General features: G+C 44.9%; 2 protein-coding genes across 2 annotated transcripts; one reads left to right on the top strand and one right to left on the bottom strand.

Moving 5' to 3' along the window:
• Nucleotides 1-42,264: 42,264 nt before the first annotated feature.
• Nucleotides 42,265-231,702, bottom strand: LOC144807657 (zinc finger CCCH-type antiviral protein 1-like). The gene is made up of 14 exons (XM_078673287.1): nt 231,553-231,702; nt 226,978-227,369; nt 165,621-165,756; nt 136,823-137,099; nt 121,467-122,753; nt 114,186-114,284; nt 111,951-112,077; nt 104,880-105,048; nt 104,419-104,536; nt 82,202-82,298; nt 65,934-66,030; nt 65,033-65,163; nt 63,045-63,193; nt 42,265-47,356 (listed from the first exon to the last, which is right to left on the bottom strand). Exons 2-14 carry the CDS (start codon nt 227,319-227,321, stop codon nt 47,076-47,078), a joined length of 3,312 nt encoding a protein of 1,103 aa, XP_078529413.1. The 5' UTR covers nt 227,322-227,369; nt 231,553-231,702; the 3' UTR covers nt 42,265-47,075.
• LOC144826602 (E3 SUMO-protein ligase KIAA1586-like) lies at nt 156,704-159,100 on the top strand. Its single transcript, XM_078685378.1, has one exon. It carries the CDS (start codon nt 156,704-156,706, stop codon nt 159,098-159,100), a length of 2,397 nt encoding a protein of 798 aa, XP_078541504.1.
• Nucleotides 231,703-258,135: the final 26,433 nt, after the last annotated feature.

Here is a 258,135-nt window from a genome sequence, read left to right as displayed (position 1 = left end):
CCATGTTGTAATCACAGGCCCAGAGACATGTTTCATAGCGCAGCCTTAGAGGGTGGCACAATTAGTGCTGCAAACCCACTAGTATCATTTAATTTTCCTGCCCTGGGTACATGTAGTACCATATACTAGGAATGTATAAATAAATTAAATGTGCTAATTAAGTATTTGACAACTTTACCAGGTTTAAAAGGGAGAGCACAAGCACTATACCACTGGTTAGTAGGAGTAAAGTGTGAAGAGTCCTATGGCCAACAAAATGCGGATTCAGCAAAAATCTGGCGTGACCCTGCTGGAAGGGCGAATTTCCAATACAATCCAATATGTTGGAATATTACTTCTTTGTGCTCCAGTCGTCATTTGAATCTTTTATCATTTAATTTTCGTTTGCCTATTAGAGAAGGACAGGGGTCTCCTTTTTTCACATTGTCACAGCACAGCTAGAGTATTTTTCGTCAGGTTCTACACTCACTTAGCATCTATTCATGCCCCTAATGTTTGTCCATTAGCGTCTTTGTGTAGATACAGCCTGTAGTCCAGTTCTGATCCTCTTCTGAAGTTCTTTCAGAACTGTCTTCTTGAGGACTCCTCCTTCTCCTGGACTCTGAGACTTTTTCATTGTCCTCGAGGTTTTTGTGCTGCTAGCTTGCCTCCACAGACTGCGAACCTTCCTGTGGACACCTGTCTCTTACACATTTAACAAAAGTGGAAAGGCATAGTGAGTTCACAGTGGAATCGTCCTTACCTCAGACAGTTAAAAAATCTGACAAAGAAGACACAGCCATGTCCATCCCTTGATAATCCAGGAAATACAATTCAGTGACAGGTGTAGGCTTCTATGCACGTCCCAGATTTCAGTGACATAAGGGCCAAAAATAAACATTTAGGATACCAGATACACACAGATAGATATTTAGAGCAGGGGAACACGCCTGTTTACCATGCAGTGGTCATTCCCATTCCCAGCGTATATTGGCAATTATTCAAGCAGATGTACACACGCAATTACAAGAGAAACAATAGCAGGAAGTCACTGCTAGCAACTTGGCCAAGGATGCAGCAAAACCATTTCAATGGTAGAGGAGGCATACACATTTGAAACCTGCACTGACAACATCGGAGCAGATATGTTTTAAGGCATGGGCAAAGTGGGAAATTCTCCAAGGCCCTCATTTTTCAACGGGCTTGTGGAAGAGAACTTTTTCTCTATCTTACTTCTTTCTATTTCCGTATCACAACCATTGTTTTATAAGACAATATTGTCTGACATAATGGGCTTGAATTAGTAGAAAATGAGTAAAGAATTTCAAAATTATTGTGATCAGGTGCACCAAAACATTTCTTGTTCGGGACCCTCAAAATTCCTAAAATTACACTGCATGGAAGGAGGAGAATGGAGACTATAAGGCATCCCCTTCAATGCACCACCAATGCCATCTAAAGACTGGACACCCAAGCATAGGTACATAATTTTCACTTACCAGTTAGCTTTATTAAACCTTGGTTCAAGTGATTTTCCATACAACATGACTCAAGCACCAAAAGTTTTCTCTTGGTTCGCTGGTCTTGGGATTTTTCAGCACTTCTAATGTGGAATTGTACCCGATGTAAATTATGTTGTGTAACTAAAATATGTCCACTGAATTCATTTTTTCGTAGTTATATAACCCTTCTACTCTACCCATCTGATTTTTTTCTTCATGTGAAGTTTTTCTTAGACAATGAAGTCCACAAGCAGATTTTATTGAATTAAAACACCAACCCCCAGATGATTCAAGCACCCACTCTGCGAATCCTAAATAGCGAAAGATACCGAATCGCTATTTAGAAATCGCAGAATGTGATGCATCACCAAAATCGGTAAATATCTGCTAATCGCAACCGCCCGCAATGGCCAAATACGAATCCGCAAAAATCGCTACAAATACACAGATTCGGCTGTTTCCAACCCCCAAATTGCGATTTCGCAATTACCGAAATCGCAATTAGCGATCTTGCAGATTGCGAGATCGCAAAAACGTGAAGTCGCATCTTGAGCACAATAATGACATCACTACCAGGAAGTAGCCTGCTCTATGCATCATTTGGATCACCCAGCTGGATACAGGAGGAGGCAGAGCACTGAGCTCCAAGAGACACACCCTGCAGTTCCAATACAGGACAGAAATAAATACCACAATGTCCCAGGAAGCTGCAGGACAAAGTGAAAAACCCAGGCAGCGCAAAATAAAATTCTGTGAAAAAGAACTGGAGTACCTGATAGAAGGAGTCAGCAGGGACCATGACCAACTGTTTGGGAAGCTGTCCCAGAAGGTGCCCAAGGCTACCAAGAGGCGCATCTGGGTGCGCATCAAGGCTAAGGTGAACGCAGTGGGAGTCGCGCACCGGTCCATCGATAACCTAAAAAAGAGGTGGTACGACCTCAGAGGCCGTGCTAAGGAGCGCATTGTGGAGAGACTGGGGGAGAGACTGGCTACGGGAGGAGGACACTCCACAGTCCCTGAGAACACACCCATGGAGGACGTAGTGGAGGACACCATCACTCCTGCAGCCTGCGTGGGCGTCACTCAACTGGACACCTCCCACACCACACACCAATCTCAAGGTAAGAGCCATGCTACTGCGACCCCGTACCCTAACAATGCCCATGCCCCCAGTGCAAGCCATATTTGTAACCCCAGTAATCCAATCCCTGCTCCTCCCAAACGCCCAAATGCATTGTGGGACCTTTAGTGTGTCAATGTGCCCTGATAGCCACCCACAGTCAGAATAGTCAAGTAAAACAGACCCCTAAAGCCAGTCAGGGAATGCAGACATCAAGGAATAGCGAGCCTGCATGCATGTTGCTACATCCCAGGTGCCTGAATCATATAATTATTCATGCACTCATCCACATCACAGGTGCTGCAGATGCTGACACGTCTGACAGTGAGATTCTCCACATTGCGGAGACACCTGATGAGACGGAGGGAGAGAGGCAGCCAGCACCAGCACCAGCACCTGGACCAGCATCTGGACCTGCACCTGCAGCAAGACACAGGGACACCCCTGCAGCTACAGGTGGAGCACGACCTCACCACTCGGCACACATGGCAGTGGAGCCGATCCCACCCCCACCCAGGAGGCAGACACGACGCCCAGCAAGTGTGCGGGCCCACGCCAGCAGCAGGTTGAGGCAGCAGCGCTCTGTGCCCACCACGGCAGATATGGAGCAACAGGCACACAACTTGGGCCTGGGCATTGAGTCTCGGATGCTTGCTGTGCACCGTAAACAGGCGCAGCACATGGCAGCAATGCAGCTGCAGCTATATAAAACTGCACGCAACATTAGTCTCCTCACTGAGAGTGTGCAGGAACTGACCAAAGCAGTGAAGGAGAGCAACCAGCTGACGGTGGCGCAGCAGGACATCAGACGCCACAGGCAGCTGCTCACACGGCTATCAGCCTACACACGTTCAAACCACCTGATTGGGAACGCCACTTCCCAGCTCTCGCGCAGATCATTGGCCTTGCAGATCCAGATGGTCCAATGCTGTGCTGACGTTGCAAGGGCCCTGGAGCAGATCACCACCGCTGTGGAGAACTAACAGGGAGCCGACCATGGCAATGCAAGGGGGGGGGGGATGATGCCAGCAAAGGGCCATCTAGCCTCAGAAGCCTGTCTGTGCCGGTGCAATCAGAAAGGCGGCGCTGTACCCGGGCCAACACTGCATCACGACAAAACCAACCCAACGTGGAGGGTGAGAGGCGACAGGGTGCGTCCGGTAGGATGCGCTAGTTACTCAACATTTCCGGCAGTGCCGTGGTGAGGTAACCATGCACGCCTGCTCAGGTTACATGATGTCTGAATACAGTTGCACTATTGTTTGCTGATTAAAGCACATCGAGAGCTTGTGAATTAAACAAAAGCTTTATTTTGAAAACAAATCTTTCTCATGTCAATCATTCATGTGGCTTGCATGAGTGCAGTGTTGTGTGAGGGGTATGGGTGCATTAGAAATAGTTCTGTGTGATGTTGGCACGGCGCTTGTGACCTTCAACAGTATTCTACCTGTGTGCATGATGCACATGTGCAGGTGGCAGGTTGTCCCCCTCCGACTCACTACCAGACACCTCCACAGGTATCCTCCGCTTGGTTGCAATATTGTGAAGTATGGCGCACACGGCCACGATGCGGCAGCAGATCTCAAGCCAGTATTTGAGGGTGCCGCCAGTCTTGTGGAGGATGCGGAATCGACTCTTTAACATGCCAAATGTCCGTTCTATCACATATCTGGTGTGTATATGCGCAGCATTGTACTGCCGTTCCTGTGGTGTTGCAGGGTTGAGGTATGGGGTTAGGAGGAATTCACGGAGCCCGTAGGTGCTGTCACCTGAATGGAGGAGCAGAGGGTCAGTGCATGTTATGCGCAACATGCTCTTAACATACTGTATGTGGGCATGTGTACTTACCTAGGAGATATCCCTCGCCAAATTCACCCCTGGCCAAGCGGGTGTGTATGCCGCTGTGCCGGAAGATAAACAAATCATGCGTGCTCCCCGGGTATTGTGCCACAATGTCTGTAATGATGGTCTTCACATTGCAGACCATCTGAATGTTGAGGGAGTGGTAGGACTTGTGGTTCCGGTACATGTATTCGGTCTCTGCGGGTGGACAGATGTGAATGTGGGTGCAGGCGATGCTGCCAATTACATGGGGGAAATGGGCGGTGTTGTAGAAGTCCAGATTTGTTTGCATTAAGTCTTGTTGGATTGTTGGGAAGGTGATGTAGTGATGTATCCGGCTCAGCATGGCGTCGAGGAAACTCTGTAGGCGGCGTGACAGTGTACTCTGGGATATGCCCCCTGCATATGCGACTATCCCCTGGAAGTTGCCGGAGGCCAGGAGGTGCAGGCAGCACAGGACAGAACCTGGACCTGGCATTGGTCCTCCATGTTGGGTGCTGCATCAGGGGGTCAAGGTCTCTGATGAGCTTCTTAATCATTGCCCCATTGAGCCTGTATTTGGAGTAGATCTCCTCTTCAGTCTATCCCAGGAGTGTAATCCACAGCCGGAAGATGCGCTCCTGGATCCTGCGTTGGTTCTGGACTGCAGCCTGGAGCCTCAGCCACCTTGCCACGATGTAGAGACCTGCCATTGTGACTTTCCTCATGCTCCTACTGAGTCTCCTTAAGTGTGTTTGATTTACCCAGCACCTGTTTCTTGTTTGCCAATTTTTATTTCCCCCCAATTGGACTTCATGGTTACCACCTGGTTTGGCTTCTCCTTAAATTGCGACTCGTAATTAGCGATTTATGGTATTTTAGCTATTTGCGAATGTTGATGAATGGGAATAGCGATTTATTAGCGAATTCGCAATTTGGTTGCGAATTCGCTATTGATTTAGCTAATTGTGTGGATAATCACTGTTAAGGAATCGCAATAGGGGTTTCCAAATGGTTTTGCGATTCTTTGTTTTGCGATTTCGCTATTTTCTGCTTTTGTACTTGATGCATTGCGGAAGTGGGAATTGCATTCGCAATCGCTGTTTCGCAGCAATTGCGAATCGCAATATCGCTTCATGCATCTATGCCCAAGATCCTAAATGGGGCCAACTCCATTTTGCACCTGATACAGGATTCAAAATCAGGCATCATTAAACACCACTCTACCATTTGCCCAACATGCTTATTTATTCCAGGTAAAACATGGCCTAGACCTTGTTGAAAAATAGAATAAAATTTACTTTTGCACAACCTGCAATGCATTTGATGAGGTACCAATAGGAAATATAAAAGGTGTGCAATCAAGATTTCAATTTTCGACTTTTCTTGATAGGGAAATATAAATCCTTCAATAAATATATTCTCAACTCACCATTCATATCAATCAAAACTAATGTTTGAAAGATTTTTCAAATAAATTCTTCTACTTAGGGGCCGACTCCCATTCGGTAAAATCCAGTCCGAATCGCCGTACGGAGAGCTGTTCCCGTACAAATCGGACCAGAGACCGTACGAATCAATATTCCGTACAGATCGCACTCGGAACAGGCAGTACGCGATGTTCGTACGGATCACAGCAGCTTTTTACGACCCAGCAAGTACGATTTGTGTGGACACCACTCCTTACGACACTTTTTTTTTGGGAGCTGAAAACGTCCGGAAAAGCAGATTTCACCTCGTAATGCGTACGGAATGGACCCCCTGGGTACGGTGCGTACACCTCATGATTACAGGGGTACGGTGCATCGGTGTACTGTGCATACACCCCTGGATTTCAGGGGTATGGTGCGTATGTCCCCGTGCGTTCACCCCATGAATGTCGTCGTACGGTGCTTAGGGTGCATATGTGATTGTGTAGCTCTCCGTACGAATTGCCTATACGCGACGTTTACCATACGAATCGCGTACACAGTCCCCGGTCGTACTTGTCCGGTCGTACGGCATGTTTACTAATCATACAGTTCTCTGTAAGGGTGTATGTCGTACGGATTTAACCTTGTTTTTCGTACGGTTCGCAAGGATTCTGACAGATTTTTGACCTACGGATCATACTACTAGATTTGGTCGGATTAGTATGATTCGTACGGAAACGGCTATGAATACGAATCGTCGTACGGATTAGTTTCCCGAATCGGAATCGACCCCTTGATGTTGATAATTAAGATATTTCAATTGAGATTTCATAGTTTTTTCTTTCATTATCAATAGTATCTTGGCAAGTTTTATGAAACTGCTTTATGGCCTCTGATAATATTATTTTCTGATACCCTTAATTTTCAAACCAGGTAAGTTGACTTTTCTCTTTTTCCAATAGTCTAGTTGCTTCCTTTGCATTTTGTTTGAGGACAGGAAAGTACTGTGGAAATGTACTTGTGTGGAGAAAACAAACTTTCAACTATGTTTGATTTTTTTACTTTTAACATTAAGGACTGAATAAATTGTTGTATTTAAACTTGAAGTTTGAGCCTGAGAAGGGCAGGAATAATATCTCATGACAAAAATGTTCTAACTGGTTTATATCATTCATGTGTAAATTATTAAGAGTTCTTAGTAAGGAATTTATGGCATGATAAGATAGGAAACAGAACATTAATACCTTAACTTTTCCAGAGGCAAAAAGAGTCAAGTAGGAACTAAATTAATCTTCAGTAGAGAGAGCATAGTTACGAAGGTTGAAGTAGTTATCTTACTAATAGGGAGAAGTGCTGGTTAACATCTATCTAAGATACTATTCTCTGGTAAGTTTTAGTTTGAAGAAGAAGAATTTTCATGTCAGAACACAGATAGTTGGTTAAACAGGACTATACCTCGTTATCACGCAGTCTTTTTCCCCGCAGGGAATTCCAATGCGGTCATTGCAACGACTGCATTGTAATTCTGCATACCATTACCCTGCATGTCGTAACAACAACGTGCGGAGGGGGAGCGCTGGATGTTGGAATAGTATAATTTACTATTCCAACTCCAGTCTGTGCTGAAAGTAGAGGTGCTGGATTTGAAATCAAACACCTCCTCCCCCCTCCGCAAGTCATTGTTCAGACTTGCGGAGTAATGGTATGTGGAATTAAAACGCGGTTGTTGTAACAACCGCGTTGTAATTCCCTGCGGGGAAAAAGTTTTGTGGTAAACGTGGTTTACTGTTAAACAGAGATACAGCTAATGTATATCCTTACACTGCTACAGTTCGGTTGTGCACAGTGGGTTATTGAGATATCGCTTCTTGCCTTTAGATGCTCACTTCAACCTGCAATCATCAGTGCCAAGCATAAGTGATGAGTCATAGGCAGGGCCACTGCAATTATGCGGCAGGAGAGGGCCAAATTATGCAATAGGGTTGAGGAATTATGGGGCAAGAAAAGGCAAATTATGAGGCATAATGTAGCACATTTTTTTATAGTGTACTTCATTATTTTGGACTTTTTACACTTGTTAACACTGTTTGAGCTTTGGATACACCTTATTAGTAGCAGTTTAATACCCAAATATAGCAACTAGCAACAGAAAGGTGACCAGTCAACCTTTGCAAAAGGCCTTTCACTGAGCGGTAACACATGCCTTCTGCAGAATTTTTTTTTTTAAACTGCAAATTATGCAGCAGGTGATGGATTATGTAGCAAATGCTGCACATCTAGTTATGCGAAAATCGCCTCAGACGAATAATTCCAGTGGCCTTGGTCATATGGGTGCGTCCTGTCACGGTATTTATTCCCTTATTACTGTTTCTACTACGGACTCAAATATTATTGTAATATAAAGTGATGGTGGAGACAGTGAAGGACAGAAGAGTTCATCAATCAATTGGATCCAGAGAACAAGGTAACTTCTTTCTGACACAATGGATAGCCCTTATTATCATCCAACCTGAGCAATGGATTCAAACGCTTATCTATCTCATACATGGATTGTAAATTACGAACAATTAATTGTAACTTAAGTATAGCAGGAAGTCCGAGAAATCATCTGTAGCAATATGTCTCTGTGTTTTAATGTGGAATTGTTCGATAGTAAATCACACGGTCTTCCTTTAAACAATGAGGTATTAATAGTGAAACAGGGCCATCAAGAACTGGTAAGTTACTAAGTTATATTACCAGAATTCATTGATTGGTAGTTGAGACTGGTTAACTAGAGGAGAAAAGGCTGTCCAAGGGCTGCAATTAAAGGAAGTCTTGGCACAAGTAGTAAATACTACCACTAATTGCGCTGAACTCATGGATTTAGTGGTTTAGTTGGATCATCGCTAATCTGAACGTCGTTCATAAAAGACTAAAGTATTAATAGTCGGGTGCAAGTACCATGGATGGAAGGGGGAGGGAAGGAGAGGGTATCTGACCCTGATTATTGTTACTTATAGAACGTACAAAAATGCAGCCTTTAGAGATATACCTCTAGGCCCGTGGTTCCCAAAGTGTGCGCCGCGGCGCCCTGGTGCGCCGTGATTAGAAGCCAGGGGCGCCACGACGCCGTGCAGGATGTGGGTCGTGAAAACTGCTGCCAGGTCAATTGATCCCAGCCCTCGACCTCAGCAACTGAATGGCTCCAGGGCTGCGCTCATTAGCCCCAGCGCCTTACCTGCTCCTGCTGCCCCAGTAACGAGCTGCTAATTACTGGACTCCCATTGTCTGTGCAGATAAGGCGGGCCAGGGCGGGGGCTCTGTGATTACAGCTAATGTCAGGTGTCAGGTGTGCATCTCACCACTGCAATTGCCGTTGAATGAACTTTCTGTCCAAAACCGGAGATTGCACCCAGGAGAAGTGAAATGATGAAATATTGGTTTACATGTTGGAACATTAATATGAACACATTGTTCAAGATATTGCAGACGCAGTAGTGATGTTGCTTTGTCATGAAAGACTTTAAAAAACATTTCTTTTGATCATGTAACAGAATTAATTCAGCAACTGACTTTTTTTAATGCTCATTGGTAATCATCATGTACTCGTGAAATGTTATATGCACAGCACTAACTTTGTCAGTTCAAGTGCTGATTTATGCTTGAAATACTGCTTTGTATAGAATATTAGCATTTCAGTTCACCAGGACGGGGAGCATAAGTTCGAGTGTAACTTTATCTTTTGTTTGGGGCATTCTGGGTAATGGAGTTTGGTGAATTAACTGCATTGGAAAAGCCAAATCGCAATCTTAGAAATCTAGTGCTGAGTTTAGCGTGTACTGGTTGGCACGTGACAATTCACCTGGGGCGAGTTGGTGGAATAAAGGAAAGATGACATTTGATGTAGTTAAGCTGTTTCTATGCACAAGAGGAGCGGGAGCATTTTGCGGGACTTCATTATAAAATGGACGGCAATAGAGTGAAACGCGAGAAGATACATTTTCTTTTAAATATGGTCTCGCTTAGAGACAGATCAGCATGTTACGGTAAGCAGTCTTGCAGTGAAAATGAATATTGTAAATTAATGCCAGATTAGAGGGGTCACAAACTTGTCAGTAAGAAAGCTTGAATTCTAGTAAAGCGAGGTGGTTGGACAGCAAGAGAATTGAAATACAGGCTTATGTTTAAAGTGCTGACAGCATAATTGGTGACGTAGTAGGAACTGTGAATAGTAGCACTTTTTGGGTTAAATAGCGCTATAGAATACAAGTGTATTTAGTACGGTTTTTGTAATATGTATAACACAAATAAATTAATGAAGGTGAATCTTTTTGTACGGTTTTTGTAATATGTATAACACAAATAAATTAATGAAGGTGAATCTTTTTGTATTATAGATACCCCTGAATGTTTTTTACCGAAATGCATTGGGTGACTTTTTAATAAAGCGTAACATATAGAAACATCGTCAAAGCTACATCTGCCTTGGAGTCATGTCTTTTCATAATACACATATAACCCCCCTTTATCTGCAATTGCCATTCAGTTACCTCTTTCTTAATATGTTTCCCAGATTCAGGATGCCTTGTGTTTGGAGACCCTGTGAGTAAACCGAGTTATGCTGATAACAATTTCTCCTTTTCCACGTACGTCTCTGACAAAATTAGGTTAGATGTGTTGACGGAGAAAAAAAAAGTGGAATTTCTGCCTGTAAATGAGACAGGTGATCTATGTGACCGTGTAGTACAGTGCACAGATTATCAATATGATGGGCATTCTCCAAGATGGTTTTGGCATCTTAAAAGGGAATACTTGTGATTTTGAGAGCTTTGGGGACCCCAATCTGTTGATTGTTCTAAAATCGCACACAAATGTTTCCACATTGGCATTGCTAATTAAGGCCACCAGTATTCCCCTGCGCATGACCTGGAAGGAAGGTACCCTTGGGAAATTCCAACTTGTCATTTTGCTGTGCCCACAGCAGTCTTTGAGATGATGCGGCAGTCGGTGATGGAGGGGCTTAGACTTTGCGAGTTCGTTTCATGTGCTGTGTGATCACTGTTGGCCTGGGAGAGCTGCCTCGCCCCGATCAGGTTGGGCTCCAGCTGCAGATCTGAAGCAGCGTCTCGACTTGCCCAGTGCATGCAACTCAAGTACACCCAAGAGCATGAATGTTGTATTTGGCACGCCCAAGAAATGCTATCTTCCTTCCGTACATGACGACTTGCTACTCTATGATGGTGTTGTATGCATTGCGATGTACTTTATAAGATCTTTGTGATTGCAAATAAAGTTTTAAATGGTGATGGCTACTCTGAATCCTTCATCACGTCTAGGCTTGATTCTTCATGTAGACCAGTGGTTCCCAAAGTGTGCGCCGCGGTGCGCCGGTAAAAAAATGGTGGGGAGCCACGGCCAACTGCCAATTAGGTCAAGGGAGCCACGGGTCAAAAAAGTTTGGGAACCACTGCTCTAGGCAGATACTGAATTACCCTAGTACTAATAGGCCATCCAGTTAGGGAACAACTGTTCGGTTTTGTGAGTTTGCATCTCCATCCTCGAACTGATGCTCTGAAATTAACCCATGGAACTTTGTGTGGAAGCAGACGGTATTAAATGTACTATATCTCTACAAAATGAAAGACAAATATTTTAAAAATAAAATATAGAGTAGTCTGGCATAGCTCAGATGTGAACTGAGTCACAAAAACCTTTGAACATTTGCAATTAGGCAGTAAAAGAGGACCTATATGTAAAGAAGAAAGAGGAAGAAGACTTACATAGGGGTCGATTCCGATTCGGGAAAAAAAACATTCGTCCGAATCGTATCCGGAGCCCTCTCTGTACGAATCGTACACGTCCGTCCGTATCGCGTAGCACGATCCGTATCCCGTCAATCCGTCCGAATCGTCGCGAACCGTACAAATTGCAAGGCTGAAACCGTACGACATGGACCCTCACAGTGAACCGTACGATTCGTAAACACACCGTACGTCCCCAAGGAGTACAATCCGGACCGGGGTATGAGGACATGTTTTTTACGGTCCACGTCAGGTAAGGGTGATTCATACGAACAACCACACAATCACATACACACCGTACGGTGCATACACCCCATGATCGCAGGGGTACGCACCCCTGCAATCATGGGGTGTACGCACCGTACCCCTGCAATCATGGGGTGTACCCACTGTACCCCATGATTGCAGGGTGTATGCCCCATATACCCTGCGATCATGGGGTATGGTGCGTACACCCCATGTTCGTGGGGTACGGTGCGTACACCCCATGATTGCAGGGGTACGCACTGTACCACTGCGATCATGGGGTGAACGCACCGTACCCGGGAGGGCCGTTCCGTACCTGTTTTGAGGCGTAATCTACTTCTCCGATTGTTTTGGGCTCCCGTAAATAAAGCATTGTACGGTGTGTACCCGACACGAATCGTACTTGCTGGGTCGGAAAAACCTGCTTTGAACCGTACGGATGTCGCGTACAGCGGGTTCCGAGGGAAAATCGTACGGAGATTGGAGTCGTACGGTCTTTGTACGATTCGTATGGAGTCCTGCTCCTGGTACGAATCGTACTTCATCGTACGTACGGGGGAGGCTGCAGGTTACGATTCGTAGGTGAAAAACGCTCCGTACGGCTATTCGGAGTGGTTTTTCCCAAATAGGAATCGACCCCTTAGTGTATGTTTATACTGGTTAAGGTCAGGTCATTTTGTTAAAGACTGAATATTTTTTATTTAATTTAATAATCAAGCAATGGCAATGTTGTCTATTTTGGGGAGATAGTTAATGGACTACCAGATCCCTTGACAACATGAAGAAATTAAGTCATTTTCCAGCTGTGGTTCCAATTATAGTTCCCATTAAAGTGATTTGTCAGACGGTGAAGAGAAACTGGTTTCTGCGAGTTGGATATGTGACTTTTCTGCGTAGGCACCCCAGATTTCCACCTTTTGCCCGCCTCTACATTTTTGGTGGCCTTAGAACTCTGTGAGTTGGACCTCTGCCTACCAGTGGTAAAGTACCTGTGCTCCAACTTTAAACATGGTTACATTTTCAAACTCCTGATTGGTATATTTAACTTGCCTATAAGTCCTTATGGTACAAAATGTACTCAATGGCCTGGAAGTTAAATAAATGGCAGTAATGGATTGCAGTACTTATTGTGCCATCCATTATAGTGACAGTGCAAACATGGCTTCAGGGCTACCACTGTAGCCTGACTGTGACAGTGCAAAACATATACTGCAACCTGCCAACATAAACCTTTTTGAATAGGTAAAAATCTCCCTTTTCAAATATTAGTTAGTCACTCCTAAGTAAGCCTTGTAGCCCACGAGGTAGGGTGCATGGTATTTAAAAGTTGGGGGATGTAGAAAGTTCATGTTACAATGTCCCTACAGTGCCAAGGCACCAAAAGCTATTTCCATTGTTCAGGCCTAGCTGTCCTATGCAGAAAACCAGAGTACTGATTAAAATACTAATACTAGTTAGTACTGGATCTTGTTATGTTATGTTATGTTATGTTATGTTAAATTAAATTTATTAAGCGCACGTACGCCCATAGGCTTCATGGCGCTGTGGAAAACTGGCACAACATAACATGTAACAGAAAAAAAGGAGACGGGATTAACTAAGGGTAGGCTTGCTTGAAGAGCCAAGTTTTAAAAGCCTGTCTGAAGGCTAACAGATCTTCATGGAGCCTTAACGGCAATGGCAAAGAGTTCCACAGGGAGGGGGCCAAAAAATGGAAAGATCCACCTCCTTGGCGTTGTTTCCTGATTCGCGGCACCACTAACAGGTTCTTTTGACCTGAACGGAGAGCGCGAGAGGGAGTGTAACTAACAAGCAGGCTGCTGATAAATCCGGGACCCTTACCTTGTAGAGCCCTGAAGATAATGCATCCTGCTTTAAAAGCTGCTCTCTGCGCTACTGGCAACCAGTGGAGACTGGCCAGTCCTGGTCTAATGGACTGCCACTTAGGGATCTTGCAGATCAACCTGGCCGCTTGGTTTTGGACCAGTTGAAGTCTCTTGAGCTGCCCCGCTGGAAGACCCAAGTACAGACTGTTGGAATAGTCCAGACGGGACAACACAAGAGCGATAATGACCTGAATCAGAGCAGGGTGGGTTAAAAGGTGGGCGATCTTCTTAATCTTGCGAAGTTGAAAGAAACTTGCAGATACCACAGTCCCTACCTGATTTTTGAGCGATAGATCTTCATTAAAAGAAATTCCAAGGCTCTTAACTGTTTGGGACTTAGCCGGGGGGTCACCCATTTCTGGAGGCCAGAAATGTGGTCCCCAGTACAGTGCACTCTTCCCAGGCAAAATCAATTCAGTTTTGCCTGGGTTGAGTTTTAAGTGATTTAGGCCCATCCATCTCTGAATGTGAACCATGGTCTCCCGAAATTCGGTGACCGCGCCAGGTGTGTCTAAACAGAAGATCAATTGCAGATCATCTGCGTAGTTAAAAATTAAGGCTCTGAACTTTTTTAATGAGAATAGCAAGGGTCGTAAATACAAATTAAATAAAAGTGGGGACAGAGACGAGCCCTGAGGGACTCCACATTCATTTTTGATTTTAGGGGCTGTAAAGGTTCCTAATCTCACTGCCTGGGTGCGTTCCGAGATAAATGACTTCAGCCATCTAAGTGCCGAGCCTCTCAGGCCAGCCTGTTCGACACGGTCGACCAAGATAGTATGGTCGACCGTGTCGAATGCGGCCGACAGGTCAAGAAGTACCAGTGCTTGGGGAATGTCCTTGTCTGCATTGCATCTTAGTACATTCTGGACCGCCAGTGTCACCATCTCGGTTGAGTGCCCCGGTCGAAACCCAGCTTGATTAAGCTCCAGGTATCCAGTAGATTCAATGAAGTGAGAGAGACAACTAGCAACATGTGCCTCCAGGATTTTGGAAAGGAATGGCAACAAGGATATCGGACGATAGTTAGAAGGATCAAGAGGATCAAGACCGGGTTTTTTGATCTTGGGAATGGGACTAGCTAGAAAAATAATTACACTACTAGTTTCATAGTTATTAAAAACCAAATGCAATGGTGAAGTCGAATTTTCAATAAATGTTAAGGAAAGGTAACTTTAAGAAAGCAATCCTAAATGCCTGAACTGTCAGAAGGCTAATTAGCATAAGTCTCTGCTAGCTCTCAGCCTGTGCTCAGCTTTGAATTGGTGTGAAAAAGCTATGAAATGCCTCCCAGGAGGCTAACCTGACTAGGCAGAGATGGATCCAATGAACTTCACAGAATAAACAAGGTGGGGCTGTGGGCATCCTTTTTGACACTGCAGCATCAAATCCTGCTCGACAGCTCTTTTGAGTCACTTTTACCACCTGAGGCACACTTGAAAATGAGAGAACAGGATGGCAATGGAATTTTTGTGTATCCACTAGCTGGTTGCTTTTGTCCTACCAGATGTCTGAGTCTGGGTTTTTGTGGGTACAGGGGCTGCCTCAAACTGGATTTTAGTGTTGGATGTGAGAAGACACTAAAAGTACCATTGTACACTTCACACAAACATATAGCCCTCAGAGCTCAGGTTTAGTGTGGCTGAAGACTTTCCCCGTATTGAAAATACGCTGACACATGGCCTTTTCTGGCATCTTCAGCACCAAAACAGTTTCTGGACCTGCAGAAGATCAGACGTCTGTGAGCCTTGAAGAACTTGATCTGCTCCCTTGTGTACCCAGGACAAATGTGGGGCCAAAGGGTCCATTGACAGCCTGTGTGGCTACAGAGAGACAACAAGTTGCAAGAGACCTTTTACTAGAAGTCCCCAGCTAGTGGCAACTGGACCTGTAGTAGACCCTGCTGTTGACCTCTGTCTGACAGCCTGTGAGCCTCTAAGTGCCTCCCGAGAGGTGCTGGGGGGCTTTAGAAGTGTACGCTGTCGTGGATTTAGAATTAAAAGACTCATTTGTCCATTTATATCTCGGTAGTAAGCATACTTCGTCATAATGGCAACGTAATATGCTCACCTCCAATATAGTTGTACGCCTGTACAATTTAGATGCCTGCGGACCATAGGTTTAACCATAGCAGAGACTACTCCATCTCTGCTTTGACTAAACCCCTCCAGCAGCAATGTGGAGTAAGCGCAGTTGGAGCTAGTTCTGTGATTCCGCCCACTTGATTTAGATGAGGAGCATTAGAGGTCAGTTTTTACTGCCCGTCACCACCAGAAAAACCATGGCAGTTAGGGGCAGTGAGAACTGCTAAATGCTCCTGTTGCCATGTGGTGTGTCCCATGACAAGGGGAGCATTTTTCTTATGTATTGGGATTTTTTGGGGGGAGAATAAAAAAACTATATGGTGCAGGGTTCCGTCCTGCTGGAGGAGCCCTGTACCAAAGAGCAAAATGGATTGACAGGAACCACTGATGCGGTGGTTCCTGCTAATGCTTTATAAATGACAGTCAGATTGGTGGTCATTTATAAATCTGGTGGGCGATGGAGCTGGGATGGAGTAATTTACTCAGTCACCCTGGTGGCCGCCAGGAAATAAATATGGCCATGACCAGAAAGAACCTGGGTGGTGTATCTGACCAGCGCTCCAGCACGGTCAGCCTCAAACTGAGCCTAGATCCTGCTTTACCATGACCATTGTCTAACATTGGTGCTTTGTGGCGTTTTTTCTACTTAAAAACTTTACAAATTCATATTTACGGTTTCCCTTATTGGAAGCTTGCCATTTTTGGTGTTTTGTTTACGAAATTCTTTTTAATTTTTCTAGTTTCATTTTTGAATTTTTTATTTTGTATGAACTTTTTTGAGTGTTTTGGTACTTCATAAATATTTCCGCATTACCCTAAGTTACGTCTGTCTGTTCTGTGCCATAACTACTAAGGGGTTGAGCTTACGATAACTTAGTGACTTTGAGGGTTCACCCCGACAAGGGTTGTGAGTATTCCTTGCGGTGGGTAGGCACCCATCTCAAATAATAACCAAGTTTCTTACACACAGCTTTTATAATTAGAAGAATGAGGGAACTTTATGAACATTTAATTTGCACAATCTTTCCAAATTATGGTAAGTAAGGAAGAGATTCCTCGAATGGTTAAGGAGTGGATGGTTGTATTCTTTCCTGAGGGCCCAGTACATTTCATGCACAATTTCTGTAGTCTGATTTTGAAACCATTGTGAAAACAAATCACTTCAATTTGATAGCTACTCTTACATAACCCTAACAATGATTGGGCCTCCAGGACAGCACACCAGTTTCAGATGTTTGTTGTTGTACTACTGCATTTAAATCATTCAAATCATCAACTAATGTGCTTGCAGAAATTGGTATACCACCTGTTTTAGCAGATGTGTTACCCTGTCGAAGGAGCTATGACTGTGAAATTGATTTGGAAACAGGTACACACATATACACTCAATATGCTTAGAGTCAGAAACAGAATATTTTAAACTACTTAATTGCTTAGAGGAAAACCTGGCTAGAAGTTTATTAGAACCCCACAGTACTATGCTTCTTCTCATTATTTTGTTTTTAAAAAAGGGGTCAACTGAGAATGTGCATAGATCATGCAGCCCTCAGTATAATGATGGAGAAGAACCTTTCTACTTTTGCCATTAATATCTGGTCTTTTAGATCAGATCCATAACACAAACATATTCATAAAGTTGGTTCTCTAATGAGGTTTTGATCTAGTCAGATTACCAAAGGATGATGAGTGGGAAAGGTATTTTGTACTGAGTGTGGGTTGTTCGAATACCATTTAATACATTTTAGAATCTGTAAAGCTCCTGCAATGTTTCAATATTTTATTGATGAAGAATTGAGATGAATCTTAGATGTGCTCTGTTTTGTCTAGTTAGATAATATAGTAATTTATTAAGACTCTTTAGAAACGCGTGTCCTGCATGTTAAGAAAGTTGTACAAAGACTTTGCGGTCATCACCTTTTCCCTAAAATGGAAAAGTGCATTTTTCACATTACTGTAGAATTGTTAGGATACATAATTACACCGGAGAAAAATAAATTGCGAGCAAATGTTCAGTGACCGACACAACCTTCAGTTAGGATATTCAGAGTTTTTTTGTGTTTTCCAATTTGTATAAGAGTTTTATTGATCAGTTTACTGAAACCAACAGACTCGTAAATAAGTTATTGCAAAAGGGTACACCTTTTTTGTGTGGTGAAAGGTTGAGTAAGCCTTCTGTTTATTGAATGGGTGTTTTCTAGTGTAGTTATTTTAATGTGGAATGTCCTTTTATTGTTGAGATTGATGCAGAGATGATCTGTCTCAGAGATATCCAAAAACTAGATAGGTTTACCCAGTAAATTATTTTTCTTGAATATTTTTGGCAGCAGAGTTAAGTTGCAGGATCACTGATATGGAACTACTGACCATTTCAATACTTTTTGTGATAAATTACAGACCAGGTCCCAATAAATGTAAATGTGACTTTCTGTCATAACCAAATCAATGGGGAATTGAAAGTCAGTTGACAAAGGATCTACCATTGATTTTGACCTCTAAGATGATGAATGATCACTATATTGCTCTAGTTAATGTGGAATGTTTCTGACAAAAGGGTCAGCAGAAAGGAAACCTGTAGCTAAAGAGACATGGTTAAAACAAGAAGAATATCGGCATGCAAGAGATGAATTGTATCAAGAAAAATCTTTAAATTTCCCATCACTTTATAAAAACAACAGACTATGAATTGCCTTCATGACGCAACTGTTGCTGGGCATCCTGGTTACTAGTTATGCTATTTTCTTGCTCTCTTGTAATACGTTATTGATGTATTTGATAAGAAAATAATGTAGTATTTCTGGCCTTGCTGTTGTGCTATAATTTCCCTCATCCTCACACAACTGGCCATATTTTAGAGATGGTGAGAACATTTTTTTATGACTGCTCGAAATGCGTTTCAGCGTTCGCTGGCTGGTTTAGTATAATGAGGAGTTCGAAAGTATCTGCTCAGGCCTGAATCCATGCTGGTGCTGTTCATGCCCTTCTGCAGCCTGAGACCCACAAGAAAGTAAAATGCTACTTACCAATATGCATCTGTTCTTGGCATGTAGAGCTGCATAGTTACACACTGTGCATAGATCGCCACCTAGTGTTGGGCCCGGATGTTTGAAGTTTGTTTTTGTCCTGAAAAGTCTTTGGAAGTCACAGGATAGGTGACTCCTCCTTTGGATCATATTGCGCATGGGCATCAGCTCCATCCTTAGATTGTTTTTCGCCATTAGGGAAATGATGGAGCTTTGCAAGAAAAGGAAAGATGTCCATGTAAGCTGTATCTAATAAAGATAATACTGGAACAGATAAAGGTAGCTGGGGAGGCGAGTGGGCGTGTGTAACTCTGCAGCTCTACATGCCAAGAACAGATGCATACTGGTAAGTAGCATTTTCCATTCGAGGCATATGAGCTGCAGATTACACACTGTGCATAGATTGTATAGCAGTACCCATACTTAGCAGCGACCTCCCGTATCTGTCGCAGTGGTTTGAAACAGTGTTTTGAGTACTGCCTGGCCCACAGTAGCTTGTTGTTTAGTTTGCACATCAACGCAATAGTGTTTTGTGAATGTGTGCGGTGTAGACCATGTAGCTGCTTTGCAGATGTCATCTAAGGGAATTTTCCCTAAAAATGCCATTGAAGCCCCTATCTTTCTTGTAGAATGGGCTTTAGGAGCAACAGATAACGTACGTTTAGCCATACGGTAGCAACTTTGTATGCATTTGACAATCCACCTAGCTATCCCAGATTTTGATATGGGGTTACCTTTGTGTGGTGGTGAAAACGACACAAAAAGTTGTTTAGTTTTGCGAGAGGTGTGTGTCCTTTCAATGTAGTAAAGCAATGCTTTTTTGACATCTAAGCTATGAAGAGCTCTTACTGCGAATGTTTGTGGTTGCGAGAAGAATACCGTCAGCTCTACAGATTGATAGAGATGGAAGTGTGAAATGACTTTTGGAAGGAATTTAGGATTCGTTCTGAGAACAACTTTATTATGGTGCATTTGCGGAAAAGGTTCTTGAATGGTGAATGCTTGTAGCTCACTAACTCTTCTGAGAGAAGTAATAGCTACTAGGAAAGCAACTTTCCAAGTTAAGAATTGCAGTTCACATTTATGTAAAGGTTCGAAGGGAGGTCCCATTAACCGCGTGAGCACAATGTTTAAATTCCACAAGAGTGAAGGTGGTGTTCTGGGAGGAATTATTCTTTTGAGTCCTTCAATAAAAGCCTTTATGGCAGGTACTTTAAAAAGTGATAGCTGTTGTCTATTTTGTAGTTATGCTGCAATGGCAGCAAGATGCAGTCTAATAGACGTGTATGCTAAGTTACATCTTTGAACGTGTAGCACGTATCCTACGATGTGTTGAATAGACACATCTAAAGGATTGATGTGGTTGTTATGACAGTATATTACGAAACGTTTCAACTTGGCTGCATAACATGCTCTAGTGGTGGGACGTCCAGCTTCTTTAATAATATTTCTACAGTCAGGGGGAAGGTTAAGATAACCGAACTCAATGACTTCAGTAGCCAGATCGCTAGGTTGAGCTGAGCTGGGTGCGGGTGTCTGATCTCTCCATGGTTCTGGGTTAGTAAGCGTGGAGACAGGTATAGCTTTTGGTGTGGTACCACAGAAAGTTGCAGCAGTGTGGTGTACCACGGTTGTCTGGCCCAAGTTGGAGCTACTAGAATGAGTGTCAGGGAATGTTGCTGTAGTTTGCGTACCACTAATGGAAGTAGTGGGAGAGGTGGAAAGGCGTATGCAAATTTGCCGGACCAGTTCATCCATATCGCATTGCCTTTGGACAGCGGGTGTGGATATCTGGTGGCGAAGCTTGGGCATTTGGCGTTTTAGTGGGTGGGGAAAAGGTCTATTTGAGGTTGTCCCCACAGTTGATAGAACGGTTGAAGAACTTGTGGGTGAAGTTCCCACTCGTGGATCTGTTGTGTCTGCCGACTTAACAGATCTGCTATGGTGTTTTGTACTCCTGGAACATGTTGGGCTAAGAGGAGGATCTTTAGTGGTATCGCCCATCTCCATATCTGCTGCATTAACTGAGAGAGTTGCGGAGAGTGTGTTCCTCCTTGTTTGTTTATGTAGTACATGGCTGTCATGTTGTCTGTGCGGATTAAGACAGCTTTGCCCGATATTTGCTTTTGGTATGCGTTTAGGGCTAGAAATACGGCTAATAACTCCAGGTGGTTGATGTGGATTAACTTTTGTTGCGGTGTCCACCTGCCTTGCATGGTGTGGTGCAGTAGGTGAGCTCTCCAGCCGGAGAGCGAAGCGTCCGTTGTCATGACTATTTGAGGAACTGGCTCTAGGAACGGTCGGCCCTTGGAAAGGTTTTTGGTGCTCCACCATTGCAGAGAGCGGTGAGTCCGACTGTCTACCAACACAAGGTCTGTTAATTGACCTTGAGCCTGGTTCCATTGGCATGCTAAGCACTCTTGAAGCGGACGCATTTGTAGCCTTGCATGAGGCACTATGAATATGCAAGAAGCCATCGTTCCTATGAGTTGCATGAACACTCGAGCTGGAAGAGAGTGTTGCAGGTGGAATTTTGCCAGAAGAGCTTGTATACTTGTTATTCTGGCAGGAGACGAATAAGCTAGCGCTAATGCGGTGTTTATTGTGGCACCGAGATATAGCTGGACGTGGGACGGTTGCAGATGGGACTTGGTGTGGTTTACTGTGAACCCCAAGTCGTGGAGTAATTTTATAGTGGTGTGAGTGTGTTGTACACACTGGCTGTATGAGCTGGCTTTTATGAGCCAGTCGTCCAGATATGGGAAGACGTGAATGTGCTGCTACTACTGCTAGGCATTTGGTAAACACTCTTGGTGCTGTTGTGACTCCGAATGGGAGTACCTTGAATTGATAGTGCTGACCGTCTAGTACAAATCTGAGATACTTTCTGTGCGCTGTGTGAATGGGAATGTGAAAATAGGCGTCCTTGAGATCTATAGTGGCAAGGAAGTTCTTTTGTTAAATCAGAGGAAGGACCTGTTGTAGTGTGACCATATGGAAGTGGTCTGATTGTATATACAAGGTTTAGTGGTCTGAGGTCTAAAATAGGCCTTAGAGATCCGTCCTTCTTTGGAATTAGAAAGTACAGGGAGTAAACTCCTTTGTTTTGCTTGTGCAGTGGAACTAGTTCTATTTTGCTTTTTTGTAAGAGGGATGTTACCTCCTGCCTGAGCAGTATCAAATGTTCTTGTGACATTGGACACTGTTTGGGTGGTATGTTTGGGGGGGTAGATGTTAGTTCGAACCAGTAACCTGATTGAATTATTTGTTGCACCCACCTGTCTGATGTGATGTTGGTCCAAGCAGGCAGGAATTGTTGTAGTCTTCCCCTAACTGGAGTGGAATGTGGTGGGGGAAGTGGAGGGAAGTCATTGGGCAGGGGTGGAGGCAGAGCGGGAGTTGTTGGTTTTGCTTCTGCCCTTATTGTTGTTACCCCTGTAACCTCCTCTTTGGTAGCCCCTTCTATAGGTGGATTGAGTAGGGGCTTTGTAAGAAGTAGAGGGACTATCTGAGGAGTATCCCCAAGCTTTGCCTCTGTAAGATAAGCTGTGAAAGGAGCGTCTGCGAGCTTGCGAATGCAAGGCTCCCATAGTGTCATATAGCTACTGTATATCTTTATAATGTGTTAAGTTAGAATAGGCTCATTAAATGTTTAAACGCCATTTTTCCTTTTGCTGCTTCTGCACACGACACTTAATTGTTGATTTAGCTTGCAACCTAGTAGTTCGCTGTGGTTTACAGGAGAATAATATGTTATTACTCTGATATCAGCTTTGCTTAATCAACTATGTCTGTACAGAGAGTGCTGAAGCTTCAGGAATAACACGATACAGAATTGTTATGAGGTCTGATCTTCGCGCCTTTATAGACATAACATATGTGCAGCTTCTGCCAACTTTTGGCTTTAGGCGGGTTTTATATTGCTTTGCTTAAAGCACACAAACACACTTGATGCTGTTCGCATGCAGAGAGAGCTGGTGTATGCTGATGTGATCTCTTCATTCTAGGAACTTGAGGTATGGGCCCGCCCTGCTAAAACCCAAAGAGACCTTCTTAACTATTAATATAATATATGAGTTAGGGAGGGTGAGAAATAAGTGTTATTAACCCTTATTCATTACAGCATGTTAACATGCTGTCACCATTCGCTTTCTATGGACTAGTAACTATGCTGATAACTTTGCTTCTGATAATATGTTTCCTTGTATTATCTAAGATACTGCGTCTGAGAAAACGGCATTAGTAAATAAATATTTCAAATGTGCACGTGTCCTCATTTACTCCACGTTCTGGTTTGAAATGATTGTATAACGAAAGAGTGCTCATGTGTTCCACGTAACCTGAGGTATTGTAAGTTCATGTTCTGGTTTGTCTAAACATTGGGAGTTTGTTATGACCAATGAGACACTGTAGCTAGCTCGGTAAGGGGTTTGTTGGGTACTGAGGTGAGTTTTGGGTCACCCTAATTCGTCGAGGTTCCAATCCTCTGTGCACAGTTCTGTGGGAGAACAGAAACCTTGCTACATGGCGCCCAACTTGGGTGGTCTTATATCATGACACTCAAGTAGTATATCATTCAAACCTTAACCCCTTCACTGTCGTTTCCGGAAAACGGTGGTGTCGGTGAAACCTACCTATTTTTTGAAATAGGTATTTTCAAGCTTGAATCTATCTAAAACGGTTTCTTTGAATTACTACCCAGTTGTGCTACAAAGTTTCCTTTGTTTTTCAGTAGTTCCGGTGTGATCATGGCGCAGGCTGTGAACATCCCACAGCATTGTCGCATTGCGGTGCGCAACCATTTACAGGCTTTCCAAGTCCCATTGGATGGCTTGGCTGTGATTTTAGTGGTGTGTGCAGATCCGGCGTACCCATTCGAGCAGTTTTATTCGTGGGTTACGTTTCCGGGAGTGGACGCAAATTCTAACGTGTTCCACACCTACACACCCTCACCTGTACCGGCTGAATATACACCGTACAGGGCACTGGAAATACCTATTGATCATTGGCAACATCGCGTTTGGTTTGATGGCGCCCTACCCCACTCTTTGTCCTCTGCGAGGTTAGGTCCTTTGTCCGTAGTTTGGTCTGCCCTGTTCCCATGATGCACTGGGCCAGGGACAGACTAATTTGCATATAGCCAGGTTCTGAACTGGGATGGTGCAGTGAGCTAAAAAACGGTGATGGATCAAGCCCTGATCTGTTGACTGGGTAGGAGTGTTCTGATTAACTCAGATACTCTGCCCATCACCACCCCCTTTTTGAAATATTTTGGCCACCACAAGTGTGGAAGGGTTTGCTCAGACATGAGTCCCTTGCTCACTGCACCATCAGGATTCAAGCAAGCCGGGCCGAAGACGGCTGTAATGCCAGAAACCGGTCCCCGGAAGCTTGTTTCCTTTCCAGTGAAGAATTGGCTTGGTAGTTTGGTCTGCCCTGTTCCCATGATGCACTGGGCCAGGGACAGACTAATTTGCATATAGCCAGGTTCTGAACTGGGATGGTGCAGTGAGCTAAAAAACGGTGATGGATCAAGCCCTGATCTGTTGACTGGGTAGGAGTGTTCTGATTAACTCAGATACTCTGTCCATCACCACCCCCTTTTTGAAATATTTTGGCCACCACAAGTGTGGAAGGGTATGCTCAGACATGAGTCCCTTGCTCACTGCACCATCAGGATTCAAGCAAGCCGGGCCGAAGACGGCTGTAATGCCAGAAACCGGTCCCCGGAAGCTAGTTTCCTTTCCAGTGAAGAATTGGCTTGGTTGTTTGGTCTGCCCTGTTCCCATGATGCACTGGGCCAGGGACAGACTAATTTGCATATAGCCAGGTTCTGAACTGGGATGGTGCAGTGAGCTAAAAAACGGTGATGGATCAAGCCCTGATCTGTTGACTGGGTAGGAGTGTTCTGATTAACTCAGATACTCTGTCCATCACCACCCCCTTTTTGAAATATTTTGGCCACCACAAGTGTGGAAGGGTATGCTCAGACATGAGTCCCTTGCTCACTGCACCATCAGGATTCAAACAAGCCGGGCCGAAGACGGCTGTAATGCCAGAAACCGGTCCCCGGAAGCTTGTTTCCTTTCCAGTGAAGAATTGGCTTGGTAGTTTGGTCTGCCCTGTTCCCATGATGCACTGGGCCAGGGACAGACTAATTTGCATATAGCCAGGTTCTGAACTGGGATGGTGCAGTGAGCTAAAAAACGGTGATGGATCAAGCCCTAATCTGTTGACTGGGTAGGAGTGTTCTGATTAACTCAGATACTCTGTCCATCACCACGCCCTTTTTGAAATATTTTGGCCACCACAAGTGTGGAAGGGTATGCTCAGACATGAGTCCCTTGCTCACTGCACCATCAGGATTCAAGCAAGCCGGGCCGAAGACGGCTGTAATGCCAGAAACCGGTCCCCGGAAGCTTGTTTCCTTTCCAGTGAAGAATTGGCTTGGTAGTTTGGTCTGCCCTGTTCCCATGATGCACTGGGCCAGGGACAGACTAATTTGCATATAGCCAGGTTCTGAACTGGGATGGTGCAGTGAGCTAAAAAACAGTGATGGATCAAGCCCTGATCTGTTGACTGGGTAGGAGTGTTCTGATTAACTCAGATACTCTGTCCATCACCACCCCCTTTTTGAAATATTTTGGCCACCACAAGTGTGGAAGGGTATGCTCAGACATGAGTCCCTTGCTCACTGCACCATCAGGATTCAAGCAAGCCGGGCCGAAGACGGCTGTAATGCCAGAAACCGGTCCCCGGAAGCTTGTTTCCTTTCCAGTGAAGAATTGGCTTGGTAGTTTGGTCTGCCCTGTTCCCATGATGCACTGGGCCAGGGACAGACTAATTTGCATATAGCCAGGTTCTGAACTGGGATGGTGCAGTGAGCTAAAAAACGGTGATGGATCAAGCCCTGATCTGTTGACTGGGTAGGAGTGTTCTGATTAACTCAGATACTCTGTCCATCACCACCCCCTTTTTGAAATATTTTGGCCACCACAAGTGTGGAAGGGTATGCTCAGACATGAGTCCCTTGCTCACTGCACCATCAGGATTCAAGCAAGCCGGGCCGAAGACGGCTGTAATGCCAGAAACCGGTCCCCGGAAGCTTGTTTCCTTTCCAGTGAAGAATTGGCTTGGTAGTTTGGTCTGCCCTGTTCCCATGATGCACTGGGCCAGGGACAGACTAATTTGCATATAGCCAGGTTCTGAACTGGGATGGTGCAGTGAGCTAAAAAACGGTGATGGATCAAGCCCTGATCTGTTGACTGGGTAGGAGTGTTCTGATTAACTCAGATACTCTGTCCATCACCACCCCCTTTTTGAAATATTTTGGCCACCACAAGTGTGGAAGGGTTTGCTCAGACATGAGTCCCTTGCTCACTGCACCATCAGGATTCAAGCAAGCCAGGCCGAAGACGGCTGTAATGCCAGAAACCGGTCCCCGGAAGCTTGTTTCCTTTCCAGTGAAGAATTGGCTTGGTAGTTTGGTCTGCCCTGTTCCCATGATGCACTGGGCCAGGGACAGACTAATTTGCATATAGCCAGGTTCTGAACTGGGTTGGTGCAGTGAGCTAAAAAACGGTGATGGATCAAGCCCTGATCTGTTGACTGGGTAGGAGTGTTCTGATTAACTCAGATACTCTGTCCATCACCACCCCCTTTTTGAAATATTTTGGCCACCACAAGTGTGGAAGGGTATGCTCAGACATGAGTCCCTTGCTCACTGCACCATCAGGATTCAAGCAAGCCGGGCCGAAGACAGCTGTAATGCCAGAAACCGGTCCCCGGAAGCTTGTTTCCTTTCCAGTGAAGAATTGGCTTGGTAGTTTGGTCTGCCCTGTTCCCATGATGCACTGGGCCAGGGACAGACTAATTTGCATATAGCCAGGTTCTGAACTGGGATGGTGCAGTGAGCTAAAAAACGGTGATGGATCAAGCCCTGATCTGTTGACTGGGTAGGAGTGTTCTGATTAACTCAGATACTCTGTCCATCACCACCCCCTTTTTGAAATATTTTGGCCACCACAGGTGTGGAAGGGTTTGCTCAGACATGAGTCCCTTGCTCACTGCACCATCAGGATTCAGGCAAGCCAGGCCGAAGACGGCTGTAATGCCAGAAACCGGTCCCCGGAAGCTTGTTTCCTTTCCAGTGAAGAATTGGCTTGGTAGTTTGGTCTGCCCTGTTCCCATGATGCACTGGGCCAGGGACAGACTAATTTGCATATAGCCAGGTTCTGAACTGGGATGGTGCAGTGAGCTAAAAAACGGTGATGGATCAAGCCCTGATCTGTTGACTGGGTAGGAGTGTTCTGATTAACTCAGATACTCTGTCCATCACCACCCCCTTTTTGAAATATTTTGGCCACCACAAGTGTGGAAGGGTATGCTCAGACATGAGTCCCTTGCTCACTGCACCATCAGGATTCAAGCAAGCCGGGCCGAAGACGGCTGTAATGCCAGAAACCGGTCCCCGGAAGCTTGTTTCCTTTCCAGTGAAGAATTGGCTTGGTAGTTTGGTCTGCCCTGTTCCCATGATGCACTGGGCCAGGGACAGACTAATTTGCATATAGCCAGGTTCTGAACTGGGATGGTGCAGTGAGCTAAAAAACAGTGATGGATAAAGCCCTGATCTGTTGACTGGGTAGGAGTGTTCTGATTAACTCAGATACTCTGTCCATCACCACCCCCTTTTTGAAATATTTTGGCCACCACAAGTGTGGAAGGGTATGCTCAGACATGAGTCCCTTGCTCACTGCACCATCAGGATTCAAGCAAGCCGGGCCGAAGACGGCTGTAATGCCAGAAACCGGTCCCCGGAAGCTTGTTTCCTTTCCAGTGAAGAATTGGCTTGGTAGTTTGGTCTGCCCTGTTCCCATGATGCACTGGGCCAGGGACAGACTAATTTGCATATAGCCAGGTTCTGAACTGGGATGGTGCAGTGAGCTAAAAAACGGTGATGGATCAAGCCCTGATCTGTTGACTGGGTAGGAGTGTTCTGATTAACTCAGATACTCTGTCCATCACCACCCCCTTTTTGAAATATTTTGGCCACCACAAGTGTGGAAGGGTATGCTCAGACATGAGTCCCTTGCTCACTGCACCATCAGGATTCAAGCAAGCCAGGCCGAAGACGGCTGTAATGCCAGAAACCGGTCCCCGGAAGCTTGTTTCCTTTCCAGTGAAGAATTGGCTTGGTAGTTTGGTCTGCCCTGTTCCCATGATGCACTGGGCCAGGGACAGACTAATTTGCATATAGCCAGGTTCTGAACTGGGTTGGTGCAGTGAGCTAAAAAACGGTGATGGATCAAGCCCTGATCTGTTGACTGGGTAGGAGTGTTCAGATTAACTCAGATACTCTGTCCATCACCACCCCCTTTTTGAAATATTTTGGCCACCACAAGTGTGGAAGGGTATGCTCAGACATGAGTCCCTTGCTCACTGCACCATCAGGATTCAAGCAAGCCGGGCCGAAGACGGCTGTAATGCCAGAAACCGGTCCCCGGAAGCTTGTTTCCTTTCCAGTGAAGAATTGGCTTGGTAGTTTGGTCTGCCCTGTTCCCATGATGCACTGGGCCAGGGACAGACTAATTTGCATATAGCCAGGTTCTGAACTGGGATGGTGCAGTGAGCTAAAAAACGGTGATGGATCAAGCCCTGATCTGTTGACTGGGTAGGAGTGTTCAGATTAACTCAGATACTCTGTCCATCACCACCCCCTTTTTGAAATATTTTGGCCACCACAAGTGTGGAAGGGTATGCTCAGACATGAGTCCCTTGCTCACTGCACCATCAGGATTCAAGCAAGCCGGGCCGAAGACGGCTGTAATGCCAGAAACCGGTCCCCGGAAGCTTGTTTCCTTTCCAGTGAAGAATTGGCTTGGTAGTTTGGTCTGCCCTGTTCCCATAATGCACTGGGCCAGGGACAGACTAATTTGCATATAGCCAGGTTCTGAACTGGGGTGGTGCAGTGAGCTAAAAAACGGTGATGGATCAATCCCTGATCTGTTGACTGGGTAGGAGTGTTCTGATTAACTCAGATACTCTGTCCATCACCACCCCCTTTTTGAAATATTTTGGCCACCACAAGTGTGGAAGGGTATGCTCAGACATGAGTCCCTTGCTCACTGCACCATCAGGATTCAAGCAAGCCGGGCCGAAGACGGCTGTAATGCCAGAAACCGGTCCCCGGAAGCTTGTTTCCTTTCCAGTGAAGAATTGGCTTGGTAGTTTGGTCTGCCCTGTTCCCATGATGCACTGGGCCAGGGACAGACTAATTTGCATCTAGCCAGGTTCTGAACTGGGATGGTGCAGTGAGCTAAAAAACGGTGATGGATCAAGCCCTGATCTGTTGACTGGGTAGGAGTGTTCTGATTAACTCAGATACTCTGTCCATCACCACCCCCTTTTTGAAATCCTTTGTCCATTCCAGGCACAAATTGGCCTGCATTGGGTGGATTCACCCCGCACCCGAATCACGGTGCATGTCCCCTAGCGGATATTCGCAGACTACATGTTGTCTTGATTGCCGTGATTCGTGCATTAGTGCAATACATAGGTCGTCATCTCCCGGGTGGTCCCCCAGGGGGTCCGGCTGTTCAGACGGAACATGGCGGTTTAAAGATCAATCCGGTTATGGTCAATTCGGTTTTTTGTAAGCGCCCCGATGATAAAGATGAGCTCCCTTTCTGGCTTGCCGAGAAATTTGACCAACTGGAAGCTGTGTTTCCGAATTCGACTCCTGCTGATAAACATAGAATGTTGACGATTACTTTGCCTAAGGATTTAACTCCTGAGCTCGTTGACTGTGAAAGTTGGGGGAAAACTTTTGCGGCTGTTTATACGAGGTGTTTCGGCACCGCGTCTATGTCAGTACTGCCTACGATCGTTAAGCGTGTTCAGGATGATCACGGACCGGAAGCAGCGGTTGAATTGGGTATGCGCCTGTGTGGTTCTTTTGAGATTGTTAGCGATCTCATCCTCTCCAATATAAAGGGAGATGCGGTGAACTTTCAGATGTCGACTGCTTTGGCTGCTCTGCCCGATACCCCGACAGTTAGCGAAGATTGTTGTGGCCGCATATAAAACTATAGGTCGCACGAGTAAAGGTCTAAAATATTTTGCTGTCAAGGAGAAGAAACAACCGCAAGGACAGTCTGCTGAGGCAGATTTCCAGCCCAAGTCCAAAAAACAAAATTGGCCTAAAAAACAGAAACAGGGGAAGCAACAACAGCAGACTCAGGATTCTTATCCTGCGCCACAAGTTTCTGCGCCGACAGAGAGAGTTTATGACTTGCGCGATCGCGCGATGATTAAATCACCTGATCGATTTCAGGTTTCTGATCAACGCTCTCCTCGTTCCTTTCAGGACTCATCGGCCCCAAAGACCGGTGGAGGAGGAGGCGGGAGGGTGGCCAACAAGGACGTGGCCAGCCCCGCCAGACAGAAGGCGCAGGGAAGCAGGAGGATTCTACGCCAAAGAGACCGCAGTTTGCGAAAAAGAAAGTCGCAGCCTTAACAGCGCATCGATATGCCACAGATAGTGAGAACGCGGCTTCGGAATCTGACGTGGGCTCTGACCTTGCTGGACAGCGCGGCGGAGATTACCATAGTGAGAGAGGCGCTGCGTCCACTACTGAGGGTGACAGCGACTGATATCTACGTTGTAATAGAAACATCCGATACAAGACTTGCTCCCCCTGAAAGACTTGAAGGTGACATACAACGTACCATCAAAGGGGTATTTTGGGAAAATCTTTCGTCTACGTATGACATTTTGCTTTCGGAGGCTGACTGGCCCCCACCTTTTGTGCTCGTGGTGCCGCGAGGGGAGGAGGTGATCCTCCCCAGTTTCGCGAACACTGTCTCGAAAGAGCATGCGCAGCATTTTGCAGAAGAGTGGGCTCGGGCTCTCGCACCGGCTCTGTACCGTAACCAATGTGGTTGGGATAAATTGTCCCCGAGCCACGAAATTCCCTTGCGGTCTCAGCCGCAGCCTCAACCTCAATATCCCATCCGGCGTGAAGCCAAAGCATCCGTAGCGGAAATCCTTGAACAATTGGAATATCAGGGAGTTATTGAAACGTGTGTGTCACCGATGAATAATCCTCTTTTTACTGTGACCAAGCCTGACGGATCGTATCGTTTGGTATTGGATTACCGGCATTTAAACTCGCATTGCCGTAACTGTGCAGTACAGAATACTCACGGCTCTGCCCTGGTGGATAGTCTTGTGCGTAAGCGTTTTAAAACGACGCTTGACATTTCCAACGGTTTTTATGCCCACAGATTGGATAGCTTAAGCTCCCAATGGACCAGTTTTACGTGCGCTGGGGTCCAAAAACAATTCCGGCGTCTCCCAATGGGCTATAAGAATAGTCCTGGTATATTTACCGCTCGCATAGTCTCTCTTTTGGAGAGAATCGACCCAGATGCTTGCTCGTACGTGGATGACATATATCTCACAGACGACGAAATTTGGGAGCATCTGTGTCGTGTAAATTCGATAATTTGTACCTTTGCAGACATGGGTTACAAATTTAACTTTGCAAAATCGCACATTGCTGAGTACACAGTGTTGTTCCTGGGCTATGAGCTCAACAATGAAGGTAGAGGTTTGGCTCCTCACTTCTTGGAGAAATGCGCCCAGTTGCGCGCTCCAACAACACTGAAAAAATTACTGTCATTACTGGGTTTTTTTAATTTCGGGAGGACATACATTCCGGAATATGCCCAGCGTATCAAGCCTTTGTATGCTTTGATACAACCAACTTTTTCTAAATCATGCTGGCTGCCTGAGCACTCGGCCATCTTGCAATCTTTGCAGGCTGATCTGCTCGCTTCTAAATTTTTATTGACTCGTGATAACCACACCAACCTGGTGATAAGAATTATTCCTGGGACGGTGGGTTTCACGTACTTGACTTTTAATGAAGGAGACACAGTACCTATTGCTTACAAGTCACACTTGTACACTTCGGCTGAGATGCGATTTCCCACTGTGGAAAAGGTTTTAACAGCTGTGCAGATGCCGATTCTTAAGGAACGAGCTCTGTCACAGGGGAAACGCATGTTGGTTGTTACACCCTGTCCTCATTTGGAGGCAGTCACGAAAGCGAGTGTACCAAATTCAAAAGCTTTGCACCCTCGCTGGATTCAATGGGCTGCGTCCTTGACGTCCACGGATGTCACGTTTATTTTAGACGCCTCGTTACGGTCGCAAGAGTACTTGCAGTATGAGTTCGTTCATCCTGCTCCTCTAGCTATGCGTTCTTTGGAGGACTTCCATTGCATCATTTACACTGATGGTTCGGCGCAGGTTGCGCATGGCTCAAAACACGCCTACGTTTCCGCGTGCGCCATTGTGGTCGGTGCCATGGTGAACGATGAGTTCCAATCCCAGGCAGTTCACACGCAGCCTTTAGGGGACTGCACCGCACAATTGGCAGAGCTTCGTGCTCTCTTACTAGCGTTGGAGTACGCTGATCCTAGTGTTACTACTCTTATTGTGAGTGATTCTTACTACTGTGTCCAGTCTTACAATGAAAACTTGTTCTTTTGGATTCAAAATGATTTTCGTGATTCCAAGGGTAGCACTATAAAACACAAGATGATCTGGGTTCGAGTGGCGGAGCTTAAGGCTAAGTTGCCACTCGTTTTTGTGATTCATACTCTCGGCCACCAGCGTGTTGGAGTCCACACTGTCGGTAACTCGCTTGCTGATGAAGCAGCGAAGTCAGCGGTGTCTACATACTTAGTTGCAGCAGTTACTCTGTCCCAAAGTAAGATTGATAGTGAAATCTTGGCGGCTGTTGCTGCCACTGAGAAGGGAGGTAAACATCCTACGGGGTTCCCTTCGAAGTACACATACCACTTAAGTCCCGAAAAGGTTCCTTTTGTGAAAATTCCTGATGGTGGAGAACGTTTAATTCCCAACGCGGATCGCAGGGCTGACTTGATTACAGCGACACATGAAGGTGTGGCGTCTGCGCATGCGGGCGTCTCGGCCACTGTAACTCAAATACAACAGCGTTTCTGGTGGCGGGGACTGTACAAACGGACGCATGATTATGTCCTTCTTTGTGACATTTGCCAGCAGATTAAACCTTCGACTGCTGTGCGTCCGCCTCAGACACAGTTGTACATTTCCAATAAACCGCTAGGTTGTGTTTATTTGGATCACTGCGGTCCTTTTTCCTCTGATACTGCGTATAAGTACATCTTAGTAGCAGTTGATTCATGCACACGCTTTGTGTGGGTATGGCCCCATCGCAGCGCTGATTCACGGACTGTCATTAGAGATTTGTGTGTCTTTGTAGGGATTTTTGCCTGTGGTACCTTCCATTCGGATCAGGGTCCGGCTTTCGCCTCTAAGGCATATAAGGATGCCATGACTTCGATGGGGGTCCAAGTCAAGTTTTCGTCTCCCTACAGACCTGAGGGTAATGGTGTAGTGGAGCGAATGAACCGTGATTTAAAGCAATCTTTGACAGCTCGAGTTATAGGCACTGGCAGAAACTGGCTGGCCCACCTCAATGGCGTGCAGCGTGCTCTTAATAATCTCCCTAGAAGGTCTCTGGGTGGGCGGACCCCATACGAAATGCTCTTTGGCATCAAGATGTTCGTCCCTGACCTTGACGGTCTAGACTGCGTGGCTCGCGCCACAAGCTTTGACGTAGATGAACATTGTAATGTTTTACAGGATCTACAAAAGACCAGAGACAGTCTTGCGAAGGAACATTTGCCCTCCACATTGGATGTTGCGTTGCAGATCCCGGTAGTCGGCTGGCTACCCCAAGTTGGAGAACTGGTTCGAGAGAAGATCGATAACAAGAAAGAATTTGGTCCTTCCTATCGAGCTCCGGTTCCAGTCCTTGGAGTGAAGGGCACAAGAACAGTCATTTTACCACCACTTCCTGGTCGTAAGAAAAACAGGTTTATCTCAATTGACAATGTCAAGCTACACAGAGTGGCCGATTCTTCTTAGCATGACACCGGCGGTCTCTTGTCCTTCCATTGTGAGAAATTCAGTTTTGCCCACTGCTTCTAATCAGGAAACTGAAGAGGCCATCGAATTACCTGCAATTTCCAGTCCTTTATTAAGTACTTTGCACGGTGCTGACCAAGATGACATAGACTACACATACCCCACTGACTTATCCATGCCTGACCTGCGAGCACGTTTGGCCACAGAATCCAGATTTTCATTTGACACTGTTTCCAATGCCTCGAAGAAACCCTCACGCTTTGCAGTTTATGCCAGCTTATTTAAAAAATATTTTTTAATTCCCCCTTGGACATATATTTGGCTGGTGCTTTTTTCAATTTACCTTTTTATGTCAATTGGGTTTGTGTTTTATTTTTTCCGCTTGGTAAATGGACACTATGTCGAGGAAAGAACATGCATTCGACATCTCAATGGAACTTTGGCCCCCCTTTCCTCATCGCATTCTGCACACAGACTGAAAAGAGACTTGACATTTGTTAACATCACTGCTTGGCCTATCCTTGATGGGATAGTGTGGGATGCCGTTAGATTTCAAATTCATGGCCCTACGGAGGTTGTTAATGTCCCTAATGTGCTTAGAGTTAATATGGGGGATGTGGTGAAACAAAACATACGTTCTGATGATTGGGATGTTCAGGCCGTAGAGTCTTTGTTTTCTGATTTGAAATACTATGCTGCCTTTTATGCTGAAGATTTGTACTTAGAATCTGCTAATTATGGTGATTTGTTTTGCTTTCAACATTTTGGCAATCACTTCTTGCATAAAACAACATCCAGAAGGAATACTGTAAATTATACACAATGGGAGCATTGCCCAGCTCCTAAACAAGGCAGTTCAAGTACTTTTTTGGAAAAGTACACTTATTTTACTGACTTCAATCAGTCTAATCCCGAGTCCTTTTATTTCAAAATGACACAGAAGCCTATGTCCAAGGTTAGACTTACCGATACCAAATTATTGTACTCAAAGTCCTTTCTTGATCAGCTGGCTATTGGCGGCTATGAATTGTGGAAGGAAACTATTGACCTAAAATCAGTTTGGGGTTCTAAAAGCGGGCAGGTACAAGGCACTGAGGCTTTGCACCGTGCATGTCTCATCCCGAATCAAATGTTGTTTTTGAATTCCTCTATTTCACAGACGACGTGCTTTGGATTGGCTACTTCTAAAAAATTAAATTTTCCAACCATCCCAGAGTTAGAAGAATATTCTGGCTGGAGTAATTATACTCAGTTTTCAATTAGGGACTTGCAGACCCTATTGCTGAATTCATCCTTTAACATATCCAGTATGGACCCTAAAGGTTGGCTGGTGTGGCACAGAAGTGCTGATTCATGCCAGCACCGTTTTCTGGGTTTGTCTGATGGCTTTACACAGGTCAGACCTGATCCACATTTTGAAACTGAACATTCTGTCACAACTTACTCTGTGGGCAAATTATGTCAAAGTTGGCTGAAACATTCTAAATTGTCTGCAGTTTAATTACATCTTGCAAAACTGAATAATGATGTCGATTTAAATGATTTCATAAAAGGCCCGGCTAGTGGTAGATCAAAAAGATGGATATATGCTGTTTACAATTAAATCTGGAAGACATCACAGATTGAAGCAGCGACAGGCCTTAGAGCTATAGATCAGGCCAATCTAGAAAAAGTGCTTGCAGTGGTAGATAATAGTATTAACATGCTTTCTTCCCGCATTTACACTTTGGATAATATTGTGTCTTCTGTAGTGGATATTGTGCATGATGAAGTGTCTATATTGTATCATGGTCAAAATCAATTGCGTTCTATCATGCAATTTGCATGGACCCTTCAGACGCTTAAATCTGGCAAGGTGCCATGGACCTACATGAATGTTTCTTCTCTCTTTGCCCCCTTTAATTTAACTGACAAGCAGCGCTTGCTTTCCATGCGAGATGCTTCTTTTTCTATGTTACATATTGAGAGATTAGAGTCCCTACCTTTTTCTGTGGCAGAGGCCTCCGCTGCAACGTGGCTTATCCACGGTTTGATAACATTACCTTTTGCTTTGTATAAGTTTACAAATTGTATGAGATATGTTGCCATAGGTCGCTATGAGCCCTTAGGTAGTGCGTTTCTTCATGAAGTCTGGTCCCTTCCTTTCACTTATAGATGTTTGAAAGACGGGCAGGAAGTTTATCTGAATGGGGAGGAGTGTACAGAAACACCAGATCACTCGTTAATGTGTAGGCACATACAATTGCACAGTTCTTGCAACCAGAACCGACCAAATTTAGCCTGTGTTTTAAAAGGGACTCCGGTTCCAGCGATCATCCCGACTTTTACCTTACTGGGGAACGGAAGTTATTTACTTTTAAATAATGAAGATTGTTGCGGGTTAATTAAAGGTGTAGCTTATGTGGTAACCATAACTGAGCGTGTAGTTTGCTGCAGAAATGTCCTGTACCCACCCACACATGAAAATAGGGATGTTTCCATCTGGCCACGCATCCCAACTTTGAAAGCGGAGTTCAACGGCATGAGCAGACTAAGGGCTCTATTGTCCCAGAAAGAAGTGGCCTTGAGTTCGGCTCGGGAAACTTTCGTGCTTCACATAGCTAACACCCGGACTGAGGTTCAGGCCCTTTTAAATACTGATTTACCGTTGCATTTTGGCGAAATGATACATTTTATCTTTAACGCGTCCTCCACAGCTGGGCTGGCGCATTTTTTTAAAACAGTTAGCAGCGGCCTTGTAACTTCATTTGAAAAAATATTTGGAGTGATCCCTGCTTTCTTCCATTCCATTTTTTCGAGTTTGTTTGGTGGATTCCCGGTTTTACTGGCACTGGCGGCAGGCGTTCTAGTGGTCCTTTGCTTCCTTAAATATGGATGCCCCACATGTGGAAGGAGCCGCCCAGCCCCTTCTGGCGCTGTTTCGCAACCGGATGCTTGAATATTATGGCACGCTGCCGCTTGCGATTTTAAGCACGGCATATGGATTATCGTTTCGATTTTCCTACTTCACCTGTGTCCAGCCTGTGTTTCATTGCCTAAGCTGTGATTTTGACTGGGCCATTGATTTGTGTCTCTGCGGACCGGTTTCTCCTGACGTCGACTTTAATCAGCTGATGAGTCCCATCGTTACTCACGAGTTGGTTTGTACTGGCGAAAGGATTATGGCCTTAGCAGCGATGCATAGACTAATGGGTCCTTGGAACATACTCGCAGCAGCGCAAGATTTCTTGGCACTGAGCTTTCTTGAAAACCCACCGAGTTGTCCTCTGATGGTGATAGCGGCTCCGGTACTAGGAGAACATGTATGTTCTTTCCCGCTTTTAAATTGGATGGCTGACCTGTTTTCAGATGAAGACGGTGATTTCATGTTGGAGGCTGTAGCTGCATATTTTTCGTATTCAGTCTTGCCTTAACATCCTTTATTGATTTATGATGATGCCACCTTTTTCATTTCATTTTTTTTCACCTCCCAGTCCTATTGACTTGAGTGCTATTGACCACTACAATTGACATTTTTGAATTTTTGGTTTTGTAGTCTTTTCCATCACTTTATATGATTGTAACGTTGTTCATCGTTCGTGAACTCTGCTTTCATGAAGTTGCCCTTATCTTATCTTATCTTATCCGTGCTCGGATCATGGGGGGGTGTCATATAGCTACTGTATATCTTTATAATGTGTTAAGTTAGCATAGGCTCATTAAATGTTTAAACACCATTTTTCCTTTTGCTGCTTCTGCACACGACACTTAATTGTTGATTTAGCTTTCAACCTAGTAGTTCGCTGTGGTTTACAGGAGAATAATATGTTATTACTCTGATATCAGCTTTGCTTAATAAACTATGTCTGTACAGAGAGTGCTGAAGCTTCAGGAATAACACGATACAGAATTGTTATGAGGTCTGATCTTCGCGCCTTTATAGACATAAAATAAGTGCAGCTTCTGCCAACTTTTGGCTTTAGGCGGGTTTTATATTGCTTTGCTTAAAGCACACAAACACACTTGATGCTGTTCGCATGCAGAGAGAGCTGGTGTATGCTGATGTGATCTCTTCATTCTAGGAACTTGAGGTATGGGCCCGCCCTGCTAAAACCCAAAGAGACCTTCTTAGCTATTAATATAATATATGAGTTAGGGAGGGTGAGAAATAAGTGTTATTACCCCTTATTCATTACAGCATGTTAACATACTGTCACCATTCGCTTTCTATGGACTAGTAACTATGCTGATAACTTTGCTTCTGATAATATGTTTCCTTGTATTATTTAAGATAATGCGTCTGAGAAAACGGCATTAGTAAATAAATATTTCAAATGTGCACATGTCCTCATTTACTCCACGTTCTGGTTTGAAATGATTGTATAACGAAAGAGTGCTCATGTGTTCCACGTAACCTGAGGTATTGTAAGTTCATGTTCTGGTTTGTCTAAACATTGGGAGTTTGTTATGACCAATGAGACACTGTAGCTAGCTCGGTAAGGGGTTTGTTGGGTAATGAGGTGAGTTTTGGGTCACCCTAATTCGCCGAGGTTCCAATTCTCTGTGCACAGTTCTGTGGGAGAACAGAAACCCTGCTACAATAGATTGCGCTGCGTCCGTATCCTTTTTCAGTTTCTCAAGGGATACGTCCACATTAGGCCCAAATAAATGTTGCTCATCAAAGGGTTGGTTAAGGATGGCACTTTGTACTTCAGGTTTGAAGCTTGAAATGCACAACCAAGCATGTCTACGCAACAGGACACTGGTATTAACTGCCCTTGAAGCAGTCTCTGCTGCATCCAGGGCACAATGAATAGAGGTATTGGTGATGTTTTTACCCTCTTGTATAAGCTCATTTGCTCAATTTGTGTATTTATCTGGAAGGTGCTGGATTATTGAATCTAATTCATCATAATGTGCCCTGTCATATCTTGCAAGTACTGCTTGAGTATTGGCAATACGCCAAATGTTTGCTGCCTGTGACGCTGGGCCCGATTCACAGAATGAACTAGACTCAATCCTAAACTTACTACTTTTTTGGTATTCACAGAATGCACTTACTACTTTTGGCATTCACAGAATGAACTTACTACTTTTGGTATTCACAGAAGTTAGGATTTTGTCTTAAGTCTGTCTTAAGTCTGTCTTAAGTTTGTCTTAAGACAAACTTAAGACAAAATCCTAACTTCTGTGAATACCAAAAGTAGTAAGTTCATTCTGTGGATGCCAAAAGTAGTAAGTGCATTCTGTGAATACCAAAATAGTAGTAAGTTTAGGATTGAGTCTTAAGTTCATTCTGTGAATCGGGCCCGCTGTTCTTTTACCTGATGCGTCAAGGAGCTTAGACTCTTTATCTGGTGGGGGAGCCTCGCCTGATGTTTGTGAATTTGCTCTTTTGCGTGCGTTGTAGACCACAAGGGAGTCTAATGGTGTAGGCCCTTTAATGTGGGCTGGATCTGAAGGGGCAGCCTTATACTTTTTTTCAACTCGGGGGTTGATGATTCGAGCCCTAACTGGGTCTTGGCAGACTTCTGGAGCGTGCTTAATAACCCCGTTAAGCATCGGTAAAATTGATGTGGACCTTTGTGCAGTGTCAAAGGTATCCATACAGAAGTCTTCGTCTACTTGGTCAGTATGTAGGTCAACCCCATGGTAATGGGCAGCCCTATGTACCAGTTGGTTAAATCCCATAGTGTCTTCTGGTGGAGAAGGCCTGGAGGGATATATGTCATCTTGTGGGATGTTAGGGACATCTGGGGTGCTATGATCATCCCAAGGATCAGGTGAGCCAGGAGGACTAGAATGATCTGGTGGCTCACTATCTGCGCCACCCCCTGTGCCATTAGAGGGGTCATCCCTGTTACCATCGTCTGCTAACGGAGTAGGAGAGGGAGTAGGGGAGTGATGTGGTAGGGGAGGAGGTGGTGAAGCAATATGAGGTAGAGGAGAAGGAGGAGGAGGAGAAGGTATCATTTTTTAGAACTAAGAGTTAGTAGACCAGTTTTTGGTTCTTTAACCAGAGTTTTTTGTGTAGGGTTTGGATGGAATAAGTCAACTGTGGAAGGTAGCTCCTTAGGTGACGAAGGCTTTTTGGGCACCGAGCTATGAGCATCTTTAGGTTTTGAAATATGTTCTTTGGAAGTGTCTTTGGCCGGTGGAACATTTGTCTTTTACGGCTCCAAGGGTTTTTCGGCTCCGGGGATTTCTTCGGCTCCGAAGCTTTGACTGGCAATTATTTGCTCAGCTCCGAGTGTGGTTTTGGAGCCGAGGAGCTAGTGCTAGTCTTCAGCGCCGAGTGCTTGGATGCTGGTGTGGAGGAAGACAATGTTTTCTTTTTCGGTGCCGGTATATGTGCGCCGGCACCGGGGGCAGGCTGACTCAAGCCCGAGTCGCCTAAAGGCTTATTAGGCTTCTTTGCCGAGCTCGAAGGCGGGGCATGGGAAGCAGTGTCTCGGTGTGCACCCGAGCCCAAGGGTGAGGGTGTGAGCGACGCCTTTTTTGAGGGTGTCAAGGAAGGGTCGGGTCAACGTTTGTGCTCCCGACCCGCTGAGCTGGAGTGATGTCCTCGACGTCTGAATCTTCGGCCTCTGAGTTGCTGTCGACGCCATGTTGTTGCTCCTGTTCTGGGATGTCGACACCCTCTTCGAAGATGTCGTCTGGGATGGAAGCTGACGAGCGAGCCATTGTTCTTCGAGCTCGTCGGTCCCGGATCGTCTTTTTGGAGTGGAAGGAGGCACAAGCGGAACAGTCTCTGGCCTCGTGCTCCGGTGAGAGGCAAAGGTTGCACACCTCATGTAGATCTGTGTGGGGAAACTTCGACCCACATTGAGGACACTTCTTGAATGGCGTCCTTTCCATGAGCCAGAGAGTAAGGCCCTCGTAGGCCCGAAGGCCTTCGTCGACGACCGCAATTGAAGACTTCGAAGTGGTGAAGAATCATGTCGATGGAGAGCGCGATCGAAACCATACCGTCGAGCTGGGTGAGGATTGCGCGCCAAAGGAAATTCGGTTCCAAACCGGCACGGAGGAAACACATCCGAGCCTGATGGCGGAAAAAAACAATCTACGGATGGAGCCGATGCCCATGCGCAAAGTGGTCCAAAGGAGGAGTCACCTATCTCGTGACTTCCAAAGAACTTTTCAGGACAAAAAAAAACTGCAAACAACCGGGCCCAACACTAGGTGCCGATCTATGCACAGTGTGTAATCTGCAGCTCATGTGCCTCAAACACAAGCGTTGTGTATTCTCATCGCTATCGGGCATGTTCTGTGCCTATGATGAATATGCGCCCCGTATTCTCATCGCTCTCAGCCATGTTTTGTACCTATGATAAATAAGCACCTGGTATTCTCATATGGAGTACGAGGCGCTGACATAAATACTCCAAACAGTACAACACATATTTTGCTCAGGTTTCCTCCAGTCCTAGACAGCGACCCTAGATGCCAGGTAGCTTTTATGAATGCACTTTCAATAGAGCTAGAGTCTTGTGCTGACCGCGCTCCATCCATGCGATCAAGACATAAAGCCCATCTGTCCCAGCAGATGGGACTGCTGATGGCTCTTGTGTTGTGTAGATCTCAGGATGGGATTGGATAGTAATAAAGAGAGCCGGAAAGGAGGCCCCTTAGAAACATAGAGTCATGAGATTTGGTTAAATTGGGTCCAGAACCTACATGTCCTGAAGAATTGCCTGCTCATACATTCACATGTATAGTACTGAAACTTTCGTTTGTGTACTGCATGCATAATAAAAAAGAGGATAACCTAATACAGAACAGTTTCAAATGGACAAAATCTGTTGTGATGTGAAAGACCAGCAGTCAGACAAACAAAGGACACTTCAAAAGGAATTTACAACAGCATGATCTGGAGGCGGGCACTGATAAAGCGTGGAATGTAGCCTGTGATCACATCTGGTATAAAGCCCCCTGCTCTCACTTTGGGCTCTAAACACAAAGGCAACACTAATTATAAACTAAAAACTAAAACATTGTCATTGAAGTGAAATACCTTGTGTGCTGGTGTGTTCATTGTGAGAGAGCAAAATGAAGTCACTCAGAGTGAAGTTAATCAGTGGCTTGAGTAGGCTAAAGCCATATATGCTGTATGCTGTAGTGGGCGGAAGGAAAATGTGAATGACACAGCAAGAAACCAATGTATGAAGACAGCTAGCTGTAAGCCCCTGTAAGTAAGTATATTAAAAATATAATTGTATTAAAATCTAAAAGTCTTGACTAATGCCAGACCTAAAAACATTGCTCATAAAATCAAATCATGTACAACAACACCAGTCCCCTATAAAAGACAAACATACTGGCTTTGTCACACTTTTTCCTCATGGTTGTGCTGGTCCAATGCACACCAGGATCCACATGAACTGCTTGTAATTGTTCGGTTATCAGCAACAACATAATTTTATTAAATAAGCGAACAGAGAAATATATATATTTTTTATTTCTTAATTTAAGAGATCATAGGCACACTGCAATTTACATTGTCCTGCAGCACAAAAAATAGCATTACAGGAGACGAGCAAGTGAAATCATCAATGAATGTAATCATTTCAATTTATTTGATTTCACATTCAAAATTATAGCATATAATAAAATTAATTAATCATCAATTTCCATTCATGCATTTTCAGACATCCAAGCCCGAACGTTTCCTGCCAATAATGCTTTACCATTCTTACCTAGGGATCAGTCCGGCTGTAGTAAGCACCAGTCCCATCTCTGGTCTGCTGTGTTAGAATGGGCAATACGTTTGGTAGACCAGATAAGGGCTGGTGGTCCGTAATCTGCTGCCAAAAGGTTTAGGTGCAGATGTACAAAATCATTTATGGGTACAGGAAGTAGTAGTAGGACTACTCTTTTACATAATCCTACAAACCTCTGAATCAGCGTGAAAAGCTCAATTTACTATTAGTAAAAGTGCACAAATTGCACCTTTCCTTCTATCTGTATTAATTATTGTGCAAATATTCCCTGATAAATCCCATGTTATTCTAATCCTATTAGCTTCCAACTGTTTCACATGTAAAAGGAAGCACATATTACTAACACACTACCTATTTACATCTAACCTCAGGTTCCGTAACAGCTTTCTTCTTTGCTCAAATTGCTTCAACGCATCATCAGGTGTACTAAGTGCATATATAAATATAAATTAAACTTACAATCACAATTGTAAGAGCAAAGAGTACATAAAATAGTACTATAGGAGAACTACTTTGCGAAATCCAAAATTCCTTGGTAGAATTTGACTTTATCTGGAACCTCTACCATTTAGTTAGAGGATCTGCTCCTTTATGATTTATTTCTAAAATTCTATGACAGGAACCTAAAGGTATATTATGTTTTACCTGTGCTCCAGCATTTGAAAAGTGAGGAGTTGAGACAGCTAAAGTGCAGAAGAAAGAGTGCCTGAAAAGCTATTCAAGGAGATTTTCATAGAAAAGAATGGCTCATATTGGCATATGTTCCAACCCTCATACTCTCACCACCCACTCCATTTGGGGTGGTCACAATTAGGGTCCCGCTTTATAGCCCTTAATTTTATCAGCATGTACATGTACTCAGCATTCCCCACCAGGAACATGTATTCACCATCCCAGCTAGGAACCAGACGAACTGAGAGAGGAAGATACGGTCACATGCGGGTCGAAGGTGAGAATCTCCTAGGTGTGCAGGTCTCCTAGGTGTCCAGCCACAAACATCACTATTGAATTCCTGAGTGCGCATATTTTTTGGTAAAGTGTTAGAGTAGGACAATGTCTGCGGCTTGACATGGAAATGCAGCTGACTTAAGATAGAGCATAGGAGACCTGGGAATAGTAAAGAGCTGAAAAGTTGTGAACCTGCCTGAAGTCACTCTGTTTCCTTTCTACTCTATCAAGTGCATCTAAACCTGGACTGCAAAATGCTGTGAAAAGTGTTTCCTTAAAAGGTGGAGATAGCCCCCCAAGAAACCTCAGAAGGCAGTCATGTGCATGGCTCCAGACCCATCTGCCTGGTGTACTGTGCCTGTGCCTTACATCTGATCAATTTATAAGATGAGCTGATAGGGATCTAGTTCCCTACAGAATGTTTCCCAAAATGTTTATGATGACGTACTATTAACGACATCACCTATAGCCACAACCCTAAAATGAGACTATGTGCATTATAATTAATGTAATACATGATGTACAATTTAATAGTGGAATTAGCAGCAGTGTCAATTTTATACTCAAAGTGAGATATAAAATCAAATGCCAAAGTGACATAACTTATGGCACCTGTGTACATATACCTACTCGTTGAGTGAAATGTATGGTGCGGTATCTGAAGAAAGCAATTTAATTTGCTTGATTAGTGATGAATGCAGGCACTGTTTTAAGTTTTTATTTTCTGCCATATTGGGCTACAGTTACTAAAGATTTACAAATGTCAGGTTGCAAGGGCGAATACATGCTTTTTTTAGCCATTTGAAATAGCCATATATGCTAACAAGGAGTCTCCTTGTTAGCCAGGGTTTGAGCAATCATTGGTACATGAGGAAATCACACATGACCTGTGCCTCTCAAAGACAGTTAGAGGGCAACATACATAATTCATGGGGGTAAGTCCTACTATGTATTTGACCTTTTTTTGTGAACTTAAGAGGTAATGTTTTTACTGTGTTTCAAGTGGACTATTAATCTAGTATTTCTTTATTTCTTTAGGTATTTTATAAAGTGACAAAACGTTTTCTTGCACTAACTACAGAATGCCATGGAAAACAACAGAAAATATAAAATGCACAATGGAAGATTGCAACCAGTTGTAAATCCAAAATCCCTTTATTGCACACGTTGATTATCACGTGTTTAGCGGAAGACCGATTTGAAAAGTTCTATCTTAAGGAGTTTTTTGAGGTGGAGGAGATTTAGTTCTGCTCTCAGTTTGTCATTCAACGAGTTCAGAGTCTGGAACCCTGAATGCTCAGATAGCAGCTTATAAGTTAATCTTCAAGCTGTTTGATTTAATTTTTTTCTGGTTGCCTCTCCATGTTTGGACCAGGTTAAACTCTTCTGATTAGCTCAAATGAGAGCGAAAGATGTATCAAAAGTTGTTTCTACTTTATTTCAGGTAGGATTGGGTGTCCGGGTTTACAAATTCAAAATCTGTTAATACGATGACTGACAGACAATGGAGAATAAAGCACGAAAGTTAGCATGGCACTAATGGCTTGATGTGATGCACTAGATAATTTGTTATGTTCTCCCCTAAAAGAGGAGTTTAGCTACAGTTCCTCTTTCTGTTTTCCAAACTGTAAGTGTCCATTTCTGAGCATGTTTGTAACACTGTGCAGCTTCTGAAAGCGATTTCACAGTCACTACGGTTTATATGCTGATGTGCAAACGTTTTAGCAAATGAGGCAAAATGCCTGTCGCTCCAGTTGGGAGACAATGCTCCCTGCCATAAGGGACACCCCTTACAGTGTACGCCTACCTGCTTCCAATGAGCAATGATTTCATTTATAAGAAATTAGACAAATCACAGCAGGAATCAACCAGTTAACAGCATCTGTGCATATTAGCTCAGTAGATGCTTCATACGTCGATTAATTGTGTTATTCACACAGATATGGAGAAATAAGTTCCCCAGCTCTTGTAAAATGGAGGATGGGAAGCCATTCCTCAATACGAGAGCTTACGATGATTACAGATTAAAGAGTCTTGAATGACGTGATGTAACAAAAACATCAGCCAGAGCCCCTCAATAGTTATCAGATATCCCAAACGAGAGTGTATCATTACAAACAAAAGACAACTCCTTGGGGCCATAAAATTTGACAATAAAATTAAGAAAATCCCTTTTCGGAAATGCTTCATTAGATGGAATTGTATTTGACAATTTTGGTTAAGAAATTCCTCAGACAAGTGTAGAACCCTGGATCTGAATGATAAATAAAACAAAATACAAATCAAATTATTGTACATTAACAAAATTACAAATAGAGAACAATGAATAAATAGGAAGATAGAGGACTATGATGTGCAAATGCTCAAGACAGATAAGAGAAGGAAAACACATTGAAGTGGGAGAGGGGAAAAGAGAGAAATGATTCAGATGGTATAGCCTAAAAGAAAACATTGCAAATGAAATAGGAAGGAAGAAGCACATCTAAGTGATGAAAAGGAACATTTTACTGGAACTTTTCAAAATGTAGGTCATTTAGCAGGTCCTGTTTGTTTATCCAGTGAATTTCTTTTTAAACTATTTGAGTAGCTGGATTCACCAGATCCAAATTCCTCTAATGATATTCTTCATGCTATCATAAGGATATAAACTATCATGTTCCTGGACCTGCATTATAAACGTCTACGGTACTAGAATCATAAACTCTTCTGATGTCCCTCAACAGCATACCACGACATATCATATAATCCAAATTTGTCATGATACCTCAAGCCTTACTTTGAGGGTCAGCCAATGTATGTGTGTCTGTACTGAGCAAATATTAACCACTTCTTTACTCATATGGCTAAGTGAGCTTGATTTACTATTAAATGCCCAGCCCACAATTCGAATCTGCTGAAAACCTAAACTAAGAAGTGTTAGAAAGGAATACTGATGACCTTTATTAACTATAAGTTAAAATCGTACTCCGAAATATTTGCACAGTGGAACCATTAACTATCATAGCCAAGTATGCAATGGTTTAAAAACATCAATATTGGTAATAAGAGGTAGACTTTATGATTAAAGGTCTGATAAAGTAAGGCCATAGCTGAATCCCTCAAGTAAAAAACTGGGAACAATTGTATATATTAAGGTTGAGTCATTAAGTGTTGTCTGTTTGTCTCAATAAAACAACTCAGATCAAAGACACCCAGGATCACCAGCATAAAAATCAGAAACAATTAAAAAAAAGTAGAGAGTGTTAAAAAATATGCAGAATTAAAAATGTTCTATTGCTATATTACAACGCTTGCATTTTGTTTTATGTAGACTTTTTGAAAAAGGTCCAAACAGATTTTTAGGATTTAAGAAAGAAGTGCCTCTATCAAAGAAGATTTTGGGAAACTGAATTTCTGAAAAACAAAGTAAACTTTGTCTCAGTGTCATTTAATGAGCTGGACTACTAGAAAAATCTAGCATTTTATTACACTATTTCATTAAAATATTAGAATTTTGTAAAAACAGTTTGATATCCATTAAGAAAGCAGCAATGTTTTGAAATCCAGCACTTCAAAAATCCTGTTACTCAACTAAGATAGACCCACTCCACATTTAGCAGATGCAACATGATTTGCTCTCAGCATATTCAATAATGTATTCAGGGTAGATTTGAGGCTTATCAAAAATGACAAAAATTGACGGATCCTGACATTTATCTACACAGCTGTCATAGAAAGTGTTCTTGGTGCAAGGTCTTGAAGGGGGGCGTGTATAGCTGGCGTCTCCATTGACAAAGTCCCCCACCAGTATGCGTGCCAGAAACATTGTCCTACTGGTCGAGTTAGAATTACAATAATTGTGGGAATAGGATGCATCCCTGGCAAAGTAACTCCCTGAAAAAAAGTAGAAAATTAAGTATTAGCCACAATCAGCATACAATTACCCTTTTGTGAACACAACAGAATAGTGACCCAAACATTGACGATCCATTCCTTGTCCAACCAGTTTTTACAATAAAGCAAAGAGTTGACCTTTATTATTTTCAGATCCATAGACAAGATCACATTCTGGGCAAGTTGGAGTGGTATAAAACTACAACAGAGGCCAGAGACTAAAGCAATATTTCAGCATATATTAAAAAAAGAACTCTCATTTTTTTTAAAGTGTATCTTCCTAAGATAGACTATCTGTAACAACCAAACTGATATGTCCCTTGTGTTATTTTTGGCTGTATAGATAAAATACAATACCAGATTGTATTGGGGCTGTTTGGGTGTAGGGGCAAGATCTAATAACAGGTTGCAATGGGGCTGTTTGGGATCTGTTGACAAATTCTAATAACTGGTTGCACCAGTGTTGTTTGGAGTACATAGATCCAGTAAAATAATAGAAATAACTGGTTTCCCATTGGCTGTTTGGGGTGAAACAAAAATCTAATAACCTGATCCATTGAGGCTAGTTAGTGTCCAATCCAATGACAACATAAACTGGGAGGGCACGAAGAAGGGAACTAGATCAGTAAACTCCATGGCTAACTGCCCACAAGTCATCACAATTAGTGCATTTTTAGTGCTTCTTCTATAGAAATTTGTGGAGCAGGTAACAGGAAGGATCAGCAGTAAAAACTGTTGCATTAAAGGAGAAAAGAGACTGATCAGGGCGCAACTACCAAATGAGGCTACAGACGTCATCTTCTGCCCAGGTATATGGAAGCTGCCTTACAAAATTGAGCCAGCTATGTCTGAATGCCAAAGGCAAGCTTGTCCATGCCCAGTGGTATCCACTGGTGAAGGATGTTAACTCAGCTGTCTCTGCCGCCAATATTAATCTAATAATATAACCCATTCTGCATCTCAGCTACTGTCACTGAGAGATAGGGCTCCTGAATTGGACCTGAAAATTACTCCTAATTTATATTAACTGCTTGATGTAAATGCATATTATGTTCCTTTAGCTTGTCCTGTGTCTAATTAAAAACTATTCTTCAAGGGGATTTTAGTTAATATGAGGGCAGCGATTGCACATCAACAATCATATCAGAGATTTGTGAGAAGCGCAGTCTCGGCATACTCTGTTTATCAGAGACATGATTTTTAGAACACCATAAACCAATATTTGATGACATGGTTCCACCAGACTTTAACATCTTTAGGGCAGACCATCCCAATAAACACGCTGGTGGGGTGGCTGTGAATGTGTATAATATCTCACAAACTATAGGATGGCCCATTCTTAAAACATATATTGTAAAACACTACTTTTAATGCTAATAATAATAATAATAATACAGAATTTTGTAAAGCGCGAACAGCTACCTCGCTAGGAGGTGTCCCGGCGCTAGGAGAACACAATTGACCTAGAAGCGAGAAGTAAGAAAGTTTAGCGCGGTTGAGTGAAGAGCCATGTCTTCAACATCTTCTTGAAGCAAGGTTTCAGAATGGGCCTGCTGGATTGCTTGTGGTAAAGTGTTCCATAGGGAGGTAACATTTGCCGAAAAAGTTCGACCACCTAGTCGAGCCTTTTTAGTTCGTGGGACAGCCAGTTGAACGCGGCAATTGGAACGCAGTGCGCGGGTTTGGGAATATCTCGGGAGCCGGCTTTTCAAGTACTCTGGGCAGGAACCATACAGAAATCTGAAGGCTAGCGTGAGTGCTTTAAATTTTATTCTGCTGGCAACTGGAAGCCAATGCAATGAACGTAAATGCGGAGAGACTGACTGCTTGAGAGGAATTCGCAGTAGCAGTCTCGCAGCCGCATTTTGAACTCCCTGAAGTTTTTGCGTCAGGTATTTTGGTAGGCCCAGGTAGAGTCCATTGGCGTAATCCAGCCTAGATGTAACAGTGGCATGGATTACCATTTTCCGGCAGCTCTCCGGGAGGAGTCTCAGGATCTTGCGGAGATTCCTCAGTTTACTCAAGCAGCAGCCGGCAACTTGTTGGATATGTGAGGTAAAGGACATGCTATCGTCCCATCTCACTCCAAGGTTTTTTGCCGTACGGCTGGGTGAGGGGGCTTGGCCCATCTCCGTGGGCCACCAAAGTTCTGAGGCGGGGGTAGGGCCTTTGCCAAAGAAGATAACTTCAGTCTTATTAGCATTTAATTTTAATTTGTTCGTATTCATCCAGTAGGCTATGTCTTGGAGACATCCTTTGAAGTTCGAGAAGGACTCCGGTGACACCTCTGAGTACGGAAATACCAACTGGGTGTCGTCGGCATAAGAAATTGCCTTGACACCCCAGTTGGCAATCAACGTAAAGAGAGGAGCGAGGTAGATGTTGAACAAAAGGGGGCTGAGAGCCGACCCTTGCGGGACTCCGCAACTGAGAACTTTGGGTGCTGAGGAGACCGTCCCAAGTGCCACCTTCTGAGTTCTCTGGGACAGATAAGAGTGTATCCATCCCAGTGCTTTGCCCTGTATACCTATCTCGGCCAGGCGTCTGAGTAGTGTGGCGTGGTCTACCGTGTCGAAGGCGGCCGACAGATCTAGGAGTACCAGCATCGCTGAGTTACCTGCATCCATCGACCACCTTACTGACTCGGCTACCTCAATAAGAGCTGTCTCTGTACTAAAGCCGGGACGAAAGCCTGACTGTGTCTCATGCAATATCTTATTTACTTCTATGAATTTGCTCAGTTGGCGCTGTATTACTTTCTCAAACATTTTTCCAGGGGCAGCTAACAGCGAGATCGGGCGAAGATTACGGAGGTCATCTGGATCCCCGTTAGGTTTTTTTTTCAGCGGGAGAAGAGTAGCATGTTTCCAGACGTTTGGGAATACTCCCGAAGCGGTGGATGGGTTCCAGATATGTTGTAATGTGGGGGCTACAAACTCAGCTTAGGGGCCCCATAATTTAGCTGGACACGGGTCATCTGGGGAGCCTGATTTGCATCATATCTAATCATAGATAGTAAAGTCATTACCTTTATTGTCTTGCAACCTCAACTTGCCTCCTAGTATATGATACTGGTACAACTAAGCTTTATAACCTTGGTAAATAAATATCTAATAGTTTTTGAAGATTTCAATGTATGGTTTTATCAAATAGGGGGCACAGCAGATCGTGTTTGAGATCACTTGAAGGTCTTTAACCAAGATCTGAACTAAATAAAACAAAATATAGCTTAGGTCATTTATTAAATCCGGTGTTTTCCTCTCTTAAGAAAGTCAAGGTCGATGACACTATTGAATTAACTTGGGCTAACATTTTGCTATTCCGTTTAGGATTCAGACTGACACTAGGTTTATACAGCATACTGATAACGCTCCTATTAAATAAGAAGAACGAAAATTATGCCCACCTGAGAGTTCAGCTCCTCAAATAAATGGTGTGCTGCGGGTATTTAATGATTGAGCTTTTGAATGCTCAACGACACAGAGGTCCACTTTATGATACTGGAACGCCTGTTGAATTACCTCGCGCATATGTATCGTCTAGTGTGGAGAGTTTGCAGTGATACAAATCTGGGTCAAGGTTCAAAGGAATGTCTGCAGAATAATCATCTAAAAGGTCTACCACCTCCTAGCCTGGATCCCCAGGTATGTCAAAGGGTGTGTCCTCATATTAGGGGCTATGTGATCCTGCTGAGGATTGTGGTGAAAATAAAGGTGCATATGCCTTTGGTTGTGTGTTTATAGGTGTTAAGGGAAGGGAGAAGATGAGGAGGAGGATGAGGAGGATGAGGAGGAAGAGGAGGTGGGGGAGGAGTGGCAGGGGCAAAGTGGATGGGGCTGGTGCTCTTGTCTCTGCACCTCTTTTTGTTCCTCAGAAGCCACACCTCCGAACCTGATGACCCTGCCACTGAGGCAAGTCTTGTTTTGGTGGCAAAGGTGGGCTCGGCTCCAAGAAGGCTTTGGGTCCTGATGGCGTCTTGGGGCGTATTGACTATTGATGCTGGCATAGGATATGGCATGGAAAAGACCAAAATCTTAGCCTTGGCAGTTGATTGGGAATGTTAACAGTCCATGGATGAGGGGATTGCCAGATCTGTGGGCTCTTCACAAGTTCAACCTGTGACGGATCCATGCGCTGTCCCAGAGGGCTGGCTCGACTTCAAGAGGCTAAAGGCCCAAACCCAACAGGAGTGATGCTCCGCCTCGAGGAATTTTAGTGGATTTGGTATGAGTGTCTGCCATACTCAGGGCTACTGGCATTGTCCGTCTACATTGTCCTGTTGCCTCAACACCATGGTGGGGTTCTCCCTGCTCTCCGTCTGGACCCTAGGAGAAAAAGGCCTACAGGGACAGCTGGTGCTCTGGAATACCTGAAGGCCAGGCTTCCTTAATGTCCTCGGTGCCGGGGTTTCTTGCCAAACATTGTTCTGAGTGTCCTCTGTGGAGTGTCTGTACATATTATGATGTTGCCATCATCTGTCCTTTTGATGACAAAGAGTTTTACTGGACCTAACCGCCAGGCAGGCCACACATTTAGAGCTTTTATGTTGAGGCCACAAACACACCTGATGGAGGGTCAGACCAAGGGTAATTTGCATTATAGCTGAGGCAGTGTTTAAATAGAGTCCACTCCATCACCACCTGTGCATTCTCGAAAGAGAAAACGTTGAGTAGGGGCTTCAGGGCTCAGCAGCCAAACGTGTAGTGATCCTCGTGTCGTGGAGCAAGTCAGCAGTAGTACGTCGTTTTCTTTTCTAAATGGTGTTGAAAGTAGACCGGGAATGGTGCAACAAAACGTTAAAGACATAGACATAAATCCTGGCACTCCGGTCCTCACATTTGAATCCAATGGCAGAAAAACAATCTTAAATGGAGCCGGTGCCCATGAGTAATGTACACATAAGGAAGAGTCACCATATAACTCGTGACATGAGAGAATTCTTTGAAAGAAAAACAAGTTGTAAATGCCCGAGCCCACCATAGATGGCAGGACAGAGTATGCAGAGTCTGCGTATCTACAGTGACAGACAGACACATACACATGCACACACACACACACGCGCACGCGCGAGATGCGGCGACCAGGAGAGGTCTTTTTACAAATCTAGTGGTCTTTTAGGTGTATACAACTATTCTGGAAAGAGACACAAGGCCATGTAAAAGACAAAATGGGCTACCCTGTTGCGCATGACCGTACAGTGATTATATTGGGCATAAACTGAATTATATGGAAGGAATTCCATTCCATGAACGGGCATTAATATCTCAAATGCTGGCGGCAGCACATCAATCTATAGGCATTTAGTTTATTTTTATTTTGAAAGTTTTATATAGCGCGAACATGATCTTTGCAGATATCAGAGCGCTTCACAAATACAGAAGGTAAGGAAACAAGAAACATGGAAGAGATTAACAGACTTTTGAGCATAGAATACTTGTAGGTAAAAAATGAAAAGCAAAAAAAGGGTGGGTACATGGGGTAGCATAATAATTGACTAAAACCAATGATACAAATCGACAATCAGACAAACAATAGTGCAGATAGGTGTAGATCCTCAAATAGATCCAGAGTACAAGATCAGGTGAATTTAGTCATGAGGATAGCTTTTACTTCTTTTTTAAAGAATGCAGAGGAGGAGATAAGTCTGGTTTCAGGAGGGAGTGAGTTCCAGATCCTGGGTGCCATTCCTGAAAAAGAGCGTTTATAAGTTTTTTCCTTCCGGAATCTACAAGGTTTCAGGAGAAGATTCTTTGTGCTTCTAGTGGTTCTTGAGCCACCAGATATTGTCAGTTTCTGAGTGAGGTAGCCGGGTGAGTTGTGGTGTACAGCTCTGTGCGTCATGCAGGCAATTTTCAGATGTATTCTGGCTTCAAAAGGCAGCCAGTTCAGGGATTTTAAGTCAGGGGAAATATGCGAGTGTTTTTTTGATCCAGTGATGAGTCTTGCTGCAGCGTGCAAAGAGGCTCTCAGTGGTGCAGTTGTAGATAGAGGGAGTCCGCAAAGGGCGACGCTACCGTAGTCTAAGCGAGGAATGACTAGGGTTTGTACTGCAGTTTGGAAGTCCTTGGCTGGAAGGAAGGGTTTAAGTTTCCTCAGGGTATTGATTTGGAAATTAGCTCCCTTAGTTGCTTTACTGATATGCTGCTGCATGTTGAGATTGGTGTCAAGTGTAATGCCTAAGGATTTCGCTGAGTCCACGATGATAGGTTGGACATTGAGTGCAGATAGGTGTTTAAGCCAAGTTTGGGTGGTGGAGATTTTCGCGGGAGGTGAGATCAGAAGGAACTCAGTTTTCAGAGCATTGAATTTGAGGTGATTATCGGCAAGCCATGATTGGGTGTTTCTGAGCGTTGAGTTCAGAAGTTTGATGTCTTTGTAGGATTGTAATTTGAGATATAGTTGGGTGTCGTCGGCGTACATGTGAAAGTGTACATTAGATGCTTGTAACAAGGTGGTGAGAGGTTCCATGACCAGATTGAACAATGTTGGGGATAAAGAAGATCCTTGTGGGACGCCTAAAGTTACAGGCACTGGTGGGGACATCAAGTTGTTGCTCTTGAATTTCTGAGCCCTGTTATGCAGAAAGGAGGTGAACCATTTGAGAACAGTACCAGATAGGCCCATTCTGGTGTTTAACAGCTCGAGTAAGTTCTCGTGTTTGACAGTGTCAAATGCTGAGGAGAGATCAAGAAGGATGAGAAGGCAGGTATCGTTTTGATCTAGGATTTGGAGTGCGTCATCAATTATGTGTGTCATAGCAGTTTCAGCACTGTGCCCTGCTCGGAACCCTGATTGATGAGGGTTGAGGAGGTCAAACTGATCAATGTGTTTTGTTAATTGGAGTTGTACGCATTTTTCCAAAGGTTTTGCAAGTGTGGGAATATTGGTAATAGGACGGTAATTGTTTAGGTCAGTAGGGTCCGCTGTTGGTTTCTTGAGTATAGGTGTAACTTGTCCAATTTTGAGTGAGTCGGGGATGAGTCCTTGTTGAAGTGAACTGTTAATAATTTTGGTCCGGAGTGGGAGTAGAAATGGGATGAAGTCTTTTACAGCGTTGGCAGGAAGAGGGTCTGTGAGGTGATTAGAGGGTTTCAATGTGCTGAGCAGTTTTGCAATTGTTTCTTCTGAGTAGGTGTCAAAGGATGACCAAGCAGCATTGTTTTTTGGTTCAGTGGGTGTTATGCTGTGGGGGTTGGAGTAAAGGATTACGTCATTGCGAAGATCGCTCCTTATGTTATCAGTCTTTAGTTTGAAGAAAGCAGAGAAGTCTTCACATGATGGTATATCGCCTATTGTGCTATGTGTACGTTGGGGATGTTCCTTGGATTGTGTTTTGATTAGTTCAAATAGTTTTCTTGGCCGTTTTTTTGCTTGATCGAGCTGAAGGCTGAAGAAATCTGATTTGGTGCGCTTGATTTTCCTGAAGTAGGCGTTTCTCTTTTTCTTCAGAGTTTTAAGGTGCAATGCCGAAGGGGCTGATCTCCAGGTGCGCTCTGCCATTCGCATGGCTCGTCTGTCTTCATTGAGTCTACCATCGTACCATGGGTTGGAATTCTTAGTGGACACTTTTTTCATTTGCAAGGGGGCGGCCTCATTGATTATTGAGGTCATAGAGTTGAGGTAGTGGTCGGTCAAAGATTGAACGTCAAGAGCGCCGGTAGGGGGAAGGAGGAGATTGCAGCTGTGGGGAGGTAAAGAACTTGGGTTGAGTTTCTTCAGGTCCCTTTTCCAGACCTTGGATTTAGTGGTTTGAACCGGGTTAAGTTTAACTTTTTCATTGATGAAGAATGTGATAATGTGGTGGTCTGACCAGTCACAGGGTTGGATTGACTCAAGCTGGGTAGAGTTCTCTTTGGAGATGATAAGGTCGAGGATAGAGCCTTTATCGTGGGTCGGGCTGTTGCAGATTTGGGTGAGGTCAAGAGCATTGAGGTAGTTTTTGAGACTATTTACCACTGCGTCATTGTGATCGTTCCAATGGAGATTGAAGTCACCGAGGAAAATTTTAGTGTTTTGCCGTCCGGAAAAGGTTGATATTGTGTCCATGAGTTGTTGGGTGAAGATGAGGTTGTCTCCAGGAAGGTGGTAGATGACATGTAGATCGGCGATATCGGAGGAGTGTCTAGGGGCCGATCTGCAGTTGAGAAGTATGCATTTGAGTCTGGGGGTGTAGAGGGTGGTGGAGGGTTCTAGAGTGAGGGGGACTTTTTTAAGGTTATTTGGGACGGAGCCTCTGTTGTTGTTTTGTGTGGAATGCCTAAGGGGATTAGAGTGAATCGTGGGGATGGAAAGGTGTGTGGTGGCTAAGTGGTTTTGGGGAACTGGGTCATATGAGCGGAGGAGGGTGCGTATGTCGTGGTCCGAGAGTGGATTGATGGTGTGTCGGGAGCGGTTGGTGGGATTGCGAGCGGGGATAGAGGTCCAGTGTGGGGAGTTTTGTGTGAGAGGGTGAGTGGGAAGGGTGGGGGTTTGTTAGGAGGGGGAGTGGTGATGGGTAAGGGGTGTCTGGATTGTGTGAGGAGTAACTCTTTGAGGGTGTGTAGATCTTCTTTGACTTGGAGGAGGGTGGACATAATTATGTCCAGCGTGGGATTGGGAAAGGGGTTGGGGATGGGCACTAAAGGTGAGTAAGAGATTAGTTTACTGTAGTGGAGGGGGAGGGGAGTGGTGTTATTGCAGGGGTTGATGGTATTAATGGGTGGGTTGTTATTCGGGAGTATAGGGATGTTGGGGGGAAAGGTGTCGTTGAGTTAGTGTTAGGGAGGAGGTTAGTGGTATAGGTGAGGGTGTTGGAGGTAGAAGGGGTAGGAAAGATGGAGGGGAGTGGTGTGAGAGGTTTAGTAAGGGGGTTGGTGTTATTGGGCCGGGAGTAAGTGGTAGGAGGGGGAGAGACTATGAGGGATGAGTGTAGGCTGGGTGTTGCGGGGGTGCAGGTGAGGTAGTGAGGGCTGAGAGTGGGGGGGGATAAGTTGAGGGATGAATGAGAGCTAAGGGTGTCCAGGATGCAGGTGGAGTGGTGGGGACTGAGAATGGGGGGGGGGGGGAGAAGTTGATGGATGATTTGAGGGCTAGGGGTGGCGGGGTGTAGGTGAGGTAGTGGGGACTGGGAATGGGGGGGGAGGTGGAATGAGAGAAGGACCTGTTGTGGGGAGGGGGATTGCAGATAAGGGAGGTGGGGTGTTCTGAGCGTCTAGTTGGAAGAGGGAGGGGAGGTGTGTGTTAGTTGTAGGCGGCGCTGTGAAGTCAAGGTTGTTAGGGTCGGATGCCAGATGGATTTGAGTCTGAGGGTTGGAGATATAGTCTTTGAAAGTGGGGAACAGGTTGTCAAATAGGTCAAGGTTCCTGTCTGTGGATTGGATTAAGATAGTGCCATTGTTGTAGATGGTGATGGTTGCTCTAGCTGGGAAGAGTTGGGATGGAGTGGTGGACAGTGTTAATCCATGGGCGGATTTCCTGGTGGTGGAGATAGTGAGGAAGGTGAGGAACGCTTTTCTCCATTGTGCTCTACGTGTAGTGTAAAAGATGATATCGGTGCTCTTGGCCCCATTGTTTAGAGAGAGGTAGGGGTCTACAAAGGGGGTTTCAGGGTGGGACTTCAGGAAGTTGTGTTTAAAACGTTTGGCGTTTTTTTAGAGAGCTCGGGGGGGGGGGGGTAGTTAATTTTATATGTGTGGTTGCCCGTGCGTCCCATGTTGGGAGTAGAGGTGTAGGTAGGTGTAGGAAGTTGTGTGGGTAGGTGTAAAAAAGGGCTATGGTACGTGCGAGTAAGGTGGTTAGTCTAAAAAGTGGGTATGCAAGAGTGGAGGATGTGACTAGGTTAAAATAGCCACTTCCTTAGGCATGGTAAAGTAGGGAGGATTGACTAGTCTAAGATGGCCGCCAAGTAGGGGAGATAGAGCCAAGTCTTGTAGTCCTTTTTTGATATTGATCTTTAAGACCAGTTTCACTTTCTATTCCAGGACTGAGGAAGTCCAGTTTCTAGCTTGCTGAGTGGGGAGAGGGGAGTCCTATGTCTATTTTGAGGATCACAGTGCCAGGCAAAGTTATAAGCTTTGTGAAGGTCTGGTAGAAATGGAGGCTGTTTGTTGTTTCAGTTTTATGACTCCAACCATTTTGGGCAACATGTCTCAGAGGGGTAAATTGTTGATAAACTGAGATTAAAAGCGCAACAGAAACAAATACCTTGCCATAGTGTTGTACAACAGATGTGCTGGTGTTCTCTGCAGTTTATTCCAATCGTCGTGGGAAACAGCGTTGTGTGCAGTGTCTTCTGGGACGATCTGCGAGTCTGCTCACGAGGATCGCGGGAGCAGCAGGGGGGGCTTCGTGAGCGTCGCGATGAGAAGAGGACGATCAGGAGCGGATGCATGAGTCAAGATCATCAATAAATAAAGGCGGTATGCAGCCGAGGTCCAAGACATCAATGTCGCCACTGGGAGCCAGTGCTGCCGTGTAGCAACCGGCGGGAACAAGGGCTGCCGTGTGATGGATAGGGGGGGCACGTCGGGTCAAGAGCCCAGCCCTCCTCGATGGCCGCCGTCGTGTGCCGCTCAGGGGCGCTCCGCGAGGCAATGCGGAGTGCCGTGCAGACAATCCGGGCAGCAGGTCGGGAGCTCAGGAAACGCCGCAAGCAGTCTGTGAACTGCCCAATCTGAGATAGACAGGGGGGGCACGGGGTTCAAGAGCCCAGCCCGCCTCGATGGCCGCCATCGTGTGTTGCTCAGAGACGCTCCCTGAGGTAATGCTGAGTGCCGTGCAACAATCCGGGAAGCAGGTCAGGAGCCCAGCAGACACCGCAAGTAATCTGCCCAGTCTGCCAGGACCGCAAATCATCTGCTCAGCTCGGGTAACGGCGTGATCAATCCAGTCGTAGGCACCGTCACCAGCAGACCGGTGGGGATGACCCCAAATGAGCCGGACAGCTCCGATGGCCAGAACAGCTCCCACGCGTGCACAGGCTTATCGATGTCCCGCAGGTCTCAGCAGGCTCCAGCCATCAATCGGTGTCTTCAATGGTGGGGATGCGGAATCATCCGTTGATCTCAGCTCCGGGACTCTCAGCAGACTCCAGATATCATTCAGTTAAGTAAGAATACACTCCAGTTACTTGTATTTGTAGAGTTCTCCAAAAGAGTCGGTGCTAACAGGGATAAAACCACATTGGGATCCCAAGCACTAGGAGCTCTTAACAGGAGCTCCTACCAGTCGGCCATCTTGTGCAAGTACTGGAAAACGAAAGAAGCACCACACATATCCCACTCTTCTTTCCCACCTTCCCTCATCTCCTCCCCCAGGCTGTGTTAGAGCTGCAGGATTGATGTTTTCATAATGGGAATGTTTAAATAGAAAACCAAGGCATAAGCAATAGTAGGAGATCTAGGTTGGTAGACTACAGTTGAGACCTGCCCTATTGGATTCTATGAAAATGAGACTTAATACATTTTACAGCTCTATGCCCTTTTTGATTTGTGGATTTCTGAGAAAAATTGTGTTACCTTAAAAAGAAAATGTGCATGTGAAGTAGGATACCAAATGAAACAGACCTTAACAGGTAAATCAATAAGCCCACAGGGTAACTTCACAAACTTGTGCAGGGAAGGAGCTATACATGGGGACAGATGGCAGTAGGGTGGATGGGGTTCCCCTATAGGATATCCTTATCTCCTTGCACTATTATATATTTCCACTGTTTCTCTTTAGGGTCTAGACAGCTAGGATAGTGGATAGTATAAATAGGTGTTTCTGTACAGTTTAAAAGTGTTGTAAGTTTTGAGGTCTCGGCCTGACATCAGCAGCTCATGCGCTGCTCTCGTCATACGAGACTTCTTGTAATCGATACGATTCCAGAAGCCTCGTCCCAGCTGTGCCTTCAGCTTTCATTCGTGCGCGTCGTTTGTCGTCACGAATTATGCCAAAGGCAGTGCAATGATTGCACTGAAGGCATGCCAATCATCGCTTGTTGCCACCCTGTCTCCTTTTAGGCACGCCCACCAGGATTGGATCGTTTATGGGTGGATTTACACTCCACTCTTTCCTTTAAAGGACTCGAAGCACTTTTTTTTTCTCATTTGCAGCGCCGTCCACATGCTTGTAATGGCCGCTGACAGCCTCTCCTGCTTCAACCTCCCACCCTCGCAAAATGTGGAATTCTGCTGCATCATCAACACACCTTAGCTCTCTGTTGTTTAGCTTTTTAAAGCAATCTATTCATGCATTCATTTGCGCATTATGATGAGCTGATGAGTATATTTCATGTGAGGGGGTTGGACTACCGAGGTATGTTTGAATGGTCCTAGTTAAGGATACAACATATATTTGTAATACATGTTCCGGTTTGCGGACATGAACCCAGTGGTCTGCAGGGTAGTTAGCCAGGCCTTGGAAGAAACGTGGTCTGCAGGGTAGTTAGCCAGGCCTTGGAAGAAACGTGGACTCTCGTCACACAGGGAGTGCAGCGTCATCTTAGATCTTGCACAGCAAAGATCCAATGCACCCCAGTGGGATACTCACCGCTTATAGAGGTGATGCAGACACACCACCAAATGAACACAAGTGCCTTTTGTGCACCCGGCATGAGCGTCTTTTGTGACTCTGCACTTGTGCCCTGTTGCTGTGCACACGGAAGCAGGGCCACGGGAAGCAGGGCTGCGGGAACAGAGGCCCCTGGAGGGTACTCAGCCTTTGTGGCCGAGAACCAGGTCAGCAGATCTGCTGTAGACCCAGAGAAACCTGGTCAGCGGAGCTGCTTTAGAGGGAGAGAACCAGGTCAGCAGAGCTGCTTTAGAGCCATAGAACCAGGTCAGCAGAGCTGCTTTAGAGCTAGAGAACCAGGTCCGCAGAGCTGCTCTAGAGCCAGAGAACCAGGTCAGCAGAGCTGCTTTAGAGCCGGAGAACCAGGACAGCAGAGCTGCTCTAGAGCCTAAGAACCAGGTCAGCAGAGCTGCTCTAGAGCCAGAGAACCAGGTCAGCAGAGCTGCTTTAGAGCCAGAGAACCAGGTCAGACGAGCTGCTTTAGAGCCAGAGAACCAGGTCAGCAGAGTTGCTTTAGAGGGAGAGAACCAGGTCAGCAGAGCTGCTCTAGAGGCAGAGAACCAGGTCAGCAGACCTGCTCTAGAGCCATAAAAACCAGGCCAGCAGAGCTGTTTTAGAGCCAGCGAACCAGGTCAGCAGAGCCATTGTAGAGCCAGAGAACCAGGTCAGCAGAGCTGCTTTAATGCCAGAGACCCAGGTCAGCAGAGCCGTTGTACAGCCAGAGAACCAGGTCAGCAGAGGTGCTTTAGAGGGAGAGAACCAGGTAAGCAGAGCTGCTCTAGCGCAAGAGAACCAGGTCAGCAGAGCTGTTCTAGAGCCAGAGAACCAGGTCAGCAGAGCTGCTCTAGAGCCAGAAAACCAGGTCAGCAGAGCTGCTCTAGAGCCAGAGAACCAGGTCAGCTGAGCTGCTATAGAGCCAGAGAACCAGGTCAGCCGAGCTGCTGTAGAGCCAGAGAAACCAGGTAAGCAGAGCTGATTTAGAGGGAGAGAACCAGGTCATCAGAGCTGTGTTAGAGCCAGAGAACCAGGTCAGCAGAGCTGCTTTAGAGCCAGAGGACCAGGTCAGCAGAGCTGCTTTAGAGCCTGAGAACCAGGTCAGCAGAGCCGTTGTACAGCCAGAGAACAAGGTCAGCAGAGCTGCTTTAGAGGGAGAGAACCAGGTCAGCCGAGCTGCTGTAGAGCCAGAGAAACCAGGTCAGCAGAGCTGCTTTAGAGGGAGAGAACCAGGTCATCAGAGCTGCATTAGAGCCAGAGAAACAGGCCAGCAGAGCTGCTCTAGAGCCAGAGAACCAGGTCAGCAGAGCCGTTGTAGAGCCAGAGAACCCAGTCAGCAGAGCTGCTCTAAAACCAGAGAACCAGATCAGCAGAGCTGCTGTAGAACCAGAGAAACCAGGTCAGCGGAACTGCTTTGGAGGGAGAGAACCAGGTCAACAGAGCTGCTTTAGAGGGAGAGAACCAGGTCAGCAGAGCTGCTTTCGAGCCAGAGAACCAGGTCAGCAGAGCTGCTTTCGAGCCAGAGAACCAGGTTAGCAGAGCTGCTCTAGCTGACACTGTCTGACTCACACTGACTGACACTGACTGACTGACTGACACTGACTGACAGACTGACTGACACTGACTGACACTGACTGACACTGAGTGACTGACACGGAGTGACTGACACTGACTGAAACAGACTGACTTACACTGACTGACATGACTGACACTGCTTGACTGACACTGACTAACACTGACTGACTGACAATGACACTGACCAACACTGACTGACTGACACTGAGTGACTGATACTGACTGAAACTGACTGACTGAAACTGACTGACATTGCTTGACTGACACTGACTATTACTGACTGACTGACTATGACTGACTGACACTGACTGACACTAACTGACACTGATTGGCACTGGCTGACACTGACTGACTCACACTGACAGATACTGATGGACTGACACTGACAGACTGACACTCACTGACTGACTGACACTGACTGACTAATACTGACTGACTGACACTGACTGACACTGACTGACTGACAATGACTGACAATGACTGACTGACAGACACTGACTGACACTGACCGATACTGATGGACTGACACTGACAGACTGACACTGACACTCACTGACTGACACTGACTGACTGACACTGACTGACTGACACTGACTGACTGACACTGACTGACAGACACTGACAGACAGACACTGACTGACTGACACTGACTGATACTGATGGACGCACACTGACAGACTGACACTCACTGACTGACAGATACTGACTGACACTGAATGACAAACACTGACTGACTGACACTGACTAACTGACACTGATTGGCACTGGCTGACAATGACTGACTCACACTGACTGATACTGATGGACTGACACTGACAGACTGACACTCACTGACTGACTGACACTGACTGGCACTGACTGACCCTGACTGACTGACACTTACTGACACTGACTGACTGACATAGACCAACGCACCAAGATAAAAGTGACCCCATTAGGGAATCTGGTAGCTAAAATGTGTCCCACATTTGTGATCAGGGTAGTTTTGAACTTGTAAAGACTAGCTGTATATGTTTTATAGATGGCTGCATGCATTTGTGCTTGCTGCAGGAAAGTTTGTTGCAATACCAGGGAATAAGGACACCCACCGGGCCATAAAACAGGCCCACAAACAGCAAAAACACCGGCCCACACACTGACCTGTGAGGCCAGCTCCGCGGGCACTCCCTGATTTAGACCAGTCCGACGCTTGTGGTCTCTTTGACCAGTGCACTCTTGATACCCTCCAAGTAAGAAAATCCAAACAACTAATTATGATCTAAGGTGCAAACCTTTCTGCTCAATTAAGTGCACATTGTGGATGTCTCTTAAGTAAGGCACTTACACAGTTGCGAACTGATACTTCTGCTACTGTGGGAATGGAACTCGCTTGACCTTCCTTAATTTCTAACATCTTAATGAAAGCGCAGCCTGTGGGTGAAGACCCATAGTAGCGCCGGATGCACAACAAGATGCTCAGCTATGGATCTGTCAGTAGAGCACAGTACAGTGCATCTAAAGCTTGGCAGCTGTTTTCTTTGTCATTCTAGACAGTACCCATTCCAGGTTACAGAAATTCACTGACACAAATTCAATCAATGGTACTCACCCTTTCCATACACAGTCCCATTCAATCCACAGACTCGCCAGTCAAAGTTATGGTGACAGATGCCATCCAAATAAATGGGTTTTGTACCATGGAACAATTGTTTCTCAAGCACTTCCTTGTTGTTCTGCTTCTTCATTGTATCCTTCTGCCTGTGATGAGAAACAAATCAATAGAAGGTGCAAAGGTTCCAGAGAATGAGATGTTTTATCAGTACTACATGATTCGCTTTAGGCCGTGTTTAGATGCACTGGCCCTCTGGTACAGCCACTGCTATCTGGTGCCCTTGAGATATTTTCCTAGCTGGGCCCAGTCTTCAGTGCCACTGGTGGCTGCGACTTTAAGCTGTGCCTATTCCAAAATTTTACTTCAGCATGGTGCCCCTTCTGGCTGCTCAGCTCCAGCCAGATATCTCCCACTCCTCTTTCTCCTCACATCTGTGTTAACACATCCAAGGTGCGCCTTCTCTTAAGCCAGCTCACTAGCCAACACACAAAAATTAGCAATCTCGGTAACTGGTGATAACAGGGGTCTCCTACATAAAGCCGAGCCTGACTAAAGCTTTTCAGTGGTCGACTACAGCTAGCAGCTAGACTAGGGGCATTTGGATCCCGCCTACCATTCCCTAGCAGTGACTTCCACAAGACAAGGCTTTGGCAGACAGCACAGAAGAAGGGGACCTACACCACAGCCTCTTGCTGCCTTGTTAACATTGTGCCACTATAAGAGCATGCCTAGAAAAACCAAAACATTTTTACTAGACCTGCAGGTCTAGTGACTTGAATAATCTACTCAATCTCCCTGTAATATACTAGACCCGTAAACTGGTCTCACATTGTTTGATCCTAAGCAAATATTTTATTTTACAGAGGTGCCTTATTCTTTTTTATCACATATGACAGCACCTTTAAATATGTGAATTCAACACGTCTGCTATACAAAAAACTATTTTGTTTAATAGACTAAACTTTTGTTCTGTATGTAATAAGAATCAAGCTCACATAGAGGGTACACATGACCTGTGCTTGCCTTTTAGTTCACCATAGTTCAGCATTGTCATCAGGGCAGTGGCGGTTAAGTTTCTCAGATCATGTTTAAAAATTCACATGCAATAAATATATTACTGAAGCATGATGTGATAGCGCATTGTCATTTACAAACGGCTCATATTCCATTCAATGGCCGCAAACATTCCAACTAACATGCCAGTTTTACTGATACAACTATATAGGGTATAGACAATAATCTGAGGAAATTACTTTTTAGCAAAAATATTTATCATTTGCACATCACCATGTAAAGTGTTATGATTTTTGTTTTCATCCTATTAAAATCTTTTTTTTCTATCATACAGTTACAGAAAATGTGCTTCCACAGCTATTGGAAATGTTCGCACAGTTCATTTACAAGCTATTTGCATGTTGTGTGTTAGAAAACACCTAACATCCTACTGCCTTTCATTTCACACTCTTTGTACAGCGTGATTGTTAGGCAGTTCACTTTGCAGTCAGAGAAAGAAAAGTAAACACCAACCTCGAAGATAAAATAAGCAGCAAATTGTAAGAAGACAATAGCTGATATTTGACCTCTGTTACAGATCAAATGTTATAAGATTAAAATTAGATTTAAAGGCATCTTTACTGCTCATTCACTTTCTGGGTGAACAGAACACCTGTTTGTCAGTTCGCCAGAACGGGCCAGTAGGTCCTAAAACAAGCTTGCCCTGATAAAATCTGACTTGCCATAGCAAGCGGGCTAGTAGATTTCTCAAGGCCTGAAGAGTGCCCTTTTGAGCCTTCATCATTGCTGGCCAGTGCTGTGCAAGCCTTGAGTATCTGCTCACTGCTCCCCTGTAAGATTAACACGACAGCCATAAGCTACCCTGACGCCTATGAAGATTTAATCGGAACAGCTCTGGTGATTTTCTCTGCCATCATTTCTGAAGCACATTATTCATCTAGGAGCTGTGAGAACTGTAATACGTTACCTACATTTGATAGAAATTCCAGAGAGTAATGTTCTGGATCCTCTCAACCTTCGAGATGGAGTGCTGCGGCATGGTCTTTTTAAAGGACTTCTCAATTTCCTTGAATTCCATGGAGTGCTTGCTGACCTCCACCAACTAAAACACACAAACATCTTCAGTCTGCAATCATTCACAATACAAATCTGCTGACTAGGACACATCATGGATGATCATCAGCTTATCTACAGCATAAACACCGTGACCACAATACTCAGAGCAACTTCTGTGCTAGGTGTAGCGGCCATTTTAGTGACTTGGTCAAACTCAGAAGAGTGCTGCATAGGTAAGTAGGGCAGAGTAGTAACAGAGATGTTGTAGAAGACCGCTACAACTGCGGAGTTCCAATTTATTTGAAATGCCAAGTGCCATGGTAAAAATTGTAATTCCTTTCCTACAGATGAAAGAAAGAAATACTGGTTCTCTGCCTCTGGCTGTGCAGCCGGCAACATCTGTTCACTATTCCAAAGCTAGTTGAGAAAAAGGGGTCTCAAAAGCACGGCACAATAATTGTAATTGCATTTAAGAAAATTTGTTTTTCAAAACCGTAACCAGTTCTTTTGTTGAGTGATTACTACATAGTTTGTCTCGCTTACATACATTCTAATTAGATGCAGATTCAAGACTGATTCTATAAGCCAATCTGCATCTATAAGACATGGATTGAACTGGCATTCACACAGACCACTAAACACAAAATATCAATTTTTTATGCAAATATCATTCTCGTGTTGATCATTCTGTGCAAATCATTCACCTGTCAGTGCAAACGGCAATGCAAAATTGCCCATTCACCAGTGCCATCCATGCAATCCAGCCTGTTTTACTACTGCAAAAATGTGAGTTTGGGGAAGAATACTAGATTATACCTTGTATCCCACGTCGGGTACTGCTGTGCTGTCCCAGTATCCTGGAATCCCTTTGGTTGAAGAAGCCGGCTGGTTTGCTGTACCCTTGGATCTGGTGCTTAATCAGAGAAATTAAAATGGTAATATCGCTGATGTATCCCCTGCTTTCTTCATTCCAATTCAAGGAACCACCATCTCCCGAGTGTCTCCCCTAATGCATGCTTCAAACATCTTGCTCCTTCATCCCACACATTCAAATTTACACCTGCCCCCATGCCTCTTTTTGCACCAGATGCTGTTCCACATTGATTAATTTGAGCCGAAGCTTTTCGGTGCTAAGCACCGGCACTTAATTGGTTTCCGGTGCTAAGCACCGGCACTTAATTGGTTTCCGGTGCTCGGCACCGGCACCTAATTGTCAACACCGCACTTAAGGCAGTCTGCCACAAGGTGGCGCTGCTCATGTAATTTAGAAATGAGCAGTATATCAGTTGTTTAGGAAAACAATATACATAAAAAAATTACTAATACCTGCCTCCCCAGCCATTCCTTTAGATTTGGGGACCTGGAATAATCTGAACTGTCACATTTACATGCAAGAGAGATGGTTAGTAGTTGTTTTGGCAGCGATGACAAAGGTGATGGGTGGTGCAAGCTGCAGAGGCTCCTGATTATTGCCCTGGAACTTATTATTTTATAAATTAAACACTGTTCCACAATGAACCAGGAACATCTTATGAAAATGTTTATCACAGCTGACACATTTTCATGCAAAGCACATCAGTTACATCCAATCCTCACCTGTTGGGCAATAGCACTTCACATGTAGGGAATTGTAGTTTGAATTCCTTATTACCAACGCACAACCTCTTCTCCCAACATGCAGACAGCTTTAAGTTAGAAAACCCGGGGCGACTATGGGTGGGATGAGACACACGACCATGTGGCAAGTATGGTGCATGGAGATATGCTTCCATCATTGGATAGGACGTTCACTCTACCTTCCTTTGCTCAAAGACAGTAAAACCTGTTCGGACCTTTCTTACTTTACACATGGAATCACCGCAATTTTAAAGAGCTGAGTGACAAGCCAGATCGTCCCAAAACAGACACTGCTCACAATTAACTGCACTAAGACATTTCACTTTTTTGCACTGAATACCAAACGGCCTTCAGGCACAATGAGAAGATCACTAGGCCAAATACAAAACATTTACATGGGGATAAATGAAAAGGCCATTACGTGCCTTTACAGGCGCATGTTGACTGAGGCTCTGGAGCCATTGCGCATGTTGCAGGGGAAGTGGGAACGGGACCTTGGCAGGGAAATCCCAGAAAACACGTGGGCCCAGATGATTAGAAGATCCTGGAAGAGTACGAGGAATGCTAGATTTCAATGGTACAGATCTATATACAAAGGGTTATAACTGGGCGCACAGCTGTTTGTGTAGTGTTTTTGATTTTGTAAGGTGCTCCAGAGTATCGCCTTTTGACTGGAGGCGTAAATAATATGAGGGGGTAGCACTCTCAATGATGAGAAGTGTCCTCCGGGCTCCTCAAATGTCCTTACATGAAGGTTTCTTACAGAATTAAGTATAAAGATAATAGTAAAGTTCACACGATAATGAAGTTCAAATATTTAATCAGATATTTTTTTCATACATCTCGTTGAAGTCACAAGTATGTATTGCATGTTGTCATCGTAATTCAGTAAGTGCACTCAAACATTCCAATGCATTTCGGCATTACAATCATGCCTTCGTCAGGGAACAAATTCTGTTGGCAAAAAGGAAACGAAAATGGTCTAAGTATTTAATAAAGGGGTGAGTTGCATGTGCTGACATGGTGAAATGTTCGGGTTAGGGCAGTGAACGTGTAATTCAGAACGAGAACGAGTGAAGTGCTCTTAACGTGCCTATTAAATGTCAAGGAGAAATGCGCGAGTGGCGGGTTGTGGCGGTTCGATTACCCAACTAAGATAAATGGCAGTCTCGGGGAAAGGACGTGTTGCGCGGCAAGTGTTCATAAAAGGGGTTCAAGGTGAAGGATGTTATTCGGCGTGATGCTTAAAATCAGCAGTTGCTTAAAGTAGCCAAACAGTAAACGCGTGGCTTACCGTTAACATGCAAACGGGTTCCGTATCGTGTGTGTCCGAGTTCTCATGCCGGGATTAGTGAAAGCTGGACTCCGGAAGTGATTAGAGGGGAGGTTACACAAAAGGGTAGGGCTCAATACTTAAAGGTGCAGAGTATGTTAGTCCCACGTGAGGATTTAGTACGAAAAACGCGATCGGCAGAAATAAAAGGTTATTCATGGTAGTGCCTAACGGAGTGAAGAGAACAATGTATATCTAGAAGTGAATAAGGGTTCCAAACAATAAATACATGATCGTGAATCTACGGATGAACATATATAATAACGACAAGTGCATATGATTCAAACCTAAAAATTAAAGATAAAAATCAAAAGGTAAACATGGTGCCACAAGGGCGTTGTTACTAATAAAGATTTCAATACTGGTGATGTGACCATAAAGATGACTGAGCTAGTCACTGGGCGCATTAAGGAAGCGTTAGTCTGAACAAACAGTCTATTATAGATAACATAAATATTCCACGCGATCATTAAGACCGTGTGGTTTCATGCTGCACAGGGTAAAAATCCAGAAATTCTCTCTTTTCAATAATTCGATGTGATTGTCTCTGCCTTCTTTTTTGGTAACTGTTTCCAGGGCGCAATATCTTAATTGGCTGATTCCATGTCCTGCTTCAAGGAAATGCTGTGCCACCGTGGATTTGAGTTGTTTGGTCCTAATGTTAGATTTATGTTCATTGAGACGTGTTTTCAGTTTTCTCTCCGTTTGTCCAACATAAATCTTCCCGCAGGGACATTTTAGCATGTAAATAGCATTAGTGGTATCGCATGTCGCTGTTGTTCTATCCTTGATTTTATGGCCTTTCATAGGATGGTTTATAGTGGTGCCTTGAATGACACTATTGCAGTGGTTGCAGTTTCTACATGGAATTGTTCCTTTGAAGTCAGAGATTGTGGGTTTGGAAGATTTAAGAACTTCTCCTAGATTTTTTGCTCTGGTGTAGGCAAAGATTGGTTGGTCATCAAAAATCTTGTTGAAGTCAGGTTCTATTCTAAGATTCTCCCAATGCTTTTTAATGATCTGCTTGAACTTATTGCTGGATGTCGAGTATTTAGACACAAGGGTGATGGAATCTCCCTTGGGTGTGGTTGTGCTGGATAGTAGGTCGTTTCTGGATTTTGTTTTGCATCGTTGTTTGGCCTGCTCGAGGACTTGGTCAGGGTACCCTCGAGATTTGAATCTCTGTATGGTGGTTTGAGCTTCCCTCTCAAACTGGTCAGTGTCAGAGGTAATCCTTTTTGCCCTGATGAGTTGACTATATGGTAAGTGATTTTTCAAAGGTTGAGGGTGGAAACTTGAGTAATGTAGGGTGTTGTTCCTGTCAGTAGTCTTACGAAATAAACTGGTTTTGAATTCTGTGGTGGTTTTAGTAACTTTGACGTCGAGAAATGTTATGGAATCAGTTTGGATTTCATGGGTAAATTGGATTCGTTGATCAATGTTGTTGAGTTCACATAATTGTTGCTGCAACTTGTCTTGTGGACCTTGCCAGATCAGGAAAATGTCATCGATAAACCTCACAAACATTTTGAGGTGATCTTTCCATTCTGTCTTGTTGAGGATGTTGTCTTCTTCAAATCTGTGCATAAAAATGTTAGCATATGCTGGTGCTGCTGAATTGCCCATGGACGTTCCAGTCATTTGTTGGTACCAACTGTCTTTCCAGATGAAGTAACTGTGGAACAATATGAATTGTAACAGTTCCATTAAAAACAGTTTTAGGTCATTTTTAAGTTGAGTTCTCAACAAGCAGTATTCAATGGCTTCTATGCCCATAGAGTGGGGGATGGAGGTGTATAAGGATGATACATCCACTGTGCATAGTAACAGTTGGCTGTGGTCCTCTATTGGCACTTGGTTAAGTTTTATTAGAAAGTCTGTGGTGTCTTTGATGAATGTTGGTAGAGTAATGACAATCGGCTGCAAGTATTTGTCTAAAAATTTTCCCACTGGATAGTGGATGCTGCCACATGTAGAGACTATAGGTCTGCATGGAGGTGCCCGGAGATTCTTATGTATTTTGGGTACCAAAAAGAACGTGGGGCTTTTCAGATGTTTCGTGACTAGATATTTGAATGTTTTATCAGAGATCACTCCGTTCTCCAGGGCTGAATTGAGTATGTTATCAAGTCTTTCCTTGAATTGGACAGTGGGGTTATTATGTAGCTTGAGATATGTATTGATGTCTGAGAGGTGAAGGGATGCCTGTTGATCATAATATGATGTGTTTAGAATCACGATGGCTCCACCTTTGTCTGCCTTGACACAGGTTATCTCGGTGTTGTTGGAAATAGATGTAAGGGTTTCGATCTCCTTAGTGGTGTAGTTTTTATTTTTAACCGAACGGTTGCAGTTGAGCTTAGATAAGTCGTTCCTGACTAAAGTCTCGTAGGTATCAAGAGTCTTGTGTGAGACTGGTGCTAGGAAGTTGCTTTTGGGTCGTAGACCTCTAAGTTGATCTGATGGTAAATCAGCAGGTGTTTGTACCACGTTTTGAAAAAAATGCTTGAGGCGTAGTTTTCTCATGAGTTTATACAGAGCTATTTCCAACTCGAGTTTGTTGGTTTGAGCCGTAGGGATGAATGACGTTCCTTTTTGTAAAATCCTTGTTTATGTTTTACTGAAGTTGTAATCAGAAATATTGATGACGAGATTATCGTCTACTTCACTTTGGGATAATCTCGTCATCAATATTTCTGATGACAACTCTGTATAAACTCATGAGAAAACTACGCCTCAAGCATTTTTTTCAAAACGTGGTACAAACACCTGCTGATTTACCATCAGATCAACTTAGAGGTCTACGACCCAAAAGCAACTTCCTAGCACCAGTCTCACACAAGACTCTTGATACCTACGAGACTGTAGTCAGGAACGACTTATCTAAGCTCAACTGCAACCGTTCGGTTAAAAATAAAAACTACACCACTAAGGAGATCGAAACCCTTAAATCTATTTCCAACAACACCGAGATAACCTGTGTCAAGGCAGACAAAGGTGGAGCCATCGTGATTCTAAACACATCATATTATGATCAACAGGCATCCCTTCACCTCTCAGACATCAATACATATCTCAAGCTACATAATAACCCCACTGTCCAATTCAAGGAAAGACTTGATAACATACTCAATTCAGCCCTGGAGAACGGAGTGATCTCTGATAAAACATTCAAATATCTAGTCACGAAACATCCGAAAAGCCCCACGTTCTTTTTGGTACCCACAATACATAAGAATCTCCGGGCACCTCCATGCAGACCTATAGTCTCTACATGTGGCAGCATCCACGATCCAGTGGGAACATTTTTAGACAAATACTTACAGCCGATTGTCATTACTCTACCAACATTCATCAAAGACACCACAGACTTTCTAATAAAACTTAACCAAGTGCCAATAGAGGACCACAGCCAACTGGTACTATGCACAGTGGATGTATCATCCTTATACACCTCCATCCCCCACTCTATGGGCATAGAAGCCATTGAATACTGCTTGTTGAGAACTCAACTTAAAAATGACCTAAAAATGTTTTTAATGGAACTGTTACAATTCACATTGTTCCACAGTTACTTCATCTGGAAAGACAGTTGGTACCAACAAATGACTGGAACGTCCATGGGCAATTCAGCAGCACCAGCATATGCTAACATTTTTATGCACAGATTTGAAGAAGACAACATCCTCAACAAGACAGAATGGAAAGATCACCTCAAAATGTTTGTGAGGTTTATCGATGACATTTTCCTGATATGGCAAGGTCCACAAGACATGTTGCAGCAACAATTATGTGAACTCAACAACATTGATCAACGAATCCAATTTACCCATGAAATCCAAACTGATTCCATAACATTTCTCGACGTCAAAGTTACTAAAACCACCACAGAATTCAAAACCAGTTTATTCCGTAAGACTACTGACAGGAACAACACCCTACATTACTCAAGTTTCCACCCTCAACCTTTGAAAAATCACTTACCATATAGTCAACTCATCAGGGCAAAAAGGATTACCTCTGACACTGACCAGTTTGAGAGGGAAGCTCAAACCACCATACAGAGATTCAAATCTCGAGGGTACCCTGACCAAGTCCTCGAGCAGGCCAAACAACGATGCGAAACAAAATCCAGAAACGACCTACTATCCAGCACAACCACACCCAAGGGAGATTCCATCACCGTCGTGTCTAAATACTCGAAATCCAGCAATAAGTTCAAGCAGATCATTAAAAAGCATTGGGAGATTCTTAGAATAGAACCTGACTTCAACAAGATTTTTGATGACCAACCAATCTTTGCCTACACCAGAGCAAAAAATCTAGGAGAAGTTCTTAAATCTTCCAAACCCACAATCTCTGACTTCAAAGGAACAATTCCATGTACAAACTGCAACCACTGCAATAGTGTTATTCAAGGCACCACTATAAACCATCCTATGAAAGGCAATAAAATCAAGGTTAGAGCAACAGCGACATGCGATACCACTAATGCTATTTACATGCTAAAATGTCCCTGCGGGAAGATTTATGTTGGACAAACGGAGAGAAAACTGAAAACACGTCTCAATGAACATAAATCTAACATTAGGACCAAACAACTCAAATCCACGGTGGCACAGCATTTCCTTGAAGCAGGACATGGAATCAGCCAATTAAGATATTGCGCTCTGGAAACAGTTACCAAAAAAGAAGGCAGAGACAATCACATCGAATTATTGAAAAGAGAGAATTTCTGGATTTTTACCCTGTGCAGCATGAAACCACACAGTCTTAATGATCGCGTGGAATATTTATGTTATCTATAAAAGACTGTTTGTTCAGAGTAACGCTTCCTTAATGTGCCCAGTGACTAGCTCAGTCATCTTTATGGTCACATCACCAGTATTGAAATCTTTATTAGTAACAACGCCCTTGTGGCACCATGTTTACCTTTTGATTTTTATCTTTAATTTTTAGGTTTGAATCATATGCACTTGTCGTTATTATATATGTTCATCCGTAGATTCACGATCATGTATTTATTGTTTGGAACCCTTATTCACTTCTAGATATACATTGTTCTCTTCACTCCGTTAGGCACTACCATGAATAACCTTTTATTTCTGCCGATCGCGTTTTTCGTACTAAATCCTCACGTGGGACTAACATACTCTGCACCTTTAAGTATTGAGCCCTACCCATTTGTGTAACCTCCCCTCTAATCACTTCCGGAGTCCAGCTTTCACTAATCCCGGCATGAGAACTCGGACACACACGATACGGAACCCGTTTGCATGTTAACGGTAAGCCACGCGTTTACTGTTTGGCTACTTTAAGCAACTGCTGGTTTTAAGCATCACGCCGAATAACATCCTTCACGCTGAACCCCTTTTATGAACACTTGCCGCGCAACGCGTCCTTTCCCCGAGACTGCCATTTATCTTAGTTGGGTAATCGAACCGCCACAACCCGCCACTCGCGCATTTCTCCTTGACATTTAATAGGCACGTTAAGAGCACTTCACTCGTTCTCGTTCTGAATTACACATTCACTGCCCTAACCCGAATATTTCACCATGTCAGCAAATGCAACTCACCCCTTTATTCAATACTTAGACCATTTTCGTTTCCTTTTTGCCAACAGAATTTGTTCCCTGACGAAGGCATGATTGTAATGCCGAAATGCATTGGAATGTTTGAGTGCACTTACTGAATTACGATGACAATATGCAATACATACTTGTGACTTCAACGAGATGTATGAAAAAAATATCTGATTAAATATTTGAAATTCATTATCGTGTGAACTTTACTATTATCTTTATACTTAATTCTGTAAGAAACCTTCATGTAAGGACATTTGAGGAGCCCGGAGGACACTTCTCATCATTGAGAGTGCTACCCCCTCACAGATCTATATACTGCACAGGGCGTATTTGACGCCGGCCAAGCTTAATCAATATTTCACTGCGGCAGCCGCTTAGTGCCCTAGATGTAACCTGGAGGAAGCCGACTTTCAGCACATGATGTGGCGGTGTACGAGTTTAGGAACGTATTGGAAGGAGGTGCTGGAACTGCTGTGTCATAACTGACCGGACATTAGAAATAGACATGGGCATTTATTTATTGCACTCGTTCCCACATACAGCTAAAAGGAAAGTGACAAGTACATTAATAGACCTGAGCCTTGTATTAGCCAAGAGGGAAGTCACAATGCATCGGAAATCAGCGAGGGGGCCAGGAGTGGGAAGATGGCAGACGGAATTGCTCAAATGGGCGCAGAGTGAAGGCACACTTAGGTTGCAGCAGGCCCTGCGAAATAATAATGACAAGGCACTGGAGGCGGCGAGGGTGTGATAGGCCTTAGTTGCGATATTGAAGGCCCCAGAATCAGAATCAGGGGAGGGTTTGGACTTGGAGTATTAGCGAGATCCAACTGGTGTTTTGACACGGGGGGACAAAACCGAGATATGATCGATGGACCAAACAACTCAAATCCACGGTGGCACAGCATTTCCTTGAAGCAGGACATGGAATCAGCCAATTAAGATATTGCGCCCTGGAAACAGTTACCAAAAAAGAAGGCAGAGACAATCACCTCGAATTATTGAAAAGAGAGAATTTCTGGATTTTTACCCTGTGCAGCATGAAACCACACGGTCTTAATGATCGCGTGGAATATTTATGTTATCTATAAAAGACTGTTTGGTCAGACTAACGCTTCCTTAATGTGCCCAGTGACTAGCTCAGTCATCTTTATGGTCACATCAGCAGTATTGAAATCTTTATTAGTAACAACGCCCTTGTGGCACCATGTTTACCTTTTGATTTTTATCTTTAATTTTTAGGTTTGAATCATATGCACTTGTCGTTATTATATATGTTCATCCGTAGATTCACGATCATGTATTTATTGTTTGGAACCCTTATTCACTTCTAGATATACATTGTTCTCTTCACTCCGTTAGGCACTACCATGAATAACCTTTTATTTCTGCCGATCGCGTTTTTCGTACTAAATCCTCACGTGGGACTAACATACTCTGCACCTTTAAGTATTGAGCCCTACCCATTTGTGTAACCTCCCCTCTAATCACTTCCGGAGTCCAGCTTTCACTAATCCCGGCATGAGAACTCGGACACACACGATACGGAACCCGTTTGCATGTTAACGGTAAGCCACGCGTTTACTGTTTGGCTACTTTAAGCAACTGCTGATTTTAAGCATCACGCCGAATAACATCCTTCACGCTGAACCCCTTTTATGAACACTTGCCGCGCAACGCGTCCTTTCCCCGAGACTGCCATTTATCTTAGTTGGGTAATCGAACCGCCACAACCCGCCACTCGCGCATTTCTCCTTGACATTTAATAGGCACGTTAAGAGCACTTCACTCGTTCTCGTTCTGAATTACACGTTCACTGCCCTAACCCGAACATTTCACCATGTCAGCACATGCAACTCACCCCTTTATTCAATACTTAGACCATTTTCGTTTCCTTTTTGCCAACAGAATTTGTTCCCTGACGTAGGCATGATTGTAATGCCGAAATGCATTGGAATGTTTGAGTGCACTTACTGAATTACGATGACAATATGCAATACATACTTGTGACTTCAACGAGATGTATGAAAAAAATATCTGATTAAATATTTGAAATTCATTATCGTGTGAACTTTACTATTATCTTTATACTTAATTCTGTAAGAAACCTTCATGTAAGGACATTTGAGGAGCCCGGAGGACACTGCTCATCATTGAGAGTGCTACCCCATCACAGATCTATATACTGCACAGGGCGTATTTGACGCCGGCCAAGCTTAATCAATATTTCACTGCGGCAGCCGCTTAGTGCCCTAGATGTAACCTGGAGGAAGCCGACTTTCAGCACATGATGTGGCGGTGTACGAGTTTAGGAACGTATTGGAAGGAGGTGCTGGAACTGCTGTGTCATAACTGACCGGACATTAGAAATAGACATGGGCATTTATTTATTGCACTCGTTCCCACATACAGCTAAAAGGAAAGTGACAAGTACATTTATAGACCTGAGCCTTGTATTAGCCAAGAGGGAAGTCACAATGCATTGGAAATCAGCGAGGGGGCCAGGAGTGGGAAGATGGCAGACGGAATTGCTCAAATGGGCGCAGAGTGAAGGCACACTTAGGTTGCAGCAGGCCCTGCGAAATAATAATGACAAGGCACTGGAGGCGGCGAGGGTGTGATAGGCCTTAGTTGCGATATTGAAGGCCCCAGAATCAGAATCAGGGGAGGGTTTGGACTTGGAGTATTAGCGAGATCCAACTGGTGTTTTGACACGGGGGGACAAAACCGAGATAGGATCGATGTACTCAATGATGATCTCCGAGCAGAAATGTTATGACCTGTACTGTATCACTGTTGATCACGTTCATTATCGAATTGGATTTGGATGCACCCGCGTAGCTAGGGGGGGGCGAGGGGGGCGGTCCGCCCCAGGCGGCACTGTTTTGGGGGCGGCCATGGCCGCGCGACTCTGCAGTCCTGCCAAGGATCACGCAACTGACTAACTAACGCATTTCAGTGTGGTACTCCGCATTACCGCACTGAAATGCATTGTCACGCATATGCTGTGTGGTGGTTGTCACAGAAAGCACTTAATAAAACTGAGAATCTGTGGCTTGCCCGTGACTTCGGCGCGCTGCTCCAACAGGCTTGAGTTTCTCAGCTGAGCTAAGTACAGTGTATCATAATGCTTCCAATCCCGCGGCGCGCTCTCACTGTCACTAGAACGTCATCGCGGTGGACGTCACGTCGCTTCCTCCTACTGGAGCGCAGGCGGCTCGCTAGTGTATCATGGCCGGAGGAGGGCTACCTATAATTATGGATGGAGGGACTGAGCACAGGACAATACCGTGGCCAGAGCACCACAAATAACTGTGGCCTGAGCGCTGCAAATAATCACGGCCGGAGCTCTAGATATATTCATGGCACCCGGCCGTGATGCTAGCAGCGCTCCCTGCATTAGCTCGCACAGGCCTGGGCTGCTGTGTGTGCACTATCCCCCCACCCCCCCCCTCCTGAGTTCAATATTTTACGGGGGCCGAAGACTGGATGGCCCCCCGGCCCGGGACTCACAGGATCGAGTCGGGACAGTACAGAGGCCTGGACCCGTCACCCGGCTAAGCTTAGTTCACTGGAGGCAGGCGTGGGGGCCGACTGGAATTGCCACGGACCGCGGTGGCTACAGCCTGCCTTCAGCCAGCTGTAGGCCAGAGTCTACCTGTAATTGAGCGCGCAGGGCCTGCATTAATTAAAGAAGTTATAGGAGCCCGGCGGAACCAATCTGCTGCATCTAAATGTGTCCAGGGGTCTCTCGAGCAGGCATTTGACAGGTATTACCAGGATGATGGTAAGATCACTTTCTTGATATTTTGACCTGGATGTGCTAACCTCCAGCTTTGCGAGGGAAAGGTTGATGTTTTTCCTAAATAGAGGTCCCAAGTACAGTGACTGTTTCTGAAATTCGTTTAATGCAAGATCTGTATTACGTTCAAAATCCTGAAGCACGGTAGCACTAAAAATCGTAACCTGCATTAGAGTCCTGTAGCAATATCATTTGAAAAGTAATTCTTGTTAAATACATGCACAAGAAGCTATTTACAACAGTGCCCATTATATTTAATCACCCAGCATCAGTCCACAGACCAGCTGCTCTCTTTGATTCTCTCTCTGTGAATGACTTTCTGGCAGACTGCTCTTACCTGTTTATTTGCTATAGTATATATGAGATGTTTCCCATCTCTTCAATGCTTGATTTTGCTCGTGAATAGGTGTCACTCATAGTCGTTGAAATGTCACTCATAATTACACTGAAATTATGAAAATGTCACACATGCCCATCTGGAACCTTGGCAGCTATGACTCTGGTGGCCCTACTGTTACAGAAGACGGAGTCAGCACAAGTTGCAGAAAGGATTTTGCAAAGGTAGATTCTTTACAAAAGACCCAGACGGAGTACAATCGCCCCCCCCCCCCTAGCTACGCGACTGGATGGCGGCCGCGGGAGTAAATAGAAGAGTGTCCCGGCATTGCTCGCGTTGGAAATATGACTAAAGGGGAATAGTGTGAGGCGGCAGCCTATCACCCTTAGTCATACTTCTCGCGCGCGCAACGTCAGGACGCAGTGAGTGACGCAATTCCTTTTACCCCCGTCCCGCGGCCGCCATCCAATAGACTGGGTTTATTTGACTTGGCATTCGAACGCAGTTGCAACCAGTTTTACTCTTTAAGCTTTCGCATCTGGCATTTAAATTTGACAAAGTCGGATGACTGCATTTTCACGCATATGCATGTTTCTGCTACTTTCAGAAGCCTTATTTTTTGTTACAAGAAGCTTCGCGTTTCATGTACGTCAGCAGTGTGTGTCAGGCTACCAGAACCAGAGTCTCATCATGCCCGGGCGGGGACAGCGCGCCGTCCGTTCATGTTTGCGGACGGAGTGCACTGAGACATTGAGGCCAGGAGTATGAGGAGGCGGTGGTGCCCATAAACAGAATGGCTCGCCTTGCAACTGTAAGTGTTACATTTGAGACCGTGTCAGCCAAGTGTCAATCATCTGCAAATTTTCATTTTTAGCGCCAGCGTGTTTTCAGCTGTCCGTTACTTACTGCTAGCGTAATTCTGCTCTGGCTCGAGGCTGCAGCCTGTGGGCTGTGACTTTTAGAGTGTACCGCAGTCTGAGGCTGTCTTGCCCAAATTCTATGCCCTGAGGTTGCGTGCTAGTGGTTTGCCGTGGTGGCGACTAGTGAGAATGCTGGCTCAGAGGTATGTGAGTGCACATTTAGATACCTGTGCGTGTGTATTGTGGTACAGTTGATATCAGAATTTCAGGTGCACGTTCATAGATAATGAGTGGGTGCACTGTAGGTGTCATGGTATTCTCTCATGCGGCGATGCCATGAACTCAGATGTGTAGAGGTCGATACACAGACTGTTGTCTGTGACTGCATATACATTGAAAAATGTAAATTCAGTGCGGTTCAAGTGAATGAATGTCACCACGAGCACTATGCACCTAGTGTTAACTGGCAATTCACTCCTCCACGAGTATACATTAGTTTTCAGCATATACTACTTCACCCCCTCGGTTAGACAGCTGTGAAATGCCCCTCCTTGTGTTAAGCCAGTTTGAGGGCTGTTCTCGTGGCGACCATTGGGAGAGCAGACAAGTTTTTATAGTCATCCCTGCTGATGCAAGATCTCAAAAGATCTGACTGCCTCCGGTGCTCTGTTGTAGTAAGAGGCCACATGTTGGCCGCTCAAGTCTGATAATTCATGACTTCTGGCATAATGGTAATTTACAACATTAATAGTAACAAAGGGACGATACCACCTTTTGATGAACAGCCTTAGTGATTAAGGGGGTATTTGAAATGCTAAACCCCTCATAACAGTTGCAGAGGAAACAAAAGCAAGCTATAGAAACGGGAAGTATTTTTTAATCATTAACTTCAGCTCCGACAATATTAAAAAAACATGCTTGCAGCAGTGCAATTCAAATAGATTGCTCTGCCTGTATTAACCGTTGATAAGATTCCAAATTAAATGTGTAGTGACAGCAAACTTTTCAGTGTTTTAAAATAGTCCCTCATGAATTTAAAAGGAGGTGGGAAGGGTGGAATTTCTGCTAATTGTCTTTCCTCATTGCTTGATTTTGCTTGCGAGAAAGTGTCACTCATAGTTTTTGAAATGTCACTCATAATTCCACCGAAATTATGAAAATGTCACACATAGCAATGTGAGACATTGGCAGCTATGGAAGCGCAGCCATGGCGTCACTTCCTGCTGGGCTAAGGCTGTAGAGATCTCGGCAAACGTAATAGGTACGGGGCAAGTTGGCCGATCGGATATATTTGGCACTGCGTGATTTGGGGTCAAGGGGGAGCAAGGAAGGATGTGTGGATTGGAACTGCAGGCATGAGAGTGAAGGGAAATGTAGGGGGGCATGTTGTGGCACTGCCGTACAGTAGGGTGAGGTGGACGCGCCAGGGAATGCGGCTTAGGGGGGACAAGGTTGATGTGTTCCGTACTGCTGCATGCCCTGGGTGTAGGGAGAGCAAGATGGATGTGTTCTGACACCCCCTAAAGTGAAGGGCGGGGAGATGTGTTCCTGTGCTGACACAGCAACGGCATGGATTGGTGTCAAGGGTGTTAAGGGAGATGTGCTCTGCCCGCATCGTGTCATGGGGGCGTGTTCTTATTTGGCATACACCACTATATTTCCCATTTCCGTGTTTGATTTCAGGTGCCTTTCCGCTACGGCTCTGCATCCTGATGGGTGCTGGTAAGGCAAGTTGGCGGGGCCTGGGATTCTCAAGGAATGAGAACACATCCGTTAAGAAGCCGGCACTGTTGATAGGCCTGGATGCTTTGGTGGATGGTGATGCTGTAACCCTGCAGGGTCGAACTTTGTTGTTGCTATAGTGGCTTGTTGCTGTGGAGGGCCACTAGTGCAACTCTCAATTAATGCAGGCTGATACTTGGTTGGTGACAAGATACTCAGAAATTAGAAATCTCCCTTGACTTGAATTGAACTTAGCTGTTGCACACACTCCAACTTAGATCGGCACCAAGCCGTAGGCACTAGGAGTTTGGCAGAAAGTCTCTGGCTGCAATGGCGTGGGTCTGACTGGTGTGAATCTGTTCTAAGGCCAGGCTATATGTGTACCACCCTGCCCCCACCTCCTCTCAGTAGTTCATGCTGTTCTGAGTTCGTCATTGCATTATTGTACCTCAAGTCAGGGCACATCACATTTGTGCATGTCCCCACTGCTTTAATGGGGGACCATGATGTTTGGTCATTTAATGTCAGCTGTAGATGATGGATCCCCGAACAGTGTCATGTATGTGTATGTTTGCATTGTGCTAAGGGGATTACCAGGTAATCGTTCATGCATCTCTCTGATGGATGTTACATGCGTTTTTTCTGAGTCCCCAGTCCGATTATGCAGTCTGTGTGTTCTCCTTTGTACTGCCGGTCACCAGTGTTTTCAACTGTGTAGCCTTGGACGGTGTCATGTATGTAACTTGCATGATCGATCGAGGTAACTATTAGCAGCAATCCTACATGTCTCTCGGACCTCTTTCAAGTGCTCACCGTACTTATTCCCCAGCACCCCTTCCCCCAACCCCCAGGGGCGGCAACCTGTGGGATAGCCCCGGGCGCCACAAGCTCTAGCTACGCCCCTGTTCGGATGTACTTTAATTGCTGATAGGTCACACTCTTGAGGCACACTTGTGGCGGAGGGAGGGATATGGGCAAGGGGGACAGTGTTAAGCGGTTGATGATATATTATATATTATATTGTCAGTTATCCAATTGATGTTGCATTGCTGCACACCAGCGTTGTTTGTTTGAAAATCAATAAAAAAAATGTTTTTAAAAAAATGGAGATAAATGAAATAAATATCTGTACCCAGAGATAAAATGGAGATAAATGAGATAAATGGAGTTAATTTAAAATGTGCACTTTTTATTGCTTGCCTACCAACAGCATATGCAGCAGCCAGGGTTTACTCCAAACTGAGCCTTGACCACATTCTGCAAGGAATTGTGGCAGAGAACAATGAAGCATACTGATTTTGCAAATATTGCAGCATATACATAAGGAATAGAGCAAACATATTTCTCCTCTTTTCAAACGTGGTAGACAGGACAAAGTGTGAAGCAAAAACAGTATGCACCATTTCTTATTACAAGAGCAACAAACATAGGGAAACCTCTGTTTAGATGATTTCCTAACAGGCAAGCAAAAATAAGGGGAGCTGTTTATCGGTTCCATTAATTTTTACAAAAGTAAAAAGCTTTCGCAATATGAGCCCATGAGTCTAGTGCAGTATAAAACCAGGCCATGAAGCTGGTTCACAGATAGACACTGGTTAGTCACCTGCCTCAGATATCCGAAGAAGGGGCCAGAAGAGAAGATGATAGCTCAATATTCTCCCTGTCTTCGTCTGCCTCCCTCTGGTGTCTACAGACCTGGGGGAAGGGGGCTGAGACTCTCATACCATCATCCACTGCCTTCCCTGCCACTAGCAGTGATACTATTAAGCATGAATTATTCATCCAATCACATAAACTATCGATCATAATAACAATATAATACGTACCTTGGCTTTAACTTATCTACATCCTCCTTAGACACAAATCTTGGTCTCCTGCGGACATCTTTCTCTGTTCCGAAAATCAAATTCTTCTGAATCATGTCTTTGAAACAGGAAAAAAAGGGTTTATGAAATAAGTCTGGTGCTAGAGAGGTGGAAATAAATGTTTACACTGAAATCCCAAAGTTTAGTAGGACACGTCTGTTAGGAGTAGTATTCCTATCTCAATTCTTATCTTTCCAAATTCTGTTCGCACACCACCACCCCCCATGGCACCTCCAATATTTGGTCCTTGCTGATAAAATAAGTATGGAAAACAAAACCAGCCCACAAGCACATTTTAATAAAAGTGCAAGCTCATCGTGGTATCCACCATCAAACACAAGACCAAGGGACCGATTACGATGTTGGACAGACCGCCAACAATGGCCTGTCAGTGGCGGTCCGTCCAACATCTGGTGCCGAGGTCTGACCACTGCATTATGATGAGAGTGGTTGGAGGCAGTGGGCTGAGGAACCGACCAGCCACTCAGACAGGCTCGAGGAGCCCGTTGGACCATCGTTCAGAGCATAATACCCTACAATTGGGGCAGTGCATGCTCAAACACCACCGTAGGGATTACGATGCCTCTTTCCGACGGCTTTTCCATGGCGATTCGACCGCCATTGAGAGGCTGTGGGAAAAGGACTTTGGGGGCCCCTTGCAGGACCTCTGTCCCCTCTGGCCCTCCGCTGGAGGTCTCCTGTGGGGCCACCTGAAACATTCACCCACCCTGTGCCAGGCATTACATGGTGCCTGGCACACTGTGCAGGGATGTTTTTAAACATGCCTTTTTGCATTAAGGATTCTGTTGTGGCCCTTTTCTGGTCTGCAGGTCAAGCCTTAAAGCAAAACAGCATGTTTCCTATTGCCTACACGGCGGTCGGATTCTAATCTGGAGGTTGGAATCGCCGCCTATTTGTCGGGGGTTCCGATCCCGAAAGGATGCCGATCGGACGCTTGTCTGACTGGCATTATAATTGAGGGCCCAAGTGTTAACAAGAAGTATAACTTTTAAACCAACTCCTTTTAAACTTTTTATTTAAACCTGCTTTTTGTGCTATTGCTGGTGTAGAGCTTCACTTATTCAATGCTTCCACTGCCGTTCCTAATGATTACAGTTGGGTCAAGGACAACTGACATACAAAAACATATCAACACTGATATACACCATAATATGAGAATTATACTATGATATATTGTGTACAACTCCTTGAGTGCAGCCTAACACAGAAGAAACTCATTAAGTGACTCACAAAAAATGAAAACACCTGCTCATAAAAGAAATCAACTTGTGACTCCAGTTGTCTTTAAAGTTTATATCTTTTTCCTATGGGAGATTTCCCTTCCACAAACCAGGGGCAGCAGGTGGTGCCATAAAACCCAATAAAAAGGAATATATGCCTGGTGCAAGATGAGAGGACGAATGAGAAGAAGCTGGACAGAGCGTCAGGTGCGAGGCATTTTGAAATGTGCTCTCTTCAATAAAGTTGTACAGCAATTCAAATAGGCCAGGAGTCTTCACGCTTTGAGAAGATTTATTGCAGGCAACAGGATACACAGGTATACAAGTGTAGAGGGCTGAAGGTGGTAGCTCCATCTGCCTGTGAAGCAATTCCAGTCCCTGGCCTTAACATTCTAAATAAGTAATACATGGAATACCTTGACGGTAGCTCTAACTGCCTGTGAAGCAATTCCAGTCCCTGGCCCTAACATTCTAAGTAATACATGGAATACCTGGACAAGTACAAAGTAAGATTCCAACAAATCTATGTAAAATAAGTGCACTGAGATATAATGCATAGACACCACACATTTCAATGCAGAAGAAGCATGACGGAGTCACTGAAAGCATCTTTGTGATCTCCAAGTTTCTCCTTCCGCTACATAGAGAGTCTGGCTGCAGAAGAGGGGTCATGGGGAGAAGCGCACAGAGGCAGAGGAGGAGACTGCCACAATGGTCTTCCTCTACCCTTGTAAAAAGCCCTGGAGGCTCTTAAAAATATTCTAAATAGAAAGTTAATATGGCTTCCAATGTTGAAACTAACTCTGCATTAAAAATTGTTGAGTCAATCTTTGAAAACACATACTCACCAGAATCGACACAACATTTGTTATAGGAAGATCAGAAGTGCTGCCCAAGTTGTGCTTCAGTAAATGGGATTTGTGCAAATGCCAGAAGTCTACAAACACGCAAGTACATTATTTTAACTCCTCCCATATCTTTGAAAATCCTGATGACCACCGAACCCTTAAGGCCAGTTTTAAGGACTTCTGCCAAGGAGAGCTGTAGGACTACTGTCTTCAGCAGAACCCAGAGCCAGGTCGGAGAACAAATACATATTTGTCCGTCTGTGGGTGCCTACCTTTAGTTCTCCCTCTTCCAGAAACACATAGCCACCTGCTCCTCACTGGTTTGCATCAGGATTCCCAAGTACCTACATAAACTTTCCATTGAGGTTCTTGTGAGTGGTAATACGGTCTAATATTCCTGTTATCTTACTTCCTTCACCCTCTCACTTATGTTACAATATATTTGATTTAGATAAGGCTCAGTCGCTGACCTTCCTGGGACCTTTTTAACACCCTCATGTTATTGATTCTTTGCATTGTGGTATTGAGGTTAAATTACATCTGTTTTGTGATTTAGCCTCTTCACAGATTCATTACGTTATTTCTCTTACATGAAAACAAGCCCAGAAGATCTTTACTACTTAAGAGCCTTGCAAATGAAAGATGCATGAAGAGCACAAGTGTAGAGGAACCAATTGTTGCTAGAAAGTGTTGCAGGAGTTTCTTGGCTCACTAACTCAGGTGAGCCCAGAACTCAGTAAGTCCTACAACAGCAAACCCAAAAGCACAGAATGTAGGAAGTGACTGACAAATGCAGAGAATAACTCTGATGCAAATAAACGGAACACTTTTATGTACTCCATTGCAGAAATCAAAAAATGACATAACGGTGGATGCCACATTACAGATCAGTTAAACTGAGAGACTATGTAGAGAGAAAAATATTAAAATGATCAATACGTGGTGCTTATCGTCAGCTGTGGGATCAGGTAAACATACAAAGGTTTCCAAGTAGAAACAATTTTTTTTAAAAAAGAGTCTTTCTCCAGACGGAAGGCACCATGTAATTTATGCATCAGTTTGCGGCTATTCTAGATTCACTCGCTGTGCATTATACCACTTTCTCATGGTTAGACTCAGAAAATCATCTGTTTACTGGCTAGCGACTACAGGGGTATACAACGGTTAGCACGCATTTTTTACAACGCGGTACTGTTACCACGCTACTTTTACCACGCAAGTCGTTACCACGACTTGCGCTGGGGGGCGCTCCAGGATAGTAAATAGTTTAATTTACTATCCAACTCCTTCCCTAGAGTCCACGGGGACTGGAGTTGGAATAGTAAATTAAAAAATTTACTATCCAGCACCCCTCCACGCAAGTCGTGGTAACGACTTGCGTGGTAAAAGTAGCGTTGTAACGGTACGCGTTTTAAAAGTACGCGTGGTACCGTCATACATCCGACTACAGGATCAGGTCAGAGTGACTCATGGTGATTTCAAGCCGAAAAACCCAAGCACCAAACCTTCTTCCCAATGGATTGAATGTGAATGTATAATAGTCAAGCTGCTCAACTAGTATTACCAATAAGTAACTTGCTACATGTGCTGCATGAATACATTATACAGTCATGTACTATGTGAAAAGAAGACAGCAGGTAGGTTTGCCAACAACGTTATTGCGTTTGATGTCCTTAAACTCCCGGCAGCAAAAGCCGCTAGTCCTCCACTCCGCATTCTAGCCAGGAACACCCACAAGCCCCCACGAGCTCCCAGCCTCAACAACATTCCAGATGCCAATACACCCCCTTCCTTCACAACACAGGAAAATGGAAGCAATAAATGACAATAATAAGAGTAGTGAGGAGTGGACCAAAATATGTACAGAAATAGCAAAACAAAAAATATACAGAAATAGCAATAACATAGGCACTTCTCATGGAATTGATACATAAAACCCATGAATAGACAAGATTCTACTGCATGATGTAATCTTGAAACCTAGAGGGGGGGAGCCCTCACTCTAGTACAGGGGTCTCCAACCGGTCGATCGCGAGATACCGGTAGCTCGCCGACTCTCTGAGAGTAGCTCGCGCTGCTTTCTAATTATGGAGACTTCATTTAAGCATTTAATTTTTTATCCCTTCATTGTCTTTGTCAGCTATCAGCCCTTGCCCGACCTCATACAAACCAGCTGCTCTGATTAGCTGAAGTGAGCTTAGCTGTGGCGGGGCGGGCCAAAGTATGTGACGTTCTTCCTGAAGTCATGCGCCATCTGCCTTTTCCACGCAGGGTCCGCACTTCGTAATTGCGGTCTCATCCTCCTGGGAAGCTGCGCAGGACTGGTAAGTGTGCCCCTGAATTAATTGCAGCACAGTTGTTCAAACCGGCTAAGTGTATTGTAAGGCCTTTGATTTTAACATCGGCTGCCACCCCGCTTTACATTTGTCTTCAGTAACAAAGCGCAGTGGCAGCTGATATTAAAATCGAAGGCCTTACAATACACTTAGCCGGTTTGAACAACTGTGCTGCAATTACAGGCAACGTTAAAGTCAAAGATTCTTGCCTGCACTGAACTGCTTTCACTGACTACAGCACGCTTTAAATGTGCCTTCGTGTTGCAATCAGTGAAAGCAGCTCAGTGCAGGCAAGGCCCTTTGATTTTAACATCAGCTGCCACTCTGCTTTACTATATCTTCTTTCACTTTTAAAGCGCAGTGGCAGCCGATGTTGAAATCAAACCCCTTTACATGTACAGACCCGATCCTCCAAAAACAGGCCCATCAGTTCTCTGTCCGTCTCACTCCCAGTCTGTCTGTCTCCCACACTCTTCATTTGTGCCAAGGCGGCACTGCTTGGTGACACGGAGCTGTGTTTTTCTGCACCACAGCTACGCAAAACACATTGATTTGTTAGGTACTTTTAATGGTATGTGTTTATTACAGGCAGTTTACAATTATAGTGGCTGAGATGATGCAATTTCGTCTTGCGTGAGATTTTTCTGAGCAAGGCTCATTAGTCCTTACCTGATTTTACCCATGCACTTTGATCCCATTGATGTTCTTTCTATATATAGCTTGGTTCTTGAGGTGTTACTTAGAAGAATGTTAAATGAAGGACTTGATTATTAGAAACTCATGGCCTATGGGGGGCGTGGCTTGCGCGCCGCTTCAGCATGGCGGTCCGTGCTTGAGCTCCGTGGCAAGAGGTGCCCGGCCGGCTATTTCTCCGCTCCCCAGCGGCCCTTGTGAGCGGAAACGGTAGTATTCAGCAGCGGAACATGCAGGGAACGGAATGACGGGGTTTTCTTGATGTTTCTGTCACCGGCTGCATGATTTCTGTCTCAGGCTTCAGAGACGCTCATTCTCCTCACGGACGGCCGCCATTTCCAGCTCCTGACGCACTTGGCTTTTCTCCTCAGGAATGCTGTCTTGGATACATTATTGCAGCTCGTGGGGGCTGTCCTGGAAGTTTCTGCTCTGATGCCTGCATTTGGTAACATTTTTTCCTTTTTTATGCTCTTTTCTTGCTACTTGGCTGGCAATTCACTTGGCCTCGCGCTGTTCTCTCTCAGTGCAGTTCTATTATACTAGTGTGGATATTTTTCGCAAGAACTCTTTGCTGAGCCCTCCTGCTCTACTTGTAGTTATCTAACTCAGTAGCTACCTATCTGCCTTGCATATAAGTCCGCCGCTATTCTCTCCTTTGCGCCTATTGAGCTCAGTGTGCTATATCTATAGTTTTTGGACATCAGTCTGCGCACTTTTTTCATTCAAGTGGTTATTTATTTTTTCTCAGCGGCTACTCCTTCATGGCTGCCAATATGGGTCGTTCCTCGAATACCAAAGACCCTAAAGATGTTGGCACGTCGCTGAAAAGGCTTAAGTCGGTGTCTCCTACGCCTGAGTCTACTCATTCAGATACTACTTCCACGCTGGACACCATACTGGCACGCCTTAATGAAGTGCATGATATTGCACAGTCAACAAAAACTAATACAGACTTACTGCAAGTGGAGGTGTCTGCTATCAGGAATGACTTTAAAGCCCTCTCTCTTCGTGTTTCGACTGCGGAATCACGGATTAGTTCTGCGGAGGATGGTATGCACAAACACTCCAGATCCCTCAACCACTTGGAGCGCTCAATGGCGGCATTGCGCAGAGATCTTACTGAGTAGGAGGATCGTAATCGTAGATCTAATCTACGCATTTTTGGCCTGCCGGAAGATTCAGAGAAGTCATCTTCATCTATGATAGAGTTCTTATCTCATTGGATTTCAGACACCTTACAAATCTCATTTCACAGAGAGTTTGAGATAGAAAGAGCACATCGTGTTCCAACGCTTCGGTCTAAAGCGGCAACCCAGCCAAGAGCAATCATCTTTAAGCCTTTGCGACATCAGCATACTGAACAGATTCTCTCTCATATGCGCAAAGCTAAACAAGTTCTTTGGGATGGACATCGTATCTCAATTTCTCAGGACTTTGCCAGAGATACTGTCATAAGAAGAAAGGGTTTCTCAATCTTCGTAAACGTCTCTCTGAAATGGGCATTCCTTTTTCGTTTTCTGGCCCATCGAAGTTCCGCATTACTTATAAAGGTCGTTCTAGAATTTTCGATGAACCGGCTGACTTATCTACATTCCTGGACAACCAGCTGGAGATAGAGATGGAGATTCAGAAGGCGACTTCGCAGTCTGCTGGTGCCTCGGGCACTTGATCTGTTTTCTTATTTTTTCTGGCTGTATTTTCTTGTTGATCTGGATCTCTTCTCTCTCATGTTGAGTTTATTTGTCGGTTTTAACTTCCAAGGCTGTTGATAGACTTTTTCTGACTTTTTCTGTTCTTCTGGTATCCGTAAGGGTTTTTGTTCTCTTCTTCTTATTTCTTTTCCTTTTCTCTGCTTCTATCTATTTCTCTTTTTTCTAGTTAGGTTTTCTCCCTTTCTGCCGCTCTTCTGGCCTTTACCTTCGGTCATTGTTTATCTCAAGTACTGTTTGCGCTCTCTTTTTCCTTTCTTTCCTATCTACTTCCACTTCAGATATCTATTGTTCTTATCTACAGTTAGTGTTTGTTCACGTACTGTGTCTCTATTTCTCGAATATGCATTTTGACCTTCATTAATTTCTCTACTATTCATGAGTTACCTCTTGCATTGATTGTTTTCAATCCAGTTTTTCGGATTGTATTCATTCCTATAACTGTGTATTTTGATATTAGACTGCTAACTACAAGTGTTTATGCAAGTTCTCTTAGTTAAGTTTTGCCTATTTACATTATCTAGTTGCTTTGGATTGCTACTTGTGTCAGTTCTCAATCCCTATTTTACTGTTATCTGCTTGGTATGGTTTCCTTTAGGTCACTGTTATTTCGAGTCACTTTTCTCTTTTCCTGACGTTTATATCTTCATATTTACTTTGTTTCTTCTCATATGTGTCGTTTTTCTCTATTTCTTTTATCTTTCTATTTCACTATCTTTCCTCCTTGTTACCTATATATCTCCTCTTCAGAGATATATTGTTTTATATACAGTTATAGTTGGTTTGTTCACTATATTGCTATTTTTAGAATATGCATATTGATCGTCACCCATTTATCTATTGTTCATGAATTACCCTATGCTTTTGTTGGTTCTCATCAGTTTTTCTGACAGTATTCAATACTATTGTTATGTCTATTGATTTTAAATTGCTACCTATCTGTGGTTATACAATTTTATTAGTTACATTAAGCTTATTTGTATTATCTTGAGGTCTTTGCGTTGCTACTTGTGTCTGTTCCCAAGTCCTCTATTACTGCTATCAGCTTAATATTTTTTTGGGGCTAGTGATATCACTCAATTTTCCTCCTGGTGCGGGTCCCTCATTTGCCCTCTTCCACGTTCTCCCTAGTATGATGTTGGTCTTTTTTTAGGCCTCCCCTTCTGCTTCCTCTCTCCTTCCTTCCTTTTTTCTTTTCTTCTTTTCTTCTTTCCTCTTTCTCTTGGATTCCTCACATGGCGTCTCCCTCAATGTTTCTTACGCTTAATGACTGGTTCCCTATTTGTATGCGGCTGCTTCTTTGTTTGTCATCCGTGTCGTCTTTTCTTTATCAATATGTATGGCCATGCCGGATTTAAATAGTTTTATCCCTTAATGTTAAGGGTTTGAATCATCAAGTCAAGAGGTCGAAAGTCTTAGATTACTGCAAATCTTTGTCTTCTGACCTGGTTCTTTTTCAGGAGACCAAGGTCACAAGTAGAGAGGCGCTGTTTTTGAAGAAGGAATGGGTTTCGGATGTCTGCTGTTCTGATGCCTCTGGCAAACGAAATGGGGTTATTACATTGGTTTCAAGGAATTCTGGTTTATCTATCCTTTCTTCTGAGCACGATTCTGAAGGTCGTTGGCTATTATCTAAATTGTCGGATGGTCATCATGATCTATACGTGATGAATCTCTATGCTCCCAACGTTGATGATCCGACCTTTTGGAAATCTGTTACCAAAAAATTGCATGACACCCCGCACTCGGGCAATCTTATTGTAGGCGGAGATTTTAATCTACCAATGGCCCCTCTTTTAGACAGGAACTCTGCATTTAAGTTTCGTCCTCCTAAATCTCACAAACACCTGCTTACTATGTGTTCCCTTACTCATCTTCAGGATGTATGGCGTCTTCATAATCCCACTGGTAGCGATTTTTCTTTCTTCTCTTCGCCTCATTCTTCCTTCTCTCGTATTGATTATCTCCTGGTTCATTCTTCTCTTGTTTCCTCTTCTTCTTCTCCGCTTATACATCCTATTTTGATTTCGGATCATGCTGCGGTCACTTTTACTTTGTCCTCCTTTGTCCCTCAAACGCGCGCTCGTTCGTGGAGAATGAATACCGAAATCTTGCAGGATGCCTCTCAGGTTGAGGAGTTTTCTAACGCTATAGATACCTTTTTTCATGAAAATGAAGGTTCTGTCTCCTCCCCAATCGTTCTATGGGATTCCTTTAAATGCACTTTTCGTGGTCAAGTGATTAGATGTATGTCCAAACGGAATTCGGATATTAAACAGGAGCTTCTAGATTTATCATCTCAAATTAAAACTCTGGAAGCCACTTTTCGACAATCTAAGGATTCCTCTTGTTTACAGCTAATAAAACAACTCAAATACAAATATAATACTATTGTTACTAAAAGAGCTCATATTGGTGTACAGGCACAAAAATCTAAGAAACTGTTGTTAAAAAATCGTGCTGGGAAGATTTTGGCTGCTACATTAAAATGTCAGGATTTCTCTTTTAAGTCCTCGCAAATCTCGTCTATCACTGATCACACGGGTTCTAAAAAGTTCCAAACAGGAGAAATACTTGAAGTTTTTCGGGATTTTTATAATAAACTGTATACTCCCTCTAATGTTTCCTCTTTTGACCAATGTCAGGCTTTTTTACATTCGGTCCCGATTCAGTCGGTCTGTGACCGCCCTGCTAGCACCAGAAACGGTCGCTCCCCCTCCTCCTCTCCTCTCCTGGCTGGTATCGTACCTATTGCTGCTGAATTCTGCTGCCTAGCATTTAATTTAATTTTGGACTGCCTCGCATTTCATTTAATTTAGGAATTGAAAGCTGCACCGCGCTCTGTGACACTGCTGTGCCTTGCTGCCTAATTGAATAACTTTTCGAGTGTGGTGATTAGTGATTAGCCCTGCACAGCGCTTTCTGGCTTCACCTGATATAGCGCTTTGAATTCTGCCTCGCATTTCATTTAATTTAGGAATTGAAAGCTGCGCCGCACTCTGTGACACTGCTGTGCCTTGCTGCCTAATTGAATAACTTTTCGAGTGTGGTGATTAGTGATTAGCCCTGCACAAGCGCTTACTGGCTTCACCTGATATAGCGCTTTCCTTCTGCTGGCCTGAGATAGTCTTGCCCTGCATAGCGCTCCATTCACATTGTGGCTTTTGTTGGTTGAGACGCTCGCAACCTTTGTTTACCTGATTGCCATTTTGTTGATTCTCTGACCGTCCCTGACCCTCCCTGAACCTCGCTCCCGCCTCCCTGCTGCCCCTCCCACACTCCGCCCCCTCCACTATCCATATATGACAAATGCATCAGCGCGCAGCGTTCACGCGCAGCGTCTCGCGCCCCTTGTGCGCCGAAGGTGCGCCAAAGGTAAGCCCGTCTACGCCCGTCCGCGCCTGGACCGCGCCCAGCGCCAGACCCCCTGCTCTATGCCGCTCCCAACCCCCCAGAATAACCTATGATGCCGCTACTCTCCTCGCCCTCAACGCCGGACGCACCCCACTTTGCTGCAAAGCTACCCCAGGACGTACCCACGGCCCATTCTCCTGCCTCTCCTGTAAGTTCAACTGCGTCAGGACCCTCACCAAACACACTTCCTCCACACACAGATCCGAACCCAACGACTTGAAATGCATCCTACTGAACACCCGCTCGGTCCACAGACATGCAACCGAACTCTGGGACCTAATCGACACTGCGTCACCTGACATCGCCTTCCTTACTGAAACTTGGATGAATGCATCTTCTGCCCCCGACATCGCCATAGCCATACCGGACACTTACAAGATCATTCGAAAAGACCGCACCAATAAAAAAACCGGAGGAGGCATCGCCATCGTCCATAGAAATACCATCAAAATTACAACCAGCTCTGACGTCAATCTTGCAACCGCCGAACACCTCCACTTTCAGATCCACACCGACCCCAGGACCACACTTAGAGGAACCCTCATTTACAGGCCCCCAGGCACCCGATCTCAATTCAGCGACGACATCACTGACTTCGTCAGCCCGCTCGCCCTCGCCTCCGAGAACTACATTCTTCTAGGAGACCTCAACTACCACCGTGACAACATTCTCGACATCAACACCACCACCCTTCTGGACAACCTGTCCAATCTCGGACTCAAACAACTTGTTGACACCCCCACTCACATAGCCAGACACACGCTCGACCCTATCTTCACCTCCAGCAAGCACATCTCCTTCGATCACACTACAGCTCTCCACTGGACGGATCACAGCTGTGTTCACTTCAGCTACAAAACAACCCTGACCCACAACCGTCCACAACCCATTCCCCGAAGAAAATGGAACAAAATCACCACCGAACAACTCCTCACATCACTCAGCCAAAACACTCCCACTCTGGCAACGGACCCAGACCTAGCGGCCACCAACCTCAGGCAATGGATTACCCACAGTGCGGACGAACTAGCACCCCTGAAAAAACACCAGTCGAAATTATCCAGCAAAAAAGCTCCCTGGTTCAATGATGACCTTAAAAAATCCAAGAAGACATGCCGCACCCTGGAGAAGAATTGGAGAAAAGAACCAACCTCAGACAACATGGCCTCCCTCAAGACAGCCACCCGCAAACACCACCAACTGATCCGACCCGCTAAGAAATCAGCACTTAAGGACCGTCTCGACAACATTTCTCATAACAGCAAGGAACTCTTCAATATCGTCAAAGAATTCACCAACCCTCCCGCAGCGTCCAACGACATCACTAACTCCCAAGACCTCTGCGATGCGCTATCCTCCTTCTTCCACAACAAAATTGCCGACATCCACAACAGCTTCAAGAACACTCCCAATGACCAACTCACCCCACCCCCTTCAGATCCCACCCCTCCAACTAACTACCTCAACTCCTGGAACCCAATCACCATTGAAGACACCATTCGCCTCATGAACTCAATCCACTCTGGCTCACCTTCTGACCCCTGCCCCCACTACATCTTCAACAAAGCTGACCCCATCATCGCTCCCCAACTCCGCGATGTCATCAACTGCTCCTTCGACTCCGCCACCTTTCCAGAAATATGGAAACACGCCGAACTCAGCGCCCTTCTGAAAAAACCAACAGCAGACCCCTCAGATCTGAAAAACTACCGACCCATTTCCCTCCTCCCTTTCCCGGCCAAAGTCATTGAGAAAGCCGTCAATAGCCAACTAGCAGCCTTCCTTGAATCCAACAACTCCCTGGATCCCTCACAGAACGGCTTTCGAGCCAAACACAGCACCGAAACCGCCCTCATTGCGGCGACCGACGACATCCGAGCACTCCTGGACAACGGTGAAACAGAGGCCCTCATTCTACTTGACCTGTCCGCCGCCTTCGACACTGTCTGTCACAACACCCTCATACAACGCCTCAACAACATCGGCATACAAGGAAAAGCCTGGGACTGGATCATCTCATTCCTAGCCGGGAGAACACAGAGAGTCCGACTCCCCCCATTCTACTCAGAGCCCACCGAAGTCATCTGCGGCGTACCTCAAGGCTCCTCACTCAGTCCCACCCTCTTCAACGTCTACATGAGTCCCCTCGCCTCCATCGCACGTCAACACAACCTCAACATCATCTCCTACGCCGACGACACCCAGCTAATCCTTTCCCTCACCAAAGACCCCAACACCACCAAAAACAACCTTCACGAAGGCATGAAAGAAGTAGCCGAATGGATGAAACAGAGCCGCTTAAAACTCAACTCAGACAAGACGGAGGTGCTCATCCTAGGATCCTCCCCCTCAGCTTGGGACGACTCCTGGTGGCCTTCCGCTCTGGGATCTGCGCCCACACCCACAGACCATGCACGTAACCTTGGCTTCCTTCTAGACTCCTCCCTCTCAATGTCCAGACAAGTCAACGCCGTATCGTCCTCCTGCTTCAACGTCCTTCGCATTCTCAAAAAGATCTTCCGCTGGATCCCCCTCGAAACAAGAAAGACTGTCACCCATGCACTGGTCACGAGTAGACTGGACTATGGCAACACACTCTACGCAGGAATTACAACAAAATTGCAGAAAAAGCTCCAGCGCATCCAAAACGCATCAGCGAGACTCATATTAGACATCTCGCGCCAAGAGCACATCACCGGTCACTTAAAAAACCTCCACTGGCTTCCCGTCAACAAAAGAATTACTTTCCGCCTTCTTACCCACGCACACAAGGCCCTTTATAATCTAGGACCCGAATGCCTCAACACCCGACTGTCCTTCTACTATCCCACCCGCCAACTTAGATCATCCAATCAAGCCCTCGCCGCAGTCCCGCGCATCCGAAAAACCACCATGGGTGGCAGATCCTAATCCTTCCTGGCTGCCAAGACCTGGAACTCACTCCCCACCCACCTCCGCCTTACTCAGAATCACATCTCCTTCAGAAAAGAACTGAAAACATGGCTATTCGATAAAAAGTAAACCCCTCCCACCAGCGCCTTGAGACCCTCTGGGTGAGTAGTGCGCTTTATAAATGCATGAACTTGAACTTGAACTTGATGATGATCGTACCTCTTTAAATAAGCCTATCTCTCCCGAAGAAATTGTTTCTGCAATCAAAGCTACTCGATCGGGTAAGGCTCCAGGCCCTGATGGTTATCCAATTTTATTTTATAAAACTTTTCTTCCTAAGATTGTTCCCAAATTACAATCTCTCTTTGATTCTTTTGTTAAGGATGGGTCCGTTTCGGGTACAGCTGCTGAAGCTACCATAGTAGTGATTCCGAAAGAAGGGAAGGATCATTCCGATCCCAAGAACTTCCGTCCTATTTCTCTACTTAACATGGAAGCTAAGATTTTTGCAAAAATTCTGGCACAAAGATTAGAATCCTTTATCCCTCATCTTGTTCATCCTTCTCAAACTGGTTTTGTGAAAGGTCGGCTTGCACGAGACAATGTACGCACTTTTTGTCATATTCTTGGTGCTGCCAAAAGATCTCAACTTCCTGCCGCGGCCCTAGCCCTTGATGCGGAAAAGGCCTTTGACAAGGTATCTTGGCCATTTCTTCGTGCTGTTTTATGCGCGCACAACCTTGGCGGCTCTTTTATTAATATGGTAATGTCCCTATATTCTCAACCTAAAGCTAACATTAGAGTTAATGGTGCTACGTCGTCATTTTTTAATCTTCGTCAGGGTACTAGGCAGGGATGCCCCTTATCCCCACTTTTATTTTTATTATCTATTGATCCTCTTCTTCGATTGATTGAGTTACACCCTGATATTAAGGGTTTTTCTTTTGGACCTCACTGTATCAAAACTGCTGCATATGCAGATGATGTTCTTATTTTTTCAGACGATATTGCCTTAGCAATTCCTGCTATTTCAAGTACCATTTCCCTTTTTTCATCGGTTTCCGGTTATACCTTAAATAAGGATAAGACGGAATTGTTTCCTTTGAATGCCTATTGTTTCCCTGCTCATATTGGTTCAGCGGGCTTTAAATGGCAGTCTACACACCTGAAATACTTAGGAATTTATTTCTGTTCTACTCTTTATGCCACCACTGCCTATAATGAATCTCAGACTCTCCTGAAAGTCCGACGTCTTTTGGATACATGGTCTCCGAAGCATATTTCATGGTGGGGTCGACTCCAGACTCTTAAAATGATGATCACGCCGATTGTTAATTTTCTCTCATCTATGCTTCCGGTTAAACTATCAGACTCCTTTTTTCGTGAAATTGATGTTCTGACTTCTAAATTTCTGTGGAATGACAGACGTGCTAGAATGGCATACAAATTTTTGCGTCGTCCTTGCGACATGGGGGGTTGCAATTTTCCTGATTGGGAACAATATCAAACTGCCTTTTTGGCCTCTCAAGGTGCTTTATGGTTCTGTCCTCCGTCTCTTCATGTCCCTTCTTGGTTGCTCATAGAACAGGAACTTGCATCCCCTTTCCCTACTGCTTCCTTTTGCACGGCATCTACTTTACATATCCTGTTTTCTCGCTCTATCATTCTTGATACAATAGCAGCGGTCAGGAAATTAGACAAGAAGATGGCAATCCCTTTACATAAAACTAAGTGGTCATCTATCTGGCGGAATTCCAAAATTAAACTCGCCATTACTCCTAACCTCATGTCTTATTGGGCAGGTAAAGGAATCTCTCTTGTTAAACATTTGTATGCTACTTCTGATGAGCCCTTACCTTTTTCCACCTTGGCTCAACAGCATTCTTTAACAAATCTTGACTTTTATACCTTTCTTAAAATCAAAGTGGCCCTTGCCAAGGTTCGTCTTCATCCTACCTCTACTACCATTTCACTTTTTCATATTTGGATTAAATCTGGTCATGTTGCCTCCAAAATTTATAAATTTCTGTCCTCTGCTTCTCTACCTGCACAGACGGTTACCCAACAAAAATGGTTACGTCATTTTGATCCTGCCATCATGGATCATATTTCATCTGAGACTTGGCAATTAATTGGTAAATTTTCTCTTCGTAATAAAATTGCACCTTTTGTAATGCAATCTAAGTTTTTCTATATGAATCTCCTCCATTGGACGCCTGTACGTCTTCACTCGCTAAGTCTTAAAGATGACAACCTTTGCTGGAGTTGTGGTCTGCTGCCAGGTGACTTCCATCATATGTTTTTTGGATGCTCTTTGCTTCAATCTTTTTGGAACCTAATTCATAAACATCTTTCTCTTATTTTTGGTATTGAGTTCCAACTCTCTTTTCCTTTAATTTTACTGGGCCCGCTGGCTGCCCCTACTCCTCTTCCATTAGATCCATTGGAATTACAGTTGTTGGATCTTCTTCTTTCTATTGCGGTGAAAATCATTCTTATGGAGTGGAAATCCTTTTCGCTGGTTTCCTATCATACATGGTGGGCTTGGGATTCCTTTTTACGCAGTGCTCACACGTCGGTTGCTCGTGCTCAGATTTCTCCATCTATATCTAGTGGGGTTTGGAAAGCTTTGGATGATTATATGGAGTTGTCCTCCAAAGGGTTGGTTCCTCAGTTTCCTTTTGGTCTGTCTGTCTGAATGTTGTCTTCCAAGTTTCTGGGTTGATTAGTCCTGTGAGTATCCTTTCTCTTTTTCTTCTTCTCTCTCTCTTTCTCTTTTCTCTTTCCTGTCCCCTACCCCCTTTCAGCTTTTCTCTGCTCTTTCTCTTCTTTCCTCTCTTCTTTTATTCTCTTTCCTCCCCTGCCCCCACTTACACATTTGATAGTGATACGGTTGTTTAGTGCATTGATAGTCACTTTATTTAATCGGACTCTATGCTCTATAACAGGCTACCTTTCATTCTTTATGCACTTACTTTGTTTATTTCTTGAATTTAGCCCCTGATTGTATAGTTCTCGTCCATGAATTGTATCACTTGCATTGTATTTTGTTTCCTTCTACTCTTTATCAATACTTTCTAAATAAAATTTTCTTGAACAAAAAAAAAAAAAAGAAACTCATGGCCTATGCTGGAGGAAAGCAGGCTGGTGAGTGCAGTAGTGATCTGGAGTGTGTGTGCGTGCACGAAGTGTGATCAGGTTTGACATTTTGTTTTTAAGGAAGAAATTCATGCTCACTTGTTTGGAGCGTTTTCAGTATTCCATGATGTGTAAGAGTTTTAATAAATTAGATCTGTATATTAGATTTGTTAATGTATACGTACGATTTATTTCTATTATTTCAATAATATGTCAGTTTAAACGAGGGGACTTCTGCATCAATAATGATATTTTCAATTAAAGCAAATAGGAGCTATGATGCAGCCCTCTTTATGCATAGTCACAGAAATGTCTGTGAAATATCAGTTTTCCCCATGGTCTGGCAGGGAGATGAGAGCCCCTTTGAAATATCATGAGAATAAAGTGTTCTACCGGTGTGCTATTTATTTTTCATGCTTATTTTCAGGAAGTTATGTTTTATATGAAAATAATCCATTTGTAAATTTGTAAGTGAGTTCTCCTTATCAGAAGTGTGACAAGGCTGGACTAGATGAATGTATTGTATTCCTTTTGTAATGGATTACAAAGGGTCGTTCCTGGCTAGAACCTGTTATTGATCTGACTATAGAGCTTTCTGTTTATTGAGGTATGAGGGACATTGCCATATGTTTCATGCTACTATATTATTACTGGAAGTAGAATAGGACTGTGCAGCGAGTGCAAGGCTTAGCAGCCAGTCTGTTGCTGAACATTGCAGAACCATGCATTTTCTGAAAATGGACTTTGCAGTGTTGCAGTGTTAAAGCATGTGTTATAAAAGTGAGTGAAGTGCTTTATAATGAAATTAAGGTTGCCACCTTTCCAAATATTGGCTATTTGTTAATCCAATAATGTGCAAAGGCCCGGACATGAAAGAAAGTCATATGTATTCATTTGTAACATAACTTTTCTCCCTTTGTTTTACTTTTTTTGCTAATGAAGAAAGGGGAAGCCATCTGTTGCAGCATTTTTATAGCGCTTACTAATGTGTGTCACTGAAGCACTTACCTACATGGTCAGCAAGCTATGGCATGTGTAGGGTGGGTAGTTCAAAGTGTTTTCTTTGGTTTTTGATCCTATGTGGGTATTGTTTCCTTGTCTTGCCTGATGAACTCCAAAGTGCTGTTATCTTTATCATGTTATGGGATGCAGAGTGTAGCAGTGTGGTGAATGAGGTTTGAGACAGAGAAACAGTTTCATTAAGTTACGATTTTCACTCTGCTAACAGCTTTGAACAACTCTATAGATCTATGTGTATTTTGTTCAAACCACAGTATGGGCCACAAATAAATTGAGACTAAAGACAATGAAGCAGGGCGTGGGAGGTGTCTCCGAAAAACGCACAAGTTGCTTTGCCTTTAGTAGCTCACAACGATTTTCAAGGATCAGCAGTAGCTCTCACTACAGAAAAGGTTGGAGACCCCTGCTCTAGTAGAAACACTCCTCCCTGGCGCACAACTAGAGTGAAAACCTAACTTACTATTTACACTACCAGTCTTGGTTACGGATAATAAGTGAAAACCTATTCTCTCATTGACGTAACCAGTCTTGGATTCAGACATCACAGAAATTGCACACTTGTTCTATGTTTTACCGTTTTCCAACCCTACGATGTGATCCTTCACATCACACACTCTCATTGGTGCCGAAAAGCATGACTCACCTTTACGGATAAAACCAACTTTCTTGACTCTTACCCAATCAGCCACATTAACAGTAAGGGTACCAGCAGTGCCAGTCCTAGTACCATACTTAGCTTGAACAGCAGCTCTAACATCCACCACACTCCTCACTTTCTCCTAATCAACACCTTTCCTGGACATCCAATCCTTATTCAACATGGAGGCAGCAACTCTACCCCTGAGCAGGGCGAACGGGGCCATGCGAGTGCTAATATGCGGGGTACTTCTCACCTCCCACAACATGTCGGTTATGTCCTCCTGCCACTGCAAACCATTAACCAAAGCCAGTAGCAAATGCTCCTTAATCACCTGGAAGCGTTTCACTAAGCCATTACTGCTAGGCTGATAAAGCGAAGTGAGAATATGTTTAACTCCAGTGTCCTTGAGAAAGTCTTGCATTTCCCTGGACACTAATTGAGTACCATTGTCTTTTCTAGTTCACACTTGAGTTCCTTCCGGAGACTTAGGGGTACTTTACACACTTTGTGAGCTACAGCTTTAGCTCCTTCCTTGAGCACAAATGCGATGCTGAAATCCCTTTAATTTCCCAAGATCTCCATTGAACACTTCAGGATAATTTTGTATCCACTGCTCATCCCACTCCAACAAATTTGCACTGTTCCAGTAGCCAAATCATCACCAAAAGCAAGGTTGACCATAAACTTCCCCAGAACTTCTACTCTCTTACCACCATAAGCGAAAATTCTGATATTGGACTACTGCAATTGGATGTTATCCAACCCCTCAAAATCATTTGCATTGGTGAGGGTGAAAGGGGAGCTGGAATCAGCTAGAAAGCCAATACACTTCCCATTGACACTGACCTTACATGCGGGAGATTTCCTCTTGAGAGACCCTGCCATGGAAGATATTTCAACAACGCCTTCAGCATATGAAGACGAAGACAATAACATCAATAACTCATAATTCTCATCATCAGAGTGGACAATATCTTCTGCAATGGTTTTTACCATCTGTGCAGGACTTTTCTTCAAGGCAACAGCTTTACACATTCGAGCAAAATCACCTTTTTTGGCACATTTGAAACATGTTTGGCTTAAGGCAAAACAAAACTTGGCAGTCCCGAAAAGTGATTTGCTCCCACAGGGAAGCATACAACTTCTCCTTGCTCCATTTTAACTTTGGGAGGATGTGTCATAGGACGCACAGAACTGGTGTTGGGCCCTCTCAAGGGTTTGAAATTGGGTTTCACATTCAACAATTTAACCTTTCCATGAGAAGCACTTCCAGTAATTTCTTTCACGCAAACGTTTGAGTGTTTGATACTCCTAGCTAAGGAAAGAGCAGTCTCTAAATCAGGATCTTCAGAAGACAATAGTTTCTCTTGAATTTTTCTGTTACACGTTCTTTCAAATAATTAATCTCGGATGATTTCCTCCCTAAAATCTCTGTAGTTGCATGTGACTGCTAGAGTCCTAAGAGCAGCCACAAAGTCATGAATCTCCAAGGCAATCCAGAGAGAACAGGGTGGCACAGCACCAAGCACTCCACAAAAGAGGAAGCTGAAGGCACCAGACAACTCGCCACCACTAAAAAGAAGACAGCAGGTAGGTTTGACAACAACTTTATTGTGTCTGATGTCCTTCAACTTCTGGCAGCAACTTCCGCTAGTCCACATTCTAGACAGGAACACCCACAAGCCCCCAAGAGCTCCCACCCTCAACTACATTCCAGATCCCAACACAATGTTGTTGTATTCTGCCCTTTCTTCCCCTGCATAAAAACGGTTATTGTTCGGGACTGCTGTCAAATTAGGGCAAAACTACAGCAACTGCTTCTATCCTGGCCTACCAATAACCGAGATCAACCAGCTGCAGAGAGCTCAGAATGCCTCAGTCAGGCGTATTTCAGTCTGAGTAGGAGAGAGCGGGAAGGTCACTCCCTTGGTCACCGATGTACAATATATTTGTTTAGGGTTCAGCTGGTGTAGGTTTGAAGATAGTAACAACCATGCCATGCAATATCCATCCTACAACAAATACCTGTAATCTGATGGATGGAAGGATTGAATTAACCTCAGTCACTGGTGAAAGCTAGGGCAGCATTCCAGTCCATCTTTTATCAGCCAGCATACCACTCTGGACTGAGGCCACCTTGTGTAAATCATTACTGACCCTGCTCCAAATGGGTACAGTCCATCCCAAATTACCACACAAGCCCCCTTCCACAAGTGGATATAAGCAACTCTAGACCGGTTTCGGCCTTTGAGCCTCTTCAGCTAGGCGCATCTAGAGACCTATGGCACAGTGGGCCTGGGACCCATGCCTTGGGTATACTGTTTGCACTTATGGCATCACTTACAACAAACAACAAGGTGAGAAGTGGAATTCTTAAATTAATCTGAACCACTGGTGATTGCTTGGGCCATATTACGCTCCATGGGTGTTCTCTCCCACAATTCCACTCTAGACAGAGGCCCACCTTTTGCAAATCGGTAATGACCCGGCTCCTCAAGAAACCATCACCCCCTGAACTACTAGGCAATGGACTGGGATTCGGCCCAAGCAATTACCAGTGGCTGAAATTAATTCAATCCTTTGACCCATCACCTTTTGTGCTCCTTTGTGCAATGTCCTAAGTGCGATGAGTATGCCCTGTGGGCCCTGTGCTCCCCATACCCCTGGAGCCAAGCTGCACGCTACTGAAGAAACACAGATAGGCCGATATTGGTTTGGGGTTGCCTGTGTTACAGTTCAGAGTGTACCTAGCCTGGCAGTTTGGCTGGATTGTTACTATTGGAGTAGGAACAAGGCTGATTCTGAGGTGGCCTATTACCAGCTTTCTGGTCCTAAGGCTTTCATCCAATCTCACCACCTTTAGAAAGGCAGTAAAAAAAACGTTCTTAAGACCTGATCCAACAAGCCATCGGGTGGAGTATGGGTTCCCATGCTCAGACAGATAGACTGATATCAAAGCAATATTTGAGGTCCAGTATGTGCAGAGGTCTGTGCCATTGTAGTGTTAACAGAAGCTTACTGAGGTCTCCTCCTCTTAACTGTATGTGCATAATGACACCAAAATCACATTTAAAATTGTAAAGTGGTTTCTTTTGCTACTCTGATTCTCTGTTGAATAGTGAGTCATACCTGCTAACGTTTTACATGAAAGATATCTAATTAGTCTAATCCTCTGCAACGTTCTACACTGTGTGTAAGAATAATACCACTTTAAGGTGACAAATTTAACCCCCTTGGGCGCGGGCGCGATTCTGCGCCTGTGTGGCCGTTTTAATGAGTGGGCGGGTTCATGACGGCCCCCAGCCTTCATCAGCACACGCCCACCGTGATGCATGACGGACGGGGGCCGTCATCAGCATGGAAGGGGTTAAGCCGAAATAGTTATGTGCTCTGAGTAGGCAGGTTCAAAGTTAGAGTAATTCTATTGGGTTTCTGGGCCCTATGTACCAATAGATATACCAATAGATATGATAATGACAAAAAGCAGCGAGTTGAGGTACCTTTCATCTCACAGCCCGGTGTGTGCTTGGATGAACTTCTTTAATGGAGTATTGTAAATAAAGCTATGTGACCAATGGAATGAATGAAGTGCACAGAGTCAAGCTTCTCATTTTATGGTGAAAGCAGTAGACCTTGGCCTACTGGATGTGAAACAGCTTGTGTTTGGCTTGAAGAGGTCTCTATAACCTTGGGTGAATTGGATGGGGTCCAAAATGAAGACAGAGCAGATAAAGACATCTTAGAGGCCACTACTGCCCTGTCCCACAGCAGTACTGACAAAAGACTGCAGTCTGGCTTCACAACCAGAGCAGCCACTGAAATGTTTCTCCTGCAAGGTAAGAAGGTGTGCGAAATAATAGCCTGATTTAGACTTTGGCGGATGGGATACTCCCTCACAAATGTGACAGATATGAAGTCTGCTGTATTACAAGTGCATTATATACGATGGCAATTGTATTAGGTGGATGGGATATTTGTGACCGAGTATCCATCCACCAAACTCTAAATCAGGCCCTATGTCTGGGGCTCTGAGCACATCTATGCACTGCTGCAGCCAAAGGCAACAAGTATATTTTCTGCATGAGAGGCGAGAGGGCAGAGCAATGTGGACCTCTAAGGTTCAGTAATGTGGGAAGTAGAGAGAAGACCCAAGCCCCTGTAGAATCAAAGCACAGAGAATACCTGCTGCATCAGACTACACGTGTCAGCATAAGACAAGTATTGATATGCAATGGATGCCACAGTACCTTTAAAGTTGATCTGGTACCGCTGAGATCCAGCCTGAAATGGGACTACTGCTTTCTTATCTGCGAGGTAGATTGTTTCGAGATCTGCTGGTGCTATTGTAGATTTTTCCTTTCCACCCTACAGAATCAAGAGGATAAATAAGTCAGTAAAACTTACATTTGGAGAATGCAAGTCTGCAGATGTATCAAAATTCACTGACAGACCCCTATTCCTTAAACATGATCATGAAGTGTGTGGTCCATTGTTTGGCTAAAAGACAACTTAACTCCATCCATCCAGAAATACAACATATTTCCTCCACTGCTTTCAAATTAGTCCTGTAACCTGATTTAGCTGAACGGAATGGTCTTCATTCCAACCCCTTTGTGCAGGAAAGGAGGAGCCTTTGTTTTCTACATCGTCTCCTTTTCACGCAGTACATCTTCCACTCCCATCCTTCTTCATCTAGTAGGACACTCACATGCTTTCCATACTCAATCCACTTCCCGTGTTCATTTTTCCAGTGCCAGACCCATTCTGTTGTCATCTGGTGGTCAGGAGGTTGGGTCACAGAAGACGCTGTGGAGAGCCGTCGAACTTGATGATAGGAAGAAATCATTTTCTCAAAATTGACATCATGACGTCCTGAACTATATGAGAAAGAAAAAAGAAGAACACGTGACATGCTATGTATATGGACTATGGGTCAAATTTGGAGATGTATTCACAGACATTTACATTACAGCTCTCCGATTGATTATTTTAACCATACTTTAGATTAGGCCAAAGGCTGTTTAAATAGCAGCTGGCTGGCAACTAACACCTCAGCAGTTCATCCAAGAAACCGATCACTTAACCTGAGCAGCAACAGCTCAATAGAGCAAGTTCATGATCAGTCCTGCTGCCACCCTGGAACAACATCTCAGCAAAGTGGGGCTAGATGACTCACAGGCTCCAATTAGGGGTACTTTCCTTGTCGTGTAGATCCTAAAAATATAAAGGATCTGCGGGTTTAGACAACATAAACTAAGGGATTGGTGTCTAGATTGATTCCAGACAGCCCTGAAGGATATGTTAGCCTTTAGACCAGTTACCTCACAGTGCCACTATAAGCTCCGTAACTTTGCTGGGGAGCAAATACTTTCTGGCAACTATCGAACATGATAACTCACACAAGAGGGGAGAGGGTAAAAAAGATTCTCCACTACTCCGAACCCCCTAAAGTAACATGCAAACACATAGAGGGGTAGGGAGAAAGAAACCAACGACGCAGACAAGAGCATAAATGTATAGTGACAAAATTAATATATTTTGAAAACTGCCCTCACTCACACACAAATGTGTGTGACATGCTTCATCATCGGGTCTGCTTACAAAACTCACTGGCGTAGCCACGCATAGGACGGATCATAGGGGAGGGGAAACAAAAACATACACATACGTGACGGAACAGTGATAACCGAGTGACTGGGTATCGTGATAGAACAAAGTGCAGCATAAGAAAGTGCTTTAAAACTGGCTCATGGATACCTTCAGGACCTTTATTCATAGGTTCCACGACCAGGATTAAAATAGTGAAGGATGGTCAGTGTTCAAAAAGAATGTAAAGTTCCCAAAACACCCCTCCTTAGACTGCTAGTGCCAAAATGTTTCGACCGCCTTACTGTGCTCCTAATAAGCAGGTCACCCCGGTCTTTATCAGGACATCTATCCGCCCCAGTTCTATTGTCCACCTTACCTTAATCAGGCAAATAGATGGAGTGAAGGGAAAAAAATCGATCAAACACGTGTGGAGGAAAATCCCGCCATCACGGGATACAACTACTGAAAAAAACATATAAAATCATATGCTTTAATATAGTGTGCATGTTATTACAAACCTCCAATCAGGTACGCATATATCTTAATGTCTCCCCAACTATTTCTAGGTATCTAGGACTGTTACATTAAACAGACCATTATTGCGGCTCGTAAATACACTAACCGCCCTTCATGCCAATAATGCGCTATCATCAATTCGAGATCAAAAAGTTAAAATGTATTGCTGCTGAAACACCACCACACTCTCCTACAGCAAGAACAGCTGTTGTTGTCATTAAAAGCGATGTTTATACGAGGGAGTATAAACCGTCTGCACCCATGTATTGCAGCGAACTTACCGAGTTTAATAATGAATTAAACACGAATAGGTGCCCGGCAGGGAGGACTCCAAAGAACACAACCTGTGTTCAGGAAGAAAAGAGAGGACACCCATTAGTTATGTGGACGAAGGAAGCCATGGAATTCATTTCCAGCATCCAACCGAAGGTACTCTCCCTCTACATGTAGTATCCTTAAAACGTTTGCTCAATGCGTTACCACACAGCCTAAGCTGTGCCACCCCAACTCCTTACTGTTCCGATGGACGTCCACACCGGTAGTGCCTGCTCCTGGAACGCCGCGTAGGGTAACAAACACACGCCAGCTCCGTCAACATATGAGCTTCTTCCGCATACGCCCCCGCGTTCTCGCTCGCGAGCGTGTGCATGCTAGTGCGTTTTCGCGAAAGGGGCTGCTGGGAGGTGTAGTGCCTCCAGAATGTTACCATAGCAACCCCGCCCATCCAGGCAATTGTGCATGATTTGGAGAATTTAAAACAATCACAACCCCGCCCTTTTTCTAATCTGTCTAATGTTGAAAAAATGGCATTGAAGGAGCTTACGGAAAACAGGGAAATTATCCTGAAGCCAGCTGATAAGGGTGGGGCCACGGTGATTCTGGACAGAGACATGTATAATGAGGAATGTGCCCGCCTTTTATCAGATGAAAGGAACTATCACAGACTTACGAAGGATCCCACAGAGGAAATCACCAAGGAGATTGCGACAGTGGTGGAAGAGGCACGATCCAATGATTGGATTTCAGGACTGAGGCGAAATTCTTCATAAATAAACAACCTAAACGCCTTATTTTTATATTCTAATCCATAAAGCAGGAAGATCCCCTCCCGGTAGACCTATTGTCTCCGGGATGGGGTCTCTGCTGGAACCCCTGTCGCAATTTTGTGACTTCTAAAACCTTTTTGAATTCAAGGGCACCATATACTTGCAGACCCATGGTACCTCCAAGGGTAGTGTCTTTGTGCCAAGTCTGGTGGGATTGTATATGGGGGCTTTCAAGCAGTCAGTTATCAACGACATCTCCTGTCCTTGGAGACCGAACTTGAAATTGTGGCATCGTTACATCGATGACGTCTTGGTGGTTTGGAAGGGCGATGAACCATCAGTCATTCTCTTTTTGGAGGGGCTCAATCAAAGAAATCCCTTACTCTATTTTACCTCAACCATTACTAAAAGAAGTCTACCCTTCTTGGATTTAGTGATCGAATCAAGAGGAGGATCATTACACACAAACGTTTTCCACAAACCTACCAACAAAAACGCATTATTGGCATTTGACAGTTTCCATCCTAAGTCTCTACGGGACAATTTGCCGGTAGGACAGTTCTTCCGAACACGTCGGAACTCTTCAGAATGGGTGGACTTCACTGCAGAGGCAGACCTTTTGTCTAACAAATTACAAAAGAGGGGGTACGCAACCAGGGTAATCAAACGAGCTAGAAAGAGGGCCATGAATGTTCATTGTGAAGCATTAATGTCTACGACCATCAGACCAGCAATGAACAAACTAGTGTTTGTATCAACATTTAACACTGCCTCACAACAGATTAGGCAAACTTTACTACGGAATTGGAAGATTTTGAACTCTGGTGGTTTGAACATGGACAAACCACTTTTTTCTTTCAAGCGTAGCCAAAATCTCAAAGCTCTACTGGTTCACACCAGACCACAGGCACCATCTAAGACCAGGAGCACCACCAACATTACAGGTTTACCTCGGTTGATGGGCCACACTCGTTGTGGCTCATGCAGTGTATGCCATCTAACCTCTAATACCAAGCACATTGACTTGGGTCTTCCTACAACTTGGTAACAGAGATCCCATACTATTTGTAATTCACAGGGGGTCATTTATCTGATCACGTGCCCATGTCACAAACAGTATGTAGGCATGACCAGTAGGAAGGTGAAGACTCGAATCACGGAACATCGCAGCACTATTAGATGTGGCAGGTCTAATACAAGGCTGACTACACACTTCCTAGAGGTAGGGCATAACTTTGAAGATTTGAAGTGGACTGTCATCGAGAAACTACAGCGGGGAGTGCATGCAGCGGATGATAACAGAGCATTACTGCTACGTGAACAGAAATGGGTCTACCGGCTGAAGAGCCATATTGTGGGGCTGAATGATGACATACAGTGGCAAGCCCTCAGCAGGTGAACTGTAATCATTTTCATTTTATGATTATAGAGATTAGGTGTTCATATGTCTCTCGGCCATCAACAATGCTGTTGTTGACAGGACGGTCCACCTCTTATCCCTTCGTCTGCATGGGTGTGGAGTCATAAATATGGCAATATTGGAGAGTGAGATATTTACAATGAGAATTGCTCTTGTCTGCTTAAATGTATTGGCAATACATTCTGATACAACTTGATAACCAGCTACTAATATACCCCCTCCTCTTTGGCTCCTGATGATTTGCTCAATTTAGTAACCTTAAGGGCCATGAGGTCTAGATATCCACTTAGTACATGGTCTTTTTTCAAAGATTTTTGAGTCTGCTGGTTATGGATCATTTTAAAGTTCCCGTGTAGTACGTGGCGTAGCAGTATGATGTTTCAGGCTCGGGGGTGGAACAGAGTCCCTAATAACATTACTAATACTGGCCATTTTAAATACAGCGCTTCTGTGACTATAGCGTGCTCATTCCTGAAATACCGCACCACTATATAACTAATAAACGACTTGGTTCGAGTGAAAAACATTTAGAAACGCTGGATGGGCGAGGTTGCTATGGTAACATTCTGGAGGCACCACACCTCCCAGCAGCCCCTTTCGCGAATACGCACTAGCACGCACACGCTCCCGAGCGAGAACGCATGGGCATATGCGGAAGAGGCTCATATATTGACGGAGCCGGCGTGTGTTTGTTACCCTATGCAGGAGCAGGCACTACTGGTGTGGACGTCCATCGGAACAGTAAGGAGTTGGGGTGGCACCGCTTAGGCTGTGTGGTAACGCGTTGAGCAAACATTTTAAGGATGCTACATGTAGAGTGAGAGAACCTTCGGTTGGATGCTGGAAATGAATTCCATGGCTTCCTTCGGCCCCATAACTAATGGGTTTCCTCTCTTTTGTTCCTGAACACAGGTTGTGGTCTTTTGAGTCCTCCCTGTCGGGCGCCTATTCGAGTTTAATTCATTAATAAACTCAGTAAGTTTGCTGCAATACATGGGTGCAAATGGTTTATACTTCCTCGAATAAACGTCGCTTTTAATAACAACAACAGCTGTTCTTGCTGTAGGAGAGTGTGGTGGTGTTTCAGCAGCAATACATTTTAACTTTTTGTTCTCGAATTGATGATACCACATTATGGCATGAAGGGCGGTGAGTGTATTTACGAGCCGCAATGATGGTCTGTTTAATGTAACAGTCCTAGTTACCTAGAAGTAGTTGGGGAGACATTAAGATATATGGGTACCTGATTGGAGGTTTGTAATAACATGCACACTATATTAAAGCATATGATTTTATATGTTTTTTTCAGTAGTTGTATCCCGTGATGGCGGGATTTTCCTCCACACGTGTTTGATCGATTTTTATCGCTTCACTCCATCTATTTGCCTGATTAAGGTAAGGTGGACAACAGGACTGGGGCGGATAGATGTCCTGATGAAGACCGGGGTGGCCTGCTTATTAGGGGCACAGTAAGACGGTCAAAACATGCTGGCACTAGCAGACTAAGGAGGGGTGTTTTGGGAACTTTACATTCTCTTTGAACACTGACCATCCTTCACTATTTTAATCCTGGTCGTGGAACCTATGAATAAAGGTCCTGAATGTATCCATGAGCTAGTTTTAAAGCACTTTCTTATGCTGCACTTTGTTCTATCACGATACCTAGTCACAGGATGATACTCACTGTGTTATCACTGTTCCGTCACGTTTGTGTTGTCTTGTGTATGTTTTTGTTTCCCCTCCCCCATGCTCCGTCCTGTGCATGGCTACACCAGGGCATTTTGTAAGCAGACCCGATGATGAAGCATATCACACACATTTGTGTGTGAGTGAGGGCAGTTTTCAAAACATATTTGCTTTGTCACTATTCACTTATGCTCTTGTCTGTGTCAGTTGGTTTCTTTCTCCCTACCCCTCTATGTGTTTAACTATCGAACATGACCACACTTGATCCTTCAGGGATTGTGAAAATAGTACTGCACTTTTTGCTCAGTCAATCGTGCTCACTTAAGACTCAGAGAGATACACAGAATAAATGATGGGGACGCTTTCAATAAGCATTCTAGTATACACTCTGTTTGCTGCGAAAAATCATTAAACAGAAGCAAATATATAAGGATACGAGTACCAACAGCGTAAATAGCAGTTAGAATTCAACCATGGTGCTAAACCAGTGAATATATGCAGACATATAAACATGACAGTAATCCAGCATACTCCTACGAGGCAAACCCTACCTAAGTGTACCTAGCATGTATGTGGGTGTAAAGCCAACAATTCCCTAGGAAAGAGCCAATCCCATTACCTGATGAGAGAGAATGGAGGACTCCATCTTGGTCTCAAGATGGACACCCCGCAAGGGATGTTAGACCACTGCCTGCTGAAGCTTCTGAAGGCCGGCAACTCAGTGTCTGTGTCAGTGTGGAAGTGTCTCCTCTGTCTATCTAGTGAAAGTAGTGTTCTTTCATACCATAAAGATAGCCTCAGTGTTCCTACCACAATCGATATGTTGTGCATACGACTATGTAAATGAACCCAAAATCAATACCTGCACTTATGCAAAGTAGTTCTATCGCCCTAGGATGAAAATGACCATGACTTTTGTACAGAGTATGTTAGTCCTGTTATGTACGTCATGTGCAGGAGACTTTTCTAAGAATCCTCATGCATAATGAATGAGCCTAGTTTTCAAGGAAAACAATCGTCATTTATTCAGCACATAACTGGGTAAAAGGTCTGTGTTAGAACCGCTATATAGAGCAAGTTAGGACAAATGTAGGTGAAAGGTCGTTTCCTGCTTAGGCCTAGGTTGGGGTACAAAACACCTACTCCTCATCTGATAAGGTCAACTAATGCTAAAATATGCCTGTTCAAGGTAGGACAAATATAGGTGAAAGGTCGTTTTATTACTTAGGCCTACGTTTGGGTACATAACATCCCATCATGGAATAACAGCCCGTTGACTACTCTGGTGCACCAACTGAGCCACTACTCATATCACACTGCAGCTACCACTTGTTTACAAGCCCTTAAAAGTAACGCCATCCACAATGTTTACTTTCCCAAAGGTCTTATACACTCATACTGTAAAAAATGTCTGTGTGATGTAAAACATACCACATCTTGCAAGACACATTGGAAAAGTAATACATACTACAGTTATGCTGTTGTCTATTAACATCACATCAATACACAAGCCCAACTGTACCTGGCATTGTCGGGATCACTGTATGCTTTCTCGATGTCTTCCATCCAGGGGAGGTCCTCCCAGACTCCTGGTGCCTTTTCTATCTGCCACCGATAAGGCAAGTGGTAATGCATCTGTGGACATTCACCTAGAGGACAAAAGTCATGAGGAGTGCATGCGGCGCTATCTTTGTATCCCTAAAACAATGCCCATAGGTTTCACGTTTTTAATAATGAAATGCTCGTGTGGTGAAAATTAGTGTTTAAATTAAGACTGTGTCCTACCAAATTGTGCTTGCACTTGTTAAGTCTCTGCAAGCAGCACAAGGATAGAATGGCTTTGAGTCTGGACTCTTACTGAGGAGGAATGACGTTCACTGGGGGAAATCTGATTAGCTACAGATGTTTCTGGGTGCTACAAATGATACAATAACAGAAGGTTCAGTTTTTTTAATGAGCACATGGAGACACTAGTGAACACTTTAAAAGTGATATTTCAAGCACTTTGCAGGGCTACCACACTTTTACTGTGAAGTACCAGCATTTCTTAGCATGGCTGCAATAACTTTGACAGCAACATAATTTCTTTGGACAGTAGAGTGCTGTTAACAGGACAGGACCTTTACTTCACATCCAGGATGCACTAAATGAGACTGTGAATACACTTCTCAAAAGCAATGCTAACGGCACAGAAGGGGCTGCTATACTATCAATGGGACATTAGCTGTATGTGGTAGCCGAACTGCTGAGCATGTATGAAGCAGACTGGCATGGTGCCCTCTCCTTTGCCTGACATATGGTAAGAACTCTCCCAGCAATACTGGCCTTTCAGAATTATCATGTATATTAAAGTGAGCAGTTGTATTACAAGAACCATCCCCAGCATGGAAGCTGCCCTCATCGCTGCCACAGATGACATCAGCAGGACTCTGGATAGTGGTGACATGGCAGTCCTCATACTCCTGGACCTCTCTACAGATTTTGGCCCAGTCTCCCACCCTATCCTCATCCAACACTTATACAACATCAGAATCCAAGGACATGCACTCTTATGGATCTGCTCCTTCCTAATTGTAAGAACCCAGTTAGTCAGTGTGGCATCGTACACAACGGATGCCCACAGCCTCATCTGCGGAGTCCTGCAAAGATCCTCACAACGCCCAACCCTCTTCAATGCATACATGATCCCTCTAGCCCTCGTCATCCGCTCTCACAATATCAACCCTGGTCACAAGCAAGGTGGACTATGGAATACCCTCTAAGCCGGGATCAACAAAAAGCACACTAGAAGGCTGCAGACTATTTAGAACTCGGAAGCCAGAATCATTCTCAACCTCCCATGCTGCACTCACATTACAACACACCTGAAGGAGCTCCACTGGCTCCTCATTCACAAATGAGCACAATTCAAACTCCTCACCCACACTTTCAAGGCTACATAACCCTGGCCCAGCACACCTTAATAATCACATCTGCTTTCACAAACCTTACAGTCACCTCCACTCATCTGGACTTATACTTGCACAAATCACACAAATACGGAAAACCAGTTCAGGCAGTCAAGCCTTCTCCTACATCACTCCTAACGACCTGCCACTACAGCCTGTTGTGGCGGAGCCTCTTCCTCACTTCTTGAATTCCACACACAGCTGAATGCCTGGCTTTTCGAGAAGTTCCACTAGGCCCCAGGTGTGCCTAGACTCACACCTGATCAGTGCCAGGATACCCTACCAGGTAATAGTGTGCTCTATAAATCTGCATAACATAACATAAAGTACTGCAAAGTGCCTTTGTTAATTGGGCCACGAGTGTGTTTACATAGAACAGTCCATATCACTGGCTGTAGTAGCTGAGAGCTTTTGAAACCGACCAATGGTAAAGAAGAAGGAAGGGCAAATGGCTAAATTTCAGCTGTAATTACATTTATTCCAAAAGACACAAAACATCATCACTTATAAAGGTATTTCTGCAGTGTTGTGACACAGTACAGATACTATTCTTCCAAATCTCTACATCATGGAAGAACTAGTTGATTACTGAGTAATAATCCTATTGACTCGATTAATTCTCTTTGATATGCAAAGGAGCTCATGAAATTGTGCAGCACATGATGGCTATGAAACATCCTTTTAAATATTTGTCGCAGCCAAACCATACGTTTGCTAAACCCAGACAGTGACAGTTCGACCAAGCTGAGCAGGACACAGGTGTGCACTGCCTGCGAGGAGCAGGCGGTAAGAAGTCTGTAAGGACTCACTTTTGCGCTGACAAAACGCCCAGATGTGATAGAAGCAGATTTCGTTCGGATCACCACAATCTTCTGGAGAGACCACTGGCCGCACAAGGGGTTGGAAAACTGGGAATGGAAAAGAAGCACAGAGTTAATCGTTTCTACAGGAAACGAGAGCTGTGTGTTAAGTTGTTAATATTTCTGCAGTATTTTTGTAACGAAATAACAACCATTTAGTGGTGCTTACATCTTAAGTCTTTATGCCTTTTCACAATCAGTGTATCACAATATACAGGCTATACGTTAGATATAACATTCTATCCTTTCACTTTACTGTACTATGTAGATATGTTATTTATTTAGATATTATTTAAACGACACCCTTTATCAGATGAGTGTGCTTCATCTACGTTCTTAGAAGATTAAATCAATAAAAATGAATAAAAAATGTGCAAGCTTATATACACCATTAACTATGTGAATGATATCAAATCTGAGCGGCAGCTTTAGCAATATAAACTTAATACCCCTCATATATCGGCCTAAGATAATATTTCTTTAGTTTCTGTAACGTTGGGCAAACAACGCATGAAACCATAGATATGACACCATTTTATATTACGATCCTCACATCTCTTAAAATAACAATCTAATTCCAACTAACCTCTCCATTCACCTCATAGTATTAATCAGACATGTTGTAACACCTGGAGCAGAGGGTATGCAGCACAGGTGACCCTCATTCACTCTCATGCTTCATGTAGATTGTGTTGGTAAATGCCTGCCAACATTTTTACAACCAATTAAAATACTTTACTACTTCCACTTTATTAGAGGAAGTGCCATATTTGCAACCTAATGATGTTGACAAGAGACATCCAACACATGCTATTTTGAAATACAATGTGATTCTGTGACACCAGAAGACCCGTTATTCATCCAATCACTTTAATCTTTAGGGGAAGGGTGAATGTGTGTGATCCTATGGAAGGTACCTTTACAGCAGAACCTCGCATCAATTCACACACCTGCCTTAACCACACATTGGATATTGACTGAGAAGCATGCGAGTGAGAAGTCAACGCAGACAGTCTTTGGTCATACCTGTTGAGCGTATGCATCTGCAGGAGCGCCACAATCCAACCCAACCGTGTTTACACACATCAGTACATACTGCCACTCCACCGTAGCTACAATCCAGATACGATAAGATAAGATAATTAAGATAAGATTATCTTATCTTATCGTACTCTCCAGTAAAGGAATATTAACCAACAATTACCCAAAAGTGGCTAATGTGCAAGCTTACCTCTTATAACAAGCATTGTCAAAGCCAATTAGCATTGCTTTGCAAATGCTTGTTTGCCCGTACTAGGTTTTCCAATACTTGTTACATTCCTCCTGCATAGGCAAAGCCAAGAATGGTGACCAGCCATCATAAATTGGTATTTAATATGGATCTAAAATGGCCGTCCTCTTGCATGTAGATGCAACAAGGCGGATATTGTGGAACAATACAAAATAAAGTATTGTGATTTTGGAACATTTCTTTCTATTGCTTGTACACAGGATATATTTTGCTGCACAGGAAACACGTCTGCCATGTCAGGTGAGAGGTGATCCATAATGAACCTTGAAGTTGCTCACAGGCACAGTGTTCGAGCCTGCTTAAGGTGGGTTCCTACCATGAGTACCCCTTACACCACCATCCCTATGTGTAGGAGTTAATCTGACAGGTATAAAGTTGCAAATGATTATGGTCTATAAATGAATGCGTTTTCCTGCTACCCTTTTAAGGAGACTCCCTACTGGTCTTTCCTAGTTAAATCTGTACTGTCTGTCATTACTAGAATCGCTTATCCCATTAAACCCCCAATTGCAAGCACATGGTAGATTTATTTCTTTTTGTGGGCTGCAACTACTGCTTGCACTACCTATATCTTTCTTTCTCTCTCCCATATTCACACCATTGTAGGTCCGGTTGCTCTGTGCATGGAATGAATCCACAAATCCTACTTTGCAGCATAGACAGGACCTTTGTATGTACCCCAGCAGTTTGAGCAAGATTCATCAGGTCATCAGGAATCCTGGCAAGATGGCCGCCTGGTAGGAGCTCCTGTGAGGAGCTCCCAGTGCTGGGGATCCCATGCGGGCATTATCCCTGTTAGCACCTACCAGCACGACGGAATGATAGCTGACAAGAAGATCGGAACAAAAGAGTAACTGGATCGAGTAACTGGATTGAAGCTGGATTGATTATTAGACCTGGATTGACCCCTGAAATGCCCCGCGACCGGACCACCGACTAAGACACCCTCATCACTAACGCGGGAGCCTGCTGAGCCGACAGTGCGGACCACCCTGCCGACACAGTGGACCACCCTGCCACCAGCTCCTAGGCATCAGTAGAGTGTCGCATCACAGGGGCGGCTGAAACTCCTGGAGCCTGTTCCCGACAGCCCGACGACTTCGGAGGGCTGGAAGAGGTCCCCCGCTACACGGCGGAGGAAGGCACTGGAGCTCGGCTGCTGACCCATCCCTAAACTACAAAGTCCAAAAGGCATACACGGCAGCATCGGGTAGCATCGGAGGGCACCCCCTGGCAACATAGAGGGGCACCCCCCGTGAGCCTACTGTGCCGGAACCGCCCGCGGCAGTAGAGTGTCGCATCACAGGAGCGGCTGAAACCCCAGGAGCCTGTTCCAGACAGCCCGACGATTTCAGAAGGCTGGAAGAGGTCCCCCGCTACACGGCGGAGGAAGGCACTGGAGCTTGGCTGCTGACTCATTCATCCCTAAACTACAAAGTCAGCATCAGAGGGCACCCCCGGCAGCATAGAGGGGTACCCCCCGTGAGCCTACTGTGCCGGAACCGCCCGCCCGCTCCACCGCAGTGATTCGCAGTGAATAGTCCCAGAAGCTACGGAAGGCTAAGCAAAGCCACAGCAGAGGAACTACAGAGAGCGACGCCAGAGGTCTGAAAGTGGCCCCCCTACCGTCCGCTCCACGGTGGAGGACGCTGGCTGCTAAGAAGGGAGCAGTCCCCCCCCCCCCCACCGCACCACAACACCAGAGACAGGACACGGGCTAATGAGTTGGATACCCCCGGAGGGTAGGGCGCCGCCGCTGCTGCCCAGGGGAGCGACTGAGGAAAGCCCTGAGATCAACAACGGGAGCGGCGCTGCGTCTGAAGACTGAAGCCTGCCCCCATCGGATCCTTAGGTTACCGGGTGTCTACATACGCTGCGCCTCTCAGTGATACAGACTGGCAGCCATGAACTGATCTACTGTATTCTATGGAGTTCAACCACTCGCAATACACAAATTTCAGCAAATTGGAAAGGACTGAGACACTGTGTGGAACAATGCATTGCTGTTGAAAGACTCTGCGCGCGGATTCAGGGGGCACACAGAGACTTGAGGTATCTGTATTTCTCCTACCCGCCTGCTCACTTTAAATTACCTCCTTTGTTCAAGATGGCTGGAGCCATAAACCTGTAACAATAAATCCCCCCCCCCCCCCCCCACGGTACCTCTAGCCACGAGGCTCCTCACTTTATCTCCCCCACACAGAGATAAGCATTCCTCCCAGATAGCTGGAGCATTGCTGGCTCTGATGGAAAGTGAAACCCCTCCCCCTATGCCTAAAGTAACAGCAGCAGACAGAGGACTAATATCTCCACCTCATCTGCTTGCACGAAGGAGAAGGGGAACTGCTCTTCTATACTAGTTAAGCAGCTGAAACAAACAGAGGACTAATGTCTCTATTCCACCTATTTGGCGGACATGTCTGATTAGTCTCTTTCAGGGACGGACATCTTGGATTAGTCATTTCTTCTTTATTTGATCACTCGTTTAGAATTTAACACTCTAGACTAAGCACAACTTCTGATCACTTGGCTCAGTTAGGTATCTACACCCTCCTTTGTAAGAAAGAATGCCTGCCTATTATTGTACCACAATACTTTGAACTATATTCTGAACATGCGTAATCCACAGAATGATACCTCATATATGGAAAGATGCCTATGATTGCAGTTCACTCCTAGCTTTACTCTGAACATGGTGATGTACAGTCTGCCACACCATATCGGATAGAACGTTTGCCTAGTTTTGCAGTATTCTACCTATACCTGTATTTTGATCATTTTTAAGGCACAGATTGCTACCTCATACACCTTTTTACCGCAGCATTGTTCCTCGACCGGTATTTCGAACTTTTGTAATGCAATGCTACCTCATTTACCCTGGTTTGCTAACTATTGTCACTTCTGATATCTATGATGGTGACACTACCTCACATATATATATCTGGTTGATCGCTAGTACCACTGTTGTACACTATAACCTATAAAATTGTAACCTATTCTATTTATATGTTACTCTGCACACTCTTACATTTAGGATACGATCACTAGTACTATTCCTACATCGTGTAACCTATTGTTTGTTTTTGTTTTCCCTGCACATTTATGCCACTATAGTGCATTCTCCAACTCTCACCTAAACCAACATCGCAACATGGATCCCCCCTACCCCCCCCCATTCTCAGTCCCCACTACCCTCTCACCTCCTCTCTTAGTATAACTTCCCCTCCCCACAACAGGACCACTCCCAATCCCATTTCCCCTCCTACCCTCAGCCCCCATTACGCCACACACCCCATACACCCCTCACCCACCTCCCCTCCCATCTTATCCCCCACCCATCCGGCGGTCTTACTCACCCAACACGCCACACTCCCTGCTCGTAGACGCAGCAATTGCCCTCGTCCCTCTCGTTGCCCCGGCAACACCTCACACAACTACACCTGCCCGCCCAACGGGTCCTCCACCCTACCGTCGTACTCTCTCACTCAACCTTGATTATTTTTAGGAATTGTCTGATTGTTCACATGTTGGACTTTGTAGCCATTTATTTGTAATATTTTACACACAGGTTGTCTTTGCTTCCACTTATTTGTACCATTTATACCATGTAACCTATTGATGTAACTGTCTGACTATGCTCCCCCATGTACTCTTTGTAAAGCGCTCTGATATCCGCAAGGATCTTGTCCGCGCTATATAAAACTTTCGAAATAAATAAAAAAATCCTGTGGCCAGGGACGTGTGGACAAGGGTAGATGTTAAAGACATGTCCTGAGTCAAAGAAATGTGCTTTGCAAACCTATCCCACTCTAGAAGATGCACTGTTAATTCACCAATGAGCTCTGATTGGCCGAGGTCTGCTTGGAGTGATTTCACATCCTCAGTATGCATTTTGGGGTGTCTCCCATCACCATGGATTCTGTATTTCAAGAGATCAATTGCTACAACTTCTGGAAATAAGGGGGTCCTTTTTTATCAGAATATCAGCGCATTTTGTACTTAAGAAAATCTCTGCAGAAGAAAGGATATGACAGGGGCCAGACTTTATGTAGTTGGTGTTACTGAAGGAGAAGGAGGTTGATGGCCAATATTTGTTAGAGCTTACCTAAATAAATCTCAGAAACTGTGAATGAACAGTTGCTACAAGCGACACCATGAGACTTGCCGCCTATGAGAGGATTCTGCCAGACAGGAAATTTGTGATATCATTGCCCAATCCACCAGAGATAACTGCATTTTGCAGAGAGAGGACTCTGCAAATTGTCGCGCCATCTCCCTGTGAAATAGTTCCTCAATGATTGCCACTTGGTGGGTTTCTGACTGGTGGGAAAAATGCGCATATTATTTACAAAGGGGCTACCCACCTCCCTCAAAACCTCCAGTGGCATCTTCACCAAGTCTTTTCAATTAGGAGACCAATCGATGCAACCCTTAGCAATGAACAAGACATCTATGAAATTAAATAAAATATTCTGCAAAAGTGATAATGTCCCATCACAGACTGCTTGAGCACGCCTATACTAAGACTATGGGAAGGACCTGAACCTGATGCCATAGCCATCAGGGGGATAGGTGATTTATTCTGTGTTGCTTGGGTGTTCGAACCTGCGCGCTAATCTGGTACATAACGCAATAAATGAGCCAGCATTGCGATGTATATATTTCATATCACATAACTATATGAAAGGAATACTACATACAACTCAGTGTTTGAAAAGTCTTCAAAAATGAATCATGCCAATACATTTTATTGTATTGTATTGTGAATTTATGGAAGACCGTGCATTGCAGAACCCCATTATAGAGACCACTGTGTTCCCAGACCTAGCCACATTGCTTCATAAGACCTATGATTACTCTATAAAGTGTCCATTTAACACCAGGTTTCATTTTAGAGAGAGGTCTTAAGCCTCAAACATGCCGGGGGGGTCAATGCAGCCTGGGTGGAGAACATGCAAAGTGCACATGAATGTTTGCCACGCCTGAGATGGCCCGCCAAACATTCATGTACACTTTGAGTGGGCAAACCACTCCTCCCCCGGCACCTGCTCTGTAAGCAGAGCAGCCCCGTCCTGCACCAGGTAATGGAAAACTAAAATGATGGTTTACGCTAACGAGTACCTTAACTGTACCAGTGCTCACTGGTTCTCTGTACCTGCACTTCACAATGTACTCCTTTTGCATCCCAGAAACTCTCCTTGAAAAAGGAAAACACCAGATCTCATGTCGATAGAGTCAGTCAATGTCATAGATTTCACCGTTGGCACTGTAGATACAAAGGTGTGGCCAACACCTCTGAAAGTAACCAACGGTGCTAGTTGAGGTTGGCAGGGGGGAGGGATACCACACAGTAAGACATCCAAGTGGGATAAGTATTCTAGTGGAAAGACAGCTGCCACAAGGGGCAAGTGCCCTTTCTTTTCCCAAACTGCAAATAAGTGACTGTGCATCCCAGACTTCCCTGTACGCACAACCCATGATAAGGCAAACGTACAAGAACATTTCTGGCCTTAGTTGCTCATCTAAAAAATGGCGAGTGCAAATAGCCTTGGAAATAAATTGCGATATAGCAATCAAAATTTAATCAGTGACAAGGAAACTTCAGAATTGCAGACAGGGAAAGTCAGGCAGGGGATGATTATAATCTGGAACACAGCATGTGCCATCATCGTGTTTTTACTGCATGTATCTATACATTTCAACTGTTACCCCTGGTTTTTGCGGCTGCAACTTCCTGTTTTCTGGCACTCACAATTTGGAATAGTTTGCCCAATTGCAGCATACATTCTCAAACTGACACTGATGTTTTGTGAACATAGAACATTATCAATCTGCTGATAATAAGTAGGTCATTTTGCAGCACTGTTTTTGTGCTATTTTCTGGGTGCAATTTGCTTTAGTGCGGTCCTCAAAGGCTGAAATAAAGGCATTATTCTTACCTTTTGGTGCAGGCGCCTGTGGAGTATCATCAAATAAATCAAATGAATCCCATTCATTTCGGTGTTCTGGAGCTCTCGGTGAATATTCTTTAACTGGTACAAATGACAGCTGACCATTTGTTCTGGAAACAGGAGTGTGGGGAGCGGGAGAAGGATGCACAGGTGATTTATAGGGGTGTGGAGTCTGAGGTGGAGACACAGTCACAGGGTTTGTGCGGTCAGCATAACTTTTGTTATTAATGGAGCTCAGAGTAGGAGGACCACTCACAGTAGGAGTAACTGATCCCAGGCTTTCTGTAGGCATTGTAGGGGTAGGAGTTGAAGTATGCAACAGTGTGTTGGTGTCCAGAGAGCTGGTACGAGGTGATGGTACTGGTTTCTTTGTGCACATCGGTAGAGAAGGCATCTCTCTATCGACTGATGTCTTCATAGGTGGTTTGCTGCGGTCTGGCATGTTGATGCCAGAGGATGTAGTAAGATCATTGATGTCCTTTGCCTTAGGAGGGGAAGTATCTACAGATGTTGGCATACATGATTTGTTTGTTGGTTGAGTACCGGTCTTTGCCATTACCCCAGGCAATGAAACGTTGTTTGTATTAAGGGGAGATGGTAAGGTCACTGGTATGTGAATGTCTCCTTTGTTCGCTGGATCAGCCCTGATGCTGGCTGTTGCCAAAGGATCCACTTTGACCGTGGTAGTAACTTGAGGAGGTAAGATGGCTGACAACCGTGCATCATGTTTGGCTGAAAGCGGGATCCCAGTACCAAATGTTATCGCCGGATTTGATGCATCTGTTGTAGTAACGGCAAACAGTGGTTTCACTGGAATTAGTGGCTTCTTTATTTCTTTGCAAGGGCGTTCTCTTGAAGATTCTCTTGTGGCGGTTTTATACCCTTTCATATATAGAGCCAGTAATTTTTCTACATCTGGATCCATAAAACGAGGCGCTGCTGTAGGGATTTCTGTGTTGGATTTAGTGGGAGATGCAAGTGCTGTTTGGGCATCTGAATTGTTCGTTGGCTGCGTCTTCGGAAGAAACGCTGTAGAAGGGTACGTTGTTACCGTGTTAGTAGGGTGAGGAAGTGGACTAGCCGACTTTGGTCGGCAAGGTATTCCTCTCTGATTTCTAGAAGATGGTGCTGAACTCTTATACTGTGCCCGGCTCACACTGGATTCAGAAGAGGTGCGCTCCAGCACATCTTGAACTTCAGACCCATCAGTGTCTGGCGTCTGAGGTCGAGAATCTCTTCTTTCATTGTTTCTGTCACCACGGGAGCGTGGGTGATCTGGGAGAAAATAAACAAGAAAATTAGGAGAAAAGAAAAAGAAACAACAATAAGACAAAACGTCTGAGTGAAAGGAAAGAAGAGAGAATCCAGCCACCTTTCTTGTCATTCAATGGCTGTACAGATCTTCACTGCATTTAGGCAAGGTCGGGACTATACAGACACCGCTTAACACATCATACATATACATACAGACAGAAAGGGAGAGACAAAGGAGAGGGGATGGGGAGACACAGCAGTCTGTGAAATGAGAGGAATGGATATAGGAACAAAAGAGTGGAACTCTGATGAAAATAATTAGGAGATAGCTTCAGGCGTGGAGGGCACTAAAAACATAAGGGGAAGAGTTGGCAGTAAGAAATATGAGAGGAAGAATGGAAGAAATTAGGATATGGAAACGACAATGAGAGGAGCACACCCGATTTCTGCATTATGGGGGTAAAGATAGGGGCAGGGGCAAAGAATGAGGAAATGAAGTCAAAAGATCTACTTGATGCAGAATGGACAAATAGTGACAAAGAACCAAAAGACGTCCACAGACTGACTCACTATAAAATTGGTTCTGCTGCCGAAACATGTAGCACCCCTTTCGGTCCCACACATTTTTGGTTTGACCACTAATTTCCATATATACAGTATAATAGAGAGGGTGCATGCAAAGTTGCAACAGAGAAGATTTTTAGAAGGAAACTAAAGTGAAACGAGCCTCATTATGGCTCTGAAGCAGCAGGAACCAGCCTAACCTATTCCAAAGCCAGCAATTCAATTTCTTTGCACGTCAGCCCCATGTGAAATATTGCCTTCAGGCAGCTTTGGCAAAAAGAAAGGCTGCTTGGTTAAAATAGTAATGCTAAATTTAAACATGGCGAAGGTGATAGGCCAATGCTTGTTTTGCATCGCCATAACCTTTGCAAAACTTTATTTGTGGGTAAACAGTCCGGCCCATGCCAATATAATAAAAAACTTTGGCTAAAAGCAGAAATAGTTTCTTTTGGTCTAAAAAACCACACACTGCCATAGTAGTCCCTGGCAATGAAGGAAACTATTTTGTGTGTATATGTGTTCCTTGTGATAGGGAAGATGCTGCCACTCACAGTGAAGTTAGCAAATTGCTGAAGGTGCCTGCACTAATGCTCCATGCTATATGCTGCAAAAATTAAATGTGAACGACACAATGACAGACCAACAGGCGAAGAGGGCTGGCTGAAAGCCCAAATAATTAAGGTTTTTATGCATTTAATTTTAGTAAATTGAAAAGGTCTTGGTTTACGTTAGACCCTAAACTGAAAAGATTTACTTACTTATAATCATATGCTATCAAGCACGATTGCAAAATATACTGGCTAGTTATGGTTATATTCGGATATAATATTGATAGAGCGCATACAGCACTCTAATTGTAAGGGTGCATCATATTCATGATTTAAACGTACCTGCATATGTTTTAGTATCACCATGTATTATGCTTTAAATGCATTTACTCTACATGTTAACCAAGAAATGTAATATGTCGATTACACAGACTTTGCACATACTAGAAGACACCATTATTTTGTATCTACAGGTGTAGGGAGACATTATATTCATATTCATATAATTGTGCGTTAAAGTTGCGTGCAGTCTAGGCCCCAAGCTGCAGGGTGTTTACAGTTTCGCTTCTTCAGCTACTGTAGAATTAATTAAATGTATCTTTGTTCGTGCTAGAACAGTATGTTTTCATCCCATTGAAGGTAGAAGGAATGCATCCTCATTATTTTAGTTTAAGGAGATAACTGGAATGTCTTTGAAGAGTCTGAGAAGTGAGCAGGGAGTATATCGTCTGTGCCTGGTCTATCTACACTCCAAGGTCAAAGAAACAAAGAATTCAATGAAGAAATCATGGAAAACTACCAGCGTATTAAAGAAGTGAAATGATTGGTCACGTGATACATTGAGGAGGGGGCTGAATTTATCCTTTTTGTATTGTGCACAGGGACAGAACAGCAGACTTCTAGATTTTTGGAGAAGAAGGAGCATCTTAAGAACAAGCTCCATAGCCTTAAGCTAATTGACCCATTTGATGTGAGTACTTCAAAGGAAGTCTACACGTGCTGACACCTTTGGGAACTGAAATAAAGAGAGCCAACTAGAAGCATCATTCATGAGAGTAGTGTAGGGAAAGATATTTCATGCTTTCTTTCCTAATGAAAATGGATTTGGACTCCACATCTATCTTGGGTTGTGTATTAATCCTGGAGTTTATAGTTGTGTGCCTCTTTTGCTAAACCAATTTTATGCGCAGATTTGGCTCTGTATTAATTTTCCTGTACCTATATTCATTGATTTTGAGGTGTGTCTATATCCAATTATTTTTGGCCTTATAATAAAAATCCATAAATGGAATTCGGAGTTTGTGGTCTTTACAGCATGACTACATTGTAAGTATAATTTTGATGTGCTTCTTCCCCTCGACATCTTTTAGTAGGCAGAAAAAAGACCATCGTTGCTGAACTTGGATGGTAAGGCAAGGCTCAAGTTTGGCGTTACCAATATCAATAGTGTCCTTTTGTTGGCAAAGTACCTACTCTTAGATCTACCACATTTTTATATCTACGTTAGTATACCTTCAGCTCCTGGTAAATTACATTTCACCAAAAACTGAATCAAAATGCTTAGTGAATTCGAGTAGGAATCACAAAAATAATTTAAAACGTTAGGGATTCACAAAACAAAACTTTCATTGTTCAGTGTTCATTTAACCACTAACTAGATTATTTTTTGGCATTGGAAAATCAGACATTGTAGCATAGGTGCACTAAGACTATTTCTTTCTTCACATGGAATTTACGTTTGTGTGTTGGAATTACCTTTCTTTAATACACCTGCATTCCCCTTAAATATGGTAGTGTCTGAGGCACTGTGAAATCCAATCTGCACACCTATTCCAGTATACCTGTATCACATTGCCAATGGTCATTATACCTCTTATCCCCTAGGAAAACCCTTGTGGCTTCCACAGATTTGACACTTTAAGAGTGGATAATCTACTGCAGTGGCAGAATTCCCTTCGTCGAAAATTGATTACTTCCTGTTCTACAAAATCAGGCCTTGGGAATACTGCCAAATTAATATTTTGGGGATCAGAAGTGAAAATGTAATACATAAAATATATCAGGTCCTTACAATCTTTCCAGAATATGGAGTAAACATTTCAGTCTAAGGCAGTGACTAATGAGGTTTAATGCCACTGGTTGGAACATAAAAATTATGTTTGCCAACGAGCATCAGATATGAAGACATGGATTGTTAAATGTAAGACTTCTGTCTTAATTATCTGAGGACACTAATGGCAACGTTTTGATCAGCTGTATTTTTTAATGTAATTTTAATTAGCATTATGATAACAGACATGTTTCTTAGGATACAATAAGCATATACTCGTTACACAATAATTGTTTCTGAGTGCCAGTAATAATTGTACAGTTTCAATATTGTCTTTTGTCATTAGAACTAATCAATACTTATACATAAGTACACAACTGGTTGTAGAGTCATAATATCGAGTTTAAAATGTCGACACACAAATATTGAGTTTTAACTATTGTGATACAGAAATAGCGTCAGGAAGAATATCGTGGTCAAGAATATCGACTTGCAGGTAAGAAATATTGTTTTTGGAAATATCGAAGTTGTTAATATCGTTTGCAAATATATAGTTGTTTAAAATATCGATGTTTTAATTAGTGTTATGTATTTTAGTATGTTTTTTTAAAAGTATGTGATCTATTTTTTTGTAGGAGAATTTGTTTTGTTTTTAATATATGTGTTAAATGTTTAGTAGTTAGTAAGTGTATCTTAATTCAATTTTGCAATTTTAAGTTCTGTAGCAGGTTGTTCATAGGGAAATAGGTTGGGAAGTAATTTAATTATAATACATTATTTATAGTTTGTTATTTATTAGTATTTGTTTAACTTAGATTTTATAGTGTTAACTGTGGGAATTAATTTATTATTAATTATTAATTAACCCCTTGGCAGCAGCGGTAATTCTGCCACCGTGCTGGGTGGGTAGGGGGTGAGCGCGGCGCCGCGATGCTCGTGATGGAACCACGCTGTCATGAGTCACGGACGAGCTGTGCTCATGACGGCATGGTTCCATCACAACTCCGCCCACTCACTAATTCGCCCGCACAGGCGGGGAATCAGTGCCGCGTGGGCGGAGCGGCCTCAGCATGACGGAACCACACCGTCATAAGCACACGCCACCCGTGGCTCTAGACGGCGTGGTGCCGTCATGCGCAGGGAAGGGGTTAATTGGCTGTTAATTATTATTAATGAATTAATTGGCAATTATGTTAATTGTGTCTTTTTTTTAGGAGAGGGTTGTGGGTATATAGGGGAATAGGGTGGGAAGTAATTGAATTATAATAAATGTATACATATTTTTAATGTATTCATATTTATTTAATTAATATGTTATAGTGTTAATTGTGGGAGTTATTTTATTATTCAATATTTATTAATTGGTTGTTCATTATCAATTTATAAATTTTTTATTAATATTGTAACTTGTGTCATTTTTTTAGGAGTGGGTGGTGCGGTTTATAGGAGAATAGGGTGGGAAGTAATTTATTTATAATTATGGAGGTACATCTTTTAAAAAATGTCTATGTGGGTTGTGAACTGTGTGGGGTTATAGGGTAGGAAATGAAAAATATTACATTTATGTAATAAATAAAGTTTTGTTTATAAAAAATTTCTATTAAAAATAGTTTTCTGTTTTTAAATTATTTTTGAATTTTGAATCTTTCTAGGTATTTGTTATATCTATTAACATTCTTATCTGTTTCTATTTTTTGTAGTATTTAAAACTTTCATATATGTTTTATTTTTTGTTTTTTAACCCCTTCCATGCTGCCGTCGGCCATTGGCCGACGGCAGCACTACCTCGCTGGTGCTGCCGTCGGCCGATGGCCGACACGGCCCCGCTTGTTTTGCGGAAGTGCGGCACTTCCGCAAAATCGGCGGCGCAGCCGAGGGGTTAAAATCTTTTGTGTTGTTGTTGTTTAATTTGTTTGTTTTTAAATTTGAACTGACTCCAGTGGAAATATACATTTTGAGCCCTCTTCTATCCAACACTTTCCCTACTGTTGCACTCACTGGAGTGGGAATTGTAATTTTTACCGGTCTGCTATCCAACACTTTTCCTACTGTTGCACTCACTGGAGTGGGGAATAGTAATTCCTACCCATCTGCTATCCATCACTTTCCCTACTGTTGCGCCCACTGTAGTGGGAATAGTAATGTTTACCCCTCCGCTATCCATCATTTTCTTTACTATTGTACTTACTGGAGTGGGAATATTAAGTTTTACCCCTGCGCTATCCAAACCTTTCCCCACATATGCAAAATAAACAATTGATGGACGGAATGCTGGACAATGTAAACATTCACCCCCCAGTCACAATGATCTGGGTTAAATCCATCATTCTTTTGCTCACCACACCACCCTTTTGTATATGTCGCCCTAAGTGGGATGGGTATGCCCAGACGTGGGTTCCGTGCTCACTACACCACTGGATTCAAGCTAGCCTGGCTGATGAAGGGTGATGCGCTGAAACTGGTCACAGGATGCTTGTTTCCAGTTCAAGGAGGACCTGGCTTGCCAGCTCAGGCTGGACTGTTCTCACAATGCACAGGGTCAAGACTGATTTGCATTTGGCTGGGTTCAACCTGGGGTGGTGTGGTGAGCAAAATAATGATGGATTTAACCCAGATCCTTGTGACTGGGGTAAGTGTTTGCATTGTCCAGCATTTTGTCCATCAATTGGTTCTTTTGCATATGTCGCCCTAAGTGGGAAAGGTATGCCCAGACGTGGGTCCCGTGCTCACTACTTCACTGGATTCAAGCTAGCCTGGCTGATGAAGGGTGATGTCCTGAAACAGGTCCCAGGATGCTTGTTTCCCATCAAAGGAGGACTTGGCTTGGCAGTTCGGGCTGGACTGTTCCCACAAGGAACAGGGTCAAGACTGATTTGCATATGGCTGGGTCCAACCTGGGGTGGTGTGGTGAGCAAAAGAATGATGGATTTAACCCAGATCCTTGTGACTGGGGGTGAATATTTACATTGTTAAGCATTCCGTCCATCAAATGTTTCTTTTGGATTGTATGTGAGCAGTCATGCTCGGGGTCTTGTCTAGCATGATTCCAACCGACTTCATCCAGTTGATGATTGTCACAACTGCAGTGGAGAGCATCCAGGTGAGTGATCCAATCTTGGATTGGTGGGGTATTGTCTTGTGGAGAATTAGGAGGAATTCAGTCATCTGGAGGATGAGTTTTAGTTGACTGATAGCCAGGAATGTACTTCTTTTAGGGGTTTCTTCAGATGGAGAACATCTCTGAATGAGGAGATGATCCAGTAATAGTAAAGGTTATATGCAAGGTTAGCATGTGGCAGGATCTCACCCAGGGCTCCACATAGAGGTTAAAAAGAGTGGGTGATAAAATTGATCCCGGGGGATCTCAAAGGTTTATGAGGGATGGGTTTGACAGTGTGTCTTTCAGTTTTATTGGCTGCAATCGTTTGCTGAGGTATGACGCTATCTAGTTTAACACTGTACTACCAATACCCATGTGTGATTTTAGCATTTTTATGAGATGTTTTATGGTTGTCCATGTTAAAAGCTGAGGAGAGGTCTAGGAGCATTACAGGGCATGAGTCCAGTGCGCTTCACTGCTGTACAATTAACCTTCTTGCTGAGCTGCGCAAGTTAAATAGGCACGGACTATAATTGGAAATCATTTTGGAAAAACTGGCTGGGCAGCAGCCATGGCAAGCAGACCAGCGAATGCCTAAACAAATGATTACTATCTGATGTCAAGGCGGGTGGGAGGGGTGTGAATAGCAAATGCAGAATCTAGGCTTGTACATCACAATAACGGCATCATACCAGTCACCCATCCACCTTGACATTGGAACCTTACTGTTTTAGTTTTCTCCCTTGTTTCGCAACTTGTGCTTAATTTGAGCTGGTGGTTTCCGGTGCTTGGCACCAGCATTTAATTGTCAACATTAGCACTTATGACAGCTACCACTCAGTGGCGCTGTATGTGCAATTAAAAGATGAGCAGAACAGCAGCTGTTTATGAATTCAATATATATTAAAAAAACAAATACCAGGCGCCAAAGCCATTCTTATAGCTTTTGGGCCATTAAACAATCTAAAATGTCACTTGTAGCAGTGTGATAGTTACCAGTTGTGTAGGCACTATCGCTGACAGTGCTAGCAGTGGTAATGGGTTGTGCAAGCTCTGGTGACAAGGGCCTTTGCACTTATATGTCACAGGACCAACGAAAATAAGCATCCGCCCATTAAACTGTTTACAATAATAGGTTTTATATACCTCTTCTCTGTGAAAGCAAGTTACAAGTATTATGCGGGTGCTCTGATGAACGTAACATTCTGATATCTTATAGTCCACTGTTGGGAAATGGGTTACTGGTTCAGGGGGTAAAGCCCTACTCAAGCATCCAACACCTTCCTTGTCAGGGTGAGGTACAAGCAAACCCCAAATTAACCTGTGCTCAACTCTCTGATAGCTAGGCACAGATCAGTCAGGCTAATCTTAGAGACAATGTGTAAAGTATTTGTGCAACACTTCAAACAGTACAAAACTGAAAACAAGCACCCAAAAAGGATCCCAAATCAACATTGCTGTAATGAGAGCTACTTATTTTCAATAAAATTTCTTGAGAGTGACTAATATTATTAATGTTTTAATGGAGATCACATCAGACAAGATTACATTAGTGGCCACCATATGCAAGGTTACTACCTGTGATCATTTCAGTGCAGCAGGCATGGTTGCTAGTAGTAATGTAATGAAGGCTTTGGCCATATGGAAGGCCTCTAAGTTTGTGATACATAACATCCAAAGCTGCAATGCATCTGGGACTAAGGTAGTAGCATTTGTAAAAAGTCTCCTCAATGCCACATAATATATCAATCAAACATCAGCTTTACTGATTTAGGACATCCAGCCATTTTTCTTCAACTATCACCTTAAGAGTTCCAAAAACAATCACATTTTCATCTCAAATATATAATTTCAATTTCGGTATACATATATTAACTCCACCAAACAAAAGCTTCTAATTTAATAAACTGGGCTGCACATAGGAAAGCTACTCACAGATTGCTGGTGTGCTACCAGTAGCTCATAAGTTACTCATAAGATAAGTCTAAATTAGAAAGATTCTCTGGCCACTAGTTGTCTTCTGGCAGATCTAGTAGATTTAAGGTGCTTGGAAAGTGTTCTTTCCAGTGGCGGACGGTGCAGGTAAGCACGGTGGGCTGGGCGGGGGCAGGGTGAGGGAGTGACATACAACGGGATGGGGAAAATAAATAAATAAAAACACTTAGCTTGCATCGCCGACTCAGTGGTTTTATTTATTTATTTTATTTTCCCTGTTCCTTCATTTGTCACTTCTACCTCTTCCACCCCCGCCTAACCGCACTTACCTGCACGGGCCGCCACTGGTTTATTCATGATTTTAAGACCACATTAAAGAACGTTACGCAATCTTTTCTGATTCCAATGTTTTCAAGAAAATTATCAACAAAGTGACTGGATAAACCAGGCACAGCATGGCTAGATGTCGAGCAGAAGTCAGCTTCCAATCCAGCCAGCACCAACAATGATGATTGTCTCTTACTCTTGCAAAGAACTAAGGGGGTGATTAGGATAGCGAAAAGACCGCCACTGCAGGGCCGGTGGTGGCAATCGCCGGCCCTGCGTTGGCGGTCCTCCGCCCATCAAACATATTTTTTCAACCGCCAGATTACGATGGCGGTGGGTATTGCTACCGACGGAAAGTCCGTCCGACGCTTTTCCACCCGGCAGGCAATCGTCACAATTGCCTGCCGGGTAGAGCAGCAGCTAATATGGTGGCGGTGTCTAGCAGGCACCGCCAGCCATATTAGGATGTGCATTGACAAAGGCCTTTCCATGGCGGCGATACCACCAGTTGCACAGTGAAGCAGAGGCTTACTCCTACTTTCTGGGGGAATATGACTGAGCCATTACTTTAGCTTATTTTAATGTAAATATCACAACCAATGTTTTATATAATGCGTGTTTGATTTTTAGGAGATGAAGAATCCATTGGGGAGTATATTATATTAAAAAAGAGAATAAAAAATGAAAACAAATAAAGATAACTATGATGGGAGTCAACTATAAAAGTAATGATGCTGAAATCAAGCACTCAAGTTCATGTGGTTCCAATACACCGTACTATCTCAACTATGAGTTGGAAAAAAAAAAGAACTGCAGAAGTATTAAACATCCTACCTTGAGGGTATCTTTTCTTGGGTATAAATATGAGCATTTACTATACAGTGATTATTTCCTGATACTGTTAGGAAAGTTAGTTTAGCATTGAGCTTTGTTCATTGACAGTAAAAACACAAGAGATTGTTGCTGATGCTCTGTTCATGGAAATGCACTTTCGAGCCCTGGAGACCTATTGCTAGGTTACATTACATTAGTCATAGGTTTGACGCTCCCTTGGCAATGCAACGTACTGTTGATCACGGCAAAGTGTTTCATAAGAAGCAATAATTTAGTCAGCGAGACAGGTTCTCAGATCAGTGTGCTCCAGCTACTCGATCCATGAAATTAAATCATGGTTCCAGCTAGAGATACAGGGAGATGGTTCATGCAAGTTCTTGAATCTCAATTTAAAGGGAGGCAAAAAATCAGCAGGAGACTACATGGAGCCATGCAGATAAGTATTTGGTAATCAACAGAGATTCATTTATTCTGACATGTAGATGTCACATATAGGGGCCGATTCCGATCTCGTTCGGAAAGCAAACCAAATGACTGGTTCGGAATCCTTTCTGTACAACTCGGTCACTAGAGTCCGACCGAACAAGTATGATACATTGGAATGCATCCGGATACAATTCAGTCGGGCTCCATTTGCCTTCAATGGGAGCCTGTGTACCAAACGCGTACACAAGCACCCATTGACAAAAGGGGTGGTTGGGGATAATTGTGCACCTTGTGGCGGACACCCCCTGGTGCTTTACACATTTGCATGGTTGGAAAGGGGGGTTTCATGGGCACCCCCACAGATCCAATTTGAAGGGCCCCGGGTGAAGGGGGGCCTGCTCCAGGCCCCTAAAGACAGATTCTGGCCACCTTTTTGGCAAACCAAATCAGAAAGGCTGTCCTAATCGTTCATGTACTTGCTCGCTCAGAAACCAAGTCCATAAAGATGTACGAATCGGCTCCGGAAAGGCTGATAGCTCCGAATGCCTTTCGAAACCGATTCGGTCAGCGCTGAGGGTTTCCAGGCATCGTACTTGGTCGTTCGGAACTGTGAACAATTCGGTCAGAAAGAAGGGCTTCGGATCGGTTTAGGCAAATCCAAATCAGATTCGGAGCCCTTCCGACCGAGATCGGAATCGACCCCATAGTGTTTCTGGATGGCCATCAAAAAATGAAACCTAAGTGGATGGGGCTAAATCCTTACAGCAAGGTAAAACCGGAGACAGGTGAGAGCATGACGGGAGGACGGGTCAGATTCCCTTGCAGCCAGGCACAGGGGTCAATAGTATTATTGGCATGCTCTCAATCTAGGGCATTCACTGTACAATAATTGCATTCTGGAATTTGTTATCCTTGGTTAATTTCCAAGAAATTGGAACCGGGCAATGATTTGTGTGAGCTAGGACCATTAGAACTAGGTTTATCATTGATGCAGCGTGATGAAAATGAATGGCTAACTCAGCATCATATCAGTATGTTTATTTAGTTTTGTAATGTGCAAGCAGAGCGCAGAAAAGATTTTTGGTTATGAAAGTAGAAAGCAAGGACTTGTCGAGGTCAGGAAAGACCTTGAACCGCATGGAAAATAATGCAAGTGTTAGGGAAGAGTTAATTAAAGATTTGATTTCACAACTGAGGGCCCGATTCCGATCCCGCTCTGAAGCACTCCTGGCGGCATCCATCAGGAGAGAGTACGAGTTGTACGCGTGAATACCGGGTGACTCGTACAGCTGTACGAGCAAGCAAGTACGATGCAAAAATCACCTCGCGCCCCGAGCAACTTGTAGTCGTTAGCAAGCCCCTCCGGATGACTCCGCCATGGCCGACGCGCACAGCGCAACGGGCAGACCCCCAAGCCGTATTTAGTCAGAGCCTCAGACTTGAAAAATCTCTGTGAAGCGGACTTCGGGGTTCCGTAGCAGGCCCCCCTTCACCTGGGGCCCTATGACTCTATCACCGGGGGGGTCACAAGGATCACCCCTACATATGCATGCACAGTGCGGGCGGGACCGAGGCGTCCCCGCGACAGGGGGTGCCCTTGTCTGAGACATGTGGTTTTTATCTATGGTAGCCTATGTACGCAACGTACACCAGGCTCCCATAGACTTCAATGGGGCTCAGAGTGACCTGCGTCCATCAGTGCCCAAGTTGCTCGGAGAACTCTACTGGTGCGAGTCGGCCGTAGGGCTTTCTCAGCGAGATCGGAATCGGGCCCAGAGTGTTTAATACCAAAAGCAGGCTTGGGTGAAAGTGAGTTAAAGATTTTAAGTAGTGCTCAATGCATACACAGTGGTTTTGATTAGTACTGACAACTTCGTCCTTTGGACCTATTTATTTTTCCCCTACCCCATTGTTTTTCCTATCCATTTGAGACTGCCCCTTTATCCTTCCCATTAAAATGAAGCACATAGCAAGGTAGTTGGAAAAGCTTTCTCTCTCAGCTTTATATCTGCTGGTGCCGAAGATGAACGTAGGCAGGCGACTCAAGGCACATTGTAAATTTGGCGCCACAAACATTTGACACAGACTGTTTTTCCAGTAACAGAAGAAATTAATTACAAGTGTTTAGAAACATTTAGATTGAGGTTGCAATCATGGACACCCAAAATATTTTTCTAGCTGTTTTCTTTAGTCAATTTCAGTTATTGTTGCAATAAAAATAATTTAGTTGAATGTGTATTGGAAACAACGGAAAACACAGTACCTCAAATTTTTGTGGTGTGGAAATGTATACATTCAGCAACCACTGATATTAATAATGTGTGAAACATTGGGAAAAATTCACTACAACTCACAAAAATAAACAAAGAAAACAAAAAAACTACTTATAAATGCTCAAAATTATCATTTTCAAAGAAATGGGAGTTAAACTAGGTTGGTAAATTTACAAAGGAATATATTACATTTAAAAATGAATAAAAGAGTGAAGGTTCCTTTTTATTACAGCCTTTGTGTCTCCAAAGCACCTTCATACAATGAAAACCTACCTAGTTGGCATCTTTGCAAGTTGTTTCACAAAGCAGGTGGCAACTGGCAATAGATCCAGAACACAAGGTTTTCCTATATCTTTGGGCTATAACTACAAAGCATTTTTACACTCAGAAATGTAGGGTTTTTGCGATTCTGTAAGAATCACAATTAGGAAATCACAATTCTAGATTTTTGTACATGTGGTCCCTTGCTAGATGTTAAATGTCTGGACACACCACTTTTTCTCTCAGGCCAGTATTATCAACCTCTTACTATCTATAACACTATTATAAAGGAAGAACTTTGAGGCTTTTAGGCGGGTAAACTCGGGATCCACAGCGCCAATCCACACACCTGATACATCGTTGTAATCCTCAGGGTGTGCAGATGGACATAGGCTATATAAAGTTAAAAAATACGTTATATAAAAAAATTAACATTATAAAAAAAGTAGTCCCCTCGAAGTAGCGCCGGCCGCGACCTGCGTGCTGACGTCAGGAGCGCGGGGAGGTGCGGCGTCCAGGAGCGCGAGCAGGAGCGGCGGACATGGCGCGGGGGAGGAGCGGTGACGAGCGGCGGACATGGCGCGGGGGAGGAGGTGAGGAGCAGCGGACCGGCGGGAGGAGCGGTGACCAGCGGCGAGGAGCGGTGAAATGAGGAGCGGCGGCTAAGGTAAGGCTCCGGGGGACAATGTCGGGCAGGTGGGGTTTGGGGCAGGCGGGGGACGGGGACTTGCACCAAAACAGGAGGAGGAGCGGTGAACTGAGGAGCGGCGGCTGAGGTAAGGCTCCGGGGGACAATATCGGGCAGGCGGGGGTCGGGGCTGGCGGGGGATGGGGACTTACACCAAAACAGAAGGATAGAATTTAGATCGGCTGAGATAAGGTTCCGGGGGACAATGTCGGGCCAGGCGGGGGTCGGGGCAGGCGGGGGATGGGGAGTTACAACAAAACAGAAGGGTACAATTTACATCGGCTGAGGAAAGGCTCCAGGGGACAATGTCGGGGCAGGCGGGGGTCGGGGCAGGCGGGGGACGGGGACTTACAGCATCTGCCATGGAGATTCATGCAGAGCGCCTCAACACTGGGCCTTTGTGACATCCGGGGGAAATGTCGGGGCAGGCGGGGGTCGGGGCAGGCGGGGGACGGAGCGGCCGGGGGCCCGGGCTGCTGGGCAATGTTGGAGCAGGCGGGGGTCATGTCGGGGCAGGCGGGGGTCGGGGAAGCCTGATTGCTCCCAGACAAGGTCGGGACGGGCTGCTAGTGTATTAATAATGGGTCCTAGGTCTCAGAGGTCACTGCACCTATCCCCAAAGCCCTGACTGCTAATGAAGCTAATTTTTGAAAACTTTATCAGGCAAATAAGGCACAGCATGTCCACTTAAGAAGGACGCTGAGACTATCCATGAAAAGAGAGAGACAAGCTTGCCAACGCATAGGCTACTTGCACCATGGAACCAATGAATTAGTATAAGGAAGTGTATTGAAACGGAACTTGCCCCGAGAGCTCTCACTTATCGAGTTGCTAACCAAAGCAGTAACTCTCAAAACATGATAACATATTCATACTAAAAATGAAAAGAGCTTAAACTTTGATACCTTGCAATTTTCACATTTTAAGACTTAAATAAATTAAATATAATTTTGTTTGATCTAGCCTCTCGGCTTCCTCACAATGTATTTGTTATAGCGAATGACTTTTTAGAAGCTAGCCAGAACAGATATAAGTTGATGTCAAAAGATATTTGTTAAAAATGATACGGTTTCTTCACTGATACCTTTGTTTCCCTTTGGCCGCTCATCCTTCCAAGGTTCCTTTCGTGCCTCGTTGCACTGGTGGATGCGCAGGATCTGGATATTGTTGGTCATCTCTTTGCTGAGCCCTCGTACTTTCATCACCTCAATGGTAATGTCGTCCAGCAAGTTGTGCGATCGATTGCACTTGAAGTAGCGACACTGTCCCTTGACAAAGTGTTGGCAGACGTGCAGCCTGCGGCATTCCTCTCCCTTGGGGCAGGGTGTGCCATTCTTGCCACCCTTGTAATCATAACATACCTTGATTGGAGGAAAACAAATATATACAGTTTTGGAAAAGTTATAAAATTGGTTTTGTGCTTTGGCTAGGCAGAGTTAAAAAACTAAAAACTAGGAAGTGATATTTTCTACAGTTTACCCATTTCTGTAATTTTTTTTTTTTAATTAGAATTTTTTTAATGTTTTATAAGTATGAATACCCTTTAAAGAGTGGGGGAGGAATACTTAGAAGATTGGAGGAACTATCGAGAATAGGGGAATGTGAGTCCATGTTTGTTGGCCAGGGCAAAAGGTGGCAAGGATGAAAAGGGGATTCGGAATCAAAGGGGTAAGGGCATTTTGATAAGCAAGCATCATATGTTGTTATGATGGTGCATGCATATTAAGGGGATCATGAGGAGCATTACACAACAAACAGAAGGCATAAAAGAGATTGATACAGTTGTCTGTATGGTTTATTTGATGTTGGGATTTAAAAGTAGTAGCGAAGTGTTAGATGACTTCCACCTGGAGAGTGGTGCAGTGATTTAGGGCATGATTCTGAACATTGCAGTCTTTAATATGTTTGTTAGTGTGGCAGAGGGAATTACGTCTCCACTAACAACTCTTCTAAGCCCACTTATTAAACTACCAATACACAAAACGCATTATAAAATGTACTACTTATTAAATAATCACCAAATAATGAATAACTGAATTCCTCACAAAATAGTCAAACAATAAACTGAAAAAACAACAAGCAATAATGGATCAACAAAAAATTTCAACATGATATTTACAGGCAGAACTTTCTTCTGAGGCTAAAACGAAAATGTAAAGTTCAGATGTTTAAAAACAGAAATGCAGCGGAAGAAGTGATGAGCTATACAGTAACTTCACCTACTCAAACATGGGCAATGAAAATATGTCTCACCTTCAAAAGATTATTGCTGATCTATTCGCTTTGCCATGCTTGTTTGCACTGGCTCTCCCTCGCAATTTGGCCATAATTATGATGCCGTCAGATAATCGTCTGATCAACATCGTTGCGGGAAAGGGACCCACCAACAAGGAGTCGGAGGTCCCACCGGTCTAATTAAGATGTGACCGCAAGAGAAGCAGTCGAAAACATACGCATTACAGTTGCGGAATGTGCTGGCAGTCAGAAAAGGGCCGCAGCACAACCCGCAATGGTAAAGAGTATGCTTACAAACATCCATGCACCTTGTGGCAGGCACCAACTTAGGCCAGCCCCACAATGCTTTGATGTTCGGGGGAGACTGCGGAGGGACGGGGCCCTGCTAGGGGCACTCAAAGTCCATATACGACAGCCTTTCAATGACGTTCGGACCTCCATTGAAAGGCTGCCCTAAAGCGAAATCGTAAACTCTACGGCGGCGCTAGAGCAGGCACAGCCCTATTGTAGGAGATTACTATCCAACCAATGGAGTCATTGGTCGGTCCCTCCGCATGCTGCCTCCGACGGCTGAGCATCTTAATGCAGCATGCGGAGGCAGCACTAGATGTCAATCTAAATGTCGATCAGACCGCAACTGACAAGCCTTCGGTTGCGGTCCGACCGACATCATAACGAGGGCCATTATTTTTTAATTTACCATTCTAAAATGGCCAACAGACAGATCATGGGTCGGGGTGTCTTTTGGAGAAAAAAAACCTAACAAGGACTGAGATAGGGGATCTGTTTGAGAATATGGGGCCAGATGTGTGAAGCTTTTGTGACTCTTAAATGGTTTGCAACTGCGAAAAGGAAAGTATGAAATGTATCAAACTGGTTTTCACTTCAATTTGCAAAAATAACAATTCGAAATTAACCTTATCGGCTTACTATTTTTGCGAATTGAAATAGCAATTGCCTATTTTTTGAAAAATGTTTATTGTTTCATATCATTAGCAAGTCGTAACACATGTATACACGGCATGTTGATAGCGTTTTTAAAAACAGTACAATACAGTTCTACAAATTTGCATAGTAGTTCTGTCCCTTCAATTGTCCGACACTTCCCTCTCATTCCCCCTCATCCCCACAACCCATCAGTCCTCATTTTCATCCGAGCCATCACTTTCATTGAGTGCAGGTGGATCACAGACACCTCCTCTATAGTCATTCCAAGCTCCCCAAATCTTAGACCACTTCCGGGGGCACCCCCTATTAACAAACACTGCTCGTTCAGTTATCATGGCCTCATCCATGTTATTGCTCCAAGCTGATAGGGAGGGCACCTCTGCTGCGCCCCATTTCTGTGCTATGTTTCTCTTGGCAATCATGATCCCAAATGTAACCCAAGTCTGCCCATGGCGTGTTAGGTCATTGGGTTCCCACACATTTAGCAAACATCTACGTGGATCAGGCATTAGTGAAACTCCTTGTACCTGCGACATAGTGCGCATCACCTGGATCCAATATGGCATTAGTTTGGGGCAGTCCCACATTGTGTGGTAAAACGTCCCATCATTTCCACATCGCCGAAGACAAAAGGGGTGGTCTATTCAATGCATCTTGTGTAACACTATTCTAGTGTAATATGAACGATGTAGAATTTTTAATTGTACGAGTCTAAGGCGCGAGGGTATTCCTGCCTCCCTCGGAGATGCCAATGCCTCCTGCCACTCAGACTCATCCATGTCCCCCACGTCTTGTATCCATTTGGTTTTAAGCGGGCCCGTGGGATCGGGTAGATTATTTACTAATTTCCGATACGTGAAAGACGTAGCCTTCTTTTGTATAAATTCCATTAACAGTCTATCCTCTAAAGGCGATGCCTCCGGGACATCTGAACCAGAGGGAATCGCTGACATTAGGGCATGTCCGATCTGTATATATCTGTAGTGTTCAGAGGGTGCCTTCTAGTACAACTGCTGGAGACAGTCAAACGACATCACCTCCCCTCCCCGCCACAGGTCACCCACCGTAGATATACCTATTTCATCCCAATGAGTAAAGCCCTTACTGTTTCTGAGCCATCCTAGTTGTTTGTTGTCCCACAACGAAGTGAGTTGTGTCAAAACCCCCCTCCACCCTAGTTTTGCCTGTGCAGCGTGCCATAATATCAGTGTGTGTCTTAGCGGGCCAAACATTGTTAACGCTAGGTTTTTATCAAAAAGTGGGGAGAGCATGGTGTTGTTGCCAAGTTGCGCCCTGTCTGCCTTATATGCAGGATCGGAGTGTGGGATATGTAGCCAATGGTTGATTACCTTAAGTTGTGCTTCCCAATAATAGAGCTGTATATCGGGGAGTGCTTTTTCACCGTCAAACCACCCGCTCACCAGTTTGGCCTGCGCTATTCGTGGCGGCTTGTTACCGCACAGTAAATTAGAGACTTGCGCGTTAATACGCTTGAAATAGTGCGGTTGTACCTGGTATGGTGTGTTTTCGAGGACATAAAGAAAGCGAGGCAATGCCATCATCTTAAAGAGTGCTGCTTTTCCCAGCAATGTGAGCGGAAGCGTTTCCCAGTGTCGCACATCCCTTTTAAGCCTGTCTAGTGGGGGCTGTAGGTTTTTAGTGTAGAATAGCGTGGCATCGGCCGTAACATAAATCCCCAAATATTTAAACAAGCTGTCGGATACCTTAAGCGGGCAGTCATCAGGGAGGCGTGGCGGAGGGCCATGCAACACATAAAGTATAGATTTTGACCAATTAATGGTGTATCCCGAGGCCACTCCGTATTTTCTACATACATCTAGCAGGGACAGTATATAGCGCCCTGGGTTGGTCAAATAAAGCAGTAGGTCATCCGCGTATAGGGACACACGGTCTTCCCAGTCATCCGTCCATTTAAGGCCCCTGATTGTAGGTTCCCACCGGAGCCATGCCGCCAGAGGTTCCAGGACTAATGCGAAAAGTAACGGTGATAGTGGGCAGCCCTGACGGGTGCCACGTGCCAAGGGGAAGTCATACGAAATGTGACCATTTGCCGTCACATGTGCCATTGGCTTGGTATACAAAAGTCTTACCCATGAAATAAATTTGGGACCAAATCCGAAGTGCTTCAACACCGCAAATAAGAATGGCCACTTAACCATATCAAACGCCATATGGGCATCAAGGGAGAGTATCACTGCCGGTTCCTCCACGAACTCCGCCCTAGCCAGTACCCCATGCAGTCTCCTTAAATTAAGTGCCGTGTTTCTGCCTGGCATGAAGCAAGACTTTTAGCTTCTGCATTCATTAGGGAGATGGGCCGGTATGAGCAGCATTTCTCCGCAGGTTTACTGGGTTTTAGTATTGCTACGATTGTGGCTGTGCGTTGGTCTGGTGGCAGTTCACCCTGTTCCAAACTATCAAGAAACATATTTAGCATGTGAGGTGCCAGGTGATCAGCTGCGCTTTTATATAGTTCAACTGGGATTCCGTTTGGACCTACGGCCTTGCCCGATTGTAAAGCCCCCAATGCCCCTGTTAGTTCATCTAATGTCAGATCATTTTCTAATTCGGCTGTTGCTTCCAACGTTAATTTTGGCATACTTAGATCTTGGATATACGTCAGTGCTTCGTCTTCGGAGATGTCCGAATCAGAAGAGTAAACCGTTTGAAAGTGATGCGCCAGCATATCTACTATCACCTGTGGGTCAGTCTCTACCTCTCCAGTCTCAGTGCCCAACCGCGTTATCCATCTGTCACTTTTTTATTTTTTATTTTTATCCAGCCAGGCTAGTAACTTCCCCGCCTTGTCACCCACTTCGTATATCTTATGACGTGTGTTTTGTATTTGGTGCGTAGATAGTGTGTTGAGACATTCTTTATGTTGGAGCTGTCGGTGCCTTAGTTCGGCCGCCGACTCAGGGGTAGGGTTTTGTGCGTGGGAGTCTTCCGCTGCGTAGAGAGCAGATTCCAAGCTGTCCAGCTCTGCCTGAGCTTCCTTTTTATGAGTTGCTATAGAAGAAATGGCTCTCCCTCGCAGCACTGTCTTAAAGGCCTCCCAAATAGTGACTGAAGATGCCACCATACCCACATTTTCGGTAAAATATTGAACAATCCCTTTCTTAAGCTCCTTTCTAATATGAGGTATACGTAGCCAGGGCGAATTGGATACATCCTGCGGCGTGTATGTTGGTGAAATGTGTATTGTAGTCGGAGAGGGGATTGGTCGGAGACGCCCTGAGGTCTGATCTCTATGGTTTCAATATTCTGAAGGCACCCCAGGGAGCCTAAAAAATAGTCTATTCTAGTGAGGCTATTGTGGACACCTGAATGGTACATGTATTGTCGTTCCGTAGGGTGATTTCGCCTCCACAAATCTATTAATCCCACTACTTCCAGAAAGTTCTGCAGGCGGGACCCACCAGAAGTTCCCATCCTCCCCGGGAATCTGTCAATGGTGTCGTGTAATGTCGCGTTGAAGTCTCCACCTATGAGGAGTTCCCCTTCGGGAAGATTAAGTAAAAAGGTACTGAGATCTGGGAGAACTACAGAATGCAATGCCGGGGGTACATAGACAGAAACAATATTAAGGGGGCGACCCTCCCACTGCGTACTGATTGCTGCAAATCTCCCCTGGGCATCTATTTTGGTAGCAAGCACTCTCAGTGGAAACTGCTTTTTCAGTAATATACCCACCCCACGTGAGCCAGATGTAAATTCGGAGTGAACAATCATTTTATATCCCCCTCTATCCATTGCTCTACTGGCCGTACCCGTGAGGTGTGTTTCCTGCAGTAGTATCACCGCTGCACCTGATCTTTTAATGCTTTGCAGAACTATCCCTCGCTTAATTCTGTCTCCCAGACCCCTTACATTCCATGTTAGCAGCGATAGAGTGGGCCGTACGGTGGCAGTGCCTCTCAAGGGGTCAGGTCTCTGTATAGTGTCTACAGACGCCATCGTTTAGGACAGAGCAAAAATATCTCTTCATGAACCGTGTTACAATAGTACTGTCAGTGTGTGCATACCAAACAAACTTCCTGTAAGAAAAGGTTGCAAAAACAATTCCATCCTCCCCGGATCCCACCCTGCCTCCCTGCCCTGCGGACTCAGAACTGCCCGCCACCCCAACTGAGCAGAGCGCTTGAAACCAAACCCTTTAAACAGTAGTTGCACGCTTGGGAGCGGGAAGTCCAGGGGGGGACATCAGCTCTCCACTCTCTTGAACGGTTTCAGTCACAGTTCCATTGATAGTATCGCGACAGAATTCGACTGTGCCATGAGTTCCGCCCACTGCGTCTTCTTGCAATTGCCTATTTTTAATTTTCCAAGTGCGTTTCCTAAATGGTATGCATTAAACGTTCACAAATTGTGAATGATTGCATACATGGATGTTTATATTCGCAAATTAGCATCAAGTGCGAGTGAAACACATTTTTTCATACAATTGCTGATCTGTATGTTCTGGTAAGGAGGATGAAGCTTTTTGCTCTACACCAGTAGACGAGAAGAGAAAGACAGGAGCGCATTTTCAGAGCTAGAGTGACTTCAATCCAGCAGACTAAGAAGAAGATTTATGATAAGTATAGGCTGAGCAACAATTTTATTTTGGATATAATTGCTGATTTAGACCCCGTGTTGTCTAGGGACACATCAGAAGTGTGTCTATCCTCGCCCATTTACATGTACTTTGCTACCTTCACCTTTTAGCCTCAGAGAGAAAGCAGGAGGTGTTTCTCAGAGCTCACTGTCCAGTTTTACTGCAATTTCCTGAATGCGATGCTGCTTAACATTGATAGATATTCCCTAACAATCCCCAAAATCAGTAGCAAACTAAGTTAGAATTTGTGTATGGCCATTACCCCAGGTGATAGGCTGCATGGATGGAACACGTTTTAATTTGTTCACCAACTGACGCAGGATATTTGTATAGAAATAGAAATTCTTTAAATAGATACAAACAGTATGCAATGTAGGCTGTTTAATAACAGACCTTGCAGACAGATTTTCAGGAGCAACACTTGATTAAATACATCTTCAGGCACGGTGGTCTATACACCTACATTTCAAGAGGATTCTTTGATGATTCTTTGGGAGTTACATCCTATTAGGTATTTATTTTAAAGTACATGTCTACAACACGTAGCCAAAGGAAATACAATCCTGTTAACAACTGGGCCAGGGCAGTAACTGAACTCGCTTTTGGACTTCTTTTTTTTTTTAATCTGTATTTATTGTTTTTTGAAAATTTCCAGAGTTGTAATTTCACACGTTATACATAGGTTTCACATACATTGTCAATTGGAGCTCATTGCTTTAGTACATACATTAGTTAAGGTATCATTGAACGTTAGGAGCACAAGAGCATATTGGCATCTTTAAATGGTCTGCCTAGTGGGAGAGTGTTACTCGTGTTGACCAGTTAGAGTCAATCTCCTAGCTCTACTGTTGTATCCATATAGTGTGCTGCTTTTGGACTTTTTAAGGGTAGATTTCACTGACTACATAAATGTGGAGGTGCTCTGCAATATTCATCTCAAGTGGCATGCAAAATAGTAGCAGTTTGGGCAGTGATGTACAACATTGCAACAAGAATGGGACTTCGAATCCAGCTTGAGGTTGACAGCTCTGATGAGGAAGAACTACCACCACACAACCCAATTACAACTCAATTGAGTATGCCACGAGAGCTGCTGATGGAAGGTAGCAATGAAACATACATAACAACAAACTTTGTCTAAAGTCTTTGTCGAAAGCCTTTTTGGCTGGGAGGACTCAGTTGGTGGCCTTGGGGGACTTCGAATCCGAGCCATTTGTGCTCCCCTGCGGAGTCCCCCAGGGGTCCTCCCTGAGTCCGACTCTGTTTAATGTCTAAGTCTCCACCCTGGTGCCAGTTATTAGATCCTTCGGATTTAATCTTACTTCCTATGCTGACGACACCCAGATTGTGGTGTTGTTGCGCCAGGGAGATCTAGACACCACTGCAGATCGGTTCAGATGCTGCATGCGGGAGGTGAGCAACTGGATGGCAGGAAACTGCCTTAAGCTCAACTCCGCAAAAACAGAGGTGTTACTGTTTGGGACTAAAGACAACTTTTGGTCACCCCGTTGGTGGCCAGAAGAAATGGGGTCTCCACCTTCCCCAGTGACAAAGGTAAACAAGCATTTACAATGCAACGGTCTCGCCTTTGCAAAAGTTAGCGCTTTTGGCATTGTAAATGACAAATGTTTTATTTATGTGTTGGTTTTGGAAACAGATAAATAAATGGCATTGTCATGAGCAGTAGAGAGTGAGTAGTAGAGAGTGAGTAGTAGAGAGAGTAGTAGAGAGTAATAGTGAGTAGTAGAGAGAGTAGTAGTGAGTAGTAGAGAGTGAGTAGAGAGTAGTAAGTGAGTAGTAGAGTGTGTAGTAGAGAGTAGTGAGTGTGTAGTAGAGAGTAGTGAGTGTGTAGTAGAGACTAGTGAGTGTGTAGTAGAGAGTGTGTAGTAGAGAGTGTGTAGTAGAGAGTGTGTAGTAGAGAGTGTGTAGTAGAGAGTGAGCAGTAGAGACTAGTGAGTGTGTAGTAGAGTGGTGAGTGTGTAGTAGAGTGGTGAGTGTGTAGTAGAGTGTGTAGTAGAGTGTGTAGGAGAATGTGTAGTAGGGAGTGTAGTAGAGTGTGTAGTAGAGAGTGTGTAGTAGAGAGTAGTGAGTGTGTAGTAGAGAGTGTGTAATACAGAATGTGAAGTAGAGAGATTGAAGTAGAGAGATTGAAGTAGAGAGATTGAAGTAGAGAGATTGAAGTAGAGAGATTGAGGTAGAGAGATTGAATTAGAGAGATTGAGGTAGAGAGATTGAAGTAGAGAGTGTGGAGTAGAGAGTGTGGAGTAGAGAGTGGAGAGTCGGTAGTAGAGTGTAGTAGAAAGTAGTGAGTGTGTAGTAGAGTAGTAGAGAATGTGTAGTAGAGTAGTAGAGAGTAGTAGAGGGTGTGTAGTAGAGTGTGTAGTAGAGCGTGTGTGTAGCAGAGTGTGTAGTAGAGTGTAGTAGAGTGTGTAGTGTAGCGTGTGTAGTAGAGAGTGTGTAGTAGAGAGTGTGTAATGTAGAGTATGTAATGTAGAGTGTGTAATGTAGAGTGTGTAATGTAGAGTGTGTAATGTAGAGTGTGTAGTAGAGTGTGTAGTAGAGTGTGTAGTAGAGTGTGTAGTAGAGTGTGTAGTAGAGTGTGTAGTAGAGTGTGTAGTAGAGTGTGTAGTAGAGAGTGTAGTAAGTAGTGACTGTAGTAGATAGTGTGTAGTAGAGAGTGTCTAGTATAGAGTGTGTCGAAGAGAGTAGTGGCTGTAGTAGTGAGTGTGTAGTGAGTGTGTAGTAGAGTGTGTAGTAGAGAGTAGTGACTGTAGTAGAGAGTGTGTAGTAGTGTGTAGTAGAGAGTAGTGACTGTAGTAGAGTGTGTAGTACAGTGTGTAGTAGAGAGTTGTGACTGTAGTAGATAGTGTGTAGTAGAGAGTGTCTAGTATAGAGTGTGTCGAAGAGAGTAGTGGCTGTAGTAGTGAGTGTGTAGTGAGTGTGTAGTAGAGAGTAGTGACTGTAGTAGAGAGTGGGTAGTAGTGTGTAGTAGAGAGTAGTGACTGTAGTAGAGTGTGTAGTACAGTGTGTAGTAGAGAGTAGCGACTGTAGTAGAGAGTGTGTAGTAGAGTGTGTAGTAGAGAGTGTGTAGTAGAGTGTGTAGTAGAGAGTAGAGTGCGTAGCAGAGAGTAGTGACTGTAGTAGAGAGTGTGTAGTAGAGTGTGTAGTAGAGAGTGTGTAGTAGAGTGTAGTAGAGAGTAGAGTGCGTAGCAGAGAGTAGTGACTGTAGTAGAGAGTGTGTAGCAGAATGTGTAGTAGAGAGTAGTGACTGTAGTAGGGAGTGTGTAGTAGAGAGTAGTGACTGTAGTAGAGAGTGTGTAGTAGAGAGTGTGTAGTAGAGAGTGTGCAGTGATTTGAGTTTTACATCAAATTAAAAACGGGAACGGAACAAACTCATCCTATACATTATTGTGGTAGGTGCCCACGCATATAGGGTTAAATGATGCGTTAGATGCCACAGGTCCCACCAACACGCTTCCTTTATGATAGGAGAATGCCCAACATTGCGGAGATTTGCTCTCTGCTCTTCCCGGATATTTGTATTTTCAAATGTATAATGTTATCCTGCTAAACGAAGACGATGCTCAAACTATAAAAGAAGAGGGTTTCACAGATATGTTAGTCCTTCCGGGCAAACGAAATGACCCAAAGAAAGATCAAGTGACAGTTTAGAGCTCCAAGTGAGTCTTAATAAAATCAGTGTCTGGAACGCATAGCATCAAAAAACGAGCGGGGCATCAAACTGCAGTGTCATTCAATCAAAGCTTCAAGGCTTCTGAGCGCTAGCCGAGAATTATTTTTTGTGAAGCACTAATCACTGTGGAAGGTGCCCCTGCTATCCCAGATGTGAGAAGTCAGTCTGATATGAAAATAAGCAGTATTTGGAATGAATGTATTTGGCAGGGGGAAGGTGGGGCGGCGCAAGACCGTACTGACGAGTGAACAGGAGCCATTTTGTACCGAGTGATTCTGCCTGTGTGCATGTAGACAAACCAGGCAGCAGCATGAGCATGTGATTCGGTAAAATAACAAGCATTTACAATGCAATGGTTTTGCCTTTGTTAAAGTTAGAGCTATTGGCATTGCTCTTGACACTCTGAAGCTCCACTCTGCACTCTGAAGCTCCACTCTGAAGCTCCACTCTGAAGCTCCACTCTGAAGCTCCACTCTGAAGCTCCACTCTGAAGCTCCACTCTGAAGCTCCACTCTGAAGCTCCACTCTCCACTCTGAATCTCCACTCTGAATCTCCACTCTCCACTCTGAAGCTCCACTCTGAAGCTCCACTCCGAATCTGCACTCTGAATCTGCACTCTGCACTCCGAATCTGCACTCTGAATCTGCACTCTGCACTCCGAAGCTCCACTCTGAAGCTCCACTCTGCACTCTGAAGCTCCACTCTGAAGCTCCACTCTGCACTCTGAAGCTCCACTCCGAAGCTCCACTCCGAAGCTCCACTCTGAAGCTCCACTCTGAAGCTCCACTCTGAAGCTCCACTCTGAAGCTCCACTCTGAAGCTCCACTCTGAAGCTCCACTCTGAAGCTGCACTCTGAAGCTCCACTCTGAAGCTCCACTCTGCACTCTGAAGCTCCACTCTGCACTCTGAAGCTCCACTCTGAAGCTCCACTCCACTCTGAAGCTCCACTCCGAAGCTCCACTCCGAAGCTCCACTCTGAAGCTCCACTCTGAAGCTCCACTCTGAAGCTCCACTCTGAAGCTCCACTCCGAAGCTCCACTCTGAAGCTGCACTCTGAAGCTGCACTCTGAAGCTCCGCTCTGAAGCTCCGCTCTGAAGCTCCGCTCTGAAGCTCCGCTCTGAAGCTCCGCTCTGAAGCTCCACTCTGAAGCTCCACTCTGAAGCTCCACTCTGAAGCTCCACTCTGAAGCTTCACTCTGAAGCTCCACTCTGAAGCTCCACTCTGAAGCTCCACTCTGAAGCTCCACTCTGAAGCTCCACTCTGAAGCTCCACTCTGCACTCTGAAGCTCCACTCTGAAGCTCCACTCTGAAGCTCCACTCTGAAGCTCCACTCTGAAGCTCCACTCTGAAGCTCCACTCTGAAGCTCCACTCTGCACTCTGAAGCTCCACTCTGAAGCTCCACTCTGAAGCTCCACTCTGCACTCTGAAGCTCCACTCTGAAGCTCCACTCTGAAGCTCCACTCTGAAGCTCCACTCTGCACTCTGAAGCTCCACTCTGAAGCTCCACTCTGAAGCTCCACTCTGAAGCTCCACTCTGAAGCTCCACTCTGAAGCTCCACTCTGCACTCTGAAGCTCCACTCTGAAGCTCCACTCTGCACTCTGAAGCTCCACTCGGAAGCTCCACTCTGAAGCTCCACTCGGAAGCTCCACTCGGAAGCTCCACTCGGAAGCTCCACTCGGAAGCTCCACTCGGAAGCTCCACTCGGAAGGGGCAAAGATCGGAGCATCACGGAACTAAAACAAATATAAACAAGGCAGTGAGTGCAGCACCGCCTTAGCAGTGGGATAGCAGCCTTGATAACATCGGAGCAGCCCCTGCGCCCGGCCTCAAAACAATAAAGGCAACTCTAGAATGCAGATTTACCTGTATCCCGCAAGTGATGTACGCAGATGGGAAAGAAACAAATAGCAACCTTGGAGAGCTGGCGGGGCAGGCAAACACAGCATCGGGAGACGCAATATAAATAAAATAACAGCTAGTATCAAATTATACAAAAGCCCAACGTAACGAATTGCTCAAAAAAGTCAAACATCATGTGTACATGAAGACGCAATATAAATAAAAAAAAAAAAACAGCCACCAACAGATTAAAGAAAAGCCCCTCCATAGCGGATCGGTAAATAAACTCCAAACGCATCTGTTTATGCAGCATCACACAACCCACATGCCCGTAATATTAAACAAACAAGTGATAGCTGCAAACCTTATCATTTAAATTAGTTAAAAAGCCGTTGTCCGAGCACCCGTGAATTGCCTGAGAGCTGGGGTACAAGCCTTCGCCAATGCAGAACGGGCACAGAGAGGCAGCCTGCTGTGGCGGAGCGCAAAATGATGCCCCCCCTGCAGAATGCGAAGAGGCCCCGAGGCTCTTGAGTATAAAGCATGCCTCGCAGATATGTAATGAGCTTGGGCTGAATAGGATCCCCCCGAAAGGCTGCAGGGTTTCTGCGTGTTAGCCCCTAAAGAGCGGTAACATTATTAAAGCCGGTTTATGAGGTAATGGACAAAGTAAATGACTTCAACTAAAAAGGGTGTAAAAAAGGGCCGTGTCTTGATTTCGAGTGCTCGATCGGTTTATGAATTATGTGATGACTCGGTTCAGATATGGGGTCCAGGATCAGTACATATCCAAACGCCTTACGCTATCGGCTTGGATAGAAAGTATTGTAACCAAACTCGAGGGGACTTCAGAAGTACAGTGCCATAAAATTCAGCCATCAATGTTTAAAACTAAATAAAAAGGTAGCGTCCCAAAAAAATAAATAGCGCCTTCGGGTAAAGTCCGCGCTATATAAAAATGCATAAATAACTAACTAAATACATACCGCAAATCACTGCCGTCACTCTGCCGGCCTGCGACCAGGAAGTCAGGCAGGCCGGCGCGTCAACAGGAAACAGGAAGTAGGAGGGCGGGAGCCTACCCCGCCTCCCACGGAAGAGCCGCGATTGGACGGAGCCGCCGTGTTTGGAGCACCGGAGCAGGCAGGAGCCTACCCTGCGCCCCGGTGCAGAAGGAGGTAAGAAGAGTCCTGCTGCCGGGCCCTGCAGCTGAGGAGAGCCGCCGCACGAAGGAAGCCGGTGAGTGCGTTGCTGAGCGGGGAAGGGGGAGGCGGGGGGCGCGGGGAAGGGGGAGGCGGGGGGCGCGGGGAAGGGGGGGGCGCGGGGAAAGCATGTGCGGGCGGGCGGGCTTTGTATGTATGTGTGCGTGCGTGTGACTGTGGGGGAGGGGGGTGTGTGTGTGTGAGCGAGTGTCTGTGTGCCTGTATGTGTGTGCCTGCGTGTGCATGCGCTCGCCTGTGTGTGCGTGCGTGCGTGCATGCAGAGGGGTGGGGGCTGCCTGCCTGCGTCTGTAAAAGCAAGGGCTGTGAGTTACTCTGCGCATGCGCGGGGGCAAGCCTGTTCATTCCAAGCCAGCCTCAGCCAGCCTCGGGAAAAACGAAAGTAATAAAAAAGCGAAACTGACACTGCCACTGCAGACAATGCTGCGCGCTCCCGAGGTGAAATCCGGCACTGAAAACGCTCGTAACACTTTGGTGTCCACTCTCCTAAAAACGGATCACATTAGTTGTCGAGCTGACAGCATTCATGCTTCGCATGAATGCTAACGTCAGCTCGACCTAAAAATGTGGGTGTCCTGATGGACGACTCCCTATCCTTCAGGCCTCAAATCAATGCTCTATCCTCGGCCACGCATTTTGTGCTTAAAACTATCAGGAAGGTCTTGCCATTCCTTCCGGTGGAACACAAAAAGACAGTAGTGACCGGACTGGTGATGTCTCAGTTAGACTATTGCAACGCCCTCCTTCTGAATGCTCAGCAGGGTCTCCTAGACAAACTTCAGATCCTGCAGAATGCAGCAGCACGTTTGATCACAGGCACGCCCAAGTTCGCTTCAGTCTCCCAAGACCTTGCTAAGCTACACTGGTTGCCAGTGCGGAAAAGAATCTTGTTTAAGTCACTTTGTGTGATCTTTAAAGCACTGCATGGCATTGGCCCCCACTGCCTGACTCCTCTCTTCCAGTGGTATAAACCAGCCCGAGCGCTACGATCAGCCGAGCAGGGGCTGGTTGTCGTCCCTAGAATTAGGAAAGTTCGCTGGGGAGGCAGAAGTCTATCTCTAGGCGCCGCCAAGGCTTGGAACGCGCTGCCGGCCAATCTAAGACAGACCCCCGACCTACTCAAGTTCAGGAAAGCTCTCAAAACCTGGCTTTTCTCTCGCTAATGTCCCTGCTCACCCCCACTAGCGATCAGCTAGCGCCAGGACACCTTCGGGTAACAGCGCGCTCTAAAAATGTCAAAAATAAATAAATAAAATAAATAAAGTAAATGCATTTTAACTTCAGTATAGCTATTCACAAGAAAGTGGAAGACTAAATGAAATTAAATACAGCAAATGTTGTTCAATCCACATTTCTAACTTCACAATATCAGAGAAAAATAAATATTTTGCTTTGCTTTTCAGAAACATCTTTTAATGTCTCCCTCTTAACTTGGTAGGAGTTGGTTTGTCAATATGTCTCCGACTTGTGCCCAGTGCTTAATTTGTGCCGGTGCTATCCGGTGCTTAGCACCGGCACTTAAATGTCAGGGCCGGGTCTATGAATCATCTGCTGTGCCTGTGCGTACGCCGACACCCATGATGTTTTTTTTGTTCACCCAGGTGCTTCTGTACTCTCTGTCTGTCTCTGTGCAGCACTGCAGGCCAAAGGCTCGCCTCGGCGCCTCGCCCTGCAGCGTGAGTGTGTGTGGTGTGTGTTCATTCTAATTTCTGCCTGGTACCGAGAGTCCGACCCAAGAGACGCGACCTGCATTCAATCAATCTGTGTCAATATCCCGTTCCCGCGGCCGCCGCCCGGCCGCCGAGGCGAGCGAGCCAGAGTCTCTGTGTCAATTTCAAACTGACTCAGTGAGTCATCAATCAACCGGGCCGGTGACGGCGGCCGTCTTCTCTTAGAGTCTTCTTCACACTTACTTGCAAGTTGTGTTGTTGACTGAGCCTCGCCCGTCGTCGCCCCCAAGGCCAAGACAGTCAAAGAGAGATTAGATTATTTATCATTATCAGTCAGTGATTGAATCATCAGAATAATAAATGAAATATAGGATTAAAAAAATATAATGTGTGTGTGTGCACTACTTATTTTTTACTTCGTAACTTTCGTTTCTTAAGAATCTTAACTAACTACTTTCGTTTTTCATCATCATGGTGACTGGGCCGGCCTGCCACGTGACAGCAGTAGTTGTTAATAGTTTCTGTTTTGGGTGGGCGGGTCGCGGAAGTTGGTGGGGGCTGGGGGCTGGCTGGAGCTGCTCTGGAGGTTCTGATGGGGGTTGGGGCCACAGTAGGGGGGCTGTGCGCGCGGAAGCGCGCGCAGATTTTTTTCACTTGGCTCTGCCTCACCAGTTGCAACTGGCCATGAGCCACGCCCACGCCCACGCCCACGCCCCAGCATAACCGCGCTGCGCAGTTACAGGCGGCAAGCTGCAGCAGCTCCCCACGCCACGAGTCAGGCCCCATTGACCAGACCACGTCCACACCAGTCCACATAAGTTAGCCTTAGCCCCCGGCCCCCCGCCGCCACCAACGAGTACGGCGGCGACCAGTCGACGGTGACGACGGTACTTGGTTGGGCACTGGCAGAGAGAGCTGGCCTGGGCTGGGCTGCAGCAGGGTACTCAGTGTGTGTCCAGTGTCCTCTGGCCTGCCGACCGGCCCTACCACCACGATAACGCACGGTAAGAAAAAATACAAATTAAGCAGAGAAGAACAGTACAGAAGCAGGCAGCAGCAGTGCAGCACTAAACTTTAAGTTACGCTTAAGTTAGCAAGCTGACCCAGTCGGTCAGCCAGTCTGATCATCTGTGTGATCCATCTGATGATCTGATCTCCCACTCCCACACTTTGTTTTATTCTGGTGGTGGTGGACGATGAAGGAAGGGTGGGAAATGGGGATGAGATTCTTGGTGGCAAACTGGAAATAAAATATATGCCACAATAGAAAAAATATATTTATAATACGCACGCTTAATATATATTATATGCTCAAATTATGGCTCACAATAATATTCCTCCACTTTTGCCCTCGTCACCTCGTGCAAAAAAATCTTTACATGATAAACAAAATCTGTCTGCTCGATTTCCTATCACTCGAGCAGCAACAACAGTGCAAAACAGTATTGAAGCTATTTTTGAAAACTTCGAGCAACTGCTCGAGCCACGAATGTTTTGCAGGAGCCATGCCTATGTATGCACTATGCCTGCACATACACATACTGGGAGCTCAGGGCTCCTCGACCCTCTCTCTCTCAAGTATGCTCATTGCTCCACATATAGGGAACCTGGCTTGACCTACCCGTCCCCGCAGAGGTATGTTATTAATTAGGATATCTCCCAGCCAGGATTCAAAAAACATGTGTGAGTGTGCGGGGAAAATGAGCAAGTGCCTCGCAGCAGCGTCACAGACCTGCGGTTACCCGGGGGAGGCGCCCGGCCCACTGTGGCTGTGACCATGTCCCTGCGCTCGGTCACCGATCTGCGTGACACATTCCTAATGAGGCACTGCACCGCCTGTCACGAGCCCATTCCTAGGCAAGCCAACAGTGCTTTGCTTACGCATTATGAGAGTTGAGACCTTACTTTAAGGAAAGTTAATCTAAAAGTTCCAGAGTGCAACGACGTTGGGTAAAATGGCAGAACTTCAGGAAGAAGAGTGCCATGTGCCAGCAGACTGCATTTCCTTTTCAGTGGCTTTTCAGACAGTTCATCTGCTGCTTCGTACATTCTTCTGCCGGTTAATTTTTCCAAGGGGTGTTAATAACCATTGTGGGACTTGAGGTTTTGCTTTTTTTTGTTTCGCAAATCTTTATTAAAAATTTTTCCCCCCAAAAGTACCAAAACATAGAATAACTCGCATATCACTAAAAAAATAGAATAACATGGTAACTATGAATACTCAGAGCCCCCTGCACACAAAGTACTGTCGATTAAAATGCCAGAAATGTTTTTATAACATTTTACAAAGTCGTCTAGTGAGTCTATTTCAATAAATATCTGGTTCAAAAATTAGAGCAATTGTAAAGTCTACTCAGAATGATATTTTGTGAGGGTTACTTACCTCTCATTTACATCATGCATTAAAACGAGAAGGAATGTAACAAAATGAAGGTTGGAACTTGGGCCCTGTTACAAACTGCAGTAGTTTGTGCTGGTTCTTCGCTTTCCAGGAATTGAGAAGCAGCCGTTGCCTGGTTGTAGGTGTTTGTTTGTTATTTGCCCAGCCACAGCCTAAATAACTCTGGGCTAGGTAGGCGCTTAGGTGCTACTGCTTCCAATTTCAAGCTCTGTCGGGGGCCCAGGGGGGAATCCTTTTTAGCGTTACGCCACCGGTGTATGCACCGCCACCAAGGGCTATGCGTCAAAGTCTCTAGTCTTTATGTATGAAAGGCAGCAGGCTGCATCTCTTTTATAAACTGTCCCAGGAAATGTATTTTTATTAAACCTCCACTGCACAGCAGGCCTTGTTGTTGTATGATTTTTACCCGAGGGAGGTTGTGAAGTACCTTAATTTGCATCAGGCCCCCCTCGTCCCTCCCCCCCCCCCCCAGTAGAGGATGGTTTAAAGGGTGTTGTTTGTGGTTTACCATATGGACATGATGCATGAGGTCTGGCAACATGGTGGAAGCAGCTATAAAAAAATCAAGAATTTGCAATGCAATTAGGTCTCGCATTTATACGAGTTTGAGCTATTGACATTGCAAATGACACTGCCTTTTATTTCTTTGTAAAACATAAATAAAAGGCATTTATTTTCATTTACAATGCCAATAGCTTAAACTTGCGTAAATGCGAGACCTAGCATTGCAAATGCTTGTTATTAAACGTGTTTATATATTTAAATTGAGCAGGTTATTTGCACAAATGGATTTCTGCCCTGAAGTAACTTCTCATTTGTATGACTGTATGAGTAATCCTGTTCTTTGAAACCTAACTGTGCACGTTTGCAGTGTATACAAATTATGTACAGTGTGTATGCAGTTTATTTGAACACAGGCATAAATTAAATATAATTATAAAAAAGTTGTGGCAGCTGAGCTCACAAATGTTTTCCTGTGATCTTGAGTATATGAAAGACTGTAAAAGCATGCACACTACTTGTTCTGTGCAATCTGCCTCTCTTGCTACAAATCATATGTCTGTGCCCTGTTGTAGTATGTATATCCCCCTAGTTGGTGGTGCTGCTTAACACTAGCACTGTCTGAGAGACCGAGGTAAATTGGGGTGAGAGCGTGAGCCGTGAGGTCAGATAGCAAGAGAGAGAGAGAGATGAGATGGCGGAGCATCAGATGGGTGAGGACTCTGAGAAGAGAAGGAAAGATATATAGAAAGACAGGGTGTTGAGGGGAGGGAGATAGAAAGGAAAGACAATCAGTTAGTGGTACACAGGGGGTTAGAGAGAAAAATAGAAGCAAGTAAGGGAGAGAAAGAATACTGAGGACTCTGCTACATTATGCTCCCAATCAGGGCGTTACACGTCTGTGATTGTTCAGCAACTTTGAGCGATGTTTCTAATTTTTTTAGGACAACAAGGTTGTGTTGAAATGTACTTTATTTTGCTGCATAGAAATAATATTATTCTAGTGTGGCATGCAACAAAACTCTAGTCCAAATTATCTATAATACTTTAGGCATTGGATTCCTATTCGCGAATGTCAATACATTGAAGTTTATTTTTCAAATGTGTAAGTTTGATGCCTTAAATAAGTCAGCACAGGTGCTCACGCCAGAACATAGATGTAAGTCATCCCTCACACTGATAAACACCTAATAGTTGCTACTACTACAACACACAGCTGTTGCAGGAATCTCAACAAAGAATCTCTGCCAGCCAGTACAGCATCTCTGTGATAGGCTCGAGAATTGGGGTAGCTTGCAGTTTCACTCTTCTTACCATTAAACACAGGCCTAGCCTACAAGCTGCCTGCAAAGTGCCCTTGAGGCTTTGCATTAACCCAGGCACGGGTCTGCTTTTCCTATCTGGGTAAGTGAGTTTCCCCCATTTCGAGAGAGACCAGCTCACCTCACTAGCCCATTCCTGAGCCTGAGATTGCCTGAAGTTAGAGTGCCAAGCCAAGCCCTAGAGGTACCATAGCAAATGTGACAGCAGGAGTAGGGTCCCTATACAACCTGTCTTCCTCACAGGATTTACTTTGCTTCAGAGACCTAAGTCGAGCCATCTTGAATCTTTACAGCTGTTTCAAAGAGGTAGCCTACTACACACATCATTAACAAATAACAACTAGCGATATCTGGTAGCTAAGCTACTCCACATGGATGTTAAATATGTGCAGATGCCGAAATGTCTTTGGTGCAACGTGCAAATAAATATTATTGGTGCATGTTACTTTGATGAATTGACATCACACTTCGCACATGTCTAGCGTCTTTTCTTTCATTTTGCATCCTTAGAATGTCTCAGAGTGGACAGAAGAAGATTTCAAGCTACTTCACAAAATTTAAGCCCAAGATTGATGAGGAGCCTGCTAGCAAACTTGCTAGAAAAGACCATACACTTACAGTGCAAGAAGGGAACAAGGAAGATGAAGTGCAAGAGAAGGCACTAGAGGAGAGTGACACCACTACTAGCAGCAGCGTTATCATCACCCCTACACAAGAAAAGACACAAGATCGTCCTCTTACAGATGAGCCGCATCATGCTGTGGACATTGCTGTAGAGATGGAGGAAACTCCAAGCACTAGCAAAGAGTCTGACATATTATCACTGAAACCACATTCAGACAGAGATTTTAGGAAAGGCATTCTTCCTAAAGGTTGGAAACTTGACCAAAAAATATATTTCCAACGCAAGCATCCATGGTTAATTGTTAAAGGCCCTAACCTTGGCTGTTCTGTGTGTCGCCAAGTCCGTGATCTTGGTGCTGAAAAATCCAGGGGAATGAAATTGTCCAAAGAATGGACTGAGTCTACTGTGAAGGCATATGGCACCAATATAGAACAACAGCAGAAGTCATTGAGGAAAAAGATTGGAGAACATGCACTAAGCAAGGCTCATGTTGCAACTTTAAAAATCTTAGAAAACGCTAAGAGAGATACTTTATTGCAAGTAACTGCAAAAGCACAATCTATACAAATGTCAGCAACAGCCAGAATATTCCGTGTAGCTTATAAGGAAGCAAAGCGAAACAGGCCAGCGTATGGTTTTGAAATGGAGATAGACTGCCACCAGTTGAATGGACTAGATATGGGTCGAATTTTGCACTCCAATGTAGCTTGTTCAAACATACAACGCCACATATCCTTAGAAATGAAGAGGAAGATATTTGCCAAAATTATTGAGCTTTCCCCCAAAGTAAGTCTTTTACTAGATGAAGCCACTGCGTTAAATAGGAAAAGTTCTTTAATTGTATACATGCGAATGCAGCTACCTGACATGGACTCCCCAGCTAATATGTTTGTTGACCTCATTGAGCTGAATGATTTGTCAGCTGATGGCATAGTAAACAGTTTACTGTCTGCACTAAAAAAAGATCCAATTAATATAAGTGAGGACTTTCTCTCCAAATGCATGGTTTCAGTTGCCTGTGATGGAGCTTCAGTGATGTTTGGCCGCCACAGTGGTGTTGTAAAGAAGCTGCAAGAAAAAATCTCTTCCAATATTGTAGCCTGGCACTGCTCAGCACATCGCCTGGAACTTGCCGTTCATGATGTCATGAAAGATATTGGTGCTACAAATCATTTCAAAAACTTACTCGATAAGCTGTATTCTCTATTTTCCACCTCTGTTAAAAACCGTTTGGAGCTTAAGGAATGTGCTGAAGCTCTTGACGTTCAGCTCTGCAGAATAGGTAGAGTGTTAGATACTCGTTGGGTTGCATCAAGCTTTAGAACAGTGGAGGCTATTTGGAATGCTTATCCTGCTCTCTACAAGCACTTTAATAGTGCAGCTGATGATGGTTCCCGTGACAGTTCAACACGAAATATGTACACAGGCCTAGGAAGGCGGTTATCATCTATACAGTTCGTTGCTAATCTTGGCCTCATGTATGATGCTCTTCAGGAGTTATCCGAGTTATCACTTGAGTTACAGAAACGTGATTCTACAATCATTGATTCTCACCGGGCTATTTGCCGGCAAATAGCTGTGTTTGAGGCAATGGTAGACAGGCAAGGGAACCATTTCTCACTATGTAAAAAGGCCATGGAAGAAAATATATTCCAAGGTGTGGTGCTGCACAAAGGAAAGACCACGGACAAAATCATTGAACAGGGTCAGTTTTTTCGTAGCCTTGCAGAAAATCTAAGACATCGTTTGTTGTCTACAGGAGGAACGAATTCTGCTGACAAAAAGGCTGAGTATGATACACTGATTAACGAAGTGAAAGTTTTATACAAACAGTACTGGCCTGATGAGCTACCTGTTCTTTATGGTGAAAGTGATATTGAGTCTCTGTGTAAAAGATTCAACATTGCCAGCCGAGAAACCATACGTGCTTACAGAGAGTACAAGGAATCTGGAGGCAAAGAAATTAAAAGGCAGTTCAAGGAACTTATGATGGCCATACACACTATTGCTATCAGTACTGCAGAATGTGAGCGGGGCTTTTCTCAAATGAATCTGATATGCACATCCACAAGAGCATCATTGGTGACTCAAACAATATCTTCTTTAATGTTTTTAAATCTTGTTGGTCCACCATTTAGGAGATTCAACCCATTACCCTATGTTCAGTCCTGGCTTGCAAAAGGACGAAGATCAGCTGATGACACTAGGAGTAAAGCAAGGAAAGAGGAGGACATGGAATGCACAAGCAATTTAGACTGTTTCTGGGGTTTTCTAGAACAATAGATGTAGCCCATTCCAACTGACAAAATGTGTGTCATTGCAATGTTTTGGAAAAGTTAGGCTTTACTGTGTTAGGATATTTAGTTGTTCTAGGTTATATAGGTTATTTATTTGCATTATACCCCTTTGTTGACAGTGTCAATTTATTTAATATTTTGTTATATTTATGTGTCTTTGTTTGGATGCTATATTTATTGTTCTATTTAATATATTTTATTTATTTTGTTTTTTGTAACAGTTTAATTGCTTTTTTTGGATTTTCATTTTACGACATGTATCTATTTGTATTTATATATTTTATTTTTTGTTAGTTTGTCTTTATATAATTACATTTTGTATGGCACTATGCCTGGTTATTTTGCACTAATAGGTATGACTTATTCAGATACGGTCAAATTGAAACTGCCCAGCCCCCTACATATTCCTTTGGCCTTGGTATTTATTTATAAAATGTTATATAGCGCGAACCACATTTTGGTGGAGATCACATTTTTCTTTGTTTATTTATCTTCAGCTAAAATCTTTGATTAAAAAGTCATATTTTGAACATATGCCTCTTTTCTAATCTGTGTTGCCTGTGTCATACAGAACTACATAGTTTTATGTTTTTCTTTTTTACTATTCTCAATGTCTACTAAATGCACATATAGCTCCAGAGAGAAGTTATAGTACAAGCCCAATTGGTAATCCTCCTTTTTTGTTTCTCTAAAGCAGTCGCTTTAACTGAATATTACACTATACTGATTAACCCCATGCCACTGGAAGTGACAGTGGCTGACTGACTCATTCAAGTGTATTGCATGATTTTATTCAGTTTATCTGTTTGGATTAGTGTTTTCACAACATTGGGTTTTATTTTGTCATATAACTTAAGCTATGTCAAAGTTGTACCTTTGAAATCATAGACTCTGTGAAAAATGGCATGCCCTAGCTACCCCCAGTATTGTCCTTTTCCCCAAATCAGCACACAGAGCAGAGCACTGAAATTGTCCATTTCAATGCATTAGTGGTTTTAGCTAATTTATTCCAAACTTGTGATTTAAATGCACATTTGCTTTCATCTTTTTCAAAATGGTTCACGCCACGGGGAACCTCCTATCAAAACCTTACGAAGGCTCCCTTTCTGAAATTCAGATCAGGTATTATATTTGACTTTTAGCAGTGCCACTTGAAGATGTGGGTGGGGCTAATACAGTGGGTGGAGCCTGTGTCGAGAGTGGGCGGGGCCTGAAAACGTGGGTGTGGCCTCCGAAAAATATTTCAGCACCTGCACTTCATATTTTACAAATTAAGCACTGCTTGTGCCATTCTCTTTCAGCAGCCTGACATCAAATACACTTACATCTTATCACACAAGATCCAGACACATTACTGTAGCTGGAAGCCTCCTTGCATTCTAGAGCAGCGCTTGCCTGATCAGTGGAATGGATTTGTATAGTTAGCGGCAATTCCAGAGATGATGTGACCTTCCAAGGCCATTAACTGTTGAATATGTATGGTTCTTCCGCTAAGTACCCCCATAGCAGTGACAAATGTATCAACATTCTTACCATAGTTTTACATTCTAGAAACTACATGTTGATATATTTTATTCTGTTGATGAGTCACCTCGTGAACTGCCCCATTAAATGAGTTAATAGCATCAGTTAAACTATCAATGCTTTTAATATTCGAAGACAATCATTCATCCGTGTTTCTGTCATTCATATTCATAATGTGCAATTGTTTGTTTTGTACATCCAACAGTGATTTTGAATCTGTACACATTGCTCTCTTGAGGGTGTTGCACCTGGCTCACCGTGTGTTAGAGGAGTCTGTGCTCTTAATGGTATTAATCTTTGCCTTCTAAGTCTTTGGATGTAGAAAACTATGGTACACCGTGTAGGCGAACATACTAGTGTAGAGGGTCTGGTTTGTCTTCCTGAAGGACCTCTTCTTTCACAAACTCTAACAGGACTTGTACTGTCTGTGGGGGTGGATGAAGATTAATGATGCTACTATTCCGATCCTCTACCTCATCCTGATTATCTTCCTCATGGGCCTCTGATCTCTGCTATGTTTCCCTCAATCTCTGTAGTGAAAGGACAGAAGAAAATTATACATGTCATTGTTTGGTGTTTATCTGCCTTATAGATAAAATAAAAATAGAATTCTGTGTGTAATAAATTATTTCTACTTTGAAAGCTAAAACATTTTTACGTTAGTAAATAGTTGATCAAGACAATTTTTTTTAAAGGCATGGATGCAGTTTAGTGTTTTCCTTTCATCTAGGAAAGTTAAAAAAGTGTTAACAAAAAAGCTGACATTAATTAAGAATGGACTGGAACTCAAATAATGCATTTCACCATTTACATTAAAAAAAATCATGACTTTTTCTCACTTTATTTTTTTTTTTAATTTGTAGAAATTAATTTAATGTTGTGTTACATTTATAATAAAGGAAATATTATTTTAAACAAAACATAGTGTATGGTTTTTACTTTTTTTTAATTGAACCTGAAGGTGGCTGAGGAGTAGTAATAAATGTCAATTGAAGTTAGCCCTGATTAGGCCTGGGCGGTATTTGAGGAATTTGGGAAATTTCGCGTTCCGCGGAGAACGCGGAATTGCCAAAAAATCCACGATCCGCGGCTTCGCTGAATTTTTTGCTTGTTTTCGTTTTTAAAATGCGTGTTCGCAAGATATTTCGCCCCTGAGCACGTAAACAGCGTTCGCAAACAGGAAAAAAGCATCGCAAACGGGCGGAACAAGGAATTCCGCGTGATCGCGGAACTCTGCGTGCTCGCTGACATTTTTTACAGTTTCGCAGAGCTTTGCGTGGCGCAACTACGCAAATTCCGCCCACCCCTAGTCCTGATACAGCCTCTGATGTGAAAGCATTCTCAATGGCTGGTGGCTGTCTGGACGGACCCACTCCTGTTCAGGCAGCTTCCTTACTTTCAAATTTCTCTTTAGTGTTGGAGCAACGGTCATACCATGTTTTTCTAATTTCGGCAACATTGTATGTTTGATTACACCCTGAATTCTGCTCCAGATTCTTTTTTTTTGGTGGCTTTTTAACCTGTAAGAGAAGCTTTTCCAAAAAGCTTTTAATTGTTGGCAACACATTCCTCTAAAATAATTTTTATTTCTTCTTCTGACTCTGTCTGCTTCCTTTTACTTCCAGACTCCTCTTGCTGGCCTTCCAGACTTGCCATTCTTGTAGATTACAGTAGATGGTATGTCCAGTAGTTGTTTCATGGCAGCTCCTGTGCTTTTTAATGTGATTGAAACAATGTACCTCCTGATTCTGATGTCATCACTGTGCGACAGTCACATTTTACGAATATGAGTGAATCCCTTTTTGTTATTCAGTATTTTAGGAAATGAATGTTAAGAAATCGATATTCAAAACACTGACTCAATTGTACATTTCATTTTCCGAATCGTAAAATGAGAGTTCTTAAAAATCGCAATTTAAGATTCAGTAAAATACACATTAGTACATCTGACCCTAAATGTCATAAGGGGCACAATAATAATACTGTAATATTTTATATATTTACATAGCACTAATGTCTGCTAGGAAGGACTGTCCGTTTCCAAGCTCTGCAAAATGAGCGCAAGCACATATAACCTCTTTGGGGCAGAAAGAGCAGAAGACGGAGGGGAGAACGAACAGGCTGGAGAAAAGAGGAAGAAATCGTGCAGTTGATGTGACCCATTAAACATTTCTTTAAATGCAAATGAAGCCGTGCTTGTGGTAATTTCTTGAACTTGATTGTCTTAGGGAGGTGTGACAGAACCAGCAAATAACTTCATCGAGAAGTCGGTGTCCTTTATAAACTGGATGTGTAGGGATACAAATATCGAAATATATACCCGTCGCTTCTTCCTGCTTTCACCACTCTTCGCATGCACCGCAGAATCTCCAGATGGATCCCAGTCAACATCAGAAAGACCAGCACTCAGGCCCTCGTCACCAGCCGACTCGACTACAGCAACGCTCTCTGGGTCGGCATCTCCACCCAGCTCCTCAGTAGACTCCGGACCATACAGAATGATGCAGCGAGACTCATCCGTGACCTCCCCAAACTGACCCAAATCACCTCCACCTCCGAAACCTCCACGGTCTCCCCACCCAGAGGAGATGCCAGTTTAAGATCCTCATGCATGCCTACAAACTCTACACGATCGAGGACCATCCTACATCAACCATCGACTGAACTTCCATCTACTCGCAAGAAAACTGAGCTCCTCCTCACTTGCCTACGCACACACCCATCAGTTGTTGCTACAGTGGGGACGCTCTTTTTCCTACGTCGCCGCCAAGATCAGTAATGGCCTGCTCCTCCACCTGCGAACAGCACTTTCCCAGGTGGACTTCAGAAAGAAACTCAAGACCTGGCTTTTCGATGTAGATGTGATACCCTCAGCGCCCAGCTACTCCTTGGTGTGACCGTGCTGCGCTATACAAATACTGATGATTGATTGTTTGCACAGTTTTTTTCATGGAAAAATATGTGATTCTGAATAAAAAAATATTCCCTGGAAATTACTGTAGAATGGAAGTCTCTCAGTGTTACTATGCTTGGGAATCATGTCACAATTTCAACAAGTAAAACTCAGATCTATTAGAATATTAACTGTCCTAAGAGGCATAATATAATATTGTAACCATTTAGATTTTTCTATAGCACTTATTTCCGCATGGAAGGAGGGGTCGTTTCTAAGCATTGCAAGATAAACAATAGCATACATCAATCCATAGTAGAAGAAAGAAAGAGAAAACTAGACTGGAGAAGAGAGGAAGAGTCTGGAATGCCTGTGAAAAAATGTACATTAACGAAACATATGAAAGAGTGGTCTCTACATAGCATCAGGGACAGCAATGGCCCCACAAGGCAGGAAAGCACGATGCTCACTGCAAATTGTGGGTCCCTCACACAAGAGCTGGACCAATAGATGCTGATGGTGATGATAGCGACTGGAGCAGCTGCAGTTAAGGGTTTGCTGAGACACCTGCATGCAAGGCTCCAGCTTACACACATGCTGCTGGCCCATGTGCACCACCAGTGGCTCACTCCTATATACCACGTGGCCGCAGGGTGTGAGGCTCTATTCAGCAATGTGGGTTTGTTTCTGTGGTGCCATCTCTAATTGGCTGAAATAATGGGCATGAACTGTCTGGCCAGACCTCATTTAAAGTAGACAATCATAGGACGAGGTGGGCCAGGTGCTGGACATGTCCCTGAGTCCCCCATATATCAAAGATATTCATTGACTTTGGCCTAAACTGGAGCCCCCCTGGAGGGTTGAGGGCGCTCAAGGAGTATGGCCCCCCAGGAGCCGCCGGGGTTTGTCTTACACCCCTTTTCTACTGTGTCTCCTTGTGTGGAGGATACCCCCCCACTGTGGCAGCCTCATCATGCCACCCAAAAATATAAAACATGTGCATCTAGCAACCACTGACTCACAAAAGCACTTTCAGTACCCCACTCCTGTCTGCCCTTCCCTCAACAGTCCCTTCAACAGCAGAACCCCACCTATGCCTGACCCTTGAATGCTCACTCTTAAGTAGAACCCCACACCTTCCTCCGGTCTTCACTCCTTCCCGCATGTGGGTGCAGAAATGCCCATCCTTGCAAATACGCTTTGTTCCATCGCAGTGATCAGTGATGAGGGCGATGATGATGATGACCTCCCAATGCAGCAGAGCAGCAACAGCTTTTAAGTTCACATATTTTTGTTGCAGTGTCTAAATCATACTTTGCATAATTTGCTAACTTACTTATAAGTGTGTATATTTTCCAGTGTGAGTAATGTCTGAAAAGCTGCCTTTGTGAAGGGTGGGTCAGAAGTAAGCTGGACTATAAGTGGGAGGGGGTTTTGGTGTGAAGGGTCTGCCAGTGGGGGGTTTGCTGTCAGCAGGGGTTGGCTATGTCAGCTGTCTGTGCTTTACTTATTTTGCTTGTAGCAAAGTTTGCACTGCTGTTGCCTCTAGCACTCCTGTTCTGTGTGTGAGGAGAGAGTCCACTGCTTCTGCCCATGCTGTGCCTGTTCTGTGTGTAAGGAAGACATATATAGCTCCTATCAGGAGGTCTTTGTTCTGTGGAGGCTGCTCACCATGTTGTACCTGTTCTTTGTGCGAATAAAGATTGCAGTTAATACTACTTTTGTTCTAAGCAAGAGGGAGCCTTGAGCCGCTGCTGGTCACATTGCCAGCAGCCATCGGTCAGTGAGGGTAGCGTGAGACCTATCGCTGCTTTCCTGTAGCTGTCCTGTGCACTGCTGCTGCCCATGTTCATATATAGTCTGTGTCGTAAGGAAACTTGAAAAAAGGTTTGACTGTAGTAAAGTCAATCGTTTGCCCTGGTCAATTTTTGCTGTGATGCTATTGCTTTATACTAGTCTAATAGTAGAGTGTCAGTGCTACCCTTGGAAGTGCCATGGCTGTCACCTCCCAGGGCAGGAAGCCATGAAAGGTTGGTTTAAAGCATCTCTGATACAAACAGGGAGTATGACTGTAGCTTGCACAGCTCACCTCTGGCAGACAGGAGGGATCATTGAGTTGTAGCAGAACCCGCAGCTCCTTCTCATTGAGGCCGTTGATCTCATTGGCCTTCAACACAGCTCTGTTGCCGTTAGAATGGATGTTATGTGAAAACTTACAAAACCTCCTGAAAGAGAAGACATGTAACACAAAGCATTATCATGTTAAGCTTTAAATGGGGAAAAGAGAGCATTACGGATTAACCTGCGGCTGCACAACCAGCAGGTACTTGGGTTCAGGTATTGTTTGCACACGATTATATAAAATAATAAAGAAAAATATATGTGGAAAGTAAGGAATAAAGTATTGAGCACATTATTACACCTAAAGTTATCGCTGCTCAAGTAGGTGCGAAAAAAACCTGCATTCAGGTCTGGACGGGCATCAGCCTAAAAATGTGCCTAATTTTACATGAGCAACAGGGTCAAAACAACATATCATGTTGGAAAATAACCTATATTCCTTAACTTATGGAAGGTTCCAACTAGTACACATTGCTTCTACAGAAGTATGAATCAGGTGTGTGCGTCAGGATTTGGCCCACACGTGGCTTGGAAATACATTCAAAAGATAGTCTCCATGGTGATTTTTCACAGATATTACATTTTGGCTTTGGGTACCTTAGGTTTAACAAGTGCCACAGACAGGGATTCTATCCTGCAGGCAATTTCCGGCCATGCAATGTATGATTGCGAACTCAAAAAGTTATGGAAGTGCAATTATTTTCTTGCCGGTCACGCCATTTCACAGTGTGTCGGTAGATGTATGGATGATTTGTGTTGATTCAGTGCAAATATCCACTAACCTTCTATGTCCTCTGCAGGATGGAAATAACATTCTGCGCAACAGCCTCCCTGACACCACTAGCACTGTTCGAAATTTAAACTACGCCGATGAGATTAGCATAATTTCACAAATTTTATGTTACGCTTGTTACACAAATAACTTAACATTGTGCATCATTCACGGTACAAATGTACTGAGACTAACGCCATTTCCAGTTAAAATTTGCTACAAACGAAGGAGAACAACAATCCCTATGGTAATAGTAATTTCGTTTAAATTCATTCTTATGCCAAAAATTGAAGTACAAACACATTAGGAGGTAAATTATAGCTTGAAATGACACTCTCATTTTGCATTATAATGCGTAATTTCATGCAATTTAGTCAACATTTTGCCCATTCCGAGAACACCCTAGAACCACTGAAAAGCATCTCTCATCAAAAGCCGGAATAAAGTCTACCACATCAGCTCAAAACAGAACTGCATTAAGTAAACCATAGCCACTCCAGCACAGGGTCCATGATTCAACATTACAATCTTTAATATCTGCATGATTCCCTTAACCTCTCTCATCAGAAGCTTCAGCTTCGAGACATTTTCATATACAGACGACACCCAATGTATAGTGTCTCTAACAGACGAACAAGGGAGGAGTCGGGAAAAATGTAAACAATGGCTCATGCAGAATCCATTTGGATAAAATATAATTGCCTGAAGTTAAATTGTGAAAAGCATAAATCCTGATCCGAGGCAAGGATACACAGAAATAATCCCAGGACTGGTGCCCCACAGAACTGGGAGCCCACCATACACTCTCATGATGGTTACAAATCTGGGAGTTAAATTTGATGCATTCCCCTCATTTAGTCAGCAGGTGATGTCAGTAGCCGTCTGCTGCTTCGTTATTATCAAAATGTTAAGAAACAAAATGCATTATCTACTTGTCACAGCCAGGAAAGCTGTTGTCCATGCTCTCATTGCTCTCAAACTAGATAATGCCAATTCTTTACATTTGACTTAGTCCTCTCTGTAGGCTCACCCCCCAAACTTTTAGCCTTCACCCTCCTGTTTTCTGAACCTGTTTTTGTTGTTTTTTTAGGACTCTGTGCACTTTACTACTGCTAACGGGTGCTGTATGTGCTTGTGCTCTCTTCTGGTAAAATTTACTTACACCCAATTGGCACATTTAATTCATTTGTAAGTCACTAGCAAAGGGGTACTACATGTAGCCAGGGCCTGTAAATAAATTAAATGCTACTAGTGAGCCTGCAGCACTCATTGTGCCAACCACTAAGGTAGACTTTGTAAACATGCCTCAGGTCTGCCACTGTAGCCTGTGTGAAGTTTTAGTCTGCCAGTTCAACCTGGCAAAATACATCTTTTGCCAATCCTTAACCTTCCTTTTGAATACATATAAGTGGGAAACAACCTTTACAACACATCATTTACCACGCCTTTACTACGTATGCCTTTACCACTCATATACCTTTACCATACATGCCTCTACAATGCAAGGGAAGTGTATTTAAGGTAAGTATGTGTGTATGTATGCATTTAGGTAGGTGTGTGTGTGTACGTATATATGTGTGCATATATGTATATATATATATCATACTGCAAAAGTTACCTTTAACAAGAGAGCCCACACACGGGTGAGTAGTACTTTAGGATTTATTCATGACTGCAGCGCAACTTCATAGGCAGTACAAAGTCCCTAAAATGGAGCCGACGCGTTTTGGGCCCCTGCCCTTAATCATTGGCTTCAGATAACTGGAAATGCACGAACATGAAGGTGCACTTGTAGTTGTTGGAAATCCCCGCCCCCATGGGCGTAGTCACTTGCACGGCCTCCAGGGATTTGGAGTGCACCTTTGTATTACTCATGTGAGCGTTGCTGCAAACCAGTAGTGAATTCATCAGTATTCCCCAAGTGGGTCACTTTGCAGTGCTCGAAGATTTGCGCCAACACCTCTCTATCACAAATGCCAGCTCCCGTCCTGCTTTAATGGCTGCCGGTTGGCGTCATTAGGTCTGCTGGAAATGCAGCGGGACTCTCTCACGGCTAGGAAGGCAGAGTGGTGGGCAAAGGGGCGTAGCCTGTTATGAGAATGTAGCAATCCTGCTGTGTGGTACTTACTGGAGGTAATAGGAGGGGTAGTTGGCCCCCAAGGATGTCCTTGGAGGCCAACTACCTCTCGTGTTACCTCCAGTAAGTCCCATACAGTAGGATTGCTAAGACATCTTTAGAGGCCACGCCCCCTTTCTTCACCACTCTGCATACGCGCCTCATGGCAGAATATGGGATGGAGGATTAAGTCCACTTTACTCCTGAGGGACTTTGGGGGCCAAGAAGACCTCCTGATACCTCGTGTAAGTCCTACGCTGCAGAATTCCTGAGCGCTGGTCGGAGGCCCAGCACCCTTTCTCTACCACTCTGCAAACGTGACTGCTACTTAAAGAAGCATCATTCTGCACCTCTGACTAAGAGGTAGTTTTAATCCCCCTGCCCTATTATGTACTAGGGCCTTACAAATGAGGGCATGCCAATCACAGGGGTACCCCCAACACATAGTGTTCCCTATAGGTGTTTTCACTGTATTCTAAGTGTCTTTTAGCATAGCACTGGGTCTAGGCCTGGAGAGTCCGAGTCAGTTACCACCAGTACTCGTCAGCAAAATGTTGGTGGCACAGGATGACTTTGCAACAAGGCCTCTTACCGCACCTCTGTTGGTTCTTTCTGCATATCTCTTGCTTCTATCTGCTCTTTTCTTTGTCTTTCTGGACTTCTTTTGCCACTTTCTGCATTTCTCTTGCTTCTTTCTGTGCCTTTCTTTCTCTTTCTGCACATGTCCTATCTCTAGGCATAGTTAGAAATTAGCATTTAAAAAACCTTAGAAATTCACTGAAAAAACCTTAGGTTTTAGGGACGTTATAGTTAAAAATTAGCATTTAAAAAACCTTTGAAATTCACTGAAAAAACATAGGTTTCAGGGCTGTTATAATTAGAAATTAACATTTAAAAAAACATTGAAATTCACTGAAAAACCAAGGGTTTCAGGGACGTTATAGTTAGAAATTAGCATTTAAAAAAACATTGAAATTTACTGAAAAAACAACAGGTTCAGGGACGTTATACTTAGTTGGAGATTTCACTCGTACAAAACCAGAGAAATTCGGCCGTTATAGATAGTTGAGCTAACTATAATTCGCGCCCCCGCAATGCACTGCTCATGACGTCACATATTACATCATTCATGACTTGGTCAGTGACATCACTGATGTCATCTCAAATGACATCACTGATGACAACTGGGGCAGGCAATACATGGATAGAATCCAGCCTGATATGGACTCCAAAGCAAAAAGAATGCTGCACTCCAGAAATGGATTTCAAAGGTTTTTTATTTAATCTCCACTATCACCAACGCGTTTCACCACAAGGCTTGTTCACGCCCTTGTGGTGAAACACGTTGGTGGTAGTGGAGGTGAAATAAACAACCTTTGAAATTCATTTCTAGATATATATACATATATATATATATATATATATATATATACACACATTGGTTTTACTTACCTTACCATAAACGTACCTTGTGTTGTAAAAGGTATGTAAAAGGTATGCATGATAAGGGGGGGCTCCAGGATGGCGACCAGGGATGACACCCAGCACCCACACTTCATGGTACACAAGGGTGGAATGGGACCGGCTTGCATAAATGTATGACCCCGCTTCATAGAGCTACTACTACTAAGTTCTGTCAGGGCTGCCACCCTTTTCTATCATGTGTGGCAGCGGGCCTCAAGCGACTACCTTACCCTTCCTTTGATTATGTAGTCCTCATTTTGTTGTACCCGATGTCCACAGTTCTGGTCTACAATACATAATGTCTGGAACATCTGAAGACTGTTCTGACACAAGATTCCTTATCATTGCCTTGCCTACTGTAAGGACATTGTTACAACCCTTCTCTCAGTAACCAGTTTGATAACCCACCTTGTATGACATGCATCTGTTCTCTGTATTGCATCGCTTGGAAGTAATCATACATGGTGTCTGAGCATTTTTCACGTTGTATGATTAAAATAGAAAACAAACAATTTAAATAAAAAAGATGTTAACAAAAAAATAAAGGTATGCATGGTAAAGGTATATGTGTGATTCACTTATGCACAGTAAATGATGCGTAGAAAAGGCATGAGTTGTTCCGTCGTACATTCATATAATTCACCGCTAGGTAGGGATGTATTTAAAATGTTGGACATGTACATTTACATTCAACAGGTCTTGGTACCGAAAAGCTCCTAAACTTGTTTTTTTACTTCTGAAATCCGTTATCTCTCCCATTGGATAACACTGGGTTACCCTATTACATTTAATACGTGATATCGTCTGATTGGGAGCAAGTAGGAATGTCATGTTTGCACTCAAATTAATTGTAATTTAAACCCATCTCTAATGGTAAAGTCAGATTTAAGTCACAATTCTGAAAATGGCACTTTTAGAAATTTGGCAATTTCTTGTCCTAACCATTTGGTGCCTGCAGCCTGTGTCCTGGGTCAAATGACTTTGATTAGCTCACTGTGATTAGGATGGCAATTGACCTTTATGTATTCCTCCCAGACAGGGACACAAAGGAGGAGTTGGTGTTGGCAGTATGGGAGGGGTGCTGCTGTGCACAGCGCCACTTACATTTCAAAGGAGCTGCCTTGGCACACTCACAAAGGACTTCATACTAGCCTTTTGCCATCCCAGACACCAGAGAGCCCGGGATGGAGGCAGGAATTTCCAGAACCAACTGTGGGGGGAAAACGCCAGAAGTTTCTTCCACTTCATAGTGGACTTTCAGATCAACTCCTCAGTTCACTTCTGGACCTGCAGAAGACTACAGAAAGACTGCCTTGTACTCTAGATGACTGCCCTGCTGCTTGAGGCCTGCCTTGCTTCTCAGAGGATTGCCCTGCGACTACCCAAAAACTGCCCTGCTGCTTGAGGCCTACCTTGCTCTTTCGGATGACTTCTCTGCTGTTTGATGCCTGCCTTGCTGCTTGAAGGAAGGTATCCCATCTCATTGAAAACCAAGGACTTCCAGAGTGACTCCGGGGTCAGTTGGACGACCTCCTGTACTGAGCTACAGGGACACAACAAGCTCCAGAGGCCTCCATGCAACTGCCCAACTTACCTGCTGCAACTGGCCCAACCTGTTCCTACAACTGGACCTGCCTTGACATGCAACTGGGCCTACCTGACCCCTACTGGCCTCTGCTGGCGTGGGTTCCAAATCCCCAAGTCCCCAAGAGGTGCCTCTGCCGGTACACTTTAAATATAGGACTTCTCCAATTCCTTAAGCAGAAACTTCAAGTCGTGCAAAGTGCTGCAGCTCGACCTCTACTCAACCTACTTACAAAGTGCTCAATCATCTCTACATTTGCGGACTTTGGCCGTCAACCCACAGAAAAGTGAATCATATATTAGGTCCTCTTGACCTATAGAGCAATCCACAAAATGGGCCTGGAGTCTTCCAGAAATGAACACGCCATACTCACTTGCCAGAGCCCTAAGATCCTCCAAATTTTATCACCTCCTCCCAGATATCAACTTGATCGTTCTTTCACAGTTTTAGGCCACAAACCTTGGAACCAACTGCTGGCCAAACTTAAACAACACCACCTCTTTCTCCTGCTTCTTTAGAGTACCCTAAACTTGCATTTCAAGTCCCCCTACTCCATTGTTTGGGTGTGCTTACTGGATTGGCAGCTCTTAGAAAATAGCACCTACAGCGCATTTCCTTGGAAAAGTATTTACATTACAATAAGGGAGAGGATTCACAAAAGTAAATATATGGCCTGATCCTCCAGAGACAGCTGCTTGCTATCCTCTGGTATTCCTCAAACGAAGCCCAACAGAACACAGAGCTAAGCCCCAAACACACAGACAGGTAGCCAAGAACATGGCCATTCGTGGCTCCTCACACCAACCTGGACCTTGCAGGAAGGCACAATCTCATAATTCACCTCATAGTGGCAACACCTACAGCAGCTTCCAAATATGGGTTTAATGGGATGTTCCTTTGTCCTTGCCTGGTCAGCTAGCAGCCAATTTGGATTCTGAGATCTGACTCTACAAACTTGACTTTATCAACCTTCTTTCATAGTAAAATAACATCTTCCAGGGACTCAAACAAAACACATTTCCGCTAAAATCCTTCTTACATTAGCCCTTCTGTTCAGTATTTTCAGTGAAGAATAAGAAAGAGCCTGCTAGTCCTGTGATGTTGTTACGTCTGGGGGCACCAGTCCTGCATCCTGGATGCCTGTCTAGAAATAAATCTCTAAATGACTCTCTGTTTTACTGGATAACTCCATCATGCCCATCCATACTTCCAGTAAGACATCAATTGGATTTTTACTCAAAATCCAGTCCAAACGCAGAAATATATGTCCCTAGAAATGTCGATTCCCTCAGTACCTTGCATGAGAGGGATCAAAGTAGGAACGTCTGAAGTATAGGAAATCACTCGAAATAAAAGACAGTAGCCAGTTATAAATATCAGTTAATGGTGTGCTTCAGGGCATGAACTGCTCCCCATGTGTAAGCCTTGCTGTGGTAGATACACTGAGTGAGTCAGTGAATGCTGAATTTAGCAAATTTGTAGAGTTTGATTTAAGGTGGTGCATCTTTAATCGCAGATTCAGAAAAACAGGATGCACGCTCCTTCAAAGGTCAGGATACTAAGAGTCTTAAAGTGCCCCGGAATTACTAGCGCATCAGCTCTGAGTTGTGTGGCATTTAATGGCTGGATGATGTGCATGAAGTGGGTGGATTTCTGTGAATCACATACATCTCAAGTGACTATTTATTAGGTAAAGGGCACTGTGCATCGACATTCGCTAATGAATGGTGATTATTACTGAATACCTATACGTGTAATAGTTTGCATCCAGACAGATCTTCTATGGTAGGTGATAGTAATTAAACAAAGGAGTTTTTGAGGCTACTACTACTAATAGCCATTGGAGGTGACAGGGAGCAATGCACAAGGAGCTCAAACAAATATGGGGACCGCGTCAGGTGTGTTTATGGGAAATTAACTGTTGATATGATGTGCCAGAACTGGTCAGCCCCAGCAACTTCGAACTTCCAGTTGCACTGCTACTGAAACCGCAGAATCCAAAGAAGAGGTCTGTGGTGTCCTGAGGAAAAGAATGTGCTTTAGTCACTCTTAAAGAAAACTGCACTCACTCTGGCTTGGATATACCACGTTCCCCCTACCCACTCTACAATAACTGGGTCTAGCGGACTGCTACCCTACCAATGTTTTATATGTTTCTAATACCGCCGCAAAGAGCTTGTAATCGTTATTCAGAAGTGAAATTGGCCTATAGGAGTCGCATTTGGCCGGGTCTTTCCCGGGTTTTGGAATCAAGACAATTGTTGCCTCCCCCCAAGATTTAGGTGGGGTAGCCCCCATTAATAAGATATCGTTAAAGAGTCTAGTAAGTGTTGTGACGATTTCGGATGCCACTACCCGAAGTAATTCCCCAGGGAGGCCGTCGGGTCCAGCCGCCGGTATTGGCGACGCGGCTGGGACGTGAAGTTGGCTCAATTATCCACACGGACCAGAAGGGCTTCATTCGAGATAGACATCTCTCAGACCTCACCTATGACTTAATTGGGGCAGTGGACATCGCCTCAAATTTCTCACTTCCCTTGGCCATCATGACCCTCGACGCAACAAAGGCGTTCGATAGAGTAAACTGGTCATATCTAGCGGAAGTTATGAGGAAATTCGCATTTGGGCCTAATCTCTGTAGGGCCAAAGGCCTTTTGTATACTAACCCTAGCGCTAGTATCTTGGTGAATGGTATACGTACCCAGTCCTTTCAGATTAGTAGGGGAACGAGACAGGGCTGCCCCTTATCCCCCCTTCTTTTCAATATTTATATTGAACCATTTGCACAATCTCTTAGAGAAGACCCAAGAATTGCCTCATTTGAATATGGAGGTTGGAAAAAAAGGGTAGGGCTTTATGCGGATGACATAGTAATCTATACTAGTGACCCAGCAACTGCCTTTCCCATAGTGGTAAAATCGGCCAAAGATTTTGGACATATATCGGGATATGATATCAACACTGAGAAGACAGAGCTTATGACATGGAATATTATTAATCCGAGCATTGTGGTGACACCCTCAATTCGTTATCTTGGAGTTAAAATCACGCAAGATATAGACACTTTGGCTAAGGCTAACCTAGAACTGGTCTTCTAAGACTGTAGAGCCTTATTGAAATCTTGGGCGGGTCTTCGACTGTCAATTTTTGGTAAAGTTAATATCGTGAAAATGACCATCCTTCCGAAACTGACCTTCATTTTTAATTCTATTCCTCTGGCATTTGATTCCAAGCAACTTCATAAATGTCAGCAGGAAATTAATTCTTTCATCTGGGGCAATAAGGCTAATAGGCTGGCCTGGAAAAAATTAAGGAGGAGGAGGGAAAAAGGAGGGCTTGCTCTCCCAGACTTACAGTACTATGCGTGGGCATTCCAACTGTCCCACACAAGAATGCTTTTGAAGTCACCAGACACATCTTCAAATGGGAGATTGTTCAAGGCAATGCTGGTGGAGGCAAATCTTCCGTTAGACAGGTTTTTATTCAAGTTCGGAGATCGAAAGTTTTTTAAAAAGGTGAGGCTCAAGACTGTTTTAACAACATTGAAGTCATGGGTGCAAATCAAACATAGAGTGGGGATCTCATATTTCTCTAACTATGCTCAGATATGGGATTCCCCCGGGCTTCCGCTGTGTCTACAAGACTGCTTGGCAGCCCCCCTTATCGATGCTGGGCTCTCAAGATGGGGTGAACTGATATTCGGAGGCCTCCTGATAGAGTGGGAGGAGCTTAAGAAGAAAGTAGGGCCAACTCTGTCAAGATTTAAATACATCCAAATCAGCAGTTGTGTTGAAACCAGGTCAGGGACAATCGATATTTGCCCGGCGGTATCGCCTCTTTAACCCACGAATTATTAATCAATGAAGAGGCAGGCGCTGGAGACGGGAAGGCAGGAAACAAGGTTTATTCTCTCCGGAGGAGAACACATCAGTTAGACAGCAGGTATCGTCATGAGGTGCTCTAACCGCATCTCTGAGGCCTGGCCTCTTATATACAGGTTTACTGCTTTATTACATATAACACATTCTTGGCAATGCTTTGATGTACGGAAAGACATTCTCGGAATCCCTGCTCCAAGCCCGTTCCCACACACATTTACAGTTGAAGTCCCCACCCTGGTCACAACAGGTGATGATTATCGCGCAGCTGGACATTCCGCCGATTCACGGAATGTGGGGGGTTTGATCGGATCTCATAGGGTGGGGGCTTTGATCAATTCGGGGGTCCTTTGATGAGGGAAGCTGGGGGGTCAGTGGCGTGCAGAGGGTGGTTCTGATCGAGGCACCTAAAATGGCGGGTGCGCACGACAAAAGTGTGGCATCCGGGGAAAAGGCAAGATGGCGCAGATAATGTTTACCAAAATCGTACTAATTTTCCACAGTCCTCCCTTTAACATATCCAAGACATCTTGCTGGTCTATTTCCTATTCATGTCTATTGTGGCGGTCATAAGTAAAAAGTAGGAACCCAGGTGAAGGAGCTATAAACATTACATTTAAAATCTTTCGTCTTAGGAGGCGGGTCTATCGAAAAACTTGTTCGCAGGAAAGTCATAGTAATGCAATACAAAAACGATTCTGTAGTGAGAGCAGTGAGTACATTTCATAATGTGAACTGATAGGTTAGTACATATACAAGTTCTGTTCAGATTTGGTTGGAGCATAATCAATACAATGGTGGCTGGGAGAGAAATGAGACGTAGTAGAAACGATGATTGAGGGTGTCAATGTTCGAAGTTAATGAGTTCTCAGCATTCTTTGTCGTCTTTTGTTGGCGCTGTGGAGCACCGGCGGTGGAGCTACGGGTCCAGCTCTATTCTAGGTCCCGCGTTGCAGGGCACGACCTTTCCCTCGCGTTTCTGGTCAAAAAGGTCCCTTTTCGCCCTGTGTCCTTTGAGTTGATTGTCAAAAAGTTCAGATGGAAAAAGGTGCGTGTGAGCAGTCCTTTAGGGTAGGTCGGAGAAAAAGGGGGATGGAGCAGGGCCTGATCGGGAACAGACTAGGGGGGCGGAAAATTTCAGATAGGCGGGCTCATGACCGAGTTCAGAGAGCGGGGACTTTTCGGCATACGTCGAACATCGAGCAGGGGCATCAGGTCAGCCCTTTCCTCTCATTTTGTCGAAAACAGTGCCTCGTCCTGCAGCTCCTTACTGTCGCGGTCTCGCCTTGGCCAATGTCGCAGATGTTCCATAGTCTGTAGTCAGGCCACGTGCTCCCACATCCGGTCCTTCTTTCCTCCGACAGTCGTACCCTTAAAAGAGTTTGAAAAGACAGTCTTTAGAGAATTGGCAGAGGAAGGTAATCACATAAGTCTATTTCTCTCCCAGCTCCAGGCAAAAAATGGAAACGTCCGTTATATTAGGGTTCACAACTAACATATAAATGATTGGTGATGGGCCTGCTGGATTCACTATAACTTTCCTTCTCAACTATTTCTTTGGTGTTTGTTGGTCGTGGTACGGGATCTGGTACCTTTTGTTGCATTACAGTTACGACAGTTCTTCTGATGGAGACCCACCTTCGTAATACGAGCCTTACAAAGCTATACCGTTCTCTAGGGCTTTATATTTGCAAAGGGTGCTGTGAGCTATCAACACGGTCTGGTAGGTGTCCTGCTGAGGGACGAACATAGGCTAAACATCTTTCATTCTATCAATGCATCCTGCCTTTCAACTAAACATTTTCGCTTTCAATAGGGTTCATTGCAATGATTTCTTCACTTCGGTCTAATCTTTAACTTTGTAAACATCATTCTGATTCCTACATAGCCTCTTACGGCCTGACTACTTAATTAGAAAAGACAGGGGTCTTATGGGAAACAACTAGGGACATAGAAAACTGCGGTAAGGGCGTAAATCGACCCATCTCTTACAACCGGGGGTGAGGGACAGTTTTATAACTCTCGTCTGGAGCAGCTGATACGGAACAGGGGCGTTCCGGGAACATGAGGATGTTTCGATCATTTTTTTCTGTTTGGGTATTGCGACAATTCGGGACGGGGAAGGTCGCGTTATCTGAGGCATTTTTTATGACACAGGAGCCGCTGACATGTAGTTCCCTTATTTCGGGTCAGATTAGGGAACCTCAGTCGTCTTACCTGTCCTTTCCCTTATGGCCAAATCTCGGTTTCATCAATTTTTTAGCGGAAAGGAGAGGTAGTGACACAGCGTCAGGGTGATTTTATTAAAGACAAGTTTTGTGCAAATACTGGCGGTATTTGGAGCCAATTGGGTGGTACGCTAGGGGTGGTGGTTTGCCAATTTCGGTGCTAGTCGTTCGGAAGAGTGAGAGTGTGGAGGGGAGAGAGAGAGAGAGAGAGGGAGAGAGAGAGAGAGAGAGATGTGCAACAATAGGCTAGATAGTACACGTGCAACATAGGGAGCGGCCGTGTATTAAGATAGGCTATTCAGCGCATTACTCGACACGAGACATCGCGGGTCTGTGTTAGTATTTTGAAAGCATGCGGTTCAGGACGGGCAAACATTAGGCAGGGTAGAGGGGACATGCTTTAAGTAGAGAAAAACACCATTGTATCGCACTTCTCGCATTCTCGGACCTTCGATCAGTCAAGTCCACGTCTCAGTCGTACAAAAACATTTTCCCATAGATTCAGACATACGTGACACGTGTCCATTCACGTAACACGGCACAGGTTCAGACATACGTGACACGTGCCCATTCACGCAACACGGCACAGGGGTGACCGTGTTTTATCGTATCATACAACCTCTTGGCTCTCCCACTACAAGGGTAGTTTGCAGGTGTGTTTAGGTGCCATCTGGCAACGTTAGTCCGCTTCGTGCATCAGGCATGGCGTGACTTCGGATCTCCACCATACCTAAGTCGTGATTCTAATGTAACCTGCAGAGGGAGGGAAAAAAGGGGGGGGGAGAAAGGAGGGGGGACAACATTCGCGCATTTCAAATGCATGGGCACAAAAGTTCTTTATTTACCTCATACTCGTCTTGTCTCCTCGGGATAGAATCCCTGGGGTCTTAGTTTCCGAAGCCGGGGGAGGGGTGGGGTAGTGTATCCTTATAGGTCGGGTGCAGGGAAATGTTAAAAAGGAAACCAGAGGTACCTAGTGCGAGGTATCTAGTTGGTAGATGTATCTAGCTATCGGGGTCCTTAAATCTCTTTCAACGCTGTGATGTTCTAAGGTTCATCAGTTCTTCGGTCAACTCTGTTCCCTAGTGCCTTTGAGTGTCGTATTTTATAACATTCTATCAGTTACATCGTTTCATTTTACCCATCTTTTATATTCCATCATTTATACCGTTTCGTTTTACCCATCCTCAGAAGTCGAGGTCTTTCTCCATGCGTGAGTTCATGAGTCAGTCGCGTATCTGAAGGCAGAGTATCGTGTCGCAGATTCGATCCTTCATCCGGGGCTGGGCACCCATCTTTCGATAACCTTAAAGAGAGAACAAAGTAGGGTGCACAAAAAACTCTCCCGCTGATCCCATATTTTTTTTAAAAAGCATGCAATACCTGTTCATAGTTTGGAAAACCTTTATTTTGCAAAATCATTCAGTACGTAGATTATGAGGGTGCAGTCGTACTTGGCCGGACACGGCAATGGCTAAAGTGCGTACAGTAGGGGGTTGTTTCGCAGCAAATAAAAACATTAGAAAGGTTTATTCATTCATTCGTAGGAAACTAAAACGTCTATCAATTGGTTGGGGGATCGGGGGCATTTATTTCATAATAGTCAGACTAGTTGCAATCAGATTTCCTATATGCATACCGCGTGCGTGCGTCATAAGCGAGGTTATACATCAGCTATAAAAATATAATACATCGTACATTTGTAATCAACATTTTTAACGGGATCCTTTTACATGTTCGTCGAGTGAGCTCTCATTCTTTCTTGTCAAGTGTACAAAGGATCATATATATGTCTCAGAACATCAAGTTTTTGTATTAGTAAAAAGGAACACCACGAGGTGTTCGTAAGTTCCCATTGATACCGGCGCCATTTTGGGCGGGGCCGGGTTAGTCCGGAAGTAGCATCAGGGAAGAATGTTTCCTAAATCCGGCCGTTGGACCAGAGTCCTTTTCGGCAGTTCAATAATTCATGCTAACAGAAGGAGTGGCTGTGTCATGTTTATTTCGTTTAGCGATCAAGGCAGTTGTTCCTTCACCGGAAGCCTGCAGGGGCCGAGGGCTCCTGGGACTTTTGTAGAATCTTCAAGGCTGTGGAGATGCTGTCGGAGGTGGGGGCTCGTGGCCCGGTGGGCAAGCGTCCGAGTTACATTGCTGGTCAAAGTCACTCTAGCGGCCTAGACCCGCCTTCCAGGGGCTCAGACGCCATTTTGAGGCCCTGCAGGGGCCGCCCTTCGTCGAGCCTGCAAGAGTGGAAGAGACCCTTTGGAGTGAAAGAAAAGGAACTGTGTGTCGTAGGAGCAGGACATTCGGCTAGGGTACAGCTGTGGCGCCCCCACCTGGGGGGGCGGGGGAGACTCGTTCGCGCCATCTCCCTCTCCCGGTGCACCCCACGCTGCTCTCTTTCATGGGCCTGCACGATGGCCTTTCCAAATCTCGTGCTCTACAAGTCCCATGTTCAGTGCTACGGAAGTACGGCCACCTGCGGCGCACATTCGGTGCTGCACAAGTATCGGTGCAGCCATTGCATATTCGGTGCTGCGCAAATATGGGCACAGTTGCATGTTCGGTGCTGCGCAAGTATTGGCGCCGCCCGGCTGGAGGATTTCGGTGCCGGGCCGGGGGGCTGGGAAACCTCCTATCCATGGAGGTGGGAGAGGCTCGTCCGCGTCGCCTCTCCCTCCCAGCCCAACTTGGACAAATTTCTGCAGAGGTATTTGTGATGGCCGGACTGGGGCTGGGAAGCCTCCTACCTGTGGAGGTGGGAGAGGCTCGTCCGCGTCGCCTCTCCCTCCCAGCCCAACTTGGACTAATTTCAGCGGAGGTAAGGAAGTGGCGCCTGGCGTGTTGCTGCTGCCATTACGGAGGAGAAAAGAAAGAAGTGTCCCGTCCGTTTCTGGGCCGGGCTTCCGGTGGATGTCGGCCGGACGCCCCTGGCTTTGGCCCCATGAACGGGTTCCTTGGGTTATCGGCTGCAGCCGGATCCAGCTGGCCCCAGTCCCTGGCCATTGGTGGCCGGACCGGGGGAACATGTGGCGGGACTACCTGCAACTCTCAAGGGCCACTGCGGCCGGACCGGGAGAGCATGTGGCGGGACTATCTGCAACTGTCACGTGCCACTGTGGCCGGACCGCTGGCCCCTGTCTCTCCTCCCTATGTTACGATTTCCTGGCCGAGTGTTGGCAGCAGGACCCGCCTTATATGGGTTGCTGCCGGCTGGGCGTAGCCGCAATCCTGCCCCACCTTGGAAGTTTCCAGAGTGGGGGGATGTCCTGCTGACTTTCATTTTCTACAGTTTACCGTTCTTGTTTCTAGCGTTTCCTGTTGTTAGGGCATTAATAGGAGTTATTATTACGTTATTGTTATTGTTTTTCGCTCGTTTATGTTAAATAAAAGTTCGTGTTCATCAGTGGCCTATTGATTCCTTTTTCCCATTCCTTTCTTTCCAGGTTGTTTCATGCTAAAGTTTCTGTTGACAGAGGTTAAGTAACACGGAAACACAGGCAGAGGGATGACGTAGATTCATGCCTCACATACACAAACTCAGACGGGGAGACAGTACAAGTATGACATACAAAGACCCAAGACAAATATAAAACAGTTATTGGCCATAATTATCTTTTTCTGTCTGTTAATTTAGAGCTAGGCTGGGTTCCCGTCTTAACATTGTCCGATCTATGAAAACTCGAACATGTCGCTGAAATCGGTCTGGCAAAATCTGTGCCATCGGGCATAATCAAACGTGGTGGTTCTATCTGGCCTGACCATGTCAGCCTGATTCTTCTTTGTCTCGCGCTTTTTCCCTTTCTTCCGGACTGTTATTCCTGTCGATCCTCTGTTCCTACTCTCGCTCAGTAAAGTCGGGCATTGGGCTTTCCAGTGCCCGACATATTTACAAAAAGCACATTGGTCTTGCCCTAAGTCTGGCCGTCCTGTGCGTAGTGTCGGGGGATTACTTTCGGGTCGTTGTGTCCAGGGGTTGTCCTGTTGATATATTCCTCTACCTGCTCTGTCCTCGTCTCTTTTCTTTCGCTGCATTGCTTCTTTGCGCCACATACCGAGACTGTCGAGCATAATAGGCATTGTCTTATTATTACGAAGGGCTATTTCTAACGTTTTTATTTTATCAAGGTCGAAGGATCCTACCAGTGGCCACTGTTTCTCTTGATTTTCTTTGGTATACCTGTGCCACAATTTATTATAGGCTATGGTAACTAATCCATAGTTTATGAACATGTCTTTATTAGGGGTGCCTTCCAGCGGAGCTAGATGATCCACCTCTAATAAACGGTCCGGGCTGAACCAGCTATCAATCAGTGGGGAGAAGACAGACATGACGGCTCGCAACGAGGGACAAAAAGTCAGCACTGCCTATCTTATCACTGTGTGCAAAGACTAGACAGAATATTTCTATTCTACGTTGTTTGCAGGCAGTGAATACCTCATGAACCAATAACAAAACAATAAATAAATGACCAGTGGGGAGAGTAAGTAGATCCGCAAAGGTCTGCGTCCTCTACCCTTTCACTATCTGCAAAGGGGAACCTGTTCTTTCCTGTTTGTAGACAGAGAATCTCCAGAAAACAATCTGCGAACGGTAGCTCGGGGTCAAAAAAACCCAGTTAATCAGTGTGGGAGAGGGAATCTCCCGAAAACCGTTAATAAATAATCAATTCAGTGGGGGAGAAAAATAGGCACGACGGCTGCGTTACCTATCCTTCACTGTTTGCAAAAGGGAAAGAGCCTACTGTTTCTCCGTGTGCAGACAGTGAATCTCCAAATAAGTCAAAAAAGAGTAATACTAGTATTTTCTGAACAAGCAAACAATTATTTTGCAGTTCGTCGTGTTTACACGACCTTACCCGGACCGTATGGACAGTTTCTTGTCTTCCGAATCCAGCGCCCGATCGTCCTCTTTTCCTCGTATTCCTCGCAGCACTCCTAATGGTTCCCAGTCAGGACCGTAGATCACTCGAGAGAGGTCTGTTCGGAACTAGTGAAGTTCGGATGATCGGCTGCCAGACGAGGGTCTATTGGGCAAGAGCTCTCCCGATCGTTGCAGTCGTTCACTCTGTCGTCAGGACCTCTCCCACTGGATCCACGAGTCGCTGATGGGCCCCACGTTTGGGACGCCAATTGTTGAAACCAGGTCAGGGACAATCGATATTTGCCCGGCGGTATCGCCTCTTTAACCCACGAATTATTAATCAATGAAGAGGCAGGCGCTGGAGACGGGAAGGCAGGAAACAAGGTTTATTCTCTCCGGAGGAGAACACATCAGTTAGACAGCAGGTATCGTCATGAGGTGCTCTAACCGCATCTCTGAGGCCTGGCCTCTTATATACAGGTTTACTGCTTTATTACATATAACACATTCTTGGCAATGCTTTGATGTACGGAAAGACATTCTCGGAATCCCTGCTCCAAGCCCGTTCCCACACACATTTACAGTTGAAGTCCCCACCCTGGTCACAACAGGTGATGATTATCGCGCAGCTGGACATTCCGCCCATTCACGGAATGTGGGGGGTTTGATCGGATCTCATAGGGTGGGGGCTTTGATCAATTCGGGGGTCCTTTGATGAGGGAAGCTTTCTACTGTACGGGGAGGGGCAATAAACAGTATCGGCAGAGCTAGGTGTCGGCCTGGGAACGAGGAAGACAAACGGGCACAGGAAAAGGGGGTTTTTGCATCAAAGGATCTGGGACCATGAAAGGAATGAAGGGAGGGGGTCGCGCCGGGAACAGGATTGGGCTTTGAAGCAGAGCTGCGCTAGAGAGGGGTTTATGACCCAAGGCATGTGAGAGCGGGGGGGGTTGTCAGCGCGCGGGCTTTGCGAGGGTGAAGGGTTATGCTGGGGGGTCAGTGGCGTGCAGAGGGTGGTTCTGATCGAGGCACCTAAAATGGCGGGTGCGCACGACAAAAGTGTGGCATCCGGGGAAAAGGCAAGATGGCGCAGATAATGTTTACCAAAATTGTACTAATTTTCCACAGTTGGGCCAGAGAACTAATTAGGAAACATTCTAATAGTGGGAGACCTAGCCCCTTAGAACAGTACCTAGTTGAGAAACAGACAGGGGGCAAGGAAGTTGCTTTTTGGTATTGGTCTATTCTGGAGGAAATAGACGGAGACTTCAAATTGCCAATGGAGCTATGGGAGAATGAAATCGTGCTACTGGACGAGGATTTGTGGATAAAATCTTTTTCTCTTTTGTATAGACTGGTTAAACCTGCCTGGCTGAGACGAAATCATTTGTTTACTTTACATCGAGCATACCTCTCCCCTCTACGTCTATCTAAATATCAGGAAGGGAAATGCTGGAACAAATGTCAACTCCCAGCAGCTTCAGATATCCACATGTTTTGGGAATGCCCCCATATCAATGTCTTCTGGAAAGAGGTTAAAGTTACTCTAGACTCAATACTTAAGACCAACATTCCTCTTACGCTCCCACTAGTCATACTCGGCTTTGATCAGAACATCACCGGGGATGCGCGGTTTCTCCTATTCTACGCTATCCTTCTGGCAAGACGGATGATATGTATACACTGGGTAGATACCACCCCTCCTGCACACTCTGCCTGGTTAACATTCCTCTATGAAACATCCAAGACAGATTTAGCAAGATCTTGCGGTACCAGGTGCATCACCTTTTGGAAACTTCTGATAGACTGGAAGTGATCTCCTTTTTTCGGGTCGATGTTTTTTTTTTTTTTTTTTTCCCCCCAATGGTCCGATGATTACGCCCACCTACTCCATGGCTCAGTCGAATGGTTTGCCCCGACTCCAATATTCCTGTACTGGCCAAGCAGGCATGAAGTTGCCTAGAGGAGTATTAACAAGGTGCAACATATCTCCCGCCAATCCGCAATAAGTTTTGCCTAGTTCACAAAGCGGCTCAATTGTCAGGGCCTGGCTCCCGAAGGCAAAGAGGTGGTTGGTGTGTTACCTTTTTCTTTGCATCTATGGAAGATGTGTCGGGCAGATGAGGATTACAAAAAAAATAATGTTTTATATTTTTCTGAAGACCTATCCAACAGTCTATATGCTGCAGATGCTAAGTCACATGTTCACGGCTCTTCCCTCTGAAGATGTGCTTCAGTAAACGTATATTTTCTCTAACGTCCTTGAGCATAAGCTCATGGTTAACCCCTACTATGACAGACCCAACTACCATCTCTATCCCCATCTTTTCCCCCCTATTGGTTGTATCTCCATTATCTAACACCTACAATGTCTATTTGCTTTGATTTACTGCTTAACTCCTAAAAAAACAGTTTTGTCATCAGATGGCAAATACTGCAGCAATGCACATACTCGGCCACAGGCAAGACCTGAAGAAGCCAAGAAGCCAGAAACACAATGGGGAAGGGTAACTAGCGCTCCATGTAGGACTGCAAATCAACCTAATGCCTTGGTTTGGGTGAGGGCAGGCCTCACTGCAAGCCTCTAGTAGGCACCAAAACAAGAGAAAGTAGTAAGCCCTGATTGAGGCCTGATGTTGGGTGGCCCCCTTACCACCTGTTCATCATGAGAATTGTCCTTAATATTGCAACTTTGAGGGAACTCAATGAGATGGACACTGACCTCATTGGATGGAGAAGCTTGCATTTACTGGGAATCCTGGAGAGAGGAAGGTGAGCAGCCATGCAGCCTTGTTTCTCTTACAGTGCAGAGAAGAAGGATGCTGCTGAGATGTCCCACTTCCTGAAGGGTGGCTGAGAAGGAATTTTGTTGCATGAGACTGAGGTGGGAGGACTGCCACATCATCAAGGAAATCTAGGTATTGCTGGTTTCCAACACCTCTGTGCGCACTGCCTTCCACAGTCGGCCTGTATCTATCAGAGGTCACCAGAAACTGTGACAAGCATTCTGCCTTCTACTTCTACCTAACACAGATGAGGTTTGAGAACAAATGGATCTCCTTTCCCTTCTTAACCATCGGAGGAAAGGCAGTCCACCCAGGATAGGTTTCCCAGACCTTAGAGATGTCCTACTGATGTTTTCACCTTAACTATTGTTTTATTTGAAGAACCATTCTTTCTCGACCTTTGGTGGTACATTACCTCCACTTTTGCATTCCTGTTCACAACAGGTGGGAATCTGCCTTCATGTCTGCTCAGCCATCTGCTGATCCTTTCCACTTCTGTTCCCCCTGTTCCTCAGCTGCCAACTCTCGCAGGTTTGTGACCCAGGTTTCTTCACCGTCATCAGCAACCACAGCACAATCTTTCATAGTTTACTCTTGCTATTGTAGGGACCTCGAGTTGCAAAGCTTGCACCCATCTCCAAGACAAACTTCTTCTTGTACAAAGGGTCCTCACTGATTTTAATGGACTAGGTATATGTGTACCTCATGTCACAGAAATTGAAGTTCCTGCATTTTTGTTCCCTCAAACAATTGCCTTTTGCCTCAGGTTAGTGAATATATAGGCTATATTTCATAGCGCCCAAGAATTGGAAATTTACACAAGTATAAAGCTATGTATTATGTATTGTCAGTAGTGTACTCATATTTATTGCTGTTAGTTCCTAGTCAAGTCCAGATACCTACACCTCTTTCTTCCCCAGAGGTTCTGAGCCCTGCAGTGAGGCACACGTGCTCCACACATATCCACCACAAGGGTGGGGAGCCCTGCGCAAACTGCCCTGGAGGCACATATCATTCTTTTCCATTCTGTGCTCAGGTCACCTCAACTTTGCTGATCCAGACGCAGTCAGTGTGGCTGTTGAGCGCTCACTCCTGTACACGCACCTGCTTTCCCACCAACCTAACTACACATTGCCAGACAGTCTTGGAAGCCGGGGGCCCTAACCTAACCAATGTATACGATGTGAACCCCAAAACAATATACCAACATGCAGAAACAAGTATACATTAAACAAATACACATATTTAAAAATATTTTATTTAATTTTCAAACACAAACTATGTACATAGCAAAATCTTAAATGTAAAGGTTGGAGTTTTTCAAAAATTGGTTTTGATTGCTGAAAAAAAATAAAAAAGAATATGCTGAACTGCCGCATATCACTCTGTCTTTTTTGCTAATACATACTTTTTGTCGACACATACCAGTGCTCAAATCAGTGCTTCAACTGAGGCCAGTAATCGCAGATACTAGATTATATTGCGCGCCACTGGAATATAGCAAATTATGCAGAGTAATGCAGCACAGTATGTGATAGTAATACTTCCTTCTTTTGTCATTTATTCTTCGTTAAACGGTTAGGGCGTTGGTTCCACCTCATTAGTACCTGGTTAACACCCAAATACAGCAATAAACAACAGAAAGGTGGCCAGCCAATTTTTGCAATGGGCTCACACTGCACGGCAACAAGGGTTGCAGCATTTTTAGTAAATTTTAAACTGCTTTAGCTAGAACATTTTTTTTGGTTAAAATCTGCAAATTATGCAGCAGATGATAGATTATGTGGCAAATGCTGCACATCTTTAATTATGCAAGAACACCTAGGACGTGTCACTAAGTAAATATTTTATTATCATTCTTTACTTTTTTGACCCACTGATAGGCATTGTGAGAAACTCGCACTGCCTTTAGCCTCAAGTTCAGAGCTGCCAATCATGGCTCGTTATAAATAAAACACTCTTAATGAGCCATGATTGAGAGCTTTGGCATTTGAGACTAAAGTGCCTGTTAGTGGGTTAAATCATCCACACTGCTACAGCGCCTCTCCACATCTATACAATCACAATCTATTGACCTTTCCACGTGTGAATATCTAGGCACCTGGAGAATTGCGTCCCTTTCCAACTATGCAACCGTGTAGCCCAATTCCACCTCATTGACCAGTTCCAATCAGGCTTCCAGCAAAATCACAGCACGGAAACTGCCCTGACTCACATAGTCGATGATGCACTCAGAATACTAGATCAAAACGAATCCTGCCTCCAAATCCTCCTAGACCTATCATCAGCCTTCGATAATGGTCAAACATAACAGTCTCCTGGACCTACTTGAACACAGAATGGGTTTATCAGGAGCTGCCATAAAGTGGTTCACCTCCTTCTTAGACAACCAAACTCAGAGAATCAAGATTAACCAATCGCTGTCTTCGACCACGCCGGTCACCCTGGGAGTCCCTCAAGGTCCCGCCTTATCTCCTGCCCTCTTCAATCTATTCATGGAACACTTAATCCAAATTCTGAAACTCTCCAATATCCATTACCACAAGCATGTGGATGATACCCAACTATACCTAAAAATACCTAAAAATATCATCACCGGATGACATTCGCCTACTCAACACAACTTTACAAAAAACCCACATCTGGTTGACAAAAACCACCTCAAGCTCAATGCGCTCAAAACAGACTTTCTCCTAATATCCCCACCACAAGGACAAGGTGACATAGTAAACTAGATGAAACACTTAACAGCCTTCAAATGCACACCTCACATTATCGATTCCACAAGATCACTGGGAATAATACTCAACATGAGGGAACACATCAGCACAGCCACCAGAGGAGCCAACTTTCACATGAGCATTCTCAGAAAACTAAAACCCTTCCTCAACGACAACGACCTAAAAACAGCCGTTCAAGCTCTAGTTAAACGCAGAATAGACTATGGGAATACAACCCTATGTGGCATGCGGAAATCCACTCAGGCTCCTTTAAGAGCCTCAATCAGCGTGGCTGCAAGACTCGTCACTGACTCCAAAAAGAACAACCACATCACCCCTGATCTAAAGGAACTGAATTAGCACCCTTACGAGGCAAGAGCACAGCTAAAAATGGCATGCATGACACACAAAGCCCTGCACTTCAACACCCCAAAGTATCTAGCCAATAAACTGGAATTTTTCAGGCAATAGCAGAACTTTGAGAGGCACCAACACCCTGCGATTGAAACCACAAAAATGTAGGAAAAAGAAAACTTACACAAGCACCTTCTCTGGCCTAGCACCTATGATCTGGAATGCCCTGACCTCGGCAATCAGAATGAACCCCTCAATCACCTCCTTCAAAAATAAGTCAAACTACTTCTAATGAAGAAAACTCTCTCTTGATCCCAGCCCTGTTAGGAGTTGATACCAACCAGAAGCTGCTGACCTACCAGGATGCGTGATGTACTCTAACCGAGAATGACTAACACACTCCTGACCGTCAACGAGAACCTACAACATATATGATCTTATGTTAGCTACTCATTTCTATGTGACAAGCGCTCAACTTGTCTTTTGATGTAACTTTAGTAAAGGTCTCTGATACCCTCATCAGGTCTAGTCCACGCTATATAAAACTTGTGAAATAAAATAAATAAAGTGCACTTTAAGCTACTGTCCCTTCCCTGCTCTTCCAGCCACAGACAGGGTGGGATGTTTAAGTTTTAGCAGATTCTTTTCCATGTTATGTTGCCGTGGGACGTCCCCTGATACTTGTTTGCGCTTCGTTTTTTCAGGTAAATTAAAACCAAATATTTTCTTTTGACTTCCTGCTAGACATAGTTCAAGCTCAGCTTTAACATTAGTCATGAAACAGAGAGTGTTGTCATGCACATATGCTGGACCTAAGAAATTATTTATTGGTGACTAATGCTTTGCGGATGTGTGGATGGATGCCAAACCATTCTGCTTTCTAAAGCCAGAGACAAAACAGAATGTGTCACAGGGAGGGGCCTGACCTAACCAGCTCCTTCTGACTCAACACAATGCTGCACACGGAGTGGCGTCACCCAAACAGCTCGCTCTCACTTCATACAATGCTGCCAGCTCACTCTGATTTAACACAATGTTGCATAGGGAGATATTTCACTTAACAAGCTCCCTCTGACTTAACACAATGCTACTCAGGGTGGGACATCACCCAACCAGATTCCTATGACTTAACACAATGCTGCATAGGGATGTACTTCACCCAACCAGCTCCCTCTGGCAAAACACAATGCTACACAGGGAGGGACTTCACCCAATCAGCTCCCTCAATCAATCAATGAGAACATTTGTAGAGCGCACTACTCACCCGTGAGGGTCTCAAGGCGCTATGGGGGAGGGGGTGCTGCTACTGCTCGAACAGTCAGGTCTTGAGAAGTCTTCTGAAGGTCAGTAGGTCCTGGGTCTGTCGCAGGTGGATGGGGAGGGTGTTCCAAGTCTTGGCGGCGAGGTGGGAGAACGATCTGCCGCCGGTGGTCGTACCGTGGATGCGTGAGACGGTGGCGAGGGAGAGGTCAGCGGAACGGAGCTGGCGATTCGGGGTGTAGAAGGTGAGTCGTTTGTTGAGGTATGCTGGCCCGGCGTTGTGGAGTGCTTTGTAGGTGTGGTTGAGGAGTTTGAAGGTGATCCTCTTGTTGACAGGGAGACAGTGCAGGTCTCTCAGATGGGCAGTGATATGGCTGTGGCGGGGGTTGTTGAGGATATAGCGTGCGGAGGCGTTCTGTATGCGTTGGAGTCTTTTCTGGAGTTTGGCCATGGTTCCCGCGTAGAGGGCATTGCCGGTGTCCAACCTGCTGCTGACGAGGGCCTGGGTGACCGTCCTTCTGGTTCCAGTGGGGATCCATCTGTAGATTTTGCGCAGCATGCGTAGGGTGTTGAGGCACGAGGAGGAGACAGCGTTGACTTGCTGGGTCATTGAGAGTGATGAGTCCAGGATGAACTCCTGGTTCCGTGCGTGGTCGGTGGGTGTGGGTGCAGCTCCCAGCGCAGCCGGCCACCAGGAGTCGTCCCAGGCGGCTGGAGTGGAGCCGAGGTTGAGGACCTCCGTCTTGTCTGAGTTCAGTTTTAGGCGGCTGTTCCTCATCCATTCGGCAACAGCCTTCATTCCTTCGTGGAAGTTGGTTTTGGCGGTGGCGAGGTCCTTGGTGAGGGACAGGATCAGCTTGGTGTCATCGGCGTATGAGACAATGTTAAGGTCATGTGATCGGACGATGTTGGTGAGCGGTGCCATGTAGATGTTGAAAAGGGTCGGGCTGAGGGATGATTCTTGGGGTACGCGGCAGGTGATCTTGGTGGCTTCGGATCGGAATGGGGGGAGGCGGACTCTCTGGGTTCTGCTGGTAAGGAAGGAGGTGATCCAGTCCAGGGCTTTGTTGCGAATCCCCATGTCGTGTAGGCGTGTGCATAGGGTGTGGTGGCACACGGTCTTGAAGGCGGCCGAGATGATGTCATGCTTCCTTGTTTTTTTATCCCTGCTCTAATAGAAATATATATATTTTTTTAACTGGAATATGAAAAATTATGCAGAGTAATGCGGCACATTTTGTGATAGTGATACTTCCTTATTTTGTCATTTATACATTTGTTAAACTGTTAGGGTGTTGGTTGCACCTCTCTAGTACCCGTTTAACACCCAAATATAACAATAAGCAACAGAAAGATGGCCAGCAGATCTTTGCAATGGGCTTCACACTGCGCGGCAACACAGGTTGCTGCATTTTTTGTAACTTTTGAACCGTTTGAGCTAGAAACAATGTTTTTGTTAAAATCTGCAAATTATGAAGCATATGATAGATTATGTGGCAAATGCAGCAACTTTAATTATGCAAGAACACCTAGGATGTGTGGGTAAGTAAATATTTTTTTATTATTATTTACATTTTTGACCCACTGACAGGCATGGTGAGAAACTCGCACTGCCTTCAGCCTCAAGTTCAGAGCTGTCAATCATGGCTCGTTATAAACAAAACACTCCTAACGAGCCACAATTGAGAGCCTTGGCATTTGAGACTAAAGGCATTTATCACAGTGCCTGATAGTGGGTTAAAACATCCTCTGTGCTCCAGCGCCCCTCCACATCTATAGATCACCACCCACCACTGTCTGGTCTGTCTATCAAAATCTATCTATCTATCTATCTATCTATCTATCTATCTATCTATCTATCTATCTATCTATCTATCTATCTATCTATCTATCTATCTATCTATCTATCTATCTATCTATCTATCTATCTATCTATCTATCTATCTATCATCATCTATCTATCTATCTAGCTATCTGTCTATCTATCTGTCTGTCTATCTGTCTATCTATCTGTCTGTCTATCTATCTGTCTGTCTATCTGTCTGTCTATCTGTCTGTCTATCTATATGTCTATCTATCTGTCTATTTATCTATCTACACATTTAGATTGATAGATACACTTTATTAATCTGTAATATTATTTAATTTCAACAGTTGTTGAGTTCAGCTGGGAAAGGCCTTCTGACCCCACCTCAGAGCAGAAGAAAAAGACTGGGTGCAGAAGCTGCTAGGACTGCCAGCGCACAATGGAACTCTCTCACCCCAAGGAATGACCACTTCTTCCTTTTCAGAAGGACACTACTTTTTAGGTCTCGGCTGCGCGCGCGTAAGCGCGTGTCCGCCGACAACCTATTGTGGCCGTGTCTCCTTTCCAGGAGACACTCCTGGCCGCGCGCATCGCCTTGGAGGCGATTTCAAACGAGCACGCGCACGCGAACGCTCGCTGCATTCTCTCACACACACACACAGAAGCGCCCATGCATGCACGCACGCACATACAGCCTCCCCCACACACATACACACGCGCACGCACACAGACACACGAGTGCTGCCCCCCTCGCCCCCCCCCCACCCCGCACACCGCACCCCCCAGCCCTTTCTAACTTACCGGGGCAATCTCGGGGGACTCCGCCGCTGCAGCTCTTGCCAGCTCCTTTCACGGGGCTCCCTCTTGGTCAAGGGAGCCCCGCAACAGTCGCCTAACCTCCTGCTGGCGGGCCCGGGGTTCTCCACTGCTCACAGGAGCCCCGGGCCGCGATACGCATGCCTCCTCTTCCGGTCCTGACGCGGCCCCGCCCCCGTCACAGGCGACATTGCCTGACTTCCGGGCCCATCGGCAAAATGCCGTTTACTCTACATTTTTTTTCTTATGTGTTCAGGCACGTTTTTTTAATCGGAACGAGTGGAAGTTGCGCAGTTGATATTTAAACCGCTGCCCGTTTAACGTCAGTGAAAGCGAGCATCCGTTGAGGTGAATCTCTGCGATATGGCGGACACTTGTTTTTATTACCCATTGCGGCCATGTATTATATTTACAAAATGCGGGGCTTGCTCAACTAAGACGTGCGTTGTGCCTGTTCTCAGCTGCCTGGAGTTCTCAGCTGGAGATCGCTTGCGACTTTTCCAGCCGGCCGTTTAATGTCTCCTCACCAATTCCGACCTCTCTGGGTATATGTGGCTGGAAGCAAGCAGCCTCTTGGCAGGTGGGGGGTTGCCGCACTTTTCTAGAAACCATTCGCAGGAGAAGGAGAAGGAAGAGAGCTACACAGCACTGCAAAATCAAACACCACCAGCCTGCTGGGCCACTGCCAACAAAGGCTGCTTTCTGTTCGGGAATGTCCTTTTAACACTGTTCCTTTTCTTCACTAGGCATTATTTCCAATAATTTTAAGTTACACTTTTTCTAATACCGCTCTTGCTGGAAGGCTGTCATATACATTCATCACACGTTTTTTGGTGACGGATTCCAGCGATAATACCCAGTCTTGTGACTACCTTTCCACAATTTGCGATCTAGTTTGAGAAGTATCAGTAAACAAATGCGTTCCATCACTCTACGATCCTTGGTGTCTTCTCAGATCTGTTACTCACTACTTTGTAACTATTATGGCATGGACAGATTTTTTCTCAGTGTTGTACTACTTTTTTCTTTTTTTATATTTTGTCTACTGCAGAGACTGACGTATGTCACAACTTCAGACAGAGATCAATAATTCAGTGGGTATTTATTGCCCATGGTTTTCGCCATCTTTTTATGTGCTGTGCATTATTATGAGGACTAAATGCACATGAAGCCTACATCTATTAGTCCATCCCCCTTGAGCCCTGGCTGTCTTATGTACACATGCTGTTATGCCAGCTACGTGTGCGTTTTATGGGATTTTGCATGCCTACGTGTGCATTCTCGAACCACCAGTAGGTCTGTTTTTGCAGGTAAATACTTCTCCCATGGGTGGCTGTGTACATGAGTGCCCGTGGGCCTTTCTGCTAGTGTCTGTGCTGTGGTCTGTGTGCTTGCATGCCCTGCAGCTATGTTTCTCTGTGTGTGCTGTATTAGTATGAATGTCTGTATTACTCGCTGGACATTTGTGTGATCTAAGGCTTGGATGTAGTGTGTCATCACAGTGCACACCCATTACAAAATCAAAACCTGTAGGTTTTGTCAACGCTTCTTGGCATACTGCATGCACAAAATAAACGGACAGAACTCGATTTTACATTTTAAAGGGGTTGGGAAATTCATGTTTTCATAAAACATCGCCACGGCAGCTAAACATCCCTAGGAAAGTGCGACATCATCTTTGATGTTTTTGTTACCACGGCAAGACTATGCATTATGTCGAAATTTATTTTCGGTTTTAAAGCTCGGAGGGACAACCCTAAAGAAGTAAAATATTGTGTCAGCGTGTTTTTAAGCATTACCATATGTCCAAGAAGTCAAAAGCACAGAAAGTTGGAAAGGGGAAGGCAAGATAGCATAGAATTTCAGTTCCACGTTAGTGCCTTTGGCTGAATAGCCAGCACCAAACATAGTTCGGTATCAAAATAAATATGCTTTGGCAAAGCTAACAGATTCTTTTTTTTCTTTATTATGGGAAGGAAAATGTCCAGCTAACTTTCTGGTAATCCCATTTCTCCAATTTTCTCCTCCTTGTATAGCTCTTTAATCTTTGGCCTGCACAGCACACAGGGTAATGTACTTCATGGCTCTTTCTCACTCACTCTTTCTGCTCCTCTATCTCCAGTTCTTCCGTCACTTCCTGCACAAACTATCTATCCCTCTCTAGCTTCCTTTGTATCTATTCTGTGCAGCTCTCACCCCTATCTATTCACCGTACACATAATTTCACTACACAAATACACTTAACATCACACAATTCCAACCCACACAATTTCACAACTAACAATTCCAATACAACTCACATAATTCCACTCCACACACGTCCTCTACACTGCCAACCAAAAGAAATAGGTAAAACACATTGTCATATACAAAGCCAATAGCTCCAAGTCTCGCAAATGCGAGACCTATTGCATTGCAAATGCTTGTTAACAACTGTGTTCATGTCCGCCACAGTGCCTACTTGTCTATTCAGTCTTTAGCACTTTGTAAGATTGATGATGGTGATGATGACAGATATTAACCCTTCAGTAGGTGCCGAAGACCATAGGGGGAAGTGTTCCCACAACTGCCTTCTCTTTCACACTCTTTAGACACTTTTATAGGCAGCTGTTAGCCCCCTTCCTTGTTTTCCTGCTGATATGCAATGTTTGCCTCACTTATACACCTATAGGTTTGAGAGGAGCTCACAAAGGGTAAGTGCATCTGAAGCTTCTGTCCCTTCCCTGTTCTTCCAGCCACTGACGGGGTGGGACGTTGGGACGTCTGATTTTTATCAGATTCTTTTCCATGTTATGTTGCAGTGGGACTCCCCCTTATACTTGTTTGCTCTTAGTTATTTTCAGGTAAAACAAAAACAAATATTCTCTTTTGTACTTCCTGTTGGTCATAGTTCGAGCTCAGCTTTAACATTAGTCATGAAACAGAGCGTGTTGTGATGCACATATGCTCGACCGCAGAAATGATTCATTGGTGACTCATTCTTGGCGGATGTCTGGACGGATGCCAAACCACACTGCTTTCTAAACACAGAGGCTTAAAACCGCGTTGCACAGGGAGGGACTTCCCCCAACCAGCTCCCCCTGACATAACACAATGATGCGTAGCGGGAGTACTTCACCCAACCAGCTCCCTCTGACTTAGCACAATGTGGCACAGGGAGGGACGCCAACCAACCAGCTCCTTCAGACTTAACACAATGTGGCACAGGGAGGGACTTCATCCAGCCAGCTCCCTTTGACTCAAAACAATGCTGCACATGGAGGGACGTCACCCAACCAGCTCCCTATGACCGAACACAATGCTGCACAGGGAGGGACTTCACCTAACCAGCTCCCTCTGACTTAACACAATGCTGCACAGGGAGGGGCTTCACCCAGCCAGCTCCCTCTGACTCAACACAATGCTGCACACGGAGGGCCTTCACCCAACCAGCTCCCTCTAACTTAACACAATGCTGCACAGGGAGGGACTTCACCTAACCAGCTCCCTCTGCCCCAACACAGTGCTGCATAGGAAAGGACCTCACGTAATCAGATCCCTCTGACTTAACACAAAGCTGCACAGGGAGGCAAGTAACCCAACCAGCTCCCTCTGACTTAACACAATGATGCATAGGGGGGGTACTTCGCCTAGCCGGCTCCCTCTGACTTAGCACAAAGTTCCACATGGAGGGACTTCACCACAAAGCTGCACATGGAGGGACGTCACCCAACCAGCTTCTTCTGAGTTAGCAGAGTGCTGTACAGGGAGGGACTTCACCAAACCAGCTCCCTCTACCCTAACACAGTGCAGCACAGGGAGGGACTTCAACCAGCCAGCTCCCTCTACCCTAACACAGTGCTGCACAGGGAGGGACTTCACCCAACCAGCTCCCTCTGGCTTAACACAATGCTGCACAGGGAGGGACTTCACCCAGCCAGCTCCCTTTGACTTAACGCAATTCTGCACAGGAAGGGACGTCAACCAACCAGCGCCTTCTGACTTACCACAATGTGGCACAGGGAGGGCCTTCACTCAGCCAGCTCCCTCTGACGTAACACAATTTGAATTTAAATTTGAATTTAAAATTATTTATTAAGCGCACGGACACCGGCGGTTTCATGGCGCTATAACTGGCAAATAACATGGTGAAAAGGTGAAGCTAAAAAAAAGAAAAAAAAGAAACTAAGAAAAAAAAAGACTAATTAAAAGCTTTGGTAAACAGATGGGTTTTTAACTGTTTCCTAAATTGCAGGTAAAGGGTGGAAGCTCTGAGTTCTGGGGGTAGGGAGTTCCAAAGGAGTGGGGCGAGGGTCGCAAATTTCGATCCTCCCCATTTCTTCCTCCGAAACCGAGGGACTGTAAGAAGGGATTTGGTGGAAGAACGTAATTCCCTAGTAGGAATATAGGGTGTAATCTCAGTTGAGATGAAGGCCGGTGCCGTGTCCAGTCGAGCTTGAAAGGTAAGGGAAGCAAGCTTAAACTGGACACGTTCGCGGACAGGAAGCCAATGTAGGGTTTTGAGGAGGGGGGTGACGTGATGGAACTTTGGCAGCTTGAACACCAAACGTGCCGCCTGGTTCTGGATCAGCTGTAATCGCCTTAAGCTATAGGCAGGTATACTGGCATATAGGGCGTTCCCATAATCCAGGCGGGATATGACCATTGCCAAAGTAATCAGTTTGAGGGCGTCGAAAGAAAAGAAACTGGACACCTTGCGTATAGTACGCAGTGAAAGAAAAGAAGAAGACACCACAGAACTAACCTGGGAGTGAAGGGTGAGCTGGGGGTTGAGTTTAATGCCTAGTGTTTTTACTGAGGTGGAGGGAACAGGAGGGGACCCTAGGGAAGGGGGCCAAAACAAAGAAGACCAGGGACTGGATGAGCCACCCGTCAACACCAGCTCAGTCTTGTCTGGGTTGAGTTTCAGATGGTTGTGGCTCATCCAGTCTCGGATATGAATCATAATAGATTGAAAGTTAGAGACAGAAGAAGAAGAAGACGACAAGTTAAAGACAAGTTGGAGGTCATCCGCGTAATTGTACACGGAGACCTCCATCTGCTGCAAAGAAAAAATAAGGGGGGCAATGTAGAGGTTAAACAAAAGGGGGGAAAGGGAGGAACCTTGGGGGACCCCACACGGAACTTTCCGGAAGTCCGCAGTAAAATCACCCAGGCGAACCGCCTGAGTGCGGTCTCTCAGGAAGGAGGACAACCATACCAGGGCGGTGCCCCCGATCCCCGCCGCTCCGACACGGGAAAGTAAGATGGTGTGATCAACCGTGTCGAAGGCGGCTGAGAGATCGAGGAGGACCAAAGCCTGAGTCTGGTTGGTGTCCATTCCCTCCCTGAGGTTGTCCAAGACCGATAGTACTACGGACTCCGTAGAGTGTGCGGGGCGGAAGCCAGCCTGACGGGGGGCTAGAATCCCATGCGTCTCCACAAAAGAACTCAGAGTGCGAGTGACATGGCGCTCGAGTACTTTTGCCAAAAACGGCAAAAGGGAGATAGGGCGGTAGTTGGTAGGGGCCGTGGGATCTGCACCCGGTTTCTTCAGGATAGGGACAATAATAGCTGATTTCAATGGAGCGGGCACAACGCCCTGAGAAAGAGAACTGTTGAGAAACTGAAGAGGGGGGTCAGAGCAGGAAGAAAAAATATGACGGAGAATATGAGAAGGGCAAGGATCAAGAGGGGAACCGGATTTAACTAGCGGGATTAAGGAGGCCAGGGATTCCTTGGTTAGAGGAGGGAGGGCAACAAGTTGTCCCTTGGGGGGGGCACTGAGGATCCACAAAGGCTGAGGAGGGAGGGGGGATATTAGCTTTAATGATGGCAATTTTCTGAATAAAAAAATTATTAAGGGAGTGACATAATTCCAGAGAGTGGGTGGGCTTCAAGGTGATTCTGTCGGAGAATGCCAGATTGTGCACAATCGAGAATATTTCCCTCGATTGGTTCTCCGCAGCGAGGACTTTGGAGGAGAAATAAGTTGTTTTTGCCGCCAAGATAGCCTGTTTATAATGGGCCAGGATGTTAATAAACTCCGATCGGAGTAAGGGGCAATAGTTTCTCCTCCAGGCACGCTCCGCTCTGCGTACCGTTAGTTTGATAGTCTTAAGGTCCTCCTTAAACCATAGGTTAGCGTCGTTCTCCCGCTTTGAGGTGACCCGCCTCATAGGAGCGATGGTATCGCATCCCGAGGTGAGCCACTGATTGATGGAAGTAACCTGGGAAAGAGTAGACAAACCTTGTAGTGGGGGATAAGAGATAGTGAGTAGATTAGATAGGTGGTCAGGATCCACTCGCCCCCAAGCCCGAACCCAGACATTTTTAGGAAGTGAGGACTTAACCGGGGGATGAATGGGAAGGGTAAAAGAAATTAAGTAATGGTCCGACCATGTACAGGGTGAGATAGAAATGGACTTCACCGGGCAATTCAACGACCAAACCTGGTCTAAGACGTGTCCTTTAACATGGGTGGAGGAGTGAATATGAGGTATGAAATTTAGAGATTGGAGCGTGTCTGAAAATTCCTTAGAGGAAAGGCATTCTGCAGGGTCAGCAGGCCAAAAGTTAAAATCACCCAGGAGTAAAATGGAAGAGTTATTAATAGCAATCGTGGCCAGTACTTCCAGAAAACTGGGGAGGAACTGTAGGGGCGATTTGGGAGGGCGATAGATGAGTATACAGGTAAGTGGGGGGAAAGTGGAGGTAGTGCGGATAGCCAGGTACTCCGTAGTGGCAATGTCCGGCAAGGTGAGAGTTTGAAAAGGGACATCGGCACGAGCGATGACCGCTACCCCTCCCCCAGCCCTCCCGTTAAGTCGATCTGAGCGTATGGCATAGTATGGTGCTGGTAAAGTGGCCAGAAGGACGGGGAGGGAATCATCGCAGAACCAAGTTTCTGTAAGAAACAAGATGTCGGGAGAGTGGAGGTCCAGTAGCACCGATAGTTCATGCGAGTGGGCTACGGCGGATCGAGTGTTCAAATAATAAGCCGAAAGCTTTTTAGTGAGCCCAGAATTAACAGCACCCTCAGGGGAGTTAGGGGGCGAGTGGTGAGGGGGAGGAATGCCAGAAGCAGAAAGCAAACCAAGGGAGGAAAATATAAGAGCATGCAGGGGCAGGTAGGGGCCATGGGCCCTGGAGATCAAGCAATTGCGCCGGGGAGTAGATAATACGCTGGGCAGAATGACGTGCCCCTAGCCCCGTTCGGCCGCAGACGGGCGCAGACGGGCTTGACTTGTGCGCGACTTCGGCGCGAAGTCGGCGCTCCCGCTGCGCTCGTCCGCTGCGCTTGGTCCAAAACGTCATTTATTTCTGATTGCCGTGAACCACTACACCGCTGACCTGCACGATGGGGAGGCAGGGCGGAAGTGGTGCGGGACCAGGCAGGAAGTGTCGCTCACGGCCTGACCCTCCGCTCAAACGGCACACAGCCGGGGCGGAACGGGGTCAAGAGCGAGAGTGATCAGGTAAGTAATCAGAGGTTTAGTTCAAAGTGTAAGCGCGATGCTTGCATTCAGCATTTAGACAATTTTAAAAGATTAATCACACACAGCGCGCGATGCTAGTATTCAACATAGCGCGATTTAAAACAGAGCAGGGTGCGCAGCTCAGCTATCAGTCAGCTGAGTTGTGCAGTATTTAAAAGTATATTCAATCAACGAGCGCGCCAAAGCCAACCCTCCGCTATGGTCTGCCAAAGTTAATGCTGCAATGCTGCATAGGAAGGGTCTTTACCCAACCAGCACTCTCTGACTTAACACAGAGCTGCACAGAGAGGGACGTCACCGAACCAGCTCCCTATGACTCAATACAATGCTGCATAGGAAGGGTCTTTACCCAACCAGCACTCTCTGACTTAACACAGAGCTGCACAGAGAGGGACTTCAATCAACCAGCTCCCTTTGATTTAACGCAATTCTGCACGAGGAGGGACGTCAACCAACCAGCGCCTTCTGACTTACCACAATGTGGCACAGGGAGGGTCTTTACCCAACCAGCTCCCTCTAACTTAACACTGTGCTGCACAGGGAGAGACTTCACCCAGCCAGCTCCCTTTGACTTAACGCAATTCTGCACAGGGAGGGACATCAACCAACCAGCGCCTTCTGACTTAGCACAATGTGGCACAGGGAGGGCCTTCACTCAGCCAGCTCCCTCTGACGTAACACAATGGCGCACAGAGAGGGACTTCACCCAGCCAGCTCCCTCTGACTTAACACAATGCTCCACATGGAGGGATGTCACCCAACCAGCTCCCTCTGACTCAATACAATGCTGCATAGGAAGGGTCTTTACCCAACCAGCACTCTCTGACTTAACACAGAGCTGCACAGAGAGGGACGTCAATCAACCAGCTCCTTTTGACTTAACGCAATTCTGCACGAGGAGGGACGTCAACCAACCAGCCACTTCTGACTTACCACAATGTGGCACAGGGAGGGCCTTCACTCAGCCAGCTCCCTCTGACTCAATACAATGCTGCATAGGAAGGGTCTTTACCCAACCAGCACTCTCTGACTTAACACAGTGCTGCACAGGGAGGGCCTTCACTCAACCAGCTCCCTCTAACTTAACACTGTGCTGCACAGGGAGGGACTTCACTCAACCAGCTCCCTCTAACTTAACACTGTGCTGCACAGGGAGGGACTTCACCCAGCCAGCTCCCTTTGACTTAACGCAATTCTGCACAGGTTCTTTACCCAACCAGCACTCTCTAACTTAACACAGAGCTGCACAGGGAGGCACATTACCCAACCAGCTCCTACTGACTTAACACAATGCTGAACAGAGAGGGACGTCATTCAACCAGCGCCCTCTGACTCCATACAATGCTGCATAGGGAGGGTCTTTACCCAACCAGCACTCTCTAACTTAACACAGAGCTGCACAGAGAGGGACTTCAATCAACCAGCTCCCTCTGACTTAACACAATGCTGCACAGGGAGGCACATTACCCAACCAGCTCCTTCTGACTTAACACAATGCTGCACAGAGAGGGACTTCACCCAAACAGCTTCCTCTGACTTGACACTACTTGCACAAACAGAAGCTGGGGAATTAAACTGAGGCCTAGTTACTGGCACCAACATTGAAGGCCTTGTTCATGGCACCAACACCCCCACCTCTTTCTGAACGTTTTGGAGTGAAAGCATTGCTTGTGCCGCCAAATGTTATTAGCCATTTGTATTTCTCCCTTATAGGTCATCAATTTTATTAAATAGTTTGTATGGAGCTGACACACAGTAGAGCAGGGCATTGCCATAGCAATGTATGTAGGATGTCCTAAAAAGACCAGGGCCAAGAGGTGAGATTCTGACTACAGAACAGATACAAAGCTTTGACTATACTCACATTCATTGGAAACAATAATGGTAAAGGGACGTTAAGCTTGATGGAGGATATGGAGTCAGATTTCTGTCCCGTCCGAACATTTGGTTCATATAAGAATGTGAAACCCCAGGACCTAAATGCCCTCAAGGGGACTAGAGGGGAATAGCGGGGAGGAATACCAAAACCAGAGGAGGACACAACCAAACCAGAGGAGGACGCATAACAACACCAAAGGCAGAAGCGTGACAAAACCAAAGGGGGAGGCGTAACAAAACCAAAGGGGGAGGCGTAACAAAACTAGAGGGGGAGGAGTAACATAACCAGAGGAGGAGGCGTAACAAAACTAGAGGAGGACGCATAACAAAACGATCCATCAGGCATTCTGCCTCTTTATTCCCTACTGGAACACTGTAGTGATCGGTGAGGGCAGTCTTAATTTGGCCTTTATTGACTTGAAGACAGCCTTTGATTTAGTTCCCAGGTTCAAACTTTGGCAAGTACTTCAAGGTATGGGCATTCTGTTGCCCATATCTAGGTTGCTAGTCCGCCTGCATGAGGGAAATTATGTCCAGATCAGAGGGGGCCCACAGGGGCAAATTACTAAGAATATCCCAGTTAGGCAAAGAGTTCGACAAAGATGTGGTCTGGCTCCCACTCTGTTCTCTCTGTAGATGAATGGAATGGTTATCTTTTTTCAACAAGAACCTGCAGATGCGCCCTCCCTGGGTGCGCACAAGGTCCCAACCCTACTGTTCGCAGTCGACACCTTGCTGGTGTCGAAGACACCGGCAGGGCTACAGCACCTGCTTAATAGATTCCATATCTTCTGTGACACTAGGAGTTTGGTCATTAACACCACACACACTAAATTCATGGCCTTTAACTCCCAAACAATGGATTTAGGCCCAGATCATTGTACTGGGGTGAATGTATGACATTGTTCTACATTCTGTCCATCAACTGTGTTTTTTGCAATTTTCACCCCGAGTGGGCTGGGTATGCTCAGACGTGAGTCCCAGGCTCTCCACACCACTGGAGTCAAGCTATCCAGGCTGATGAAGGCTGATGAAGGCTGATAGCCAGAAACCGGTCCTTGGATGCTTGATTCCGGTCTGGGAAAGACATGGCTTGGTAGTTCGGACTGGACTGTTCCCATGAGGCACAGGGTCAGAGCTGATTTGCATATAGCCAGTGTCTAACCCAGAGTGGTGTGGAGTGCAAAAAAACGATGGATTTAGGCCCAGATCCTTGTACTGGGGTGAATGTATGACATTGTTCTACATTCTGTCCATCAACTGTGTTTCTTGCAATTTTCACCCCGAGTGGGCTGGGTATGCTCAGACGTGAGTCCCAGGCTCTTCTCACCACTGGAGTCAAGCTATCCAGGCTGATGAAGGCTGATAGCCAGAAACCGGTCCTTGGATGCTTGATTCCGGTCTGGGAAAGACATGGCTTGGTAGTTCGGACTGGACTGTTCCCATGAGGCACAGGGTCAGAGCTGATTTGCATATAGCCAGTGTCTAACCCAGGGTGGTGTGGAGTGCAAAAAAACGATGGATTTAGGCCCAGATCCTTGTACTGGGGTGAATGTAGGCGTAACAAAACTAGAGGAGGACGCATAACAAAACGATCCATCAGGCATTCTGCCTCTTTATTCTCTAGTGGAACACTGTAGTGATCGGTGAGGGCAGTCTTAATTTGGCCTTTATTGACTTGAAGACAGCCTTTGATTTAGTTCCCAGGTTCAAACTTTGGCATGTACTTCAAGGTATGGGCATTCTGTTGCCCATATCTAGTTTGCTAGTCCGCCTGCATAAAGGAAATTATGTCCAGATCAGAGGGGGCCACAGGGGCAACTTACTAAGAATATCCCAGTTAGGCAAAGAGTGCGACAAAGATGTGTTCTGGCTCACACTCTGTTCTCTCTGTAGATGAATGGAATGGTTATCTTTTTTCAACAAGAACCTGCAGATGCGCCCTCCCTGGGTGCGCACAAGGTCCCAACCCTACTGTTCGCAGTCGACACCTTGCTGGTGTCGAAGACACCGGCAGGGCTACAGCACCTGCTTAATAGATTCCATATCTTCTGTGACACTAGGAGTTTGGTCATTAACACCACAAACACTAAATTCATGGCATTTAACCCCCAAAAGTCTTATAAAAGGTAATTTATCGATGGGTGGGACATCACTGGAAAGAGTCAGTACCTTCATTTATTTGGGCGTTCGACTATCGGACAAAATTACATGGAAGCCCCACCTAACTAAGCTGGTATTGGCCCACAATCGAGTCACGGGGGCTTTAGAAAGGTAACACTGCTCCTCGAGTAGCAGACCTATAGCCCCCTCTTCAGGTTTCTGACTCAAAAGCAGTAAGCACTGCCTTATATGGTGCAGAGCTGTGGGGACTCAACAAGATTCCTGAGTTCACTAGTCCTGAGCACAAATTCCCCAGGAACCTAGTTATGCTGCCACAAAGCACGCCACTCACCGCTCTATTGCTCAACATGGGCAGGCGCTCTATCAGAGATATAGCGAGGCTCCGTCCACTGCTCTTCTGGGCACGCTTAAGGAGGACCGCAGAATGTCTGCCTAACACAGAAGCCCTTTCAGAGGTTATTCACTTAGATACATGTAACCAGGTAAAAGTGGATCAGAAACATTAAGAAATTGGTGTCAGCTAAAGGGCACTTGGCCCTATGGGAAAACCATGATCCACTCTTGTTCAGAAAAGAGGTAGTTTAGAAACATTATTGGGAATATATCGAGTACAAATTTGATCATTTTAAGTAAAATTACTGAGTCCGGAACTGTTTCCCAAACAGTTTTCGTCATAATAGCACGTTTTCTCTCCACTGTTTTATGTTTTAGATCATCTCAAATTTAAAGTGTTTTAGGAACCCACCTTGCACGTCTTAAATTATTGCACATGTCCAACTGATGTACCTGTATAGGAACAACGACGTAGAATTAATATTGTTGGGGAAGGAAGAACCCGCATGTTTTAGAAATATGTGTTGTATGTACTGCTTGTTTTCATTTCTATTTTATTCGTACTTAACAGTTTTTAGGTATAACTCTGATTATTATTAATGTCATCAACAAAACATCAGCTGATGACCATATCACCACCATTTGCTCCTGTCCTCACATTTTAAGACAGTCTCTAGTTCAAGTTTGTCTACATATTACAGATCACTTCTGCTCTGATACACATGGTGTTCATAGGATATATCTTTCAATAAAGACATAATTAACCAAAGTACAATATTAAAGCAAAATCACCAACTAACACATCTCCCACCATTCCTTTCCACCCCCCTCTGGCATTAGCATTAGCTCTTTCTATTCAGGATCCATCGTATCTCTTCCTTCCTAGCTTTCGGATTTATTGTATGTTCTGGGGTTCACCTATATGTGTTATCCGGAGGAGCCAGAGGTATTTTAGACAAGTGATTTCATGAAACTCCGCTGACAGTTTCGCAAGAAGCAGTTTACAAATCTCTTTAAATGGCGTTACTGAATTTGTTACTGAGGCATGTATACGTTCCATCCCTAAGGTATACCACATTCTTTGGAGCCAGCCCATATGTGTGGGTATGACTTGTGTTCCCCAATGTTTCAAGATGTTTTGAAGTGCAGCCCCAAGAGTAAAGACCCATTTGTTTCCCTTTGCATGACTTTAGCGGGAATGTTAAGGTGTATCCCTAGCACAATGTATGCCGGTACTCTTGGAATCTGTGTATCGAGCCATGCATCTATCTTATCTAATATTCGTGACCAATACCTCGATAGATGTGGACAGTCCCACCACAGGTGCAGTAAAGTTCCCTCCTCCTCACACCCTCTCCAGCATAGTGGGCTTCGATCTGGATTGCCTATATAGAGGCGAGCAGGGTTTAAGTACCAATATGTGGCTATTTTAAAAGCTGTTTCTTTGCTAGCCATTTACGTGCCCTTTATTTGGCTCTATTATAAATTTTGTCACATTCTTTCTTCGATAGAGCCCTCCCAATTCTTTCCCTCACCTTCTCTGGCTGGTAGTGAGTTGTGTGGGAGCTGATGGTGGTTGCATATCATAAAGCTCAGATATCAGTTTTTTTATCTGAGTTTTTCGTGACCAACCACTGCTCATATCTAGTCAGCTTCCGACTAACCTTTGGTAGTACCTCTTGGTGGAGTACCCAATGCCGAAACTACATATAATGAAAACGCACTGACTCAGCTAATCAGTAGTCCTCTTTCAGCTGTGTAGAAGGTCGAATAGGTGACAAAACCAGAGGATGCATAACAAAACCAAAAGGAGGGGTGGGGGGGCGTAACAAAACCAAAGGGGGGGCATAACAAAACGAGAAGGGGCAAAACAAAACCAGAGGAGGACACAACAAACCCAGAGGAGGACACATAACAAAACTAAGGGGGGGGGGGGCATAACAAAACTAGAGGAGGCATAGCAAAACCAGAGGAGGACACAACAAAACCAGAGGTGGACGCATAATAAAATAAAAGGGGGAGCCGTAACAAAACCAAAGGGGAAGGCGTAACAGAACCACAGGGGAGCATAGCAAAACCAGAGGAGGACGCATTACAAAACCAGAGGAGGAAGAGGCATAACATGTCCAGAGAAGGAGGCATAACCGCACAGTTAGGCATAACAAAACCAGAAGGGGGTATAACAAAACCAGAGGTGGAGGCATAACGAAATCAGAGAGGGGGACATAACAAAACCAGAGGAGGAGGCATAGCAAAACCAGAGGAGGAGGCATAACACAACCAGAGGAGGAGGCATAACACAACCAGAGGAGGAGGCATAACACAACCAGAGGAGGAGACATACAAAACCAGAGAAGGATACATAACAAGACCAGAGAGGTGCATGGCAAAATCAGAGGAGAAGATGCAACAAAGCTAGGGGAGGAGGGATGACAAAACCAGAGGTGGCTCCCTCACCCTTTTCCTATTATGATCTCTCACCAGATGATGTGCTCGGACTTGCAAACCTCCTACGAGGAGAACAGGAAGACAGTTACTCAACTCTGGCATGGCTTCAAATGCATGCACAGGCACGGACTACAGAATTATCGACAATGGCCCTCTTTAAGTAGACGTTTACTAAAAGATTTAGACACGAATTCACACAAAAACGTCACCCATATTCAGGACATTTGAGACATGCACCCTTTCAATTTATGGTGTTCACTGTGTTTCCCCTAGCAACATATCATGTCTGGCTCAAGCATGGCAGTGCAATACAAAGGGCCCAATTACATACATTAAGACCCACCAATTAAGGGCTACTGTAGAGAAACAGTTTACTTAAAATGGTGTATTTCTTCAATTTGGGATCAACTGGTAGGTAGGTCACACAACAACGTCAATGTACCTTTGCTGTCATTGGGGTGTTGGAGCTGGTAATTACGCCTAAGGCCTCAGTTTTGTGATTGTTTGTTTTTTACTTTTCCAATTATATTTATCCTTATTTTTTTTCTCATTTCTTTGGTGATTACCCATATTTATTTGGAGTTTTGTGAAAAAATATATTTCCACATTTATTTAAACAGTATATGTACATTCATAGTTGAATGTCTGATGGGGTTTAATGATGCTCATCTACACCTGTGAGGAAAATGATATTTTGCCTGACCAAATATGTCCACTACATATACCCTATGTTACATGTCATGTGCATGTCACCCATGCATATTTCCCGTAGTGGCCTGAATCACTAGGCCTCTGTGAACATGTCCTGCAAGTCAAGTCATCAAAGTCTCCCAAACGTGAAGCTAAAATGAAGGCCCATGTATTTGCATTTTGCTCTTTTAAATAAATATCGTACTGGTTGAGCCTGAAACCACTTTCTGAATTAATGTTTACATGACTCTTGACACACTGAAGCTGCAGTCACGTCCCTCCGACCTCGCAAGAGGCCTGCCAAGACAGTATTATGAATAACAGTTATCTGAGGAAAAGTACACAGAACCCGTCCGAGGGAGATAGGCCTAGCCATTCTGTCTCCATTTAAGTAAATCACAGTGCTTGCACCCATAGAAAGCTCATGCAACGAATAAATATGCCCTCTCTGTCTTTTAGTGACGAACATCCTTTGCTTCTTTTGCTTGCTGACTCTAGATATAAGTTGTACTAGATGTGCTGGTCGCCTTGACATAAAAGATCTCTCTGCTAGGTTGAAAGTCAGCCTCCTCCCAGTTACACGTCAATTGCACGTCATGCTCAAAGTTGCACAATTAGGGCACAGTTCGAGCTGGTCATGCCAACTCCTCCTCTAAGTACCCACCCACCTATGACACCTACCTATCACACACCTATGACTCATCAAAGTACACACCCTCATGCACGCCCACATGCTCTTATCTCATTTTCTGTCTTGCGCCTGCTCCTATGTACAAGGAGTAAAAAGTATATAATATAATGTTTTGTTATTAAATGTTAGAAGACTCTTCCTGAACCTCTGTGGTGATGGAACTAATTCTCCCTTTGACTCGAGTTATTGGAATAAAGCCCATTTTAACTCAGATACCACGGACTCTGCTTCTCACTTGATGCATGATACTTTGTTAATGCCTAGAAATTCTGCCAGGGTAATAATTTATTTACCACATAATTTGGCGCCCTTACAGGGACATATCCCTTTCCCCACTCGCCGGAGTTGTGGGTCTAGTCTTTGCCCCCTTCTACAGCCGTGACGGACTTCAAAGCGCACCAGCAGGTCTTCCTGCCACTCCCTCAGGCCCACGGAGGAGGACGGACTGCGACCAGGCATCCATGTGAGGCGGTGAGGAATGCGGATCGTCTCAACCAGAGGCCCAGCCCGTGAGAGAGCAAGGTCCGAGGTTTCCAGAGGTCCACCTGTTCCAAGGCGCAAGCGTAGTCAAGTCAAGTTTCCGAGGCCTTCAAGTTTCAAGTTCTGCTTTCCCGGTGAGTACCACTATGGGAAATGTATCAAGTTTCAAGACGGGCTCATTTTAAATGAGAACGGTCAAGACGGGCCCACGGTAAAAGGTGGGAACGGTCAAGACGGATCCACGGTTAAGTTAAAGGTGGGCCCGGTAAAGACGTGTCTCATTTCTGAGACCGGTATGGTTGTACTGTATTTTCAGTGCACAAACTGTTTTTCAAGTACATGTTTAACTCTCTGTATCAGTTTAGGTTGTATCTGTATCTGTTTCAGTGTTTAAATTGTTTAGTGTGAATGACTGTTGATTGTTACAGTCTATTTTTGTGTATTGTGTTTCCATTGTATTGGTTTCTGTTTTCAAAATTACGTCAGATAGGGACCAGAAGAGGTTTACTAGAATGGACAGTTAAAATCCGGCCTAGAGACACACCTGGTCATTTTATGTATAATAAGCATGGGCTAAACGCCATTTGGAAAAGGAAAAAGAAGTCAAGACCCTCTCAGAAAGATGCCATTGAGTTATGGCGCAAAGAGTGACATAGGAGAACAAAGAATGAATTCAATAAAGCAGAGAGAACTGAACAAGCCAAGAAATGCCGTTGTTAACTGGTATTTATCCCGTTCTGTCAGAAAAACTAGCTAAAGTGACCACCTCAGAAAGACCCAGTAGGTAGAGAACGCCACCACCTGTACCCTTTAGAGTATGTAGAATTAAAGCCAACAACATCTGAAGAGTTCATTTCCTTGTATCTAGACAAGTCCCTTCTGGACTGCGAAAGTGCCTTGTGAGTAACTAGTTGGTTTATTTGTGAATTGCGCTTTGTGCTTAAGACTTGTGAAAAGTTTGTTACATCCATGTGTGTAACGCCTTGTGAATGGCTTGTAGTTGCTTGTGAATAGCGACTTGAGATTAAGACTTGTGAGTAGTTTGTTGAATTTTCTTAAGTATAGCTCCTTGTAAATATGCCTTGTGAATACCGTGTCATTTTTGTGACTTGTTGAGTTTCTTGTAAATATGGCTTGTGAATAGCGCCATGTAGTTATGGCTTGTGCAGAGCATGTTATCATCAGGTCCCTAGCCATTACGTTAGGCAGGAGAGAGCTGGATCTCTTTCAAGTGCTTAGAGAAAATGTTTTGAAGATGTGCGTATGTGTTATGTGATAACGTGGAGAGATGAGTTCATGACTTTCCCATGTACTGCAGTCATTGGGGAATGATTGTGCTTCGGCTGCCAAAGAGTTAATATCTTTTTATTGAGAAGGCAGTATTTGTTTTAACAAGGTGTTGAGGAATTTTGGCGTTTTTTTTTTGGGGTGTTTGCGGGGGGGGCATGTTTTTGAGCGGAAATTCGTACCCGTTCCAGTGGAGGGATTTGGTTGCTTTTTGGTGAGGATTTAGGGAATAGCTTGGACTACTGTGATGCCAAATTTGAAAGGGATCTGAGCTGTGGAAGTGGTGGAAAAAGCATGTTTTGTGCGGAGGTGCGATTTGCCATGTTATCCAATGGGCGTATTCAGTTTGCAGATTGAATGGTAAAATGTTGCATGGAGAGTAAGGAAGTGTATTTGTAAGGGTTTTGCCTTAAGGGTGTTTGGCTCAGAGGTCGGTAAAATTGTAAATAGACCAGTCGAATTGAGATAAGGGTTTGCACCACGAAGAGTGCTTCAATGTTTTCACGGTAGAGAAGAAATTATAGAACAGACCGATCTTAGAGAATGTGCTTTTAATTAGTGTAATGCAACAGTGTTTTTTGTTTAAATAGGGATGTTTCTAGAAAATATGAATTATTATTTTTCCCAATGCAAGCTGCCCTTTAGCGTGTGACAGTTATCACACTCACTTAGGAATGCGGCTATTTGTGAAATTAATGAACGTGGCCCTTTTTGATAGCTATAATACACTACCATCTTAATGCATTGCTAAGAGTCCCCTACATTAGTTTAGTTTGCATTCATTTAGTTTCAAGGCTCACCTATGTACTTTGACAGGCTGCTGATAGAATGGTGATATATTGCACGGTAAAAGCAGTGTTCATTAAACAAGACTTGGGGCCCGATTCACAGAACTAACTTAAGACAAAATCCTAACCTTACTACTTTTGGTATTCACAGAAGTTAGGATTTTGTCTTAAGTTTATCTTAAGACAGACTTAAGACAGACTTAAGACAAAATCCTAACTTAAGTCTGTCTTAAGACTGTCTTAAGTCTGTTTTAAGACAAACTTAAGACAAAATCCTAACTTCTGTGAATACCAAAAGTAGTAAGTTGAGGATTTTGTCTTAAGTTAGTTCTGTGAATCAGCCCCTTGGAAAATAGGTATGGCGTGATGACAGGCTGCTTCAATTGATATGTGCAGAGAACAGTCCCCACTAAAATTAGAAAAGATGGCCTTTTGAAAAAGTATGAATCTGGCCATTTTAATAGGTAGAATAGAAAAGCTTGCTTATGAAAATATTGGTTATGCAATGCAGAATGAAGGAGTTCGACATGTTATTTTTAAAAAAAAAAGTAAAATATGGTGTGTTTCCATGCCATGATTGTTTTGTTCTGTTTATTTTTTTCCTTGCAGCTAGTAGCAGTACAGAATTATTTTAAAATGCTAGCATGTCACTCAGTTACAGAAAAATATATGTCTTTATTAATTTACTTTTTACCACGTTTTAAATTTTGCTTCAGTTAAAGTTAGAAAAGCTCTGGCCTGGGAACAGATATGTTTTGAAGTACAAGGAATGTGTTTTTGACCTTGAGACACAGTCCGAGACCGAGATGGCCTGGCTCCCAGTAAATGTTTATGTAAAGGGAGGGCTTTTTCTCTCTTGGAGTGCCTGTCTGTTGATATTGGCCATCCTCCAATTCCTTTCCGCGGACGATTATTGGCTGTTCTCCAGCTAAGTCAGGCTTCCTTCGCAAGCAGAATAAAAATACTTGACGAGCCACGGAGAAAATGTTTATGTGAAGGGAGGGCTACTGCTCAGACTTACACTAGCTTCCTTCGCCTGTAGAGGGTGGAAGCTTGCATTCCAACCAAGCCCACTCTTTAAGAAACTTGGCAGACGCTTGACTCTTTCAATGAGCTCAGCGTTGGCAGCGACCCAATTTTAGAGAAGCAGAGACGAGTGAGAGGCTTGTCTCCTCTTAGTGATGTTTGACACTGAGCCAGCTCCTGGCTCTGAGGGGAGGGGTAGGTGAGCAAGGAGTGAGTTCGTAGCGAAGTTACCTCCCCAGCCCCTCTGACTTGTGTACAGAAAAAGTGTTCTTCATTACAGTCAACACTATAAGCTTCATTGACTTCAGATAAAGTCACGCTTGCAAATGGATAGTTATTACCCCAGTAGTGTAAACAGCTTAATTGGCAGGAGTCTTGCTCTTGCAATGAGTTCAGCATCTGGCAGTCATTCAATTTTAGATCACAGTGTAGCCCGGCTTGGAATTGATTCAAAGCTCCGAGCGCGAACATAATTCTAGAGGGAGGGGCTGTTTCTCACAGAGGCTCCAGCCTTCTGTCTATGACAAGATTACTTTGGTTTTATTCAAATACATTTAGAGAGCGTATTGTAGGTAGTATGGTCATACTATTACCAGGATTTAGAGTAGGATTTATTGTAAAACTGCAGAGGTTTTGGATAGAGGTTCCCCAATATAAAATAGTGCTTTTGATTTGAGAATTCATTTTTATTTATTTATTTATTTTTATATAATTATTTTTGCTAGATTGATGACAGTGAGCCCTAGCATTTACAGTCAGACACTAAAGACAGATAGACAGTATTCACATGCCTGCCAGAACCAGACTGTGACATTGCATCTCTGACAGTCTTGTACTTTCTGTGTAAAGCAAGTGGTGTACAACACTTGCTTTCCAAGGAGGGTACACCAGGTATACAGCCAACACGGTAGACAGCTAACACAAGAATCATACAGCTCATTACTAACCTTTCACAGCCCAGGACACAAAAGGAAGTACGTGCCTTTATTGGCCCCACTTCTTAATGTAGGCAATGGATTCCCCAGTATGCATATCTAGCAAACCGCTCATACAGTTAACTACACAGGAGGCAGCCATTTTGACTGTTCTCCCTAGGACACAAGACCACACCTTGGCATTTGAGGAATTAAAAAGAGCATTATGTCACGCGCCAGCTTTAGCGACTCCATGTCACAGTAAACATTTTATGCTTTTTTATTTTTATTTATTTTTACATTTGACTGTAGCGAGACTGACAGGATATGAACTGACATTATTTCAACCACACATAGAGATCAGGCGTTGTAACATTCTGAATCCTGCAACGCTTTTGCCCTCAAGTACAGTAAATGCATCACCACATGACTGTGTGGAAGTAATGAATAAACCAAGACAAGACCTGACAGATATTGCACTTCTAAACCCAGACCTGACACTCTATGTGGATGGTTCACGCATGAGAACAAGTACAGGAGACTTAGTAGCAGCGTATGCCGTGACCACAGAAGTCATAGAGACACAGAAAATAGACACACTGTCCGCTCAAGCAGCAGAGCTTATTGCTCTGACACAAGCCTGCATTTCTTTTTTGACCTCCCATGGGACCAAGATTCAGCATGGCCAGCTTATTCAGGCCCTTTTAGAGGCCATACATTTACCTACAGCCATTTCTATCCTGAAATATAAAGCTCATACCAAAGTTACAGACACCATTACCCAGGGTAATGACCTGGCAGACCGAACAGCTCAGACAGCACAGACACCACCAGACACGACAAGGACAGAGGTACCATTACTGACATAAAGCATGACAGTCAGGGATCCCACTCAAGATGTACTCGACATACAGACACATGCCACCACAGATGAGATAAAGAAATGGACTTTACAAGGAGGGGTCCAGACTAACCAAGGTTAGATGACTAAGGGAAAAGGTACATTGTTTTCTTCTCAGCACATAGTCCAACACACGTAGGAGAGAAGTTGATAGATGATGATAGACTGTTTACAGTATATTTGGTTTAACAAGCACCTACGTGCAGCAGTGAAGCAGAAAGTACGAACATGTACGATCTGTTGTCAGTTCAATCCAGGTAAAGGCATTCCGGTGGAACAAGGCGGATTTCATCCTCCTGACCACCCTTTTGAAGTTCTCCAGACGGATTATATCCAAATGGACAGATGTAGAGGTTACAAATATGTCTTAGTAGTTGTGCACTGTCTAGATGGACAGAAGCATATCCAGTTCCAGATTATACTGCTGTTACAACAGCCAGACAATTAGTGCGCAGTACTTCCCCAGCTATGAATCACCTCATGTGATCTACCTCATGTGATCTATTCAGATAACGATCAGCCATTCTCCTCTGAATTAATGAAACAAGTGTCCCTTCTGTCAGGTTATACATGAAAATTCCATTGTGTCAGACACCCAGAAGCCGCAGGCCTTGCAGAAAGACAAACCAGACAATTAAGACAAAAGTTGCTGAGATCTATACAAGAAAAAGGCGTGGATTGGATGGTGGCCTTGCCGGTCGCCCTCTTTTACATGCTTATGGTAGCTCATTCCAGAACAGGCCTATCTCCTTATGGAGTATATATGTGGGGTACGCCTATGCCTAAAAATGAAAAACTAACTGATGTTGACAGTAACATGCTGACAGATTACCTGGCTTCCTTGATGTCTGCACTACTCTCTTTTCATTCACAGGTTGCTGCTGCCTTCCCTGACACCTGACACCCAGGTCAAGGAACATGCCATAGCACCAGAGGATTCTATACTTGTGTCCGGATTTTTGATCGTTCAAGTCCCCTTGAGCCACGTTGGAAGACGCCGAAGTTGGTGGAAGGACGTAAAGGCCGAACTCACCTTCATCACTACAAAAGACACTTTGGAACTTTGGAACTTTGGAACTTTGAAACTTTTAATGAAGAAGACCTTTGCTAGAATATACCCCTCAGCAAGAGTATAGGTCTAGATTAAGAACTAGCAAGTCAGACGTAGTTTAATTGTTTAAGCCCACCCAGTGGTGAATCGGTTAGACTCGATTCTGACATGCATAAGATCACATATGAGAATAGCAAGAAGAGAGATAAGAAGGAAAAGTACTGCAAGGTATTACGCAGTAGATGTATAGTTACTTTGATCATCCTTTTTATTCTGTGCATTGTTATAATTGGTGTCAGTTTATTGCTACATGTTTTCTTTCCCATTTCCTCACATATACACTCTTCCAGTAACAGCACCGCAGAGCACACATTTAGTGACCTGCCTCCCCATGAACTGTCATATCGACTTGCACTACGTAACAATACATTTATTCGAATGTTACACCATTCTCATCAGACCAGTAATGCGACCGATTGCTGGGTATGTGGCCAACTGCCTCCTTATCAAGAAACGAAGGGAGTTCTGCCCTTCTACCCTTTACCGTTCTCACACAATGGTTCGTGTGGAGCATGGTTTGCTCTAATGACCTCAATAGATAGAAGGTACATAGCTTATCCAGGTGGCTGGATATATGGAAACCTGAATAAAGTAATGAATGAAGCATGCTTTCCAGACAATGATGGATTCCCCCAAAGAAAGGGATCCGATTTAGAGAATGAAGAGTACGAACAGGGAAATGCATCTGTTAATTTTATAATGTTAAATGTTCAGCCCAAGCAAAATACAGGTCCACCGTTTATATCAGTCCTGCCAGCAAAAGGTGATTTATGTGTTAGTAAGAAAGGCTCAGTACATATGGGACACAGCAAGTGTAACACTGTAGTAGAGTTTGATGATAACGACTATCTTCTTTCAAAACATCACGCCATACCTATTTCATTTGTGGTCAGACAGCCTATGTACATCTGCCCTTAGACTGGGGTGGGACTTGTTATATAGCATTCTTATTGCCACCCGTTTTTCTAGCCCCATCAAATTATCATAGAGATTCACGACTAGAACATGTTAGACAAAAGAGAGAGACAGATTCTGCAGGGATTGATCAGACTGAAACAGCTTTGGAGCAATATACAGATTTCAACAGAGGATTCTTTTTCTTCATAGGTCCCGTCCAAAACAGTAAACTGATACGCAGGTTAACAAGGACTCTTGAAACAGTTGTAAATGTAACTGCATCTGCCCTGGCGAACTTGACCCAGGAACAGTCTGCTATTAGACTTGTCGTTCTTCAAAACCGCCTCGTTCTAGACGTCATCTTGGCGGATAGGGGCGGAGCCTGTAGAGTCATCCGATCTAGTTGTTGCGTTTTCATCCCAGATAATGCACCATCTGTGTACGAAGCAATAACAAGACTCCACAAGATTGCTAATGCCATACATCAAGATCCAGGCACATGGACTTGGTCCAGTTGGTTCTGGGGTGCAATATCTGCATGGGGATGGAAAGTTATGTCCTTCCTAGGAATGGCCCTACTTATGGTATTTTGTTGCTGTCTCTGTCTGCAGTGTGGTCCGGCGATTTGCGGCCTGTGTGCCACTGCCTGTATTCCCCATCCACGTAAACAAAGAGTTAAAGATGAACAAATGATTCTGTATGATGAACTATACGGTCTCATGAATATAGATGTATCCTAAAGGGTTATGTAGGGAACAAGGAGGGAATGAGGAAAATGATATTTTGCCTGACCAAATATGTCCACTACATATACCCTATGTTACATGTCATGTGCATGTCACCCATGCATATTTCCCGTAGTGGCCTGAATCACTAGGCCTCTGTGAACATGTCCTGCAAGTCAAGTCATCAAAGTCTCCCAAACGTGAAGCTAAAATGAAGGCCCATGTATTTGCATTTTGCATTGTGCTCTTTTAAATAAATATCGTACTGGTTGAGCCTGAAACCACTTTCTGAATTAATGTTTACATGACTCTTGACACACTGAAGCTGCAGTCACGTCCCTCCGACCTCGCAAGAGGCCTGCCTAGACAGTATTATGAATAACAGTTATCTGAGGAAAAGTACACAGAACCCGTCCGAGGGAGATAGGCCTAGCCATTCTGTCTCCATTTAAGTAAATCACAGTGCTTGCACCCATAGAAAGCTCATGCAACGAATAAATATGCCCTCTCTGTCTTTTAGTGACTAACATCCTTTGCTTCTTTTGCTTGCTGACTCTAGATAGCAGTTGTACTAGATGTGCTGGTCGCCTTGACATAAAAGATCTCTCTGCTAGGTTGAAAGTCAGCCTCCTCCCAGTTACACGTCAATTGCACGTCATGCTCAAAGTTGCACAATTAGGGCACAGTTCGAGCTGGTCATGCCAACTCCTCCTCTAAGTACCCACCCACCTATGACACCTACCTATCACACACCTATGACTCATCAAAGTACACACCCTCATGCACGCCCACATGCTCTTATCTCATTTTCTGTCTTGCGCCTGCTCCTATGTACAAGGAGTAAAAAGTATATAATATAATGTTTTGTTATTAAATGTTAGAAGACTCTTCCTGAACCTCTGTGGTGATGGAACTAATTCTCCCTTTGACTCGAGTTATTGGAATAAAGCCCATTTTAACTCAGATACCACGGACTCTGCTTCTCACTTGATGCATGATACTTTGTTAATGCCTAGAAATTCTGCCAGGGTAATATTTTATTTACCACACCTGTCTAAGTGTAATCAGGAAGTATGTATGTATGTATGGGCATGTGGTATTAGGAGAGCGCACACCTAGTACGAGAGCACATGAGCGCTGAACAAGGCGCTTGGCCACCGGGGAATACACAATCAGTTGGGGAAGGTCAATAATACACTGTCAGTCAAGGGTAGTGCTCCTTGTAGAGTTGGGTCTTCTCCATCCTATGAGAGTCAGTGTTGGTTTAATGTCAATAGAGATGCTGTTCCATTTCTGAAGAGCAAGAACAGAGCACATTTGCCTTCTGGTTTTAACTTCTTGGAATCTTTTGGCTCAGTCTGTCGAAGTCCAGGCTCCTTGTCTCGCATTGTCCCCCAGACATGGCTGCCATGTTTGTAAGGGAAGCTGGGGTCCCATTGTTGAAGAATTTTTAAGTGATGTGGTTAAGTCTTGATGATGATCCTGGCTGGAAGGCAGAGCATGTGGTGGTGTTGTGGTTGAATTTATTCGAACTCTTGATGAGCCATGCTCCTGCTGCATGTAGGAAACCTTTCCAGGGTGCTGGAGTGATATTGCAGAGACCACTGAGTTGGTTGCTACCTCAGTCCAGATGGGAGAGGACTAATGCTTTTATGGATGTCCTGAAGTCATCTTCCAGGACAATCAGTTTCACTTTCTTCAAGAGGGGGAGTTAAAGCCAAGCTGTGTTGGTCCTTCCTGCAATGGGTTGTTTGAAACTGAATGAGAGGTCTATGTTGAAAGTGTATCCCAGGGATTTTGCAAAGTCTGTGAGCTGAGGAGCGAAGCCTAGTAGTTTTAATTTGGAGTGCCAGGCTTCAATCTGGGTTGTTTGGCACTGTTTTTAAACAGGAGACATTCAGATTAAGGAAGTTAGTTGACATGCATCACTGGATGAGCTTGAAGTGGGATATTTTTCTGTGCACACAGATCACTGAGAATACATTTGGTACAGTTGGGTATTGAGGGATCTTGATGCAGCTGTCTGCAAGAATGGACCTGAGAAGCTCCATGTAGAGGTTAAAGATGATGGGTGAAAAGATGGAGCCCTAGGGCGGTGTGCAGAAGATGGGAAGTGTCTGTGATCTTGTGGTGCCAGCAGTTGGTGAGGTAGGATGTGCCCTTCGGAAAGTTAGCGCCTGAATATCCCATGAGTGTTTTCAGGGTCTTGGATGAGCTGGATGGCCAGCGGTTTCGAAGGCTGCAAAGAGGTCAGGAAGGGCTGGTAGGCAGTGCTTGTTTCTGAGGAGAAGGCGGTCATCATCTACTCAGTTTGGCTATCGCAGGGGTACAGTGTGGCCTGAAGTCTTATTGGTAGTCCTGTGGATTATTCTTGCTGATGTGCTCCCGGAACTTGGTGGCAATTGTTTTCTCAATGATCTTTCTTCTGAATAGAAGGTGAATAGGGCAGGGGTTGGTGGGGTATTAGGGCCACCTGGGATTTTTTCGTGACTTAGGGAGGCATAGACAACTTGGGGTTTTAGAGCCTCTCCTTGGAGTGATTTGATGATGGAAGAAGTAAGGGTGTAATCTTCATAGGTGATTACATTGAGAGAGTTTAAGATTTTGGAGAGATCTATATGCAGGAATATATTGAAAGAGGTTTATTTAGTGGTAAGAGGATAATGATTGGCTGGAGGTGAGGGAGCAGTGAAAGGGGTAATGATGTTGGATCGGATTTTGCCTATCTTCTAGCTAAAGAACAGGTAATGGCATTGAATTTATTGACTGAGACAGGGACTGTGGTGCAGTGTCTGACAGTCTCGAATACGGCTTTGCTTCCGCTAGTCGCTTCACTGATGGTGGTCTTGTAGTAAGGGATTTTAGCAGTGATTAGAGTGAGTGTTTTGAGTGGGGTCCAAACTTCTGAGAGCTGAATGGATGTGTTAGTACCAGTGCATAATACAAGTCAGAAGAGATATACTGTGAGGGAGCTTACTCTGTGTCCATCATGGGGTAAGAGTGCACACTGCAAGTCAGAAGAGATGCAATGCACCTGACTGTGTGTCAGTACTGGGCAGCGTGATGGCTGGGTAGTTAATCAGTCCTTTTCAGCGGTGTCTGTAGACAGGTTTAACTGATAAGAAACTCCAATGATCAAAATATACAACAAACAGAACATACAGAATAAGGCCCAGGGTCAGCCACATTTTGCCATTTACTTGTTTGGGTTAGTCCTCACTAGGCATGGGCTAGCATGTATCCCTTCATGATTTGTGACTAGCCATGGCATTTTCTACACAGCCATTCAGAGCAGATTTTGTATGGTAAGAAGGACACAAAGTAATACCAGGGCCCGAACACGGCAGCATAGAAACCTGATTTATTTATTTTACTTATAGTGTTTTAACTTTCCCAGATATTCACTCGTGGGTACCTTGGAGCTTAAACCCATAACAAAAAGCTTGACGTGATTCATTGTGTTATGTCCTTTAGGCTAGTCCTGTCATGTATACCCCTATTTTTCATACATGGTCCTATCCACACCGCAGTAACGATTTCAAACAGGTGACCTTTTAACTAGTAGCTGGCTCCTGTCTCTTCAACACCAGGATCTTAGTATTCTATCATTATCCCTGTACCTGACATACATAAACATGTCCCCAGTCACAGCAGAATTATTCTATATAAGGGTCACCACTTTTTTCATCCTTTGGCCAACAGCCAGCTGTGCATGATCGCATTTGTTTGGGAAAACATTTATGTGTGTTTTCAAAACGTTTATGATTATTTTCAAAACATATCGATTCTTGAAGAAACCCTGGAGTGACGACTCTAGTATATAAGAACCTTATTTCCCCCTGCAAATTAAAGGAGATTTCCTTCCAAGCTGACACTGGGTCCTGCATGCTGAATCTTCGACACGCAGCAGTCTGACATCCCTTACCGTGTGTCATCCTCTAAGCAGAGATGGGGTCCTTCATTCTCTACCATCAGGTGAGGGGGGATTGTTCTTCCCTAGGGGATACTTGGTTACATACTGGTCTAACAGCTGACATATCCTGTGGGGGTGTCCGGAGTTGGTTTGGACACCAAGCCCTCAGTTTAGGTCATCTAAAATACGCAGGTCCTGAAGGATTCCTAGGAATTACACGACAATTGTTTTCACTAGTGCTAGGCTTGCACTAAAAAGAGCATGTTTCCAACATTTTCCGATCTGCATCAGTGATGGTTCTTGGCCTAGTTCATTAGACCAGGAGTTCCAAAGTTTGGCAGCCGCAAGTGAGAAAGACTTTTGTCCTAGGGTCACTCTTTTAGCTTTTGGTACATTTAATACGTTTGCATTTTCTGACCGAAGCTTCTATTTAGTCTGTAAAATCAGAATTCATCAGTAAGGGGATTGTGACAAGTGCCCAACAGTGCCTTGTGTACTAGGGATGAAGATTTGAACCTAATTCTATGATCCACTGGAAGCCGCTGTGCTTTCGCCAGGTCTGGGGTGTTTGACTCAAATTTCCTGATATTAAAGATCAATCAAAGTTGCCCGCATTTTGCACCGACTGCATTTGCTTTATACATACAACTGGCAAGCCAAGGCAAAGTGTATTGGAAAAGTCCAATCTAGCTGGAAATAAGTAGTTCATAATAAAACATTCATTGCACGGATGAAAAGAGTCATGTAATCCTTCCAGGGCTCGACTGGGAACTCAAAGCAGCCCTGGCTAATTTCTGCACACCAGCCCCCGTAGGGTACATTAATTACCGGAGTTTTTATTGTTGCCTGAAAACCACTGATTTACAAGGAATTCTGCAGCAGATGCTTTCAAAACTGATGGACTTCTACAAAATCGGCCCCCAGTAACAAAACCGGCCCCCAACCCTTCCGGCCGCCCGGAAAAATGCCCGACGCCTGGCATGGCCAGTCTGGCCATGAATCCTTTTCATCACTCTTAACTGGAAGAAACACGTGGAGGTTACTGGTTTAATTCGAACGTCCATGGTTTCTATCTTAACACCCTAATGTTTTAGAATATGAGGTGGGGAAGGGGACTTCCATAATAATTAGTGCGGCCAAAAATAGAATGCCCATATAGAGGTCTGATTGTACAGTAACAGAGTTTCAGTTTTTCCCCATTCCACATGAGGTAGTTTTCCGGCATCCATGGTTGAACCATAGACATGCAATCATGGAGAACAGATTAACTCGTCCGGAATTACATTAGCTGTTAACAGTATATATGTGTCATCAGCATAAATGAGCACAATCAGTCTGAATGACTCGATCAGAAATACCAGTGATAACATGTACAAATGAAATTTGAAAAAAGGAGACAGCAAAGACCTCTGAGGGACTTTGCAAGTCAGGAGTTTCGCCTTTGACAACCCAAGTTCAACCTGGCAAGACAGCTCAGAAACAAAACTGTTCAACCATTTCAGAGCTTTGTGTCAGATGCCAAGACTTTTTAGACTTTCTAGTAAGAGGTGATGGTCAACTGTATCAAAGGCCGCTGATAAATCCAGCAATAAAAAGGGTGGTAGATTTATCACATTCAGCAACACCCGCTGCTGCCACTACAGATTCAGTAATATATCCAGATCCAAAACTAGCCTGCAAAGGATGAAGCATATGTTCCTAACCTGGAGAGGTGGTTGAATACTTCAACACCACTGTCACCCTTTTGAAAGACACAAGTCCAAAGTGAATTACAAACTCATGCATTCCTGTATCAGCTCACTGCTGTAGGCTTGCTGTGCTCACTTTACAAAAAAAGCTGGAAATTACTAAGGGCGGGTGGAGAACTCCGCTCCGCCAGCGGAGTGTGCAGAGATTTTCCTACTCCGCGCTCTGCTGAGAATGCGGAGTGAAGGGCAAACCTCCAACTCCACAGCGGAGCGGAGTTAGCCAGCCCTCCACGCTAAATTGGCTACCAACCTCCACCGCGATAAAAAATACTTACAAGGTAAATTACAAGAAATAAAGTCACATACGTGTATTGTGGCGTCCCCGGGCTGCCTTCCTCCTCCTCACCGTACATCTTGCGAGAACTGCACATGCGCAGTTCTTGCAAAATGTACGGCGAGGAGGAGGACGGCAGCCTGGGGGACGCTGCAGTACAGGTATGTGACTCTATTTCTTTTAAATTACCTTGTAAGTCTTATTTTATATGGGGGGGTGGAGGTAGGTGGTGGAGAGGAGTTCCACTGAGTTTCTCTCCAACTCCATGGACCTCTGTGTAGTTTGACTCTGCCAGCTCCACCCGGGGTTAGAAATTACACACACATGGTTTTAAACACATAAGGTGGATTGAAAAATCTATGTACTAGAACATAGCGTCCCCATCATCTCCGAAGTGCCAAACTAGTACAAAGTGCCTCAGCCCCCTATCACCTACTTCCCAAGGCTCTTGAGATGGAAGTGGCACGTTCATGCAGGTACAGGTTAAATAAAATGGACGAGGCCCTCTTATAGTGCTTTCCACTGCTACTGAGGGATCCCTTCAGTCCTTTGGAAGTTATCGGCTTTCACTGTAAAGGCATACTAGGGCCGCTGTAGTTTTAAAGACAGGATTTAGTTCATCAAGGACATATTGGATGGATGTACTAAGGATTATTAAAAGCACACAAACGCTGAACTGAAAATAACCATGAGGATTACATGAAGACAGACACCTCTTTATGAAAACAACTGTACAAGAACCTTGTGATATGGAGTCAGAGCTCAAGCTGCACTAGAGGCATGTTTAATATTTTTACAACTAGTAAAACTTGCTCTAATACACACTGCCTACCCTGGGCAAAATCCAGGAGGTTTCGTTGCTGGAATATAAACCTACCCTCACTATTGGGACTACGGTTCACATTAGCAAGAGACACCTCCTCTTTTGTCATTTGTTGACAATATTAAAAATTAATTTTGTCTCAGTGCTGCAAATGGATGTGGTTTTGAAGAAATATACTTACTGCACGGAAGTTATTTTGAAGGAAGGAAGTCTTGTTTGATCCCAGAAGTACAGGGACAGGGTTTAAAATAGTATGGTAGATTGAACATCGGGAAAATATTACATGTATGATCACTGGGTGGTGAATTGCATGCTTTAGATTGTAATAAGGTTTCCTCCTCATTTTCAATTCCACCCCATACGTTGAAAATGGTATTGATCATAAAGTTAAACTGAATTGATATTAGGAGCAGGTTTTAGATAATTTGTTTGTGTAATGTCGGAATTCAATGCAGCGCTGGTTTATATGTTTAAAAAAATTAATTTAAAAAGAAAATCTAACCAGAAAATAAATATTGCATCGTGGATTCCTGGCACAAGTCTTCCAGATCTTTAGATATAAGTGTTGAACAGCATAAATGATGGCGGTGAGCCCGAGAGTCACGAGTAAGGACGTATTGACTTAGGTGGAAGAATTACAATTCGAGAACTTTGGCCAGATACTCAATGCACACAGCACAGACGCCTGAAGTCAACAATGTTTGAACAGGGAGGGACATGCCCAGAGTCAATGGGGGTGAAATACTGTCATTATCTCTGCATCTATGAACTATGTACCTGCCATAGGATCCGTCACATTTTACCTGGCCTTATATCGATAGTCAGTGCCATGGAGCCTTGGGAGTGCCCGAGTTTATAATGAGTCCCTCCAGCTTCGGTGGGTGTCATTATTTACTTGGGCATTACGCGCTTTAAAGAAACACACACTTCTTTACCTTTGCAAAGTGCTCTGCTGCATACTGGGCTGGAGCAACACTTAGGGAGCTCATGCAAAACGTGACAGGTAAGGTTTCCTGGGAGTTAGAACAGGAAGAGATCTAGCCTATTGGGTAAGTTGATGACTTAAGAATTTATACAGCTGGGTTATAATTATTTCATTGTGCACTTGACCTAATACACAGTGATTCGGGGCAAATCACTTGGAGCCTGATTCACCGCCCACCCCCACCTACCCAGCATTTATGTACAGTGCTCTGGTTACTCACCAGTTCGGTCTGTAACCTATAACTAGTAAAACATTTGTACAGGCTGTTTTGTGTATTTTTAGACCACCCAATGGGGCTAGACTATTTTCCAAGTAGTGCGCGAACCCACAGCTCAGTAAACTCAGATCATCTGAAGCGCTTACCAGCTTGGAATGCATGGAAAGAACACAGGGGCACCTTCTTATTTATTTCATTTAAAGTTTCACAAAAGGCCACTGGCCAGAATTTAGGAGTCTAATAAAGAGTTGATAAAAATGGTCTAGAGTCTAGTGGTTAGAGAGAGGCTAGAAAGGCCAATTCCTCATCTGAGGGGTTTATTAAACTGGTCTCTAGAAAAATATTTAGAAGTAGGAAAGTGAACCAAAATTTACCAGGTCCTACATACCTCATGCAGTTTGGGGCCATACCCAAATCGCCCCTTAGAGTCTGCACTCTGTGAATCTGCCAGGGAGGCGGTTGTCTCTCACTTTTGGAATCCATCAACCCCTTAGTAATGGGCGATCTGCTTGTTTCCAAAATTTTGCACCAGACAACTTTTCAGCCAGAAAACTGAGAAATAAGTTTGCACATTGCAGAACTCTGCGAACAAGAATTTACAGCCCCTCTGTATGCACTAAAACACTAGTGGGTCCAGTTGTAATTAAATTACAGTTATATTGTGTATAATTTGCAAAACAGAACCTCAATATGTCAGACTTTTCGGACATGCCCAGCATGTGATCCATGTTCTCCTCGCATCACAACCTCCCCAACAATAGCTTGCTATGTCAAAAATAGCAGGCTATCTGACCAGCAAATAATACCACTGCATCAGTAGTTTGTACGACTTACACTGTATTGTGTGCATATTGAGGATCTGACAACAATAATCCATCTTATGTCCTATGTGCCTTCAGTCAAATATTTGTTTTGTCACCCACAGATCCATGGATTTAGGGTTTGGCACATGGTGTCCCATGTCCCATCATCTTGTAGTGGTTGGTGATGGCCCTTTGACACATGTGACTTAGAAAAGAGGATTGCCAGCGTCATGGGAGTATGGTATGTGGTAACGTTATACCTCCTAAAGGAGCCCCTGGAAAGGAAGAGAAAGTTGACGATGATCTGGTGATAAATGCAGACACACCAAAAGCATTTATGGCTGTACCAGAATCTGACACTCTTCATGCATCCAAATGTTGGAATCAGAAGACAAAACATTGGAGGCAGATGTTGAGCGACTTTGTCACATCTAGTTTCCTACCTCCTCTTCTGTGAGTCCTGGGTACTCGCTGCATGTGGAAAGAGTAGGAGGGATGGAATGAAATAAATATGTGTGGAATTGCAATAAGAAGTATATGCATGTAACCTTGATAAGTCAACATCTGTGTCACGAAAGGGAAAAACTTGTGCCATTTTATTTTTGGTGATTCCTTTACTTTGTTGTAACAAAACTTCATAATTTTTTTTAACTAATTTCCCATAATGTCTATATCCCAGTGCTCTAGTATGATACCGATAGATTCAAGAATGCCTGCATCTGTGTCTTGGAAGAAGCCATAAGAAGGAAGGCCATTAAACTATCTTGTTCTGCCTTAATCCAGGGCTTCAGATGGGGATACCGTATTCATATAAGAACTAGTCTAATTTGGGCAGCTCTAATACATTTCTATATACACCTGGAAAACCAATCCTTTTTCTTTGATTTTGGTCTATATAGTGCAGCTCAGAGAACTCCATGAGTCTTTATGGACACATGAAAGCTAAAGTTGTTTTTGTATGATGGTAATATATGACTAAGGAAATCCAACCAGCACTGTTTGCGCAATGAATAGGAGTATTTACAAGAAATTCATCTTGCCCAAACCAAGAGACCTCAAGCCTTCGCCTCCTTGTATAATATGTCCCATATGTAAGGACCATAACACCCATAAAGGTAAGACATCCTAGGAGGGAGATGGACTCACGGGTATTTAGTTGGGTCAATAGTATGATTTAAGTTCCCCTCCAAAAGCTGGCCTCTGTTGAGTCCAATGGCTGCTGAAACACTCATTCCCATTGGATCAGTGTAGGTAATTTGGAACCTGTAAACTATTAAAAACAGCTGGAGATCACCTTTCAGAATGGGAAGGGAAGTTTACGACTGTGTAACAAAGTACAAAACATCATCCGCAAAGACAGCAAGTTTGTGATGCTTGCTCTGAGTTGTTAGGCCACGAATATGTCTTGTTATGAACCATTCTGACAAGCGACTAGGTCATTTAATCATGGTTGTGTCTCTACCCGAGTTTTTTTCTATTGCAGTTAGATTTACTAAAACACCAGATGGTCTTCCTGGATAAGCTTTTCAGTCCAAGGAGGCTGTTAGACATGGAGGTGGTCTTCAGACAGTGTGTGAAAGTGCAACCCCCCACATTTAGTTCTGGAGTTCACCTTTCAGAATGGGAAGGGAAGTGTTTACGACTGTGTAACAAAGTACAAAACATCATCCGCAAAGACAGCAAGTTTGTGATGCTTGCTCTGAGTTGTTAGGCCACGAATATATCTTGTTATGAACCATTCTGACAAGCGACTAGGTCAATCATGGTTGTGTCTCTACCCGAGTTTTTTTCTATTGCAGTTAGATTTACTGAAACACCAGATGGTCTTCCTGGATAAGCTTTTCAGTCCAAGGAGGCTGTTAGACATGGAGGTGGTCTTCAGACAGTGTGTGAAAGTGCAACCCCCCACATTTCGTTCTAGGCCGATAAAGTAAAAACTAGCAGACTTGGCTTTCTGTGAAAATACTTTGTCCACCTCTTATGTTCACCTCCCAGGGCCATCCCTCCTGTCTCCAATTCTTTTTCTCCATTCAGATGTCCCTTATGCCCCTTAAGACCCTATCATTTACTCATTACTGAAGATGCTTTAAGGCAGAATCCCACTAACAGGCAAAATAAGTTATCACATAATCTTAACTCACCCATTCCTATTACCACGAATGAAGCAATGTCCCAAGATGAAGTAGCGACAGAGGTGAAGACGCCCACAGTCCGCAGCCTGACATTTGTCTGCCAGGTACCCTGAACAGAGGCGAACAGGAGACTGGACCATCACCGTGCCCGGCTCTGGCTCTGGGAAGCGCTTTTCCTCCTCACGCAGAATGCCGGCAATATGTTCTGGTGTAAGGCCAACGAGACTGGGGATGTCCACTATCAACAAGCGGCCTCCATGCATGCAGAGTTGCTTCGTCAGGAATGCAGAGAAAGCTGGATCGGACATGCTTCCATCCTCAGCCGGTGGTGGTTCTGTGTCCATCTCAGACATATTGGTAACTTTCAGTCGAAAAGGCCTGGATCCAAACACCTGTCAAACCTGAAACGGTAAAGTTAGTCACTTCTGGAGTCTTTGTGGTAATTATTCACTGTCACCCAGATGCCAATTAACTTTTCCAAACCCTTGAGTCTCAAGGACGGTCCTGAAGAGATCCTAATATAACAGCATATTTTTAAGGATCATTTAATACCTTTCTCACTGATTGGATTGCCTGACTGGCACCAATAATTAGCTCTTGCACACTATGTACTATGTATTGAATCTTAAAGTATGCAAACAATCCCAAAAAAGGGTAGAGGTAAAAAAAATGGAGATGAAAATGCTGTGGCTAACATGTAGGTCTACAAATGCAAACATGTAGAGGAACGCCCATTTTTATACTGAAATTTGTGAATTATACGTAGACATAAATTAACTCTTGGTCTACCCCCATTACTCCTTCCTTGAACATAACCCTAACGTTTTGTTTTTCTTACAAAATGCTAATTTACAGGGAAATGTCCCTGTACCACGGCCTGTGCGATCTTTCTACTGCATCCCTTATATTATCAATTTCACTAATTTTAACCATAAACATAACATTAATCCCACTGCTCACCCCAAACACTTACCCCACTCCTAACACTAACCCTTACTCCAACCCTCACCATAACAACTCCCTAACAAAGCCTGTTATCCTAACACTAATTCACCCCTAGAACTACCCTAACCATGATCAAACTGCTTACCCTATCCTTAACTCTTACCCTAATCCTAACACTTTCCTAACTCATACACCTTACACATCATTTACAATATGCCTTACTTTAATTAACCCTACTCTCTAAACATAACCAGTAGTGTTGGAACAAATTGCAGACAGGAATGTGCTGGTCATAAACGTCGCCTAACCAAAGCCCTAGAAATTGTACGAAATCAAAGTGATATGTAAAGCGCTAGCACACACAAGGTAAACCTGATTGACATTGGTAAGACATTGGGCAAAGTAGCAGTGAACCACAGATACAAGTTGCAGCACATTAAAAAAATAAAAACATGGCTAAAATGTACTGAGGTGCAGTATTGTTTAGTGTAGAGAACACATCCACCAAGAAAATTGACATTTTAAGTTATTTTTTCCATTTTGCAGCACTAATATACTGCAGTGAGTGCAACTAAAGCACCAGAAAAATACTTGACCACAAAATCAGTCTTAATTGGTGAAAAACAAGGTCTTGATCCCTTTCATTGCTTAAAGGCAGCTTTGACGGTTGAACACAAATTGACACAGCACTTTACCTCAGTGTTTGGTCTATATTAATATGTGACTGAAATAAATAAAGCTGTCGCAGACTAAATTCAGGTCTCTGTGATCTGTTTGTTTGGGGATTAGTCTGGCACAGCCCCAAAATGAATTGATTGATTGATCCTTTAGAGCGAGATCAAGGAACAATGGAGCTGGTAACATTGTTTCTTCTTTTTCTCAGTCTCTTTCAGTTCCTTCCTTTGGCCTGACGCTGAAGCAAAGCCAGTGTTCCAAGAGTAGGGGGCATTGATTGCTATTGCCACAATGATTTGGTAAAATAATCGACATAAATTTGTCGGACGCACAATGATTTTTAATCATTATTATTGGGGGTTTTACCAGTGAGCTCACAGAACCCCTAAAAACTGCATAATGCCTTATAACTGCTCGATAATTCAATTTTTTTTTTTAGATTTCTAGAAAAATGTTGTAATCAGTTTGTGAACAGACAAAACCTATTGTTCTGAAACACTGAGCTATTGCGGAAGTAAACAAGGTGCCTTGAGAAAGCACATCAAGTAACATAGCTGGTGTAATAAAAGCACAAAAGCCCAATTGCTATGAATATAGTCCACATTTGAGGCACGAGTTTTGCTGTGTAGAGCACAAATGTCTTAATCTATTGGCGACTTTTGAGCATTTAGAAATATATTGCATATTTAATGCAAGGTAAAGTCAAACAGAGATAACTATTTTCCTGCTGGGTTTTTTAAAGTTGTATGATTTCAGGCAGTTCTCATTCTAAACTCAATCAAAGTAAATTAACCACAAATGGTATTATGTGGTCAATTGTGTTTCCGCAGTTACCATTTGCGCAGCCATCACTATCTAACGGAGAGACTTGGGTTGTTTGGAAGGTAAATTGAATGAAGTGGCAGTAACGACAAGGTTGCCCCCATGGCACAAATTACAGCAATTCTGAGGTTTGAGATTGTGTCACGTTAACATGAAAACAGAATACATCTAGAGAAGTGAAAATACATTAGAGTTGTTTCTATTTGTAGGTATCAGAGTAAAGTTAATGGTTCTTGGTTTATCTTGATCTTAAAAAACTTTTTTATTCCTATCTCACGTCAAGGTTAAGAGCCAATGTGCCTCTTATGTCCTTCCTGTGATTCTTATGTATTTCAAAAATTTAATTTTCAATCAAAGTAATAAAAAGTTTTTTATGCAAATGAATTGGAAAACCCACAACATTATGTGGCCTTATCCAGATACACACAAAATCCCTGTACCCTGGGAGGTGTACCACTGGTCGATAGTTACATTATGCCTTCACTTTACAGTTAGAAGGGGGACAGGTAAACAGATCTTCATATTAACTCAATTAGCAGCAGTTTGTCAGACCTCTCACCTTCTATCCTTTGACAAGCAGCAATTGGCAGTAATTACTGCTAGGGAAAAAAACAAATATCTCTTTATTGCTCCTCTGAGCCCCTTCAATTATGTCAGGGGGTGCTGCAGCACCCTCGGCACCCCTAGGTCCAGTGACACTTGCAAAATCTAAATTAATCAATCTCTAAACTTCTCCATAACCCAGTCCCTTACTTGCAGGCTGAATAGTTTTCACAGAGATAAAAGGCGAATTATGGGGAAACTTTTGCCACAACTCTTTACATTAAAAACCAACTCTGCGAACAGCACAGTACATTTCATAAGTATTAAGTGCTTGTCTCACTAGTGGGTACATTAGGGTTCAAGGCCTGGGATCTCAAAAAAACATGCAACATATTTGTGAAGTATAAGTGTCATGTTCATATAGCTGCACCTTTGAGAACTGTCCGTCATGCAAACATACATTTGTTTTAATATTGAAATAAAACAGTATGACAAAAAGGAATTGTGTTCAATAGTAGTATTTGAGGAGCTGATTTGGAGTTTGGTGAACAGGTTACTCTGTCACAAACATGACGGACATCCCCAGTGCTTTATTACAAGTGCACTGCATCCTCCAGCACTTGTAATAATGGGGACAGGATATCTGTCACGTTTGTGACTGAGTAACCCGACCGCCAAACACCAGATCAGGCCTTACAGTTTTTTGTATCCTCTGTCAGACAAAAGCCCTACCCCACCGTCTGTCAAAGGGAGGTGTTTATACCAGGGGTCCCAATCTTTTCTGTAATAAGAGCTTCTTATGTTCAATGGAAATCATCCAGAGCTACTAATATTATAGGCGTTCTTATAGTGACTGCATCAGACAATATAATATTAGTGATCACCAAATGCAAGATTACCTACAGTGATCCACTTAGTGGACCAAGCACTGACGCAGGCAGTAATGTAAAAAAAATAAGTATAAAAGTGTTAGTAATACCTCCCCTACGCCGCATGAGTTGTCACTCAAATATCAGCTGTAAATATATTTTGAAAATATTGCCACTATTCTCCAACCATTCGCCTATTACTTATCAAAATACACACACTTTCATCTCGAATACTCACTTTTTAATGTTGCTATACATATATTAATTCAACTAATCCAAATTTAGTTGGCTGGCTGGAAACAGAATAACTACTCACAGGTTGGTGGAGAGTTACTGGTAGCACTCGAACCACTGGCTGGAGAAGGACGATGGACGATTAGCGCAATGAACTGCCCTAGGTGACCAGTTGGGCTTTGTATGGTGTCTGTCACAGAGGTACAACCTGTGTTTATTCATTTTGAGAACTTTCAATGTGTATGATCTAGAACCAATCTTTAAAATATTTAAATTATGCGGTAGATGGACTATGAAGCGAACCATTATTTTAAAGGTGTCCGTAAGCACATTAAAGACCCCCAGATGCCAGTTACCCCGGGGTCGAGGCTGCCAACGGTGTAATGACTGCTGAAGCCCTCGGAAATGAGCCTCTTCTGCGGCGTGGCATTGGCTCCTCGGTTGTTTACATTTTGCTGCCAGTCATTTCCGGGTCTCCGCTGCGGTGGGCTCTTACCTCAATGCTGTGTGGGGACATTCACTGCCACGGTGGCCCTCGCCTCTCTTCAGTGCCTGCCGCTTGCCTTCTCTCCTCCTGCCCCGGGTCTGCTCCTCCTCGGCCCTAGGAGATGTACTCATTCCTCCTAGCCCCTCCCTCCAGTCAGCAGCTGGAGAAAGGAAACCGAAACCTGGGGGGGGTGAGGAAGCGAAACAGGCGTTGGAAAAAAGGCAAGCACGCCACGTCTCACGGTGGATTTTACCTGGAGGCTTCTGTGTATCGCCTTCCCCGTAAGAGCTGCAATGAAACAGCAGAGATCCGCGAAAGGATTTCCTAGAAATCTTTTGAATTGACACCTGTGTCATTCGGCCCCGGATAGAACGAAGCTGGGGTGCAGCTACTGAAATGGACTTTATTTGGTTTAAAGATATAAAGACCCTGAAATTAGCCCTGCTATGGCAGTGTATTAATCCAGACACCTTTTCAGAGCATGCATTGTCAAAGCCAATAGTTCTCACCTATACCATGTGTTTTTGCCATGTTTTAGTCCAGTGTGGCTGCTGGTAAGCATGGCTAAAAGTCAGTGGTGTGGAGTGTCGTAGTGTGGAGTGAGGGGAGTTTCATGTGGTAGACTGGATTTGTTGGAGTAGAGTTGAGTGGAGTTTAGTGGTTCAGTGGCAGAGTCTTGTACAGTGCAGTGTCATAGAGAGCAGCAGTGTTGTGGAGTGGGGTGGAATAGGTGAAGAGGATTGAGGTCGTGGGGTAGATTGGATTGGGGTAGATTGGATTGGGGTAGAGTGGGTTGGATCGACCTCTGACCCTATCACCAGGCAGGTCGTTCTCCCCATCCGCCACGCAGCCCCCTGTGGTCTGAACCTCCGCGGACGCTTTTTGACACCTGACTGCTCGCCCCCTTTCTTTTATCTGTACCCCTGCGCCGGCCTCTGTGCCACTCTGCTTTATTTTTCCCATTTTGTGCCCCTGTGTTTGCTTCTGTATCCCTGTGCCCTGCTGTCCCTCTCCCGCCGTCCCTTTCCCGCCGTCTTTCTCCCGCCGTTTTTTCCCCGAGTTTTTCTCCGGGCTCTCTCTCGCCGCTGAGCCCCTGCGGCCCGCCCCCTTCTCTCCGATTGGCCGCCCCGCTCCCACCTCCCAGCTGCTCCTCCCTCCCTCTGCCCTCATATGGAGGCCGCGAATCGGCCGCGTAGCGGACGCGCGCAGAGGGCGCGCCAAAGGCAAGCCCGTCTGCGTCCGTCCGCGCCTGGACCGCGCCCAGCGCCAGGACACCTGCCCCCCGACGATGCCAGCCCACACGACGGACTTACAACGCCGCCACCCTCCACGCACTCAACGCCGGCCGGAACCCCGCCTGCTACCGAGCCACCCCGAAACGCACCCACGGACCCTTCACCTGCCAAGCCTGCAAATTCACCTGCCTCCGAACCGGCACCGCTCCCGCCAAGCCAGACACCAGCAACACTCACCTCAAGTGCATCCTGCTCAACACCCGCTCCGTCCACAGACACGCCGTCGAACTCTGGAACCTCCTCAACACAACATCACCAGACGTCGCCTTCCTCACAGAAACCTGGATGAACGCCTCCTCAGCCCCCGACATCGCCATAGCCATCCCGGAGGGCTACAAAATCACCCGGAAGGACCGCGTCAACCAAACCGTAGGAGGCATCGCCATCGTCCACAGAAACACCATCCAAATCACGACCAACTCCGACGACACCATCACCGCCGCCAAGCACCTCCACTTCCAGATACACACCGACCCCAAGACCACCCTCAGAGGCACTCTCATCTACAGACCCCGGGACCATGCACACAATTCAGCGAAACCATCGCAGACTTCATCAGCCAGCACGCCCTTACCTCCTCAGACTACATCCTCCTAGGGGACCTCAACTTCCACCTGGAGAACAACAATGACAGCAACACCGCCGCCCTCCTGGACAACCTCGCCAACCTTGGTCTCAATCAACTGGTGAACACCCCCACCCACTACGCCGGTCACACGCTTGACCCCCATCTTCTCATCCAGCAAGCACATCTCCTTCAGCCACTCCACCGGACTTCACTGGACAGATCACAGCTGCGTCCACTTCAACTTCAGGAGAACCATGACCCATCACCATCCGCAACAGGTTCCCCACAGAATCTGGAGCAAGATCACCGCCGACCATCTCACAACCTCCCTCAGCCAGAACCCTCCCACCAACACGAGGGACCCAACGAAGCAGCCCGCAACCTCACACAGTGGCTCACCAACTGCGCCGATGACCTCGCGCCACTGAAGAACCCTCCCAGCAGACTTGGCAGCAAGAAAGCTTCGTGGTTCACCAACGACCTCAAAAACTCCAAGAAAACCTGCCGCACCCTCAAGAAAGCCTGGCCCCACGACCAGACAACAGAAAACATGACAGCCCTCAAGAACGCCACCCGCAAACACCCCCAGCTGATCCGCACCACCAAAAGGACAACATTCAAAGAACGTCTGGACAACAACACCCACAACAGCAAGGAACTCTTCAGCATCGTTAAAGAGCTCTCCAACCCCAGCGCCTGCAACAACGATGTCACACCCTCGCAAGACCTCTGCGATTCACTCGCCTCGTTCTTTCACCGCAATATCGCCGACATACACAACAGCTTCAGCGCACAGACCACGCACCCAACCACCGAACCAGCACCCCCCACCGCCACCCTCTGCAACTCCGGGACATAATTAACAGCTCCTTCGCATCCGCCACCTTCCCGGAGAGCTGGAAACATGCCGAGCTCAGCGCCCTCCTGAAGAATCCCACCGCAGAACCCACGGACCTCAAGAACTTCCGCCCCTCCCCTTTCCTGCCAAAGTCATCGAGAAGATCGTCAACAAACAACTCTCTGCCTTCCTTGAGACAAACGGATCCCTCGACCCCTCTTAGTCCGGTTTCCGAGCAAACCACAGCACCGAGACCGCCCTCATCGCAGCTACCGACGACATCAGGTCCCTGCTCGACAACGGGGAAACAGCGGCACTCATCCTCCTTGACCACTCAGCAGCCTTCGACACCGTATGCCACCGCACCCTGACACAACGCCTCAGCAACACCGGAATCCAAGGAACGGCCTTGGAGTGGATCATCTCGTTCTTCGCCGGAAGAACCCAGAGAGTCCGCCTCCCCCGTTCCGATCCAAGGCCACCGAAGTCATCTGCGGCGTTGCGCGAGGTTACTCGCTCAGCCCCACCCTCTTCAACGTCTACATGAGCCCCCTTGCAGCCATCGCACGCCAACACAACCTAAACATCATCTCCTATGCCGATGACACCCAGCTAATCCTCTCCCTCTCCAACGACCCCGCCACCGCCAGAACCAGCCTCCAGGAAGGAATGAAAGACGTCACGGAATGGATGAAGCTCAGCCGTCTGAAACTCAACTCAGACAAGACGGAAGTCCGCATCCTGGGATCATCCCCTCTGCCTGGGAGGACTCCTGGTGGCCCCCTGCACTGGGCACCGCCCCCAAGCCAACGGACCATGCACGCAACCTGGGATTCATCCTGGACTCCTCCCTCACGATGTCCAAGCAAGTCAACGCCGTCTCGTCATCCTGCTTCAACACCCTGCGCATGCTCCGAAAGATCTTCCGGTGGATCCCCACCGAACCCAGAGAAGACGGTCACCCAGGCCCTCGTCACCAGCTGACTGGACTACGGGAACACCCTCTATGCTGGAACCACAGCCAAACTCCAGAAAAGACTCCAGCTCATACAGAACACATCTGCACGAATCATCCTGGACATCCCCCGTCACGGCCATATCTCTGACCACCTGAGAGACCTGCACTGGCTCCCCGTCAGCAAGAGGATCACGTTCAGACTCCTCACCCACGCACACAAGGCTCTCCACGACACGGGCCCCAAATACCTCAACAGCTGCCTCGTATTCTACACACCCACCCGCCAGCTCCGATCCACCAGCCTCGCCCTCGCCACCGTCCCACGAATTCGCAGATCCACCGCCGGAGGAAGATCCTTCTACCTGGCGGCCAAGACATGGAACTCCCTCCCCACCCACCTACGGCTTACCCAGGATCATCTCTCCTTCAGGAAGCAACTCAAGACCTGGCTGTTCGAGCAGTAGCAACACCCCCTCCCCCCAGTGCCTTCAGACCCTAGCAGGTGAGCAGCGCGCTTTACAAATCTATTGATTGATTGATTGATCGATCAGTGGCAGCTTCTCCGCTGAGGCGGAGGAGCGTCGCCCCCACTGCTTTCAGCAGTGTAAGTAAAGTAAAAATAAAATGATAATAAACTTGTTATTATCATTTATTTGTTCCAGCTGCGGCTCTTTGCGGGGCGGGAGGGGTGCTCTACTCTCAGAGCAGGGGGGAGGAGTGGTGGGCACACTGTAAGTGCGCAATGATTGTTTGGACAGCCCTCTGGGGTTGGCCAAACTGTCATGCACACTTTGCAGGTTCTCCACCCAGGCTGCATTACAGCCTGAGTGGAGAACATGCCCAGGCTCACATTAACCTGGCTGAGCTGTGGAAAAGTAAATTTTGCCATGTTCTGTGTCCCTACGTGTTCCCCATCCTATGTTATATGTGCATGATTAATATGCATATGTATTCCCTTATGATCGATTAAAGACGCAATTCCAGTTGTGTCCAACTCTAGTATGCCAGTTTCCAGTCCTCGTGAAAGCTACGAGTATTAGGCCTATGTAAAGCTATGTTGCCACGTTTCACAGTGTGCACGTTAATTCAGTAAAAGTCCCCGTTTCTAGGCCTCAAAAGGGCCCGGACACCAGATTCAGCTCCTGTCTCCTGAACCCTCTCCGAGGAGCGATACAGCCCCCACCTGCATCCCTGACCCTTCACTTACTTCCTGCCTCACAGTGCCCGGCTCGGCCTGGCTCTGCCTGCCAGTCTGCCAAGAGTATGTTATGATTCTAGTTATCAGTCCAGCTCTCCTTCTCTGCATTCCTAAGCTACTGAATCGCATCAATAGTTTCCGTCATGGTCTAGCCTTTATGTCTCCATGTAAGAGAAATACTGTATTAATGGTCATCGAATATTCCTCAAACACGCACTACATATAGAATTATGCATGCACCAGTCTTAGTGTCTGTTAGCCTTTACCCTGATAACTTTTGGATTCTATCAACATGTTCTCTAAACATCAGATACTAGATAGTGTTTAGGTACATGTCGCTCTGACACTCCAGACTTTAGTCTCCTCTTCTAGCGCAGAAGTCATAGCCCCCAGTTCTCCCTAGTAACACGTCATTGCCAGTTTGCGCGCACCACTAGGTCAGAGGTCCCGGCTCCTTAGGTAGCCCCCTCCATGTTTCCGCCCCATTTATGACATATTCTGTTACGTTTACATCACATGTCTATGTACACGCCTCTTGTTACACCCACTCTGTGCCTTATCTTTCGCGACTGCTACAAACCCCGCCCACTGCTACGCCTACTGTATTTACTGTAATGCAATTGTTTTAGTATATATATGTTATGCACTGTTATTAAAGCTAGCGCTCATTCCAGATCCTGCCCCCGGCAGCTGCCATCCCATTCCCGTGCAGGTTGTCCTGTTGCTGTCCTTTATGCTGTATTAAAACCTGCAAACTCAAGATACCTCGAATCTTGACTCTTATTTATTGAGCTACCTGTTTATATTGTATCCAGTCAAAAATAGTACCGGTGAGGAGGAGCTTGGCGGGCATCCGTGATGGCCGCTTGAGCACAGTGCTCTCCGGACCCTCGCCGCTCCCGGCGATTTATCCTGACTAGATCCTGATTTCTTGTAAGAATTCAAGTAGAGGACGTTTGGCTGATTACCCTGGCACTTTCCGGAATTTGCTTTGGATCTCGTACTCCTGAGCTACGGTGGTCTGAACTTTTGGGCTCCGCCCTTGAGGTGCGCCCGGGACGGGGTGCAGATCTGTGGCCGTCCTGGAATTGAACAACAACGGCAGGAGATCTGGCCTTGTGAGACCCCCTTCCTGAGTTTCGGTTTCGATTCTGCCTCGACCTGTGCCACGAGTGTGCGTATCGCGCTTGGCTGAGACTTGGAGACAGTTCGGACACGGGGCTTTCCTCTTGTCTATTTGCTGGTTTGGTGGCCTCCTCCCGGGTTGAACCCTTCTTTTTGGTGTACTTTTGATCCTGAGTTTTGGGTGTTTGGCCCGTCGACCCTGGTGGCTTGTCCCGTGACGCATCTTCAAAATGGCGGGCAGAGGGGACAGGGAAACGCGCAAGACGAAAACACCTCTGCGCGGAGCGCCGGTTCAGACGAACGTCATGGACCGTTATACTCAATCTAAGGGGTCCCCCGGAGCTGCCCTACCTGGCCACAGTACGGCGTCTGAACGAATTTTGGAAGAGTCGGCGGAGCCTTCCCTACAGGATATCATGGGCGCCATCTCGGGAGTGAGGGAATCCACCGGCCTTCAGTACGAGGCCTTGGCCCACAAACTTGACACCGTGGCCATTGAGGTGAACCTGATTCGTGCTGATCTCGGCAAGACGAATGAGAGGGTGCAGTCATTGGATATTAAATCATCTAGCCTCACGAAGGACGTCTCGGAGCTCCAGACAGAGGTTGGGAATCTTCGTCGGGTGAACGACTTCATGACCCGACGCCTGGAGGATTTTGAAAACAGGGCACGTCGCTGCAATGTTCGCCTGGTTGGTGTACCGGAAAACCCTGAACCCCACTCTGTTGATCTCCTGGTTGAGGGTCTGATTTTAAACCATCTTGCCCCCTCCGGGCTTACCAAATTTTTCACGGTTGAACGCGCACATCGTGTCCCGGGGGGCAAAGTTAAGCCGGGTGCTCCGCCAAGGCCTATTGTGGCTAAACTGTTTCATTATAGGGATCGGGACGCTATCCTGCAGGCATCACGGGTGAAGGGCCCGGTGGCCTTCGAGAATGCCACGGTGAACTTCTACCCGGACTTCTCCCAACAGGTTCAAAGACAACGGATGGAGTTTCGTGGTGCTAAGAAACGTCTTCGAGATCGGGGTCTACGCTATGCTATGCTTTTCCCCACCAGACTTCGTGTCGAGTATAATGAGCGTACTCTGTTCTTTGATAGACCGGATGCTGTTAATGACTGGCTGGACTCCTTGCCTGACCGTCCTCCTGATACTGAGTCTGCCGCTCACCCTGGTGGTGCCGAAGGTGGTGTGGAGATCTGATTGTTTGACTCTGATGTCTCGTTTTGAATATGTTCCCAGGAGTGGTGGCCGGCGTACCTCTGCAATGTGATTATTTATTTTTTGTGTGTTGTTTCTTGCTCTTACTGTAGTCTGGGGGCGGGTGGAACGGAGACCTTTCCTCCTCCGGGGTCTTTGTGTAGACTAGGGGTTATGGGGCGACAGGCACACTGCAGGTTGGGGTGGCTCTTTAGCTTTTTGCAGGGGTGCAGGGTGGGGGGTGTTTCCTTTCAGCTTGGGGGAGGGGGGATGGGAAGTTCTTATTTTTTTGTGTGTTGTTTTCAGGGCGAATTGCTTCTGTCTTTACTGATGTTTCTGATGTCTAGCTCTTGGATGGAGGGTCCTGGCTCGGGTGGGTGGGATGGGGGGTAGGGGGTTGAAATTTGTTTCCTGGAACGTTAATGGCCTGGGAGATCGCATCAAGCGCAGTGTGGTGTTGAAATATATGAGACGTTTGTCACCGGACATTGTTTTCCTGCAAGAGACCCATTTGATTGGGGATGTATGTAATGCTATGAATAGATGGGGCTATAGCCTTGTGGCACACTCGGGGTTTACTTCAGGATCCAGGGGTGTGGGTATCCTTGTTCGTAACTCCCTCCCTCTGGCGATAGATGAGGTGATTCGGGATGATCGTGGGAGATTTATTGTTCTGGTGGGTAGATATGAGGGCCGCACCCTGTCCCTCTTTAATGTTTATGTCCCCCCAGGCTTGCAAACTGCTACTTTCACTGGTTTAGGCCGTGTCTTGTTGGACCTTCCTGATAGTGTACTCTTTCTTGCCGGTGACTTTAATTCAGTGCTTTCTGGCCTTCACGATCGCCATCCCCCCAGGGATACCCCGCATGCCCAGCGTTGGTTGGGTGGGTTTTTGGATACTTTTGGCCTTGTGGACTGCTGGCGATTGTTACATCCTACTCAGCTTCAATACACTTTTCACTCTGGTGCCCATGGTAGCCTATCTCGGCTAGACTATTTCCTGATGCCCGCTGCCCAGTCGTCGGCGGTCCGTGAGATTATACATTTGCCAAGGGGCATCTCTGACCACTCGCCGCTCTGGCTTCGTTTTGAGGTTGGGATTGAGGCAGTGGGCCGAGTGGCCCCCATTAACCCATGGTATCTCTCCTCCCCTGAAACTCGTGCCCTCTTGCTCAAGTCCATAGATGCTTATTTCCTGGAAAACGAGGGGTCGGTCCCTTCGGCGGTGTCCCTGTGGGAAGCCTTCAAAACTGTGATTCGTGGACAGGCCCTTTCTTTGATTGTTGAAGCTAAGAAAGCCGGGAAGAGGGAGGTAGTGGACCTCGAGGGGGAAATTTCTGCCTTGGAGGACGAGTTGGGATCTGGTGTCACGCCTGAGAAACTTCATGCCCTGGGTCTAAAACAGTTTGCATATAAATCCCTAGTTACTGACGCTGCAAAAGTGATGTTTCGTGAGCAACAAGGCAGATTGTATGATGTTGGTGATAAGGCGGGTAAACTCCTGGCGTGGTTGGACAAGAAAGAAAGGGCTAATCGTGTGGTGCCTGTGATTCAGTCTGCGAGTGGTGAGAATGTGATTGATCCGATCGCCATTGTGGATCGTTTTGCGGAACATTTCCGTGTTGTGTATGCTCCTGTGTCTGTGAGGGATGTGGCTGACTCTCGCCTCCTTTTGCGTGATATTGCATTGCCCTGTGTCTCTGATTTGGACCGTATCGCTTTGGACTCCCCCTTTACGGTTGATGAAATAGCTACTGCCATTCGTTCGCTCCGTTCGGGCAAGGCGTTGGGTCCAAATGGTTTGCCTATTGAGTTGTACAAGTTGCGACCCGATAAAATGGCGCCATATCTCCGCGATATGTTTTTGGAATCACGTGAGCGTAACCTCCTTCCCTATGATCAGCGTTTGGCGACGATAGTCGTCATCCCTAAAGACGGTAAACCTCGCGACCTTTGCTCCTCATATAGACCCATCTCCCTGTTAAATGTTGAACCCAAGGTTCTGGCGAAACTTTTGGCGACCCGACTCCTATCGGTTCTTGGGGACTTAGTTCATCCGGATCAATCTGGTTTTATCCCGCATCGCAACACTGCTTTGAATCTACGTCGTCTTCACGGCGTGATAGCGAGGGCGGGGCTACTGACTGAACCGGCCATTTTGGCGTCCTTGGATGCCTCCATGGCCTTTGATACTGTGGAGTGGCCTTATTTATGGGCGACTCTTGAGAAATTCGGTTTCGGGTGCGAATTTATTAGCTGGATTAAGTTATTGTATGCGGAACCTTTGGCGCAGGTTGTTGTGAATGGTAGGGTGTCTGCTCCCTTCCCCCTGGGCAGGGGCACCCGCCAGGGTTGCCCCTTGTCCCCGCTACTGTTTGCGCTCGCCCTTGAGCCGTTGGCGGCCTGGCTCCGCTGGGAACCGTCCCTTAAAGGGATCCGCTGGGCCCCGGACTTCGAGGACCGAGTCTCGCTCTATGCGGACGATATCCTCTTGTATCTTACCTCCCCTCGTAAGTCTTTATCTGTTCTATTTGACGTTCTTGTGTCCTTTGGTGCTAACTCGGGCCTCGTAATCAATTGGACCAACTCCTGTGTGTATGTTTTGTCTGGTGTCTTGCCTCCATTACCGAGCAGGCTCCCTCTTCAGGTGGCCCGGGATGGTTTCAAATACTTGGGAGTTTTCGTTACTCTGGACTCGTCTCTTCGCTTTGATCGTAATCTCCTTCCTCCGTTGCTTCGACTGCGTTTGGACGTTGCTCGTTGGCGCAGGCTTCCCTTGTCTCCCCTTGGTCGGGCAGCCCTGTTTAAGATGATGTCATTACCGAGGTTTCTTTACGCTCTCCAGAATTATTATGATCCTGTCCCTCAGTCCTATTTTCGGGAGATTGAGACCCTTCAGAGACAACTTGTCTGGGATGGACGCCCGCGTATTGCTCTTGCTAAGCTTTCCATTCCTTGGTATGACGGTGGCATTGCACTCCCCGATATTAAGAGGTATTATTGGGCCTCACACTTGTCCGCTATCAACCACATCATGTTCTCGCCGGGTAGTAATCCGGCGTTTGAGATGGATAGACTTCAGCTTCCGGGAGGTGACTTTAACAGAGTGCTTTACTCTCGCCCTGCTGGGCGCCATCTTGTGGGTCCTACGTCGATTGCTTTGGCGGTGTGGCGGGCCGCGACTCGGAGCCTGGGCTGGGAGGATCGCTTGACGTTAGCCACGCCGCTTTATGCTTCCGAACGTCTGGGCGGTCTTTGGTCTACCAAGGGTTTCGATCGCTGGGACATGATTGGAATTTCTAAAGTGGGAGATGTGTATTCCAAGGGCTCTGTGCGAACATTTCAGGCCCTCCAGGCTGAATATGGCTTGAGTGGTCGGGAATTCTTTCGATACCTGCAGGTTAGGCACGCCTTGACCGCTGTATTTGCTCCTGGTGAGATTCCGCCTGATTCTTCCCCCCTTGAAGACCGTGTCCTTGACGGACATCTTCCTGACAGCACTATCTCCCTGATTTATAAGAAACTGATTAATAATCGGACTGATCTGTTGGTCCGACTCCGGGAGGCGTGGGTTCGTGATGGTTTGGAGCTTGATGACGAGGATTGGCAGTCGGCCCTCTCTTCTCCTAAAGAGGTGGCTATCCCGGCTCGTCTCCGTTTGGTCCAATTGAAGATCCTTCATCGGGTGTATGTTACGGGACCTCGTTTGCTTGTGATGGGTTTTTCTTCCGATGGGTTGTGTAAGCGTGGATGTGGTTTGAGTGCGACTTTCCTACATATTCTTTGGGAATGCCCGATGGTGGTTGCTTACTGGACGGCTGTGCTTGAGGTTATGGCTGTGGTGACAGGGGTGTCCTTGTGTCCGGAACCTCGTCGTTGTCTTTTGAATGTTTGGGAGCCCACTGACTGCTCGGTGGCCCAGACTAGGTGGGCCACCCTGGGTTATATGGTTGCGAAGCGAGATATTGCTCAACTTTGGGGGGCCTCCAAGCCCCCTGAACTATCGAAATGGGAAGACAACATGGATTGGTCTATGTTCCGTGAGAAGACTGTCTACGTGGCTAGGGGCAGACCCAGGGCATGGACTAGGGTGTGGGGTCAATGGAATGAATATCGTGGTGCCATCTGTACTCCTCCCCTTGTGGATGACATTGAGCTTTCCCGGTCTCCTTAGGCGGGCGTTCTTGGAACCTTGCATATAGGGGTTGTGCTGGTTTTCCGGCTCCCTCCCCCCCCTTCTTTTTCTCCTTCGTGCCCCGTCCCCCCCCCCATCCGGGCTCTTTGGAGCTTATAGCTTTGATTCCATTTTTGTTGCTGTCCCCTCCCGTCCTTTGGGCTGACCTTCAGTAATACACTTTCGCCTTTTTTGTGTGTCTGTTCTTTTTTATAAAACAAAATCTGTTTTTGTTCTGTATATTATATGGAGTATTGCATTGACGATTGATCGTTACCGCTACGGAAATGTATATTGTGTATTTTCTCCTCTTTAGCGGCTGGCCCGTGTGGTTGTAGGCCCATCCTTGTATTTTATTGCATACTCAAATAAAGGTTTTTAAAAAAAAAAAAAAAAAAAAAAAAAAAAAATAGTACCGGTAATTAATTATTTATTTACCACATAATGGCGCCCGAATAGGTACTTGCCCTTTCCCCACGCGCCGGAGAAGCCACGCAAGCCCCCTGACCCTCTGCAGCCGTGACGGAACCATACCGTGCACGTGCAGATATTTCTGCTTCAAGTATCCCTCAGGCCCACGGAGGAGACAGAGATTGCGGTCCAGCATCCAGACGAGGCGGTGGAGGAACGCGGCGAGTCCCGACCAGAGCCCAAGCCGAGAGTTCAAGGTCCGAGGTATCCGGAGGCCCACCCGTAACTGAAGTCCGAAGTTCGTAGTCCGTCGTCGTAGCAGTCCAGTCCAGTCCGAGGCCTTCCGTTCTTGCTGCCCGGTGAGTACCGTTGCTGGGGTAGTATCTAGACAGGGTCAATTAATTTGTCTCTGGTCCGTGGGTTTGGGTACGCAAATCCAACACGAAGTGTCCACCTAGGTGGATGCGGGTCCTGACGTGTCTCTTTATGGGACCGGTAAGTTTCGTACTGTTTCAGCAGTGCATCTAGTAATTCTAGTAAGTTCCGTTCTCGAGAAATTCATGTGTTCTGTTCTCAAGTATTCCAGGTAATGTTTCTGTCCGAACTGTTATTTTAAATGTTATTTCAATGTGTTTTCAATGTCGTGGTATGAATGATTTGTTTCTCAGTCATTATTGTGTTTATCGTATATCGTATTGCGTCTAGATTCCAGTCTAAATCATGCCTCTGTTCTCTAAGTTACGTCAGTTAAGAACTAGAAAAGGTCTGCTCGAGGAAGCAGTTCCTGTCCCGCCTAGGGACAGTCCAGGTCATTTTATGTATCATAAGCATGGCATAAGTGCCATATTATATCTAGACTTATGGGTAGAGTATACCAAGGAATTAGAAGAGAAATATAGATGGCCTGTATCAGGCACATGGGATGCCGAGTGCATCATGCGAGTAGAAGAAGCATTATGGAAAAAGAAAGCCAGACAGTCACAGAAAGATGCCATCGAGTTATGGCGCAAAGAATCACATAAAAGAACCGAAAAAGAAATCAGAAAGTCAGAATTAAGTAGAGAATCCTCAGAAAGAGCCCAAGAAAGGGAATTAATAGAAATAGGTGAACGAGTTAAAACCGAACAGTCAGACAGACAGAGGAATGCCCTTATTAAGGGTATGTATCCTCTTCTTGCCGAGGGCTTGCCAAAAGCAACCCCGGAGGCATCCAGTGATTTTCCGCCACCACTAGTTCCGACTAAGCTACGTCATAAACCGACCGCAGCTGATATTTTTCTCTCGTCCTATTTGGACGATACAGTCCCAGAATATGCAAATCCTGTTCCGCCAGCTCCTGTAAATAATGTAATTCCTGCTCCTCCAGTCACCGGGGCACCTGTTACAGCATCTGTTACGGTACCCCCGGTTCAGTCTACAGTGCAAGTACCCGCTACATCGGTCACTCTGCCAGCACGAAGAGTATCAGTCGACGATTCTAGTTTAGGGGCCGGGGGGGGAGGTCCTCCTGGTACCCCGCCGCCACACAAACGTGGAACGTTAGTCGAGTTACATGAACGTGCGTTACAGCGTACGCCCAAACATCAGTCCGTTGCAGATATCAAGCGAGCTCTTACCGAATGCCGTTATGATTCAGTCCCAGGCGATGATAATATGGTCATATATTCATTGCGTGTAAGACGGGTGACCGAGTATTTGGACACCCTACCGAATATGAAGGAAGATCTAGACAGAATATATCGTTTCATCCGTACAGGAACAGATTCAGAAAGTATTGGTGAAGCCATGTCTCAAAGAAAAGTCGAGATTCAGCTCATGCTTTTAAAGTTTCTAATTAATTGTTTAATAAGGGAACAAGATTATCCGACTAAAGATCCGACCGAAATGAGAGTTCTGACAAAATGGAGTGATCATATATCCGAGGGAAGACACAAGACACTCAGTAGTATAGAGAGTATGTGCAAGAAAATTCGTAAGGAAATAATAAGGTTACACGAGAAACGCAAAGCAGCACAAGTAAGCGAGAAAGAAGACGACTCTCCTACCGAAGAGGTAGATGACGAGAATCCTTCCAGAATAGCGTATTTAGGTAGAACTAGACTTTCCGACCGACATTCACGTCTAGAACACAAGAAAGTTTTCTCTTTTCCAGCACCAGAACAAGGTTCTCTTGAGCAAGTATTTCAAGCTACCGATCACATTCTGAAATCACGAATCGGTTATAGTGAACTTAGTACCATGCATGAACAAGAACTAGCCCGATCAGCAGTCCGATGGGCTACTGATTCTACCACTTTTCCAGACGAAATAGTGGCACAAATGTTTCTGAAGCTGCCCCCAGCCGAGCAGCGACTGGTGGGTATGTATATGATCCAGCACCTCATTACACTGTATGAGGGTCAGCATTCTGATCCAGGTCCATTACATGATGTTCTGAACGAGTTACTACAGTATAGATGGAAAGGTCTAGGTACCGATCTAATTAGTATCATTCTAGAACAGCGCCACAAATACCGAACGTTTCTGAATCCGCATTTTGTTCATGTCTCACCCCCAGACAGTAAACCATTCTACATAGACAGACAGCATCCGTTACGAGAAGTCCACCCAGTTAGAGGAACGGGTGGTGATCTAGAACGAGTATTTGTTTACACCCCGATTACGAAGATGGAACTCTTAGAGATGAAGAAGTTAATTCCCTGTCACGATAAAGATCCAGCAGGGTTCCACCGTGAATTAAAAGACATGCTCCGTATGGGAGAATACACGTATCCAGATATCATTAAAATGTTAAAGGTCCTGTTGCCCGCAGGGGTATATGAAAAACTCAAGGAAAAAGAATGGGAGGTGGGAGAGAAAAAGATAGATTGGGCAGCTCTAGAAGCTGAAGATAATGCACGTGTACCAGGTACCGGTCTAGGAGATAAATGTAAAGAATTGCCCGAACTGTTAATACAAGTTTTGCCAAGATTACTAGCCACGAAAAAGGAAGACTGGGATGCTATCTCAGCCTGTAAACAGAAACCAGACGAAGACACTAGTGATTTTTATTCTAGATTCGAGAAATGTTTTATTATCAACAGTGGTTTGAAAACAAGTAGCGAGTCATACCCTCATCTTTTTGTTACTAAACTAGTCGAGAATTCAAGTCCACAAGTTAAAAATAGAGTTCTGAAAGTCGAAAGTACCTGGCAAGCTAATACCCCGTCACAAATGTTACAGATGCTCCAGTACCACCAGAATAGAATCAGAGAAGAGCAAGATCATGAAAGGAAACGTATGAAAGACACGAAAATGAAAGTATTAGTTGCACAATCTGTTCCTCAAGACAGTCAGAAGAGGGGTATGAATCAAGCCAGTCATCCTGCAGGTCCTGTTAAAGGGACCTGCAATTATTGTAAACAGCCAGGTCATTTTATAAACGAGTGTGCAGTTCTGAAACACAACATAGCTACCGGTAAGACTAAAGAAAGACCACGTCCGCCTAGACAAGAACAAGTTACACAGACTTCTCAGTCACCACAGAATGCACAACAGACAGTTCCAGCATCGCAGCCTATAGCGGCAACACAGCATGTTACACAGCAGATGTACCAGTATGCACAGTCCGAGTATCCAGAGTACCAGCAGTATTTATGAAACAGCCTAGAGAGGGAGGTAGGCTTGCCTCTCATCGAGATACCTGTAGATCAAGAGGGTCCCTATGTTCACAGTCAAGTATTAGGGAAAGACAGAAAGTTTCTGATTGATACAGGGGCAAGTAGGACTACCATCAGTCATGACGAGGTTCCAGGGGCTCCGCTCTCAGGCTCAAGAAATGTTTCCCTTGGATTTTCAGGAAAGCCAATTGTAAACGAGATTTCCAAACCAGTTTCTCTAGAAGTAGGTCCATTGTCCCGAACTACTGATTTGTTACTTACAAAGTCATGTCCAGAAAAGTTGTTAGGCATTAAGACACTGAAAGAATTAGGTGCAGTTATTTGCTGCTCCCCAGAAGGAATACGTTTGTTTTTGCGTGACTTTAAGGGTCACTATGTATTACGTGATTTTGATCCAAGATTACTGAATGTCCCCCAGCATCTATGGGCACAAGGTCCAACTGATGTTGGTTGTATGCAGATCACACCCCATCGTGTGACTCTGAAACCAGGTGTAGTCCTGCCACGAATCAGACAGTACAAATTGCCACCTGAGGCTGTAGCAGCCTTATCCAAAATTATTGACGAGCTCATTGTTCAAGGAGTGGTTGTAGAAACTGACTCCAATGTATGTAATTCTCCTATCATTCCAGTCATGAAACGTACTGATCCAAATGCACCTCCGGTATATCGATTAGTGATTGACCTTCGAGAACTTAATAAATGTATCATTCCCCAGTACCCAGTAGTCCCAGATATTTCTTCCTTATTGACAGCCATTGATTCTGAAGCTACGTTTTTCACAGTCATAGACCTCAAGAATGCATTTTTCAGTGTCCCCATTCATCCAGACAGCCAGTTCCTTTTCGGATTCTGTTTAAATGGAAGGAGCTATAAATTCACACGAGCTCCTCAAGGTTTCACAGAAAGTCCTAGTATTTACAGTCAAGCACTTAAAAGACAACTAGACAATATTCACATGCCAACTGACACTGCCCTGCTCCAGTATGTCGATGATCTACTGATCACAGCCCGTTCTGAACGTGACTGCGAGCGTGCGTCACTTACAGTTCTGTATTTCCTAGCCGAGATGGGGCACAAGGTGTCCCCTTCGAAGCTTCAATTCTGTGTCCAGCAAGTGGTCTACTTAGGACACTTACTGTCCAAGAGGGGTAGGCAGTTGACACCTGACCGTATCCAGTTAATAGCGAGTCTTCCTCAGCCCAAGACCCAGAAAGAGGTACGAGCTTTTATCGGCCTCACTTCCTATTGCAGACAATGGATTCCTCAGTATGCATTTCTAGCCAAGCCACTGATACAGTTAACGACACAGGAGGCAGCCATATCGACTGTCCTCCCTTGGACATCTGAACATACACTTGCTTTTAATGAGTTAAAGAAAGCCTTATGCCAAGCACCTGTTCTAGCTACACCGAACTACAGTAAGCCTTTTACACTTTTTGTTACAGAACGTGAAGGTACAGCATTATCTGTTCTCACACAAGATCAAGCAGGACAATACAAGCCCTGTGCTTATTTTTCGAGCACATTAGATCCAGTAGCCCAGGCTCTGCCTGCGTGCCTCAAGTCAGTTGCAGCCACAGCACTAGCTATCAGACAAAGTGATTCCATAGTGTTAGGACATTCCCTGACAGTACAAGTTCCACACTCCGTGGAAGTTCTTTTAAACCGAACACAGACTCAGCACTTGACTATTGCACGTTTAACAGGTTATGAACTGACACTGTTCCAGCCACACATAGAAATCAGACGCTGCAACGTTCTAAATCCCGCTACACTGTTACCGTCAGTTACCTCAAATCCTGCCACACATGACTGTGTGGAAGTAGTTAACACCATGACAAAGCCAAGACAAGACTTGACAGATATTCCATTACCAGATCCCGACCTGACACTTTATGTGGATGGTTCATGTATGAGAACAAGTACAGGAGAACTAGTAGCCGCGTATGCAGTGACTACTGAAACTGAAGTTATAGAGACACACCGTATTGACACCCTGTCCGCTCAAGCAGCAGAGCTAGTCGCTCTGACCCAAGCCTGCATACGTGCCAAGAACCTGAAAGTTAACATATACACAGATTCACGTTATGCATTCGGAGTCGTACACGACTTTGGAGTGCTCTGGCAAGAAAGAGGTTTTATGACTTCTCATGGAACCAAGATTCAGCATGGTCTTCTTATTCAAGCTCTGTTAGATGCAATACATTTACCGACAGCTATCGCTATCATGAAGTGCAAAGCACATACGAAAGTCACTGACATTATTTCCCAAGGTAACGATCTACCAGATCGAACAGCTAAGCTTACAGCTCAGACTCCAGACATTCCAGTTAACATGACACAGACACTCACTCCAGATCCGACTACTTGTATGACAGTTAAGGACCCTACACAAGATATCATAGATATCCAGTTACATGCTACTTCCGATGAAATCAAGAAATGGTCCGAACAAGGAGGGGTCCAGACAGATCAGGGATGGTTGACGAAGGGAAAAGCCACATGGTTTCTCCCCGACTCAATGGTTCAAGTCATTATTAATACCGCACATAGTCCTGCACATTTAGGAGAAAAAGCTATGTTAGACAGTATCCAGAACATTTGGTTCAACAAGCATTTACGAGCTGCAGCCAAGCAGAAAGTCCGTACCTGTATGATATGTTGCCAGTTCAATCCAGGTAAAAGTGTCCCGGTGGAACAAGGGGGATTCCAGCCTCCTGACCACCCTTTTGAGGTCCTCCAAATGGATTACATTCAAATGGAGCGATGTCGAGGTTTCAAGTATGTCCTTGTAGTTGTATGCGCTTTGTCCAGGTGGACAGAGGCATATCCAGTTCCAGATTACACAGCTGCGACCACTGCCAAGCAGTTGGTTCGTGAATTTTTCCCCCGTTATGGACTCCCTAGGGTCGTGTATTCAGATAACGGCCAGCCATTCTCATCTGAGTTAATGAAGCATGTTTCCCTTCTGTTAGGGTACCAGTGGAAGTTTCATTGTGTACGCCATCCTGAAGCAGCAGGTCTCGTAGAGAGACATAACCAAACCCTGAAAATCCGCATTGCCAAAGTTTGTAAAGAGAAAGGTGTAGACTGGCTAGTTGCCCTGCCAGTCGCTCTATTCTATATGCGCATGGTCGCACATTCCAGATCAGGTCTGTCCCCTTATGAGGTCGTATTCGGCCGCCCCCCTAACATGTGGGGTACACCTAGACCCCGCAGTATTACAGATGTTTCCAGTAATATGCTGACAGATTACCTAGCTTCCTTGATGTCTGCCCTACACTCTTGTCGTTCACAGGTTGCTGCCGCATTTCCAGACAATACCGAGGTAAAACCGCATGAAATCGTTCCAGGAAATCTTGTACTTGTAAGGAATTTTGATCGTTCAAGTCCGCTGGAACCCCGCTGGAAGGAACCTCGGATGGTCTTACTCACCACAAGGACTGCAGCGAAACTAGAAGGCAGAAAAGGATGGATCCATATGTCCCATATCAAGAAATTCCATGGACTTCGAGATAAAACATTTGCCAAGACTTTTCCTAAAGACTGCCTAAAAACAGACTCAGAGTCAAAAGTTCCCCTGTTAGAGGAAACTCCGCAGCAGGAGTATAAACAGAAGCTCAGGTCTAGTAAAATAAGTCAGCCAGTTTAATTGTCTAAGTCCCCCTCGGGTGAAGCGGTTAGACAGGTTCCTGACATGTATGAGATAGACCCCCATAGTGAGAGAGTTAGTCAAAACTCTATCAGATGTATCATTATTCTATGTTTTCTTATGTTTTTGAGTTTGATGGTTACCTGCACAAGTTATGCATTACATTTATGTTTTCCAATTTCTCATGTAAATAAGTATTCTAATGCTACAGTAGAGCACACATTTAGTGATCTGCCTCCTCACGAGCTATCCTATCGTCTTGCTATGAGAAACAATACGTTTATTAGAATGTTACACTATTCACACCAGACCAGCAATGCCACTAATTGTTGGGTGTGTGGTCGACTCCCCCCTTTCCAGACACCGAAGGGAGTTCTGCCACTTTTTCCTTATCCGTTTTCACATAATGGTTCGTGTGGAGCATGGTCCACGTTAACGTCATCCTCAACTGATATGTCCCTTCTGAATAGTACATGTTTTCCAGACAAGCAAGGTCTCACCCATAGAACCGGGTTAGATCTAGAAAATGAAGTTTATAATTTAGGTAATTATTCCTCAAATTTTATGGTCCTGAATGTTCAGTCTGATACTACTCCAGATCTGCCTGCTATTTCAGTACTACCAGTCAAAGGCGAATTATGTGTCCGAAAGAATGGTTCCGCACATGTAGGACATAGTGATTGTACTACTATTGTCGAGTATAGTGACAGTGGGAAATCTATTTTCAAAGCCTCACGTCATTCTTATTTTGTTTGTGGTCAGACCGCATATGTTCGTCTGCCCCTCGATTGGGATGGAACATGTTATATTGCCTTCCTACTGCCACCAGTTTTTCTAGCCCCATCTGATTATCATAGAAACACACATCTAGTACACATTAGACATAGAAGGGAGATCGAGTCCCCGATTGTCGATCAAACTGAAACTGCTCTAGAACAGTATACAGACTTCAATAAAGGTTTCTTCTTCTTTATAGGCCCCGTCCAGAATAGTAAGTTAATCCGTAGGTTAACCAGAACCCTTGAAGCAGTAGTGAATGAGACTACTTCTGCTCTAGGTAACTTAACCGAAGAGCAATCTGCTATGAGATTTGTTGTGCTCCAAAATCGTCTCGTTCTTGACTTCATACTGGCTGATAGAGGAGGAGCATGTAGAGTCATCGGATCTAGTTGCTGCATTTTCATTCCTAATAACGCGCCGTCTGTTTATTCAGCTATAACCAGACTTCATAAAATTGCCCATCAGATACACCAGAATCCAGGCACCTGGACATGGTCCGGTTGGCTCTGGAGTATAATTTCTGCCTGGGGATGGAAAGTATTGTCATTCCTAGGTATAGCAGTAATGATCATTTTCAGTTGCTGCCTCTGTTTACAATGTGGCCCTGCGATTTGCGGCATTTGTGCTACATCCTGTATTCCAAGTCCTAGTCCTAAGTCCCGTTCCAAGCCAATTCGAGACGAGCAAATGATACTGTATGAAATGATAGATGGTATCATGAATATTGATGTTTCCTGATGGAAAACGTAGTGACAAGGAGGGAATGTGGAAAAGTAAATTTTGCCATGTTCTGTGTCCCTACGTGTTCCCCATCCTATGTTATATGTGCATGATTAATATGCATATGTATTCCCTTATGATCGATTAAAGACGCAATTCCAGTTGTGTCCAACTCTAGTATGCCAGTTTCCAGTCCTCGTGAAAGCTACGAGTATTAGGCCTATGTAAAGCTATGTTGCCACGTTTCACAGTGTGCACGTTAATTCAGTAAAAGTCCCCGTTTCTAGGCCTCAAAAGGGCCTGGACACCAGATTCAGCTCCTGTCTCCTGAACCCTCTCCGAGGAGCGATACAGCCCCCACCTGCATCCCTGACCCTTCACTTACTTCCTGCCTCACAGTGCCCGGCTCGGCCTGGCTCTGCCTGCCAGTCTGCCAAGAGTATGTTATGATTCTAGTTATCAGTCCAGCTCTCCTTCTCTGCATTCCTAAGCTACTGAATCGCATCAATAGTTTCCGTCATGGTCTAGCCTTTATGTCTCCATGTAAGAGAAATACTGTATTAATGGTCATCGAATATTCCTCAAACACGCACTACATATAGAATTATGCATGCACCAGTCTTAGTGTCTGTTAGCCTTTACCCTGATAACTTTTGGATTCTATCAACATGTTCTCTAAACATCAGATACTAGATAGTGTTTAGGTACATGTCGCTCTGACACTCCAGACTTTAGTCTCCTCTTCTAGCGCAGAAGTCATAGCCCCCAGTTCTCCCTAGTAACACGTCATTGCCAGTTTGCGCGCACCACTAGGTCAGAGGTCCCGGCTCCTTAGGTAGCCCCCTCCATGTTTCCCCCCCATTTATGACATATTCTGTTACGTTTACATCACATGTCTATGTACACGCCTCTTGTTACACCCACTCTGTGCCTTATCTTTCGCGACTGCTACAAACCCCGCCCACTGCTACGCCTACTGTATTTACTGTAATGCAATTGTTTTAGTATATATATGTTATGCACTGTTATTAAAGCTAGCGCTCATTCCAGATCCTGCCCCCGGCAGCTGCCATCCCATTCCCGTGCAGGTTGTCCTGTTGCTGTCCTTTATGCTGTATTAAAACCTGCAAACTCAAGATACCTCGAATCTTGACTCTTATTTATTGAGCTACCTGTTTATATTGTATCCAGTCAAAAATAGTACCGGTAATTAATTATTTATTTACCACAGAGCGCCGAACCACGGTGCTTAGACCAATCACAACACTGCAGTGCTGTGTTGTGATTGGTCAGGGGAGCCTGGGTGCTTCCTGTTCCGGACCAGCAGAGGGACGACGCACGAGACAACGTAAAAGAGACAAGATGCAGTGACGGGGTGGATTTGATTGTGTGGGTTGGATTGCAGTGAGGTGGATTGTTTTGGAGTGGGGCATATAGTTTTGGATTGGTGTTGAAAATAGCAATGTGTATGTACATAAGCTGGGTTCATTTTGCGTTCACTGTACCCCTTGTTGTAAGCAGAACAGATATCGATAAAAACACTGACTGTGCTACCCCGCTAGCATAGATCCCTGCACACACATACACGACAGCCATTTTAGGTATTATGGTCTCCTTGTTCACGATCGATCATCAGCCCCTTCCCTGACCCTGCAAGCTTTCCCCATGCACCCTGACTGACCCCGCTCTCACATGCACAAGCCATGGGCCCCCCCTCCCGCATGACTCTGTCTCTAAGAATCACACCCCGCGCCTGACCAAACACCTCCTGTCCCTCCATGAATACCCCTCCTTTGATGACCTCTTCCTCTGAACCTAATTGTCTACATGGACCGCTGGTCATCCCTTAGCCTGAGGATACAGTTCATTGCCCACTACTGTATGCACTCGCCTCTCTTGAAAGAAGCCACTATTGATCATGGCCACCCCACCCCCCTGAGATTCGATCAGGAGCACACATTCCAAAGGAATCAGCAGAACACTCAGCTGCGTGACAGCCCCCTCCTATTGTATGGAGGATAAGGGCCCCTACTGTAGCCACGTGTTGGAATATCTTCGTACTTTACAATGTCTTGATTGTAATGAAGGATGTGTGTGTGCCATAAACCTGTGTATAAAAGACGAAGCCTCAGAGAAACTTGTTAGAGCACCTCCCGAAGACACAATGCGAGTGTCCCAAATGACATGCTCTCCTCATGAGAAATAAACCTTTTTCCTTGTCTTCCTGCTTCCAGTGCCCGTCTCTTTATTTGGTAATTATTCAAGATGGAAACGAAGAGTCGCCCTGCACCAGCAGCCTGGGCATCGGGTGCGATATGGGCTGGCTTTTCTACAATTGGCGCCCCACGTGGGGCCCATCAGCGACATAAGGTCCGGTAAGAGAGGTCCAGACGATGGGGTGAACATCTAAATGATTGGAGTATACCTGCCTTGAGAGGGCCCTCGTCCGGCTGCCGATTGAATGAACTTCACCGATTCCGAACGGACCTCTCTCAAGTGACCTATTGTCCTGACTGGAATCCCACAGGAATGCTGCGGTAAAAACATGGAGAAAGAGAACGATCGGGCGCTGGAAAAAGGAAGGCGAAGAACCGTCCACATGGTCCGGTCCGGGTAAGGTCGTGACACACGACAAATTGCGAAATTGATTGATTGATTGTTTGAAAATACTAGTATTACTTATTGATTGTTTCTGAGAGATTCTCTATTTGAAAACAAACACAGAGTCGCCATACTCTGTTTAGTCTTTGCAGATAGTGAAGGGTAGGCAACGCAAGCCTTTAACACGTCGTGCCTATTTTTCTCCCCATTGATTGATTGATTGAATCGAGCATTGAATTGTTCGAAGTTGGTTCTCTTAAGGATCTTCTCTGCCTGCAAACGGGGAAGAAAAGGAATATTCTCTCCCTTTGCCGATAGTGAAGGGTAGGTAACGCAAACCTTTAACACGTCGTACCTATTCCATTCCTCATTGATTGATTGTTTGTCCAAACATTGACTGTTTGGAATTGGTTCTTTTTGGAGGTATTCTCTATTTTGCAAACAAGCACAGAAGTCGCCATACTCTAGTCTTTGCAAGTAGTGAAGGGTAGGTAATGCGGACCTTTGTCCCCCGTTGTAATCTGTCATGCCTATCTACTCCCCACTGATTGATACGCCAGTTTCACCCGGACCATTTACTGGAGGTAGGTCATCTGGCCCGACCAGAGAGCACCCCTAGTGAAAAGGACATATACACTAATAACGAAGTGATCACTGTAACCTGTTAACAGAAAACTTTAGCATGAAACAACCTGGAAAGAAAGGAATAGGACAATGAAATCAGTAGGCCACTGATGAACATGAGCTTTTATTTAAATAATGAACAAGGAAATGATAACAATACTTAATGATAAAACCTATTAATGTCCTAGAAACAAGAAACGTTAGAAATAAACCCGTAATAAGAAACCTGAAAATAATAAGAGAAGCCAAGCTTGACAGTACGGTGGCCACGAGGCAGCGAGGCTTCATCGCACCTCACTGCCCCAAACATGTCTGTCCCACCGCCTGCCACGCCCAAATAACGGCAAACTGGGAAAAATACAAGTCAGCAGACATCCGCCCCCATTCTGGAAACTTCCAAAGTGCAACAAGTTTACGGCTACGCCCAGCCGGAAGCAACACATATAGGGCGGGTCCTGCTGCCAACAGTCGGCCAGGAGATCATCACGTAGGGTGTAGCCGGAGGAGAGGCCGAGGCCAACGAGACCCGGCCAGGGGGACTGCTATGACAACCCCGGAGAGTTGCAGGGGGGGGAATGTCCGTGTCCTCGACCCTCCCCTCTCTCTCCCAGTCCGGCTACCATCAACCAGAGGCCGAGGCCGACGGAATCCGGCCGCGGTGGCGGTAACCCTGGAGAGTCGCAGGTTCGACCCGACTCCTCTCTCTCTCCCAGTCTGGGCCAGCATCCATGGAGGGCCTGGGAGTGGAGAGGCCACTGCACGAAGGGCCCAGGAGAAGCACCACACGCCAAGGCCTGCCCCACCGGATGAGCCAAGGAACCCGTTCATGGGGCCAGAGCAAAGGGCGTCCGGCCACCATCCACCGGAGGCCCGCCCCAAAAGACGGACGGGACATTTCTTCTTTCTTTTATAATGGCTGCGACAACACTGGGGGGGGGGATGTCTTGCACATGCCTCCGACCCCCCCCCGTCCTCATCGCCTGGTCCGGCCATAACAAATGTCAAGCGAGACGCCGTGGGGTGAACTGGGAGGGAGAGACGGTGCGAACAAGCCTCTCCCGCCTCCCCAGGTGGAGGCTTCCCAGCTGCACCCTCAGCGCTCCAGGCGCCCGGAAAAGGGTTCTTCCACTGTGGCGATGCTGCAACGCCTCGCCCGGCAGGGTGGAGCCCGTCCGCTCATTTGACCCCGCGATCGCCGGTAGCTGCCGAACTTTCAAAATGGCGATCGACCTGGCAAGAGCGGGCCCAGCATGAAGGAATGGCCCGGTCACTTGTTGGCTCCACCATCATAGTTCTCCACAACCTTGAAGATTCTAGAGGAGCCGCGGGAGTCCCCGACCCCCGCAGATACCCCCGATGGGGAATGACTGCCATGATTGCCCACGAAACGATGGAAATGTAGCCGCAGGACGTCGGCGCTCCCATGCTGACGCCAGCCTCAGTTTGAATGACTAGAATCCTGCAGACCGCAGTTCGGATCAGTTCCGGTGAAAGCACAGTATGACCCGGTAGGAACATTGTTGCCTCCCTCCCCTTTTGATTGATGGTTCAGACCACCGATCCTTTCTTTCACCCTTTAACGGAACGTTTGGACTGCCAAAAGAAGCTCTGGGCCAACCACGAGTTAATAGACATTTAGACTATGCCTGGTTCTGCCTGACTGCACCCAAAATGGCGCCGATGCAAATGAAACTTTCAACTCCTTGTTGTACCCCGATTGTTCAGCCCTGGTGTCATGAGATATGTATGAAGGGTTTTTTAACCACATGAATTGATATAGGATGTGCACTGATTACATGTTCGGACAATTAATGGATTCAGGATGTGTACTGTCAGTTCGGGAAATGAATTGATATGGGATGGGTACTGGCTATAGGTTCGGACAATGAATTGATATTGGATGGGTACTGATTATGTGTTCAGACGGTAAATTGACATCAGATGGGTATTAATTGAACATTCGGACAGTGAATTGTTGTTAAAGTTTTGCACATCATGATTATTGAAAGTTGGAAGCCCAACGCTTATGACACTCGCTCACACTGAAGTCTCGACATGATTTTATTGCGCTTGTCGCACTTATTTATGAAATAAATGGCCACCGACTCCATTAAAGTTTTTACTAATAAAGTATCCCCGCATCTACAGTTCCAGCCTGCTCCGTGGCCGGCCCACGGGGTTGTAGGCCCATATTTATGCACCAACATTCTTATTAAAGATTTTTGGAAAAAGCAAACGTAGTTGTCACATGTGAATTGGTGATTTTCGAATAAATGACCACTGTTTAAAGGATTAAAAAGTATAGTACGTAGAAATATTGCAAAAATGAAGGGTCCAAGTTTTCGTTGTGTGCGTCCTTCCTTTTTGGACAGCCAAAAAGCCACCGCTAAGGATCCTGATGTTTAGCCTATATTCTATGTGCTACCTGTATGAAAAGAGTCACACTAGCGGTCCACCGGGGCTTAAACGCCCACTTGGCAGGGACTGCATCCCGTGGAGATAGGCCGAGTATGCAGTAAGTGAAAGCCTTTCTGGGTTTATGCACGCTAAAATGTGTCTATCAATGTAGCCCCTGCCCCCTTCTTTTTCCCTCTCTCTGCAGGTCACAACGGAATATCGGTTGATGTATGAAAACGGCGATCTAGCGGACGTAGAGACGGAAAAAAGGGTTTGATTATGGTACCTAACCGCAACAAACAAACCATGACTATTTTCTCTCTCTGAACTTAGCACCTGGAAAGGCAGCCTGAAGGAGAAACCACAAAATATAACTTCGCTTGGCAC

The sequence above is a fragment of the Lissotriton helveticus genome, chromosome 1_1 (assembly GCF_964261635.1).
Source record: "Lissotriton helveticus chromosome 1_1, aLisHel1.1, whole genome shotgun sequence".
In the NCBI taxonomy this organism is placed as follows: domain Eukaryota; kingdom Metazoa; phylum Chordata; class Amphibia; order Caudata; family Salamandridae; genus Lissotriton; species Lissotriton helveticus.
Note: the sequence above shows the minus strand (reverse complement) of the source record. Positions and strands in the feature narration are given on the sequence as shown.

Excerpts from the sequence above, each read along its gene's own strand:
- LOC144807657 (XM_078673287.1), bottom strand. The coding sequence starts at position 227,321 with ATGTCTGAGATGGACACAGAACCACCACCGGCTGAGGATGGAAGCATG. Across the intron at positions 105,049-111,950 it reads AGTGATCCCGACAATGCCAG|TTCAGGACGTCATGATGTCA; the intron begins GTACAGTTGGGC and ends TTTCTCATATAG. Across the intron at positions 47,357-63,044 it reads TGGGACTGTGTATGGAAAGG|GGAGTTACTTTGCCAGGGAT; the intron begins GTGAGTACCATT and ends ACTTTTTTTCAG.
- LOC144826602 (XM_078685378.1), top strand. The coding sequence starts at position 156,704 with ATGTCTCAGAGTGGACAGAAGAAGATTTCAAGCTACTTCACAAAATTT.